We start from the raw sequence: 280,591 nt of genomic DNA on the forward strand, positions 1-280,591 counted from the left end.
GGCTAAGGGTGTGGGGAGGAAGAGGGGGGCGTGACTGTGCACACGGAGTCCGGGGGCCGTCAGGGAACAAACTGACCACCTGATGGGGGGGATGTGGGCGCGTCTGTGGCTCAGAGGTCCCCCTGCAGCCAGTGATCCAAGGGTGCTGAGCAGAGGGGGCCACCTCCCTGCCCACCACCACCCTCCCTGCCTGAGGACCAGCCCCCTCCAGTGTGAAGAGGCGCCTGCCCTCCGGGGGCCTCATCTGGGGCTGGAAATGGAAGGAAGGAGGTGGGCAGGGGTGGGTCTTCCCGAGGCCGCTGGACTGGCCAGCTTCCCCTCCCACTGCCACCCCCGTGACAGCTTGCCCAACACCGGGTGATGGAACACCATCCCCACACTTATTTTTGTCTTCTCCGTCTATTTTGGGAAGCGGAGTCTTAGATCAGCAATTAGACATGTCACTTGTACTTTGGGAAGGGGGGTGCATTTGCAAAGTCTATAATTGAGAATAGTAATCAAACTCACTGACAACTTCAATGGTATGAAAATGGTAATTAATTGTAAATTTTTGATGGAATGTATAATATTTATCTATTTTTGAACTTTTTCCTGATCAGCAACAAGCTCTAGTGTCTTACTTCCCTTTTTTATCTGATTTCTATAGTTAGCATCTTTATTATTTTTTCATTAAAAGTTTCCATGGGGAAGGAGGGAGTCGCTTGAGAATGAACGGCAGGGTCAGGGAAAGCTTCAGCATCTGATCGGGGGGACTGCAAAACGGGCACACGTTTTTCTCCAGGGTTGGGGGCTTCGCTGGAGTCGGGGGTGAGGAGGGGGAAGCTGGAGATGGGAGAGCAGCCGGGGGCTCCCCCAGACCCTGCGGCCAGGGAGCCCAAGCGAGGCAGACGTCCACACATCCGGATTCAGGCCGCCCCAGATTAGCGCCTGCCTTCCGCCCGCGCCAGCCCTTACAAGCCTGTCTGTTGCTACAGGTCGGCCACCGCGCAGGCGGCAAAACCACAGCTGACGTGCTGTCAGGCAGCTTGGTGGCTGCAAAAGCCACAGACGGAGGTTTAGACAACACAAGCTGATTCCCTCCAAGTCCTGGAGTCTGGAATCTGAGATTCCGGTAGGGAGACAGGCTGGCCCCTCCTGAGGCCTCTCCCGGGCATGTCTCCTCCCTGTATCCTCACGTAGTCATCCCTCTGTGTGATTCTGGGTCTTGATCCTAGGTGTTTGTTCAATCGTGTCCAACTCTTTGCCCCTCCACGGACTGTAGCCCACCAGGCTTCTCTGTTCATGACCTTCTCCAGGCTGGAATATCGGGAGTGGGCTGCCATTTCCTGCTCCAGGGGATCCTCCCAACCCAGGGATGGAACTCGCACATCTTTCGTCCCCTGCATTGCAGGTGGATTCTTTACCGCTGAGCCACTCGGGAAGCTTCTGGGTCTTGATCACCTCTCTTTGTAACAACCCCTGTCATGTTGAGGGCCCACCTGTGTGACCTCACTTTACTTTAAGTACCTTTTAAAGACTCTGTCTCCAAAATGCAGTCACATTCTGAGGTCATGGGGGTTAGAAGTTCAACACGGCAACCTGGGGGGACACTGCTCAACCCATAACAGAAGGCAGGGGCCAGCAAGCTCTGAGATGCTCATCCCCCTGAGAAGCCGGTGGGAGCCCAGCAGCTCTGCCTGGGCCCTGCTGCAGGACAGCCAGGGAGGGAGGCCCGAATGACCGACTCTGAGGCCGGCTCTCTGGCAGCTCAAAGCTGGATCGCTCAGCTTCCATGAGTTTCCTTCATCACAGTCACGATGCTCCAAACGGCACTGGAAGAAAGAAAAGCTGCTGGCTGGCTCTCACCAGGCTGGGGAAAGAGGAGCCGGGGCCAGCCTGTGCACTCCCTACTGCAGCTCACAACTGGCTGTTCTGGGGACCTCCTGTCACCTCCCCCCCAGATGATAAACCAGGGGTGCCTGCTGGCCGGGGTGGAGGCGACAGTGGAGTCTGCCCCCCAGGGCCCCCCACCCACCAGGGGGTTCGGGGAGACAGCGCATCATCTGTGCACTGGGAGGGCCTGTCTCTGGGTCAGAACGTGCACATCTCACTTCAGGCCCTCACAGGTCCCTGCACCCCGACCTGGCCAGCCTCAGCCATCCAGGGCCCTTGCTCCCGCCACCACCCAGGCCCCTGACCTCGTCAGGGATGGGGGCTGCACGATCTGCCATCTTGGCCCCCTGCAGAGGTTGTGGGGGCTGGGGGCTGGCGGAGATGCTCCAGGCCAGGGTGCCTGGAGGAGCTGGACCCCAGACTTCTGTGTGCAGTGCCTGCAGGGGCACCCAGGTCTCTGTGTTGGTGACATCAGCCCCAGGGCACACGTTCCCCAGGCATCTAGCCCCCCCTCCACTCACCCAGTCCCCCTGAAACTGCCAAACTCTATCTTCACGGAGCTCTGTTCAGGGCCGCCAGATGGTCCTGGAAGAGCAAGGAGCAAGCAACGCAAAGCAGTCATCCAAAAGCAGAAAAACACGCAGGTCCGCGCGTGCGTGCTTGAAGCACAGTGAGCTTCCTGGCCGCCATCTATTCTAAACCTACTTTGCAGTATAAATTAGGCACGTTTTCCAATCTAATTTCTCATTGTGCCATCGAGTCTCTTTTGCTCCCTAACGAGTCGGCCGCACACATTTGAAATTTCCTACAGCCTAGCACTCAATCTGCCGGTTCATCAGCCCTCAGCCGTCAAACGCCTTCCACAAAGGCCTTTGACAGAAGAATTGATACAGAACAGTGGATGAGGTTGAAGAAATTTGGAATCGCAGATTTGCAGCTGAAAACAAAAATCTATTTGTACTCACCCAGATAGGCTGTTTCTGCAAGTAATGAGGACCCATGCTCAGGGCTCGAGAGGCGCCTCACGGACCTTGGAGGAGGCTGTCTATTCCGGGGAAGGTTCCACCGATTAGCGAGCCCCGGGCGCTCCCGGTGCATGCAGACGGACCTGGAGAAGGAGCAGGGGCAGCTGCTCTGCAGATGTGCGAGCTGGGTGTCCGTCTGTCCTCTCGCCCGATGTCTCCTGGTCCCCTGTGGTCCAGCCCGTCCCCTCTGGTCCAGCCCGTCCCCTCTGGTCCAGCCCGTCCCCTCTGGTCCAGCCCTGTTCCCTGTGGTCCAGTTGCTAGGCAGCCTCCATGAGCACAGAGCCCAGCCTCGGGGAGCCGACCCCCACCCCAGGGCACGGGCCGATGAGCAGGGATGAAGCAAGCTGGAGGAGGCCGCCTCCAGCTCCCAGCCCCCCCAGAGTCCCAGGATGCGCGGGACTTCTGAGGGTGCACGGGAGCCTGAAATTCTGGTGCCCCAGGAGCTCCGCATTGAGGTCAGAGGGCTGAGTGCCAGGAGGCGGTAGAAAGGGCCCCTCACGCATCTTTGAGGCAGACGCCCGAGTCCAGAATATTCAGCTGCAGCAGCACCAGCCAGAGACAGAAACGGAGCCCCTGACACAGCCAGCCTTGTTTCACGTGGACCCGGAAAGCTGTGCGGGGAAGCAGAGTCTGACCTTCCAGGCCTGGAAACAGCTCCGAACGGTGCCCCGGGGGCCTGGTCGAGCAGCTGGGGGAAGGGCCAGGGACTCTGGGGACTTCCCCATCAGGGCCCCAATCCTGTATCTCTGGCTGGAGGAAGTGAGGTTTGCGAGCAGGAGCGGGGGTCAGCTTTGCTTCTCCTGGGGTCTAGTGAACGTCTCGTTGGCCCTTAGAGAGGCGCTTACCTTGGTCTCCCACCCCCAGGACTGGAGACATCTATGATGCCAAGTGACGCAGAGAGATTAGGCGCTATGGACCCAGTGAGGATGGCAGCTGGCAGGGAAGGACCTTGACCCGGCTAGGAGACTGGAATCTGAGCCTGTAGCTAAAGTGAGCTCCGGCTCAGCGTCCCCAGGTCTCCCTGGCAGAAGGTGGGGTCCCCTGAGACCTGAACACGGTGGGCAGCTGACAGCCATCCATCCGTCTGCCAGCCACGTGCTGATGACCCCGAACAGACCCCCGCTCCCCGCCCACAGCACAGGCACACTCTAAATCCAATTGATAAGATGTAAAACATCTCCTCCCCCACCTCCTGTGCTCAGTCGGGTCAAAAATAGGTGACGTTCATTGCATTACTCGGCATAAACATGATTTTAATAATTACCGTGGGCCAGAACCCGTGCCTGCTCTTGAATAATGAGCATTGAATCCTATTATCGCTCAGTATTAAATATCTTCCAGCACGGTTCCTCACGCCTGCTGGCAAAGAGATGTCCGTGGCACAAAGCTCCCCTCCTAAAGGCGTGCGGCCCGAGTTGCAGGCTCTCTCTCTGCTGTTAGTCCGAGGCCCTAATAACGTATCATGTTGCAGCCTGAGAAAGCCGGAGCTGACTCATATTCCCTGCTTCGTAATCAGAGTAGGGAATTTGTTATCATTTCAGGCAGCTTTCCTGTCCACTGAAGATGATGATTATTCTCTCCCTGAAGATGCGTGTTCGTCCCACATCTTCTCACTGGGCGCAGTTTATTTGTGGTTCCTCCTTGTGCCGTCAGCACCAGGAATCCACAGACCCTGGGGACCTGAACCCCACATCAGAGCACCAAAGCCAGGCGGGAGCTTACGGACCATCACACAGCCCGTCTCCCGCAGCCCCTTCGTCTTCCAGATAAAGACAGTGAGCCCAGAGAGGTTAATTGACTCATCCAAGGTTACCTGAATAATTTAAGAGCCTTTGGGAACACGAATTAAGTCTGCATTTCAAATAGCTACCTCCCAGGTGTATTTAACTGGTCAGTTCAACTGCATCTCAGGGAAGCAGGAAAAGCTGCCGGGCAGGTTTATTGTTTAGTCACTAACTTGTACCTGACTCCTTGGCAATCCCACGGACTATGGCCAGCCAGGCTCCTCTGCTCATGGGATTTCCCAGGCAAGACTGGAGTGGGTTGCCATTTCCATATCCAGGGGATCTTCCCAATTCAGGGATCAAACCCATGTCTCCTGCACTGGCAGGTGGGTTCTTTACCACTGAGCCGCCAGGGAAACAATGGGCAGATTCAGTTCAGTTCAGTCACTCAGTCGTGTCCGACTCTTTGCGACTCCGTGGACTGCAGCACACCAGGCTTCCCTGTTCATCACCAACTTTCGGAGCTTACTCAAACTCATGTCCATCGAGTCGGTGATGCCATCCAACCCTCTCATTCGTTTTCATCCCCTCCTCCTTCTGCCTTCAATCTTTCCCAGCATTGGGGTCTTTTCTAATGAGTCAGCTCTTCCCGGCAGGTGGCCAAAGGACTGGAGTTTCAGCTTCAGCATCAGTCCTTCCAATGAACACCCAGGACTGATCTCCTTTAGGATGGACTGGTTGGATCTCCTTGCAGTCCAAGGGACTCTCAAGAGTCTTCTCCAACACCACAGTTCAAAAGCATCAATTCTTCAGTGCTCAGCTTTCTTTATAGTCCATCTCTCACATCCATACATGACTGCTGGAAAAACCATAGCCTTGACTAGATGGACCTTTGTGGACAAAGTAATGTCTCTGCTTTTTAATATGCCATCTAGGTTGGTCATAGCTTTTCTTCCAAAGAGCAAGCGCCTTTTAATTTCATGGCTGCAGTCACCCATCTGCAGTGATTTTGGAGCCCAAGAAAATAAAGTCTGTCACTGTTTCCATTGTTTCCCCATCTATTTGCCATGAAGTGATGAGACTGCATGCCATGATCTTAGTTTTCTGAATGCTGAGTTTTAAGGCAACTTTCCCCCTCTCCTTTTTCACTTTCATCAAGAGGCTCTTTAGTTCTTCACTTTCTGCCATAAAGGTGGTGTCAACTGTATATCTGAGGTTATTGATATTTCTTATGGCAATCTTGATTCCAGCTTGTGCTTCCTCCAGCCTGGCATTTAACATGATGTACTCTGCATATAAGTTAAATAAGCAGGGTGACAATATATAGCCTTGAGGTACTCCTTTACCAATTTGGAACCAATCTGTCGTTCCATGTCTGGTTCTAACTGTTGCTTCTTAACCTGCACACAGATTTCTCAGGAGGCAGCTCAGGTGCTCTGGTATTCCCATCTCTTGAAGAATTTCCCAGTTTGCTGTGATCCACACAGTCAAAGGTTTTAGCACTGTCAGTGAAGCAGAAGTAGATGTTTTTCTCAAATTCTCTTGATATTTCTATGATCCAATGGATGTTGGCAATTTGACCTCAGGTTCCTCTGCCTTTTCTAATCCAGCTTGAACATCTGGAAGTGCTCAGTTCACATACTGTTGAAGTGTAGCTTGGAGAATTTTGTGTGTTACTTTGCTAGTGTGTGAGACGAGTGCAACTGTGTGGTACTTTGAGCATTTTGGGCATTACTTTTCTTTGGGATTCAGATGAAATCCTTTTCCAGTCCTGTGGCCACTGCTGAGTTTCCCAAATTTGCTGGCAGATTGAGTGCAGAACTTTCACAGCATCATCTTTCAGGATTTGAAATAGCTCAGCTGGAATTCCGTCACCTCCACCACCTTTGCTGGAGTGCTGCTTCCTAAGGCCCACTTGACTTTGCATTCCAGGATGTCTGACTCTAAGTGAGTGATCACACCATCGTGGTTATCTGGGTCATTATGATCTTTCTTTTGTGGAGTTCTCCTGTGAATTTTTGTCACTTCTTCTAATATCTTCTGCTTCTGTTGGGTCCATACTGTTTCTGTCCTTTATTGTGCCCATCTTTGTATGAAATGTTCCCTTGGTAGAGCAGGTGGGGAGCTCTGAAAAGATGCTCACTGGTAAAAAAAAAAAAAAAAAAAAAAAAGTCCAGAGAATTGTCTCCACAGCATGGTTTTAGAAAGCACCAAGTTTCCTCCTGAGAAATCATAAGAAGGGATTATTAACTGAGAAATTTTTTAGGTGAAGAATGCTCACCCGTGGGCGCATGCGCACAGGCAGACACCGAATGGCAGGACCCCTGTCTGATGCTGCACCATGACGTTGACTCTCCAGCCATGGAAACTTCCTTTGCAGATTACACAGTGGTTTCCTTTGAATATCCCACTCGATCCCTGAAAAGTCGTATAGGTAAAGAAGCAAGTGTTATAGGACCAGTTTTCAAGGAAGAACACTGAGATCCATGGAGTTTAAAGACCTAGGTCCAAAACACACAGGCTGGAGGGACCCTCGTGGGCCCACAGGCACATTGTCCTGATTCGTCTTCAGTATCCCTGCCAGTGTAGCCATCCCACCTCGAGTGAGTTTCCAGAGTTATCCCTGGCCCGAGTGTCTGCCTGCCTGGGTACCCAAGAGCCACCATCCAGAAAAGACACGTCTCCCGCCATTTAGTCAGATGTTATAGGACCCTCTGGAGAAGGAAATGGCAAGCCACTGATATTCTCACCTGGGAAATGCCATGGACAGAGGAGCCTGGTGGGCTGCGGTCTACAGGGTCACAAGAGTGAGCAACACCACGGCACGCTGCCCCACATGCCCCTGCTGCCCCTTCTGGCTGAAGGTACTCTTAGAGATTGTGCAGTCGCTTCGTTATTATGGATGGAATCTTCTGTCTGCCTCCGTTCGCAATTGGAAGTTTCGGGTAAGCAGCGTTTTCTGTTCACTTACGTTGTCCTCCAGCTGTTTTGCCACGTCCTGTACAATTTTAATGGTGTTTCCAGTGTGGTCTCTGGTTTTCTAGCAACGGAATTGTGTGGTTGGCAAAACAGTATGAGTCCTTTCTATGTGAGTTGTACATCAACTAGTATTGCGATCAGATCCTTAATGGGTATTTTGGGGAACAGGACCAAGTGATTTAAAGTTGCACATAGAAGATAGACTATCCTAGAATAGCTATTTTTAACATGAAGTATAAATAACTCCTTCAATCACAACAGTCTGACATCTTCACAGAGAGACAAACAGATCAATGGAACACAAAGCATGTTCAAAATTAGTCCCTGTGAAGGGGGGTCCTCTGTGTCAGCTTAGCTGGGTTCCAGGCCCCAGTTTTCTTACCAAACATGCGTTTGGGCTCCTCTGTACAAATATTGTGTGGATGTGATTGACATCTACAGTTGGTTGACTCTGAGGAGGATGACCTTTGTGTGGGTGGCCCTCATCCAATCCGTTGAAGGATTTTAGCGCCTAACTGAAATTTCCGGCAGAAGGACAAATTCTGCCCCAAGAGTTCAGCATGAAGCGCTGCCTGGGCCCCTCACCTACCAGCGTCCCTGCGGATTTCAGACCTTCCTATATTTCCTGTCCTTTTTGTCGTGTTTTTCGGGAGAATGCTGACCGACACAAGCTTTGATAAGGAAGAGTGCTTCCAGAGGAATGAAATCTTAAGGATACGTTTTCTGAACAGGTTCCAGGCCTTCTGGAACTGCTTCTTGAATCTGATCTGATTTACAGGCGTCACTGGCTCTGGCTCTGTGGTGCATTGTGGCAGCAGAGACACCAAAAGCATCAGGATTGGATGCTCCTGATCAAGCATGGACAAGGGGCCAGGCTCCGGGTGACTTGTGACTTAGGACTTCAGGATGTTTTGTCGAACTAATGGTGTAACGAGATTGGTTGGTTGTTCCTAACTGTGTTCAGCAAAGTGGGGAGAGAGACCTCCTGGTTCACACACCACATACAACCAGAAGACCCCACGTATGCCCTAGAAGGGGGCCCCCGCTCCCGAAGTTGCAGAGCTGAGATTCCTAAAACCAAATCCAGAGGCTCACACTGCCAGTGGCCACATCATAACAAAAGCTGAATTCTCCATGCCACAGGGGGTCTGCTGTTGAAGTGAGAACCTTGATTGGGAAGGAGGCAATCACTTTGCAAGAAGCTACGGATTCTCGGGAGCCCCCCTGACAGCTTCGCATGGCTTCCAGACCCAGGACTGGACTCAAGGCCCAGCAGACCCCGAAAAGTAAGGTTCAGAGAATAAACCAAAGGAGGGGGGCTTACTGCACACCAAACGTACTGCATCTTCCCAACTTCTACAGCCAGCAGCTGGGGGGCATGTGTGGAAATGGGAGTTGAGGGTGTGGAGAGTCGGGGAGGGACAGAAAGCTGTGCCAGGCTGACTCTCTGAGATGGGCCCACCAGCAGAGGGTCTGGATGCCAGACACAGCTCCCTGGTGTGCTTGGCTGGGGAGCCAGCACTCAGTGTCGAGAAAGTGCCAGGACCGCCTTGGGACACAGCCGAGGAAGGGCTCCGAGGCGTGGTGAGACATACGAGTCCATCCGCCTGGCGATGCTGCTGGCTCACCCGGGAGGGTCCAGAGGACACACGGCTCCCCTGCTCCGAGAAGTGAGTGCGCGCCAGAGCCCCAGGCTTGCGAAGCCCTCTGCTCTGTGGGTGAGAACTGCAGGGGGGGTCACTGGACCCCAGGGTGGGGTTAGGGCTGGGGCCCAAGCGCCAGGAGACGTGCTGGAGAGACGCAGCCGTGGGCCTGGCCCCTGGCCCCTCCGGCTGGAGCACAGAGCCCAGGTGCTGCTCGGGCCTGAGAAAGTCTAATGGGGAGGAGTGGGCTTTGAGGGCTGGGGGCAGCAGAGGACACCGTGCTGCTGGCTGACCCTGAGGCTTGGGGTCTGCGCCACCTGCCAGCACTGGTCTGAGGACCATGCACACCTCTGTTCTCCCAAGAAACCCCAAGGGGAGGCTATCGGCCATCTCCACTGACCGATGAGGAAGACGAGCCACTGAGGGCTTAGGGGCTGGCCCCTCGCCTTGTAGGTGAGAAGAGGAAACGCCAGAATTGAAGGCCAGATGGTCTGACTTTGACCATGACTCAGTACTGCTGTCTGGTCAGGCAAAGAGAAAGGGGGGCCCCGAGGAAGCAGAGGGCCTGCCACCACCTGGGGACACAGGGCCATGATTCCCCGGCTCGTGGCTGAGAGCCAGGCCTGAGCCCTGTGGGGAAGCCCTGCCCGGGGGAATGTGACGCAGAGCTGGGTGGAGAAGGGCTGTGGACGGCCGCCGGGGTGGGGGGCTGTCACCTGCTCCAGAGGCTGGACTCAAGGTCTCACAGGAAGATGCCCAAGACATCCAAAGGCAAGTCATCAACACCCCATCAGAGATCCTGCAGCCGCGAGCCTCTGCCCTTGCTCTCTGGCCCACAGTAGCTCTGGGCAGACCCAGCAGGACCTAGAAAAGCAGTTACGAGAAGGGGACGGAAAATCAAGAGAAGCCAAGGGTACCGGTCCCACCATAAACTTCCTGACAGCCCCACCAGAGACGCCACCAGGGAGAAGGGCTACTCTGGATGAGGGCTTGAGCCAGACCTCATGGCTGCTGAGGGTCTGAATGTAACCAGAGCAGAGACCGGATCTCAGAACAGAGACCACGTCTCATCCAGGAAGAAAGAATAGGGTTCAGAGGAAGACGGTGTTGAGCTGTTCAGAGCAGCAGCCGTGAGGATGAGTGGCGTCCCCCAGCCAGCTTCTCGGCTCCTGGAACAAACTGCTTATCCATGAGTGGTTACCCTTTTAGACACACTAATGGGCCTGATTTCATCTCTACATTTTATTGAAGACGTTCGCATCTAGATGTAGAAATGAAATTAACATATAATTATATAATTTGTTTCTTCCTTTTCTATTATTATCCTGTTTGGACATTAAGTTTTCCATCTTTTCGTGTGATCTGCAGTTGTTTAGAAATCATGGGAAGTAAAGAAGAGTGAGAATACAGTTTGGAAATCATGGACCAGTATTAATTTTTATTAAGCAATACTTAAAATGTCTATGTTAATAAGACCAAAATTTCCAGAGAAAAAGACAGAATTCTGGACACAAAATTAATGTCTGAAGTTTCCTTTCAGAGAGATTTGGAGAGAGAGTTAGGCAGATAAGAAGATAGGAAATTTTCACTGCTCGTTTTCTCTGTGTATTTATCGAAGTTATCTCAAATGTAAGACAAAAATAAGGAGGAAAATGATAAACATCCTCGGACTCTCAACCAAGTTTTGGCAAATCAAACTATGACGTTAAAAAAACCTCTTCTAACAATGTTTTGCTACACAAAAGAAAAGGTATCAAACGGTCTGGTTTGCTGAATTTTCACAGATAGTATCCACCCTTGGAACCAAGCCTCAGGTCAAGAAGCAGGACACAGTCACCCCGCTGCTCCGCTAGGGGACCCTGGTTCCCTGGTCGCTCACCACCCACCCACGCTTAAAGGTACCCGGCTGCCTTTTGCAGCACGGACTGCTCTCTCGTGGCTTACACTTTAGGTGAACGGGCTCCAACACACGAGTCGTTTATGTCCAGCTTCTTGTCCTCCGAGGAGCGTCGGTGTGACTCCTGCACGCTGTTAGGCAAGGGCGTGCCTCGTCCACTCTAATGCTGTCACGGGTCCATCACGGGGACAGATCACGTCTGTGCCCATTCTACTGATGAGCAGGCAGGTGGCCACCACCTGGGGGACACCAGAAGCCCGGCTCTGAACACTTCGTATGTGGTTCTCGGTGAACACACGCCCGTGTGTGTGCTGGGCCCATGCCTGGGAATCGAGTGGCTCCCCCAGAGTGTTCTTAGCTGGGGCTTCAGCAGGCACTGCCAAGTGGTTCCCCAAAGCGACTGGGGGCACACCTCCACAGCAGCAAGTAAGAGATGGCGTCGCCCCATTTCCTCACCACCGCTCGGATTTTTCCCCGTTCTGGTGCACAGACTGTGAGAACTCACCAAAGTCGTAGAGGCCTCTTGGAAGCCCATTTCTGTTAACCAATTTGCCATTTTCTGTTGGGCTGTCTCTTCCCCTGTATCCATTTGAAGGTCTTCCAGAGTGCAGATATGAGTCCTACGTTGGACGTGTGTGTTGTGAATATCTCCTCCCAGTCCGCCAGCTGCCTTCTCACTCCCCTCGAAGGTTCTTCTGATAAACAGAGGTCCTTATTTTCACTATAATCCACTTCCTCCACTTTCCCAGTTTAGGTCTTGGTTAAGAAATCTGCCTACACTAAGACTGTAAAGATATGCTCCTATGCTTTCTTCTAAAAGCTTCCTTGTTCTCACATTTAGACCTGTAATCCATCTGAAATTGATTTTTATGTAAGGTAAAGAGTAGGAATCCATACAGATATCCAATTGATCTCACTCCGTTTATTGGCGAGTCTGTCCTTTCCTCTCTGTGCTGCATTTGGGCTGTGTTTCAAACCATTTTTTAAAATGAAACTCCAGCTTATTCACCAATGTTTCCGTTAATGTCCTCTTTCTCCTCTAGGCTATAACCCAGGATCCCACGTGATGCTTGGTGGCCAGGTCTCCCCAGCCCTCTGTCAGCTACAGCTTCTCTGTCTTTGCTTGTTGGTTATGGCCTGGAAAGTCTTGAAGAGCACAGGTTATGTACCCTGTAGCGCGTCCTTGAACCTGGGTGTTTCTGTGGTTTCTCTCGTAATCAGACAGGGCCATGGGTTTCTGGAGATCATAGTGCAGAGAAGTGCCCCGCCCGTCACATCACACTGAGGGCACGTGATGTCACACCGCTGATCCTTGGTGATGTTGGCCTTCATCGCTTGGCCACGGCGGAATCTGCCAAGTCTCTCATGGTACAGTCCCTGCTCTTCCTTTCCTGGACTAGCCTTTGGGAACCAGTGCCTGAGGCTAACCCACCCTTGAGGATGAATCTTTACCTTCCAGAGGGCAGATCACTTACATACAGGGCTTGAAATTCTTCTCCAGTGAAGCCTTGTCTCTTCTCTCCTATTTGTTTATTCATTCATTCACATCCGTAAAGACTCATGCATGCTTATTTTCTACATCATCACATCTTAAAAATAAACTCAGCGTGAGAGCCAGAGTCGGTGTTCAATGAAGACAGAGATGGAGTATAAGGGATCAGATTTAACCTCTTGCTTGAATTCACAATAAAACCAGATAATACATGAAAAATTAAAACAAACATGGTGGATCGACTTACCTACATCACTAGGTGTCAAATAGATGACGAATGAGAACCTACTGCATAGCTCAGGGAACGCTACGCAGTGCCCTGCGGTGACTAAATGGGAAGGAACCCTAGAAAAGAAGGGGTGTCTGTATATGTATGTATAGCTGCTTCCGTTTGCTGTATAGCAGACGCTAATGCACGCTGTAAACAATATGTGTGTGTGCTCAGCTGCTTCCGTTTCATCCGACTCTTTGCAACTCTACGGACTGACTGTAGCCTGCCAGGCTCCCCTGTCCTTGGGATTCTCCAGGCAAGAATACTAGAGTGGGTCGCCGTGCCCTCCTCCAGGGATCTTCTCCACCCAGGGATCGAACCCGCATCTCATGTCTCCTGCACTGGCAGGCAGGTTCTTTGCCGCTAGCGCCACCTGGGAAGCCCAAACCAACTCTATTGCAATAGAAATTGAAAACAAAAAAAGTCAAGCATGGCTTTCAAGACACTGGACATCAGGCAACGAAGGGCAGGCATCCCTGAGAGACAGGAAACCAGGGAGCTGTCCCCTAAGCTGCTCCAGCTTGGAGAGTTCCCTGCCAAGAGGAGTACAGAGACGGAGGAGCCACGGGGAGTCCGGCACATGCCCCAGGGTGAGCAGACAGAGCCTAGAATCCAAGCTGACTGTAGCGGCTGGAGTTTGTAGGACAGGGTTTAACACAGTGACGCAGAAGGAAAGGGCAGAATCCTGGTCAGTGCGTGAGAGCGAGGAAACCACCCAGCTTCAGGGAAGAAGGATCCAAGAGGCAGCGAGGAAAACACCCGACACTCACACAGGGCCGGGAACATCAGGTGATGCTCCTGACTACTCTTCCCAGCAGTCAGCTGAAAGCCTCCTGATTTACGGGGCATTAGATGATTGCTCTGAAAGGTCACGCCCCAGTAACAGGGGAAATTTTCCCTAACTCGGTGATGCTCTGGTCCTGCCTAATAAATGTGAAATAATTCCTGAAAGAATAAAATTGCGTCCAAGTATCATAACTATATGTCAGAACCAAGCTCAAGACCATGTTAAGAATATAAAACTATTCGACTCTCAGCAAGGGAAGAGTAATAATGTCTGGCACCTACTCAAAAATGACCAGGCAGACAAAGAAGCAGAAATTTCAGCCCCAGATGAAGAGAGAAACCAGTCAGCGGAAACCAGCTCATAAGTAACACTGAGATTAGGATGAGTGGAAAAGGACTTGGAAGTAGCCGTTGTAGCCGCACATCATAGTTCAAAGTACTGAAGACTGATCGGGGTGAGCAGGCGCCGGGAAGATGCTAAAAAGACCCAAGTTGGCTGTGTAGAGATGGAATCTGCAGTGCAGGAGATAAAAAATGTACTAAATGGGGTTGACGGTAGGTTAGAGCTTGTTCAAGAAAATATTAGAGATTGTGAGAATATGGCAACAGGAACTAACCCGAAATGTACAGAGGAAAGAATGAAATATTGACCGCGTCAGTGGACTGTAAGAAAGCTTCCAGCAGCCTGGGACAGATGCTCCTGGGATCCCCACAGAGGGGAGACAGGGAAGCACATTTGGAAAATCAATGGCTGAACTTTTTGCAAATTTCGTGGAAACCAAAAACCCACAGATCCAAGAAGTTCAGTGAACCCCAAGTTAAAGAAATAAGAAGACAACTCTAAGATGCATACTTGTGAAATTGTTCACAACTATCAATAAAGACGAAATCTGAAGAGCAGCCAGATAAAAGTCATATACATACAGAGGAACAAAGACGAAGATGACGGCAGGTTCATTGCGAGAGCAAACAGCCAAGCGAGAAGTCAGGAGGACAGCATTTTTAAAATAATGAAAGGAAAAGTATAAGCCTTGATTTTTACATCAAGTGAAGACAGCTTTTGCAAATGAAGACAACAGAAAAATTTTTTTCTGACGTTTGAAAGCTGAAAGAATTCACCACCATGAAATGAATTTATAGGAAACTCGTTCACTAATAAGTAAGGTTAGCAAGATTGCAAAATATAAGACGCAGGCACAAAATGAATGTCGTTACTATATACTAGCAATGACCTCTGGAGTTGAAATTTAAAAACGCCGTTTACAAAAGCAGCAAAAATATAAGGTACGTAGAAATAACAATACAGGTGAGATACTCTGAAAACTATAAAATTCTGATTAAAGAAATTTTAAAAAGGCCTAACGAAATGGGAAGATATACACTGGATTGAAAGACTAAATACTAAAGCTTTTAATCTCCCCAAAATGATCAGTAGGTTTATATACGATTGCTATGAAAATGCCAGCAGAAACTGTGTGGCCTGTTCTAACATTTATATAAGAAAGCAAAGGGACGAGAATAGCTAAAAACATTTTCAAAACAGAACATAATCAGAGGAATTGCTCTACCTGATTTTAAGACTTAAAGACTGACTCTAGAGCTATAGTAAGGAGGATGGCAGCCGATTGACACGGCTGGCTTAGCCACTGAGTCGTGTCCAGCTCTTGCGACCCCACAGACTGTAGCCCGCCAGGCTCTTCTGTCCATGAGATTCTCCAGGCAAGAATGCTGGAGTGGGGTGCCATTTCCTTCTCCTATTGATATCAAGATATTCAAATAGACCCATGGAACGGAACAGAGTCTAGGATCAAACCCTTACATGGATGAGCCACTGCTTTCTGTTTTGACAAAAGTGCAAGGAAGATGGACCTTTACTCTGTAGAAACACAGTATTTTAAGATTAAAATGCCAGAAGCAAATAGAGAATTCAAATAACAAAGAAGGAAATGATTTTCAATATACATGACCAACAGCTCGTGGTGCTACAATTTACAATGTGTGTACAAGCCCAAAGTAAAAGGTGAACAACCCCAGAGAAACTCAGGCCAAGAACCAAGACAGGCAATTCTCAGATAAAAGAAATACAAAGGTTTATTGAATGCATGAAAGGATACTCAGCCTTATTCAAAATTAGTGGCGTTTCCCTGGTGGCTCAGACGGTGAAGCATCTGCTTGCAATTCAGGAGACCCAGGTTCAATCCCTGGGTTGGGGAAGATCTCCTGGAGAAGGGAATGGCTGGAGAATTCCACGGACAGAGGGGACTGGCAGGCTGCAGTCCAGGGGGTCGCAAAGAGTCGGACAGGACTGAAGCGACTTTTCTTTTTTTCACTGAATACATGAAAGGATGCTCACAAGGATGCAAAAGTAATAGAATTCAAGCAAAAATAAGAAAAATCTGCCACTTTTCAGCCATCTGATCGCAAGGCATAGGAAGTGGAGTATTCTCAGGCGGCTTAGGAAGACAGTCGGTGCCGCCCTGGGGAGCGTGTCGGTCAGGGCAGACAGTCCGTGCGCCCAAGGAACACCAGTCCTGAGAAAATCTGGGTATAACCGGAAACATCAGAGCAGAGTGTTTCAAAGTTGAATTCGGGTTTAAGAATATATACATAAATTATAAATGCAAATTGATCATATTTTACAGAATAAAGTTTATAAGGAAACTATGTCCCCATTTTCCAGAGAGGGTTTTCAAGCAGGAGTCTTCTAAGCAAATATTATAAGGGTACAGAGAGAAGCCTTTCCCTTCTTCCAGAGCAGGAGCGTAGCTGGAAGCTGACATGCCTTGAAAGGCTCTCTCACTTCCCCAAGGCCTGTCCACCTGCTCTCACCATGTCCCCACGTGTGTGGGTGGGTCTGGACTCCCCCACAGTCCGGACACCAGTCCTCATCTGTCCGTGGGATCCACCTTCCTGATGTCTCTTCCCACTTGACTTGCTCTTTCCTCTCTTTCCGAATCCGTCTCCTTCTCAAGCTCTCTGATATTTCATCCCTGCACTCGGCCTTTCGTGTTAGTTGCAGGGGTTTTTGTCTCTAGGAGTTTTAGTTTGCTTGATTACCAAGCTCCTATCTTTAGCATTGTTCACTTCCCTGCCCATGTTCCCAGGGGGCTCAGCGGTAAAGAATCCACCCACCAAGCAGGTGACGCAAGATATGCGGGTTCAATCCCTGAGTGAGGAAGATCCCCTGGAGAAGGAAATGGCAACCCGCTGCAGTATTCTCACCTGGAAAATCCCACGGACAGAGGAGCCTCGCGGGCTACAGTCCATGGCGTCGCAAAGAGCTGGACAGGACTGAGCACACACACATTTCAAATCAATTTTGTGTTTTAAATTAAATTGCCTCTTACGCTGAGCACACAACACGTATGTATTTGCAATCCCTGCCTGCCAGTGCCCCACATCTGGAGTCTGTAGGAAGGTGCTGCTGCTGCTGCGTGTGTGTGTGTGTGTGTGCACAGGCGTGTGTGTGTGTGTGTGTGTGTACATCTCTACCCAGTGGTATTCTGTGTCTTTGTGTGCTTATGGGTCACTCACTGGGCAAATCCTGAGGTTGGCTTTGTGGATGTACAATACGGAGAATATTGCATCTTTTTCAGCCAGGACCTTCCAGCCCCGTGAACCTGGGACTGTGTCTAAAAATGAAGAGTCAGCTACAGGGCTGTGTGTTGTGTTAGTCCCTCAGTCGTGTCCGACTCTTGCGACCCCATGGCCTGTAGCTTCTCTGTTCATGGGATTCTCCAGGCAAGGATACGGGAGTAGGTTGCCATTTCCTCCTCCAACAGAGCTGTAGGACTCTACAAAAAATGAACGTTCACGCCATAAACCTTCTACAAGAGGTTTTAAATATGGGTTTTCAGAGGGACTTATATTTTCCCCCTCCCCAGAACCACAGTTGATATGACAGCATCTGTTAAGTGGGCTCTTCGCATCAGGTGGCCAAAGTATTGGTGTTTCAGCTTCAGCATCAGTCCTTCCAAAGAATATTCAGGACTGATTTCCTTTACGTTTTCTTGGCTATATCTATCAGAATCACACTGCTGTCGGCCGTTCTCAGCTTTGGCCTCAGATCCAAGTGGAGGAGTTTGGGGCCATTTCCCCTCTGTTGCTGCGTCTCTCTCCTCCGTCCCCTTGGGGCTATTTCCCCTCTGTTGCTGCGTCTCTCTCCTCCGTCCCCTCCTGCCTTTCTCCTGGGCTCACCTCTGCCATCTGAGGACGGGCCTCCACTCCACCTGCAGCGCATCCAGGGCCTGGTCTTACGCAGGATCACGTGCTGGGCTGGCGAGGATGCTGGAGAAAGGGCAGGCTCGTCCGAGATGCTGGCGGGTGCCAGGCTCAGACCCCAGCCCACGCGGTCCTGACTGTCGTCGTGTCCCCAGGCCTGCCGCTCCACTCCCGACTAGGCTGCGGGATCCTAGAGCAAGTCGCCTCCAGTCTTGCTCCATCAGGGCCCCCCACCCTCCGTGACAGCTCGGCTCTCTCTCCGGTCTGGTGCTCCCCACCCTTGGCGACGGCCCGGCTCTCTCTCTGGTCTGATATTCTGGTGGGTGTCAAGCCTCATCCGCCTGTGTGGACCTGGAGACCAGCGACCCTCGATCACCCCTGCACAGCCACACGTCCCCCGCCCGCTCCGGAAATGAAGCCGCACAGGTGCGTCTCCGGGTTTCAGAGATGATGTCTTTGCATTTTCTCTGTTCACACCTCGTCCGCTCCTTCTGTGAGTGCAGAGCAAAGGGGGTTGTTGAAACTCAAACGCCTTGTCCTGTCCTGGCAGAAGATCCCTGTGATTGCTTTTAAACGATAGGATTTTAATTGATCTATGTTTTTGGCTTTTATTCAGAACTTTTCAAGCAGAAACAGATTGTGAAGACTATAAGGCAAAAATAATGAATGGTTATTTCTGTAGAATTAAGTCTGTGTTTATCATTGTTTAGTTGCTGAGTCATGTTTGACTCTTTGCAACCCCGTGGACTGTAGCTCGCCAAGGTCCTCTGTCCACAGAACTCTCCAGGCAAGAACACCGGAGTGGGTTGCCATTTCCTTCTCCAGGGGATCTTCCTGACCCAGGGACTGAACTCGCATCTCCTTCATTGGCAGGAGGATTCTTTACCACTGAGCCACCAGGGAAGCCCTGAAAAGGAATATAAAATTAGTGCAAAATGAATGTATAAGAATAAGAATTATACTTGTGTATGGATGGAACCTGAGAGCAAACTTAGAAAAATGAAGAAAACTTTGTGGGCGTTGTAGGATTCTGGGTAAATTTCTCTTTGAATTTTAGTGTGTCTAAAATGGCAGTAATTCCAGAATGTGGGATAGTTGGGTAGGCTGAAGAGTGAAGTAAGAATTGTATTTAATGTCCAGGTGACTTTTTTTTTCTTTAACTGCAAGACATAGGTCAAAGTCTACAGGCTAAATGGGATACCAATTAGAAAAATCCTTCTATTTATAATGAAAAAAGGGGTAAATAAAAGCATTAGCCTTTGAAAGAGCAGAAGCTTTCTGAACCTAGTGGGAGGTGAGGTCACGGAATCCTGGTTAAGCCTCAGCACTGGGCATACTCTGCGCTGGTGTGTTGTGGCTACAAGCCAAGGAGCCCCAGCCACCTCAGGAAACTGGAGGAAGTGAAAGACCCTCCCTAAAGCCTCCAAGGGAGCACGGCTGACACCTTGCTTTAGGACTTCTGGCTCCAGAGCCAGGAGAAAACACAGTTCTGGGAGTAGGTGGGGCGCCTTGCACGTACAGTAGCCACAGGGAGGTTCCGTCCGGCTCATCGTCCCTGCTCGCCAGGCCTCCGTTGGTTAGAGAGAACCACCCAGCAGCCCTGCTAGGGACCGTGAGCTGCCTCCCCGTGGTGGGCTTTGGGTTGGAAGCAGCCAGGAAAAGGACTCGAGAAGGATTGTGACTGCTTTGACTCTAAGGGAATGTGGCAGCCTCTTCAGGATGGAGGGGCTGAGCAGGAGCCTGGCACTGTGCCCAGGCCTGCCAGGGGCTCTCGGTCACCTTCTCAGGCCACCTGGCCTCAGATCCGCCCCCAGAAGGAGCGGGATGCGGGCCCCGGTCCCCGCGGGCGAGCAGGGGCCTGCCTCTGGGGGGTCAGCCAGTCCCGGGAGGACTGGGCCGCGGGTGAGCTTTGCTTCCAACCCTGGAGCCTCGGCCACAGGCTGACCTCGCTCCAACCCCGCCGACTCACGACATGTTTTTCTGAAGGCGGTCGGCAAAGCATCTTCTTTTAAGACTTTGATTAAGAAGCTGTTCTCTTCGGGCACCTTCCAAGGGCCCAGCAAGGAGGGCAGGAAGGTGTTTATTCTCACTCACGAAGGAAATGGGCTGTGAGCAGAAGTATTCCCTGCAATTTACTCACACCACAAAAAATTAATGAGCATTAGTAAATTCCTTTTAGTGTAAGGAGGAAAAAAGATGCAAACCGTGATTTAATGAAGGATTTTGCTCTCAATGCTACTCTCCACCATAACAAAGAGGACCGTCCTTATTATTCAGAAAGCAGTTGGACTCAGAAGGAGAAGGTTCTATAAACAGCCATTAGCATCTTAATTACACGATCATTCAAAAGACAGTTCCCCTGGAAAAGAAAAAAAAAACACAAAACTTCAGCCCATAAATCTCTTGGTCTCAAAGTCCAAGAAGTGAAACAGCCTCCCCAGAACATGTTCCAGGCTGGGTGGGAGCAAAGGGGGTCTTCACGGCATGGAGCGGGGGTGGTGCCCAGGGTGCATCCTCTCCGAGCGAGGTGGGTGGGGGGAGAGGCAGCCTGGATTCCCCAAGCTTGGGTCTCTGGGCCCAGCCTCTCAGGGCAGGAAGCTTTCATTGGAAGTGGGCAATCTCATTCAAACCCACTCCTTCCTAAAGGGAAATGTATTTGCACAACTGAAAAACAAGAGAGAGAGAGAGAGAAAGGCTGTCTCTCTTTCCAGGCTGAATCTGGCTACAACGTGGGCTTTGGTGACACGGTCCCGAGGGAAGTCCTCTCCACAGCCCTGGGTGTGTGTCTCACACGAATGGACCACTCCTTTCCCAATAATTTCTGCAAAAACCCTAGAACTGACTGGTATAGGAACCAATCACTGGTTTGTGGGGAGTTCTACCAGCTTTGGGTTAAAGTCACAGACCAGCCCCTCCCAAATCCACGGGCAAAGACAAGGGGGTCATCCCCTAGGGAGAATGCAGCGTGTCTGGCACTGTCAGAAGTAGGGGGCAGACCCTGAGGAAACCATTATTGAAAAAGACACACTCACCCCAGTGTTCATCACAGCGCTATTTACAATAGCTAGGACATGGAAGCATCCTAGATGCCCCTCAACAGACGAATGGATAAGGAAGCTGTGATCCATGTACACAGTGGAATACTACTCAGCCACAAAAAGGAATGCATTTGACTCAGTTTGAATAAAGCAAAAAACTTAGAGACTGTTACACAGAGTGAATCACGTCAGAAAGAGGAAGACAAAGATCGTGTTCCTGACATTGTGCAGGAGGTGGTGATCAAGACCACCCCCGAGAGAAAGAAAGGCAAAAAGGCAAGAGGGCTGTCTGAGGAGCACTTACAAATAGCTGAGGAAAGAAGAGAAGCTAAAGGCAAAGGAGAAAGGGAAAGAACACCCATCTGAACGCAGAGCTCCAAAGAACAGCAACAAGAGATAAGAAAGCCTTCCTAAGTGAACTATGAGGAGAAATAGAGGAAAACAACAGAATGGGAAAGACTAGAGAACTCTTCAAGAAAATTAGAGATACCAAGGGAATATTTCAGGCAAAGATGGGCACAATAAAGGACAAAAATGGTATGGACCTAACAGAAACAGAAAATGTTGAGAGGAAATGGTTAGAATACACAGAAGAACTATACAAAAAAAATCTTCATGACCCAGATAACCATGATGGTGTGATCACTCATCTTAGAGCCAGACATTTTACAACGTAAAGTCAAGTGGGCCTTAGGAAGCATCACTACGAACAAAGCTAGTGGAGGTGATGGAATTCAACTGAGCTATTTCAAGTTCTAAAAGATGATGCTGTGAAAGTGCTGCACTCAATATGCCAGCATATTTGGAAAACTCAGCAGTGGCCACAGGACAGGGAAAGGTCAGTTTTCATTTCAATCCCAAATAAGGGCAATGCCAAAGAATGTCCAAACTACTGCACAATTGCACTCATCTCACACGCTAGCAAAGTAATGTTCAAAATTCTCCAAGACAGGCTTCAACGGTATGTGAACCATACGCTTCCAGATGTTCAAGCTGGATTTAGAAAAGGCAGAGGAACCAGAGGTCAAATTGCCAAAATCTGTTGGATCATAGAAAAAGCAAGAGAAAAACATCTACTTCTGCTTTACCGACTATGCTAAAGCCTTTGACTGTGTGGATCACAGCAAACTGTGGAAAATTCTTTAAGAGATGGGAATACCAGACCACCTGACCTGCCTCCTGAGAAATCTGTATGCGGGTCAAGAAGCAACAATTAGAACCAGACATGGAACAATGAACTGGTTCCAAACTGGGAAAGGAGTACATCAAGGCTGTATATTATCACCCTGCTTATTTAACGTATATGCAGAGTACATCATGTGAAATGCCAGGCTGGATAAAGCACAAGCTGGAATCAAGATTGCTGGGAGAAATATCAATAACCTCAGCTATGCAGATGACACCACCCTTATGGCAGAAAGTAAAGAAGAACTAAAGAGCCTCTTGATGAAGGTGAAAGAGGAGAATGAAAAAGCTTGCTTAAAACTCAACATTCAAAAAATTACGATCATGGCATCCAGTCCCATCACTTCATGGCGAATAGATGGGGAGTCAATGGAAACAGTGTCAGACTTTATTTTCTTGGGCTCCAAAATCACTGCAGATGGTGACTGCAGCCATGAAATTAAAAGACGCTTGCTCCTTGGAAGAAAAGCTATGACCAATCTAAATAGCATATTAAAAAGCAGAGACTTTACTTTGCCAACAAAGGTGTGTCCAGTCCCATGGGTACAGGAGACTGGCGGGCTATAGTCCATGGGCTGGCACAGAGCTGAGCACAACTGGGTGACTGAGCACAGCCGAGCCAAAGGTTTGGTTTTCCCAACAGTCACGTACCGATGTGAGAGCTGGACCATAAAGAAGGCTGAGCACCGAAGAATTGATGATTCTGAACTGGGTGTTGGAGACTCTTGAGAGTCCCTTGGACTGCAAGGAGATCAAATCAGTCCATCCTAAAGGAAGTCAATCCTGAATATTCACTGGAAGGACTGATGCTGAAGCTGAAGCTCCAATACTTTGGCCCCCTGATGCGAAGAGCTGACTCACTGGAAAAGACCCTGACACTGGGAAAGACTGAAGGCAGGAGGAGAAGGGGGCGACAGAGGATGAGACGGTTGGATGGCACCACCAACGCGATGGATGTGAGTTTGAGTAAGCTCCGGGAGACGGTGAAGGACAGGGAAGCCTGGTGTGCTGCAGTCCATGGGGTTGCAAAGAGTCAGACACAGCTGAGTGACTAAACAACAACAAAACAAAAATCTGGGCTCTAGGACGATGGTAGTGATGAAGCATTTGCAGGGCAGCGTGGAGGTGCAGACAGAGCAGGCTTGTGGGGGGGCAGGCAAGGGAGGGAGAGGGTGCGACAGCAGAGAGAGCAGCGTTGACGCGCCCACGTTATCACGCGTGAGACCAGCTAGCCTGCGGAAACCGACTCTACGCTGCAGCCAGCTCAGATCCGGTGCTCTGCGGAATCCCAGGGTGGTGGGATGGGCGGGAGGTGGGAGAGAGCTTCAGGAGGGAGGGGACACGCATATACCAACGGCTGATTCATGTGGACGTATGGCAGAAACCAACACCATATTGTAAAGCAATTATCCTCCAATTAAAATTTTTAAAAAAACTTAAAAAAATAAGTAGGAGGCAGGATTGGACAGCAAGGGGACACCGTCTACCGCAGGGTGGAAAGGCCTCCGGGAGGCACTCAGAGCGGCGGCTCTGGGCCTTTCCACATTCAGCATCTCAGGGCCGCTCCAGGCTCAGAGAAAGTAGAAGCTGCCTTGTCCATGGGAGGTTGACCCTTGGCCCTTGGCCAGCTGAGTCCCTCCCACCCCACCCCCCCCCACAGCTGTAGGGGCCGAGGCCCTTCCCTGAAGCCCCTGGGCTCTGAGAAGCAGGATGAAGCTGGTAGCAAACACATCCTTGCCTCTGTCGTAGCACAAATAGTGACAGAGCGGGGAGGGGACCCCAGTCTGGGTGAGAGAAAAGGGCCTGGCACTCAGCTCCTGGACACCCCTACTGGGAGGCGACCCCAGAGCAGCCAGCTGGGACCGTCCCCCAGCCCTGCCCTAAGGCCCGAAGCTGGGGGTCTGGAAGCTGGTGACGGAGCTGGGGTCTCTTCCTATCATGTCAAAGAGAAAAAACTACCGAGTCTCCCTACGAGTTTGCTTTTTACAGATTCCACACGCGAGTGGGGCCGTACAGCGCTCGTCTGCCTCTGTCTGACTTATTGCACTGAGCATGATGTCCTCTATCCACGCGGTTGCAAATGGCAAGCTGTCCTCTCTCATGGCTGAGTAACATTCCATCGCGTGTCTGTACGAGGATTCCCAGATGGCACAGTGGTAAAGAATCTGCCCGAAATACGGGAGATGCAGGTTTGATCCCTGGGTCAGAAGATCCCTGGAGCAGGGCATGGCAACCCACTCCAGTGTTCTAGCCTAGAGAATCCCAGGGACAGAGGAGCCTGGCGGGCTGCAGTCCGTGGGTTTGCAAAGAGTCGCACAGAACTGGGAAGACTGAGACAACAAAACATATTTGATTTGCAACGCTGTGTTCGTTTCAGGCACACAGCAAAGTGATTCAGTTGTCCAGGCAAACACATCCAGGCTTCCCTAGTGACTCAGAGAGTAAGGAATCTACCTGCAATGTAGGAGACCTGGGTTCGATCCCTAGGTCAGGAAGATCCCCTGGAGAAGGGAAAGACCACTCACTCCAGTGTTCTTGCCTGGAGAATCCCGTGGACAGAGGAGCCTGGTGGCCGCAGTCCGTGGGGTCGCAGAGCGGCAGACACGGCTGAGCCCCAGCACTGAGTGTGTTCCACATCCTCTCTGTCCATCCATCCACCCATCAGGGGACCCTGGGGTTGTTGCCTTGACTACGAATAATTCTGCAGTGAGAGCGAAGATGCAGGTATCTGTCCTAGATGCTGATTTCAGCTCCTTGCATACACACTCTGACGTGAGATTGCTGGATCGTAGGGGAGTTCTGTTTCTGACTGTTTGAGGAAGCTCTTTATTAACCAGCCTCATTGTGCCCGTCATTTTGCAGTACGTATATGTATAAAATCCCCGCGCTCTATCCCTGCACTTTCACAGTTTCATACGCCAGGTCTGTCTCACGAGCTGGAAAAAGCCCAGCAGGAAACGTAACTCCATCTACACTAAAGCTGCGGTGATTTTCCTGGGGCCGCCCTGATGCAGGGGCCCCACCCAGGTTGCCTGCCGCTTGTCACAGATGCTTTGTTGTACAGACAGGTAGACAGACAAAAACATAGCTTGAGAACACTGAATAAGCCGCTAGAGACAAAACCCCCGCTGTGAGGAGGGTTTGTCGGAAGGACTCAGGAGCCGCTGAGAGGGTGCCTGTTGGCCAGAGGAATGAGATACATCATGGACCATGAAATCACACCCTGTGTAAATTAGCAGCCCCGAGTCTGTGCTAACATGAGTACGCACTGAGGAAATAAAGAGAAGGGACACGGCTCTCAGGCAGAAACATACTAAGCAGCTTGTAGACGCCTCACGGTCCAGGAGCCGGGACAGAACCTCCCGCCCGTAAGTGCGGGCCTTTCCCAGGGACAGCCTCCAAGGAGGGGCACATGAGGAGCAGCCTGACAAGCTCCCCTGAGCCCGGGGACCAGGGCGACGCCGCTGCCGCCAGCCAGGTGGGCGGCTCATGCCCTGATGCGACGTGGCGAGGACCCCAGCCTGACCCCGAGAAACACACCGGACAAACCCCACTGCACGGGGCACCTACAGAACCGCTGCCCAGCACGCCTCAAAGCTCCCGAGCTCACACACGCAAAGGAGCTTTGAGAAACAGTCACGACCCTGTGACCTACGGAGACGCAGTGATCAAATGTGATGCGGAACCTCGGTGGGGGTCCTAGGACCGAACAATAAGAAAGAAACAAGGCCTTGGGTGAAAATGAAGCAGATTGGAAGAAAACGTGGATTTTAGTTTAAGGTATCCACATGGAAACGAACGCACAGCACCAATGTAAGATGCCGGGTGTACGGGGGTCTGTATTTATTTCTATTATTTACCTGTTTTCATTTATTTGGGGCTGTGCTGGGTCCTCATCGCTGCATGGGCTATCTCTAGCTGCAGTGAGTGGGGGCTACGCCAGAGATGCGCACCGGCTTCTCATTGCAGAGGCTTCTCCTGTTGCAGAGCTTGAGCTCTAGGGCACGCGGTTTCAGTAGTAGCAGCCCGTGGGCTCAGCAGTTGCGGCTCCCGGGCTTAGCTGCCCTGCAGCAGGTGGGGTCCCCTCAGCCTAGGGATCGAGCCTGTGTCTCCTGCACTGGCAGGCAGATTCTTAACCACTGGCCCACTAGGGAAGCCCCGGAATTCTGTAATATCACCACCGTTTTCTGTGAATCTGAAAGTGCTTTAAAATTTAAAAGTTGATTTTTAAAATCCCAATAAAAGCCATTTGTGGGAGAACACCCTTGCAGGGCTGTCCACTCTTCAGCACGGGGCCCATGGGCCAGGCAGCTTTCCAGCTCTGTCCTCACACCTCACCCTGGATGGGGCCCAGGGCCCCCAGCAGATGCGTCCTCAGCTTTGTGGAGCTTCTGAACCCAAGCTGGCCCACCGCTTCAGTGCTGTGGCCATATCCGGAAACTGCAGGAAGGGCCTTAGGACAAAGTGGATGGGCCAAAGTGGGCAGGAGCCCTTTGAGGAGGGGCTTATATTCTTGGAAATGTTCAAAATGGAACTCCAAGTAAACCAGAAGAACAGTGGAGAAGCGCTGACTGCCCACTCGAGGCAAGATGACCTACCAACGAGGCTGTGTAGGCCACACCAAGGAGCCCCACGCAGGGCCTGTGAGGGTTATTTAGTGGGTCTGGGTGGAGGCCTCCCAGGTGCAAAGGTGATGCTGTAGGGTCTTGGCCACAGAGAGGAGGACCGGGAGCAGTGGGGAGACTCTGAGGGTCCCTGGTCCTCGGGTCCAGGACTGGACAGGCATCCCCTGAGATGCCCGGCTCTGGGGCTTATGCAGCACAGCGTGACCGGCCCACGATCCCAGGGGTGGACGGTGGTGAGCAGGCAGGGCGCAGGGCTGGCTCGTTTGGCCAGGACAGGCTGGATCCAGCTTCGACACTCACCGACCAGCCTACTCTTCCTCCCTCATTTATTTATGTTGGCATTCTTTCTTTTTTTCCCCCCGTAACATTTTCCATTAAATCTCTGGTATCCTGTTAATTTATCTCTGATCAGTTCAGTAGATGTCTCTAAAATAATGACATATTTATTACAAAGTCAGTAACCATATCACAACTAATAAAATAATAGCCAAATACTATCGAATACCTAGCCATGATGACGTGGCTGAGGACTGGCTTCTGACACCCTGGGGCACCTCCAGGGTGAAGGCTGCCCCCAGCGCCCCTCATCCTGCCTGCTGGGACTTCCTTCAGGCCTCGAGCCACGAAGCACGCCTGTGGGCACCCCGTCTGACCGCGGGCGGGACGCCTGACAAAGGCCACAGGCCATGCTTTCAAACCCCGCTGGTCCCTCCCACACACACTGAGCCCCACTCTTGCCAAATGCTTTGCCTTTGCCTGGAGTCCATCCCTCTGTCCCTGGGCCTTTGCATAGCGGCTGCTTCTGTCTGTAACGCTCTCTGCTCAGCAGAGCTTTCTCATCCATTGTGGAAACAGCTGGTGTCTCCCGCTTGGAAGCCCGCTCTGAGCTGCTGTGGCAACACCCCCACGTGCTTACCTGTGGGCTGCTGAAGCAGCTGTCGCGCTCGCTGTGACGGCTCCCCTGGGGCAGGGGCTGGGCTGGTGACGGTCCCTCTCTGGGGCTCAAAACAGCACTGAGCACCGAGTAACTGGAAAGATGACTATTTCATCGTATATTTTACAGGGTAGCACATTTTCATTATTCAAATTACAAAAAGGAAGACTTTTGCGTTCAAAAATGATGGGCTAACAGTGATAGAATAGACCCTTCCAGCTGAATCCCCTGGGAAATGGCCAAAGTACATAAAACAAGGGTCTGCAAGATACTGGTCATCAGGCAACAAAGGACAGTGACCCCTGAAAGGTGGAAAACAAATGAGGGGAGCCCTAGGGTCGCCCCAACTTACTGCCTGGAAAGAGGCCCCAGGCTGGGCTGCGGGCAGCAGGACCTGGTGGAGCCCACGGATCTCTGAATGGAGGAGACGGGTCCGGAGTACAGAGGATGAAGGATGGCCAGAGGCCACCCACAGGATGCCTGGGAGGAGAGATCCGCCCAGAGAGAAGCCTGAGAGCGCCAGGCTCTCCCCTCTATGCCCACCTGAGAACTAGCCCATGCAGGCAGCTGGAGACTGCCCCAAGCCAGGGAAGGAACCGCAGGAGGGCTCAAGGTGACCGTCTCCACTGTCCACACAGGGCCCGTTATTAATGCTTGCTCCCACTGTTTTGTCTCAGAAGACAGAACCTCAAGGCTCAGGGAGCCATGGGCAGCGTGCTCAGAATCTGTGATTTGCCTTGACTGTGGGAAGTGGTCTGGCTTCCCTGGTAGCTCAGCTGGTGAAGAATGTGCCTGCCAAAGCAGAAGATGCAGGTTCAATCCCTGGGTCAGGAAGATCCCCCGGAGAAGGGGTGGCTACCCACTCCAGTATTCCTGGGCTTCCCTGGTGGCTCAGCTGGTAAAGAATCCGCCTGCAATGCCAGAGACCTGGCTTTGACCCCGAGGTTGGGAAGATCCCCGGAGGAGGGCATGGCAAGCCACTCCAGCATTCTCGCCCGGAGAATCCCCATGGACGGAGGAGCCTGGCGGGGCGCAGTCCCCGGGGCTGCAAAGAGTCGGACACGGCTGAGCGACTAAGCACAGCAAAGCACGGCAAAGCCCAGCTCACGGGAGATAATTAATCCTAGACCGTCCACTGCTCCTGCCCCACCTAGAATAATCTCCAAGAGCAAGACTCGAAAGGCTTGAACTGCAACCTACAGCAAAGCTCAAGGACACTCACAGAAATTCAGAAGCGGTCACTGCGGCTCGGAGAGCGAGAGCCTGCCTGCAGCGCGGGGACCAGCTTCAGCCCCTGGGTCGGGAAGGCCCCTGGGAAGGGAATGGTACCCACTCCAGCGTTCTTGCCTGGGAAACCCCATGGACAGAGGAGCCTGCCGGGCTGCAGCCTATGGGGTTACAAAGAGTCAGACACGACTGAGTGACTGATGCTTGCGCCTTCATCTTCTTTTCCACAAGGAAAACCCCTGATGTCTGCTGTCCAAGTAAGAACCACAGGACCACTACATAGAGGTCGTTTCAGCATATAAGGGGGAGACATACCAATCAATCGAAACCACCTCAGGACTGACACAGATGTTAGAATTAGCACACAAAGCATTTTAAAAGATGTTAAAACAGTAATCCATATGGTCACGAAGCTAAGTGGAGACATGGAAGATATTTTTAAAAGACCCAAAATGAAACTCCAGACATAAAACTATAATGTCTCAAATGAAAACTACACTGTTGGGATTAATGATAGATTGGAAATTAAGGGGGAAAAGATTAACGAATTTGAAGGAATAGCAGTAGAAACCATTCAAAAGGAAACAAAGAGAAAATACTTTTAAATTAGAGAATTCTCAGGCAGTGGGCTAGCTTTACGCAGTGTGTGATGGTAATCCTCCAGGAATATAAATAGAACCAATATTTAAAGACATAGTGGCTAAGTGATTTCCAAATTGGAGGAAAACTTTGAATGCACAGAGCCAGGAAACTCAGAGAACTCCAAGCACAAGGAAATAACACCAAGACATCTTACAATAGGCAGTTTGCTAACCACAGAGAAAGAGAAAGCCCGCGGAGCAGCCAGAAGCAAATGATATGCTCCACACAGAAGGCACACAAGAGAGACGGCAGACTTCCTGTGAAAAGCAGTGCGGGAGGGAAGACACTGACAAACCCCTGGAAGAAGACAAAGCCCGAGACGCGGACACCAGTGGACCCAGGACGCTTCACCAACACACCTGCTCTGTGAGAAATGGCAACCGTGGCCCTCCAAGCAGAAAGGAATAATGCCAAAGGGAACGACCGGCCTGTGCAAGCAAGGACATCAGCAAGTCTGCGTGCTACTCACGCCGTGAATGAAGCTGCGCAATGGTACACGCTCCGCGCGGTGCGATGTAGCTACCCTGCGAGAAGCAGACACTGATAAAATAAAGCAAAAACAACAGAATAGAAAGTACAGAATTGAATCATAAAAATACTCAGTTCATCCATAGGAAGGCAGAAAAGGAGGTAATGGGGAGAAAGGGACAGCTGAGAAAAACACAAAACATTTCATTTAAATCTAACTAATAAATATTCCCGCACTGTAGGCAGACGCTTTACCGTCTGAACCACCAGGGAAGGTAAATGTAAATTGTCTAAATACCTCACCAAAGAGCAGATATTGCCAGACTGGATAGCAAGAGTGAGACCCTGCAGCATACCGACACGCTACATTAATATAAAGATATGCTACGTTAACAGAGTGGAAATGTGAGGCTGGAAGAGTAGATTTCATAGCAAACTATTATTAGGAATCAATGTGGCCATTTTGTAATGAGAGAAGGCTCAATCTATTAAGAGGACACAACAATCCTAACTGGTTATGTGCTTAATTACAGAATTTCACAATATGATACTTGAGGCAAAATCTGATAGAAATGCAAGCTTAAATAGACAAATCCACAATTATCGGCAAAGATTGCAATGACTCTCAGTAAACGATGCTGAAGCTGAAGCTCCAAGACTGTGGCCACCTGATGCGAAGAGTCAATTCATTGGAAAAGACCCTGATGCTGGGGAAGACTGAGGCAGGAGGAGAAAGGGACAACAGAGGATGAGACGGTTGGATGGCATCACTGACTCGACGCACGTGCATTTGGGCACACTCTGGGAGATGGTGATGGACAGGGAGGCCTGGCGCGCTGCAGCCCGCGGGGTCACAAACACTCAGACGCGACCGAGCGGCTGCACAACAGCAGCTGATAAATCAAGCAGACGGATCGTTAAAGACACAGACGATGTGAGTGATGCTGAGAACGAACCGTGTGACAGCATTTTGCTCAGCATCCCACCCAGCAAGAGTGGTACTCCGTTCTTGTCAAGGACGCAGGAAACCGTTTACAATCATAGACCCTATTCTAGGCATAAAACATATCTCAGATTATTTTAAAGGACTCCAGTCAGTCAAATAAGCTCTTTGTCAACAGAACTAAACTAGAAATCAATAAAAGAAAATCTCTAGAAAATCTTCTGAATGTTTAGACTAAATGATCTACTTCTAAATAAGTCATGGTTCAAAAAAGAAATTAAAAAGGAAATAGAGTGTTGTGGATTGAATGGAAATGAAAACACAACTAAAAATAGTAATTGAGGGAAGTAAGGCTGTGATTGTCTCAGGAAGCACAGAAACAATATTTAGAAAATGTAACATCCATTTCGGATAAAACACTCCAAAAGCTGGGCGTGGAAGGAAACTTCTTCAACCTGAAAGAGCACCTGTTCAAAACCTTCAGGGAACATAATGCATGACGGAAAAGATATAAAGGCTTACTTCTAAGATCAGAAATAAGACAATGATGCCTGCTCCCACTGCTCATATTCCACACTGTGCTGGCATTTCCTCCCAATGTAATAAGGCAAGAAAAAGAAATAAAATCCATCAGATTAGAAAGGAAAGGCTAAAACTGTCTTTGTTCACAGAAATCAGGATTCTGTAGGAAGTTGATGCAATCAACAAAAAGATACTAGACCTAATATCTGAGTTTATCAAGTTTTCAGTATCAAAGATCAATGTAAAAAAACCAAAAGAATTTCTATAAAGTAGGAACAGTCAAAAATTGAAATAAAAATAACTTAAAAATTAACAATGTGTGATTTTGTACCAAACATATGACAAATACGGCACAGGGTTAAAAGACCTGTACACTGGAGACTACAAAATATTGCTGAGAGAAATGAAATAAAATCTGAATGGAAAGATACACAGTGTCTGTGGGTCAAAACTCAAAATTATTAAGCTGACAATCACATCCTAAACTATTGCCAAAACTCACACGGAAATGCAAATAATCTAAAAAAGTTGAAAGAAAAAAGTAGAGAATTAACACTCTCTCATTTCAAGACTCTGTAAAGCTACAGTAATCAAGTTTGTGCATAAACATAGATAAACAGATCAGTGGTGCAGAGAAGAGAGTTTAGAAATAGACCCATGCAAATGTTGCCAGCCAAGTTTTCACAGTTACAGAGAAAATTCAGTGGAGAAAAGATAGTCTTTCAAACAAATGGTGCCAGAACAATTGAAATATTCATTTTCAGAAATAGATTTGTACGTGTAATTCACACCAAGTACAAAACTATCTCAAAATAAATTATAGACCTAAATGTAAAACCAAAACTATAAAACTTCTAGAAAAAAACATACCTGAAACATTTTTGGCTTGAAGTTAGGCAAAAACTTCTTAAATAGGATACCAAAATATGTACTTTATAGAGCAAACTGATGAACAAGACTTCATCAAAATTAAAAACTTCTGTTCTTCATTTTACACAGTTTGGAGAATGAAAAGGCAAATTGTAGATTGGGAGAAAATATTTGCAAACTACATGTATGATACAAGACTTGTATCTTAATATATAGAAAAAGTTGCTCAGTCGTGTCTGACTCGTTGCAACCCCATTCCATGGAATTCTCCAGGCCAGAATACTGGAGTGGGTAGCCTTTCCCTTCTCCACGGGATCTTCCCAACCCAGGGAGAGAACCCAGGTCTCCCGCATAGAAGGCGGATTCTTTACCAGCTGAGCCACAAGGGAAGCCCAAGGACACTGGAGTGGGTAGCCTATCCCTTCTCCAGGGGATCTTCTCGACCCCAGGAATCGAACCGGGGTCTCCTGCATTGTAGTTGGATTCTTTACCAACTGAGCTTTAAGTAGTAATAAAGAAAGAACTATCAAAAATCAGGAAAACCAACAACTCCGTAAAAATGGTGGGTACCTCTCCACAGAAGTATTTATTTGCACATGTGCAAACAAGCCTATGAAAAGATTCTTAACATTATTAGTCATTAGCAAATGCAGAATAACACCATATGAGATACTGATTTACACGCAAGAGGATAAAACCAAAAAAGACACCAAGATAGGAGAAACAGAGCACCCAGGACCCCTGCTGCTGGTGCGGATGTCGAGGGGCACGGTCACGCTGGGACAGAGTTCACCATTTCACGCAGCGTTCAGCATGCAGCTGAGATGCAGCCCAGCCATTCTACTCCATAATGTTTACCCACAAGAAGTGAAAACATATGCTTATGCAAAAACTACACACGAATGCTTGCAGCAGCTTGATTTGTGATAGCCCAAACTGTAGGCAACCCAAACGCCCGTCAGCAGGTGAATTCATGAAAACTGTTGTATCCATGTAAGGGAACATTACTTGGCAGTGAAAAGGAGTTAACTGTTTACTGGGAGCTTTAGTAACATAGCTGAATCTCAAAATAATTTTACTGAGTGAAACAAGCCAGAAAAAAGGAGGATACAGTGTGTAGGTCCATTTTTAATATGTATCAAGGATATGAAAACTAGTGTATCATGAGCCCAGCACAGGCTGAAGTGGATGGGGAGGTGCTGGATGGCGGGACTGCCAGGGGCCAGTGGGGAGATGGATGTCGATGCGTTTATTCTCTTGATTGTGGCGACTTTTCACGGGCACGTTCAGGTGTTCAGCTGTGCCAGACTCTGTGACTCCGTGGACTGTAGCCCACCAGGCTCCTCTGTCCATGAAACTTTCCAGCCAGAACTCTGGAGTGGGTTGCCATTTCCTCTTCCAGGGGATCTTCCTGACCCAGGGAGAATGTGTTTCTTGCATTGCAGGCAAATTCTTTACTACTGGGCCACCAGGGAAGCCTTTTTATAGGCATACAAATGCCAAAACTTAGAAAGATGTCTACTGCAAACACGTGTTGTTTACTGTATGCCAACTGCATCTCCTGTGATGATTGATTTCATGACCACTTGGCGAGACTATGATGACCAATTCTCTGATCAAACACCAATCTAATTATTTCTGTGAAGGTGTGTTTTTAAGATATGATTGACATTTAAATCAGCAGACTTTGAGAAAATAAATGATGCTCCATTATGTGGCTGGGTCTCGTCCAGTCAACTGAAGGTCTTCAGAGAAAGCAGTGTGAGGGCCCCCAAGAAGAGGGAATCCTGTTTCTGGATGGCCTTTGGGTCCTAGCTGTGATGCCAATGTTTCCCCGAGTGCCCAGCCTGCCTTGTTCTGCAAATCCTGGACTTACCAGCCTCCATACCTGCACGATGCATTCCTTACATTTCAATCTCTCTCTGTCTGCCTCTCTCTTATAGTTCTGTTTCTCTGGAGAATGCCGACGAATCCACATCTGTAAAGCTGTTAAAAATATCAAAAGATACAAAAGATAAAAACCCATACTTCCATTGACAGCATATTTAAATCTACAAATCAGAAAATGAACGGCTCGTGATTCATTCAACAGTTGAAAAGATAATTTATAATATACGTATAGGATCGGTAGTACCCATTGTTGTCTTGTTTATACCTTTCTGTATGTTCTACATTTCAAAACCTTGAAAGAAATGAATTCCAAAGTTAAAAGAGTTATTAATTAATAATAAGATAAGAACACTAGGAGGAAACTTAGCAAACAATATAAACAGTTGATTCACAAAAGATGTTAAAAAGACACATACAGTTTGTCAACCCTTGTTAGAGCAAACAAAAGCAGATTTAAAATATAAGAACTTTTTTATCAATTAAGTAATTGTCCAACGAACTTGAGTCAATAATAATAACCAGGCTGACATGAGTTGACTGAAATGGCTCTTGTCAGGTACTGTCCAGAGGAATGTAAATTAATAGAACATTATTTGGAAATTCGTGGGGTCATATACATTGCAAGTCTTTAAACTGATGTCCTTACTTTGACCTAACAATTCTGGCTCTATAATATTTTTCTACAAATAACCATAACCATAAGAAATGATGTAAGTACAAGTGTGCTCATTGCTGAAATGCTTAAAACAGGAAAACACTAGAAGTAGTCTCAATGCCCCAAAGTAGAATTGCTAATTAAATAAATGGAGATATTTATGCATTACTGTAGTCCAACTGCATGGAAAGAATGTTCTGGAAGAGTACATGGTGCCATGAAATAACACCCGCTATATATAAGAAGGCTGTTTACTAAAGAGCTGCAGACCCAGCAATTTCCCTGCCAGCTATGTCGTGTGTATCTAAGGGTAATGGAAACAAGGCTGCGTGGAAGCTTGTTCATAAAGTTACCAACACCATTATTTATAACAGCCCAATGGAAGAAAGAACCCAATATTTATGAATTAGGGAATGAATAAACAAAAGGCGTCAAGCTGTACAGTGGACTAGTACTCAGACATGGAAAGGAGAGGCTGCAGCGTGGATGAGCCCTGAAGACATTCTGCCAGAGGAGGGAAGCCAGCCACAAAAGGCCACACAGCACGTGGTTCCGCTTATATAAAATGTCCGGATCAGGCAGATCTATACAGAAATCTACAAACCAGAAAGCAGATTAGCGGTTGTCTAGGGCTTGCTGGAGTGGCAGGAAGGGCTCTGGGGTAACAGGGGGTCTGGGACTTCTTTGGGGGTGATAAAAAGGTTCTAAAATTGATTGTGCCTGATTGCACAAATGCTTAAAATTACTGAATTACACACTGGTTAAGTGGGTGAATCGTATGGTTTGTGAATTATCTTAATATAAAGCTGTGACAAAAATAAGAAAAAGGAAAGATCAATGGACTGGATGCGCAAAGAGAGACACACACGTCACCAACAAAATGCCAAGTGTGGCTGACTCTGAGTGCGGAAGGAAGGGACATCTGGCTTTCTTTTCGCTTATCCCTCCGTCTTACAAAACTTTCTATAAACGAACTTAACTGAGCAGCGAGAAGCAGGGTAAGGCGCCCCTTCCGAAGCCAGACGGCCTGGGTGCGGCCTCTGCCAGCCCTCACAGTATACAGCCCGGAGGGACGGCCCAGCTCCTTCCTGCCCATCTGTCCCACCTGTACATCCCGGGGTGAGTGCTTCAGGGGGTGGTCCCGCCGGCCGAGGTAACCACACGTGCCTGCCCAGAACAGAGCAGTGCCCAGCACACGGCACGGAAGAAGCACCACTTACCGTGACTGAGGCTGAACTGATAAGATGGGTGATGGTTTAAACCAACGTGGAGATTCCCTCGACCAAGTGCCAGGAAGCCGAGAGGTCTGCCGGGTGGCCTCTGGTCCCACGGGGCGGACGGTCTGCGCCGGCAGAAGCACACACTTCTGCTTCTCTGTCTTCTGCCCTCAATGCTTCCTCTGGGCTGCAGCCTCCCAGCATCCTAGAGCGCGCAGGAAGCGGCTGGCCTTGCTGACATCTGTCCCCAGCGCCTGGCCGGTGCCTGTCCCAGGAGACGTGGAGACACGGCTGCCCTCTTGCTGGGTTTCTGGACAGACACTCGGAGTCCCCTGGGGCACGTCCATCAAGGCGCCCCCGCCCCACCTCCCGGCTCCCGTGGCGGGTCCAGCCCATCCCCTAAAGAGCTGCTGAATGCACCCTTGCCTCCATCCCCTGTCTCCTGGACAGTCGGGCTCTCACGTGGACTTGCACACCTTTGGCAGCTGCCGTCTGCACCCCGCCCCTCGCCCCGCCCCCGCCCCCGCCCCCGCACTCACTTTGGAAGGATGTCTTTCCAAAGGCACCCGGGAGACCGCGTGGCCCATTCCAGCCCCTCAGAGGGAAACCTGCTGTGTTCCCAGAGGAGGAAGAGCCAGGTCCACCCCAGTCCAGCCCTTTAGCTGCCTGCTACCCAGACCCACGTGGCTTCTCCGTGAAAGAGGGCTGCCTTTCCATAACAGAGTCCCTCCCCGATGTCTCTTGGAGACATGCCCGCAGCTCACCTGAATCCCACTCGGTTCAGGCGCTCTGGGACCTCTTGGCCAGCCTGGCAGCCCGTGACTAGGATGGCAACTGTGACGCCCTAAATGAAGGAGGAGAAAGCGAGTGCGAGGGACGGCCCTGGTGGCCAGTGGTCGGGAACCCACCTGCTAATGCAGAGAGCACGGCTCCAGTCCCTGGTCCAGGATGATTCCACCTGCCGCGGGGCAGCCGACCCGTGCACCTCAACAAGAGAACTCACCCAGCGAGAAGCCCACTCAGCGCAACTGCAGCGCAGCTCCCGCCCCCTGCGTCCAGAGGAAGTCCACACGCAGCAGTGAAGATCCAGCACGGCGCCCCCAAAGAGCAAAATCACAGCCGGTATCCCTGGATTCAAAAGCAGAGCGGGGGACGTGAGGCACACTCACCCCGAGAGGAGAAGCCAGGGTTCTGGCCCAGACCTGCAAGGAGTGCCTCAGCGAGCTTCCTCGGGGGCTCTGTCCACTCCCGCAGCCTCCGCGGACACCTAGGCTGTCCACTAGCAGGACACCCCCCGCCCCGGGCCACGTCTCCACAGCCCTGTGACTCTCAGCTTGATGTAGGGTAAAACCCAGAGATACCCTCAGGGGTGCACTCCTGCATCCCTTGCTTCCTCGGCTTGACGTGAAGGAGATGGTGTGATTCTCTAATAGACTTAGCCGTGTTTCCAAATTTCACGTTCCATCAGTTCTGGCCAGTAATCAAAAGCAGCCAATCAAGAGCCACAAACTGTCGCTGGGTAGCACGCTTGGCTCCAGGACTGAGCTTTCTGTTTCCTAGCAACAGAATTCAGCGCCCTGCTCATCCCCGTCCTCAAGTTCCATCCTGGTCTCTCACCAGGCCTCCGGGAGCCTCCAGCTTCTGCCGCTGGACTGGGGCTGCATCCCAGCTGTGCTGCTGCGACCCCCTCCAGGCTGTCGGCCCAGGTCAGGAGGCCCCGACCTTGTCTCCCTCCCCACCTCCTTTCCCCTTCCAGGCTCACTGGGTTCCAGCCTCTCCGTCACCTTGGATTCGAGTCATAAGCACCGAGAACTCCATTCCCCTGACTCTTCCCAGTAAGAGTTTTCAGTGCACGGGCATGAACTCATCCATCCACTCTGACTTCCTAAAGTTTTCCACCTGATAGAGATTCTTGGCTCCATCAATCTTTAGTCAGCCTCCAGAACCTTCTCTAGGCCCCACTTCCTTGTAGGAGCCAATTTCAGCAAGAATCCTTGTTTTGCCATTTAGTTGCTAAGTCCTGTCTGAGTCTTTGCAATCTCGTGGACTGTAGGCCGCCAGGCCCCTCCGCCCTTGGAATGCTCTAGGCAAGAAAAATGGAGTGGGTAACCATTCCCTTCTGCATGGGATCTTCCCAACCCAGGGATCAAACCCACGTCTGCTGCACAGCAGGCGGATTCTTCACCACCTTTACCACCGAGCCACGAGGGAAGCCCGACCAAGTCTGTTTATTCAGAACCAGCCCCTCCGTTGCTGATCAGGCTCCTTTCTGGCGCCCCCCCCCTGCCATTACCTGCTTATTCTGACCACCTGGCCTGCCTGGGGCAAGAAACCTGTCAGGTCAGTTTAGCTAGAAACCCCCGAAGCCCTGCTGTTTCCTCTCAGTAGTTTCCCATCTCCTGACTCCCCTCCCTGCTCAGGGCTATAAAAGCCCACTCGCCATGCTGCGTGTAGCAAGGAGGCCAGTCTGCTTCCTCAATAGCAAAATCCTGTCCCCACGGTCCCCACGCATGCTGTGATGGTCCGGAATAAAGTCTGCCTTACCATCTTTAACAAGAGTCCTCGAATTTTTTTTTTTCTTTAACATGTCAGACTCCTAACATTGCAGCCACAAAAATCTCGAGGCCTGAGTTTCAGAATGGAGGAGGCTGTTTATCTCCGTGTGCCCCCTCCCTCTGCTTGGGGGCCCCTCCCCAACCATCCTGCGTCCCCTACATCCTTTGGCAGGACAGCCCCGATTTATCCGCCCAGGTTCAACACAGACCACATCTCTCTTTGGAACCGTGTTTGTCAAGCAAAGAAAATAACAGTCAGCAAAATTATTGGGTGGGCAACCAGCATTTTAAGAAATGAATTAGGATAGAATTGAACATGTCAGAGAGTGCTGAGGGTATAAGTATTGTTCTGTGAAACTTTCATTTCAAGTGTTTGTGTGTCTGTGTGAGTGTGTGTGTCTTAAGGACAGCACCTCTGAAGACTGCTCTTCTGGAAGCTTTCCTGGGACGCCCTTACTGTAGCCCACAGCCCGCGTTGGGGCAACCCTCCTGTGGGCCAGGCAGCTCTCTCAGCGCTCCATCACTGCACACGGGACTGTGATGGCTGCTTTCCCAAGCCAGCACACATCTGCAGGGGCCAAGGGCACGGCTGCCCCACTTTCTTCCCAGACTCCTCCGGCACCTGGCATCTCGCAGGTGCTCAGCAAACAGACTTTGAAGAAAGGAGCGCCCAGGATGTTCAGAGAGAACACGATGAAATGCAAGGTGCAAGGTTTTTATCCTGTACCCCGTTTCAACAGGATGAAAGGCTGAAATCAAAGGAACGCATTGTGAAGGTGGAGATGCAGGCATCCATGGTGGGCCCCTGCATTCCACTTGAGGGACCCCCTCCCTGGGCTGGGGGCAGAGGAGACACGAGGCACTGCCCTCCTGCCCCCCAATTCTCAGGGGCCCGGGTTCTGCAGCACCTCCCTGCCAGCCAAGGGAGATGGGCAGCTGCAGCTGGGAAGACACTGAAATGGGAAGTCAGAGGATGTGATTAACCAGGACCAGAAACTCATGAAGAAACTCAGCCTGGACACAACCATATTACAGCACCAGCCTTGTCCAAGCCCCTGGCGCAGGCACCCACGGAGCCGACCCCTGGGACCAGACAGACCACCTGGCCTGAGCCTTCTCCTCTCTGCCTGTTTGGTTCCCCCACAGGGGGTGTGCGGCATGCATGTGTGTATATGCTGTGTGTATACATGTGTGTGTGTGCATGTGTGTACATGTGTGCAGTGTGCGTGCGTGTATATGCTGTGTGTATGTGTGTGGTGTGCATATGTTGTGCACATGTGTGCGTGTGTGCTGTATGTACACGTGTGTGGTGTGCATGTGTGTACATGTGTGCAGTGTGCGTGCGTGTATATGCTGTGTGGTGTGCATGTGTGTACATGTGTGCAGTGTGCGTGCGTGTATATGCTGTGTGTATACACGTGTGTGGTGTGCATGTGTGTACATGTTGTGTGCAGTGTGCGTGTGTGCTGTATGTACACGTGTGTGGTGTGCATGCGTGTACATGTTGTGTGCAGTGTGCGTGCGTGTATATGCTGTGTGTATGTGAGTGTGTGGTGTGCATATGTTGTGCACATGTGTGTGCGTGGTATGCATGTGTGTATATGCTATATGTACACGTGTGTGCCTGGTGTGAATGTGTGTGTATGCTGTGTGCACGTGGGCATGGTCCTGGGAGAGCCATATCCTCACACCCTCACGGCAGGCTCTGAGGTTCCTTCAGGGCCTCCCCAGCCAGGACTCAAGCGGAAGGAGGGACCAGTGACCTTCCACCTTGGCTCCTCCCAGCTGTCAGTCAGTGTCCCGGCCCTCCAGTGGCTCCTGAGAAAGGGTTGCCGGCTTCATCAGGACCGCGTGGGTGCCCAGCTCCCCTTCCTCATGCAGAATCCAGAAGAGCCTCGGGATCAGGAAGGACGAGCCCTGCAGCAGGCCCACAAAGGGGCGGGCAGTCAGCGCTGGGGTGGACAGTGAGCCTGGATGCTGCAGGGCCAGAGCCTCGCAGGCCGGAAGGACGACCCTGAGGGCACCTAGACTTGCCAGCATGTCCCGCTGAGGGGACAGGAGAGGGAGGGGTGGGGATGGCCACACTGAACTCAGAGGACGCGCTTGGTCCATCCTCTGGGTTAATACAGGCGGTCAGTCTCCGGAGGAGGAGCTGGAGACCCAGGACTGGGCTCTTGTGAACAGCGGGCACCAAGACAACTCACCAGAGCCAGGACGGTGGTCAGAAGGGGGGTGCTTCAGAGGGGCCAAGACAGGGCTCCTGGGACGTGTGCCCGGCCTTACGGGTGCCGGAACTCAGCTGACTCTGCGCGGGGCCAAGGCTGTGCTGTCTGGGGGTAGAAGGAGGCCAACATTCAACTCTGAGCAGAAAAGACAAGGCCCATCCGGGGCAACGGTCCAAAGACTCTTGTGCTTGGAACAAAGTCCGGTGCCCCCACCCCCGGCAAGGTCGGGGACCGAGCACCGCAGGCAGGGGAGGATATGGGCCCCGAGGGCTGGCGGGCCAGTCGGCCCGGTCCGCAAACTTTACACTGGCCGCCCGTCTTCCCCGCGAGGGGCCCCGGACGCGGGCGCGGCGGGCCGTCTTTGTCGCCATCCAGAGGCGCGGCTCGGGCGCTTCGTCCCCTCCGCCGCCTGACTCCCCCGCCTGTACCAGGGCCCGCGTTGGGCCCCCGCGGCGCCGGGCACGCGCCTCGGGAGCGCCCCTCGCCTCGGTGGCCCGCGCGCCTGCATCCGGCGCGCAGCGACGCCCAGAGCGGCAGGGCCGGCGTCCCCGGGCTCGGCGGGCGCGGGCGCGGGCTCGGCGCGGGGCGCAGTGGGCCGGAGCCCGGGCGCGGCGGCGGCGGCGGCGGCGGCGGCGGCGGCGGCGGAGGATGGCGCGCGCGGGGCCCGCACGTGGAGGCCGGCGCGGGGGCGCGGGCAGGGCCGGCTGCTGAGACGCGCTGCTGCCCCCCGCGCGGGCGCCGCGGCTTCAATGGCGCCATCGCCCAGGACCGGCAGCCGGCAAGATGCGACCGCCCTGCCCAGCATGTCCTCAACTTTTTGGGCGTTCATGATCCTGGCCAGCCTGCTCATCGCCTACTGCAGTGAGTACCGCGCGGCCCGGGCCCCCGCCCGGCCCTCGGGTCCCGGCCCCGGCCCCCGATCCCGGGCCGCGGCTGCGGCGGGGCGCCCCTCGGGCCGCCCGGAGTCCGTGCGGAGTTGCGAGCTCGGGGCGCGCGGTCCCCCGGGTCCCCACCGGCCCTCCGCTGGGCCAGGAGGACGGGGGTCCGGCACTTCCGAGGCCGGCGCCACCGCTGAGCCTCCCTCCCCCGACTCCGGGGCAGGGCCCGGGCGCCAGGCCCCGGGTGGCGCGGCGCGTCCCTACGCGGCGATGCCCGCGGCTGCCCGGCGTACCGCCGCCGCTCCCGGCCCAGGCCCACGATCCGAGCTGAGCCGGCGGCTTCTTGGCCGAGCCGCGCGCTCCGGAGGCGGCGGAGGGTCTGGGGCGGGCGGGTAGCGCTGCCCGGGGTGGCGGCGGAGCGCCCTGCCCGGGGCTTTCCGCGGGCGACACTCGCTCGGGGAACGTGGCGGGGGGGGGACGCGGCGGCCGATTCCGAAGCGGGGCGCCCGGGGCGGGAGCGGGGCTCGGGCTAGGACGCGCGGCTGGAGCTGCTGGCTTGCAGGGAAGCAGACTCGCCGGCGCTCTCCTAAAAACAGAGGAGAAGTGAGGGGTGGGGTGCCCACTGCCGCTGGCATTTCGCGGGTAGCGTCCGGGGACCCGAACCGGGTGACCCCCCGTGGCTCTGGCGCGGGGCCGCGGGCTCGGGGCTGGGGTGGCACGGGTTGGTGGGCGCCCGGGGCACAGGCTGGGGTCTGCCTGGCTGCGTCGGGGTGCGCTGTGTCAGGGGCACAGGCTGAGCACTGCGTGAATGGGAGGTGGTCGGACATTGAGCCTAAGGACTGGGGTGGGGGTGAGTAGTCAGTGCTCCAGACACGGGCTCGCGGCTGGTTGGGGTGGGTGGGGAGTGGTCAGCGTCCGGGCCTGGGTTCCCAGCCGGAATGGCGAGGGCTGGGGGTGGGGTAGGTTTCCCCCGCCGGCAGCCTGGCACAGGGTCCGGGTCCCTTCCCACCCCAGCAGGAGGAAGGGACGGGCGCTGAGGAACACCTGTCATGGAGAATTGCCATGGGCGCGGGAGGCGATGGAAAAATATGGATTCTTTACAAAAAAAGAGAGAGAGAGAGAGAGAGAGAGAGGCCGGCGGTGTACCACGCTCCCCGCCACCACCTCGCAGCCCCCGCTCGGCCTCCTAGCTTCCAGCCCGAGCCTTCGCGCTCTCCAAAATGGGACCGCAGCGGGCCATGGAGACCCTGTGCGCGCGGGTGCCCAGTCCTCCGACAGTACCCCCCAACCCGGAACCCTGGGGAATCCGTGCTCAGAGCGGGAATGGTGTGGCTGGTCTGAGCCGGGCTGTGCATTTCCCTACAGTTGCCAGCCGCGCTGCGGTGGGGAGGGGTCTCGGAGCCGGAAGGTTCCCTGCGAGGTCACAAGCCCAGCTGCCCGGGCTGGCACCGCCTCCCTGGGGATGCACCCAGGGGCCTCTCCTAGTGCGTTCCGGGGCTGTCTGCCTGGAGGGGGAGGGGGTCTGGGGCTTGAGGGAGGAGGCCTGCGTCCTCTCCCCAGCTCCCTGCGTCCATCTCGGGACCCTGGGGCAGGGTGCCCGGGGCAGGTAAACTCGGGGCTCGAGAGGAGGTGCCATGTGGATGCACTTCCTGGTGGCGGCAAGGGACAGGTGACAACCACAACCGCCCGTGTTGGGAGGCGATTTGTGTCCCTGTCCGCGTCCGCTGCCGCTGCCGCTGTCCCTTGCTGGCTCTGGGGAGAATATCTCGGTGAGAACCTGGCCACCACAGGCCGGCTGGGGAGGCAGCCCTCGGGTGGGGAAAAGAACACCCGCTAATTGTTGTTAAGTGTGTGACACCTCCGCCCGTGGCGCCAACACTTCCCGCCCCAGGTACACCAGCCAGGGCCTTTCCTTTCTCGCCTTCCGCCCTGTGTGGAGCCGCTGCTCGCTCCACCCCCGCGCCAGCGCTGCCTGAACCTGAAAAGGAACCCCCTCTCTCTGCCGTCTTGACACTCACACCTCTGCCAGACGGCGGCCTGCTCCCGGCGGGGGTCAGAGTGCACTGTGCCCGCTGCTCAGACACTTGGCGGAACCCGAGGTCCTGTGGGACACTCAGGCTGCCTTTCGGAAGCCTCCAGGGCATTCTAGAAACAGCTCTTCCACCAGGAGGAGGACATGTGGTAAAAAGCATCTTATTATCCAGGATGGCAGAAATCATTAATAGTGGAAGCTTGGGTTCACCACATTCTTATGGCTGTCTCCATGGAATCCGATAATTGACAATAAGGTAACGTTTGTGGACACACCCCATTACACCAGAAAGGCACTTGGGGAAATTAAAACCTTTCCGTAAAATAGGAAGTAGACATATGCACTTGGAGAAATTAACGCATGGCACTGAAATTCGAAATAGACATAATAATGATTGATAGCTTGGAACAGCAGTCTTGGAGAAAAAAGAACCCCCCCCCTCCTTTTTTAAAATTGGTAAAGCAAATAAAATGCAAATGGAACAGTCCCTGGGATTTCATTCTCTTTTCCAGTATATCTGGGATGAAGAAGAATAGTTAGCATCCGTGTTTGTAAACTGTTTTTGTTATCTGTCAGGATTTTTATTACCCGAAATGTTTTTGTGTTTTGGAGAAGATCTGTCTGTGTCATTAATTAGGGAGACTGATCACTCCCCATACAGGGTTCAGCTATCCTGCCTGTTCAATCTGTGCATTTTGCTGTGCACAAAAGGTGTTCACTTCCTGGCACTGCTGAAAGAGAACTGGAATATTTCCTGGCCTGGTTTTCAGTTAGGGGTGCTCTGCTGTTCTTGGCCCCTGAAAGCCTGGCTTTTTTGCAGCCTGCCGAGCTTCATGTTTAAGGACATGGGCTCCACCCTCTGGCTGGAGAAAGACCTGCAGGCCACCAATTAGGTTAGTTGCTATAGTGACACAGCCTTGTCATTTTCTCCTGTTGGGGAAGAATTGCCAGGAGAAGCAGGAAGGGGAATGGGGCCCTCGATGGCTTTCTTTCAAGATGCGTACTCCATGTCTGTGTACACTCCCATTACAGCAGGGCTGGGCGCTCAGCAAAGAGGCGCCCTGGGGAGGTGAAGAGCTCGGATGAGACCCTGAAACTCTCCTTCTCCCTGGTGGGGGGAGATCTCTGTCCTTTCGGCTTGGAAAGTGCTGGCCTAGGTCCTCTTCCCCTTAGCATATCCGGAGCCAAGAGGTCTGTCTGGACTCGGTTCTTGGCTAGAGTGGGACAGCTCTGGCCAAACCGGAGCGGTTTGCTTGTATGCTCTGCTCGTCCTAAGACCTCGAAGATGCCGTCTCTCGTGCTAGCTTGCAGCGTTTGTTAAGTCACTAAGTCGTGTCTGACTCTGCGACCCCACCGACTATAACACACCAGGCTCCTCTGTCCTCCACTGTCTCCCGGAGTTTGCTCAAATTTGTGTCCATTGAGTCGGTAATGCCATCTAACCATCTCACCCTGTGCTACCTCTTTCTCCTATTGCCTTCAATCTTTCCCATCAGAGTCTTTTCCAATGAGTCAGCTCGTCGAGTCAGGCTGTAACAACGATGAGGGAGGTGGAGAGAATGGCGAGCTAGAAGCTGCCTTAGTGCCCTAAGCCTTGACTTGGTACTCCTGCACAGGGTTGAATCCGAAAGGTGGAGAAGGCTGCGCTTTCCTGTAGACCGCGAGTCCCCCATTTGGACAGGCTTGATGGACAGCCATTCCTAGCGTGTAAACGTTGGGAGGAAAGCCCGTATTTTAAAGTACAAGGGAGCAGGGTGGGAGAGGCAGTGTGCCTCTGTTTTTGACTTTGGGTTTTTTCTGAATAAATCTCATCAGGATTGAATGGCAGCTTCAAGGTAAGTCTCTCGTCATTGTTCGCACACAGCTACAAGACGAAACCACGGACAAGTTCTGAGTTGTTGTTGATCCATTAGAATACTAACCAAGCGTGGGCTCTCCGCTGCTGCGTTTTCTTTACAAATACAATTTATTGCATATTTAGGAGAGATTAGGCCACTTTCCTGCTGTTCACATTTTATTTCTGGGATTTTCCAAGAGGTAAAATTGAAAGTACTGGAAACTTAATGAAGTGATGCCATTCAGAAGTTTATTTCTTGTCTTTTTTTTTCCTCCTACTGAGTTTTTTATTTGATCACTTTCTGGCAGGAGAAGATGTGCCCCGTGTGTTTCTTTCGACCATGGAGAGACAGGGTACCTGTCGGTGGGTGTGTGTTAGCGGAACTCCATGCCCAGGGTGGGCGTGAGGTGGGGAGGGGTTGCCCCCGGAAGCCAGCCAGGCAGATCGGTGCTCCCCCACCCTTCCCCTCGCTCGCGTGGCCAGGAGGGGCCGCACCCTGCAGGGTTCCCCCGGGGGGGCCTCGCACCCCTCCCTCTCATCGAGGCCGGGGAACAGCACAGCCAGGAAGGAGGCCACGTGCCGCTGCTCAGCCTCGGGCACCAGGCGTGCGGGCTGACCCGTGCCCTGGAATTCCTTGCTCAGGACCTGCCCCTCGACGTTGCTGGAGTGATGTATGGAGATCAGTCTCTGTGGCATGAAGTATTTTCAGGTGACTTTTATGGGCGTAATTATGGGAAAATGTTATGATAATGTGGCACCAGAAAAGGGAAGGAAAGCAAACATTAAAATCCCCATTTCTTTATATAGCTCCGCAGCTGCGCTGAGTTAGAAGGGCTCGTTTCTGCATCAGAGCCGTGGTGCTCTGGAGTTAATGACCTCCACCGCACGCCACCTGTCACCCAGAGCCCCGGGTGCCGGCCCAGTGGTGGGGAGGAGAGCAGCTGATGAGGGGGCCGTGGGGCAAGTTCCTGTGCGCCCGGGGGCGGCCACGGGGCCTGCGGGCTGTGTGTGTTTGGAGGACTGTGGCCTGGGCTGGCTCCCGGGGCCGAGAGTGCCTGGGGCAGGGGCGTCCCTCTGTCCCTGCAGCCTGGCACGCCATCCGTAGGCCCCAGAGCTGGGCCAGCACCGCGCAGCCTGCTCCAGGGTGCCCGCAGCGCGTGGGAGGCCTCCAGCAGCCGCCTGCTCCTCCCTCCAGGGGCCCCTCGGCGCGGGTTCCACCCTGGAGGGACGCTGACGGAAGCTCCCAGCAGGCCGCACACACTGTCTCCGAGGCCCAGCTTCCCGCAAACGTCCTGGCCACTGGCAGTGGCTCTGGGCAGCCAGCCCCATCCCTCCTTCACCCCGCAGACGTGGTGGAGGGCGCCCACAGGCTTTGGAGCATTTCCTTATCTGTGCCAGTGGCTGGCAAGAGTCGGCGTGGAATTGCTTTTGTCTCCACCGAGGCCGGTGGGATTCCTCCGGCTCCCCTGGGGCCTCGCCGCATCCTCGGGCATGGGGTTCTGGGTCTGATAGGATGGCGGCTCCGTGGTGAGATGCCCCTGGGGACAGCACTCTCCTCTCACCCTGTTCTCGCCTCCTGGTCAGTCCCGGGTCCTGATGTGCCACCTGCTGTGGGGTCAGCCTCCCCCCTGGAGGGCTGGCCTTGGAAGGACTCCACCCAGGGACCCGGCTGTCTTTCCAAGCGTGTTGAAGGAGGCAGGAGCAGGGAAGACCCAGCCCCCGCATCTCCGCCTCCGCGCGTCCGTGGGACAGGGAGTTGGGGAGCGTGTGGACACAGAGACAGGTGAGACAGTGGCCTCCTGGGCTCGCATCCTGGGGGCGCCGGACAGTCCACACCAGAGGCAGCAGAGGAGGGGGCTCTCAGTGGACCGGGCGCCCCGTTCTTCTGGGTCCTTGCCCGGCCTCTCTCCGGCCTCAGCCCGTCCCAGCTGCTCCGCCCCAGGCTCTGGCCCTGAACCCCCTTCCATCCCTGGAGCTTTCTCTTGCCCTGCCCGCCTCCACCAGCGCCTCTGTGTTGAGGACAGCCTCTGGCTCTGACCCTGTGCCCCGCCTCCTGGAAGTCCTTCTCCCAAACACCCCTCGCCGTCCTCCAGGTCTGTCTGCAGCACCATCAGCGGAGTTCCTCGTGCACACATCAGCATCCTTCTCAGAGGGCCACTGCCTCCAGGCTGGCTGCCAGGAGCTCCCCGCCCCGGCTCCCCTTAGAATGGCATTGGCACCCGCCGCTCCTCCCTGCGAACATCACTCAGGGCCTGACCGTCACGGCTGACCTTTCCTGCCCAGGGAGGTCCCCTCCGCCCCTCTGTCCTAGCCTGGCGGAGTCCTGGGGCCTGCACCCCGGGCTCCCTCCGTGGGAACGTGTGTGTGTGTGCTGGTTCTCTCCTGAACACCTGGTCTCGCTGGAATGTCCTGCTGCCCACGGGGCCCCTCCCGCAGTAACTGCCCACCGTGCTGTCTCAAATGCAAAGCGGGAACCTGGAGTTGGACTGGTCCCCGGAACACCCCCAACCCCCAGGTTTGGAGACCTCCTCCTCCAGGAAGCCTCCCCGAGTATGCTGGCTCCTCTGCCTCTCCACGTGCTCCCTGTTTATCCGGCTGTTGAGGCTCCACCCCAACCCCAACCTCATGGTCACGGCCGGCCTCTCCAGGGCAGGGTACTCAGCGCAGCGCCTCTGGTTTACCGACGGCTGCAGAATGGCTTTCCAAGAGGACAGCCAGAACTGAGTGCCTGCAGAGACAAAGTAGGGAGCCCGGGCCCCAAGCTTTTCAGGACACCCTGTCGCCTGGGTGGGTCACATCTGCCCGTCTTGGTGTCTCGGGTGTCCAGCACGAGAGGCTGGTTCACGCGGTGGGGCAGGTGCCCCCGGGGTCCTGGCTGACGGCCTGTGACGGGTGACTTTCTCCTGAGCTCGCTTGGGAGAGTTCATCTACTGTTGAGGAAAGTCAGCGCCAGCATTACGAGCATCTCCAAGCTCACTCACTGAAGTCCGCGGTGACGCGGTGACGGAGGGTCGTCCTGGCCTGGCTGACCTGCCCAGGAGCAGGTCGGCAGGAGCTGGGCCAGGTCCGGTGTCTCCTGCTGCGAGGTACCTGGGTGAGGGGAAGGGCATTGCTGGTTCTCCAGGACCTGACTCACATCTGACTTTACTGAGCGTTGAGGAAGGGGGTTCCAGAGCACACCCACGGCCTGAAGCCCTGGGTCTGGGGGACCCGGGCCGTTCTCCGGAGGCCTTTCCTGTGAGGATGCTGCGGAGCTGAAGCGCTGGTGCCTCCACGCCGCCCTGGCTACCGCTGGACACAGGTGAGTGGCCCCTCCTGGCTCTGTTTCTAAATTATGTCTCTCTGCAGGAGCTCCATTACCTGGTAGCACTTCCCCGGATATACTAAATGCCATTAATGGGTTGATAGGGCTCGTGTTAATTAATTGATGCTAATTTATGGTCTTCACGGCTGCGCTGGTGGCTGGAGCAGGCCGGCTGTGGAGCCACGCCGGGTCTGCCCCGAGTTTCCCTGCAGTCCAGCGCTTCTCTTCCTTCTCCTGCACACGTGGGGGCTCTGCGGCCCTCACAGGGCGCCATGCAGGGAGGCGGAGGCTGGCCTGGGCACCCAGCTCCTCTGAAACCCTCTCGCAGGCTTAGGCCTCCCGACACCAAGGTCCCAGAGACGTGGCAACCCCCGTGCCTCTTTACAAAGACTCCGACTGAATCGAGACGCGTGTTCCGTGGTCAACAGCAATGCGTCTGCTGGCGGCAGTCGGTGCTCGGTCTGTCTTAGCTCGGTGTTCATCGTGAGGTCCCGGGATGGAAAGGGGGCAGCTTCTGGAGGGGGGGGAAGCAGGAGCCCACGCGGGGCGGCGGGGCGGCGGCGGGGCGGCGGGGCGGCGGGGTGGCGGCGGCCGCCTCCAGCTCTGAGGCCTGGAGTGTGTGGGGGGGATGCACGCAGCTCCATCAGATGCAGTCGTCATGGAGATCTGCAAGCTGCTCCAGTCGCCGTCACCATCTCAGGGGGCAGAAGGCTTCTCTCTGTCGCACTGGGAAGTGGGCAGGACACCCAGAAACCTCTGTCCCCTCCGTGTGTCAGCCCCGCCCCTGGCCATGGGCCTGCCCGTGGGGCCGGGGCCCTCGGAGAACAGTCTGCACACCACAGGCACCTCCCTCGTGCTCACCGCCCTGGTTTGACCCCTCAGACCTGATACGCTCTTTGCTCCCGCTGTTTTCTTGGGGCCAGTGAAGCGGCAGGCACTTCTGAGAGACAGAGGAGCCTGATTCAGCACCGCCAAGCAGAGGCGACAGGCCGGAGTGTCCTGGGTGGGACTCTCGGGGGCCTCGAAAGTTCCCCGGGGCGGGCCAGGCCGCCTGTGACGGTGGGCGCTCCGTGCAGCCTCGTCCTCTGCCAGCACTGGGCAGCATGCAGCTCTGGCTTTGGGTGACCTGGGCCTTCACCAGTCAGACTCTCATCGGAGTGGCTGAAGCTTCAGCACGTCCTCTCGCGGGATCAGGCAGACGCCATGTGGGAGGGTCAGGAGCTGGCGCTGCCCTGCACGGCCTCGTGGGGTTGGACTCAGGGTCCCCGGGGCCCGTGTTTGCCAAGCGTGGCCACGTGTGAGCAGGCCCAGGTCTTGTTCCTGTGACCTGGGCTCGTCTGGAAGGTGGGGGCGTCTCCACTCACAGCAGCAGACAGGAGCTCCCCCAGAGGCAGGGGCTCTGGGCCTGCCGGCCTCTAGCCATGTGGGCTCTGCGATCACCCTGGCTGGGACCCACTCTGGGCAGGACCTTGGCTTCCCGGTGTTCATATTGTCCTTGTTGCTGGGTCAGGGCCTGCAAAGAGCAGGTGCTGCCGGTGACTTATCTGGGCTGACTACCGCTGTCAACCACTCACACGTGTGTATGAAAAAGGCTCTGGTGCAAATGTGGCTGATGGGGGTGGGGTGGACCTGGAGTGACCCACCTGCTTTGACCCTGACTTCCTTACCTGCGTGGGGAAAGAGCCTTTACCAACTTTTTAATACAACAAAGTTCCGAGAGGAGACAGGTCATCCAGGCCCCGGGGTCCTCGTGGCTGGCGCCTCGTCTTTTTGCCCGCCTGTAACCCCAGTGGAGGCCCCGTTGGCCCCTGGACTCTCCCCTCTGCGGCGCCTCTCACCCCTGCCCCATCCAGACTCCCACGTGGAAGCCTGCCTCCAGGGTCCACCCAGGGTCCTGCAGAAAGCCCCCAGCCTTCCCCAAGCCTGGCCGACTCCACCTCCCAGGGCTTTGGTGACCGAAGCTGGACCTGCTGCCCAGAGGGATGGATGCTGTCACCCCAGGGCTGTCCATGCAGTGAGGCTGCCCGCTCAGCTTCAGTCCCGGTGGACGGATGGACCTCCAGGCACCCAGCAGACAGTGTCCACTTGCTCCTGGCAACCTTCCCAGCTCGATACTTCTCTTCATCTTAGAGGACAGTGGGACTGAAGGAAGTCAGGAGTGCACCCAGGGTCCCAGTGTGGGCAGGGGTCTACAGAGCAGGACCTTCTTCTGGGACCCCCAGCTGGTCCCAAGGGGCCTGGGAGGCTCGGAGAGGAGATTCGTGATGTGGGGGGCGGGGTGGAGGGATCGGGGGAGGAGAGCATAGTCACAGCGGGGGCTCCCAAATGGGATCTCGGAGGCCACTGCAGGTCTCCCTCCAGCTGGCGGGCTGGGGCCAAGGGTGTGCACTGGGGAAACTTTGGGTGCTTGGGTGCCTTGCAGACTTCCTGCCCCAAGCCTCCTGTGAGCTTGCTGAGCAGGGCAACTATGGGTGCCATCCCCCACTGTGGGCATGCCTGCTTGCAGCTGGGACACACATTTGCCTTTGGAGTTGAATCAGCTGCATCTAGAAGCTCCCGTGCCCAGGAACCCACACACAAGGCTGCAGCCCTTCCAGGAAGGACATTTCTTGAGCTGCTGCTGGAGGTGCCAGATTTCTTGTGCTTGTGATATTCAAAGTGGGAGATGGGCAATATGTTTTCTTTTTATAGAAGGAGAAACCGAGGCTCTCAGAGGCCCACCGTGACTCCCAGTCTTCCCCACGTGTGCAGAGGCTGGGAGGTGAGCCAGGCTCGGGACTCCTCGGGCTTCCCAGGTTGCGCTGGTGGTGAAGAACCCGCCTGCCAGTGCAGGAGACACACGAGACGTGGGTTTGATCCCTGGGTTGGGAAGATCTCCTTGAGAAGGAAACTGCAGCCCACTCCAGTCCTCTTGCCTGGAGAATCCCATGGACAGAGGAGCCTGAGGGGCTGTAGTCCATGGGGTCAGAGTCGAACAGGACTGAGTGACTCAGCACACGCGCGCGCTGGACTCCTCAGCTCTGGGTCTTGCCGGTAACCTCTGAGACACCTGCTCCCCATGAGGTGTGGGGTCGGGTGGTCACCGGCTGACTGACCAAGGCCACCCAGCACTGCCACCAGCCTGCGGTGCTGCCTGGGGACTGAAGGCCAGCCTTTACCCAGAGGCATCCCAGCAGCCTTGGCGTCTGGCACTGCATCTGCCGAACTGTCGGCCTGAGCGCACCTGGCGTGGACCGTTGCCTCTCCCGGTGCGTCAGGGTCCCTGAGACCATTGTCAGGCTCAGAAAAGCTGTGAAGGTCGTGGGGACGGCTTCTTAGCGTGAAGGGCCCAGATTAAATTGGCAGGAGGGACAGGTCCACAGGGACATGGTCTCCAGGAGAGACCAGGCCCCAGGGTGGCACAGATGGCACTCTGTTCCCCAGTGAGGATGTGTGGCAGCCTGGGGTGTCACCAAGCAGGGGACTCACCTGGGCCCTGGGGCCCGAGTGGTTACTGGGGACCACTTGGTGGGCAGGCTCCAGTGCCCTAGATCCCAACCAGGAAGAGAGAAAATACGACCTGAGAGGGTGTGGAGAAAAAGGATCCCTCTTACACTGTTGGTGGGAATGCAAGCTGATGCAACCGCTGTGGAGAGCACTATGGAGATTCCTTGAAAAACCAGCAATCCCACTCCTGGGCATGTACCCTGAGGGAGCCAGAACTGAAAAAGACACCTGCACCCCAGCGTTCACCGCAGCACCGACTGCAACAGCTAGGACGTGGGAGCAACCTAGACATCTATCAGCAGGTGAATGTGTAAGGAAACTTCGGTACGTATACTCAGGGGCGTATTACTCGGCCATGAAAAGGAACACATTCGGCTCAGTCCCAAGGGGTGGAGGAACCTAGAGCCTACTATACGCGATGAAGTGAGTCAGAAAGAGAAAGACAGATACCATATATTAATGCACACCTGTGGACTCTAGAAAGACGGTACCAGTGATGCTCTGTGCAGGGAATGAAAGGAGACACAGACATAAGAACAGCCTTTGGACTCAGTGGGAGAAGGAGAGAGTACCGTGATCTGAGGAAACAGCCTTGAAGCACATACGTCACCGTATGTGACAGATGGGCAGTGGCAGTTGGTGAATGCCACAGAGGACGTAAAGCCCGTGCCCCGCGACAGCCTGGAGGGTGGGGGGAAGGGCATTCGGGGGGTAGGGGGGACATGCATGCCTGTGGCCGGTTCATGCTGATGTGTGGCAGGCACCATCACAATATTGTAATTATCCTCCAATTAAAATTAATTAATTAAAAATATGAACTGACCAATTGCCAGTAACAAAATTGAATCAGTAATTTTAAAAATCCCAACAAAGAAAAAGTCCAGACCAGATGGCTTCAGAGGTTCAGTTCAGTTCAGTCGCTCAGTCGTGTCCGACTCTTTGTGACCCCATGAATCACAACATGCCAGGCGCCCTTGTCTATCACCAGCTCCCGGAGTTCACTCAGACTTGCGTCCATCAACTCAGTGATGCCATCCAGCCATCTCATCCTCTGTCGTCCCCTTCTCCTCCTGCCCCCAATCCCTCCCAGCATCATAGTCTTTTCCAATGAGTCAACTCTTCGCATGAGGTGGCCAAAGTACTGGAGTTTCAGCTTTAGCATGAAGTAAATTCTACCAAATGTTTGGAGAAGAGTTAATGCCTATCCCTCTAAAGTTATTCCAAAAATTTGCACAGGAAGGAATATTTAACAAACTCATTCTATGAAGCTAGCATCACCCTGATATCAAAACCAGACAAAGATATCACACAAAAAAGTTTACAAATCAATATAACTGATGAACATAGACATGAAAACCCTCAACAAAATGCTCGCAAACCGACTTCAGTGGAACATTAAAAGGATCATGCATCACAGTCAAGTGGGGTTTCCTTGTTTTTTAATGTCTGCAAATCAGTGCAGATACACCACATTAACAAACTGAAGAATAAAAGCCATATGGGCACCTCAATAGATGCAGATAAAACTTTTTGTGAAACGTAACATCTCTTTATCATAAAGAAAAAACTCCCCAGAAAGAGAGCATAAAGGGAGCCTACTTCAACATAATAAGGCCATATATGACAGACCTATAGCTCACATCGTACTCAGCAGTGGCAAGCTGAAAGCACTTCCTCTAAGGTCAGGAACAGGACAAGGGTGACCACTCTCGGCACTTTTAGTCAACATAGTTTTAGACATTCTAACCACGGCAAATCAGAGGAGAAAAAGAAATACGAGGAATCCACGTTGGGAAAGAGGTTAAACTATCATGGCTTGCAGACAACAGAATACTGTACGTAGAACATTCTAAAGACGCTGCCAGAAAACTGCCAGGACTTACCAATGAACTTATTAAAGCTGCAGGGTACAGCATTAATAGGCAGAAATCTCTCGCACTTCTATACACTAACAGTGAAATGCTAGAAAACGTTAAGGAAGCAATCCTATTTGTCATTGTATCAAAAAGAATGAAATATCTAGGACTACACCTACCTGAGGAGGAAAAGACTTGTGCGCAGAAAACTGGAAGGTGCTGATGAACGAAACTGAAGATGACCCAAAGACCCAGGGAGATGCACAGAGGGGCCGGCAGGCCATGCTCTGGGCTTGGAAGAACCCGTACTGTTAAGATGACGGTACTACTCAAGGCAATCTGCAGATTCGGCACAATCCCTATCAGAATACAATGGGGGTTTTCACAGAACTAGAGCAAACGATTTCAAAGTTTGTGTGAAAATACAAAAGACCCTGAATAGCCAAAAGAATCTTGAGAACGAAGAACCGAGCTGAGAAAGAAGAACATCACTGGTCCTGACTTCAGACTATACTGTAAAGCTTCAGTTATCAAAGCAGCATGGCTTTAGCACAAAAACAGATGCCCAGATCAATGGAACAAGACAGAGAGCACAGAAATAAGCCGACACGCTTATGGTCAATTAATACATGATAACAGAGGCAAGAAGATATAATGGAGAAAAGACAAGCTGTTCAATAAGTGCTGCTGGGAAAAATGGACAGTTCATGTAAAAAAGTGAAACTGTCATTTACAAAAATAAACGAAAAAGGCCTTAAAGATCTAAATGCAAGACTGGATACCATCAAACTCCTAGGGGAAAACAGAGGGGGAGCCCTCCTTGACATAAATCACTAGCCATGTCTTTTTGGAGCTACTTCCAAAAGTGAAGGAAATAAAAGCAAAGATAACCAATGGGACCTCATTATACTTGAAAGCAAAGGAAATCATTGACGAACTGAAAAGACAGCATAGTGAATGGGAGGAAACATTTGCAAATAGTATGATCAATAAGGGATTGATATCCAACATATAAACAGCTCATACAGCTCAACATTAAAAAAAAAAACATTGCAATTAAAAAATGGGCAAAAGAACCTAATGAATATTTTTCCAAAGAGGTAATGCAGATGACCAACCGGGCACATGAAAAGATGCTCAACATCACTAATCATCAGTTCAGTCCAGTCCAGTCGCTCAGTCGTGTCCGACTCTTTGTGACCCCATCACAAAGAGGGCCAGGCTTCCCTGTCCATCACCAACTCCCGGAGTTCACCCAAACTCATGTCCATCTAGTCGGTGATGCCATCCAGCCATCTCATCCTCTGTCGTCCCCTTCTCCTCCCGCCTTCAATCCTTGGCCAGCATCAGGGACTTTTCCAGTGAGTTAGTTCTTCACATCAGATGGCCAAAGTATTGGAGCTTCAGCTTCAGCATCAGTTTTTCCAATGAATATTCAGGACTGATCTCTTTTAGGATGGACTGGTTGGATCTCCTTGCAGTCCAAGGGACTCCCAAGAGTCTTCTCCAACACCACCGTTCAAAAGCATCAGTTCTTTGGTGCTCAGCTTTCTTTATAGTCCAACTCTCACATCGATACACGACTACTGGAAAAACCATAGCTTTGACTAGACAGACCTTTGTTGACAAAGTGATGTCTTTGCTTTTTAATATGCTGTCTAGTTTCATCATAGCTTTTCTTCCAAGGAGCAAGCGTCTTTTAATTCCATGGCTGCAGTCACCATCTGCAGTGATTTTGGAGCCCCCAAAATAAAGTCTGTCACTGTTTCCACTGTTTCCCCATTTATTTGTCATGAAGTGATGGGACCGGATGCCATGATCATAGTTTTCTGAATGTTGACTTTTAACCCAACTTTTTAACTCTCCTCTTTCACTTTCATCAAGAGGCTTTTAGCTCCTCTTCACTTTCTGCCATAAGGGTGGTGTCATTTTCATAGCTGAGGTCATTGATATTTCTCCAGGCAATCTTGATTCCAGCTTGTGCTTCCTCCAGCCCAGCATTTCTGATGATGTACTCTGCATATAAGTTAAATAAGCAGGGTGACAATATAGCCTTGATGTACTCCTTTCCTGATTTGGAACCAGTCTGTTCTTCCATGTCCAATTCTAACTGTTACTTCTTGACCTGCATACGGATTTCTCAGGAGGCAGGTAAGGTGGTCTGGTATTCCCATCTCTTGAATAATTTTCCAGTTAGTTGTAGTCTACATAGCCAAAGGCTTTGGCATAGTCAATAAAGCAGAAGTAGATGTTTTTCTGGAACTCTCTTGATTTTTCAATGATCCAATGGATGTTGGCAATTTGATCTCTGGTTCCTCTGCCTTTTCTAAATCCAGCTTGAACATCTGGAAGCTCATGGTTCACATACCACTGAAGCCTGTCTTGGAGAATTTTGAGCATGAGAATTTTGAGCATGTGAGATGAGTGGAATTGTGTGGTAGTCTGAGCATTCTTTGGCATTGCCCTTCTTTGGGATTGAAATGAAAACTGACCTTTTCCAGTCCTGTGACCACTGCTGAGTTTTCCAAATATGCTGGCATATCGAGTGCAGCACTTTCACAGCATCATCTTTTAGGATTTGAAATAGCTCAGCTGGAACTCCATCACCTCCACTAGCTTTGTTCGTAGTGATGCTTCCTAAGGCCCGCTTGACTTTGCATTCCAGGATGTCTGGCTCTAGGTGAGTGATCACACCATCGTGGTTATCTGGGTCATGAAGAGCTTTTTTGTATAGTTCTTCTGTGTATTCTTGCCACCTCTTCTTAATATTTTCTGCTCCTGTTAGGTCCATCCCATTTCTGTACTTTATGGTGCCCATCTTTTCATGAAAACTTCCCTAATTTTCTTGAAGAGGTCTCTAGTCTATCCCATTCTATTGTTTTCCTTTATTTCTTTGCACTGATCACTGAGAAAGACTTTCTTATCTCTCCTTGTTATTCTTTGGAACTCTGCATTCAAATGGGTGTATCTTTCCTTTTCTCCCTTGCCTTTAGCTTCTCTTCTTTTCTTAGCTATTTGTAAGGCCTCCTCAGTGAGCTATTTTGCCTTTTTGCATTTCTGTTTTTGGGGATGGTCTTGATCACTGCCTCCTGTACGATGTCATGAACCTCCGTCCATAGTTCATTAGGCACTCTGTCTATCAGATATCATCCCTTGAATCTGTTTCTCACTTCCACTGTATAATCGTAAGGGATTTGATTTAGGTCATACCTGAATGGTCTAGTGGTTTTCCTTACTTTCTTCAACTCAAGTCTGAATTTTGCAATAAGGAGTTTCTGAGCCACAGTCAGCTCCTGGTCTTGTTTTTGCTGACTGTATAGAGCTTCGCCATCTTTGGCTGCAAAGAATATAATCAGCCTGATTTTGGTGTTGACCATCTGGTGATGTCCATGTGTAGAGTCTTCTCTTGTGTTGTTGGAAGAGGGTGTTTGCTATGACCAGTGTGTTCTCTTGGCAAAACTCTATTAGCGTTTGCCCTGCTTCATTCTGTACTCCAAGGCCAAATTTGCCTGTTACTCCAGGTGTCTCTTGACTTCCTACTTTTGCATTCCAGTCCCCTCTGATGAAAAGGACATCTATTTTGGATGTTAGTTCTAGAAGGTCTTGTAGGTCTTCACAGAACAGTTTTACTCCAGTTTCTTCAGCGTTACTGGTCAGGGCATAGTCTTGGATTACCAGGATATTGAATGGTTTGCCTTGGAAACAAACAGAGATCGCTAATCATCAGGGAAATGCAAATCAAAATCAGAGTGAGATACCCTCTCTCGTTTGTCAGAGTGGCTATCGTCAAACAGAGCACAAATAACAAATGTTAGTGAGGACGTGGGGAAAAGGGAGCCCTTCTGCACTGTTGCTGAGGATGTAATTTGGTGCAGCCACTGTGGAAGAGCATGGAGCTTCCTCAGAAGACGCAAAGTGGAACTATCATACAACACAAGAATCCCACTCCTGGGTATATATGCAGAAAGAGAACAGGCCAAACAACACTAATTAAAAAGGACACGCTCACCCCAGTGTTCGTAGCAGCATCACTTACAATTGTCGAGATATGGAAGCAGTTAACAGTCGAATGAATAAAGATGTGGTATTTACACACACACACACACACACACGCACACACACACACACACACAATGGAAGAGTATTCAGCCGTAAAGAAGAGTGAAGTAATGCCGTTGGCACCAACATGGGTAGGTTTGGAGGGTGCTGTGCTGAGTGAAATGTCAGACTAAGAAAGACAAATATTGTGTGATGTCACTTTTATTTGAAATCCAGTAAATGTAGCGAAAAAGAAGCAGCCTCACAGATACAGAGAAGGAGCCAGTGGTTGCCAGTGAGGAGAGGGAAGGAGCCGGGGGCAGGAGTGGGGGAGGGAAGAGGGAGTCCAAACCGCCGGGTGTGCGAGAGGCTGGAGGGTGTGCCGCACCACCTGGACCAGAGAAATAAAGCCTCAGTCCTTAGGGGCCATCCTCCCCTGGCCTGAGCGGAAGGGTGTGCTGGCCAGCACGGGCACGGCTGTTGTCTGTTGTGCGGTGACACCCAGCACGTCCTGGGGTGGCCAGGACCGTACATTCACTGGTTGCCGGAGGTTGCCGAGTCTTGGGAACTGGGAGCAGCCGGAGGGAGCAAGCTGGTCAGTGGGCAGCCTTGGGGAGTGTGCTGTGCTTGGTGCTCCCCAGGGCCCCATCACCCCAGAAGCATTTGCTAACCATCCGGGGGGCTCGGGCTTCCAGGAGGTGGTGCCATCCAGCGTCCAGCCCTTCTGGATGCCTTTAGTCCAAGGGCCCTGTCGTTCCTGGGGAGACAGTTGACAAAGCCCCGAGGGCCGTCCTGCTGGAAAACGGCTCAGTCTTGCCGCACCCAGGTCTGCAGAGAAACTGCTCATCAGTGTGAATTTCACAGCATGCGCTTCCTGAGGCCGAGTCACGCTCAGTGCTACCCCCCGGGATGGCAAGGACTCTGCCCTTCCAGCTCGCTTGCTAGGCCCGCCGGACCCCTGGAGCTCTGAGGGCCGACCGTGAGGCAGGCTCGTGCAGGCCCTGGGTGGGTGTCGTGCGGTCTCGGGACGGCCCCTGCCTGTGCAGGTGCCAGGAGCCAGTTTGCTGGGGTGCGGGAGGGGAAGCTGCCTCCGAGTGCCTCCTTCCCCACTCCCCGTGGTGGCCGCCGTTGGGTCTCCCCCAGCTGGGGGCTCCCCTAAGTCCAGATGCATGGCTCTGGGAAGGAAGAGGTGTGTCTGCTGGACGTCCCCCAGCTGCAGCTGGTGGTGGGAGGGGTGGGTCCCCAGGGCCCAGCGTGGCTGGCAGGCTGCAAGGAGCTGACCCGGGGTGGTGGCCGCGGTGCAGGCGTGGACGTGGGGAAGGTGGCTGGGGCCCGCACGCGCACGTGCCCGCATCTGTGTGGTCCAGGCTGCAAGGTGACCCGCGCCTCCTTCCCCCTGCTCCGTCTCCCTGTCACAGCCGCTCCAGTGGGAAATAGCCCCCTGCTCTGCTCCCAGAGACAGGTGGTCATTTCGGAGGAGGAGACCTTAACAGAAACCCGCAGGGAAATAGCAAAGTCTGAGATGAGGACGGTGTCAAAACGTAGATGGCTTGTCGAGTGTCTCTGTGTGTGTCTATGTTTATATCTGTGTGTGAGTTGATGTGTCTGTGTGTCTGTGTGTGTCAGTGTGTCTGTATCTCTGTATGTGTGTATATGTCTGTGTGTTCTTTTTGTGTGTGTCACTGTGTGTATCTGTGTGTGTGTGTCTCTATGTCTGTGTGCATGTGTATGTGTGTGTCTGTGTGTCAGTGTGTCTGTGTGTGTCAGTGTGGGTCTGTATGTGTGTCTCTTTGTGTGTCTTTGTGTGTGTGTGTGTCAGTGGGTGTCTGTCTCTGTGTGTATGAGTGTGTGTGTTTGTGTATCTGTATGTCTGTCTGTGTATATGTATCTGTCTGTGTCTCTGTGTGTGTGTGTCTGTGTCAGTGTGTCTGTGTATATGTATCTGTGTGTGTCTCTGTGTGTGTGTGTCAGTGGGTGTCTGTCTCTGTGTGTATAAGTGTGTGTGTTTGTGTATCTGTATCTGTGTGTCTGTGTATATGTATCTGTTTGTGTGTCTCTGTGTGTGTGTGTCTGTTTCTCTCTCAGTGTGTCTGTGTGTGTGTCTCTGTGTGTGTCTCTGTGTGTGTGTGTCCGTGGGTGTCTGTCTCTGTGTGTATGTGTGTGTGTTTGTGTATCTGTATCTGTGTGTCTGTGTATATGTATCTGTGTGTGTCTCTGTGTGTGTGTGTCTCTGTGTGTGTCTCTGTGTGTGTGTGTCCGTGGGTGTCTGTCTCTGTGTGTATAAGTGTGTGTGTTTGTGTATCTGTCTCAGTGTGTCTGTGTATATGTATCTGTGTGTGTCTCTGTGTGTGTGTGTCTGTCTGTCTCTGTCTCAGTGTGTCTGTGTGCACAAGCGTTGGTCCTAACACAACTCCTCCCCACATGCTCTTCTTCCCTCTGGAGAGTCCCTGGGGCCTAGCACCTGCTCACCTTCCTTTCCTGACCCGGGACTGGAGGCTTCCCCAGCCCAGAGGTCAGCCTGGGGACTCAGCAGAGGGAGGCTGAGACCCTGACTCGGAGCCGGGTCCGTGCTGCAGCTGACCCTGGGCCCTGGCCGTGTCGGCCTCTGGTCTCCGGGGCTGCCTCTCCCCGGGGGCCCACACGTGTCCTGGCGTGGGGCTCTTCAGTCTTGTCGGGGCTCGCTGTGTGGACAGCCTCGTCTGTCTGCTGACCTCTGGCCTGGGGAGGCTGGGGGCCGTTGGGAGGGATGTTTGGTCCGAGTGGGCTTGGTGTGGACAAGGGCTCTCAGCTGCCTGCCATGGGTGGGGCAGGACGGAGGGAAGACCCAGCCCTCCTTCCCTTTCATGAGGCGCGCAGCTCCAGAGGGATTGCGCCCCTTCTTGCGTGCACCTTGTTGACCCGAGTCTTTCCTGCGCCCTGGGCAAGGAACCCCACTCAGACCACCAAGTCATGGGCGTCTGTGTGCACAGGCTCCAGACGGAGTGAACACATGCTCCTCTGGAATTCCAGATTACAAAGTTTTCATCTCAATTAATGCAACAATAAGCTTGGAAAGGTGGCAGTCGGCATTAGAAAATTAAATGACACCTTCTTGGCGTCTCACGTTGGTGAGAAGGCCAACTGATTATTTTTATATTACAATCCCCAGGCATTGTCAAATTGATTAATAAATTCGCTGAAAACCCGTTACCTCTTAATAAATTTAATTCGGGTTGTTGGGTATAACTTTCCTGTGACCTCTGAGTGTGGGCTTTCTGGGCGTCGACGGTGGGAGTGTGAGCCTGCCTGGCAGCTGTCTGTCATCCTGGAGGAGCACGCAGGAGCCGAGGGGACCATTCCGTCAGCCCTGTCTCCACAGAAATGGCCCAGGTCTCGAGGGCTTTTTGGATCTTCCTGAGTGACTTCCAGGCTGGGCAGAGCTGGAGCCTGCAGGGCCAGGTGACTCCTCCCAGCTGAGACTTACCGGCCCAGGCAAGAGGAGCCCCTGAGATTGAGCCCAGAACTCAGACCTGAGCTTTCTGGCAGACAAGACAAAAGGGAGAGATTCACTGGGTTTAAGGCTCTGAGTGTCCATTAGGGACTCAGCTCAGAAGGTTGAAATGATGCCAACAGGGCTGCCAACTGCCAGCCATCACACTGGCTGTTCCAGCATCCCGATGACTCACCCTTCAGCCTCCAGAGCCAGGCGAGGGGGGCACTGTCGCTCCCAGTCTTAGGCTGAAACCAGAGAGGCCCAAAGAGGGGGCCTCTCACGGGGCGGGGTGGATGTGACCCTGAGAGAGGGGTCAGGCCCTCCCAGCCCGGGGGCCGCAGTGCAGAGCTGCTCCAGGTTGGTGAGACTCCAGCACGGGAGAGGCATGGGGATCGGCCCCCGACACTGCAGCTTCCGGTCCTACTGGGGCCCTGCCTGAGGACCCTTCCCCGGCCACTCCACCCCACGCTCTGGCACCTTGGCGTCAGACCGGATGCCCTCGGCTTCCCCCACAGCCACGGGCCCATCACCCGTTCTCTGGGACTTTGGGCTCCTTCTTCCCAGGGGCCGAACTTGTCAAGGTTGCCATTGCCGTTGCCAGTCTCGAGGTCTTCCGAGGCCTCACAGCACCAGGGCTTAGCTCATCCGGCCCCTCCCCGACCCCTTCCCCCCTCCCCACGGGCCACTCCTGGCCTGTGTGCAGCCAGCCTCGTTCTTCTGGGCTGGCCCCTCTGTCGTCCATCTCGGGAGCACTGCCCACCCCTGCCAAGCCCCAGCCTCCAGCCTGGTTGGGGAAGTGGGTCCGGGGCCACCCGAGGGCTCCAGCAGCCTGTGGACAGGCATGCGTCCTCCAGGGGCCGAGCGCAGAGACTCCTCCCTGCCCAGGGCAGCCGGGTGGCTGACCTCCCAGGTCCAGCCTCACGCCCCAGGCCCACCTCCAGGCCGACCCCCTGTGTCCCCCGCCGCGTCCCCAGTGACCTCGGCCCCGACGCCCCAGGCGAGGTGGGCGAGGTGCCCCGCCCGAGGGGATGAGACCAGGTGGCGATGGGCCCCGGGTGGAGGTGTGGATATGGCCCTGCATTTAAGTTGATCAGAACCGGGTGGCACGCCACGTGCTGGTGGAGGTTGGGAACGCTTTACGCAAGTCTGAGCGGCTCTTCCGAGCCCCTTCCTGGTGACTCGCTCACATCTCTTGCGCCACCTCGTGCCCCTGTCCTGAGGCCTCGGGCCACCCGGCTTGCATGTTCTCTAAGCCGGCAGAGCACCCAGCACGGGTGTCACCACCGTGGGAGGCCTTCAGGATGGAGGGACCCGCGCCGACCCCCAGGTCCCTTGTGGAGCCGGCGGGCCTTTCGCGCCGGGCCCGGGGACCCCGGGGATGGCTGTGTCCACGGCAACGCGCTAGCAGTCTGTCTGGCCTCTCTGTGCGCGGGTGTCGTCCTGTTCTGGGGTGTGTCCCTGGCCGGGAGGCTTTGAGCTCGGGCAGTGCTGACGCTCAGTCAAAGAAGGAGTGGAGGCCCCCCACCAGAGGCCAGTGCTTTATCTGGCAGGGGGTAGGTGCAGCCGGCCACGCCCCCCCGGCCCCCCACACCCTGCGTCCTAGCAGCGTGCACGGCCCCAGGGATGGTGCGCTGATGCTCGGGCGTGTGTCAGCCCCTGGTAGGGGGCCCGTGGGGGCCCCGGCAAGTGTGTGCTCCTCGTCCAGGCCTGCTCCGCAGCACGCGGGCCTCACTCCTGCTCTCAGGGAGAGTCTGGCTGCTCTGACGGGCTTTTAAAATGTTTCTTGTTTTGCTTTTTATTGAGGTGAAACTCACACAACAGAACTAACCGCTTTACGTGCACGCCTCGGCATCAGCGTGTCCTGCCACTGCCGTTGCCATGACGCTCTTTTCATCGCCCCGGGAGGAAACCCCGGGCACACTAAGCAGGCGCTCCTGTCTCCCCTCTACCCACCCGGGAGCCCCCAGACTCACACTGTGGTGACGCAAAGCCCAGCAGATCCTCGGTTGCTCATAGTTGGAGGCTCACAAGCAGGGAAACCAAGACTTGGCGTTGACCCGACTGCCCAGACACGCGGACCGTGGGAGGAATACAGGGCATGGTTGTGCTGGGGGCGTCCGACAGGCCGTATCACATTCCATGGGCCGCTGCCCAGAGGGGGACCCAGGCCCGCCTGCAGGCGGCGGACACAGTGCACCCCGTGACCCACCCCCACCCCAGGGGTTCACGCTCGGCCCTGCCTCCCCCACCTCCCTGCCCAGATGTCAGCCGTGGGCCGGGCTCCCCACGCCGGCACAGCAGCGAACTCTGACCTGGCCTGGGGGGCAGGCCGGCGCCGTGACTGCCCTCGGGGAGCCCAGCATGCAGACGTCCAGGGCTTCTGCCCAACGGCTTGGCTCAGGGACGCCTGGGGCCCTGAACCGTGTCCCGGTAGAAAGCAGCCCATCGCAGGGGAGCGGTGGACCCCAGGGCCCTGCCGCCTGGGCACCCGGATGCCCCGCCCAAGTGGCAGCAGTGAGGCCTGCCGTGTGACCCCTGGGGCCAGGGCCCTCTGCCCTGTCCCGCCCGGGGCGGGCCTGGGGACCCAGGCGGCCCCCTCCTCAGCCCTGCCTCTCCCGGTCCGTCTTCTCCAGGCAGGCTCAGTGGGGGTGAAGTCCTGGCAAAGCTCACTCTGTCTTCCAGCCCAGTGGTGCCCACATGTGACCGTGCAGCGGACAGTGTCCATGAAAAGCCCCTTTGTCTGGCCTTGCTAATTAAGAAGTAGCAGCAGGCCTCAGAGGGGGCCCAGCCCCAGGTCCTCTCTGGATGTCGGCCAGGGTCCCGGAGGGCTGGACAGCCACAGCCAGGGCTTGAGTGGGATTCCCGGAGGAACTTCCAGGCCTGCCCGAGCATCCTGCTGCCTCTGGGGGCCTCCTAGCCCCGGTCAGTGTGGAGCCGCCTCCTCTCCTCCAAGCCTGGATGCTGACACTGTCCTGGGAGCGGACCCAGCGTCTGAGGCTGCTGCTGTGTGCGCGCTAGAGGCCCAGGCCGGGCACTGTGCCCGAGGCCCCACGTTCTTCTCTGGGAGATGGGGCGGGCTCGCCTCGGAGGCTGCAGGGCGGAGGCTGCAGCGGCCGAGGCTGCTCCCAGGCCCTCGCCATGACCCCCGAGGCGAAAACCCCCAGCAGGGCTGCCGTCTCCACACTGACTCCGCCTGACGTGGCGCCTGGAGTGCCGGCCCCCTGCCCTCGGGCATCCCTCCCACTCCCGTCTGCTCAGCGTGTGCACGCAGGGGCAGGGACCAGGGGCTCGCGTGGCATCCTTGGTGGTTGGTGGGGGTCCCGCCTCCCGCCGTGGCCTGGAGTGGCAGGGCCGTGCCCTGCTTGGAGGGCCTGCCCAGGGAGCCCAGCCGTCCTCCCTCGGCCTCAGTAGTGGCCAAAGCTGAGGATGAACTGACAGGTTCTGATCTGCTTGGAGACGAAAGGCCTCTGACCTTGCAGAATCCAGCGGACACGCGCGGGCTGTGGTGTCTGGGCCCCATGACCCACAGGCTCGTGGACGCTGCTCCAGCCCTCAGCTTGGAGACGCAGTGGTGGGACTGGGTGAGCTGCTCGGCCTCTGAGACCTCGGCGTACTGGTCGGCGTAAGGTGAGCGGGAGGCCAGGAGCACTTTTCCCCGAGGCTCTCCTCCTTTCCTTAGCAGGTTAACAGAGGTGAGTGCTGGGCTCACCCGCCCCGTCTCACCAGAATGGCAGCCCAGCTGTATCCCCACCAGCTCCATCACTGCCGTGACCTTACCAGACGTGGGGTCCTGGCAAGGATGCCTGGCTGTGGACGGGATGACCCCGGGACCCCTCCTGCTGGACTGGCCTCCTGCCTGACCCTGCACGGTCCTGTCCAGGGATTCCTAAAGCCTCCAAGTTCTTCCGGAGGCCGGGTGGGCTGGCTAGGTAGCGATGGCCTGTGTGTAGACGAGGGAACTGAGGTCCCCGGGAGAAACGGTTCCCTGGGCGCTGTGACGGGGGCGTCCCACCCAGTGTCCCCCCAGCGCTTTGCCGACAGTCGCGTGAAGCACACCGGGGCTCTCACCTCCTTCCCCAGGGCGGTCTGCACCCCGGTCTGCAGGGCAGGCCAGGGGTCGCCTGCGATGGCCCAGACCTCGTGCAAGCCATAGGCTCTTCGGGGCTGACCCCGAGCTGAGAGCCGTGGGGTAGTTTAAATTTGAAAATTAACATGAAATCAAAGGAGACAGAGTAATTTTTCATTCTGCTTGAAAGGTTATTTGCTTCTCAGCCGATGCTTAGTGTGCTGATACATGATGTCAAAAGGTAAATGATTTTAAACCAGATTCAATTTAAATTTCATTACATATTTGTAGGAGACAGAGGCTCCAAGCATCCCTCGCCTTCTCATGGAGGATCTTTCACTTTTAATAACTCGGGCGCCTAATGCCCTAATCTATTGATTATGTGGTCATGTGGCAGGGGCGAAACATTCATGCTCTCAGAAGCCCCTCGAGCATCCGTGGAACCGTCCCGCGTCTCAAACTGAGAGTGGCTGAACTCCTGAGGACAAGGGCCGGGGTCTGGTCTTGCCTTGACCACGTGGCAGCTGTGCCACCTTGGATGAGGGCCCAGCCTCTCTGGGCGTGGGCTCCCCTCCGCCACAGGGTGGCCTCTTGGTAGGCTGGTGGTGTCCTCCCGGGTGTTCATACCCCCCCGGGACCTCCGGGTGTGCCTGTCTTTGGAAATAGGGTCCTCACGGGTGTCGGTTGTTAGGAGGAGGTCATACTGGAGAAGGCGGCCCTGAACTCAGTGACTAGGGTCCTTGAAGAGGGAGGAGAGGACAGAGACCCCGGGGGAAGCCGCGTGACGGCCGAGGCAGAGATGAGAGCGATGTACGTCCAAGCCCCGGACATCGGGGCCACCGGCGAGCGCCGGAGCCGGGGAGAGGCCCAGGATGGAGTAGCCCTGACCTCCTGTGGGCGGGGGGAGCACCCACCATGCTGTCTGGGGCTGTCACGGCGGCCGCCCCAGAGAGCAGACGCCCAGGGCTGGCGAGAGGGTGCCCTGTTGTTGCTTACTCGCTCAGACGTGTCCGGTTCTTTGCGACCCCATGGACTGTAGCCCACCAGGCTCCTGTGTCCATTGGATTTCCCAGGCAAGGATACTGAAGTGGGTTGCCTTGCCTTTTTCCAGGAGATCTTCCCGACCCAGGGATTGAAGGCTTGTCTCCTGCTTTGGCAGGCAGATTCTTTACCACTGAGCCCCCAGGGAAGCCCGAGGGTGCCCTGATTGCGTGCTAGTGTGGGAACCACTGGCAGAGGCCCTGGCTCCAGGCAGCACCATGGAAATTGCTCTCTGCATCCCTGCCTCCTTTCCTTGACTCATCATTTCCATCCCTCCTGGGGGCCACAGCTCTGCTCTGAGCCCCTGGTCCACCCCCGAACACCATGGAGCACGGGAAGGGGCAGGGTCGTGCCAGCAGCCACAGCTCATGTTCTAGGGGGCGTAGTGACCACCACTGCTTGTTGAGACGACGTAGCTTGAGGACATGTCCTGGGTGGGACCCCAGGTGGGCAGCATCCCTGGGAGTTGGAGCTGGAGGGACCACCTCTGGGCGTGTGGCTTATCCCTGGAGGTGGAAGTGTGGTTCGAGGCTGATCCCGTGAGTGGTCCTGAATTGAGATAGGGGCTTCACTGCAGGATGGATGGCGGGAGAGGCTGCGGGGCTGAGCACTGAGATGGGACAGCCTGGAGGCTGCGGTGTGGCCAGTCTCCCTGGCATTCCTGGAACGTGCCCCGCTGCCCATGCTGGCCTCACCCCATGGGGCCCCACCCTGAGCTCTGGGGAAGGAGCAGCAGCAACAGTCACTTCGAATTGCCCGGGGCTGCTGAGTGCCGGGGGAGGTCCAGCCGCAGGGCTGCACGGAGCTCACTGGATGGCCAGGGACAGGTGGGCAGGAGCTCCAAGGAGCATACAGACACCCCAGTCTGGAAGTTTCCATCAGGACCAGCCTGCCTCAGCTCCACTGGATCTCAAGGGCTGGGCCGGGCCGGGCCAGGCCAGGCTGGGCTGGATGCAGAGGAGTGCGAGGAGGGTGGGTGTCCAGAGGTCACGACCCCATCTATGCTCTGTGTCCAACTCCCACCCCAGCTCCTGGAAGAGCCCAGTGAGGGGGATGGGGGCTGTGAATCCTGTACTCAGGAGAAGTCTATTTGTGGGGGGAACGTGAGCGTGGATGGAATTTTCCCTGGAAGTTAATTGTCCGGTGAATTCTTCCCATCTGGGCTGTAGCAAAGCAGAATCCAGGGCAAGAAAACAGGGTTGTGAGTGAGTTTCCTCCGGCCTGTTTCAGCAATTACTGCCTCTCGCTGGCGTGCAGTCCGCTGCTTTATTTACCCAGCAGGACGCTGCTCTTAAATGCACATCTGGGCACTTTTACAAAATAATGTGAGTGCATCTCGGGAACTCTTTTCCCCGATTTGGGTTTGTTTTATTTGCACCATCAAACATTGAGGGATGGAAGGTTCCAGATCACGGCTTGCAGGCCCTCAGGGTTCAGCGTGCAGACGCCCCCGAGCTGGTCCCTGCCGAGTCCATCGCCCACTCCGTCCTGTCCGAGGTGCTGGTGGCACCGTTTGTTCCCAGTGCCACGAGGAGAAAGCAGGAGGAAGTCAGCCGGGTGTTAGTCGTCATTAAGCTGAGGATAAAAGCAAAGATTCTCCACAGCTGTGTTTCCAGGGCGTCTTTGATGAGCGGTGTTTTTACAGATGTGGGGTTCTGGGGATCCGGAGCGGTCCTGTGGCAGCGCAGCTGTGGACACCTCCTGACCGTGAGGCCTGGGCAGTGGGCTGCGAGGAAGTACTGATAAAACTCCCGCCTGAAGCTGTCTGGTTGGCACTGGGTTTGTCATGAAGCATCACGCTCATCACTGGTGGCCTTGGCCTGTGTCTGTGAGCTCAGGATGGTGTCCGAGACCCTCCTCGCCCACCACTGGGAGATGGTCTGTGGCTGTGGCTGCTCATCACGCCATCTCTGCTTCTCCTTGGAGTAGAGTGGGGCCATGGGCTTGGTCGATGAGGGCACTAGAACCATCCAGAGGGAAAAGAAAGTTAAGTCGCTCAGTCATGCCCGACTCTGCAACCCTGTGGACTGTGGCCCTCCAGGCTCTTCTTGTCCATGGGATTTTCCAGACAAGAACACTGGAGTGGGTTGCCATTTCCTTCTCCAGGGGATCTTCCCAACCCAGGGATCAAACTCAGGTCTCCCGCATTGTGGGCAGACTCTTTGCCTTCTGAATCCCGGGCAATCTGGAAGGAAGCTCTGTCCCAGAAACGGAGCCCAGGCTTCAGGGCAGCGCCTGGCGGCTGCGGGCTGTGGGGAGCGGGTAGGAGCAGGGGGAAGCAGGGGCCCCTCCAAGTGCTCCCAGGCTCCGGTCACTTCCTGCCGCCTCCCCTGGGGGATGATGGCATCTGACCAACAGTGGTGTCAGCAGCCAGACCTTGTTCTCCGTGAAAGAGCAGGGTGAGCAGCCCAGAGCCGACGCGGGACTGATGGGGGCTCTGAAGGCAAGGCCTGTCCATCCCTCCTGCCCTCTCAGGGTGGGGCAGGCCCCCGCCCCCAACCCCATCCAGCCCCAGCCCGGGCCGCTCCAGCTGGCACCGTCTGGGTCTCTGTTTCCCTCTCTAGCACGGGCTCTGGCTGATGAAACTCCACACTTCCTTCCATTTGCTGAGATGATGCTACAGCGTGAGTGGGCACCCTGGAGGAGAGGAGGGCCCAGCTCTGCCTGGCAGGTGGGCTCATATCTTCCTGGGAGCATCACCCCTTCAAGTCCCAGTGAAGGTGAGACGCTCAGAGACTCAGAGACGGACAGAGGGCAGGAAGGCCTGGGAAACCAAGTGTGTCCCGCTGGGCGTCCACTCGCTGTGGGTGACCTGGCAGAGTCCAGGGGCATCTGCCTGCCACCCCAACTGAGTTCAAGGCAGTGAGAGCAGAGCAAACAGGTGGCCCTGTGTAGCTGGAAGTGGCCTTCAGCGACCCCTGGGGCCAGCTCACGTCCCGCCTGTCCTGCGGGTGGAAAACCGGCCTGCCTCCCGAAACCAGGAGCAGTCCGAGGTGCTCAGACGGCAGGGGGCCGGAAGGGGCTGGGGACACAGGTCGCTTCCTTGCCAGCAGGGGACCTAGGGCCGGCAGGTCTTCCCAGAGGGTGACTGAGGCTGCCCTGGACAGCCTGGGGGGCGGCTTCAGCCCCGGGCCGCAGGCCACCCCAGAGCTGAGACCCCCGGCTCGAGGGTCGGTCCTCTGACACTCCTGCTCGGGAACTCCCTGTCCTGGCGCCCAGCTGTCCTGGCGCAGCAGCCGTGGCCGTGTGCCTTCAAAGCCGCGGAGTCAGCACGGCCGGAGCGTGGCTGTGGCCAAGAGCGCGGCTGTGGCCAAGAGCGCCGCGTGGGCTCCTTCCCGGCGGGGCTCAGCCTGTGGTTCGGGGGACGGGGTCTCTGCGCCCATGGCTCGGAGGGCGGGGTCTCTGCGCCCGTGGTTCGGGGGGCGGGGTCTCTGCGCCAGTGGTTCGGGGGACCGGGTTTCTGCGCCCGCGGTTCGGGGGGCGGGGTCTCTGCGCCTCCACTGGGGGCACCGGCGGCTTCCAGGCCCATCTCCTTCCCTGTGCCCCAGGCAGCCGTGTCTGGAAGGTGGTCGCATGACGGGTCCAGCCCGTATCAGACCCGACAGCCCGTCAGCGCTGTGGTGGGACTGATGGGAGGTGTAACCAGTGAGTTAAGCAGCTCCTGCTGAAGGCTGGACTGGCAGCACGTCCGATCGACAGGGTGATAGGGCCCATGGGCCCAGGCCGGGCGGTATGGTGGATGCTGGTGGGGACTCACTCACCCTGGCGGGGCCATGATGCCCACGTGTGGCCTCATAGCGCAGCCCTCAGCCACCCCAGGGGGCTCAGGAGTGCAGCCCCTGGCCCACCCCAGGGAGACGTAGGGCATGGTGTTTGCACTGAATCTTTGCCTGCAAAAGCACCCGTCTCCCTAGCCCCCTCCTTGTCTGTGCCTGCCTCCCTGTCCGCGCCTCTGTCTCTCTGTCCCCGCCTCTGTCTCTCTGTCCCCGCCTCTGTCTCTCTGTCCCTGTCTCCCCCGTCTCTCTTTGTCTCTGTCTTTCTCTCTCTGTGTCATCACCACCGTCAGCATCACCCACAGCACCCAGAGTCTTCCCACCCCAGGATCTTGGCGCATAGACTTTAGGAGAACCCCCCCAAATTCAGGCCCTCCTCCCCCCTCCCAGGAGTCCCTCGTCCCCAGGATCTGCTAAGCCCAGCACTTCTCAAACTGTGGCTCGTGGCCCTGCCTTGATGTACAGTCCATCTGGTGGGTCAGGACCATCTTTAGCGGTGCAGGCATATTCACTCAGACAGCCCCCACTTTGTGGCCGGCAGCTCTGTGAGGTCTGGCTCACGTGTGATACTGCTTCTCCTCCCCAGAATCTCACATCCGGAATCAGGCTCTGCGCTCGCTTTCTCTAAAGATCAGAGACTCGAACAAGCTCTGCGGGCCCCACAGTGTCAAGCGCAGCATCTCCGCCTGGCTGTGTAACTGAGAACTCACTTGGCAGATGGCTGACTGTCCTTAGGCGCTGGAGTCGTATCCCCAGAACTCAGGACGGGGCTGTACTTGGCAAGAGGGCTGATGCAGGGTGACCGGTGTCCTCACGAGAGCCTGCGTGGCGGGGCTGTCACTCCCGCGGGCCTGCGCCCGGGCGTGTGAAGGTGCAGGCTGGTGGGGACACGCAGATGGACAGCGATCCCCGGCGCCGGGGGAATGCCTGGAAAAGATGCTCCCTCAGGACCTCGGAAGGAGCCGGCTGGCCAACACGCTGATCTTGGGCTTCCAGCCTGAGCCAGGGCGGGTCTGCTGTTCAAGCGGCCTGGCCTGTGGGCTGGGCTAGGACAGCGCAGGACACGCAGGTCCCTCCTGCGTCTCAGGTCAGCTGTCACAGGCTGTCCTGCGACCAAGAGCAGAGCGCCCGTCCTCTCGAGTGTGGCCCTGGACAGGCTGCCTTCTGTTGGCCTCCATCCACTTGTCCGTCTGTCTGTCCAGCCCGCTCTCCAGAGCCCTGACACCTCCGCCTCTCCCCACCCCGCCCCGTCTCCCCCACCGTGGGGAGGGCTGACCCTGACCCCGTGAGGAGCCCCCTGGGCAGCTGGCTTCCTCAGGTGCCACCCTGCAGGGGCGAGTGGGGTGGGGCTTGGGGCACAGGCTGGGACCGGCAGAGCACCCCAAGAGCCACAGGGCAGGGCCTGGGGACAGCAGCAGGGCTCAGAAGAGAGGGTGGGCCGGGGGGACGCAGAGCGGAAGGCAGGAGGCGGCAAGACCCCTTTCCTGACTGGCCGGGATTCAGCCGCAGTGACAGCCGCCCCTCAGAGACAGGAGGGATGTTCATGCTGGCAACACGGATGCATGCTGTCCACTCCCGTGTGGGCACCAACACGACCCACGTACACTCGCCAAGCAGGTGCCCAGCCTGACGTTCGCACTCGACACACATGCCCACACGGGGGACCCCGCGGCTGAGGCCTGGCATCCAGCCTCCTCGGTCAGAGGCGTGGCCACCCGCTGCCGCCTGCAGGCTTGTCCCGTGACTTGCAAGCACCCCGGGGTGTCCCAACAAAAGGAAAATGGCCTTTCAGTGGCGGGAGCCCCATACCACTCCCTGGGGTACAGGGGGCTGTCTGCTGAGGGTTCCTTCCCCCGGGGCCTCAGCGGCGACCCAGCCTCGGAAGCAGGGCTTCCCTCCGGGGGGTGGATGCCAACTCTGAGAACCACAGCCCTTTCTCCTTCACGGTGCTTGTGGGGTCCCCCATCCTTGGGTTGAGGATGCAGGGTCCCTTGAGCCTTTCCTGGCCCCTGGGCCCACGCCATCACCTGGGGGCCCCCGAGGGGCCTCCGTCTGGCTGAGCTCGGCTCCCTGTCAGATGAGAGCACCCAGCGGCCTCAAGGGAGCCCTGGGGAGCGCTGGCCTGGCTGCTGGCCTCGGAGGTCTTCAGGGACCCCTGCACCTGCCTTCCAGGGGCTTCTGGGTGGGAGGGCTCTGTGCCAGCAGCTTCCTGGTACAGGTGGGCAGCAGGGCACGCCTGTGAGGGCCTCACTCAGGTGATCCCAGGTGATAGAGCCTCCGGCTGTGCGTGCACCCGTGGGGGCGTCCCTGCAGCCTCCCAGGACCCTGGGGCAGCTCCCACTGCGGGGCCGTCGGGTGGAGCGACGCCTGACGCAGAGCTCTCCGTGGGAAGAGCAGGAGCAGGTGCGACGGCCCAGCCTTCCGGGAGCTGGCGCCCATGGCCCCGTCTGAGGGTGGTGTGCCGAGCCCTGAGCCCTGAGCCCCCGGCCCTGGGCCCCGAGGACCGGGTCGGGCATCGGCGTGCCTCTCGCTCCCCTTAGTCCTGTGTGGCTCCCCTTAGCCCTGTGTGAGCCGGCCCTGCGCAGCGGCCTGCAGGCGCCCCCGGGGGCACCGTGCATTGTTCCTCCTTCCTGGTCCCGGCAGGAAGAGGCAGTGTCCTGCGAACGCGTTTGCATGGTGATCACGCTGTCATTATGAAGCTGGGAGGCTTTATCGTGGGAAGAATGAGATAATCATGTTGGTAGATGCTGAATAGACTCACAAAGATTGCAAGATGGCACTTTCATTGGAAGAGGGGAATTCGTTTAAAAATACGCTGTCAAAATATGTTGTTCTAAATGCTGAGTTGATGGTTCTTTTGTTTTGCTTTGTTTCTTGAATGTGTCATTAGAAAAAATTAACAGTGACATCAACAGCGAGACGGGCTACGCGCCTCTGAAAGGGAGACGTTGTCCTTGTGACTTTGTGGAACAATTTCTTTGCCTTTCCATATTGCCTCCCTCGTGAGGAAGGCCTCTCGTAACTTTGGTATTTATTCATTTTGTAGAAGTCGGATGTGTGCGTTTGGAGAACTCAGGCCTCAGAGGGCCCCTCCCAGGGTCTGCACTCCACACTGTGGGACCAGGTCCAGCCTTGGGGATCTTAGGCCCCAGGCTGGGCTGTGCGGGCCACCTGCCCTCTTAGCTCTCGTCCCAGAGGGCCATGTTTCAGAGCCTGCAGCCGAGTTCCTCCTCTGACACAAGAGCAGATGAGCGAATGCATTTGTGTTACGCGGACACAGATGTCTGTCTACATCAGTGGGTGACGACTGAATGGATGGATGGATGAATGCGGGGTGGCCAGGGAGCTGTGGCCTCCTGCCCAGGAATCCCTGTGAGCCTTCTTTCCCAGAAAGCTCCATGAAGGATGTGCTCTTGCAGTGTTGGGCTCCAGAGCAGAGACCAAGGCTCCCCGCCCCATCCCTTCAGAGCCACTCTCGCCCAGAAGCTTCTCCTGGGAAAACCCCGGGATCCCAGAAGCCACGCAGGACCCAGAACAGGGGTCAGTGCCCCAGGCTTGGAGCAGAGGCGGGTGCCACTCCAGCTGCCCCCAGGCCGTCCCTCCTGTCCTTCCTCCTGCCTGGAGGATCGGTCATCCTGGCCTTGGAACCCAGAACCTTCCAGAAGGCAGACCGGGGCGTGGCTCAGGGAAGAGGGGCAGCAGAGTGTGCGAATCAGGGGAGGGTGCGGGCCGGGCCAGGGCCCCTCTGCCCTGCTCACATCCCCAGCGTGCCCTGATCCGGATGCTGCGGTGGGCAGCAGGCAGCCCCCACCCTGGCATCACCCTAGCCACATCCCCCCCGGGCCTGAGGGGAACCCGGCCCATGGCTCAGAGGCCGCAGTGACTCAGAGGAGGGGACAGGGAGATGGGGCTTTGGGCATGATTAGACCTCAGTCCTTCTTTATCTGGAGTGAGAGAGAGGCGTAGGTCATTGCACACAGTCAGGAAACTCAGATCCCTGCAGAAGCACGCTTGGGGCCCCACCCCACCACGTCGGGTCTGGCAGTGGTCCTGGCGTCCACCCCAGTGGGGCTGACTGTGTGCCAGGCCCTGGGCCCTCGCCAAATCCCTGCAGGGAGGGTGGACATCAGCACCACCGCCAGAGCCGACGTGTGCATGGTGGGTTCCGCCCTCCTGCCGTTCGTCTGCCGGGGGTGAGCCGCCCAGCCTTGGCTGCCTTTGCTATGGGGTCTTGGACAGAGGCGGGCCTCCCTGAGGGCCTAGGGATGGCCGTGCGTATGGTGGCCGGTGCTGGGGGGGTGGAAGCCACTTGGGGGGGGGGGTTCCTCCAGACTGAAAGCAGCTCGTGGGCAGCCCTCCTGGGCTCCTGGGAGAAGTCGTGTGCCTGGTTTCCTGGGGGATCTGGGGCTTAGGGGGCTGTCAGGGGCCCCAGTGGGCAGAGCGTCTCTCTCCCTCGTGGGCACCTGGCTCCTATTCCCCTGGAGGCCCCGGAGTCTCCGTGGTGGGAGGAAGCTGAGGTCCCAGTGTGTGTGCACGCGTGTAGGTGCGTGCCTGTGTGCACGCGTGAGTGTGCATTGAGAGCATGTGTGTGCGTGAATGTGCGTGTTTGTGCGTGGAGTACGTGCAGATGTAGGGCTCGTGTGTGCAGTGCATGTGTTCACGGGAGTGTGCATGGGCCCGGCCCGCGGTTCAGGGGCGCCGTCCCACCCCACGGCTCCAAAGAGCCGCTGCCCCTCCGCCCACTGCTTCCCAGCCGTGCCTTTCAGCCCAGAGGCTTCAGCTATTGGCCTGGCTGCTGCGCCTGATGTAAGGGGCCTCCAGGAGGAGGCTGTAGGGGAGAAGGTTTAAACACTGACTCTGGGGCTGAGTCACCAATTACGCATCAGGTCACCCACAGTTCAGGGAGGGCCGGGGACTACCCTCTGCCCACAGGGAGCCTGGGCTGCAGAGCATGAAGTCCACACGGGTGTCCACAGGCTGGGGTCACGGGGACCCCCTCTCGGGGGCTCAGCCCGGCCTGTGACCTAGAGAGGGTCACAGGGCCCCCTCCTGTCGGGAGGCAGAGTGGGGCGGGCGGGCAGAGGTGCGTGGTGTCCTACTCACACTTCTGTCTAGAGAATGACTCCAGGGGCACAGCTCCACACGGGCCGCTGGGAAGGAAGCATGGTCGCCCCGTGTGTCTCAAGCGGGCCCCAACCCCTGGGCCGTGGACCATTATTAGCAACCGGGCTGCCGAGTGGCGGGCCAGCAAAGCTTCATCTACTGCTCCCCACGCTCCATTCCTGCCCGAGCTGTCCCTGTCCGTCCCTGGAGAAGCCGTCTTCCGTGAGACAGTCCCTGTGGCTGAAAACGTTGAGGGCCGCCGACCTAGAGGAAGCTCTTGGACCGTGGAAAGGCTGGTGCTGTTTGTCCACCTGCCGGGGAGGTGGGGGCAGGCGGAGGCGCTGCTCAGGCCCTGCCATGCACGTGTTCCCCTCCATCGGGGGGCCCTCCCTGGCTTTGTCTGCTGGGTGCTAGGCTCCCGCCCCTGGGCCTGTGTTCCTGGCGGGGCGCTCTCGAAGACACCCTGGCCAGGCTCCCAGCCTGGCGGAGCGGACGCAGGGGCAGGAATCGAGCCTTTGTCGTGGGAAGTTCTGGTCCTGGCTGTGTGTGTGAATATGCGCAGGTGTGGCTCCTGAGAAGAAGGGACGTTTCTACAGGGTCGCGCGATGGTGACCGTCCCAGTGGACGTGCCGTGACTCAGAAGAGCGTGTCTTCACACACAGGAGTTCATGTCATCAAGCCCATGCACGCACTTGTGTGTGGACGCACATTCATGAGCCCTGTGCACGCAGAGAGGGAGCAAAGAGCCTGGGCCACCTTTGCGTGAAAGTGGAATTGGCTTAGTCGTGTCCGACTCTTTGCGGCCCCGTGTTCTATACAGCCCATGGGATTCTCCAGGCCAGAATACTGGAGTGGGGAGCCTTTCCCTTCTCCAAGGGGTCTTCCCAAGCCAGGGATCGAACCCAGGTCTCCTGAACTGCAGGCGGATTCTTTACCAGCTGAGCCACCAGGGCAGCCCAAGAGTCCTGGAGGGGGTAGCCTACCCCTTCTCCAGAGGATCTTCCCCACCCAGGAATCGAACCAGGGTCTCCTGCATTGCAGGTGGAATCTTCTGCAACTAAGCTATCAGGGAAGCCCCACCTTTGTGTGGGGTGAACCATCTGAACTGAGAGCTGCGTGGGTGTTGGTACATCACACTCGCGTAGCAGAGATACATGTGTGCGGAGGCTGCTCGGACGGAACCGCGTGTGAGTGTGCGCTGACCCCTGTGCACATGCGCCGCAGCGGCCACACACACACACACACACACGTGTGCAGCCCCTGTGGGCAGGGAGGCCCCCTGCTCTGCGATCCACCCGCGAGGCTGACGACGAGCCAGCAGCATTTTGCAGCATCTGGTGGTTTTCTTCGGGGGAACTTGGGAGAGACAGCGTCTGTGTGTGGGTGAGGGACTGGGTCTGCGCATCGCCTGCAGCCCCTCCATGCCCGCACGTGCACACACGCACACACACACCCACACATACACCCAGGGCCTGGACTCCCCCCTACCCCACCTGGCTCAGGGCCAGCAGGCAGCCCAGGCTTTGCAGGGACGCACAAAGGAGGCATGTCCTTCCTGGGGCTTCCACTCCCTCGAGCCAGGAAGCGAGGCGTCTCCTTTGCTTGCCTGCAAGCCCAGGTAGGTACGGGGAGCCCCCAGCAGCTGCCCTCGTGGTGCTGACGGTGTGTGAGCTGAGATAGCCCCCGGTGACGAGCAGACACGGAGCCCCCCGGCGCCTACCTGACGCATCCTCAGGGGTCCGTGGCCCGGCGTGCCGCGCCCGGCACTTCACAGGGGAAACACGGACTCCAGCCTGGTTCTCAACATGTAACATTTCAAACACCGCCCAGGGAGTTAACTTGGGGTTTCCTTGTCAGTAGCATCCTGTCCTCAGCGGCTGCTGCCTGCCTGGGTGAATGGGGCCGGGGGGATCAAGGGAGCAGACCCCGGGGCTTGCTGGTTCCGAGGAGTTCCTCAGGCCGGGTGTGGCGGGGGTCTCTGTGGACGCCTTGTGGTTTCAAGGTGGTGCACAGATGTCACTGTCTCCCACTGCTTGGCACTTCTGCTCATGGCCTGCTTTTGTATTTCCAGGGAGCTAGGCTTCCCAGGTGGCTCAGCAGTAAATAATCTGTCTGCAGTGCAGGACACCCGAGTTCCGTCCCTGGGTCGGAAAGATCCCCTGGAGGAGGAAATGGCAAGCCATGCCAGTATCCTTGCCTGAAGAACCCCATGGACAGAGGAGCCTGGCGGGCTCCAGCCCGTGGGGTCACAGAGAGTCAGACACGACTGAGGAGCTGAGCACACAGCGGGAATGGGTTTTATGTTATTGAAGGGTTATCACCGCGACAGAGGGAGCCGACCGTGTGGAGCACTGGGGAGGTGTGCGGCCTGCACAGGCCTCACTCGGGGTTCTAGGGTGGTCTCCAGGGCCGCGGGGAGGAGCCGCTGGGGCCCGCAGGGAAAGCCCCTCGTGTTTGTCTCCCTCTTTCTCTCTCTGTTGTGGGTTCTGTAACTTGCAGTAGGAGTCTGTCTCAGGCGTTAATAGATACACATCTGTGGGGGCACATTCACTTTGGGTAGCGAGTCGGACACAGTGCCTGGGGCGTGGGGCCTCCTGGGTGCAGGCTCTGATCAGGCCAGGCTGGATTCCACTGAGCGGAGTCCCCGGGGCCCTCCGTGACCTGCCGGGTAATTGCTGCGTTCAGGCCCTGCTTTCTTGCCGCATAATGACATTTCTGTGTCTCACGGCAGATGCTGGCTCTGTGGTAATGAAGGCAGGGCCCTGGAGAGGCGGCCAGAAAGACCCCGGTGGGCCCCCAAATTGGTTTATTTGCCAGGTAATCAGAGGCACAGAAGGCGCCGTAATAGGACGCGGGCTCTGGGATAGCCTGTGCGCGGTCGGGCCCCGTGGGACAGGCCTGGCGGGCGGCCTCCTCCGAATGGTGTCACCGTGCCCCCGAAAAGAAAAGCCGTGTGAGCTCCCTTTGGGCGCCTGGCCTGAAACAGATTCATCGTGTGGACTTTTCCTGGAGACGGGCGGCATCTGAGGCTGCAGCTCTTCTTCCCCGCCGCCCGCCTCTCTGTTCCGAGCCAGGACGGCCTTTAGGAAGGGTGTGAGCATGTTAGGAAGTGATAAGGAACGGAGGTCAACGGCCATTCGGGGCACAGCGCGTGGGTCCCTGCCAACTGCCGGGCCGGCGGGGCCTGGTCTCACTGTCTCTGCCTCCCAGACTTGGGCAGGGCTGTCTGAGACCCCGGGTGGTGGCTGCACTTCTGCAAAGCCCAGGCTCCTTCCCCTGTAGCCTGGCCAACCGGGGCCCTGGCCCCTGGAGGAGAAGCCAGAAGCGGTAGGTCCATCCCACCCTGGACAGCCCCTTCGGAGGCTGCAGGGGGCGGATGCTTGGGGAGGGCTCCGCCCTGGGAGGTGGCACTTTGCTGAAGGCTGGATGACAGGAAACAGGTCTTCCACGGGGACACTCAGCCCGTCCAGGAGTGAGGTCGCTGGGAGAGGCGGCCTCCAAGGTCGCGGGCCCTGCATCTTCATGGCAGAAAAACGCAAAGGCCTCAAGCCAAGCCCCGGGTCCCTGCACACATGCCCACACAGCACGGGGCAGGGGCCCTCGGTCCCTGTGCAGGCATCCCGGGCGGGTGGGCAAGGAGGCCCCTGTCTTGTGCAACCGGGGAGCAGGCAGTCAGTCCTGGGGGTGGACACAGCCTTGGTTTGCCTCCACGTGCAGTGGAGCCTCCGGAGGAAGGCCGTCAGATTCAGCCTCTGAAGGCTCCCGGGGCTGCTGGAGATCAGGGCGTGGGGGTGGAACAGGAGCGGGGCCCGTGGGGAGGGAGAAAGGACAGTCAGGGCAGCTGGCGGTGCTTGGCGAGGGGAGAGGGGGCCCTTGAGGAAGGAGTCCGTGCCATCTCATCCCAGCCCTGCTCAGGGCTGCCCAGGGGGTCGTAGTAGCTGAGACACTCCCGGTCAGAGGGGACAAGAGCTTGACACACCCCGGCTTAAACAGCAGAGGGCCGTTGGCACCCGGGCTGCTGGTGTCCCACCCGCTTGGGTGGCTCCAGTGGGGCCCCAGCGAGCCCCCTAGCAGAACCCAGGCCAGAGCCTCCCCACCCAGCCCGGGCCTGGGAGACTGCAGCTGTCCTGGCTGGACCAGCGCGGGGCGCAAGCCCGTTCTGGAACCGAGGACTGCAGGCAGGACGTGGAGGGGGCGGATGCGCCGAAGCTGGTGGGGCCCCCCCCCCGGGCACGGACCAGGTGCCCCGGAACATGGCTGCTCACAGCGGAAACCCAGGGACCCCAGGAGAGGCCGGGGAGGCGAACGCTGCCTGACCTCCAGCAGAGCGCTCTGCCTACGGCCCCTACTATGGCCTCAAACACACGCTTTGCTCTTCCCATGGATCTAAGGCTCCGTGTGCTTGCTTCCAGTTCTTCCCCAAGTTGCTGGGCCGCAAGGCTCTTGTCATTCGCCAGGCATCTCTTCTCTCAAGATGGTGCTCTTCAGAATTTAGTCAACTAACTTGTGCGAACTCGCGGCCCCGGCCCCTCTCTGACGTCTGGATGGAGATCGGTGGCTCCCGGTATCCGGGTTGGTTCTGTGTTTGCCTGGCGGCCCGTCTTTCGCCGCCATTGATAGAAGCAGCCGTTTGTTAGAAGCCGGCGGGCAGTGCCGGGCCTGATGGTAGTTGATGTGTGGGTGTGACGCTCTGTGCTGAGCGTGTCTCCCACCGGGAGGTGGGACCTGGCGCTGAGGGGCGGGTCCCCAGACCCTCATGCAGAGAGATGCGGGGGCTGCGAACTGGCCCCTGTGTGTGGGGCCCCCCTCAGGCGCTCCCTGCTGCAGCCTCCTGGAGCGAGTGCACGGGCTGGGGATCCCCTGCCCCCGCTCCTGCAGGGACCCACGGATCCGTCACCCTGAGATCTGTGGGCGTGTGCGCGGGTCACCCTGAGATCTGTGGGCGTGTGCGCGGGAGCCCAGAATGGTGAGGAGCTCTTCGTGCTTTTCTGGCCAGAAGGTGCAGACTCGGGAGCCTCGGGGCTGCTGCTGTTAATGATGACACCCCCTGTTTGACCCGGGCCCGGCCTCTGGCCCAGGTGCAAAGTCTCAGGCAGACCTCCTGGTGCACGTGGTTACACTTACCTGTCGGCCGGCGTGAGGATGGAGGTGCTGCGGGTTCCTGCAGGTGGCCTGTGTTGGGGCTCAGCTCCCCCCGCCTCGTCTTGGCCCCAGACCCACAGCCCTTCAAGGTGGGGCCCTGCTCCCTTTGTGGTTGGGGGCACTCCCTGCAACTCGAGTGACCCGGTGGGGCCCACGGCCCCAGGAGGCCCGTGTCCGCTGGCCCTTGAGCGCCTCCAGCTCAGCCCACTTGTTCACGCTGTGCTGGTGTCCTGCCTGGCTCCAGCCCCGTGTGAGCTTCCCGGGGCCCCTGTGACAACGCGCTGCTCACTGGTAGCTTCAGACAGCAGGCCCTAGCCTCGCGCTCAGAGAAGAGGCTGGCAGCCTGAGAGGCGGGGCGTCTGTCCTCTGCCCGCTTACGAGGCACCTTGGCCTGTATTGCGTCACTCCAGTCTCTGCCTCCAGACTCACAGGGAGATCTCTGTCTCTTGCCTCTCTTCGTATGAGGACCGGTCCCGCTGGCTCGGGCCCCTCACCACTCTAGGAAGGCTTCGTCTTCACCAGGCAGTTCTGCAGCCACCCTGTTTGCAAATGAAGACATTTGGACGCCGGGGGCTTCCGAGGGTCAGGACTCGAAGACACTTCTCAGGGGATGTAACTCAGCCCGTCGAGGTGGCCGACGTCTCTGCTGCTCCCTCGCACAGCACCTCCCTCTCTGGCTGTTGCGAGGTGATGGGGAGCGTTTCCACTGGAAGGAGACATCTGTTAACTTTCAAACAAAGCTGACCCACCTGTTGCCCTCAGCCCTGTGTGACAGGGGTCGGTGGTGGGGCCCTGCTCCCCATTCCCCAGGGTGTGGGGGTCCTCATGAGCCAACCGTGGGGGCTGCAGCTTTCCCCACAACCACTGCCAGGGCCTCAGCGGGACCCCAGCCTCAGGGTGTGGAGGTGAATGAGGGTGGTCCCAGGAGGGGAAGGGCCTCGAAGGACACGGGGGTGATGCTCAGTCTTGCTCTAGGGAAGGTGGTCGTGCCCTTCCTCCAGTCTCTCCCCGCCCCACCACCACATGAAGCCGTGTGCAAGGGCCGGATGCAGGCCGGAGCCCCAGGTGGGCCCTGGGCCAGGGGTGGCCACCCAGCCCCCAGGAGGCCCAGGCGCCTGCAGCCCACCCCCAGGAGGGGGACAGGGCCAGCTGCAGCCCAGCCTCCTAGGTTCTGGGAGCCCTGTGTGGCCGGCACGTCTCTGTCCCGCTTTGAGGGGCGCCTGGGAGTCGCCCCGTCTCCTCCATTGCACCTTCCTGCCTGGAGGGAGAGCAGAAGGCAGCGTCCCGGCCCATCACAGCCCCACCCCCCCGACCCCGGCGAGCCTCGGGGGGACGGCTCTGCCCCCAGGACTAGGCCGGGCACCTGCACCTCTTTTCGGGGGAGCATCAGGTTGCGGCTCCCTGTCTTTAGTGCCTCCTTCGGCTCTGCAGCTGCGAGGACTGAGCGGCGTGAACTCTCATTACCCAACACCCATCAGTCAAGACACTCAGCCTCCCCAGGGCGGGAGGTCAGGCCCCAGTCATTCTGTGCAATAACATTTGTGGAACGTAAAGACAAAATGTTCATAAACGGATCATAAAATGTAATCCTGCCCAGGAAGCCGGCCTGAGTGGACAGGAGGTGACCTTTCTAGTTCCTCTGGAGGAAACGTCACCCAGGAGAGCGAGTGGAGGGGTCTTACTTCCAAGGAGAGCCTGCCTGCCTGCCTGGCACTCCCTGACCCAAGGCCACCCTGCCCAACCCTGCCCTGTGGCCAGGAGCTGTCTGGACGGGGGGCAGAACCTTCGCTGTGAATCAGGAGTGGCACTGGAACACAGCCTGACAGGCTTCCGGCCCCTCTCCTCACTGGCGGGCCCCATCCTTCCCTTCCTGCAGTGACCCTGCCCTGTCCTGCCAGGGTCCTTACTGCGGGGTCTGGGGCGGGCTGGGTTTACTCAGATGTGGCCCTCGGGTGTCTGTTAGGTGGGCTCTGGCCAGGAGGGCGGCTCCCTTCCAGCTGGCATCTGCAGGCCCACAAGACATGCCCCTCAGGAGAGATTGGAATTGCCCCCAGGACTCCAGCAGACCCCGAACTGCAGGGAAGTTGGGCCAGGTATCACACTGGGGGCTGGACCCTTAGCAGCCAGGCCAGGCTCGTCTCAGCCCCTGGCACTTAAAGGGGGTTGGACTGGCCCTGCCCAGGTGGCCCACGTGCCGGGGAATCTGACAGTGATGGTCTGGACTGCACCAAGCTGCCTGGCGGCCTGATGTTGGCACAGAGGGTTCTGAGGCCACTCAGCCCTGAACTGTGCACCAGACCGGCCCACCTGGTGTGCAGTGGTCTCACCCGTCAGGCCAGGATCCAGGGGCAGGGATCGGCGGCCCCCACAGGAAGAGCCTCCAGTGGGTTCCAAGTTTCCCTAGTGCCTCCAAGCCCCCAGGTTTACCCGGAACTCCTGGTCTGGGCCTCACAGCCTTCTCCATGCCTCACCCTGGGGGGCCAGTGGGAGCCACTACCCTGCAGACGGAGGTCTTGTCAGGGCTGTGGACCCCCTGCCTGCTGTCCTGGAGGACTTCCCAGGGACGCCATAGACCTCCGTCAAGGTGACATCTAGGAGGCAGTGTTCATGGAAGCTCTGCGCTGGACGCTAGTGTGGGCCTTGTTAAAACGAGCAGCGGGTGGGGAGGCTGTGTTAATCGTGTAAACATGCGCCAGCCCCTCCCATGTTCCTGCAGCTGCACCCCGCCCCCCTTCTCTGAAGCCCCGCTTGGAGGCTGCACCACGGCCCTGAGCGTCCCAGGGCTGCTCTGTGGGTATTCTTTCCTCATTCTGGGCTCGCCTGTCCCAGGCCGCGGGGACTCGAGCCCCGTGTGCCAGCAGAGTCCAAGGTTCAACCACAAACCCTTGTCTTGTGTGCGGACGGTCCCTAGAGACCCTTGAGAGCCCCCCACCTGCCCTCGAGCTTTCAGAGGATGGGGCGCCTGGGGTGGGGTCCTCCGTCTCCATGATGCCGCCCATCGAGGTGCCTTGCAAGCCCGGGTCTGGGAGGGGAGCCTCGCACTCTGGTTCTGGCTCCTCAAGGAGCCAGGGGGTCAGAGGGCCACCTGGGCCGTGTGCATCCCCTGGTGCCCAGCAAACAACACGCCCGTCCTCCAAGCAGAGGCATCTCTGTGGTTCTGGAGAGACCGCCCCGCAGTGCTGGTATCAGGCTGGTTGGTTCCCGCGGCCCAAAGGAGGGCGACTGAAGCAGCTGTTCCCGCTGCAGCTCCAGGAAAGGCCTGGGATGGGGGGGCCCCACACCCAAGAGCTCCCCGGATGGGTCCAAACCACGGCGCCAGCATCTCCGAGGGGACAGCTCTGGGATCCCTCCGTCCGAATGCCGAGGGGTCTCCAGCGGGGCACCCCCCATGCCCCCCATGGCAGAGGAAGGGCGCCCACCCCCGTGCGCACAAAGCACATGAAGCTCCCGGAGGGCTGCAAGCAGCCAGTTGGCCAAACTCAGTCCTCGTCTTGTCTCCGAAGAGTTTGTTTTTCCAGACTCTGTCCAAGTCTGTTTTAATCCACCAAAAGAGGAGCTAAGTTTGATAAATAAAAGAAGATTAAAAATGGTAGAGAAAAATGTGTTTCTCCCCCCCTCCACACCCCAGCTCCCGGGAGACAACTGCCAAAATTGAGGCGTAGAAGCAAAAATAGAAATGATCGAAACGCCTGATGGTGTCTCTGTTTCAAATGGAAAGGCAGCATGTCCTCCAGCTGAGCCCCTCGCAGCCTGGGAGCCACCTCTCAGCCGAGCCCCTCGCAGCCTGGGAGCCACCTCTCAGCCGAGCCCCTCGCAGCCTGGGAGCCACCTCTCAGCCGAGCCCCTCGCAGCCTGGGAGCCACCTCTCAGCCGAGCCCCTCGCAGCCTGGGAGCCACCTCGCCCCTTGTGCTTTGTGTGCTTCAGGCTGGGCCTCCCTTCCTCTGCCACGTGGGGCACGGGGGGTGCCCCACTGGAGACCCCTCAGCATCCTGGAAGAAGGGATCCCCAAGCTGTCCCCTCGGAGATGCTGGCCCCACGGTTTGGACCTGTCCAGGGAGCTCTTGGGCGTGGGGACACCCCCCGTCCCAGGCCTTTCCTTTCAAGACACACCTGTGACGTTCCAGACACTGAGATGTCAGCCCTGGATGGGAGCTGTGTGATGAGAGGGCAGAGGGGACCTCGAACTTGACACCGGTCACTCAGCTGCACCTGGGTGGCCTGGAGACTTTGTCTAAGTGGTCACAGTGGAGGTGGCAGTGACTGTCCTTTGGAAGCTCTGTGTCACCCGCCAGCTCCGTCTGCCACTTCACGGGTATCAGCTCCTTGAGCCTTCAGGACCCACTCTAGGCGGTGGTCCTCAGAGTGGGGTCTGCGCCTCGCCCAGGAGCCAGTCAGAAATGCAGGCCCTGGGCCATCCAGACCCCCTGAATGGAGACTCCCAGTAGGACCTGGTTCCCTCATCTTTCCCCAGGGGGCCTGATGCATGTGCAAGGTTGAAAGTCTCTGCCCTGAAGTGGATGTGTCCCCCATCCCCCGCCTTCCGGGCAGGGACAGTTGAGAAAGTTGATGAGCGAACTTGCCTGACATCTGACGTCTCGTCCACGACACAAAGGGGAGCAGGACAAGGCTCTCTGCTCGTTTGGGGCTGGAGCAGGCACCCCATGTCCTGCATCCATGCCGTGTGCGTGCTCCCTTCTGGATCCTCCGACGCCCTCCGACGGGGGGACCCTGAAGTCTCTGTGCCAGGGGACGATGTGGCCCCTGGGGCTGCCGCCCAGTGGGGCCACTTCCAAGCTGAAGAGGTGCCAAGAGCAGCCCCTGGTGGGTTCCCCAGACGCGCCAGGTCAATGCTCCTGGGGTGGAGATCCCTGGTGTGGATGCTCACTTCCTTGCTCACAAGTGAAAGTAACGAGGAAGACACTGGGGATTTCAGCCGTGTCTCCAGAGACCATCTGAGATGCCACTTGTCTCCCCACTCTCCCTGGCCCCTCGCCCCCTGCCTCCCATCACGGAGAGTAACTTGACGGTGACCCGCCCCTTCTTTGGGCCGGCTTGGCTTGGCGTCTCAGCCAGCCTGCTTCGAAACTAAGGGTCTGCTTCAGCCAGCTGCTGCCCTGCAGCGCTGGGTGCCAGGCCAGCAGCTCAGTGGCTCAACATGGCAGGCAGGCGTCTGTGGGTCGGCTGGGTGGTCCCAGCTGTGAGTTTGGGATCAGCTGCTGCAGGGCTAACCTGGACCCAGACCAGGACTTCAGGAGAGAGCTGTGGACCCCCTGGGGTCCTGCTGGGCTCAGCAGGCCGGGCCCCAGCCTCTGTGCCGCTCTGTGCGTGAAGCACCAGGGGCCCATTCCAGGCCCCTGGGCACCACAGCCCCTGGCTAACGCAAGCCACCCAGGGGCACAGCGCCAGGGAGGGCGGGGCCTTTGCCTCAGTGTCCACCACTGCTCCCAGCTCTTGCCCCTCCATCCACTCCCCTGGGGGGCCTGTCAGACGGCAGGTGCTTAATGCAGGCCTGAGGTCCACCCGGGAGCTGGTCGTTTTCTCTGAATTCATTGTCTTTCTGGGAATGAGATGACACAGCGTCGTCACCGCCGCGTGGAGGCTTCTAGCCAAAGCGACCTCCTTTATAGAAATCAAATTGACCCCAAGAATAGTTTTCAAATGTAAATTCATTGGCATGAAACGGCAGTGCCCATCCCATCTTAAATTGTCTCCGAAATGGAAACACGCAGAGTCTGTTCCCGGCCGGAGTGGGTCTCACTCTTTCTGCCAAATGCAGGGCTCACTGCCCACCCCCACCCAGAGCAGAGTGCGTCTGTTGTCTCCAGAGGTTCAGAGAGACTCTTGGCCAAGGGGTCTGGGATGTGAAGGTCCTGCCTGTGCAGCCGGCCCGATCCCGAAGGCCACGCCTGCGTGTCCGCAGCCCGTGGCGTGTCCGCAGCCCGTGGCGTGTCCCTCTCGCCCCAGAGCCAGAGGTGCACTCGCGGCTCCAGACTGTGCTCGTCCTGAACTCTGGTGCCTCAGCGCTTCCGCGCGCCTTTCAGAAAGGGGCCCTCTTCTGAATTTAAATCGTGTTCATCGTATTCACACAGTGGCATCTGGAGACAGGGACTCACCACCGCCATGCCGAGCAGGCTACAGGAACCCAGTGCCCTGGCGCTCCCAAGGGCTTGGGCTGGCTCTCGTCCATCTAACTGTCCGCTCTCCTGGAGGCGACACCCCGACCCGGCGTTCTGGGGGAGGGATGTGGCCAGAGCAGAGCCAGGATGCAGGCAACTTGGGGACCACCGCGCGGTGCTGGGACGCGTCTGTGGCCCTCACTGAACGGTGGACGAGCCGCAGGCCCCCACCCAGGTGTGAGGACCGGACATCACCAGGGACCGCAGGCCCGCGACCGCCGCTGGCCGTGCGCCCTCCGCTCTCGGGCAGTCCTGGCAGCTCACTGCACACCAGGCGCGAGTCCAGGCAGTTTTCTCGAGTGACTCATTCGTGGCTGCTGCCCCCACCATGAGGCGCTCTCACAGCCCCTTTCTCCCGGGGAGGGATAGAGCCACAGGGTATACATACCCTGAGCACGTGTGGCCCGCTGGTCTCAGAAGCTGACATGGGTGCCAGCGCCATGAGGATGCCCGCGGGGCCCGCTGCCGCTGGGCAGGGCCTCCCCCGGACCTCCCGCTGCCCGGTCATCACACGCGGTGGCAGAAACCCTCCCGGAACTGCTGGGAGGAAGGCCCCCAAGTGTCTGTTCCCCCTCCGGGTGGGCCATAGGGACGAGCCCCTCAGGAGACTCATGCCGTCTCCGACTGGCCCGGGAGGCCTGGAATCAGGGCTCCAGGCTTTCCAGTCCAGGGCGTCAGAAACGCTGTGGCCTGCCTGTGCGCGAGTGGACAGAAGCAGACGCCTCTGTGGGCTGTTCCAGCCACAGGCAGTGACCGTGGGGTCATCGCAGCCCCACCTGTCGTTGCTGGGTTGACCGATGGCCAGCCTGCCCGTGTTGGCTGGCGGGACGCTGGGCCATGCCAAGGGAGGGCGCAGCTGACTTTGGCTTCTTTTGTGGCACGACTCACACACACACGCCGCAGGACACAAAGCGAGAGAAAGGAGGGGGTGGACGGGAGGCTGCCGTGGGCATTGAGTGCCCGGCGTGGCGTGCGTTTGTCCCCTGCGGTCACTGGTCTGACTTCAGATGCCCCGCGGGAGGGGTTCTGGCTTCTTCTGGGACTGAGGTGGATGGATTAGCGATGTCTGCTGAGGGTCAGATGGGGGAACCACCCTGGAGCCTTTGCTGCTTCAGGGCAGCAGGCAGGTGGGTCTGGGACCCTGGACAGCGCCCTGGCGCCGGGCTGAGGCAGCCAAGGTGGAGTTTGGCCACCGGCTTTGATCTCCGAGAGCTGGGGGCTGCCCAGCGGCCCTGGCCAGTGGAGGGGCTGAGCCTGCTTACCCGGCCGCCTCCAGAGTCCAGGGTGAGAGTCACTGGGAGGTCGGGCGTCTCCCTGCAGCTTCCCTTCCCATCCGCAGAGCTGAGGCCCGCAGGCACTGGGCATCGGGCAGTTTCCCCCTGCTCACTCTCACTGGGCTGTGGGGACGACTCTGAGCAGCGCCAGCCCGTCTGCCCTGCTGTGAGACGGGAGTCTCTGCGCGGCTGCCTTGGAGACGGCACAGGGCCCCTCCCGAACCCCTTCCCACCTTCCACCAAGCTGCGGGTGGGACGGCTGAGGTCCGGGCTCCCCGTTCTCCTCTCTACCGGGAAGAGACATGCATCGGATGGAGGGACTCAGCATGGAGACTCCCGGTTCTGACTCACACACTCTGCTCGAGAGGAGGGTCTCCTCTCAAGGAGGCCCACCCAGCCGTCCCCCCAAGTCCCAGGCTGGAGGCCTTGCTGGGCCTGGAGCCTGGCTGAATGCATTTTGGTCCAAGGCCCTCAGCTTTAGGGGGCACCTCCTCTGACCGTCTCCTTCTTGGGCCTAAACCAGGAACTTCCAGACCAAAGTGTGTCGGGAACCAGGGGACTCACTTGTTTGTGCAGAAAACGGCTGCTGTTGAAAGTGCTCCCTCAAGTCTCAGCCGGTGCTGGGGCCTGGGGCCATCGTGAGGAGGGTCCACGCACACCGCTGACCCCCCGTCCCTGTGGCCACTGCTGCTGCTCCAAGTCCCTGTCCAGTGTCATTCTAAGCCCTCCGTGCTCTGGGGGACAGGGGTCCCCATGACCAGGACGTGCCCCTCTGGCCTGAGGGCCTTCCAGGGAAAGGGCAGCCTGTGCCCTCTCCAGCAGTCCGGGGCAGGGCTCCCCGCCCCCCTCCAAGGTGAGGCAGGGGACAGCAGCCTGGCTGGTGCTCTGAGCCCATCGAGAATTCCGCTCCAGAACTCCTTGATATTTGACTTAAAGTTCAGGTCTAAATATAGCCTGTGGGCTACGTCACACCGTGTCGTCTGGGAGGTGTGTGTGTGTGGTCATGGGTGGGTGTAGTAGCAGGTGGGCAGGGCTTGCCTATCCTCACATCCGCCCTGCAGCATCCCCTCAGGAGACAGACACCCGCAGACCCTGGGGGCAGGACCTTGCTGAGGGTGCCGCTCCAGCAGAGCCAGGCCGCAGCTTGGCCACCCTCAGGCCGGGGCGACCCCCGCCCCAGCCCGCCCTCCGCTTCTGCCCATGTGGAGGCTGTGGGGGGCAGAGCTGCAGGATGGGGGCCTCGGGGCCAGCTGAGGACGCTGGAGGGGGCTGCAGACAGCCTGATGAAGAGCATGAGCCCCGGTGGGAAGGTGGCACCGCCTGGGGGCCTCGGAGGAAACTGGGCCCTCTGAGTCTCTAGCTGGCGCTGAAAGGGGTCAGCGATGCCGTGGGGTCCCCGTGGCCGACGCGCTCACAGGCCCTGTGCCCGGGGGCCGTGTGCCTGGTGTCTCTATCCCATTCTTGGGGGCGGGGTCCCCGAGAGCTCCAACCGCCTCCCCCTCCATCAGAGGAGCTCCCGGGTCACAGGCCTGCCCCCCAGGGTCCCAGCCAGGAACCCGCAGTGCCCAGGGCACTCCATCTGGGTCTCTGCCCATCTGAGAGCCTTCTCGGCCAGGTGGTGGGGCGGACCCCTGGCGACTGCTCTCCCAGTCCCTATGGCCGGCGGGCTGGTGCCCTGGGGACTTGCTGGCTCTTCCAGACTCTTCTCGCCACCTCCAGGGCCCAACAGAGCCGCGAGGGCGTCCACCCCTCGGGGACCCAGAGCAAGTCCACCTGCCCAGGCCAGTGCCGCCTCCAGCAGGAGGGAGGGGTGTCCTGGCGGGGCTGAGCCAACCTTGGGGAGGCCGGCTGCTCTGACCGCTGAAGCACGGCCAGGCCGGCCCCTGTACCCCGAGCCATCATTGTGCCCGGGCGGTCCACCTGGGAACACTGAGAGACTGCCCGCTCAGTAGGGGCTGGGGTGTGAATTAGGTCCTGCTGGAGGGGGGCAGGAGTGGGGAGCTGGGGGCCTGGTCTTGGGAAGGGGCCCTCGCTGTGCCCTGCTTGGGAACCAGATGCCTTAACGTGTGAGGTCTCCGTGGCTGTAAGGCCAGGCTTGGGAAGAGGGGCGGCTGGCTGAGCGAGTCTCCTGGGTCAGCCTCCGATGGGGCTGGGAGCCGGGAGACACCGCCTGGGGGCTCTGAGCTAACACGTGGTCCCCTTCGTCTCCAGGGGGCTCTCCCCACAGGCTGGGAGGCCCCAGGGCCCTCCTCCTGGGACGGAGCTGTCTGGAAAGTGGCCACATACAGGCCGACCCGGCTCAGGGTCCTGTGACCTCAGAGGCCTGAGCCCTCCGTGCCCAGTGGCCCCCACAAAGGCTGGACTTCCTGGGCCCTCAGCCACGTACCTGGCGCTGGGGGGCCTCCCTGTTCTGGGGGACCTCTGTTCTGGGTCTCGGCGGCCCCTCTTGTCCCAGGGCAGGGCAGGGCCTTGGCAACCCCCTAGCTCCTGGGACAGGTCTGGACTCACATGGCAGCCCTGCCAAGCTCCCGGGCCCTGCCAGGCTGCAGGCCAGAGGCTCTGCAGGAGGGCACAGGCCTGGCCTCTGCCCCAGGAAGACCATGCGGGGCTCATGCGTCCCTGTCTGGGGGAGTGGCTGGTTACAGCCCCCACCCCAGAGGTGGCCCCTCAGGCCAGGCTCCCATAGAGCTCGGGGTCCCGGTCTCTGGGCAAAGCTGGGCTGGAGGGTGGGCACAGTGACCTGCTGGCCAGGGAGCTGGTGACCCAGGCGAGGGCCCTTCCCTCTGGGGCTGAAGGGCCCAGGCTGTAGCCGTGAGTCAGCCGACCGCCAGATGGGAGCGGTCCTGGCCTGAGCCCCATCGCCCCTGTCCACCTGCTCCCCTCTGCCAGAGGGAATAGGCGCACGCTGGTGCCTGTTAAACTTTACTTACAAGGACAGACCGTGGCCCTGTGCGGGCGGCAGGAGGCGGAGTCATCCCATTCCAGGACAGATGCACCCAGGGGACCTCTTTGTCCACGGAGGTGGGGGTGCAGTCGGCTCATTTCAGGGGCCACGGGGGCCCCACGGACGGGCCAGTGGTGCTGAGTCTGGAGGACGGAATGTGCTGGAGAGGTTTTTGGCTTTTTTTAAAATCTGTAAGTCAGATCACATGGTTTCCACTGAATTGTGTTGCTCTAATTGAATTGGTCTGAAATTAACTGGACTCGGCTTGGTCTCCTACAGAGGCAAGCGGGCATGGGTGAGGTTTGGGCCCAGACTTGGCCCCTGCCCAGGGAGGGGTCCTTATGGACCAGGCTCCCCAGGGTCTCCTTGATTCTGCATCCCGATGCCCGGGGCTCTGGCCCGGCCCAGCCATCCTGGGACTGGGACCCCCCCCCCCTGCCAGCAGCTGGTCCTCTGCTAGACCTCGCCTGTGATCAGGATCTCTGCATTCCCAAGACACATGTTCACACCACCCCCATCCCAGCTCCATCCCTCTGCCCCATCCTGGCCCCAGAGGAAGGGGAACCACCTCTCAGCTCAGCCCCCAGAGCCCAGGGGAGCTCACCTTCACCTCCCACAGCGCTCTGAGTGACAGGCAGAGGGGGACACGCCCTCAGGAGGCTCTCCTGTAGATCACCTTCACCTCCAGAAGCACTCTGAGTGACAGGCAGAGGGGGACATGCCCTCAGGAGGGTCTCCTGTAGATTAACTTGGCTTACTTGATCCATTGATTTTGTCAAGGGTCCGTTTATCACACTGACAACTAGAAAAACCTTAGGTAAATGTTTATCGTGCACACTGGGGTCTGCCCAGCCACATGGCACCCACTCCCGCCCCTGGGCTCGGCCGCGAGGGAAGAGGCTGAGAACTGGGGTCCTCGGAGGTCGGCTCACACCCCCAGCCTGGAGGGGGTCGCTGCCCAGTTCTGCTCTCCCGCTGGGGGCCACTCATCACAGCTCCTGGGCTCATTCGTTCATTCTCCCGGCATCTCAAGAACCTCCCCGCAGGCCCTGTGGGGACGGGAAAAACAGAGGTGCCACCTTGGGTGGAGGCCGACCAGCACAGGGGTGTCAGGGGGAGACCGCAATCAGGCAGACAGGGAGAAGAGACCCTGGGGGACAGGCCTGGACTGCAGTGCGTCTTCCTCTGACAGGCGTCCCACTCACAGGGCTTCTTGGGGTCCCAGAACCCGGCCGAGAAGTTGGCACTCAGCTGGTGTTAGGGCTTGTAGGGGACACACTGAGCCTGCTTGGGTCTGGGGGGGACGCACTGAGCCGCCGGGGTCTGGGGGGAGGACGCACTGAGCCGCTGGGGTCTGGGGGGGATACACTGAGCCGCCGGGTCTGGGGTGGACGCACTGAGCCGCCAGGGTCTGGGGGGACGCACTGAGCCATGGGGGGGGACACACTGAGCCCGCCGGGGTCTGGGGGGACGCAGTGAGCTTGCCGGGGTCTGGGGGGACGCAGTGAGCTTGCCAGGGTCTGGGGGGGGATGCACTGAACCTCCGGGATCTGGGGGGACAGCCATGTTGTCCAGGCTTCCGTCCTCTGGTTGTGAGCGTCCGGGCAGCAAGGACGTGCTCCTGGTGGCAGGCGGTGGGCACCCTCTGTCTGGAGCCCCTCCCCTCGAGCTGTCCGCGTCCTTGAGGGCTGCTTAGAGGTTCCCGGGGGCCTGCAGGGGCCTTTGAAAAACTGGGGAGACAAGTGGCTTCTGGACCTTCTGAAAGACCCCAGGGCCAGGCAGGTTCTGGGGAAAGCGCCTGGGAGCCTGGGCTGTGGCTTTGAAAGTGCAGAAGTTTGACGGGTTAGTTTAGTTCATCATTTTTTCCCATTAATAAAAATTAGGATAAGAAAGAAATTATCATAATCCAACATTGACGATGAAGCTTTCCCATTTACTTTTCTTTCTGGGAGGGTTTTTTTTTTTTTAATCAAAATGATTTATGATGAATACAGTGCGTATTAAAACTTTTAACCTGGTACCTTCCTGAAGTAAAAAATGTTCCCAACATATTACATTTTTAATCACATGAGTTAATTACTCTTTAGGGAGGCTTTGCAAATTCTGGGAAGGAGAGTATTACGGATTTCAAAGAATGAGAGGGAAACTGCCATTTTAATGAGAATGCAAATGAGAACTGCTGAGGTTCAGTGAAGGTCATAGCAGCTTAATCATCAAATTATTATGGCCATTTATTGCCAGTAACAAATGAATATTAAAACCTATTGTTTTAACAGATCAGACCACCAAATGATTGTTATTTCAAACTCCCCAGGTGTTTGGGGTGTAATTTGAGAATTATCAAATGCTGGGGACCCCTTCAGGCCTAGAACGCCCTCCCCCATCTGTTTGTGCTCACAACCATGTGGGCACACTGTCCCTAGATGTCCGAGTTTCTGGGCTGTGCTCTGCGGAGATGCCATGGGCAGGTGTCCCATCCGGTCAGTGGAGATGGAGGCAGGGGGATGCTCAAGTAGCCGCCAGCATCAGAGGAGGGGCCGGGAGCTCCCCATCGCCAGACCCAAGCCCTTGGGCAGCCTGCCACCGTCCACTCACTGCTGACTCCCAGGCACTGCCCAGGGCCTGGTGCAGGCGGGTGGACGGGCTCTGTGAGTGTGTGAGGGCGGCGCGCAGGCTGCTGGCTCGGGTGACTGCGGGCTCAGGGCTCTTTGTGGCCCTGCAGCACTGCTGGTTCTCCCTGCTCCCCCCCGCACATGGAGGTCGCCCTCCTGCAAGGTCAGAGCAGCCCCCTCCTCTCCAGCAGTGCCAGGGGCCCAGAGCCTGGCCTCTGGGGCCTCGGGGTGTTGCTCCGGGGGTGGGCATCAGCTCTAGCTCATCCCGCTGGGCTTGTCTGACATCCTTCCCTGCGGGCAGCGCGAGTTCCAGGGCGTCTGTATCTTCAGCAAGACCCATCTTTACTGGAGGGGGAGACAGAGACAAGCGGAAGGAGACACTTCACCCCAGAAGTGCTCCTGGGCCGCAGGGCACCCCAGGTCCTCATCTCCCAATGGTCTGAGCTCTTTTGCAGCCAGATGACCCCTCACTTGTCTGCGCCCCGCCCCTGAGCCCAGGAAGCTGGGGAGGGGGCCGCGGGAGACCTGCCTGGGGCCGGTGGCCTGGGGTCATGTCCGTCTCTCCAGGAGCAGGAGCGTGTCCTCCCAGACCGAGGCCCATGGATGTCCAGGGGGGCGGGTCTGAGGTCAGATGCCCAGGGGGGCTGGTCAGAGGTCAGATGTCTAGGGGAGCTGGTTTGAGGTCCCCTGCTTGTGAGACCCACCCCAGACCAGACCTGCACTCTCCTTGCCCAAGAGATCACCCACTGCGGGTCCAGGTGCTCGGACCTCATGTCCTGGCTGAGACCTGACTCGGAGGCTCCTCAGGGTGGTCAGGTATGTTGGGAGCTTTGAAAGCGTGACCTTGGCGGCCACCTGTGGAAGGTCTGTCACTGTGAGTCTGGGAGGGGCACAGAAGGGGGTCTGGGGTAGAGGAGATGAGTCTGTCTTGGCCACTGGGGGGCTTCCGGGGGCCCGGGGGAAGAGGCAGGGGCCCTTGGGGCATGCTCCCAGCCCCTGCCCTCAGCCCCAGGCCCAGGGCCGCGTGGAGGTGGGGTGAGGGGGCCAGCGCCTCCCGCAGAGTGGCCCCCGGGATCTGCAGGCTCCCCAGGGGCGGCACGCTGTCTGTGCGTCTCGATCCTGCGCGCCGCAGGGAGAGGCAATTAAATGTAATAGATGCCGGGGCTTCCGAAATTACATTATTTAGAAGCCGTAGCTTGCACACATGCACACACATGCTAAGCTGTGGATAATTAATAGATTTATTTAAATCAGCCTATGCCATCTGTATTCATCCTGGGAGGGATGCGTCCCCGGCAGGCCTGTGTCGAGACGCCTCTGGTTTGTGAAGGGAAAGCTGGGAATCCCTGAGGGGGGGCTGGGCTGGCAGGAGTCTGGGGGCCACAGGGCTGAGCTCCCAGGGGCGGATGGGGCCGTGAGCCTGCACAGTGGACGCTGCTCCCGTGGACAGCCAGGTGGGGTGCAGTCGGGGGTGCAGTCGGGGGTGGACGGGGATGCGGTCCCTCAGCGGTGCTCGAGGGGACAGATACATGGTGGGATCAGCCACAGGGACGCGAGGGCCCCCGCCCGCTACGTCTCCCTGCCCACTGGTCCCGGCTCCGTGTGCAGCCCAAGGGGGCCTCCCGTTAGCATCTGACAGGAGGCATCTCAGTCGGGCAGGTGGTTGTCACCTTCCTCCCAGCTCTGGGTGCTGGCCACTGCTGGGAAGTAGCCACAGGTTCTAAAAGGACTCTCTCAGCTTCCTGCAACCTGGACACCAGTTGGGTCCCAGGACGCACAGGCACCTTGCGTGGGTACCCTCTGAGTGGTCAGCCCAGGCCTGTGGTGCACACGGGGTGCAAGCCCAGGGGCCCCACTGGACCTCATGGCCGGCACAGAACTGTATCCGGGCGCCCAGGCTGACGGCATCTGAGTCTGAGGGTCCTGCCCAGATTTGAAGCGGGGGGGTCTTTCCTGCGAAGGCTGTGATCAGCTCTTTCTATTGATGGGGCTGGGGGAGAGGGCCATGTGTGGGGGCCTCTGGTGGCCCATTTGGCACCACGCCCGGTGGTTCACGGGCAGCTTCCATGCTCCTGTTGTGCCTGCCTGCTCCCCAGAATTGCTGAAAAGATGCAGGGCCAGCCACACCCCCCTGGAGCATCCCCACCTCCCGCCCCAGCCTCCGCTCACCTCTGCCAGCTGTACGGCCCATGCCCTCTCCCCCGACGGCCTTGCTCTGGATGGTGCCCTGGGCCCTGCTGTGCCCTCTGTGAGATCACACGCTCTCTCCTTGGGGGCCGGATCAGCTGTGTCCCCCACCCAGCCTTGCAGATGCTCTGTAGATATGGGGGAGGGGTGAGCAGTTCAGAGAATCGGGCGCCCCCAGGCCAGCCTGCAGGCTGGGAGGCCACGGTGGGGAGCCCTGCGTGTCTGGGGCAGGGGTTTCTCTGAGAGCCAGGCCCTGTGGCAGAAAGGCTGGTATGTGTTTGCTAGAGTGTCGCCTTTCTGAGGAGACGGGTGTGAGAGAGACCCCTGATGCCTTGAGGGGAACCTGGGATCCCAGGCTCAAGTTTGGCCTTAAAATTTCAGAAAACAACCAGCACACCTCCCTGGAGGTGGTGTGGGGAGTTGCTTGTGTGTGTGGCGGGCGGCAGGAGGGGAGGGGCCCTCGTGGCTGGCCTCCTGGGCTGCCCTCAGCCTCTGAGTCCTCGCGGCAACCCCACAGGGTGACCTTGCCTCCTCGCGGCACTGGGGGAGCTCTGAGCATGGCCAGCGTGCAGCGAACATCCTCGCAGAGTGAGCAAGGCGGTCAGGACCGGGAACCAGATGGAGCCCGGGAGCCCCAGCGCGCCCGAGGGAGCTGGCCGCCCGCCGGTCCTGGGGGAGCGGGTGTGGGAGACGCTGCGGACCCCCCGGCGCCCCGATCGGCTCTGGGGGTCATGTACCCCACCTAGCTCGGCCCTGTGGGGAGAAGAGAGGCCCGCACAGTGAGTGGGTCCCTGAGGAAGCAAGCACATGGGGAGCCAGCCAGGCACCTGTGTCCACGGTCAGGGGACCAGAGGCGAGTGCTGGGGGGTCATGGCCGAGTGGCAACGCTAGAGCCGGCACGGTGAGGGGCGGTGGGGCCGGAGTCACGGGCGGACCGCGTCCCCAGACTCAGCCCGAGACGGTTCTTTACAGATGATTAGCGAGGCCAGAGGGGTGGGGCCCCAATCCCGCAGGACCAGTGTCCTTATTAGAAGAGAATCAGGACACACGCAGGGGGCCAACCACCTGGGGGCGGGTGGAGGACACGGCGTCTCCAGCCCAGGAGAGGCCGTGGGAGGGGCCGGCCTGGAGCACCTGGACCTCAGATCCCAGCCTCCTCCACTGCGGGACAGTGAGTGTGTGAGGTTCAAGTCGCCCCGCCTGGCCTGTGGCTCCTAGAGGGAAGCGTACCCCCCCTTCCTCCAGCAGAAGCGTCCACCTCTAACCCGCCCCAGGCGGAGGGCGCCTGCCCACCCGAAGGGTCAGCACAGGGTCCTGGGGAAGCTCGGCGGGGGGACAGGAACTCCTGGACGCATGGATGGACGGACGGACGGACGGACAGACGGACGGAGGCTGGCCGGTTCCCGCTCCCTCCCACCCCCGCACCATCCCGGCGGTCATTACTGCGTTCCCGCTCTCTGCGGCTGCATTGTAATGTGAGCTTATGTTCAATTTGCCGGGAGCTGGCAAATCGGCGCCGGCTCCTCGGTGACACACACTCATTTGCTCCTGGCCCTGGGTGTTTCTGAAAGTCGCGCGTTTTCCACCAGGCAAATTAAATTTCGATGTGAAGGCGGCCCTCTCCGGAGCTGACATCACGGGTGCTAATCACCCTCGCACCTCTCGGGGTGCCGGAGCCAGAATCGTCTCATTTCCAAGCAGCCCATTACTTTCAGGGACGTGGCCTCCAAGCCCATAATGAAGTTATTAGTCGGAGTCGGGGCCCAAATGGGTCCTCTCCACGTTCCCTCTGGGGCCAGCTTGAGGGCATGAGGGTGGCTGGAGAGGAGTCTTTGTCCTGTGTGTTTATCCATCTGGCCAAGCAGTGCTTGCTTCCTGACCACTATGTGGAGGTGGGTTCCTGGAGTGGGGGGCAGGCGAGACCCGGAGGGCATGTGGGCAGGTAAGGACCGCAGGGCGAGCAGGTGCCAGACCAGGCTGGTCCCTCTTGAGGTCCAGAGAGACCCTGCCTGCCAGCCACATGGGCCAGACAGACCGGAGAGGCTCAGTCCACCTGTGGGCATCTACTCGGCCACTGGGCTCCGAGGGAGGGCGTGTGAGTGGCTGCTCGGGGCCGAGAATACAGTTGGCACGTGTTGTGTATGGACCAGGTCATGTCCCCAGAGTTACAGGGTGCAGTCCCGACCCCAGTGTGATGGACTTGGGGGGTGACGAGGCCCTGCAGTGGGGACCCCGCTGGGGGTCGAGGGAGACAGCTGTGTGCAGCCAGCCGGGGCCCAGCAGGAGAGCCGTCTCCTGGAACCAGACTAGCAGCACCCGGACCTCGGGCCTCTAGACAGGTGAGAAGGGCAGGCCGGCCATCCGAGCCCCCATCTGTGCCGTCTGTCATGCAGCCGGCTGCCCAGGGTGGTGGGCGCTCTGCGACACGACGTGGGCCCCCAGCAACAGATCCGGTCCAAAGCCAGTGATGATGGATGCTCTCAGGAGGGCGGGCCCAATTCCCCAGGGAGAAGAGGACCCCCCCCCCCCAACCTCCAGGCAAGCAGGTGACTGGCCTGTATGACTCCCAGGTTCTCAGGGCCTCGTGCTGCGGCCCCTGCAGACGGCAGATCGGTCTTCTGGGACTGAGGGCTGCACTGTCCCGGGAACCAGGGCCGGTCTGAGCTGAGCCTTTGGGAGGAGTAGGGGACACGGAGTGGGGGCCAGGCGAGGCCACGGCGTGCCCAGGGAGGCGGGTGGGGCGGGACCGCCCTGGGGGTGACGGGGGCACTGGGGTGATCGGAGCGAGGCCCCAAGGAGGGGCCGTGGCTCTAACTGCCAGCCCACCGCTTCCTGGGGCCGGGTCCCCTCGGCGCTGCAGGCTGGTCCCAGGACGACCCCCAAGCGCCCTCCTCAGCACCTGATCTGTCAGGACCCTGACAAAGCGCCTGTGTTCTCATCCTGGTGCCCCGTCGCAGAGGCCACGGCTGGGTGCCCGGGAGCCAGAGGGGCGGGCGCGTGAGCAGAGCTGGGGCAGCCCCGGGGGAGCGCCGCCCAGCGTGGACTCGGGGCCCCAGCATTTAGCAGAGGGTGCGCCCGAGACCCGATGGGGGCTGTGACAGCCGTCCTAGCACCTGCGTTCTCGGTGGTTCCTGGACACACGGGTTCCGTCCCAAGCCCACCTCGGCGTCCCGGGGACGGGCCGTGGGTGGGAGACACCGGGCTCCTGTGGGCGTGGCGGTCCCAGGACTCACAGCGGCATCAGACATGGATCCTGGGAGGGAGGCATGGCTGGGGAGGTATGTGTGACGCACACGGAGGACGCCTGCCCACCCTTCATCGGGGCGCTGTCCCGCCCACGTGGCCTGCCCTGTCCCGGGGTCCGTGTGTTCCTCGGCGGTTCTGCGGGATGTTGATGCCACTCCAGGCCTGTCTGGGTGGAGCACTTGGAGTATCCTCCGTCTCAGAGGTTGAAACACAGAGCCTGCGGTGGACGCGACACACGGAGAGCAGGGCCCTTCTTTCTGCAGGGCTGCGGGAGCTTCCTCACCGGGGGTCCTACAGCACAGCCCCCTGCTGGGTCCCCATGGTCCCAAGACAGAATGCTGGAACCTTCCGTCTGCCCTGTGGACAGTGAGGCCGACCCAGAAGTGAGTGGGGGCTGCCGGTGTCGGCCCCCAGCAGGCAGGCAGCCCTGGGCGTGTTTCTCCCACACCGAGCTGAAAAGCGCACCAGAGCCTTGAGGCCTCGTGGGCCAGGCCCTCGCGGGCACACGTGGCCTTGCTCTGGTTCACGGCCGCGGCTTTCAGGCTCCACCTCAGGTCTCAGGTGTGCTTTGGACTGAGTGACAAGGGCCTGGTGTCCACACTGTCCCTGCCCTGCTCTGCAGAGGCGCCCGCCCCTCTGGGCTGCTGGGCACCCGGCTGGGGCCTCTGGGGATGGGGGCGGACCGTGGATGAGAAACAGGAGCCTCGTCAGTTTGTAAGCCTGAGTTTATAGAGCTTTGACACCCACTCCCTCTCGCGCTCCTCTGAGAGTCAGCAGGCTGACCCGAGCTGGGATGATGGACTTTTGTTATTACCGAGGTGGAGATGGTCCCACTGGAAAGTTCCAGACGCAGCAGGTGTAATAAAGCACTTTCGCCAACAAGGCGCCCCCACGTTTTTAAAATCAATAAGCCATTTCTGATGCTCTGACGCGGGCTGTGACCTTATTTAGCTGCTGATGTGCTGGCTCTTGGCGTCGCTGCTCAGGGTCAGGTCCCGGGCCTCGCGCTCGCTGCACGCTGTCCAGGTAATGTCTGTCCCTTTGCCGGGGTACCTGGGAGGGGGCGAGGGGTGGGCTTCAGCAGATGGCCTCGGGGGTCCAGCCCGGCACAGCCCCCGTTTCTTTTCATCAGGAATTAGCAATAGTAACTACCTCTTGGAGAAGGAAATGGCAGCCCACTCTAGTATTCTTGCCTGGAAAATTCCATGGATGGAGGAGCCTGGTAGGCTATAGTCCATGGGGTCGCAAAGAGTCAGACACGACTGAGCGACTTCACTTCACCTGGGACCGAGGCAGGAACTGGACCAGGCTCGGGGTACAGGGGACACACCAAGTGAAGGTCGGCATATTGCTCCCGCTGCCGCTGCTGCTAACACCCCCAAATCCTCACCCTGGAGTCCCTTTCTGACAAGTGAAGTGCATGGGATGCAGGAATGTTCCTCAGCAGCACTGGGGACCCCACAGGGTGGCCTGTGACTCTGGAGGGTGGGCCGTGGCTGCAGCTCAGCAGGAACCCTAGCCTTCCCCGCAGAGTGGGAGTCACAGCCGAGGAGATGGAGCCTGGATGTGGGACGGGGACCCCCGGGGCCAGGTCACAGCCTCGAGGGCCCCAGAACCCCATTTCTGGGCCCTTCCTCACAGGCGTGAGTCTGGTCAGCAGGGGTCAGCACGGGGCCAACTGCTTCTCCACGAGAAGAGGGGGTCCCTCCCAAACTCTGCGGAACTCCCCAGGGCCCCAGGGCCCTGCCCTCAGGCGGGTGCAGCCTTCTGCTCCTCTCCTGACCTGGCCTCTCTGCAGGGCGTGGTGCTGGGGGCCCTGGGAGGACCGCAGGCCGGCACCTGGGCCAGCTGTGTGTCCCAGGGGCAGGACCCTCTGCAGACTGGATGCCAGGCTGGATCTGACCTCCCCTCCCCCAGCCAGGCTGTGGCTGCTGACCCTCAGCCGATTCTCTGACATTTAGCAAACAGCGTCGGCTGCCACCTCCTCCTCGGAGTCTCAGCCAGGCTTTTGTGCAGGCTCCGTGAGGATGCCCGCAGACAAGGGGCCGATCCTCACCCCGGGGGTCATTTGCACATTTCTCCAGAGGGAATGGCGGTGGGTGTTTAGGCTGGAAGGACAAAGGCGAACTGTCCTGAGCCTCGAATGGTCTGTCTGGCCCCACCAGCGGCTCGAAGGATGAGCACTGAACTCTTCAGGGGATGGGGGAAGCTGGCCCAGACTCCTGAGTCCCTGGATGCAGGACGCTGGGCAGTGATGTTCCCAGTGTCTTCTTGTGGTGGGGCCTGCTCGTCCTGGAGGCAGCCTCAGGTGAGCAGCTCTTCACAGGCCCGGAGGGCGCTGTATGCTCAGAAGCAGCTTCTTCCAGGAGTAGAAGAGGCCTGGCTCTCGCCACCTCTTGCCCCCACACCTGGAGCAATCCCCACCCGCCGCAGGGATGGCTGCCCTCCGGGCAGCAGCGGTCCCGGGACATCTGGTCTTGCTTCCGACTCGCCAGGCAGGGTCACAGGAGGGTCAGCTCCTGGATGGACAGCTTTTGCGGGCCCCAGAGGTCAAAGGCAAGTAGCCCCCCGGGGTAGGGCAGCAGCTGGGTGGTGTCCTGCTGAGTGTGGCGGCGGCTCTCCCGCCCAGCGGTCATGGGCATCCCTTGCCAGGACCACGTCGGGCTCCTTCCTGTAGGCTCCTGAGCCTGGTAGTGCTGGGAGGGCCGTGCAGACGGCTGCCCAGCTGTGCTCCTTAGAAAGGGTGCCCTGCTGGGCGATGGGGTCTTGGCCTGGGCTCCCCAAAGCCGCCCGAGACAAGGATGGGCCTGCACATGGGGCGGGGTGACTGGAGAGAGCAGCTGTGGGGTGGGAGATGGGTGTCAAGAGGGAGGGCCGTGAGTTGGAGGGAGGCCCCCAATCTCCGCCTGGAGCGGCTGAGCTCCGCCTGGTGGGGCAGAGGAAGGCTGCCCCCGGAGGGAAGGAGCAGAGACTGTGGTCCAGGGCCTGGGCACGTTGCGGGCAGGGGCAGCTGTCCTGGAGAATGAAGGCCGGCCTCCAGGGGCTGGTCAGAGGCCGGGTCCAGGGTGGCTGGGCTGTGGATCAGAGAGAGGCATCCGTGTGAGTGGTTAGGGACGTGTTTGGCTCCTCGGGTTGGTCCTGACTTGGAATCAGGAAAAGAAACAAGGGAAGCTGAGGGTCACTGATGGCCGTAGGGTGGGCTGGGAGTTGGAGCTCCATTGTTGCGTATGGTCTGGCCAATGTCTGTATGATGCCACCTGCCTCCTAGTGGCTGGGCTGGGGTGCACGTCAGGGGCTGGAGCCTGGGGTGGTGGGATGGGGGTGGAGCAGGAACCAGCCCCTGCCAGGCTAGAACGTCTCTGGGGGATGCTGGGCATGGTCAGGGGCAGGTGGGAGACTGGCTGGAGCCCCTGGTTGTCCCGTGGACCTGGACTTAGGGCAGACTCGGGAACATGCGAGGACCCACTCTGGAGGCCAGGTGCAGGGGCCTGCCTTGGTGCCAGCTGCAGGGACAGGCTCCCAGATGTGCACGGAAGAGATGGTCCCAGACCCGGCTTCTGTCACCACAGCGGTGGTTGGGAAGCCTCTGGTTCTGGCCTGAGCAGCAGAAGGTGCTCAGTCCCAGCAGCAGCTACTGGAGCGCTCGGAAGGCCAGGCCAGCCCCGCACTGCTGCCGGCTTTGCCTGCTTTGAGCCAAATCTGGCATTTTTCCTCCCTCAGATAGAGGCCTTTCGGTCTGCATAGAAGCCTCGTTATTCTGGGGTCTCAGCTCCTGGAAGTCTTCGGCCCTGTTAGAGGACTTGCCACCCACCTAGCCCTGTGCTCAGCCTCCAGGAAGCCCCTCTTGGCCCTAATCACAGCATGTCCCTCCCGGGACTGGGACTGCCCAGGACCAATGTTCATTTCCTCCAGGAGAAGTTTCAGGAGAAAGAGTCTGGGTCTCATTGCTGCCTGCATGCTCCTTGCTTGGACCAGAGTCAGACACAGGTAGGGGATGGGTGGATGTACGGATGGGTGGATAGAAGGATGGAAGGAGACATAGATGGATGGATGGGTGGACAGGTAGACGGATGGGTGGATGAATAGATGTGTGATAGACAGATACATTATAACGAATGTTCAGATAGATGAATAGATGAGCGGGTGGATGGATAGTTGGGTGCATAGAAGCAAATATGGATAGGTGGATGGATGGATAGGTGGATGGATGGATGGAGGGCAGGATGATGGATGGTGGTTGAGTGAATAGATGGGTGATGGATGGTGGGTTGATGGATGTACAGATGGGAGGACAGGGGATGGATGGATGAATAGGTGAGTGATGGGTGCCCGGATGGATGGAAGGATTGGTGGGTGGATGGACAGACGGATGAACACATATGTGGACAGATGTATAGGATGTGCAGTTGGGTAGAGAGAACAATAGATGGCTTAGATGGATAGATGTGTGGGTGGATGGATGGACGGATGATGGAATGAAGGATGGCTGGATGGGTGGGTGGATGATGGAATGAAGGATGGCTGGATGGGTGGGTGGACAGATGGAGGGATGATGGATGGTGGATGAAGAGCTGGATGATGAGGGGTGGACTGATGGGTGTACAGGTGGATGTGATGGATGGGTGAAGAGCTGAAGCAGCTCTGAGGATGTTACAGCCTCTTTGGGTGGTGAGGGCTGCCAGGTGGCCCAGCCCTAGCCCAGCCCCTGCTTGCCTGGCTCGAGGCAGGTCCTGAGCTCCTGAGCCTGTTTCCTCAGCAGTCAGTGGGGAACGTCTGCTTCAGGAGGTCACTGTGAGGACCACTTGTGATAAGGGGCCCGGGGCAGGGCTCTAGCTGAGGCCGTGATCCCGCTGCCGCGCTGGGGGCTGTCCTGTCTGCTCTTTGCCCACCCCTGTGACTGGGAGACTCGCGCTGGTTGGCGCGGCAGAGCCCGTTGCCTCCTCCCGCCTGCCGTGTGGTGTCCCGCCCCACGGTTCTCCTGCGACCGCCACCCCTGCCTGGAAGAAGGCACTGCTGTTGCTGTCTGGTCTTAGAGGCTTTGTTATTAATAAAGAGAGGCTCCCCTGAGTCCTGTGCACCTCGTTGGACACCCGCAGTGTGCTCCAGGTGTTCTGAGGATGTGACTTTCAGATTTGGAGTTGGGACATCTTGAATTTGACTGTATTGCATCAAGGACTCTTCAGCAGGAGCTGACTGTTTTTAAACGAAACCAGAACCTCCCTGTTTGCTTCCTAGAGTGGCCGCTCACTTGGATGCTTTGAGCCCGCCGCACTCTGGCCTGCTCCAGCCCCCGAGGCCCCGGGAGGGGAGCACATGCATAGCTGTTCCAGGGACCCGGAGCACCAGGCTTCCCCCATGGGCAGCAGTTCCCTTCTGGCTCATCAGGAGACACGTTGAGCAAAGGGGAGGTAACAGGTTCACCTAGGGTGTAGCAGTGAGGGCTACCGCGTGCAGAGACCAGGCAGGGCTTCACAGGAGAGGACGGGGCTGCAGCGGTCAGGGCAGGGACTGGAGCCGCACAGGCGTTGCTGCAAGGCCGAAGAAGGGGAGCCGCTGGGCCCCCGGAAGCTGTCGTTGCAGGGGGCACGTCTGCTCCTCCATGAAGCCCAGGACCCCCACCCGCCTTCCCGCCCCTCCCCAGCCCTCACCCAGGTGTCACACCCTCTGAGTTCCTCCTCGGCGCCTGGCACCACTGGGGAGGTCCGTGGGGTGCAAAGCTCCAGGACTCAGTCCTGCTCCCCAAGGGGCCTGGCCACAGCTCAAGGGACTGGGGTAGGACGCAGCAGGAAGCCTCAGCCTGCGGTTCCTGCCTGAGCCTGGCCGATGGTGAGCTCAGACACCAGGGCCTTAGCAAGGCGGTCCCCGAGCAGGGAGACGAGGGCTTGGGGGCTTAACCGTGAGCAGCCGTGGGTGCAGGGGCTTAGCGCCGGCCTGTGGGTGACGGGAAGGGGGGTTTCACCAAGATCACACGCTTCTGGGGGTGCTGGGTGCCCACAGAAGAAACGAGAGCGAGAAAGGAAGCACTCCTGACCACACAGGTCCGAGTGTGGTGGAGACTGAGCCTGGCCCCTGGCCCCGGCCGTCCTGAAGCCCCAAGGAGAACAGACACCCACTCTGGCCCCCAGCGTCCCTGCCGCCCTCGCTCCACTAGCAGCCTTCACGTCCGCCACGTCCCCCCCTCCAGCCTGCGTTGGCTCTGCTCACTCCTGCTCCAGAGACACGGTCTGGACGCCCCCGCCCACCCCCCACACCGGGTATAAAGGACCGAGGAGGCAGCCCTGCCGGGGGATCTGCCCTCCACACGGGATCACGGCTTGAGCTCACAGCTTGCGTTCTGGGGTGACTCCAGGCCAGCGTGGCCTAGCCCATCTCGCTGGGGCTCCCGCAGCGATGCCCGTGCCCCCAGCCTCCCTGAGGGTCTGATGTCGCCCCTTCCATGCCTGCGGAAGGGAGCCAAGTCCAGGAGGTGCCATCTGCCCAATTAGCTCTAGTCCGAGTCCCGAGCACTCGTGAGGGATCGAGGGGCAGAGGGCCTGACAGCTGGCCGGTGGTTCCGCAGCTGCTGACCTGAGCTTGGGGCCCCCGCTCAGGCCCCTAGCCCTTCTCTTAAGCTAAGGCCACCCCTGGCTGCTGGCCTGGCCCCTCCCCAGCACCATGGCCCTCCGCAGAGCAGGAGTGTGTCCCCAGCAGGCTCACACGGTTGAACGCGATCTGAGAGGAGCAGCTGGACGTGGGGTCCATCCCTGCCTGGCCCCAGGGTGCACAAGTCGGCTTGGAAATGGGCAGCCACACCCCTAGTGATCAGTCTTCCCGTCTGCAGGACGGGGAGCCTCGCACAGCACTTAGCGCCGCCCTTGGGCGCAGTCAGGGCACAGGTGCTCAGGAGACCAGTGGTCGCATGTCCTTGCTTGGTGGACACACAGACCTCTGCTCAGAGGATCGTGGGGGCCCTAGGAGTGCCTGGTGACCGCGGGGTCTGGCCTGGCCTGATGACTGAGGGGTGCCTGCGGGTGGCGGGGGGCTGCAGTCACCAAGGTGCAGACAAGGCTGCTGCGGCGAGCAGGACCCCACTTTGGGTACACACAGGCCTGGTTCCCAGATGGCCGTCTTCTCCTGAGGACAGCCACTGTGGTCCTGTTCCAGCCTTGCTGTGGCTCAGCCGTGAGGACAGAGTCCTAGGCTTCGGCGGCATGAGGACTGAGCTGGGATTCCCGACCGTGGCCCCGCCCTTGCTGAGCTGCCCCGTGGCTCCCCTCCCTGCTTCTCCGTGCCCTCAGCCACTCAGGGGCGTGCTCTGGGCGTCAGTTGGGTCCAGGCACCCCCTGTTCTGGGACGGCTGGGATGCATGTCTGGTGGTAAAGCTGGGGTCTGCCGAGGACACCGGGGCCCTGGGGTGGGGGGTGGGGGGGATGGTCAAGCTCAGGGTCCCCTTGTGAGTAGGACGGCCCCTCCCCGGGAGACAAGCCCGCCCTCAGGCCGCAGGTGTGTCTAGGGAAACCCTGCTCTTTGTTTCCACGCCCACTTGTTGCGTTAACTAACTAGTCTTGCTGACTGGAGCTGGGTCCCTTAAAGCAACCTGCAGGCTTACCCATCCTCACAGTGGTGGTCCCTTTCCAGCCGTCCCTCCAGCCCTGGCTTCAGTCCCAGGTGGGGATGAGGCCCTGACTCTGGGCCCAGTCTGCCCTCCAGGCCTGTTCTCCCCACCTGGGCCCAGAAGAGGCGGAGCTTCAGCCCAGAATCCTCCTCCTTCCCACAGCATCGGTGGCGGCGGGCCAAGGCTGCGCTGGGTTCACCCGAGTCCTGGCCTCCAGCGCTTCCCCGACGTGGCTTCCGCTGCCTGTGGCCTCCCGTTTCCTTATCTGGCATGCTCACTGGCAACTTGGTCCCCTCTGAGAACTCTGGACTCCGGTCTCCCGGCCCTGAGCCTGCCAGCTGGGCCCCCACCTGCTGCGTCTCCCTGGTCCTCCCTCTCCTAGAAAGATGTGTGACTCCCTTCCACGCGGGGGCTTCTCTCCGCCAGCCGAGGCCAGCCCTCCAGCCCCTCCTGCTCTTGTGGTCTTTAGTTGTTGGAGTGTGTTCACACTCATTCAGAAACAGAGCTGTGACCATCTCTGTTTTCTTTATATCTGTCATCTCCCTCTATAAATGCCGCTCCGTTCTCTTCAACAAGTGCAGACTGTTACGTTATATGGACAGAATGCGATTCATTTACAGTATTTTTATAATACTAGGTTTTCTCAAATCACAGAGGTTAAATGTCTCACATGTTAGGAAAAAAAAAAATCAAATAACAAATGGAAAGCAAGATTCTGCCTCAGTCTTTCCCACACCCTGACCTTTTCCCCAGGGAAAAAACTGTTCATCATCTGGGCCTTCCCGCTGTGATTTTTATTTATTTATTTTTACCCAATGTTGTGGCTGTTGACTCACTGCTTCTGATCAGCCTTGTTAGGAAATGGTTAGACAGGCATGATGGTTTGGAGCGAGTTCCAGGGCAGGGCCTGAGCACCTCCCACTCTGAGCCAGGCGAAATCGGAAGGCCCACTTCAGTACCCCCGCACCTTCCCTTGTTTCATATAATTTTATTTTAAATCAAGGTTTAAGATGTGTGTTTACCCTTCTACAATAAACATTTTTCTGAGTTTTGTCTACTTGTGGATTTTAAAACAAACCAAGAGATCAGTGTCATTTACAATACTACTTTATAAATGTTGTTCAGCAAAGATAGCAAATGTGTGACCAGCACTATGAAGAAAGACATGTGACGTTTTATAGAGAAGGTGTTACCAGTTAAAGGTGATTCTTCCAAGGGTGAGGGCCTAATGTGTTTTTAAGCACATCCTTTATAGCTTAGTTCACATCTAAAGAATCAAGTATGCTAGGTATTCTTCAGTCCCATATTCCCACACCCAGCTTCTTGATTCCTTTTTCTGCTGGGACATCACCTTAGGTCATTTTCCTGCTGTGGACACATGGCCAGTCAACCGAATTCTTGTGCACCCTCAAATGGGGGACCGTGTTGATAGTCTAGCTGGGTATAAAAATTCTAGGTGCCAAAACTTTTCTCTTTAGCACCCAATGACCTGCTCCGGGGTTTTCTAGAAGCTGTGTGGCTAACGGAAACCCCAGCGTCCATCTGTGTCTGACTTCCCAGAACATACATTTTTTTCTTCTCTTCATTCTGCCAGCTTCTCTGAGTCCCTTGCATTTCTTGGGTCCTGGTCTGAATCAGACTTATCCTGAGTCTGGGGGCTGCCATCCAAGGATGTGTGTTCGGTTGTCCGAATTTCCTAGTCTCTGTTGCCTTTTACCTTCTCCTTTAAACTTTCTGTAGATAGATGTTTGACACCTTGCACGTCTCAGCCTGTACCGACCCTCCCATCTATTTCTATCTACGCTCCATTCCTCAAGGCACCCCTTAATTTCCACACCTGCTTTCCACTCATGCCCGTTTTACTTCTCAGGGTGTCCCCTGGAGCCCCGAGTTGGTTAGTCTTGTTGATTGTCAAGGCTTCCTTCGTGTTTTCTTTCCCTTTTTGTTTTTTCCCGCGGTAACTTTTTCTCTTTCACTAGTGCACAATCTCTCAAATTTCTTCTAGAATGATGCTACTTGAATTATTATTTGTATTACTTTACTTTTCTCTGAGTCATTAGTGATTTCCACCCCCCACCCCCGCCCAAGGGCATGTGTTAAGAGTATTCATGTCCTGGGTTTTCTGTCTCTTTCTGCAAACACCTGGTCGCCCTCCTGGCCAGGTCCTCTCTCTGCAGGAATGAGTGTGGAAGTGGTCACTGATGTCGCTCTCCTGTTGCCCCAGCAGGGTTCTTGCTTGACCAGGAGAGCTGCCTGTAGGTTCCCTGGGAAGACACAGGGCATGTGGACGGCTTGGCGCCCTTGGAAGGAGCAGTGGAGCTGGTGGGCAGGCAAAGGCCCATGCTGGCCTGATGATGGCCGGCTGCAGCCTGGGGATGTTTGTGTACCTCCCTCCCAGGGGATGGTCCTGCCTCTGTCCTCTGCCCCTACCTGCTGTGCATGACCAGAGATGTCCACTCTGCCCTTTCTGTCTCTCTCTCACACTCTCCCTTTCTCAGGAGATCACGAGACCCCAGGTTTGTTTGTCCCGTGGGCCTTTTTGGCTATCTGGTGACGCTCACGAAACCCTTCTCAGAACAACATAAAAACATACAAGATTACTAAGAAAACCAATTATATCGGAATGCAGTTTTATCAAATGTTGGGAAACCTATTTTGATACAGTAATATGCTTGCTTCCTTATTAAAACATTACATAAAAATGTCTGGCAGTGGGACAACCATAATTGGAAGTCAGGGTGATATTTCAAGCTATCTGCATGAGCTGTAATGTGATATGAAGATTCCTGCAATTTCTGGTAGTGACAGAAATCACAGTTACACCTAAACTCCTTGTGTTTACTGCCTGCATGGCCAACTGAAGCGAATGTCGCATTTCAGTTAGAGACACAGCAAACAAAAGGTGTGTCTTCCACACCCAGTCCTTACCTCCAGCCCTCTGGGCCCCTCCCCAGGCAGGAGGCTCCTCTCTTCGGACAGCCCACTTACAGCTCTGGCCTGAGCTACCCTTGCCTGACAGCAGCTCGCTCCACAACTCCCACCTGCGAAGGCCTGGCCTCTGCTCCTCAGAGCCATGCTTCCTCCTCTGGGGTCACGTATGCTGGCTCTGGAGCCCTGGACTTCCTTCCAACACCTCTGGCTACAGCATCTTCCCTTCTTTAGAGCGAGTGGCTCCAGGACTCCCCCCTCTTCCTGGCCTGAAGACTGTCCTCAATTTGAGTCCCAGTTTTGGGGGGAGGGGCGATTCCCAGGCGGTGCCGGTGGCAGAGAACCCACCTGCCAATACAAGAGGCAATGGACGCGGGCTCAGTCCCTGGGCCAGGGAGACCCCCTGGGGGAGGGCGTGGCAGCCCACTCCAGTATTCTGGCCTGGAGCATCCCATGGACAGAGGAGCCCAGCAGGCTACAGTCCATTCAGCCGCAAAGAATTGGAGGCGGCTGAAGTGACTGAGCGTGCGTACTCGCTTTATCGCTTGTTTTGACGCGTCTCTTTGATCAGACCCTGGGTGTCCCCTCCTGCGGTGTGTGTGGTATTCATTCAGACACCTTGAACTCACTCCCCAGTGGCATGGCCAATCCCCTCTGTGGACCTGTCACGGGGCCCCCAGTCGTCACTGTCACTCCTCCGAGGGCACAAGCAATGCCACACGCGTTGCTCTGTGGAAGGCCCTGGAGCCGGAGGATAATTTGGTCCCCACGGCACAGCCCCTCCTGTTGCACTTGTTGAAAATAAATTCACACCACAGCTCTCTTTATAAACTCTCTTCTCTTAGTTCTCTTTATAGAAGGAGCTTCGAAATGGTTAGTTTGTAAAACTTCTCCTGGGGAATGGAGAATACTTGCAATTTTCAAAATTTCCAGTAGTAGCCACCTGACTGGGCACAGAGGATGTCAGAGGCTGGCCTTGCTTTCTGCTTGAGGCCCCTTTGGGGTCCTGGGGGGCTGTGTGTAGTGAGCACCCGGCGATCCTCAAACCTTCTGAGGGGGACAGCGCAGCACGAGGTGAGGACTGACGGCCAGTGACCTTGGTGGAGGTCAGGCTCTATTCTGTTAGCAAGGGCGGCTCCCCAGAGGCTGCTGCGGGGGGAGGGGGGGTTCCTGCAAAGTACCTGGGGGTGAAAGCCAAGGAAGAGGCTGTTAAAGGAAATGGGACTCTGAGGGTCCATGCAAGGCGAGAGAGGACCACGCCCACCCACCCCACCACCCACAAGCCAGGGTCTGAGTTGCTTGGCCTGTCTGAGGCTGCAGCCACTTCTCCAGGTAGGGGCTCAGAGCTGGTGTTCGTGTCTCGTGGACCATCCGCAGGGAGGGGTCCTGGCTAGCGACACAGCCCACGTGCGGGGTTGCTTCAGGGGCGGCCTCCCCTCCTACCGGGGCTGGCACAGCAGCTCAGGCCAGGTAGGCGGCGGCGGCAACCTTGGTGCTGGTCTAGAGTGACTTGCTGTCTGTGTCCCCAAGTGTGGGTGGAGGGCCTTGACTCACCCAACTTCCAGGAGCACTCCCAGGAGTGGCCCCTTTCCCTTCCTGCACATCAATGTCCCTGCAGGCAGAAAGCAGCTTTCTGGGGCCTGCTCTCCAGGCCTAAGGCTCCCCAGGACACTCTGGGGGTGGGACCCTTTCCTGTGCCCCACCCACCCCACACGGTGGGGGTTAGGATCAGGCAGAGGCTCCCTCTCTGATCCCCAGCCAAAGCTCTTTGCTGGGAATTTGGAATTGCATTTGAAATTCAATTCAGGCAAACAACTGCCTTGAGGCCTAGATACTGGCCTCCGGGACGCTGAACTGGGCACAGATACCCCGGCTCCGGGACTCAGAGTTGGTGAGGGAAACGGGCTGGTAGCTAATGCCAGCGCTTCCCAGAGGCGGGAGGAAGCCGGGCCAGGAACGGCCCGCTCCTGCATCGAGCGCAGCCCCGGGCATTGACTGAGCGCCTACGCTACGCGCCTAGCCCGCTGGCCGGAAGGATGGCACCTACTGGGGCCGGAATGTGCAGCGAGTGTGTTTCCAGGACGAGGTGCAGATTTTCAGAAGCCGCCGCGGGTCAGTCCTGGGCAGTGGCGACGCCTGGGCCGAGGTCCCCCCCGGGAGCCGCGGAGCGCTGGGGGGTTGGGTGCACCAGGGTCTCGATCCCCGCTCGGTCGGCCCCCGCCTCGGCCGCCTCTGCAGTGAAGCCCCTGCGCGCCTAGGTGGAGCCCGACCCGCGGTTTTCGGCCGGACCGGCCTCGCCTGACCCGCCGGCGCGCCAGGCGGGGGCGCTGCAGGGCGGCAGGGGTCCCCTGGGTCCCCTCCGCGGCCCAGTGCGCATCGGCAGCTCGGCGGGCCGGCAGGAGCGCAGACGGCGGCGGGCGCGGGCCGGAGTCCGATCGCCGCGCAGCCCCTCCCGCCGCCCTCCCAGAAGGACCGAGCCGATCGGGCGGCGGGCGCGCGCCACGGGCCGGAGCGGCGGCGTCCCGCGGGCGAGGCGCGCATTGTCGCCGGCCCCACCTGTCGGCGCGGCCGCCACCGCCGCCGCCACCGGCCCAGCCGGGCAGGCGGCCCGCGGGAGCCCGGGCCGGGCCTCGACCGGCCGCCGCGGCGGAGGCGCGGGCTCCGGGAGCGCGGAGGCCGGCACCGTTCGAGGGCCACCGGGCCGCGCAAGTTCTCTGCCTGCGGGCTGGGCCCGGCCGCGCGGGCCCCGGCGGCGGCGATGGTGCGGCTGCCCCGCGCGCGGCGCGCAGTCCCGGCCCCGCGCTCGGTTCTCCGCGGCGGCGGCGGCGGCGGCGGCAGCGCGGCCCCCTGAGCCCCGGGGCCGGAGCGAGCGCGGCGGCGGCGGCGAGAGGAAGGCAGCGGCGGGAGGCGACAGGCGACCGGCGGTCGGGCCGTTGCGCAATCCACGGCCCGCCGTCCGAGCCCTGCCGGCGGCGCGGCTCCGGGGGCGGCGGCGGGGCTGATTCATGGGGCCGCGGCGGCCACCCCCCCGCGCCCGGGCTCCCGGCGCCCCGCAGCCCGCGCTGGTGGCCGAGCGGCCGGAGCGGCGGCCGCCGCGGCCCGAGCCTCGGTGCTAACCTCCCCGCCCCGCCCGCCCCCTCCCCGCGCCCCCGCCCGCTCCCCTCCCCCTGCCCAAAAAGACACAGCCCGGCTCCCGGAGCGGCACCTCCAGTCGCGGCGGAGCGCGGCGTTGGCGCGGATGGAGGGCGCGAGCGGGCGGCCGCGGCGGCTGCACCCGGCGGGGCGCTGATGCGGCGCCTGGACCTTTGCTGCTCGACTTGGGGGGCGCCGGCCGAGCGGGCACTCCGCGATGCAGCTCCTGAAGGCGCTCTGGGCACTCGCGGGGGCCGCGCTCTGCTGCTTCCTCGTCCTGCTGATCCACGCGCAGTTCCTGAAAGAAGGTAATTGTCCCCCCGCGCGCCAGGCTTCCAGCACGTTCGGCCGCCGCCGCTGCGCTCGGCCCGGCCAGCCCGGCACCACTGCGGGGCCCCGGCGCCCGGCGCGCACCCTGCCCGGCCCCGCGCGGATCCCGCAGCCGCGCTCAGCCCCGGGTCCGAGGTGGCGGGCGGCGCGGACGCGGCGGCCTCGGTGCCTCTGGCGCCTCCGGGCCCCGGCCCGCTCCGGGGCTGCCGTGCCGTCCCCTTCCCCGCACGGCTCGTGGGCAGCGGCGCCCGGCCTCTGTCCGCCGGCTCTCGGTAGATGGCACCCGCGCTCCACGCTGGCGGGCCAGGCGCGGGCCCGGGCGGAGGGAGCCCGGACGAGGCCTGCGCGCCCGCACCCCGCTCTCCGCGCCGCCTTCCGGGCGAGCCCGGGGCCCGCCGGCTCTGGGAGCAGGGGCTCGCCCGCCACAGAGCCTGGCCCCGCACCAAGTCCGGCCCCCGTCCTCCCTGCCTGCTTGAGAGCAGAGCTCGGCGCTGCAGTGGATCTCTTTCTTGGGACTTGGTTGAGTCGGGCAAGTTGATGGAAGCATTTGTGGGAGGGGCGGCCCTGCACCTGCTCTCCAGGGAAGGAGCCCCGGGGCTCTCGCAGGGCGGGTGCCGCCCCGAGTACCCGGGGCATTCCTGGGAACTTGCTGGCTCGGAGGCCCGGGCTCTGGAGGGCAGCCCGGGTGCACTCGGCTCAGCCCGGCTGCCCTTGTGGAACAGCCGGCCCGGGGACTCACCACTGCCGTGGTGGCCGTGCCCTCGCCCCCAGGCCCCTTGCCCCCAGGACTGCGCGGTGCCCCCCACCCCCACCCCGGCCGGCAGGGCACGCCAGCCCACCTCCAAGCCGCCGTGGCGGGGAGCTCAGGAGGATCCTCGTTAGCTCCTGGCCCTCACAAAGGACGGGTGTGCAGCGTTCAGCTGCTTTCCAGCCTAATTAACGAGCTGCCTCTGGCTCTCCGGAAGCAGGTAGGTGTGGGAGGCCAGGCTGCCCGTCACCTCCTTTGGCCTGGTGTCCATTTCCTGCCCTTGGTTTTGGGTCCAGACCCTGAAGGGAGAGGAGACCGCTCCCCCACCATGGGGATGCTGCTGCAGGCCCAGGCCGCCCGGAGAGGGCCCGGTGAGTTTCCGATGATCTGGAGGCCCGCCCTCCACCACCGGCCTGCTTCAGGAGTGGCTGGCTCTGCTGGTGTTGGGTGGTCCCTGGGGGCTAGCAAGCCACCCAGGGGCTGATCCCAGCTGCGCCCTCTGCCAGGGGACTCCGGGGCCCACCAAGTGAACCACAGTTCCTCACCCTTCCTTTCCACCGGGCTGTGCTTTCAGAGGGATCTCTTGAAAGGGGGACTCCTGTGAAGTTCACTGCTTCTAAGATGGAAAGGGCCAGGCTGTGTGTGTGTTCCCCCGGGGAGGGGGTTGTTCTGTGTAGAGACAGATTTCTTGGTGATCGTAGAGCCGTCGTGGTGAGAGGGGGAGCTCTGAGCGCCTCTGGCCGAGCCCCAGCCTTCCGTTCAGCCGGTGGGAGCCGACCGGTCCTGCTGTCTTCAGAGGCCCTGCCGTCCTCCTGAGGCCCCACGTCTTAAGGTCAAGACGCATGTTTTGATCAACAGAGGTTTCTATCTCTTAGATTCAAAGAGTCTGGGTGCAGGGCAGGGCAGGGTTTCGGGGCCTCATCTTGCTCGGAGAGGGTGCTGTTTTCTGAGGATGGGTTATTGGAGAGCCTGGCACAGAAACCTCCGCGTTCACCCTGCTCTGGGCAGCAACCTCCGCGAGGCGCTCAACGCTCTGGAAGCCGGTGTAGGAACAGGGAGGTGGGGCGTGGGCCCGGAGCAGGTCCGTGCTCTGCAGGCGCTCTAGGGAAGTTTGTGTGCACAGCTGTCTACAATCCTTAGCAGCGCCGTCTGTCCATCCTGAAAGAATGTCACATTCCTGCTTCCCAGGTTGGAGCGCCCTGCGCACTATCTCTCTGAAAGGTCAGACTGGGAGCAAGCACCCTGCCCTCCCTGACTGTCCCCTGTGGGGTCGGGAGCCCTGGGCAGGTGCTGGGGGCCAACGGTGGGCCCACCCTGGATGCACGGGACCCCCGGGCCCTCTGGCTGCAGGCCCCAGGCCACTTCCTTCCAGGCGCACTGGCCCCAGGAGTGGGGGGAGCGTGGCGGGCGGACAGACAATTGTGACTTGTTGTCTGCGGACGGGTGGGAGAGAGCTGTTTAAATGGCCATTTCCCTGAATCTGGCTTTTTCAGCGGTGAAGAATGGAGGCCCGGGGAGCCGCTTTTCCACACTCTGCCTTTTGTGTGCAGATGCGGGTCATCCCGTGGCTAATCCGTGCCCCTCTGGCCAGTCTGTCTCCCAGTGTTGGCGAAGATGAATAGGGCTGTGCACTAGAGAGAGGCGTATTGTGCTCCCTGATTGCAGTCTTGGCCAGGCCGGTCTTTGTGAGAGCCTCCTGCCCGCTGTGGCCAGCCGGGCCGGGCACCCAGAGGATGGGGGAGAGAGGGCCGCTGCCTGGGGTGGGGGCTGCAGGGACCTGGGCACCCCTGCCTCCTCCCGCTCGCCCCTCGGGATGCCCTGCCCGTCCTCTGGGGAGCTCAGGATAGCCTTGGCCTCTGGACACAGCCCGTACCTGCCCGGTGTTTGTGAACTAGTCCGGGACGGGGTGGGGAGGGTGGTCTGGGGAGCTGATTTCAAATGCAGCCTCTTAATCAAGGGACAGAGGGCCCGCATGGTGCTGTGCCCCAAGAGGGCAGAAGGGAGACTTCCTTTTATCTCCCTAATGACGCTAGGTCTCAGAACACTGCCTAAGAAAGCGGCAGGAATTAGGGGAAAAAAAAAAGATTTTCCGTCTCCCTCTACCAAAGACTTGAAGGTGTTTTTCTCCCAGCTTTTCAGTCACCACGCAGATTCAGGCCCTCAGGCCACTGCTGATGTAACCGGAGTAGTACCGTCCGCTCTTGCCTGCAGCTGTGGGTCTGAGGTCCGCCTGCACCTCCCTCTCCTTGGGGGCTGCAGAGCTGGGCGGCGAGTGCGCGTGTGACTTACAGCCTCTGTGGGAGAGCGAGTTTCGGGAGATGAGTGTGTACCTCCGGACACACTTGCCGTGGACCCGGCCTTGATTCCGGAGGTCCTTTCTGAATCGGGCAGCTGCTCTGAGGGCCGACTGTTGAGTAAACAGGATTCCACTTTGGTTCATTTAGTTAGCGCCTCATTCTGGAAGAGGAGCGGGACTCCGGGAGCCCAGGGCTGGCGGGGAGCACGCTTACCCCCGGCAGCCCCTCTGCGGCGTCCTGTGAATGGCGTGACTCTGTGCGCCGGGTGGTTATCACTGTCGGCGTCTCGAGCTCAGGAGTGAGCCCAGGGGTAACTCTGGCTCATACGTCTGAGTTTATTTTAAAAAGTGGACAGAGGCCTGAAAGCACAGCTCCTGGTGCCCAGGGGCCCATCAGAAATGTACCCTGTGGGAGCAGAGAATCACCCCGGTTACAACGCACACGGGGGTCTCCCGGGCACTGACGCGTGCAGGCAGCCCCCCGTAGGCTGGGAAGGATTGTGGATCCCGTGTCGAGCTTCCGAGCACAGATGAGTTCTGGGGCCCAGGCTGTGCCCAAATGGTTCTCAGAGGCTGTGATAATGAGGAGGGTCAGGACAGAGGCCTAGGGCTGGTGTTCAAGTCGGCGGAAGACTGAGACGCTCTGTGTTCCAGACGCCTCCGACCACCCGCCCAGACCTCCCGGGAGGCCAGGGGCGCCCAGCCCGCTGTGCGTGCCTGTTTCTCCTGGAGCCTCCAGCTGCGCGCCGAGGGGCCTGGCCGTGCTGCCTTTTCTCCCCTCAGCAGAGCCCCTTTTCGAGGCCAGGGCAGTGGGGCCGGCTGGGGAGCACTTGGGGGCCGCATCGAAGTAGCCCGGCTCCTCATTGCCGTGTATCATCATTTCCACGTGGCAGAGCGTCTGAAACCCGCACTCACTGTAACGGGAGCCTCGTTGCGGAGCGCCTGACAGCTGGACAAAGTGAAAGCGGAGAGGGGCTGGTCATGGGGTGCCTGCCCATGTGCGGGGGCGCCGGGGCCTGGCCGGCTGCTGTCACACCCCCGGGGCCGGGCACAGGCGTGCAGGCTTGGGAGGGCTGCCTGTGGCCAGACTCTCGCCCTCGTCTCTGGAAGCTCTTCAGGCCCTGTCTTGGCCTCCACCCTGAGCAGGCATCACCGTGTGAGCTCCAGCTCCAGGGTCCGGTTTACAGACCTGTACGCACCAGGCTGTTACACCAGGCCCTCTGCCCGTCCTGGGGACGCAGCCCCGCGCAGGGGCGCCAGCGGCAAGGGGGCAGGGTGGGGTGGCCAGGTCCCCTCCCTGCGGAGGGCCGCTGAGGCCTGCAGGAGGCAGGGGTGCTGGGTCCCCAGCAGTGGAGCTCCGCTGACTCTGTGTGTGTGTGTGTGTGTGTGTGTGTGTGTGTCCGCTGACTCTGTGTGTGTGTGTGTGTGTGTGTGTGTGTGTGTGTGTGTATGGTGGCTTGCTGTTCAATCGTGAAGTCACGTCCGACTCTGCGACCCCATGGACTGCAGTACTCTTCTGTCCTCCGCTGGCTCCTGGAGCTTGCTCAAACTCACGTCCATCGAGTCGGTGGCGCCATCCAGCCATCTCATCCTGTCGTCCCCTTCTCCTCCTGCCCCTAGTCTTTCCTAGCTTCGGGTCTTTTCCAGTGAGTCGGCTCTGAGCGTCAGGTGGCCAAGTATTGGAGCTTCAGCACCAGTCCTTCCGTTGAATATTCAGGGCTGGTCTCCTTTAGGCTGAGGCCCGCAGTGACCCTGGAGCCCTTCCCCTGCTGTGCTGGTGGCCAGCCGGCCGCCGTGACCGCTCCCCTCATCTTTCCTTCTGAGTCTGTTCCCTGTGCGCACCAAGGCGCTCACGCAGGTGACACAAACATGGGAACACAGGCATGCGTGGACACACGCACGTGCAGGCACGCGGGGGGCAGCACCCAGCCTGGAGCCAGGAAGCAGGGGAGAGGCCCCTGGGGTCCCGCCTCTGCCCCCAGCACCCTGGGGCTGCCTTGCCCAGAGCGGCCACGTCCAGCGAGGCCCAGCGATGTCCATGGACAGGCCCGGGTCGCAGAGGTCGCAGAGGCCACAGAGGCCGAGGGGACGTGGGCCAGCGTGTGCACTCACTGTCTCTTCCTCTCTGCTTGGACCCGGAGCCCGGCGGCCCCTGGGGTCTCATACCTACCCCCTCTCACACCTCCTGTACCTCGCTGACCCAGCGCCTGGCTCGTGGTTTACACGTGCTTGTGCAAAGGGCCTTTGGAACTGGGAAGCTGGGTGGACATGTGATATCAGGCAAGTCCCTGGACCACTGGGACCCTCAGTCTCCTCCTTGGCAGAATGGGCGGGATCACAGACCTGAGACTTAGGCTGGTCCAGCCCGTGTTTCCTGAGCTGAAGGGGATGCTGACCTTGGATGGAGCCCCTCCAGGGACTCAAGCTGCAGCCTAGGTCCACGCCCACTCCCTGCCCCCCTGAGATTCCTTCCCCGGGTCACCCCATCTGGGAGACCTCAGCTGCAGCCGCCAGCATGTTTCGGACGCTGGGTCTTGCTTCAGGGAGTTCCCAGGGAGGGACAGGGCCCTCCATCTCTCCCTCACAAGGACTCTGACCACCGACCCAACCTATGCCCTCCAGAACCGTCTCTGAGGCAAGAGGCTTCCCAAGGGAGGTGAGAGCCCAGGACAGCTGAAAGGGCAGGGGACAGGCCCAGCCCTGCAGGCCACCCCAGGACCCATCAGACCAAGGGTCTCAGCCTTGTTCCTGGCAGAGGCAGTCCAGGAAGGAGCCAGAAGCAGGCCTGGGCCCTGAGAGCCTGGTGGGCTGGGGTGGCCCTGAGCCTCCAGGGATTTGGAGGCCGCTGACCAGGCTTGAATGAAGCCCCGCCCCGAGCCCCACCCTGGCGGGGAGGGCCCATCCCCACGTGGCCCCGGAGAGTCCAGCGCAGGAAGGCCGGGACCCGCTTGCTTCCTAGCCATTCCGTAGTCCTGAGGGCAGCAAGCCTTTGCCGCCTGCCTGGGGCTGAGAGGCTGTCCACGAGCTGGCCCAGGCTGCCGGCCGGGAGGGTCACCCACTGCTGGCTGCCCGGGGCTGGCGGTGGGCGGAGGCTGTTCTTGGCCCACCCGGTCCCCTGGCAGTGACCTGAGCAGCAAGAAGGGCCAGCCCCGTCCTTCCAGGCACCGGTGTGCGTTTGTGGAGCTGCAGGGGGTGGTGGGGGGAGAAGCAGGGTCGCCTTTTAGCAGAGGAAGGGCAGACGCTCGCAGGTGGGGAACCGGGTGTGCGTCCCCCCATCACCTGCTGCGCAGGGCCATCTGCTTCCTTCCATCCACGCGGCCTCTGCGGCCAACCGTCAGTGCCCCGGCGGCCCAGGGCAAGAGCTGGGCTGTGTGCTCGGCTGCCCTGTCCCGTGCTGTCCCTGGGGACGCCGGCATGCACCCTGCCGCCCTTGGCTGGGTGACCTTGATGGTGTCCGTGGGGATTTACAGGTGGTCCCCTGTGGATCACGTGGCCCTTTGTCCAAACACGACCTTGCAGGAGTGGGAGAGAGGCCTGCCCTGTGCCCCAGCCCCTCTGGCCACCGGGGAGCTCGAGGGGTACCACCCAGACCACTCCCACTTACAGTAGGAAGATCCCACACGTGATTAGAGAAAGTAGGTCACAGACTCAGACTGTGCTCCGGGGACCCACGTGAGGCATCGTGGCTGACCCCCAGCCCCGTGGACGGTGTCGCGTGTCTGACCAGACCGAGCCAAGGGCTGTGGGTGTGTCAGTGGTCTTCACAGCCCACCCGTGGGGCAGGTGACCCCGGGTCCAGCCTTTCCTGCCCATGGGCCCATGTTGGTCTGTTGCCCTCCCAGGGTGCACGGGGGCCCTTTTTATTCTTTGCGTCTAATCCTCCTTAGGAGATGGAGCCTGCCCCGTCTGATGAAAACCCTGCAGGTGTGAGGCCGGGATGCTCTTGGTGGTTGAGGTCAGGGCCAGGAGACCCTGGACCATCTCAGGCCTTCCTAGGGTGGGATGGGACGGTCAGGGTGGTGCCAGGGAGAGCTGCGTGGTGGCCCTGCGTGTGACCCAGGGACAGTCGGGGGCACCTCGGGCAGGCTTTGGGGAGCCTGGCCAGCCTTGAGAGGGCCACCTTCAGTACACTGAGCTCCCTGGTGCCCTGGTCAATAATGGCTTGGTCCTTACTGGGCCTCGGGTGGTCACCCTGGAGGCCTCAGGCCGCCAGCTGTGGCCCTGGTGGGTCCCATGGGCACTGGCTCCCTGGCTTGGGGGAGTGACCCGAGGTCTCAGGCTGGGTGGACGGCATGGTGGTGCCCACCTTCCCCACCCTGCAGGACTTGGGGTGAGACCTCCACAGTGGAGCTGTGACCCCGGGGTGCCAGCGGCTGGTCTGAGCCCTGGTCTCCTGGTGTGACAGTGGGTCCAGCAAGGGGCTGAGGCTGGACCTCGTGGGCGGCCCCTCTGCCGCTGCCCCCTGTCCCCAGGGCCCCCAGTTCGGGCAGGAGGCTGGTTCTGGAAGGTCACTGAGGACCCTGCAGGGAGTCCCAACTGGCACCACACATGCCCACTCAGCCCTTTGTTCTTCCCAAGAGTCTGCAGGAGGGTGTGTAGCCTTTCAAACACACGGTCTTTTCAAAGTCAGCCTCTGCCTGAAGAAGGTGGGTTGTATCAGCCAGTGCCCTCTCTTCTCCAGCTGCAGGAGCAGCTGAGCAGGCTCCACACGCTTCACTGAGACAGGAACCCCAGTCTCGCTGATGCTTAGCTATGCTTTGCAGGAGCCCCCGCCCCGCCATCATCGTGAGCCCCGCTTCCCCGGGAGCCCCTGCACGGCCACAGCCCCCAGGGCCGATCGCCTGGGCAGCAGCCTTGCTAGCCATAGGGGCCCAGGGTGGTGTGCACACTGAGCACCTGCAGTATGCCGGGCACGGGCTGTGTGCTGGTGCCCGTGGGACCCTGTACGTGACGAGCCGGGCTCCTGATGAAGCACACAGCTGAGAACTGAGCAGTGGCTCCCCAGGGACAGTGCACCCAGAACCTGTGGGTGGGCCTGGTTGGGGAGGAGGTGTGATTTGCAGTCCTGGATGGGGTCCACCCTGCATCCAGAGAGAAGTGTCCTTAGAAGAGACCCAAGAGAGGCCACGTGAAGGTGGAGCAGAGACGGACGATGTGGCCACCAGCCAAGGGATGCCCACGGCCTGCAGAGGCTGGAAGAGGCAGAGGGCCCTCCCCAGAGAGTGTGTGGCCCTGCCCACACCTCAGCCTTGGACCTGTGGCTTCCAGGACCGGCGGGATGAGTTTCCAGGGTTTGCTCTCATTGTTGCTGCGGCCGCAGGAAACCAGCAGGCCGCATGCGGGTGATGGAGGGGCGTGTGCCTGGAGGAGCCCAGCCACATGTGCCGTGAGTGCAGGCGTCTCACCACCTCTGTCCCAGGGAGGCCCGGACAGACAGACGCTCCGTCAGTGTTCAGGCCAAGACGTGGTCTCCTGTCTGGTGTCTGGGCCCACAAAAGCAACGGCCACCGAGTCCCAGCTTGAGGCAGAAGCAGCGTCTCCCGGCGGTGGGGGTTGGGGGCGGCCCGGAAGTCCTCAACATGCCTCCATCCGTAAATCAGTGTTTCCCAAAGCCAGGGCACGTAGGCTGTGCATACGAGATGACTTTATGTGGGCTTGGGTAGGCATTTTTCATTTTAACGGTCGTGTGTTTATTTTTATGGTTACCTTCTATTTACGGCCACAGGGCTGGCTTCCTGCTCACAGAAGATGGAGAGTTCCTTCCCGACCAGACAGGGACACTCGTGGGGGGGTCGCGGTGGAGGCAGTGAGCCCTGGGGGCACGTGTTTATGGAGCATCTGCTGCGCGCCGGGCCCGGCAAACAGGCTGAGCCAGGCAGCAGGAGGCTGGTGGGCACGGGGCTGAGGCTCTGGGCAGCAGGGGCCCCGGAGGGTCATGCACGCAGGCGAGAACCGTCTCAGGCTGTGCTGCAGTAGCCGTGGCCACTTCCTTGGTGTCCAGGCCGACTGAGAACGAAGGGGCCTCCCTCTAATGTGGGACGTGCACTCCACGGAGGACGCAGAAGAGAGAGGTGGGAGGTCAGCTTCCGGGGACTGCAAGACACAGGACCACATCGGAGGCTTGAAGAATGGACACTTACTGTCCCCTCCTTTTGGAGGCCGAAAGTCCAGGCCGAGACGTTGCGGGGGTGGGAGGTTCCTTCCAGGCCGCTTCATGCTTTTGGTGGCTCCCAGCAGCCCTGGCTCTCCCGGGCTCGGGGCCCATCTCTCCAGTCTCTGCCTGTGTCACGTGGCCTCCTCCTGCTCCGCTCTTATCAGGATGTGTCCTTGCATTTCAGGCCCACCCGCATCCAGATGACCTCGTCCTGAGAGCTTCACTGTATCTGCAAGGACATTTACCCCAGAGCAGACCACCTTCCAGGGCTCTGGGTAGACTTACCTTTGGGGTGAGGTAGACCTTCCGGGGTTCTGGGTAGATCTAACAGGGTTCTCACTGCCACTGTATAATCATAAGGGATGTGATTTAGGTCATACCTGAATGGTCTAGCGGTTTTCCTACTTTCTTCAATTAAAGTCTGAATCTGGTAATAAGGAGTTCATGATCTGAGCCACAGTCAGCTCCTGGTCTTGTTTTTGTTAACTGTATACAGCTTCTCCATCTGTGTAGAGTCTTCTCTTGTGTTGTTGGAAGAGGGTGTTTGCTATGACCAGTGCATTTTCTTGGCAAAACTCTATTAGTCTTTGCCCTGCTTCATTCTGCATTCCAAGGTCAAATTTGCCTGTTATTCCAGGTGTTTCTTGACTTCCTACTTTTGCATTCCAGTCCCCTGTAATGAAAAGGACATCTTTTCTGAGTGTTAGTTCTAAAAGGTCTTGTAGGTCTTCATAGAACCATTCAACTTTAGCTTCTTCAGCATTACTGGTTGGGACATAGACTTTGATTACCGTGATATTGAATGGTTTGCCTTGGAGACGGACAGAGATCATTCTGTCTTTTTTGAGACTGCATCCAAGCACTGCATTTTGGACTCTTTTGTTGACCATGATAGCTACTCCATTTCTTCTGAGGGATTCCTGCCCGCAGTAGTAGATATAATGGTCATCTGAGTTAAATTCACCCATTCCAGTCCATTTTAGTTCGCTGATTCCTAGAATGTTGACATTCACTCTTGCCATCTCCTGTTTGACCACTTCCAATTTGCCTTGATTCATGGACCTGACATTCCAGGTTCCTATGCAATATTGCTCTTTACAGCATCGGACCTTGCTTCTATCACCAGTCCCATCCACAGCTGGGTATTGTTTTTGCTTTGGCTCCATCCCTTCATTCTTTCTGGAGTAATTTCTCCACTGATCTCCAGTAGCATATTGGGCACCTACCGACCTGGGGAGTTCCTCTTTCGGTATCCTATCATTTTGCCTTTTCACACTGTTCATGGGGTCCTCAAGGCAAGAATACTGAAGTGGTTTGCCATTCCCTTCTCCAGTGGACCACATTCTGTCAGACCTCTCCACCATGACCCGCCCGTCTTGGGTGGCCCTGCGGAAATGGCTTAGTTTCATTGAGTTAGACAAGGCTGTGGTCCTAGTGTGATTACATTGACTAGTTTTCTGTGAGTATGGTTTCAGTGTGTCTACCCTCTTGCAACACCTACCATCTTACTTGGGTTTCTCACACCCTGGATGTGGGGTGTCTCTTCACGGCTGTTCCAGCAAAGCACAGCCGCTGCTCCCTACCTTGGACGAGGGGCATCTCTTCACTGCTGCGCCCTCTGACCTTGAATGTGGAATAGACATTACTTTGCCAACAAAGGTCCGTCTAGTCAAGGCTATGGTTTTTCCAGTGGTCGTGTATGGATGTGAGAGTTGGACTGTGAAGAAAGCTGAGCACTGAAGAATTGATGCTTTTGAACTGTGGTGTTGGAGAAGACTCTTGAGAGTTCCTTGGACTGCAAGGAGATCCAACCAGTCCATTCTGAAGATCAGTCCTGAGATTTCTTTGGAAGGAATGATGCTGAAGCTGAAACTCCAGTACTTTGGCCACCTCATGTGAAGAGTTGACTCATTGGAAAAGACTGTGATGCTGGGAGGGATTGGGGGCAGGAGGAGAAGGGGACAACCGAGGATGAGATGGCTGGATGGCATCATGGATTCGATGGACGTGAGTCTGAGTGAACTCCAGGAGTTGGTGATGGACAGGGAGGCCTGGCGTGCTGCAATTCATGGGGTCACAAAGAGTCGGACACGACTGAGCGACTGAACTGAACTGAACTGAACAGGGCTCTGGGTAGGCCTTCCGGGGTTCTGGGCAGACTTTCCAGGGTTCTTGTTAGACCTTCCAGGGTTCTGGGTAGACCTTATGGGGTTCTGGGTAGACCTTCCAGGGTTCTGGGCAGACCTACCTTTGGGGTAGGATAGACCTGGGCAGAGAAGGAAATGGCAACCCACTGCAGTACTCTTGCCTTAGAATCCCAGGGACGGGGGAGCCTGGTGGGCTGCCGTCTGTGGGGTCGCACAGAATCGGACACAACTGAAGCGACTCAGCAGCAGCAGCAGCAGCAGGCCTTCCAGGGTTTTGGGTAGACTATCTGGGGTTCTGGGTAGATTTTCTGGGGTTCTGGGTAGACCTTCCGGGGTTCTGAGTAGACCTTCTGGGGTTCTGGGTAGACCTTCCAGGGTTCTGGGTAGACCTACCTTCAGGGTCCACTGTTCCACTCACCCCATGGAGGCTGGAAGATGACTCCCCTGTGACCGGGCACTGAGGCCATCACCCAGGATCAGAGGTCTTGCAGACCTTAATGTAGCGAGCACCAGCCCCCTCCAGCCTGGGCCTTCCCTGTGTTTGGGATTCTCCTGGGGGCTGGGGGCTTCCTCCTGCTGAGCCCCGTCATTCCTTGATGGAAGGGGCAGCGCCCAGAGATCCCTGCATCCTGCCCTCAGAGGCCCTGGTGTCCTGCCCTTCTGGGGCCGGCTGTCTGCAGGCTGAGCTGACCGCATGGGGCCAGGACTCTGCTTCTATTCATGGACCGCACATGTCTGTGTGAAAGTTGGTTGTTTTTTCTTTTCTTTCATTTTTTAAAGAAAATTGTGAAAGCCACTTTGGCATTGGTGCCTGGCCTCCCCCAAGGCACGTTTGATTCCACTTGGAATAGTCGGTTGCCAGCTTAGCAGTTTCCCGGCACGTTATTCAAAATGTGTCTGTAACGTTCATTCTCTTCACTTGCGAGTCATCCTAACAAGCTGACTCACGGTCGAACCTCGAGTATTTCTTTTTTCTTTTTTTTCATTAAATGTGTGTCTTGGCATTGAGAACGAACTTCTGGGCATAGTTGTCTTCCCACTGAGGCTGGGAAAGTGTGCATGAGAAGGGGGGGGGGGTACTCTGCCTGAAGAATCTTCTAGAAGGGAAAGTGGTTCCTCTTGGGTGGGAAGCACCATTAAAGGCAGAGACTGGTGGGCAGGAGAGGGATGCCTATGCCCCATCACAGGCTGCCCCCGGGGTCCTGCTCTCCCAGAACCTCATCAGGCGGCCTCTGACGCACCTGGAGGGCGGCCGGAGATGCCCCAAGCTCTGACCCTGCAGGGGGAGGACACAGAGGTGTGGGAGGTCCTGAGGGCACCCTCACTGTGGACAGAGGTCTCCTGCCGGCTTGGGGTGGGGACAGGGACCCAGGAGGTGGCCACGGGGAAGGTCAGGTGAGACTAGTAGTCGGGAGCGCCTTTTAGCTGCTGGAGGAGTGACCGGGGGTGTGGCGCTGCCTGTGGTCCAGGAATAGCCAGTGTCCGCCCACCTGCACGTGTGGTGGGCTCCCTGGGGGGTGGGAGTGCTCCCACGGAGGTCCTGGGGTGAGCTCTCTGGGTCCTGAGCTGACCTCCTTCCAGGGACCAGCTTGTCCAGTCCCGTCCGTCTCTGACTTCCGCACCCCTGAGTCCTGAGTGGGAACCCATGGCTTCTCGGTCCAGTCGGGGCCCTCCTCCTCCCGGTCTGTGCCCGTGGGCACTGGCACTCTCTGTGCCTGGACCCAGGGTGGGGGTGGGGTCAGGACAGCAGGTGCCCCCAAGCATCCCGAGGCTCCGGGATGGTGTGTGTGTGGAGGGGCTACCCTTGCTCCGGCCCCACCCCGCCCGGGGTCCCTGCCGCCTGCGCCCCCTCCCCCGCCTTGGGCTGAAGCTTCTCAACATGGCCCCTGGCCGGCGGGCAGGGAGTTGCCGGGAGCCTCCTCACGTCATCCTGCCCCAGCCCTCGCGTGGCTGCATTCTGAGGGCTGAGAGGCTGGACCTGGCCCCTGGGCTGTGGGGCGCAGGAGCCACAGGGTCAGCAGAATTCCCTGGAGAACTTAGCAGGACATGCAGCGGAGGGAGAGTTCTCCATGCTCTTTCCCCCACCCTGAGGCCGCCTGTGTTTCCAGGCGCTGATCTTGGGGGGTTGCCCTCTTGGGGCTCGCCGGGCAGAGCCCTTGGGGTGATTGCGTATGAAATCTGGTCCGTGTGTGGAGAGCCAGCCCTCAGCTTCCTGGACACGGGGGCGTCCTGGGAGCTTGCTGGGCGAGGGAGGGGAGACAGGACATCCGCGTTGCCTGCAGCCACGGTTGGGTGTGTCCACACGGACCCAGGTAGGATCCGGAGTGGACCAGGCAGCCGGCCCGCAGAGTTGCCCGCGTGCATGGTGTCTCCTGTGGGATTCCAGTGGGAACTCCGCGTTCACAGGCTGGCCTGGGCCCACACCCGTGTCCCCGGCAGGCTCGGGGCTTGTTTGCAAAAGGAGCCTCAGGACCGGTTACCCCAGATGCTGGAGGTGGAGGTGCTGGAGGGCGCCTGCTGGGACCAAGTGCCCCATTGTACAGATGGGAAGACCGAGGGCCTGGCCGGGGAGGGCTCGCCCAGGGTGTGTGGCGCTCGGCGAATGACGTTGGCAGGTGCCTGGAGTGGATTTCTCGTGGGGAGACAGCTGCGGCTGAAGGCTTACGGGGGGCCGTCCCCCCACGTGACCAGTGGGGGCTCCAGACTGGCTCAGCAGCCTGGGGGCCTGTGCAGGTGGGCTGAGGGATGGGGCGAGATGGCGGCCTGGGTCGGCAGGGCTGAGTCTGGCTAGTTACTAGGCCGAGACGCTCCATCGGACCCTCTGGTCAGCGTCCCCAGGGACCGAAGGGGCCCCGCTGCTGGAAGGACCTCGCGCTGTTTGCTCCCAGCCCGCTGCCCCCATGCCACCCCAGGGCAGGTGCCCGGGGAGCTGGGAGCCCGACCACAGGGCCCCATGGGGTCCTCTCCACCAGCCAACCTGGGCGCCATCCAGCTGCGGCCGTGGCCTCACTCCCTGGGCCCCCCGCCCAGTCTGTAAGGGGGGATGCTCCTGGCTGCCTCTCAGCTGTGGTGAGAGTTTGGGAGCGGGAGGGGCAGCACTCACCACCATGCCCACTTCGCATACGCCCTCGATCCACGCTGCTCTTCTTTTTAGCTATTTTTGTTATTTTTCTTGTCTACCCAAGTCCTGTTTCAAAGAGCCTTGGTTTCCTAGGAGGCTGATGGTGGTAAATGCCAGGAAGCAGGAGCATCTTGCCAGCTGCTGTGAGGGCCGCAGACCCTCCTCAGGCCCTGGAGGCGGTCCTCCTCCCCCCACGGAGGGGTGCCCGTGTCCCTGGGGCCCTAGGACTCCCCGGGACGACCTCCAGGGGCCCCTGCAGCCTCGGGGGTGGCTGGGACCCGGCCAGGCTTGGCCCTGAGGGTTGCCCAAGAGATGGCAGACCTCTGTGTGTCTGACCCCTCGAGAGGGCCCATGAGATGCGCTGGGGGCACACAGGGTCGGGGGTGCCTTGCAGGCCTCACATGTACAGGGAACCTCTTGGTTTTCTCCGTGATGAGTGCGTGTCTATCTGAATACAGGCTGGCACCTGGGGACCCAGGTCTCCTCCCAATAATCGGGAGGCTGCTGTGGGGGGTCCCCCATCCCGTCAGCAGCTCTCTCAGACATCCCGCCGCCTCTGTGGGTGTCCAGAGAGCCCTCGTGGTCCTTGCCGCCCACCTGGGCCCAGCGTGCAGGCACTGCTGTAGGTGACGGGTGGACCCCCGGACGTGGGGCTCCAGCCACTGAGACCACGGGAACACGCTTCAGCCGCTCCTCCAGCCTCGAGGTGGGGCTGGAGGTGGGCTGAGTGCCCCCAGGCGTGTCTGTGTGCCCCCCGAACCCTGGAGGAGCCCTTTGGATCCCAGCATGTGAGCGCTCCCTCGGCCACAGGCGGCTCGGCCGGAGGCCTGTCCAGAGCAGCTGTCCCCGTCAGCCCTGGGCGTACAAGCCCCAGGTCATCGAGTCTGGAATTCAGGGTTTCCCGGGCCCCCTGCCGGGCACGTGGGGAGCCAGGCTGCACTCTGCCCCGGGGCCCTGAGTGTGTTTCCACCCGTGCACCTGCCTCGCCAGCCGTCACTGCCCCAACCGCAGGGGATCCTCTTCCCACCTCTCTGGGGTGGCAGGGGTCTCGGGAGGAGACCAGCTCCAGCTCCAGGGGGCTCCCTGCCCCCCAGTCATTGTCGCCTCCCCGGGCGCCTCTGTCCCCGTGGCCCTGGGGTGGCAGTGGCCACAGACATGCCGTCAGCCCCAGCTGGTGTGTCCCAGGAGTGAAGGCGGCTGGTGGCGTGAGGGTGGTCCGGCCGCATGGAAAAGCTGGGGACATAGATGCATTTTGTCCTGAGGATCAGCACATCGCCACCAGCAGGAATGAGGTCCTCCAGGGAGCGGAGCCCAGAGCCACTCTGGGTCACATCCAAGTCCGCGGGGCCGCAGAGACCACCATGGCGGGGTTCTTTGGGCAGGGGCTGCGGTCTCAACATCAGTGAGCACCCCTGGGAGCCTGGCAGGACCCACCCTGCTCCTCGCACTGGTCAATTAGTGTCTGCAAGGCCCCAACATCGCCGGGCACTAATCCTTTAAGAACAGAGACAGTCTTCAACGGCAGCTGAGTTCCAAGCGGCGTCCATTAAGACTCTTCCTGCACGGTATCATGTAGCCTTATTAAGTGTCGAGATTATGCGGAAAAAGAAATCGCTACATGTGATAATGCAGCTTTCCGTGTGATTCCTGCAGGACATTCATTATCTCCCATTCGGCTCTATTTAAGCTCGATTGCGGGGGAATTAGTGGCATTACTGTTTAAATCTTGACTTTCGTGTTAGGAAAGCATGTTGCAAAGCTTCTGAAATGTATCTTGAAAGCAGGGCCTGGTTTCTCTGGTTTGACAAGGGAGCGAGCACAAGAGATTTCAAAGCCCACTAATCTGTAGATATTTTGGTCGCGTGCCAGCAGATTTTTTTTTTCATCTAATTAAAAAAGGTGTTGTTTTCCTGAAAGTTATTGAGATAGAGTTGTTCCAGGGAGGGCCAGGGGATGTGGGGCGACACGGCCTCTGAGAACCGGGGCTGGCCTTCCTGTCTGGTCACGGGGGGGCCCGGCGCTGGGCTGGGGTGGGGAACTGGCCTCACCAGCTCCATCCAAAGGCACGTCTGGACGTGCCTCCGCAGATAAATGGATAAACGAGGTCTCGGCGTACGAGGGAATATTATACAGCCTTCAAGAAGACGGAATCCCAATGCCTGGCACAACACAGTTGAACCCTGAGAGCTCCGTGTGACTCCGTGGCCCAAGCCAGACCCAGAAGAGCTAATCACGTCTGATTGCACGGATGTGGGGCCCCTGAGCAGTCACGCGAAGGTAGACGGCGGGGGCCCCGGGCTGGGGGCAGGGAGGGGGAGGGCGGTTTAACGGGGACAGAGTCTCAGTTGGGGAAGGTGAGAAAGTTCTGGAGATGATGGTGGAGATGGTCGTACCTTGGTGTGAAGCTGCTTAATGCTGGTGAGCTGTGTGCTTAAAATGGTTAAAATGGTAATTTTCTGTGAGTGCATTTTACCACAGTAAGAAAAAATTAAGGCACGTTCTCACTTGGGTCAAAGGGCAAGAACCATGTAGTTATACTATCACTTAAAAACTGTGATGTCCCCTTTTTACAAGGGCAGTTTTAGGGCTGGAGGCGACTTGAGCAGATAGAAAGGGACCCCCACACGCCTTCCCGCCGCAGGGTGCCTGCTCCTCGCTTCACCTGGAGGGAGGTGTCTGTCACCGGTGGTGAGCTGAGATCCCCGAGTTACTCTTCACCCCGGTCCGCGGTTCTGCCTGGGGCTCTGTCGTCTTGCTGACGTGCGCTCCGTGGCCTGGCAGGTGGACAGCGACCCGTGTCCACTGCTGCGTGTCGTCCGGCGCGGCTCCCCTGCTCTGTCGTCACCAGCCATCGGGCTGCAGCTCTTGGGCCCAGCGCCTGCCTCTCCCAGCCCCGGCCGTGGCCATGAGCACTCCCTGGGGTGCCCTGGGGCGGGCATGCGAGGGTCCTCGGGACCGCCCCTCCTCGGTAACCAGGCTGCGTCTCTATTGCCCTGCTTTGCAGTGTGGCATTTATGGCACAGGACAAGACACCGCTGAGATGCCCGCATGCTAGTTTACAACCCCTTTTTTTCTTTAACACCAGAAAGCGGTGCTCGCAGAACTCTGTTCCCTGCGAAGCGCCAATAACAGACGCACCTCTCTCAGGAGAGGACGCCCCTGCCCTCTGCTTCTCCACCCGGCCCTCCCGCCTCCCTCTGCCTGCTCCCCACCACGTCCCCCCGTTGTGCCCCCACTCCCTGGCCTGGTGGAGGCTTCGCCCCCTCCTCCGTGATTCACGTGGGAAGAAACCCACCAGGCGGCTGGTTCGGCCCCTGGGCTTCCAGTGTCTCTGCTCACAAACCCCTCCCCCCACCACCCGTGTGTGTGTGTGTGTGTGTGTGTGTGTGTGTGTGCGTGTGCCTGTGTGTGCACGTGTGCCTGTGTGTGTGCGTGATCTCCAGGAGTGGAGCCAGCCAGGGGTGTGCAGAGAGAGCGGTCACACAATGGCGACTGACTGACTGACTGACTGAAGTCGCTCAGTCATGCCCGACTCTGTGTGGCCCCACAGACTGCAGCCCACCAGGCTCCTCCGTCCATGGAATTCTCCAGGCAAGAACACTGGAGTGGGTTGCCATTTCCTTCTCCAGGGGATCTTCCCGACCCAGGGCTCGAACCCAGGTCTCCCGCATTGTAGACAGACGCTTTACCGCCTGAGCCACCAGGGAAGTCCTAGTAAACCCAGGCCTGATGGGAGCGAGCCCGCAGCCTGGGGCGGGGCCACCCAGCCGCTGGTGCGTCCTCTGCGTCGCTGGTCCACTGATGGCAGTGTTGATCTCGCCCCCAAACACTCACGGAACCACCGAAACTCGTGTTTGGTCACATGTCTTGGCGCGGCGGCCCAGCCAGGTGGACCATGAAGTCAGCCACTGTGGGGAGGTGTGTTCCGGGTGGCCGTGGGGGCCTGGAGGGGGAGGCACCAATTATGGAAATGGTTCGGGGCTGACGGCAGGCGCCCCTGAAGGAGCATCTCCTCCTGGTGATGGAGGGTTCGGTCAGCACCTGGGACAGGGGTCATCCGGGGGCCTGGTGATGGGCTCATCCCCAGGCAGGTGTCCCCATGGCAAGCCAGCAGGGGTCAGAGGTCAGCAGGCATCAAGGGGCCAGCAGGGGTCAGCAGGTGTTGGGACCAGCAGGGGGCCAAGGTCAGCAGGGGTGGGGTTAGAGGGGTCAGAGGTCAGCAGGGCTCAGGGGCGGGAAAGCTCGGCTCTGCCGATGACACAGCCTGTGGGCTGGGAGCTTGACGGCTGGGTGCCCGTCGAAAGTCCAGGGCAGTGGAGTGTCCGGCGGGCGGCTCTTAGCCCCTCACCTGCCAGGACAGCGAGCAGCTCCCAAGGCGTCCGCAGTCCAGGGTAGGGAGCCTCAGTGGCCTCCCGGTGCGAAAGCGCTATGCCGTCTCCTCCTCCAGGCAGGTCCGCTTCAGCTGGGCACCCTGCCCGTCGGGACTGCCATTCTTCCGGGGGGCCGTCCTGTCATCGAGGCTCGCAGCCCTGGCACCCACCCTCGCGGCCAGTGGCAGTCTGCCCCGAGTCCTCGGGTGTTGCCCAAGGTGCCCTGCTCGCCTCGCTGGGTTCAGAAGCCCTGCCTGGGGGCGGAGGCACCCACAGCTCAGCGCACAGGTGGGGCACTCTGCACTGGTCACCCACGCCTCGCTTGAGGCTCTCCCCCATCACGCACTTCTCCTCGTTTGGGGCGGCCTTGTAGTGCCCTGTCTCTGCCAGACTCCAGTGCAAATGAAACAGCAGTGAGCGGGCGGGCGGGCAGGGTGCCTGTAGGGGGTGGGGACAGCCCAGAGCTGGGGAGGAGGGGTGTGTGTGCAGGGACACGGGGGGCGGCAGCCCAGGGACGGTCCCGGCAGGTGGGCCCCAGGTACCCGCCACGTGCTTCAGCGCAGAGGCTGCTCGAAGGCCTTTGCAGATGAAGAGGCTGTCGGTGGCCTCTGCGGCCACATCTGTCCTGTCCAGTGAGGCACGTTCGCCCTTGGGTTTCATCCTTTAAAAGTGTGTGTGTGTGTGTGTGTGTGTGTGTGCATATGCACGTGTGCGTGCAGTCACGTCTTTACTGTGGCGTGTGTGTGCGTGTGTGTGTGTGTGTGCGTGTGTGTGTGTGTGTGTGTGTGTGTGTGTGTGTTTGAGCAGGTGATGAGTTGGCGTAGGTAACACTTTTAACTTCATGCAGAGTTTGGAAGAAAGACTGCAGGATTGTGCCCTCGCGGGCACCTGCCCTGGGCACAGGGCGTACCTGGGCAGAAGGCCCTGAGCTGACCCAAAGCAGCTCGCAGACCCGCCAGCCTCTCTGTTCCTGGGTGGGAGGCTTCTTTTCCTGGAACATAGCTTTTATCGTCCGCGGTTCCCACTCTTGGCTCCGGGTCCTGTCTTGCAGGTCCTCCTGTGGCCGGGCTGCCGTCTGAGCAGCAGCAAGGAGAGCCCCAAGGGGCCCAGCCACAGCCTAGCGCTCAGGCGGGGCGCTCTGCGCAGGTGGGGCGCTCAGGGCGCAGAGGCCCCCGGCTGTAGGTCCTGTGTCTGAGGACACGCGAGAGCAGATGGCTGCAGTCTGTCAGGTCGGTCCCTCTTCCAACAAGCGATTTTCACCGTAACGCCTCCGCTCCCCAGATGGTGCAACGCACACCCCGCGGGGAATCAGGCCCTCGGCCTTCGTGATGGACAGCCCCCAGATGTCACTTCAGGAGCATGCATTTTGGGGCAGGGTGTCCTGAGGCCGGGCCCCTCTGCCTCTCGGCTGCCGAGGTCATTGAAGCCCAGAGGTCACCCAGCTTCGGGGTCCTTGGCTGAGCAGGAGGTCCACGGCCAGGCAGGGTCGTGAAGCACTGTGGACATGCCTGGGGCAGCCCTGGGTCACAGGACGGTCCCGACTCCTCTATCTGACCTCCACTGACAGTGCCGGGATGTGGGCTCACTGGGGCACCTGGCCCCGTGGGTTGACGTTGGTCCCTATTGGGCACCACAGCCTGTCCACGCCCGCGTGGTGCCCACTGGGTGCTCCTCAGCGGCGAGCTGCTCGAGGTTGTCATGGAGACACATGCAGGGCTGAAGGCGGATTTGGCTGTGGACTCTTCAGGCCTGGGATGGGTGGCTTCCTGGTAGAGGCGTCCCTCTCTTCCCATACTGTTCCCCTCTCTGCTGACAGTGTGCCAGCACTGTGAGCTGGGGCCTCTCCAGTGGACTCCTGAGCCCCGGCCCTAGGCTGGCACCGGAGTGAGGGGTGGAGGGAAGGCCGGGGCAGGGGACCTGTGAGGAAGCAGTCGGGGCTTCAGGAGTGGTGGAGGCCATCCGGGAAGAGAGAGGCAAGGGGCAGAGCCGGCAGCGGGAGCGGCTCAGTGGCACCTGGCCAGCCCAGCAAGCGCGTGTCTGTGATACTGATGGCGGGGCTGATGGGGGTGCGGGTGATGGGGGTGTGATGATGGTCACTGGGCACGAGTTTGAGCAAACTCTGGGAGATGATGGAGGACGGGGAGCCTGGTGTGCTGCAGTCCCTGGGATCTTAAAGAGACATGACTCCGGGACAAAGCAACAATGGTGATCATGGTGACGGTGATGGTTGTGGGAACCAACCTGTGTCTGGGTGCCTTTCATCCACCACCTCCTCTAATCCTAAGAGCTCTGGTCAACTGAAGGCCGGTATCACCCCCGTTTTACAGGTGAGGTATTTGAGGGTTCAGAGGTGAAGTACCTTTCCCAAGGTTCAACATGAATAATTGAGCAGGCCTCAAATGTCAGCTTGAGACTGACTGATTCCAAAATTAGACCCTTTCTCACTCCAAGGCACACAGTGGAAATAATTATAATCTGTTTAGTTGGCCTGAGTGGCAGGACAGGCTGCTGGTGTCTGGAGCCCTGAGGAGTCAGTATCTGGATGTGACTGTCCTGGGCCCCGCCCACCGCTGGGGTGAGCATTGCTGCCCCTGGGCTAAAGTGCCCACAAGGCCAGGCCCAGGGAGCCGCTAGGCCCACAAGGCTCAGGTTCTGGGTTCACAGTCCTGGGCAGTGGACTCGGCAGCCTCCCTCCCGAGCAGGGCGCTGGGTCTGTATATGGGAGACAGAGCAGGGCGGTGGTTAGGGGAGGCTCAGCCCTGTGGCCTGCGAGCCAACACAGGTCAGACCTCAGGAGGCCTCAGCGCTCTTGGGCTGCTGGGGGACGGCTGGGGAGGCCCCGATCGCCCTCTGCAGACTCCGCCGCGGAGCCCCGGGCTCAGCCTCTGGGACAGGAGTGCCCTGTGTGCAGGGAACCTACCCCAGAAATCCTGCCTCAGGGAGCCCGTCTTGGGACACGTGGACAGCTCCCCTGGGACCCGGCGGGGTCGAGTGGAAGTGGGAACCCGTCTGGGGGCAGAGGGGGAGGGTTCCTCGGCATCTCTAACACAGAGACTCCCCTTCCCTCCCCACCACGGGGGCAGGAGCACAGGTGATACTCTCAAAGCTGAAGGAAAGTGGGTTTATGCTGTAGGTGCGACACCCCCAGGGTTGCCCCGGAGACCCGTGTTTATAAACACGGATGTGTGTGTGAGACGCACAGAGCGGGAACACGGCTGAAGAGCCCACCCTGGCGGCTTCCTCGGGTGGCGTGCTTATCTGCGAAACTTCTCTTCTCTTCTCTGACTTTCTCCTTTTTAAGTAAGTGCCGTGTTTACTTGTAATCGCAAAAACGCAGCATTAAAAAGTGCCTTAGCTGCTGCCTCTGCTCTCGCGGTTGGCCATCGTGCTCCCAAGGGGTGCGCCACCCCTCACCTGCATCTTACCTGTGTGCCCGAGCAGACGCAGACACGTGGGGCAGGACGATTCTTCCCTGTGCCGTCGAAGCTGCAGATGCAGAGAGTAGAGGGCGGGAGAGGGGGGCGCGTCTGGTGTGGGCAGAACTTCCTTTCGGGAAGATGAGACAGTTCTGGAGAGGATGGTGGCGGTCGCACAGCAGAGAATGCGCTGAATGCCGCTGAGCTGCGCACCTAGGAACAGTTCCGAAAGTGAGTTTCCTCATGTGCGTTTCACGAGGATAGCAGCTAACTGACTGAGGAGAGGGCAGCCCCCTCCCGGAGAGTCACAGCCGGAGCCCGCAGGCCGGTGTGTGCACTGCCCCACCCCCAGCCTTCCTCCTGCCAGCGGGGTGCGGGCCCCTCTCAGCTCTGCAGGGCGTGGGTGGCTGTGGGGTGAGGTGGCTGCTCCCAGCCTTTCACCCCGGAGGCCCCACGTGGGGTCGTGTCGCCCTTTCAGGCAGATGCCCCCCGACTCCTCTGTCCTATCCCCTCGCGGGCACCACTGTGAGGCCCACCGGCCTGAGTCTGGGGTAGCCCTGGACGATGCTCTGTGTGTCCTGGGCTGGGGGTGGGGGCGGAAAGCCCCAGTTGGCTCCAGCCCCGGGGAGGGCGCTGAGTCTCGGGGCCCAGGGATATCAGTTGTCGTGTTTTGCAGCCCTTCCTGATCCTGACCCACCCACGTGGTGCAGAGGATACGGTGGATGCATTTAGAGCAGGGTTCTCGGGGAGGGGGTCAGCCATGTGTGTGTGTGTTTTGAGGGGCGATGGCACCGCTGTGAGCTGACAAAGCTCAGGGCAGGGCTCTGTTCCCAAAGGCCCTCCAGCTCTTCCCCGCTCCTGTGACTCCAGACGGGCCCCCCTTCCAGCAGAGGGAAGGCTCCCCCCAACCCCGGGGCCCCGGACAGGATGGCAAACCATCCGTGGTCCAGGCACAGGGGCCCTGACCCACAGCTGCGTGGGCATCACAGCCTCTGAGCCTGGACCTGATTTCCGAGGCTCCTTGGCGCGGTGCTGGCAAGCACTGGTCTTCGGGGGAGAGTGGACTCGGATCCCTGAGGATGCCGGAGAGCGCTGGTCGGCCCCTGCTCTCTGGGGTCGGGCCCTCCGGAAGCAGCAGTGGCGGAGCGAGGAGCAGCGGAGGGTGCAGGGCTGCAGGAGGCTCGTGCACCCTGGGCGGGGGTGCCTTCCGGAGCGGAGGCTGTGGCCTGGGAGTGGCCGCTCCACCCCTCCCACACACTCTTGTGTGCCCAGAGGCTCCAGGAAGGGTGGCCCAGGCCAGGGTATTTCCGGGCTGGACACGGAGGTCCCGCTGGGTCCAGGGAACCTGGATCTGCGTCCTCTCTCGGCTCTCAGTGAGCACAAGAGCCGGCCCCCCACCTCACCCAACTCCACCCCATACCCCCACCTTTGGGCGGCCACCGTGCCCGCAGGGGCAGGACTGGGTGCCCACGCCCTGGCAGCCGTGCTGCCGTGGCCCGACAGCCCAGGTGCCCCCGGGGGCGGCCCAAGCAGCCCGCCGCTGCAGTGGTCGTCTCTGTCCCGTCAGAGCACAGTCTCTCCCACAGAAGCCCGAGGCCTCTCCTCAGGCTCTGGGTGTGAGCTGTTGTAGGTCCAGCGGCGGGCTCCTCCTCCCCCGAGACCCTCTCTGGCAGGAGGCAGGGGTTGGCAGGTCTGGTTTCACAGGTCGTTGATGCAGGAACTCAGGCGCTAGCAGCGCAGAGCTGACCCGGGTTTGGGGCTGGGGTGCGGGGGTTCCTGGTGGAGGTGACATCCGGGCTGACTCAGGAGGAGGGGCAGAGATCCTGGTAGGCGGCGCAGTGAGGCGCTGAGGCAGAGGGTCTGGTTGACATCAGGACAGCGTCACTTCCAAACAGGTGGTCCCTGCAGATCTGCTGGGGGTGGGTAGCCCCACTGAACCTGAAGGGCCCCCACCCTGCCGTCCTGCAGAAAAGGCCACGAAGGGGTCCTCAGGGGCCCAGGAGGGAGGGGCACTTGTCAGTGACGTGTATGACCCCCGCACGGAGAAGACTTCAGGTGCAGCCGCTGGAAAAATAAGCCTACCACCAGGGGTGCAGAAGCGCCTTCATAAAGCCTGCTCCACCGAGGGGTGTCGGTTTGACAGGCGTTGGGGGCAGCAGCATCACGGAAGGGGAGCTGAGGCTGCAGGCCCCGACCTGCCCCCCAAGGGATGGGGCGAGGCCACGAGGGCAGACCCTGCCTGCAAGGCTCCTGAGATAAGAATTGTTGTTTACACCCTGAAATGTTTGAACAACTTAACAAGAACATCTAAGGAAGGAGGCTCAGACGGTAAAGAATCTATCTGCCTGCAGTGCAGGAGACCCAGGTTGAATCCCTGGATCAGGAAGATCCCCTGGACAAGCAAAAGGCAACCCACTCCAGTGTTCTTGCCTGCAGAATCCCTTGGGTAGAAGAGCCTGGTGAGCTCACGGGCTCAGAGTCGGACACGACTGAGCAACTAACACTTTGATGAGACTCAAGTTGCAGCGGCCATAAATAAAGCTCTGGGGATGGGTGGGGCGGGCACCCCAGGCCCGTCCGTGATTTTTCTGGGGCCATGTCGGCCCTTCAGTCTGCACTGAGCAGCCCCCGGGCGCCTGCGGCTGCAGAGTCAGGCCACGTGCCATCTCCTTGTTACAGAAAAGCCCTTCGGACCCTGGAGCAAAGGCTTCGACGACCCGAGTGTGGGAAGGGCCGTTTGCTGCCGGAAGGATGGTCCTGGTGCCCTCACCTGCCTTGGAGGCTGGGTTCGGGGGATCCAGGCAGGCAGAGCAGCATCACTCTGTAAGGCAGGCATGCGTGTCCTCTGTCTGACACCCAAGGTCATGGCCGACTGTAAGCCGTGGGGGCTGGGTGGGGGTACCGGCACCAGGACCAGCTCAGGCCTGCCTGCCCCGTGCCCGCCCCAGGCCATTGGCCGACTGCTCCACCCCGGGTCCTCCCTGCAGTTCCTTACAATGGGGAGGCAGGAGGGTCGCGGAGCAGGACACGTGACTGGGACGATGGGGGCAGGTGTCTGAGCTCCGTGGGGAGAGGCCCGGGAGCCTCCGGAAGCTGGGGGCTGTCCTCTGTGTTGCTGGAGGCCTTCCTGGCTGTGGCGCCGTCTGTTGCAGGAGCCACAGGAGGTTCATACACAGCTGATCTGGGCCCCCGCACGCCCCCACCCTCAGCCCCAGCCCTGGCCATTGCCCCTTAGGCCGAGTGACCGTGAGAGCCGCTGGGGGCAGCAGCTTGGAACACGATGGCCCCTGCAGGTCGTCACCTCCTCAGAGGGGAGGCTAGCACTCAGGGCCACCCCCTGCCCCGCCAAGGTGGGACGGATCATCAGCCTGGGCCCCGTTCCCTGCTGAGCATGCGTGCTGCGTGTCTGGCTGGCTGCTGAGCCGTGAGTGCCGAGACTCGATCCACCCCGCACCTGGGGACACGTGCGCCCAGTCGGCAGGACACGAGGGCCATGTCCCAGCCCCGCCTCTGGGGGGAGCCCTTGGTGAGTGAGCACCTCCTCCTGGGGGTGCTGTTTCTGCCCATTTCTCAGGTAGGGAAACTGAGGCAGCACCAGGTTTCAAACCCAAGGAGTCTGGTCTCACACTTAGCGTCCAGGCTGTGCGAAAGCGTCCGTGGCAGAGGGAGCCCCGGTGTTTCTGACGAGGGGCTCAGAGGGGAGCAGGCTTGTCTGCTGGCCTTGGGGCTGCCCCCTCCATGTGGGCACGGCGGCCTTCCCAGGTGCCCACTGCCCAGGCCAGGCCCCTGTCCACCCGGGGCGCTCCGTGTTGGCGTTCCTGAACTCACGTCTTCATATTTACTCTTGCTGCATCAATTGAATTAGAAAAGGCCGCCGTGCACTTCTGAAGCAAGAGGCCTCGTAAATACTTTATTGGAACAAGCTCAGGATTTACTTGCTCATAAAGATACCCTGGACGGCTCTGCCCTGTGATGAGTGATTGATCGGCCAGCTTAATGTTCGTCGTTGGCAATCCGGCCACTCGGGTGCGTGGCAGCGTGCCTAGCTGGGCTGCGTGGTCTCTGCGGCCATCGCAGGATCCTTGTTGGCAAGGTGGATGCTCCAGCCCCTTTGCTTGCGAGGCTCCTTCACGTCCATCCTTCATGTCCATCCTGCCCCCTGTCCCGCCCCTGCCTGCGAGGGTGGTGGGCTTAGAGTTGTCCAGTTGAGCTGCTCTGCTGATCTTTGCAGAACGAAGCAGAGATGGATGAAGGATGAGCAAGTGAGCCGGGACTTCCCGAGGCAGCGACCTGCCTCCAGCCTCAGCGTCCTCATTCTTGGGCAGAGGAGTCCACAGCCCCTCCTCTAGCTGGCCCTGGTCAGAGCCGGGACTCGGGTCCACGGCCCCTCCTCGAGCCGGCCCTGGCCCACGCCCTGGGAAACCTAGGTTCCATGTTGGAGGTGCCGTCTCTCCCACGCTCACTGGTCAGGTGCACCCGGGGATGCAGGACACAGCTGGAGCCCCGAGTCCCAGGCCTGGTTGGGGGACACTGGTGACCTAGGCAGGCGCTCACACAGGGATGGGCAGCCCCAGTGTCCACTTGAGGGGCAGCATCAGGATGGAGACACAGCCTTAGCGCCGGCCCGGCCACACACTGTCCAGCAGAGCCCTCTTCCTTGAAGTCAGATCCCACATCCCGTGTCTCTGAGCCGTACATGTCCGAGCCTCAGGCCCTGGGCGCTGCAGCCTGGGTGTTTGTGGGGCTCAGCGCTGCAGGCTCTTATTGAAACCCCCGTGTCAAATCCAACAGGAAAGGAAGAAAAGGAAGCAAAGTGAGCCTGGGTTCGGGGCGGCTAGGCTGGAGGACGAGCGGAGGCAGGCCTGCTCCCCGTCTCTGACCCCAACAGCTGCCCCGGGACGCTTTGTCCTCTTGCTCTCTGCCTGCGCCAGCACCAGAGGCTGGATTCTGTCCAGTGACTGGTGGCTCAGGGCCCCCCAAGAACAGACGCCACGGCTGAGTCCGAAGCCCAGGTTGCAGACGGATCTGTCTGATGGGTCTGGACCAGCCTTCCAGGCCCTGCCGCAGACTCCCACCCTTGCCTTTCTGAAGTGCCGCCCTGCTGCAGGGCCCCTCGCCCCCCGCTGCTGCCGAGGAGCGCCGCCCTCGCCGCTGTGCACGGTCAGTGCGCGTAGCTTGGTGGCGCCTCTGATGTCTCTCCACAGTCGACCCGCTGTGGCTGCCTCCTCGGCTCCTGACTTGGCTCTGTTGTTCTTGTAGAGGACAGTTGAATCCAATCCCCAAGTGCAAGTCACAAAGGCTGTGGCTGCCCATGTTGGTCGACTGGCATTCTCAGCCCTTCATGTGGGTGTCCTTACAGGGAAGCCGGGGACTCCAGACAGTCAGCCCATGGGGTTTGGATCTTGGTTCTGCCAGGTTATTTATCCAGAGCCTATTCTTGGGAGCCCCACACTGTTCCAGCCTTGAGGCCCTGGTCAGAGAGAATGGACCCTCAGAGAACCTCATGGTCAGCTGCTTCCCCTTCCTCCCTCCCTCTGTCCATCCATCCACTCATCAACCCATCTGTCTACCCATCAGCCAGCCATCCATCTGTCCATCCATCCATCATCCATCCACTCAACCATCCGTCTACCCTTTCATCAATCCATCCATCCACCCATCCACCCACCACCCATCTGTCCATGCCCGGGGACAGTTCCTGCTCTGTGCCTGGCAGGCGGGCACAACAGCACACCCGTGGCGAGGGCTGCGTGGCAGGTGGGGACCTGGGAGCAGGCACAGGTCGAAGGCCACTGGATCCCAGGGCTCAGGCGGGGAAGATGGGCTCCCGGGGCCTGTCCCTGGGCTGCTGGAGGCCCTGCTGTGACAGATGCTGAGCTCCCCAGGCCGCAGCAAGAGTCCGAGTCCTCAGATTCTCCCGTCTTTGTGGAGCCGGCCAGGCAGGTGCTCCAGAGGCTCCGACCTCTGACCTGAAACATGGATGTGGCTGGAGCCACCCTGGAGACCCTGATTCTGGGGGCAGCTGGGGTTGGCTGAGCATCCGGATCCATCAGAACCCTGTGGACTCTCCTCCAGTAGCCGAGACTTTGAAGGGGCCTCACCACACAGCAGGAGCACGTCTACAGGCCGCCAAGGCCAGGCTCCAGGGGTGGCTGGGCCCCTGTTTCCCTGTTTCCTCTTCTTGGAAAAGGAGTTTGGCTCTGCCTGGCCCACGGGCTGAGCCGGTCCGCTTGGAGGCCAGGACCTAGGGGAGAGGCTCTGAGTCAGGATGGGAGGGGCAGACCGCCCTACGGGGACCTCGTGGCCCAAGTAGCCGCTCCTCCCATCATCTGCCGGAAGCACCCCTGGTCTCGGCGGAGGTGGTCACTGTGAACAGCAACGCTGCGTCCCAGGAGCACGGGCAGGGGCGGCAGGGTCTTCGGCTTGCGGGACAGAGGGACCTCTCGCAGGGCCCCTTCTCACCCGCGACGGTCTGGATGGCCCTGCTGGATGCCCAGCCCCATCCAGGGAATCGCCCAGCATGACCCCGTGACTCCACTGGGCTCCAGGCGCCTTCGAGCCCAGGGTGTCCTGTCTGGTGCAGGGCGTGGGGCCAAGAGAGGCCAGACCCTGCCCGAGGAGAGGGCCCCGGGGGACCCGGGTGGGGATGGGGCTGGAGCCCAGAGGCCCAGCCAAGGGCTTCCCTGTGCTGCTGACACAGCAGGTGCTGGGCTCCTGGCTGCACGGGAGGCCGCGGCTCGTGGCGTCTCCAGGCTTGGCTCTGACCGGTGCAGGGCACCGTGGGGGGCGGGGTGGGGCCCCGAGGCAGGGGTCTGCCTGGTTCTCTGGCATCTCTGCTTGGGCTGCTCCGGTGCAGAGCGATGCTGTGTGCCTTTTATCGACCTTTGCGAAGTCATAAACCGCGCCGTAATTACTCCATGTTTACGATGCTGTGCCAACAGCGTTCCGGTCCAGCTCGGGCCGGGCCCCCGGGGCCGCGGGGACCCGCCAGCCACGCTCGCCTCATTAACAGACACGTTCGCGGGGATAATTGACGGGGAGCCAGCTGGGCCGGCCGGGCACTTTGTCACGGGCGTTTTGGGGCGGTGCGCGCTGCCTCAAGGAGAATGGTGGCCGTGCTGGGTCGCCTTTACCGTCCGTGAAGGCAGGCGGTGCTCAGGGGGCAGGGGGGCGGTCGGCAGAAAGTGCAGTCTACTGGGGAGCAGGCTCTCGCTCCCCGCTTCTCCGCCTGAAACCAGGCAGCCAGGCCGAGGTCCCGACCGGGAGCTGTGGATCGGACCCTGGACCGGCCCGCCCTGCCGGGGGGGGGGAAGGTTACACCCAGAGAAGTGAGGTAGACCCCGCAAGATGCGGGAGCGCGGGGCAGACAGGAGCCCTGCAGAGTCTCCAGCCAGGGCCAAACTCGGAATACGGAGGGGCCTCGTGCCCGCCTTAGGGGACATCCGGGAGGGTCAGCCCCTGGCCACCCCGCTCTGCTGCCTCACCAGCCCCTCGGAGCTTCAGCCACTTCTGAAGGTCCGCTGAGCCCCGTTGCTGTGGCCGAGACCTGCCAGGGAGACTTCTGGGGTGCTGGCCTCTCTGCCAGGCCACCTGGGCTCCCGGCAGGGACCTCGCCCAGCGCATGTGTGTGGCCCCAGGAGACCAGCTCCGTGTCAACACCCATCCTTGTGGGCGAGGCTGGCCACACCCCCTCCCCTCTTTTCCAGGAAGGAGCTGGCCCAGAACCATCTCCAGGCTGGGGAGGGAGCTCTCCAGGACCCAGACGTGGGGCTCCTCTGCCTCTGACACCCCCAGAAAATCCCGGAGTGGGGGCCATGTGGGCTACACTGACTGGCCCACTCACTGCAGGCTCTGCCTTCCAGAAACAGCATCTGGGGGCCCTTTCCCCCGGGCGGCCAGCCTTGCCCACCAGGCCCAGCCTCAGTGGTCCCCCCGGTCATCAGTCCCGGGGCCTGTTTGCCGGGGCTGCAGCTTGAACACACCACACTCTTTTGCGCTCCTGCAGGTCGCAAATGGACACGGGTCTCACTGAGCCAAGATCAAGGTGCAGGCAGGGCTGGGTCCGCCCAGAGGCCCCAGGAGGACGTCTGTCCCTTGTGTTTCCCTAATTCTGCGGCTCATGGCAGCTTCCTTCTTCCAGCCCCCGAGCCCAGCATCACCTGACCTCCCCTCTCTGCAGTCAGGCTCCCTCTGCCCCCTTAGAGGGACCCTGTGATGCCACGGGCACCAGCGTTACAGCCACACTCAGGACCTTCGCTCACATCTCCACCAGTTAAGGCAGTGCTCGCCTGTGTGAGGCTCCAGGGTTGAGGGTGCGGGCCTCTCTGGGGCCATGTTTCTCCCAGCTACATGGGGTCGTTTGTAACCCCTTTTCTGAGTTCTGGGTCTTGCTATCCGTGGGCCTGGAGCCCGTCAGGTGGCTGTGACCTTAGCGAGGAGGCCCACAGCAGCAGACAGCCTATGCCCACCCTCATCACCCTAACCGCTAGGGGTCCATTGCTTTTCCCCAAGGAGTCTGCTCCGACCGACAAGGCTGTGACCCTACATGGGCCCTGCGGGCTCACCAGGAGTGTGGGGTGGAGAGGTGGGGTCTGCCCCACTCAGCGTGCAGACCAGGAGACAGACGACAGCACCCGCCGGACGTGCCTGGAGCCCCCCCAGGCGAGGCCAGGCCGCTGGACTGCAGGCTCAGATGGCCCCTCCCATGGAGAGGTCACAGGGCGCCTGGGGGGCCGTGTCCAGCTCTGACCTGCAGGCCTCGCCCGGCCCCCGGGGAGTCTGTCCCGATACGGGGAGTGGGCTGTGTGGCCACCAGTGTTCTCCCTGAACGCCTCGTCCCCCCTGCCCAGCTAGAGGGGGAGGGCTGGAAGGCAGGGTGACCAGGTGCACACCCAGAACCACAGGGACCCATCCAGGTTCTGGGCGGCGGGGAGGATGTGGCGGTGGACAGGAGGGGCGGCGACCGGAGCAGCCAGCTGGGACGGGTCAGCGGGCCGCTGGGGGCTTGCGTACGATCGGAGGCTTTGCTGGGAAAGCCAAGATGATTCTTCCCTGGTATGCTGACGGCAGTGGCCAGGGGCTGACCCACAGGGCAGGGTGAGCTCGTTCGAAGGCTCGTCTTTAAGCTGGGAGAAGGCGGGTGTCGTGCTCCGAGCCCTGAGGCTCGTCTCTCCGTCAGCGTGGCCTGTCCCCCGATTACCCTACCCTTCCTGACGAGTCCCTGATGGAGCAGCGCCAGGCAGGGTCACTGGGGCAGGACAGGGCGGGGGCACTGACCGCCCAACGTAGCCAGGACCATCGGACTCTGCCTCTGCGGCCGGCGGTGGGACGGGGGGTCAGAGGTGAAAGGTCAAGTTGGCGCGGAGTGGCAGGTGTCATGCCTGCGCGGCTGGCACGTGCTCTGCCATGTCTCTGGGCCATTACGGGTGGCTGGCAGCCTCTCCTCTGCAGGCTGGGGTCTGACCGCTGGCCCCTGGCGTGGCCCCCTCTCCTCTGGGACCCCACACCACCAGGGTCGGGGTCTGGAGTTCCCCGGGCCCATTCCTGTAACTGGAGACGTAAGGCCGGCCCCACAGCCAGCGCCCCGGCTCGCCCAGACCCTCTCCAAGGGCAGAACTGCCTCGTTACCCGGGTCTTCCCTCCCGTCGGGGATCTGCCTGGGCCCTGGTCTTCCTCGCCACCGCGTGCCAAGTGGTGACCCAGCCGGTGGTCAGCTCTGGCCCCGCTGGCCACCTCATCTGCCCTGGTTTCGTCCTCATGCAGGCACGGGCTGATGTCCGTGATCGCTCGAGGCTCCGAGTGCCCGTCAAGGCAGCCTGAACCTTTGTCCTGTAATCCACCCTGCCAGACACGGTCCTAGACGGATGTCGGCGGAGCCTGGTACAGCAGCTGGCGTGGGCTCCGGAGGCGGACGGGCAGGCGCTGCAGGGAGGACCCGGGCCAGCCGAGTCACCGCAGAGCCCTCGCCCCTCAGACTGGCCTTGACTGCCCTCTCCATGTGGACAGCCCCCTCAAAACCTCCAGCAGGGTGCACAGCGCTCCCGGCCCTGAGAAGTGACCCCTGACCTGCAGCTTCGCATCGCGTGCCTTTGGACCTCTCCGCCCATCCGGTGGCTGGGCTTGGGGTCTGGGTGGCGGCCGCCCTGCTCTGGGGGCCATCCTGGGGACATCGAGGGGCGGGTGTCCACCATCCTGCCTGCTCTGGCTCAGGGACTAAATGACACGACACCTGGCCAAGCTGACTCACTCGGCCAGAACATCGCAGCAGAGGCTACGCCCCTGAATGCCCAGAAGACAGTGACTGTCCACAGCCTGCACGATCCCGGGAACCAGGAGGCCTCTGGGGGGGCCCTGGTCCACAGAAATGTTCCCCAACGTCCCTTCCCCGAGCCCCAGGCACCCAGTCAGGGTCCCGTGGACGTGAGCATGATGTCTGTGAGCTCTTGGCGCAGACAGGGAAGAGAACGGCATGCACCGCCCAGCGGGGTCATCGAGGGCTGGGCACAGCTCTCACCCATCCAGCCCAGCACCGTGGCCAGCAGGGGCAAGGCTGGGCTCCTAGCCCCTGGGGCCCTGAGGGTGGAGGGTGTTCCCAGCCCCCGATCTTGGGGGCACGTTCAGCTACCTGGATCACTTGGCCACAGGGCCGTGAGCCCCGCAGGGTGGGCCTCTCCCAAGCAGGGCTCCCTCCTTGGGCTCAGCCTCCATGCCTGGCAGCTGTGGCTCATCCGCTGTCTCTGTCCCTGCAGTGGGGACCGGGTCCCTGCACAGACCCTCACCCTGCAGCTCACGGAGCGTCTGCACCCCGGGCTGGGCAAAGCTGCCTCCCGTGCCAGTGGCCACGATGGAGCTGAGAAGTGACCTGGCCTCTCCTGAGGTGCCTCTCACTCCCCCATCCCAAGCAGATTGTCCCAGGGGACCCCCCAGCTGCAGGCAGAGGTGACAGTGTCCAGGGTAGGGTGGCCAGCTCTTTTCCTGGAGTAAGGTCCCGAGTGTCAGGGGAAAAATCCAGCCTGCAGAACTGCGGGTTAGCACAACCCCCCCACGCACACCCTGACTGCGGCCGCCGTCCAGGGGCCCAGGGAGGCCCTGCGGGAGGGCAGCCCGTCCCTAGGGGATGAGCGCCCTTTCCTTGCGTTTCCCTCTGGCGTCTGGTCTTTGTTAAAGACTGTGTTGCTGCCTGGCTCCCAGCAAAGCCTCTTGTTTCTTTCCGTCTCCACAGAAGCAGCCTGTCACCCCTTGTACCCTTGGGCACACGCGTGTGTACACACAGGCACTCTCATCCCTGAGCCCCAGAGGGCCTCAGGTCCATGCTGGGTTGGGGGGGGTGGTGCAGGAACAGTGGCCGGGGGTCTCGGAGCCGCCTCTTGCAAGCCCCCCGGAGCGCCTCCGGTCTCTCGGAGCCTCTGTGCTGGGCCCGTGTGCTGGTCCTCGCCCACCGTGTCCCTGTCCCTTGCCCTTCACGTGGGCCGCTTGCTTCCAGGGGTCCTGGCCTCTCAGTGCATGCTGCCTGCCAGCGTCATCAGGGGGCAGTGGAGCCAGGGGCGAGGCAGCAGGGTTTGAGCGTTTTTTCCATGAGGTTCTCTGGGGGTCTGTCAGGGACGAGATCTGAGACCCAGCCCAGCAGGGCAGATGGTCTCAGTGTAGGGTGAGGCCCACACGAAAGCTGGAGTGAAGGCTAGCGGACGGAATCCAAGTCTGCAGATAGCCAACCCCCAACGTGAAATCCAGTGGTGGAAAATAAGGGCTGGAGACCCCAGGGCAGCTGGCAGGGCAGCAGAGAGAGCTGGTACAGACGGCCGGAGGGTGTGTGCCCTTTGGGTGCACTGAGAATAAGTCAATAAACCAGCCCTGTGGTCTCCCGCAGGCGCACGGAGTGTGTGCTCACGGATCCCAGGCCAGCCCGTTCCCCTCGGGCTTTTCTACACTCCCTTGGTTTTATAGGTTGATGGCGTCTCTGAAAATACATTCAGATGGCCCCGACCCCTGTGAAGATGGCTGCATTTGGGAATAGGGTCTTTGCATCTGTGGTCAAGCTAAGATGAGGTTGTTAGTGAAGTGAAGTCGCTCAGTCGTGTCTGATTCTTTGCAACCCCATGGATTGTAGCCTACCAGGCTCCTCCATCCATGGGATTTCCCAGGCAACAGTACTGGAGTAAGTTGCCATTTCCTTCTCCAGGGGATCTTCCCGACCCAGAGATTGAACCCAGGTCTCCTGCATCGCAGGCAGACGCTTTACTGTCAGAGCCACGAGGGAAGTCCTGACCTTGTTAAGTGAACCCTCACCAAGTGCTCAGTGACCTCATGAGTAGAGCAGGATGCAGGGAGGCCTTATGACATTGGGGCAGACGTGGGGCCTACGTGGCTGCAAGGCAAGGACGGCCCCGGGCCCCGGGGAGCAGCACGGTCCCCACCTCGCCAGGGCCGTCCTGCCGATGCCGCGGTTTCAGACGTGCAGCCCCAGGATGCCAGTGAAGACTCCGGGGGGTTGGCCTCCAGCCTGTGACGGCTTTTATGGCCCCGGACATGGACCGCTGCCCACGGCCCTGCTCTCAGCCTCCTCTCTGCGTGCGGAGGAGTTGGGGTGGGGCCGCTGGTGGCCTTGGCCTCCCCTCCCCCAGCCCCATGGGCCGTGGTCCAAGGTCATGGCACCAGGTGGGGGTGATGGTCAGTCTGACGGCCGCCCGGGGCTGGGTGCATGGATGTGGAAACCCTCTCCAGCCCCTGCCGGTGGTCTTGCCCGGCCACCCCCGTGCGGTGAGGGTCCAAGACCTGGAGGCGTGAGGTGCCCAGGGCAGGGGTTTCCTGCGCTGGGCTACCGAGGCCAGACCCTGGTCAGGTCACAGCTTGGGTGGCAGGTGTGTGGCTGGTCGGGTGGTTGCTCCGTTAGTTAGCGACCAGGGCTCGGGACCCCAGGAGATTCGGGGCTCTGCCAGCCGCTGGCGTCGGCCAGAGATGGCTGGGGCCCGGGTGGGCCGCAGTGAGGACCGGGGACAGCAGAGCAGCCCCGAGGAGCTTAAGTAACAGCTGGACAGAGCCCACGCCGCAGCCGACCGCGCAGGGTGGTGCGGGGCCAGCCCTCGAACCTGCGTCCTCGCGTGAGCCCCCAAGACCACACCCTGCAGGCTGTGCCCCGCCTGTCACCAGACTCGGCCTCCTCATCCTCCCAGGAGCATCCCTGCTGCCTCCGTGGGTCTGCCGACTGCCGTCCACATCTGTCTGTCTGGTTTCACCCCAGTCCTGGTGTTGTCTGTAATTTTGTAGGTAACTAGCTCAAGCAGGTTAGACTTGCCGCTGCAGCCTCAGCCTCAGCCTCAGGAGGCTGTGCAGTGTCGGCCTGAGAAGGGGCTCTGCTCAGGAAGCGGGGGGGTCCCAACAGCCTGGGAGGAGGTGCCCAGGGCCCCGCGTCCCTCCTCCTGTGCCTGTGTGTCCCCGTGAGCTGCCGGGCGATGCAGACGGCCCTGGGCCTCCTGAGTGTGAGGTCACACCCAGGTGCAGCTTCCCCCGGCCAGGGCAGCTCTGGGCTGACGGAGCTGGTGGCTGCTCTGGGCACTCTGTCCTGCCAGCTCGTGTGATGCTGCCCGGGACCCGGCCCCAGGCTTGGCTGGGGACCTGGAGGTGACCTCAGGGACAAAAAGGCAGGATGGGTCAGTGCAGTGGTCTGCTTGGAGGAAGGGACCAGAGGTGACGCAGTGCATCAGAAGGGCCTCTGGGGCTGGAGGCCACCAGCTGGTCCCCTGCAGAGTGGACTCTGCCACCCCCGCCCCTGCACAGAAGGGCCCCTGGGGCTGGAGGCCACCAGCTGGTCCCTGCAGAGTGGACTCTGCCACCCCCGCCCCTGCAGGTGGGGCCCCTCTCCTGGGTATCACCTCCCTGTGGTTCCCTCGTGAGCTGCGGCGTGCACCCCGACCCATCTCCCTACCGAGCTCGCAGGGCAGACTGGGATCTGTAGGGCGCCGTGTCCCCCGGCTGGGAGGGCCCCTCGCCGCGTCCTGCCCGCTTTCTCCCACGGTGGTCCCAGGGCCACGCGGGAGGCGGCATACCGTAGGTGCTTATTGTTTGCTGGGGGAATGAGAGTGAGGCAGAGAGTGAGTGGACGCCCTGGTGGAGGCTATGGCCACGTGTCGGGGCGGAATTGGCCCACGGTGAGGAGGGGTCACCAGGAGTTCTGTGGTGCCTGGGGTGCAGCCTCCGTGGGGTGGTGGGGCGAGCGGCTGGGCCACCCCATCCGGTGTGGCCGCTCAGAGCATCGTGGTTTATGGGGGCAGGCCCTGCGGCCGGGATACTAGCCACGCCGGCTTCTCAGGGCGATGCCTGCTCCCTGGAGGCGGTGTGTGTGGGCACGCGCACGTCTGTGTGGCTCGGGGTCTGTGAGCCTCTCGCCCCGGCGTGTTCACAGCCCAGTCCTATACACATGTGAGCTGTCCTCCGTGTGCACGCACCAGGCGTGTGGAGGGCGTGTGTTTGCACCTGCTGTGTAACTATGTGTGTCTGTGCAGTTCACGAGCACACGCGTGAATAGGTGTGTGCCCACCAAGGGCGGAGAGGGGACCCTGGGCGGCCTGGCCTGGAGGTTAGCACGTGCGGCCCGCTCTCCCCGATGGAGTGGCAGCCGGCACAGCCCCCAGAGGTCCTGGGAGAGGGTCTGGGCTGGATCCCCCACTCCAGGTCAGCCTGGGCCCCCATCACCGAGCTCCTCGCAGCCCTGCTCCTGACTCAGGAGCGGGGGTCAGTCCCTTCCCTCCTTCCTTTCTGGCTGGGGCCGAGACTGGCCACAGTTAACGTCTTGTCGCTAGGGCAGGGCCTCCAGCACCCCGCCGCGTGAACGGTTAAGGCACTGGGGTCCCCTGTGCACGCGTCAGCATTCACAGGGCCGGGCTCACGGCATCGCTGGCAGCAGTTCGGACGTCCCTCAGGGAGCGGCCTCCGTCCCCACGCTGCGCTGGCTCCTCTTCATGGGGTGGTCTCGGTGTGGCGGGCACCGTGTGGGCACCGCGTGGGCACCGCGTGGGCACCGTGTGGGCTGGTACCCGGGGCGCATCCGCTCAGCTCGCCTGTGCGTCTCTTGCAGGTCAGCTGGCCGCCGGCACCTGTGAGATTGTGACGCTGGACCGCGACAGCAGCCAGCCGCGGAGGACGATCGCCCGGCAGACGGCCCGCTGCGCCTGCAGAAAGGGGCAGATCGCGGGCACCACTCGAGCCCGGCCCGCCTGCGTGGACGGTAAGAGCCCAGGCCCCCCAGCGCCTGCCCCAAGGCCGTCCAGGACGTTCCGCCTGGGCCCCCTGCTCGCTGGACAGGGCCCCCAGCGGCACCTTGGGCTGCCTATGGGCGTGGAGGCTGGGGCACCTCGATCCCCACGTGGCCTGAGGGCGTTCCTTGGCTGGTCAGGCTGGCTGTGGGTGGAGCGGTCCAAGGTGCTGCCACGGGGTGAGGGGCCCAGATGCCTGTGAGGCTGCTGCCGCCCTCGGGCCTGGCAGGCGGCGGGTTCCCAGGATCCCGGGATAGCCGACGCGCTCTGGAGGTGGGCTGGCGGTTCCCCAGAGGCTGAGCCGTCAGGGGGACGAGACGTGTCCTATTAACATCCTTGCCTTGGGGACCATCCTCGGACTTCACAGAGAGAGGAGCCCCTCAGCTTCCATCAGGCACCAACATGGGTGCAGGGGATGCCGTGGGCGCTGTGTGGGGCGCGGGGCGCTGACCCAGGGGGCCCAGCAGGAGGCCTGGGCATTCCGAGGCCGATGCAGTGGCCCAGCAGCGGTCTGGTGACGATACCAGCCGGAGGCGGGGCGGCGGGCGAGCTGGGAGGGCAGAGGCCGCAGTGGCCGTGGGAGCCAGGTGCCCCTCCTGCCCCGTGCCTCTGGCAGGGCAGACCTCCTCTTCTAGTGGGCTGGGGGCTCCTGGGGCCTGCTGCGTTGGTCTAGTTCTTTGGGATGGGTGGCTCCGCGCAGGGTGTGGGGGCCTTGGTTCTGCAGGGAACTGGGGGAGACGCGGTCATGGCAGTCCGTGAGGCCGGCTCCGACGTATCAGCGGGTCCATCCCGCGGGGCGGTGGGGTCACCCGGAGCTGGACTTGGACCTGGGCTGTTCCGACTGAGCCCTGGCTCCCCTGGGCCTCTGCGTGGGCTCTGGGGTCCCGGCCCCATGGTTTAGTCTGTTGCCTCCACCCAGAGTGGTGCCCCCCACCCCCTGCTCTGACCCGGGGTGCAGGGAGGGCCCCTGGTTCAGTCTCTTGCCTCTGCCCGGAGGCCTCCTCTGCTCTGACCCAGGGCATGAGGAGGCCCACCGTGCCTGCAGGGGATGGTGGTGAAGGTGACAGAGAGGTGACGGGCATGCAGACACAGGCGAGCTCTGGGCACCGAGACCAGGAATTCACCAGCAGTGAGGGCAGGCCTGCATTGGGAAGGGGGATGTGTCATCCCAGTGAGGGGGTGCTCTCTGAGGAGCTGGCGGGTCCCAGGGCAACCCCCACAGTGAGAAAAGCCCCCAAGGAAGAGATCAGCAGGGCCATGAGCCCCATGCCAGGGATGGGCCGACTCAGGAGCCCGCCAGGTCAGCAGCAGCCTCTCCAAGGACTTTCGGGGACCTGGCCGGGCGGCGACTCTGCTCGGGGCCTGGAGCCTGGAGCTGTGGCCCCACCGGGCCTCCAGCAGGACAGGGAAGCCCTGGGTGAGGGCTCACCGGTCCAGGCCCCGGTGCCTTTGGCTGCAGGGGCCTCACCCGCAGAGCCTGGGGTGTCCAGAAGCTCCCTGGGGGCACGCAGGGCTCTGGGGCCGCCCCCCAGCCCCGGCACCGACCCTGCTTCCCTCAGGCCCGTGGCCACGGCCGCTGGTCCAGAAGGGCCCCCTGGGCGTGTCTGGGGCGCCTGGACGGTCAGGACCTGCCGTCCGGGGCTGGAGCAAGCGGCAGGGTGCTACCGGGGCTGCCGGCGCCCTCCGAGGGTCTGGAGGTGGTTTGGTCTCTAAAAAGCCGGGTCTGTCTTTGTTGAGCGTCTACCCATCAGCGTCCCGTGGACAGGCTGTGACTGAGCAGCTGGGTGTTCGTGCGTGGTGCTTGCATCCTTGCCTTTGGGACCCTTCTCCGAAACAATCACCAGGGCTCCTCCAGGAGGACAGGCCTGGCTTCCGCAAGGCTGCTGCGCCGACCCTGGACCTGGTCAGGCCCTCGGGTCCCGGCTGGATCGTCGTGACCCCAGCGAGCTGGGCTGAGTCCCCGCATCCTGTGTGTCTGCAGCTCCTGTAACTCCAGGCGGCCAGAGCGCCTTCTAGTGCCTTCTGGCTGGCATTGATGGATTCTTCCCGGCCGGGAGGCAGGGACGGGCAGGCGCAGGCCTGGCAGGAGCTCACGGCCCCGCTTCCTTCCCCTCTGCTCGTTAGCTCTGCGCGCCTACCGGGGAGTCGGGTCAGAACTGATTACTAATTGAATCCGGGTCTGCTCATCCGAAACCACGTCCTCACCCGTCTCCGGAGAGCTCCCCTCGCCTCAGGAGCCGGATCCCAGAGCCCCAAATTAAACCCGGCCGTTTGCAGGGGAGGCGACGCAAACCAGTTAGCTGGCATTTTTTCGCGCAGTGGGCATCTCCAGGCTGCCGTCTAATTTAATTTTTGCTTTTCTGTTTGCTTGCTCTGTGTGCATAATAAGTTTCCTCACCTGTGGATTGCGTCAGTGAAGAGGAAACGCTCTGCGTGTGTGTGTGTGTGTTGTGGGGGGTGGGACTGGAGTTTGGTGTGAGCGGGCTTGAACTGCGAGGGGCGGCTTGTGCTGACCCCACCCCCCGCGTTCAGTAAACACGGGGCCTTAAAGTACCAGAGCCCAGCTGCCTGCGTTCACTTACTTATTAGCATCATTCATTCACACACTCATTCAATCAGAGAAGGTGTTTGCTCCTGGAGGGAGGCGAGCTGGAAGGGAAGTTGTCTCTTAGGGTGTCCAGGGCCTAGTACATGTGGTGCTGAGGGCTGGGGTCCAGGCTGTGGAACCCCAGAGTACAGCCATCTCTTTCTGTGTATGACCTTGGCAAAGCTGCGTCTCCGAGGGACCATTTGAGAGGGTACTGAAGGGTGGATAGGAGCTCACCAGGAGAGCATCTCTGTGAAAGGGGCTGGGGCGGGGGGTGGGGGCTGGTGGTCAGACGGGAGCTCCTGGCTGTGTCTCAGAGCCTGAAGTGTGTCCCGACAAACTGAAGCCACCGCCCCCTCCCCGCCACCCTGAATGCAGGTGACCCAGGGCACCTGGCTGGGCTCTCTCCCACTCATGGGACCGTCAGGGAAAGAGGTTCTCACGCAAACAAACCCACCGTCCCTGCCCGAATACAGAGCGGCAACCCCTCTCTGGTGGGCTCCGCGTCCTGCTGCACTGCTGGCCCCGGAGGCTCCGGGGCCCCGCCCCGGCAGGTTCCCCGGTGGTCCCGATGCCCTGCAGCACCCCTGAGAACACCAAGGCCGGGCCCCCAAGCCGCACCCCGCCCAGCACACAGCAGGCTGTCCGCCCACGAGCAGCCCGCCTCCCTGAACTGGCCTCTTTCCTCATAAAGAGAGGTCCTCCCCCACTGGCTGAATTCTCCTGAAACTCTTCTGAAGGGAATAAAGCAGAGGAAGCACCGTGGTGCCTGGGCCGGGCACGCAGTGGGGAGAGCGGAGGTGCTTTCAGAAGGAGCGCTGCCTCAGCCGTCAGGGATGTGAGGCTGAGAGTCTCAGGCCAGGCCCAGTGGGGACCCCAGAGCCTTGTGGGCGGCAGTGGGCAGGCCTCTTGTGAGGGCCGCTGTGGCCTTCGGCAGGAGGTTGTAGCCGGGGCTGGCGCGGCCTGGGCAGGGTCCCCGGCCAGGCTCTCAAAGGCCCTGCAGGGCCCCTTGGCCAATGCCGCTGCCCACCGCCCCTGCCGGGAGCCCGCCTGTCCGCCAGGCACCACGCCCTGTGCTCCCGAGCAGGGGATGGACGCCTCCGGGTCACGTGCCTCAACGTTAGGGCCAGGCCACGTCCTGCGCCTTTCCTTCCCAGGGGGCCTGGGAGGCGGGGTCCAGGGCGTGGGCTGGAGAGCCGTGGCCCCGGGCCTCTTAGGCGCTCACCTGCTGTGCCTGCCTGTGCCGCCACGAGTCGGGGTAGAGCATCGCAGCTCCTCAGAGTGGGAGGGCGGGTGGGGCTCCGAGGCCCGTGCTCAGTGGCTGTACCAGCCTCGGCAACCACCTGTGCCCATTGGCACCCTTCCCAGCAGCTTAAAGGCACGAGGGTCCCGGACGTGGCCTTGAGGGGCTCTGCACAGGAAGCGTGGAGTGGGGAGGAGAGCTTGGGAGGGGCCTGGGCACAGACAGCTGCTGTGGTTTGGGATCAAGTGAAGACCCAGAAGAGGCTCCAGGATGGAGCCCCAGGAGGCTCCTCATGGGCACCTGCAAGGAGTCAAGGGCCCAGAAATGAGCCCTCCCGGCACTCCAGCTGATTTTCGACACGGGTGCCAAGACCGCTCAATGGGGAAAGAAGTCTTTTCAGCGAGCGGCACCGGGACATCTGGATTTCCACGTGCGGAAGAGTGAAGTCAGCTGCCCGCCCCACGCCACGTGTGCCAGCGACCTCAAGGGGGATCACAGTCCTCGGCGCCCAAGGGCTAAGACGGCAGAACTTGTAGCAGGACGCTGAGCGGACTCCTTGTGACTTTGGGTTTTGCCAAAGATCCTCATGTACGGCAGCAGGACAAGCAGCAAGAGAAAGAGCGATTAGATGAGGCCTCGTCCAGAGGGGAAGTGCTCCGGCTTCAGAGGACACCGCTGAGAAGGTGAAAAGACAGCCACAGAACGGGAGGAAACGTTTGCAAATTGTGGATCTCATAAGGGACTTTTATCCAGAACATGTAAAGAACTCCTACCACTCAAAAATGAGAAGACAGTTAACACAATTTTTTGAAAATTGTCAAAGGATCTGAGTAGACACTTCTTCAAAGAAGATGGACGTGAATAGCTAATAAGCCCCTGAAAAGACGCCAGCCACCGTGAGTCAGCAGGAACCTGTACGTCAAATGCACAGTGAGACACCCCGCACACCCCACAGCGTGGCTGCAGTCGGGCCTCAGGTGATCGCAAGCGTTGCCAAGGATGTGGGTAATCAGAGCCTCATACGCCGGTGCCGGGAGGTGACGGGAAGCAGCTGCTTTGGAAGAATGGGCTTGATTAAACAAGAGCTGTCCTGTGAGCTGACAGCCCAACTCTCAGGGGAACCCCAGTTCTTTCTCCGGGAGGAATGGAAACACATCCGCTGTGTCAGCTGCAGCAGGCACACACCTTGACGGCTGTGAGTTGACTTTTATTGGGGGCAAAATGAGGACCGCAGCCTGGGAGACAGCCCCTCAGCTAGCTTCCAGAAGCCGTTCGCTCCAAAGAGGTAGAGGGGAAGGCCAGGATTTGTGCGATTTTGGTGAAAGCAGAGCACATGCGACCAAGCACGCGTTTTACAGGTTTCTGCTGGTCATGAAGAGCAAACATCACCAGGAAGGATTATAGTGCTTTTCTGAAAGAAAGTGGAAGTGAAGTCGCCCAGTCGTGTCCGACTCTTTGCAACCCCATGGACTAGTAGCCTACCAGGCTCCTGCCTCCATGGGATTCTCCAGGCAAGAGTACTGGAGTGGGTTGCCCTTTCCTTCTCCAGGGGATCTTCCCAACCCAGGGATCGAACCCGGGTCTCCCGCATTGTAGGCAGACGCTTCACTGTCTGCACCACCAGGGAAGCCCAAGGATATGCAAGACTTGGGCTCATAAAACCTCCTGAAAACGCCTGACTATCTGAAGACCAGTTCTGCCAGTTTTTTCCCAGGACACGGAGCACCCCCTTCCTGATATCCACCCTGAGCTCATTCTGGGGGTTGTTGAAAGTCAGCAGCTGCAGCAGCTCATGATTTAATCCTTGTAGAGGCCGATGACAGATGCCAGTTTGTAGCTGGCGACTCAAAAACTCGTCCACACTCTTTCACAGCAGCCTTCACCATAACGGACAAAAGGCGGAAACAGCCTGTTAGTGGAGAAGCGGGTCAGCTGAGCACAGTGTGTCCATAGACGGATGTTACTGAGTCATAGGAAAGAGTCAGGTGTGACACAGGCTCGGCGTGGACCAACCTGGAAAGCCCTGCTCAGCGAGGAGGCCAGACCCCAAGGGCACGTGGGGTGTGATTCCGCGCACCCGGAGTTTCCAGAACAGGCAGATTCAGAGTCAAGGGGCTGGTCCGTGGCTGCGGGGGGCTGGGGAGTGACGGGTGAGGGGATGGGGCTTCTTTTGGGGGTGGGGGGTGAAAGTGAAAGTGTTAGTCGCTCAGTCGTGTCCGACTCTTTGCTACCCTGTGGAGTCCATGACGTCCTCTGTCCCGTGGGATTCTCCAGGCAAGAATACTGCAGTGGGTTGCCATTCCCTTCTGCAGGGGATCTTCGACCCAGGGATCGAACTCGGATTGCAGCCAGACTCTTTCCTGTCTGAACCACTAAGGTTAAGACTAGCATGAGGGACACACGGCTCTGTGTGCTTTTGAGTCGTGAACTGTGAGCTGTGTGACTCCACCCGCCACACGTGTACAGAGCAGATGAACAGGGTGAGCTGGGAGGGGGTGCCTGGCAGACTTGTACCACAGGGCGGCACTGGCACCACCAACCCCCGAGAGGTGAGGGTCAGGGGTGCGGACGAGGGCTGCGCTGCAGCCCAGCTCGTTGGAGCTCAGGTCAGAGAAAGTCTGGCGGGGAGGCGAGTGTAGACCACCGTTCCTCAGACTGAAGGCAGGGCCCAGCGTCTGTCTTGCAGGATGTGGTACAAAGCACGGAGCTGGGAAACAGACTTGCAGAGAGCGTGCAAGCGCAGAAGTGCTCTGTGTTAGGTCCAGCGGAGCCTGGGCGGCGCACCTCCCCCCCCACCGGTCACTCCGGCCCGCTGTGCGAAGAGCAGTGTGGTCAGCAGCCCCGATCGCGGCCCGAGAAGGGGCAGGAGGCCTGGATGGGGCTGAGACGCTGAGAGGCTAAAGGGAAGCACATGTGAGGTCACTCAGGTGCTGGTGAAGAAGAGGCGGAGCTGAGAAGGACAGAGAAGCTGGGAGTGGCTGGAAATCCCCAGGAGAGGGCTGGGAGCGGAGCCAGGGCCGCCTCAGGGAGGACCCAGAGGCCCAGCGGGAGGCCCCTACTCGCGAGGCCGGACGGACCCTGGGCTCTCCATCAGGCCGGAGCCTTGGCGTTTCAGCACCCAGCCCTCTGGATCACCTCGCTTCTCCCCGGCATCAGTGCAGGGGCACTCGGGTGGGGCCCAGAGGCAGAGGCGTGAGATGAAAGGAGGGGGCAGTATGGGGCAGCACAAACCTGAGGGAGGCTGAACCGGGCAGATGTGGCAGGGAAAATCCAGGAAGGCTTCCTGGAGGATCTGGGCCTGTGATCCAGGGAGGCGGCCACACTCCATGGCCCTGGAGGCCCTGTAACAGGAGGCGTCCATGAGTGGCCACCCCACATCCATGTCCATCCCTGTGCAGACCCCGGACCCGCTCTCTCTGAAGGGGACATGCAGAGTGGACAGCAGCCCCCAGTTTTGGGGGGAAAGCTGTCATGTCTTGTAATACTGAGATAAGTGAGTTCTGGTGTGTGTTTCAAGCCCTGCATGTGCATCCTGGGCCGCTGTGTGGCCTCCAGCTGGCTCAGCTGTCTGAGCTGTGGGCAGATGGACAGCACAGGTGATCGAAGGCCCAGCACCGCCCTTCCTCACCTGGGTCACTTGCCGTCTGGCGCCTGCGAGCCCTACCCCGCACTGTGCCCAGCAGGCTGCAGCGACCCTCGAGAGCCGTGTGCTACATATTCAGAAGTGTTGTGAGCTGACTGCCCTGCACAGCCATTATCACAAAGTTAGTTACTTAAATTTACCTGTACATAAGTGATACTAAAAAGAGAGATACCAAAGAAAGATATTAACCTTAAGACTCTAAAAAAGAGCAATCTAAACCCAAATCAAGTAGAAGGAAGAAAATAATAAAAATTAGAACAGAAACAAATGTAACAGGATAGAAACAAACCAGTGCACACTCAATTCAGTTCACTTCAGTTCAGTTCAGTTGCTCAGTCGTGTCCGACTCTTTGCGACACCATGAATCACAGCACGCCAGGCCTCCCTGTCCATCACCAACTCCCAGAGTTCACTCAGACTCACGCCCATCGAGTCAGTGATGCCATCCAGCCATCTCATCCTCTGTCGTCCCCTTCTCCTCCTGCCCCCAATCCCTCCCAGCATCAGAGTCTTTTCCAATGAGTCAACTCTTCGCATGAGGTGGCCAAAGTACTGGAGTTTCAGCTTTAGCATCATTCCTTCCAAAGAAATCCCAGGGCTGATCTCCTTCAGAATGGGCTGGTTGGATCTCCTTGCAGTCCAAGGGACTCTCAAGAGTCTTCTCCAACACCACAGTTCAAAAGCATCAGTTCTTTGGCTCTCAACCTTCTTCACAGTCCAACTCTCACATCCATACATGACCACAGGAAAACCATAGCCTTGACTAGACGGACCTTAGCCGGCAAAGTAAAGTCTCTGCTTTTGAATATACTATCTAGGTTGGTCATAACTTTTCTTCCAAGGAGTAAGCGTCTTTTAATTTCATGGCTGCAATCACCATCTGCAGTGATTTTGGAGCCCCCCAAAAAATAAAGTCTGACACTGTTTCTACTGTTTCCTCATCTATTTCCCATGAAGTGATGGGACCAGATGCCATGATCTTCGTTTTCTGAATGCTGAGCTTTAAGCCAACTTTTTCACTCTCCTCTTCCACTTTCATCAAGAGGCTTTTTAGCTCCTCTTCACTTTCTGCCATAAGGGTGGTGTCATCTGCATATCTGAGGTTATTGATATTTCTCCCGGCAATCTTGATTCCAGCCTGTGTTTCTTCCAGTCCAGCGCTTCTCATGATGTACTCTGCATAAAAGTTAAATAAGCAGGGTGACAATATACAGCCTTGACATACTCCTTTCCTATTTGGAACCAGTCTGTTGTTCCATGTCCAGTTCTAACTGTTGCTTCCTGACCTGCATACAGATTTCTCAAGAGGCAGGTCAAGTGGTCTGGTATTCCCATCTCTTTCAGAATTTTCCACAGTTTATTGTGATCCATACAGTCAAAGACTTTGGCATAGTCAATAAAGCAGAAATAGATGTTTTTCTGGAACTCTCTTGCTTTTTCCATGATCCAGTGGATGTTGGCAATTTGATCTCTGGTTCCTCTGCCTTTTCTGAAACCAGCTTGAACATCAGGAAGTTCACGGTTCAAGTATTGCTGAAGCCTGGCTTGGAGAATTTCGAGCATTACTTTACTAGCATGTGAGATGAGTGGAATTGTGCGGTAGTCTGAGCATTCTTTTGCATTGCCTTTCTTTGGGATGGGCATGAAAACTGACCTTTTCCAGTCCTGTGGCCACTGCTGAGTTTTCCAAATTTGCTGGCATATTGAGTGCAGCACTTTCACAGCATCATCTTTCAGGATTTGAAACAGCTCAACTGGAATTCCATCACCTCCACTAGCTTTGTTCATAGTGATGCTTTCTAAGGCCCACTTGACTTCACGTTCCAGGGTGTCTGGCTCTAGGTGAGTGATCACACCATTGTGATTATCCGGGTCGTGAAGATCTTTTTTGTACAGTTCTTCTGTGCATTCTTGCCACCTCTTCTTAATATCTTCCGCTTCTCTTAGGTCCATACCATTTCTGTCCTTTATTGAGCCCATCTTGGCATGAATTGTTCCCTTGGTATCTCTAATTTTCTTGAAGAGATCTCTAGTCTTTCCCATTCTGTTGTTTTCCTCTATTTCTTTGCATTGATCACTGAGTAAGGCTTTCTTATCTCTTCTTGCTATTCTTTGGAACTCTGCATTCAGATGCTTATATCTTTCCTTTCCTCCTTTGCTTTTCGCTTCTCTTCTTTTCACAGCTATTTGAAAGGCCTCCTCAGACAGCCATTTTGCTTTTTTGCATTTCTTTTCCATGGGGATGGTCTTGATCCCTGTCTCCTGTACAATGTCATGAACCTCAGTCCATAGTTCATCAGGCACTCTATCTATCAGATCTAGTCCCTTAAATCTATTTCTCACTTCCCCTGTATAATCATAAGGGATTTGATTTAGGTCATACCTGAATGGTCTGGTGGTTTTCCCTACTTTCTTCAATTTAAGTCTGAGTTTGGCAATAAGGAGTTCATGATCTGAGCCACAGTCAGCTCCCGGTCTTGTTTTTGCTGACTGTATAGAGCTTCTCCATCTTTGGCTGCAAAGAATATAATCAATCTGATTTTGGTGTTGACCATCTGGTGATGTCCATGTGTAGATTCTCTTGTGTTGTTGGAAGAGGGTGTTTGCTATGACCAGTGCGTTCTCTTGGCAAAACTCTATTAGCCTTTTCCCTGCTTCATTCTGCATTCCGAGGCTAAATTTGCCTGTTACCCCAGGTGTTTCTTGACTTCCTACTTTTGTATTCCAGTCCTCTATAATGAAAAGGACATCTTTTTGGGGTGTTAGTTCTCAAAGCTCTTGTAGGTCTTCATAGAGCCGTTCAACTTCAGCTTCTTCAGCGTTACTGGTTGGGGCATAGACTTGGATTACTGTGATATTGAATGGTTTGCTTGGAAGCGAACAGAGATCATTCTGTCGTTTTTGAGACTGCATCCACGTACTGCATTTCGGGGTCTTTTGTTGACCATGATGGCTGATCCATTTCTTCTGAGGGATTCCTGCCGGCAGTAGTAGATATAATGGTCATCTGAGTTAAATTCACCCATTCCAGTCCATCTTAGTTCGCTGATTCCTGGAATGTCGACATTCACCCTTGCCATCTCCTGTTTGACCACTTCCAATTTGCCTTGATTCATGGACCTGACATCCCAGGTTCCTTTACAGCATTGGACCTTGCTTCTATCACCAGTCACATCCACAGCTGGGTATTGTTTTTGCTTTGGCTCCATCCCTTCATTCTTTCTGGAGTTATTTCTCCACTGATCTCCAGTAGCATATTGGGCACCTACTGACCTGGGGAGTTCCTCTTTCAGTGTCCTATCATTTTGCCTTTTGATACTGTTCATGGGGTTCTCAAGGCAAGAACACTGAAGTGGCTTGCCATCCCCTTCTCCAGTGGACCACATTCTGTCAGCTGGACATCAAGTAAACCAAAGTTAATTATTTGAAAGATAAACAAAAACATCAAAATTTTATTTTTAACTAGTCTGATCAGAGAGAGAAAAAGGCTTAAATTACAAAATGAGAAACAAATTAACAGCCGGCTGCCGACAGATTAGGAAGCTCCGATGCAATGGACACCTTCCTGGAAAGACAGAGACTGACTCCAGAGGAAATGGAAAGTCTGTGTAGACCCAGGAGAAGTCAGGATAATGAGGTGACCGTCTAGTAACGTCTCAGCAAGGAAAGCCCAGGATCAGATGATTCCACTGCTGAATTCTACCTGATTCAGAGAAGAGTTAATGTCAATTCTTCTCAAACTCTTCCAACAAAAATATAAGAGTCAGCATTTCTTGACTTGCTGCGTGAAGCTGGGTTTACTCTGAAAGCAGAAGTATGAGGGAAGACATGAAAAGAAAACTGCAGAGGGCTTCTCAGATGGCTCAGCGGTGAAGAACCTGCTTGTCCATACCGGAGACTTGGATTCAGTCCCTGGGTCGGGAAGATCCCCTGGAGCAGGAAATGACGACCCGCTCCAATATTCTTGCCTGGGAAATTCCAGACAGAGAAGCCTGGCTGGCTACAGTCCGTGGGGTCACAAAGAGCTGGACACAACCGAGTAACTAAATAACAGACCTTATCAACATAAACGCAGAAATCCTCCCCAAAAGACTGAGTCCAAGAGCGTGGGAAAAGGATTACACGTCATGAGCAAGTGAGATTTATCTCAAGGGTGCAAGCATGGCTCCACGTGAGAAAACCAGCAGCTGTGATATTTGTGGGGTTTTTTGGTGTGACTTTATTTCATGTTCGAAACATGAAAATTTCTGATCTTTGTATTCATAGAATAAAGATCAAAAGTCCCATCTCGTGCCAATAGTCGCAGAAAAAGCGCTTCACAAAATCCAACATCCTTTCCGTATTTTTATCCTGAAGCAAACTGGAAACAAAAGGGAACTTCTCACGTGACAAAGGGCACCTGTGAAAAGCCGTCAGGTGGCTTCACGTTCAGCGGGAAGACTGGGTGCGTTTGCCCTCGAATCAGGAGCAAGACTAGGATGTCTGCTCTGTCCGTTGTGTCCAGCTTTGTCCTGCAGGCCTCACAGGGGTGGTTGGACAAGAAACGTAAGTAAAAGTCACTCTGATTGGAAAGGAAGAAGCAAAGCTGCCTATTCACAGGCCACGTGATGTTTTACAGAGAAAATCTGAAGGAATCCACACACACACACACGCACATTTAAAAGTAATAAAAGAGTTTGGCGTGGTCTCAGGATACAAGGGAATATGTCTGCAATGGTAGTGAACCCTCTGAAAATGATCTCAGGGAAACAGCTCCATTTACGGGAGCTTCAGAAAGAATGAAATACTCAAAAATAAATTCAACGGAAGTGCCAGACTCTTGCACCGAAAGCTATAAAACAGAAAGCTGATAACGCCACCTCCCTCATCTTATACATTTTCACCAGCGTTTGAGGATAATCAGCACGTAGAGAAGAAAGATCTTTGCAACATCTTGGAGGAAATTCTCTCCAGGAGCAGGCGACACTGTGTCCGGGGAATGGTGGGAGCCCTCGTGCTCTGATTGCTGGCACACTTGCCATGTTATTCAGGAAACAGCACCAGGGTGGGGTCTGCACCAGGCAACAGACAGATCTGCAGGCTGCCTCCGTCCTGCCCTGCTCCTGCGGCTCAGGGTCATCACAGACCCTCGTCCTCACGGAGGGAGATGGGGATAGGAGAGCCTGCTACCCTGTGCTCACCCAGGTCCCCAGGGAGCCCCTCAGCCCTGCCCAGGATGCCGGGGGCAGGCCCACCGCCCTGAGATGGCTGAGTGTCTGTCTCCCCCGGGGAAGGAGGGTGACGTGGGTCCTCAGCTCTGGAGCCCCCGACTCTGGGTGGACTTTAGATCTAGATGGTTTTCAGCACCCCCAAAGCAAAGCTACAGTTGACGTGGAGGTCACAGAGCTTTGTAAGCAGCTTCTCAGGCCAGCATGCCCGGGCCTCCCAAGGGTATCAGGTCCTTGCTGATAGCTTTAAATGAATCACTGGTTTTATTTCCACAAACACCCGTGGAAAGAAGCAATGTCCTCCGCCCGCCTCTAAAGACTGAAGACTGGGCCATCTGGGGGATGGAGTTTGCCCTGCTTGGTAAGCCGTGTCACAGGGGCACCAGGGTTTCAGAGCCACTGAGGAAGTCGCAGTTTCCTCTGGGAAACACTCCAGCAGGGCTGAGCTGGTCCAGACCTGGCTGCAGAATAAGAATGGCCCAGGCTGGCGGCCTCATCGAGGACCCGGGGAGATGGAACCAAGGGTCCTGACCTACCCTGAGACGTCTGGAGGAGGCACAAGACCCCAGGGGAGGGAACCAGGGACTCGGGCTGCAGCGACCAGGGACAGCTCCCTGGAAGAGGTGGCACCTGCGCTCATCACGGGGCCGCAGGTGTCGGGAGCAGGTGGGTGTCCGTGGGAAGTACATCCAGGGTGCTCGCTGGCCGCCAGGCCGTGACTGCTGTCGGGAACAGTCTCAGGGAGCCATGCCCTGCAGAGCCTGTGGCTGAGGGTCCCCCTTCCTGGTGTGGTGGCTGCAGAGGAACAAGGCGGTGGCCCCTGCCTTCTGTCCATGCCTTGCCCATGTGCCCGGGTGCCCAGCAGAGGGCCACACCAGTGCTCAGCCTGGTGACCAGGGCTGTCCTCAGCCTCAGTCCATCGCCCAGTCCTGGGCCCCTGCGTGGGGGTACCCCAGCCACCGTGAGGCCCTGCCTGGGGTTGACCTTAAGGGGATGCAGAGTGGACGCAGCCCAGTCTGCCATCCTAGTCGTATCCAGGCTGAGTCCGAGGGTGGGTTGTGGGAGCTGGACTCCGAGAGTCCCACCCCTCCCAGGGAGGCCAGCCCTTTCTCTGGGAGCCCAGCTTCCGTAGAGCAGTGGACCCAGGCGCCATTCCAGGTACAGGGCAGGGCCTGGCCAAGACGTGCAGTTATAGGGGGCCCCTTCTGGGAGGGAAGCGGGCCTGCCCCCCAGCGGCCTGGGCAGAGCCTGGGGACTCCCTGGGGACCTGGGCTGGTGTCACAGGGATCTGTGTGGAGAGGTGTCCGTGCTGACCGAGGAGGGCTTGGGCTTGGCCTGAGCTCTGTCCTCCTCCCCTTGGCAGGTGTGGCCCACCTGTGGGCAGGGGAGCGGGTGGTCTACAGGGCCTGGAGGCAGGCTCAGGGGCTCCCCTGGCTGGCGGGAAGGAGCTCGAGGTCAGCAGGGAGGCGGCTCAAGACGGGGATCCGGCCGCGGGCCCAGGGGCCTGACTCCAGGTGGTGACTGCCACTCAGAGCCCCGGCGGCAGAGGGCTCGGGGGTCAGCATCCCCTTCCTGCCCTCTGCGGCTGGGGGTGCAGGAAGGAGGCCCCTCGTACGGGAGCCACAGAGGTGAGCAACGTTCTCCCTTTAACTGTCCAGTCGCCAGGCAGGACCAGGCACAGTCGGCCTGCCTGATGGGCGAGAAGGGGCCCGGGGGTCGGAGGGGCCTCGGGAGGGACGTGGGCCTCAGGGCCAGGCGCCAGGGCGGCGGCTCTCTGCATCAGCCAGGGGGCCCTTCCCTGTGCTTCAGCTGCACTTTGGCGTTACAGTAACCTTGTTGAGTGTCCTCAGCCGACACTCGAGCAGCTGAGCTGACTCAGATTTCATCCGGAACTGGGGAGGACACGACACTCACTTGCTGGGTCCGCAGCCTGGGGGACGGGCTGCCGCCCCTGAGCGTCAGAGCCACCGGCCCCCCAGGGCTTAAGGGCCCGACTCCTCACAGGTCCTGAGCCCAGCTGCCCATTTGACCGTGACCCTCACCTCCACCCTGAGCACCAGGTCCCTCCCGTGTGGTCCTGTGGCAACAGCTCGCCTGGCAGTCAGAGTTCCCCAGGGGCAGCAAACCAGATATGCAGGTGTGTGTGTGCAGAGATGCTTCTCCTTTACCTGTGAGTGCCCCTGGGGAGCCTGAATAGTGGACGGTGTGTCCCAGGGCCAGGGAGAAGTGAACGGGGCCCCGTCCCCTGCGAGGCCTCCTCTCCAGCACCAGGCGACCTAGGGAATCTGTGTCTGTACAGTTACAGACCCATAAATATGCCCGGGTAACACGTTCAGAAAAGATTCCGTGACCTTGCTTAGGATTTGGAAGTCCCAAACCAGTGTTTATTCTTTTAAATAAAAGCACTCTGAGACGAACACACACACAGGCTTGCACACAACTGGCCGGCCGGGACTGGGTGCTTCTCCCCAAGCCGAGATCTTTCCCTCCACCTCTCATCCCTCGCGTCCCGTCCTCGGGAGCCTCCCATAAAAAGAACCAGACGGAAAGTAGACCCTTGTGTGTGGCTTCGTTCACGCACCGTGTCTGTGAGATCGACCGTGTTGTGTGGAGGGATATTTTGTTATTTTACAGCTGTGTGGAATTCCATTGCATCATTGTCCCATAATTTGTCTGTTTCAAAGAAGACAGGTGCTTGGGTTATTTTGAGTTTTTCGTCACTGTTAGTACAGCAGCTGTGAACACATGCGTGTGTCTTGGTAAATGTGCACACTCATATACCGTGGGCATATGTATCCAGTGTATGTACCCAGACGTGGCAGGGGCGCCGGTCAGTTACAGGAGGGACAGCCGGAGTGTTTCTCCAAGGGCGTGCACCATTGGGCCCGCCTCCAGCCACGTAGTCAAGCCGCCTTTGCCCTGTGTCCTCGTCAGCACTTGTTACTGTGGGTCTTTTTACTTTAGCCATCCTCCAGGGTGTAGGCGGTATCTCGCTTTGGAGTTGACGTGCGTCTCTCTGCTGAGCGGTGACAGTGAGTGTGATTCCTCAGTCTCGCTGAGCAGCTGGAGAGCATCTTATTTGTTTGGTGATTCTCAGCAGCTCTTTCTTCAGTCTGCACCCGACTCCTGCCTTGGGGGCTTGTCCTGCTAACATCTTCTCCCAGCCTGGTGTGTCTCCAGCCCGCTTCCCGTGTGTCCACCCACCATGAGGATGGGGGTCTGTGGTGTCCCTGAGCTTCAGGAGGCGGGCAGGATGGAGGCGGCCTGCAGATCTGGTGATTGGCACAGACCGCCACCCAGGACTGCTCCCTGCATAATGTCACAGGTGTCCAGCAATCAGAGCACGAGGGCTCCCAGGCAGTTTCTGGATGAACAGAAATTCCTATTTTCAGCGGGCCTGTTTTACCAGGCTCTCCTCTTAGGCCACGTGCTCTGCAGGTCGGGGACTGGTGCCTCACGCCTTTCCACGAGCTCTGCCGTCCTCTCACCTGTGCATCTGTGGACACTTCTCACTGGTGTTTTATGTGGTCTCAGATGGAGCTCGGACTGCAGTTCCAGTGTCACCACTGAAAAGCTCTAGTCTTTGGAGCTCATGACAATTTTGTGTGAAGTCCTGAAACACGGTTCTGAAGCAGCGTGGAAGAGCTGGGCTCTTCCTCTGATCGTACTGCACCTCATTAGCTAATCGTCTCTTGCTGTCTGATCAGCTGAGAGCGGGGGCTCAGGTCACGCGTGTGTGACTGCATATCCTCACCCCTCCCTCCCGCCCTGAGCGCTGACGGGCCCAAGGCACGTCTGTGTCTTTCCGCACCTTGATGAGCATCTCAGGGTGAAATCCACGGGAGGAAGTGACGGGCCCGCCCCTCGCCCCCCAGACAGTCCTGGCCTGTGTGTGCTCCCACGGGGGTGCAGCGCCAGGCTCTACGGGTGAGGGTGCTGGCCACGTAGGGGGGCCCGGGCCTGGCAGTCCTGCACTCTTGGCGTGAAGGCAGGACAGACAGACAGGCGGAGAGAGGGGTCTGGCCTGTCCCTCCGTCCTGGGCCATCAGCCTGGGCCGCCCTGCACCCGCAGACGGGGAGGATCTCTTCGCCCATGTGGTCAGGCAGCCGGCAGAGGGCCCGGGGCTGGGCTGTCCCGGCTGTGAGCTCTGGGGGGGCAGGTCTCTCCTGCCTCCAAGCTCTGGGCCACGTGTCTTGTTCCACGTTGTCTTGGCTGGCACCTGTGTTTTCCTTCGTCGGTCTGTTTTTAATTAATAAGCTTAATTTTTAGAGAAGTTTCCGGTTTACAAACAAATAGAGCAAGAAGTACGGAGTGCTCCCAGCCCCCAGCCACCCCCTTATTGCATTAAGAGTGGCATCGCTGGCGCCTTTGCTCCGGCGGAGGAGCTGGTAGAGGGAGACTGTCACTAACCCGAGTCCACGTTCACATCAGGTGGGCTTTGCCAGATGCTTCGTGTCAGGGACCCACGGGGGCGGCATCAGCCTCAGTGGTCGCTCTGCCCTGGAGTCTGCTGTCGGAGCAAGCTGGGGCCCCTGCACACTCTGGGGTCTGTTCCCCAAGACGGGGATCCCTGGGGCAGGTGGAAGGGAGCTGGTACCCGGGTACGCCTGTGCCTACGAGATGGGCGTCGTCCCCCTGGCGGTCCTCAAGAAGGCAGGTTAGAGGCCACTTCTTCCCTTTCACACCAGGGAGCTGGGGCGACAGTGATGGTGGAGGCAAACAGCTGCCCGAGTCTGTGTTCCCGAGGGCAGCCCACCCTCCCAGCTCCTGGGGCCCACGGAGGAGCCAGCCTCGCAGGAGCTGCTGATTCCGAGGCGGCTGTCACCAGGCCAGGGCTGGAGCTGGACACCATGACAGGGGAACCCCGTGCGTCCAGAGACCCTACCGAGCGTCCACCAGCCCCCCCGGGGTGGCGGTGGGGCCTGGGCCTCTTGCCCCTCGCACAGAGCACCCACTGTGGCCCGTGCCCAGGTGCCGCCTGGCCAGTTGGGAAGAGTCTCCAGGCTGCAGAGAACCCTGGGCCGGCTGCTTCCGGAGAGGCTTCTGTCCACACTGGCAGCCTGTCTATCTGCGAACGCCCAGCGGGGCTCCGAGCACAGGGGGCTAGAGGGCAGCAGGGCAGGGCCACTATTCCTGCCCAGAAGGGCGGGGGCATCCGGAAGGCAGGTGCGTGGGGCAGAAGCTGGTTGCCCCGCCGGGAGCCCGGGGGAGGAGCCCCGGGCCAGCGTCCTGTGTGCGCAGTGGGAACTAGCGCTCCAGGGCCCGAGAGGGCCGACTCAGGAGCCAGAGCCGCCCCTTCCTGGCCCGGTTACCGCCGCCCGCCGGAGACGCGCCCGCACTGCAGGAGGAGGGCCCGCGGCCCCCGAGTCAGGAGGCAGGAGGAGAGATTGGAAAACTTCTAATAGAATTGCATTTCCTGAAATAGCGGGCCCGAGCTGGTGATGCGCCTGCCGCGTATTGGTTCTGACACGGGCCGCGCGTGAGCAGCGTCGTCCCGCTGACCCCCGCCCCGCCCGCCGCTCTCCCGTGTTGACGCTGACTCACCTCTCGGGCTCTGCTGGGAGGGGCGCCGCGCGTCGGCCGCCAGCGCTGCATTATGACTTAATTCAATTTCCCTGCTGTTCTGACTCCGCTGACAAAAGTCATCGGCTTCTGGCTGCCCGGCCACAGTCTCCCCTGAGGGCGGGGACTCCAGGTGCCCTGAGGTCCTGGCCCTGGGGTGCTGCCCCTGTCCTCTTTGACCTTGTCCCTGGGATTGGCCGATCCCACAGCACCCTGACTCCCAGCCGCAGGAGATGGAGGCAGGCCCGACTTCAACCTTAACGGATGAACGGAGATGAAGTTCTAATCGGGCATAGGTTCATCTCCAAAACCCTTGCGAAAGGAGAGTGGGACCCACTGCTCAGTGCCCGGGACCTCACCTGCCCGGAGCCCAGAGACCCGTCCAGGCCGCAGGCACTTGGGGTCCCTGACTGAGGCCCAGTCACTGTTCCTCCAGGAGAACTAGTCGCTCTGGGAAGGGCAGCGTGCCTCTCTCTCCCTCCTGGTGACCTTCGCCCGGCGCCACCCTGAGCAGAGGAGCAGGCTGACCTGGGTCACAGCCACCGCCCACGAGCCTCGGGTCACCTCTGGAGGGAGCGTCCGTGACCTGCCCCAGGCCAGCAGGGTCCCCAAGGCTCCACCTGGCAGGTTCCTTGGAAACAAACCCACGAGGCATCCTTATGGAGCCCCTCCCAGGGGTAAGCTGGCACTGTGGCCTCTCTTTCTGAACAGCCATGGTTTAAATGGTGCAGAACTGTGGCACCATCTCGAAGCACCTGCTGAGTGGCAATGAATTACTTGCCTCGGCCACCCCCACCGTCCTGTCCCCCCCTTCAGCCCCCTCCCCCGGTCCCGCCGCCCCACTCAGCCCCCTCCCCCAGTCCTGACCCCTCCCCCAGCCCCTCCCCCAGTCCTGACCCCTCCCCCCCGGCCCCTTCCCCCGTCCTGTCCTCCCCACCAGCCCCCTACCGCGGTCCCATCCCCTCAACTCAGCCCCTTCCTCCGGTCCCATCCACCCCTCAGCCCCCTCCCCCGGTCCTGTCCGCTCCCCCTGGCCCCTTCCCTGGTCCCATCTCCCACCCCCCACTCAGCCCCCTACCCCGGTCCTGTCCCCTCCTCAGCCCCCTACCCTGGTCCTGTCCCCTCCTCAGCCCCCTCCTCCGATCCTGTCCCCTACCTCAGCACCCCCCCCAGCCCTGTTTTTCCTGGACTTTGCACAAGGGGGGCCCTGCCCATTGGTGATGAAATAGCAGGACCTCACAGAGCTCAGGTTTTCAGCCAGATCTCGCAGACCCCCAGGCAAGCTGCCTCCTGCCCTAGATGGCCTCTCCATTCCGTCTGTTGGGAATGGAGAATCCTGACCTCTGGCCCCTGCTCCATCTGGCAGGCTGCCCTGCTCAGCGGTGCGAGCCTGTGGGGGTCACAGGAAGGTGAAGGATGGCCTTTAGGGGTGGACGCCCCGCCTGTGGCCTTGGGCGGTTCACTCACTCCCCTTGGAGGGGCGGCTCGGGGCTCTGCAAGTGCCCTCGGGCCAGCGCGTGCCACCCCCAATCCCATAGCTGGTTGCTGGTCACTGCACTTCTTGGGGTGGCCCTCCTTGACTGTGGCATTTTCGACAGATAAATGCAGTATTGGTTACAGTCCGTCACGAAGGGCAGTGTTGCCTTGCACGGAGCATCATGATTCGGCACGTAGACTCGTCTGAAGCTATCTTTAGTGGAGGGTCTTGCTGGAGGAGGGCTCCGTCGACAGGCCACTTAGAGCCCCTGGGAGACCCATCCAGGGAGCCCGTGGAAATGCACCCGAGTGAGCTCTGTCCACCTTCTGTGGCCAAACCTGTGGCCACTGTCAGCTCGGATCCAGGAGAGTGCTGGCTGAGGGCAGCCCCCTGTCCCAGTCTAACCCCGCAGAGGAAGCGTGAGGGGCGAGAAGGGAGGGGAGTCTGCTGGGGCGGCCGGGGCAGAGCTCCCGGCAGGACAGAGCTGCTTTGGAGCCACTGGGTGGCGACCATGCAGACTTGCCAGCTCATCAGGAGTAGGGACTGTGGGGTCGGGGCATTTTGTCACAGTCCTGACGGCAAGGAGGCACCTCCCGTGTTGAGTGAGGGAGGTTTTTTGTGATGCAGACGGTGATTAACAGCAGCTTCTCTGCAGCGGGCTTTACGGGCCTCTGGTGACTGTCCTGGGTCATAAATACAATGGGAAAACACCATTCCCAGAGGCTGGGACAGCCGGTCCTGACTTATCTGTGCCGATGAAAACCCTAGACCCCGGGGAGTCAGACTGTCATCATACATTACCCGTAAATTAGGGGCCCCGGGGAACATCGCCTGCAGGTGTCCAGTAGGAAACGCCGGAGAGCTTTCGTGTTCTAGGGACTCGGTGAGCCTAGGAGGACCAGAGCCTGCTATTCAGTCACACTGCTTAAACCCGGAGGTTGATATGCCTGTGATGCAGAAGCTGGGGGAGCCGCAGCCTTGGTGACGGTGGGAGGACCAAGCCCCCCAGCTGAGCTCCCCGAGGAATGAGCCGAGTGGGAGGAGGCTCAGCAGGGAGGCAGGCCCTGACCTCGAGCTCCTCCTCACCACCACCACTGCAAGACCACCGACCGTCTCGTCCCGAAATGGAGACCAGAGCACCCAGGGCACCTCTGGCAAGGCCAGCTTTCTCTTCTCCTGGACCTGAGGTGCTCTGCTGATCAGCACACAAATCTGCAGCTGGACGGGCAGGGGGCTGCCAGGCTCAGGACCACAGCAGGCGGGAGCTCCGCTCCTGCAGGGGGGTCAGAATGTCCAGCCCACCCGAACTGGGTGCACGAGGCCTCCGGGGTCTCTGCTGACTCTGCTGTCGGGGCGGAGTGGCGTCCAGGAGGACCTGCCGTCCGTGGGATGGCCATGCAGCACAGCCCACATGAGCAGGCGTGTTGGTCAGGGAATCACCCAGGCCCCTGTGAGACCCACGAGTGCCCTGGACATAAGTCACAGGACTTATGACGGGGGCCCCTCCCCGAGAATCGCTGTGTCCTGGAGCCAGCCGCACCTGCGACTCAGCCTTGGCTCCTGCAGTCCTGGCCAGGCTCACAGGAAGGATGAAAGAAGCTGCCTGTTCCCAAGACTCACACGATCTCCAGTGACCAGGGGGCAAGCCCAGAGTGTGAACGTGGTCCCTTGGGTTCAGTCGTGATTCTTGCACTGAGTAACCGTGTTTCTCTGAAGAGACTCTAGGCCTCCTGAGTCTGCTTTCTCTGTCACGTGGGTAGAGGGCTCGCTTCAAGGACCAGAAATAGCTCAAGTGAGGGGTGGTGATTGTCACACTCTGTTCGTCGGTCTGGGCTCACCTGAAAACTTTCGCCCGTGAATTTCCCTCCCCAGACCTTGACTGCAAATGCTCCTGTTCTTCGCTTGTGTTCCAGCACTCGTTTATGAAGCCGTGGTTGGTCTGTGTTGCCTGCACTGGCCTGTGATACGCCCATCGCTTTGAACACTTATCTTTAAAACTAGTGCTGAGTGTTAATTATTTGTGGTAGATCATTTGGGCAGAAGAAGAAGATGGAGATGTTTCTTTCATACCCCCCCCCACAAAAAATATCACTGTTAGCTCTTTTGAAAACGCCTATTTTCCTCATGTGTATCAGGGAACAAAAGCCCACGTGTGGAAGACATGGCTGAAGCTCAGGCACGTGTTTCCTGAGAATGTGGTTTGTGCTGGGTGCTATCTTGGCTGGGTATAGAATCGCAGCTCAGGTTCGCTTCCCTGCGGGGCCCTCAAGGCTTCACTTGCGTCCACGGGGCCTCTCGCACCTGCCGTGGCTGTCCCCCTTTGTCAGTGCCCACTCACATCCGGGGCATCTTCCTCCCCTCCCCCCAGAGCCTTCCGAAACTTTCATTGGAATCTCTGTGTTCAGAGGCGTCCCTGGGTTACAGCCAGTTGTGCCGACGCTCAGTGGACCCTTGGAGACTCCCGATTTGCTGGGGGAATGTTTGTGTGATCTCTGATCACCCCCAGCCCCGTCTCTGCCTGGCTCTTGCCTCTTAGCTGCCCTTGGTGTTGAGAAGCTCAGCTCCCAGGCACAGGGGTGTTTGTGGTGGTCATAGTGACCCGGGCGCTTGCAGCGCTTGGTGCCAGGTGCCCTCTGTCCTTCCTGCTTTCTGCTCTCACGATGCCGCTTCTAACTGCTGAGGGCACCGCTGTTGTGACCTTGCTTCCTCGTCGCCAAAATCCACTCTCCTTTCACATGAGCCATGTCCATCCATGTGACTCTCTGAGGGGTCCTTCGAGACGGGCTGACCGTGGTCGTCTCTGCCCTGTGTGGTCTCCCGGGTGGGTTTCCCACCTGCTCCTCTCTGCCCTGCCCCCAGCCTGTGGCCACCCCTGGACGTCCACCTCTTTCTGAACCGGGAGCGCCGGGTCACTGTGCAGGGGGACAGCTCGGGGTCCCCTGCGTCTGCAGCAGTCCGTTCCCTAAGTTGGGGAATGGGACAGCTCTCAGGTACCAGGCACTGGGTGGAGGGTGGATGATGCCCTGTCCCTGCCCCACCAGGACAGCTTTGCATGTCCTAGAGGGGGCTGTCTTCTCCTCGCCAGAGCCCCTGAGCCTCCGAAGATCTGCGCTCGTGTGTGAGGCAGTGGGGGGAGGGACTCATAAAGATGGGGTGACTGAGGGCCAGAGCTGTTTCAGGCTCTGACGGCCACTGTTTGCAGCTCTCCGTGGATGTGCGCACCTCCCCAGGCACATCTGGCCAGCCCACGGGTCATTTAGGGGCTTGATGTGGTAGCTGCTTCGTGGGCACCGGGCGGGCGGTGGGGGGACTGGCCCCTCCCCGGCGAGCTGGCCTCCCGTCACGATGCGCCGGGACATCCTGGGGACCCAGGCCCCGGCCTCTCACTCTAGACTTGGTCACGGCTCCCTCTGTTCCCACCTGCTGGGACGCGGGCCCAGCTGCTGTGGGTGCCGGGGGGTGTGTGCAGCTGTACCGCCCGTCGTGTTTACATGTGTGTCTGCTGCCCCTCCTGCCCACCTCCCACCCGGGCCCAAGGTGCAGGCGGGCACCCAGACTCCAGGGCTCCTTCCCGGCCTTTGTGGGAGTGACCTTCCTGTGCATCCTTCCGGCTCTCACAGAGGCCGCTGTGGCCTCACGGACTGAAGGGCGTGGCTTGCACACTGCACCGTCAGCATCAGCACGAGGGCTGATCCAGGTCAATGCAGTTAGGCGCCGAGTCCAGGCCTTAATCACGTCTGCCTGAGATGTGGCCCAGCAGAGAGGTGGGGGGGAACCAGGCTCACGAGTGGAGCAGGGGTCTCAGTGCTCTGACCCTGGGGCCCTGGACTGTCTCAGACCTGCCCAGCTTCTGTGGAAGCCCAGGTGGGCCCCTGACCAGCCGCGCGACACTGAAAACCTCCCCCCGTGACAGGGCTTTTGTGGGGTGCAGGTGATTACTAATCTAGAGCCAGACATCCTGGAATGTGAAGTCAAGTGGGACTTAGAAAGCATGACTATGAACAAAGCTAGTGGAGGTGATGGAATTCCAGTTGAGCTGTTTCAAATCCTGAAAGATGATGCTGTGAAAGTGCTGCACTCAACATGCCAGCAAATTTGGAAAACTCAGCAGTGGCCGCAGGACTGGAAAAGGTCAGTTTTCATTCCAGTTTCAAAGAAAGGCAATGCAAAAGAATGCTCAAACTACCACACAATTGCACTCATCTCACATGCTAGTAAACTAATGCTCAAAATTCTTCAAGCCAGGCTTCAGCAATATGTGAACCGTGAACTCCTGATGTTCAAGCTGGTTTTAGAAAAGGCAGAGGAACCAGAGATCAAATTGCCAACATCCGCTGGATCATCAAAAAAAGCAAGAGAGTTCCAGAAAAACATCTCTTTCTGCTTTATTGACTATGCCAAAGCCTTTGACTGTATGGATCACAAGAAACTGTGGAGAATTCTGAAAGAGATGGGAATCCCAGACCACTTGACCTGCCTCTTGAGAAATCTGTATGCAGGTCAGGAAGCAACAGTTAGAACTGGACATGGAACAACAGACTGATTCCAAATAGGAAAAGGAGTACGTCAAGGCTGTATATTGTCAGCCTGCTTATTTAACTTCTATGCAGAGTACATCATGAGAAACACATGGACTGGAAGAAACACAAGCTGGAATCAAGATTGCCAGGAGAAATATCAATAACCTCAGATATGCAGATGACACCACCCTTATGGCAGAAAGTGAAGAGGAGCTAAAAGCCTCGTGATGAAAGTGAAAGAGAAGAGTGAAAAAGTTGGCTTAAAGCTCAGCATTCAGAAAACTAAGATCATGGCATCTGGTCCCATCACTTCATGGGAAATAGATGGGAAACAGTGGAAACAGTGTCAGACGTTATTTTGGGGGGCTCCAAAATCACTGCAGATGGTGATTGCAGCCATGAAATTAAAAGACGCTTACTCCTTGGAAGAAACGTTATGACCAACCTAGATAGAGTATTCAAAAGAAGAGACATTACTTTGCCGACTAAGGTCCGTCTAGTCAAGGCTGTGGTTTTTCCAGTAGTCATGTATGGATGTGAGAGTTGGACTGTGAAGAAGGCTGAGCACCGAAGAATTGATGCTTTTGAACTGTGGTGTTGGAGAAGACTCTTGAGAGTCCCTTGGACAGCAAGGAGATCCAGCCAGTCCATTCTGAAGGGGATCAACCCTGGGAATTCTTTGGAAGGAATGATGCTAAAGCTGAAACTCCAGTACTTTGGCCACCTCATGCGAAGAGTTGACTCATTGGAAAAGACTCTGATGTTGGGAGGGATTGGGGGCAGGAGGAGAAGGGGACGACCGAGGATGAGATGGCTGGATGGCATCACGGACTCGATGGACGTGAGTCTGAGTGAACTCCGGGAGTTGGTGATGGACAGGGAGGCCTGGCGTGCTGCGAGTCATGGGGTCACAGAGAGTCAGACACAACTGAGCGACTGAACTGAACTGAGGCTTCTGACAAGACTGGGGCACAGCCTCGGGGGCAGAGCCAGGACCTGAGGTTCCCGTGTCGACCCCAGAGCTGGACCCTGCATCTTGGCCTCCTGGGTGTCTCAGCCTGTGGCCCACCCTGACTCCTAGATCAGGGACAGCGTGGGGGTCCCCGGCCAGCCGGCTCCCCCACAGAGACCCCATCTAGAGAAAGGCTGTGGGAGGGAGGCCTCCACACCCTCTTCCTCGTGCCTGCTGGCAGTGGCCTTGAGCCCGGGGGAGCTAGGCTCAGCTGAGGCGTCCTCTCAGGGCCCACCGGCTGGCAGAGTTTCACGGGGTCCCCTCCACACTCAGCCTCCGGGGGCATCAGGACCGCATTTGGGCTGCAGCTGTGAGATGTCCTGTGCATCTGTGCTCAGATACTCAGTCGTGTCCGACTATTGGGACCCCGTGGACTGTAGCCCACCAGGCTCCTCTGTCCATGGGATTTTCCAGGCAAGAAAACTGCAGTGGGTTGCTGTTTCCTACTCCAAGGAATCTGCCCAACCCAGAGTTCAAACCCTGGTCTCCTGCATTGCAGGCAGATTCTTTACCACCGAGCCTCCAGGGACACTTTCTGGCTTAAGAAAAGTTTGCTGATGACCAAGACTGTAATACAAGTTTATTTTATTCCATCAGCCTTGAATATTCATTGGAAGGACTGATGCTGAAGCTGAAGCTCTGATACTTTGGCCACGTTGATGCAAAGAGCTGACTCATTGGAAGAGACCCTGATGTGCCGGGGTCCAGCCCCGGTGGATCCAGGGTGATTCGAAGGTGGGGGGACGGAGTCGGCGTCTTTGGAAAAATATATATTTAATCACAGACATAGAGAGATTAGAAACGGATAGTGTAGTAGGAAGATTAGTGGAGAAAAGAGGCTGAATAACTTGGATTACGTGGAATAGCATCCATGCTCCAGACGGGAATTCAGCCAGAAAAACGAGTAGCAAGAAAGAACAACATGGGGGAATCAGTCTTTCCGGAAACTGATCCGATTTCTTTATTTGGGGGTTTGCTTATATACCTTTTGTTACATATAGGGATGAATACAGAGTCACGTGGGGGTCAGCAGTCCTGACCTTTATCAAAATCAGGTGCTTTACATAAAAAGGTCTTAGGGATTTTAGGATCCTTTCTTTCTGATAACCAAAAACTTATTTTTTCCAAGCGTGTTTTTTCTTAAACCAGGCACCACCCTCCGAGTAAAGTTACATTCCTATAGGGTGAGGGTGTAGTGAGTTACAATCAAGAAAGGAATTTATTTAACCCAAGGTTAACATGATTAATCTTAAAGGTTAATACTTATTTCTCCTATATGCTTAAAGGTTAATACTTATGTCTCCTATATGTTAGTTATTTTCATTATAAGGGCAGGGAATATGGAGATTTAGCAGCAAACATCAGCCCAACAAATGAAAATCCTTCCACCAATGCTCCCCTTAAGATCTGTTTAGTCTTAAGATATGATAAAGTTACATTTTTACACAGCAAGGACACAGTGATTTATAACAAAGCACAGTGATCTATTACAAAAGAGAAAATTCATTAACTCAAAAAGTCTAGTATTGCTAACCTTAAAAACTACTGTATTTCCTTTTCTATATTCCAAATACATTGATTAATATATTCCCAGGTACCTAAGGATATGGAGGCCTGGCGGCAATCATTGACTCAACAAGAAGAAAAAGCCCTGTGCTAATTAAGACTCTCAAAATACTCCAAAACTCTCTGTGCTGTTTATGGTTGAGAGGTAGTAAACAATCATGTGGCAGGAGTATGGATAATCCTGCCACACAAGCTAGTCTGTCAGCAGAGAGGTTTGGCCTGAGACACCCTTGTCCCACTCAGAGCAGGGAATTAGCAGCAATTATTGATGCAACAAATGAAAAACCCTTCAGCAATATAATTCCTAACCAACCCACTATACTAATAATTTCCAACTCCCCAAAAGAATTTGCCTTTAGTAAGTCTAAAACATCTCGTGCCTCTCAGATTGGGAGGCTGTAAACAATCACATGTGGCCGGACGAACCTATACAGGCGGGCCAGATAACCTTCAGAGGAGTCCGTAAGCTGAAACACTCTTGTCACGCCCAGGAATTTTTATTGCCTTGGAGCTGCACGTTTACTCCTTCTCCAAGAGAAACGGTTATGGGGGAGAGCCCCCGTAAAGTCAGAGGTGTAGGTGAGAGCATAAAACAGACTCTGGTTTGGGGTTAGATGCTCGGGAACAGGGGGTTTCCTGAGGCTTGATCACGCCTTTGCGTGTGCCAAGCCTCCTTCTTCATGACCTTTGCCATGGGCGGAGTTCCTCACGCTGGCCCCCGGCACTGATGCTGTGGAAGCCTGAAGGCAGGAGGAGAAGGGGATGACAGAGGATGAGATGGTTGGATGGCATCACCGACACAATGGATATGAGTTTGAGCAAATTCAAGAAGATGCCAGGCATGGAAGCCTGCTGTGCTGCAGTCCATGGGGTCACAAAGAGCCGGACACGACTGACTGGCCAGACAGCAACCGCAGGATCATAGTGGTGCTGCCCCTGTTTCGGCCCTTGATCCCCCATGCCCTGGGGCCCCCGTCTTGTAGGAGCCACGTGTGGCCAGGGAGGGCAGGCAGGTTCTGGGCCGAGCTCGGAAAGAGCCTCTCGGCTTCCTGAGGTCCTCTGGCCGGGCCACTGCCTCCGAGCAGGAGCCTGGGAAGTGCATTCTTGCTACATATGCAGGGAAAGGAGGAAATGGGTTTGGGGACCTTCGTCTGAAGCAAGTTGACCTTACAGCCAGGCATCTCAGAGTGATGCCCTCAGAGTGGTCAGGTGGATGAACTCTGAGCCTTGGGAAGCCCAAGAAGAGAGTGGGGGCGATAGAGCCCCTTTGCTCCGGCGCTGCTGGGGCCATGGGGCTGGGCCATCCCTCGGGCCCTGAGCCCCTGTCCTGGGGGGCCTGGCCCAAGGCCTGGTGCCCGCCCGCCCTGCACCCACCAGCACCAGCTGCCCAGCACCAGCTCAGCGATGTACATGCGCTCTGTCTGTGGTGTCCTCGGATGGGCTGCCTGGTGCCCAGTGCCCTGGGGCCAGGAAAGGCGCCGTCCACCTGCTGAGGAGGGGAGATTGCCCTTGCCTGGAGTCCTGTCTGAACCCGGAAACTTCCGGTGCCTCCTGCTGACTCACCTGGCAGTGGGGACCCCAGGCGTAGAAGGCTGACCCCGTACCCACCCTGTGGCCACAACCAGCAGCTGGTCCTGCCTCTGAACACCAAGGGCGGCTGCTGGACAGGGCAGCGATGGAGGAGCCCAGCAGAAGCCAGGCACGTTCCTGGAAGCTTGGAAATGAGATGCAGGTCAGCCCAGGAGACGCCACCCCCAGAGCTGCAGTGGCCAGGCCCAGCCACACCCAGTGATGGAAGGATGTGGAATGTTCTGGAGATAGCAGTGCTCCCAGAGCAGCTCCCCTCCCCCACCTTCTAGGGGTTCTTTCCAGGAACTTCTCTGCACCAGGAGCTGTGCAGGGCCTGCAGCAGGGGCCAGAGCAGGCCAGCCCCATCCTCATGGAACCTGTCGTGGGACACAGACGCACCAAATCCACACTCGGATTTGTGTGTCACTGACCTTGTGCAGGGTCCGGGTTCCCGAGGAAGGCCCTGGGGCCTGTGGTCAGGGGAGGGGGCAGGAGAGGCCTCCGTCGGGGGAAGGTCAGGCCTGAGAGGTGTGGCGGGGGGCACCCACGTGCGGTGGGGGTGGGGGACAAGCTGCAGGCAGGCAGCCAGGGCACGTGGCCCGGGGGTCTTGCTCCCACAGAGGGGGTCTCCAGCATGGCCCATGGGATGGAAGCCTGACTCGCTGAAAAGATGCTGGAGACAAGCGTCACGATGCAGAAATGACAAAGGAAAGAAGAAACAGGACAAACAATCAGGTGTAGGCTCATGCCGTCGGACGTCCCCCGGCAGAGGGTGTCCCCCAAGGGGCAGAGGTCGGCTCTGAACCGCTGGGTCCCGCCCCAGCTCTGTGCAGCCCCCGTGGGGCCTGGGGCTGACTGCCTGGGGTCTCAGTGCCCCCTGTCAGCAGGGAGGGGGGTCTCTGTCCCCAGGAGCCACGGGGGCTGCAGGGAGGCAGGACAGAGCCCGCTGGCCTGGGCCGGCCTCGAGCCAGCCTCGCCTCTGCAGCAGGATCTGACGGTATTTGCCCCAGATGGAGCGGCGGTCCGGCCCCAGGCGGGGAATGGGAGTCCGTTTCGGAGGCTTCGGGCCCACCCGCTCCATTCCCCAGACCCCGACCCTGGAGGAGGCGACTATAAATAACGCCCCATTTGCAGCTCCGTGGCACGGCTGGGAGCCATTCATGCTGCTGCCCAGGTGGCCATCGCTGGTCGCTGGATTCTTGGCTCAGATAAAGGAAGAAAGGCAGGGACAGGGCTTCGCTTCCAGCCTCCCCCGGCTACCGCCGCTGCCAAAGCCACCTTCCTGCGGCCCTGGGCGCCTCACCCCTTCCAGCCGTGGGCTCCCCGAGGCGGCCAGACGGCCCTGTGCTAAGTGAGGCGGGGCGGCCCTGGACAGTGCAGGAGAGCCCGGAACAGGGACCCTGGGCCAGAGGGGGACACAGCGGCCGTGGGCCAGGGGCTTTCCCAAACTGCCGTGAGACTGCCGGCCTCACCCTGCCGCAGCCCCAGGAGCATGATGCATGGGGACCCCCAGACCCTGGGCCTGCACCAGCCCCACTTCCCAGGGCAGGTAGTGCTGGGGAGCCCAGGGCGGAGCACCAGGCTCATTTCAGTGAGCCCCCCTGGGCTTCTAGAAGGCTCCAGCCCAGTGAACCCAGAGCCTTTGATTCCAGCATCTCCTGTGGGCATTTCACTCCCTGGGCCTTTTCTAATTCAGCAGCTTCACGCCACGCCCCCCTCGGCCCCGGGTGGCTGGCAGGGCCTCACTGTTACCACGGTGCAGCCTCCTGGCTTGGGGGGTTTCAGGAAGATTAGGAATGCCAGGCAGGGCCCTATGCTTGGACTGAAATTGAGCTCAAAGTTATGGGGAGACTTGGGGACACAGATCAAAGTGGTAACCAAGGAAACCGCATCCAAATGTCCAGGCTGAGTCTGCCCTGTTTCGGAGCCTCTCCGACCATGAAGGGCTCAAACTATAGAGCAGATAAAAAGACATCAGGAGAGGCTTCCTTCCCGTTCCTGAAATCGAAGTTTGTAAATGTTAACACAGGTGAGATGCTTCCGGTAGAGACACCTTTCCCAGATTCTAACATAAAACGCTTGTGTGGAACTATTGGGTTTAGTTGGAAGCAGTCTATCCTTTTTACCAACTCGATCGATCCTGGCGTGGTTTCTGAACACAGCGTCTCCCCAGTGCCTGATCCAACACCCACACCCTCCGGTTCGGGGGCTCCGTGCTGAGTTCACGTGACCCTGGATTCCAGCAGCCTGCCCACGGCTCAGTCCATTTCCTGGGGCCGGGGGGCCTTGTGCGGGTCACTCCTTGGGATGTGGAACATGAACGTGGGACATGGCCTGCCCTAGGTGCCTTCCTCTGCACCCCAGGAAGGGTGTCTGTAGTAGGTTGGGCTCAACGCAGAGATGCACTGAAGTTCTAATCCATGGGTCTATGGCTGTGGCCTTGGGTGGCCATGTAATCAGAGCCGACCGGTGAAGACAGGGTCATCAAGGAGGCTCTGCTCCAGTGCCTGGGTCCTCATGGGAGGAGGCAAGGCCGCGCGTGAAGACAGAGGCCCCAGGGGCGGGCCGCTTGCGGAAGGAGGCAGGGACTGCAGGGCAGCAAGCTGCCTCCGGGCCTCTGTCTCCCCACTCCCTGCTTTCCCCAGGCCTCACAGCCTCCCTTCCTGCGGGGACAGGGAGAGGGGCTCTGAGCCCATCAGGAAGGAGAGGCCTGAGCTGCTGGAGGACAGGGAGCGCCGTCTGGAGGAAACCCTTCAAGAGCCGCTGGAACCTCCAGTTCACCGGTGGAAACTCGCTGGTTCCCTGTTTACAATTGTTGTTCAATGGCTCAGTCGTGTCCGACTCTGCGACGCAGTGGATGGCAGCACGCCAGGCCTCCCTGTCCTTCACCATCTCCTGGGGTTTTCTCAGACTCGAGCGCATCGAGTTGGTGATGCCATCCAACCGCCTCACCCTCTGTTTCCCTTTATCCTCCTGGCCTCAGTCCTTCCCAGCATCAGGTCTCTTCCAGTGGTCTTTACAGCGGGGGCAAAGAGCCTAGGCAGAGTCTCAGGTGCCCACGGGCTGTCCCTGGCTCCTTCTGTCACCGCCAAGTGGACCACAGGAGAGGAGGGGGAGGCAGGAAGCCTGGGACGCCGTGTGCTGGCTACACGTCCGCTGTGCAGGAGTCAGGGAGGCAGGGTGGGGTCGATTCAGCTAGCGACGTCACTCCCTCCCCCCTCTTCCCTCTGAAGGTTGCTCCAGGGGGCAGGAGGACAGGGGGTCCCTGAGCACTGGGTTATTCGGTCTTTCTCAGTAGGGATGACCAGACATCTCACCACAGGGCAAAGGAAGGCAAGTTCAAGAGTTTCAGGGTGCTGCACACACTAAAGATTGGATGGACGGATGGGAGAGTGGATGGGTCAATAAATGAATGGATAGGTGGATGGGTGGATGGGCGGACAGACGGATGGACGGATGGGAGAGTGGGTGGGTTGATGAATGGATGGATGGGTGGATGGGCGGACAGACAGATGGACAGATGGGAGGGTGGATGGGTTGATAAATGGTTGGATAGATGGATAGGCAGGTGGGTGGAGGGTGGATGGATGAAAGGAGAGATGAATGGGCAGAGTGGTTTTCTAGATATTTCATGGGCCTTGTCGTCCATGAAAGGTGATAGGTCTGAGTCCTAGTGGGGGCCTGGATTCCCTGAAAGCAGACGGCATTCTCAGCCTCGGCGTCACCCACCATGTCCAGCGTCTCTCCTGCAGAGGCCGGACCTCTCCCCTGGACCCCGGCCTCATCACTTTCTGGGAACGGGCCCCGAGCACAGCCCCCAGCCCTGTGGGCACCCGGCTGCCCAGGTGGCCACCCTAAATGAGGGTGTGTCCAGCTCTTTGCACACGGACATGTGATGTCCCCATGCAGCCAGGGCCTGACACCCTCCTGCTGCCCCAGGAGCCCCATGGCCTCCCGGAACCGGGGGGGACGCTCTCCCGGTCACGAGTTACACTGGAAACCTGGCTGTCTCTCCTGTCTGCTCTCCCAAGGAGCTTCTGTCAGTTCATGGGAATTGGCCCAAGAAAGATTTTTTTTCTTCCCCCTCCACATACATTTCTTGATCCTAACGAGATAATGAAGCAGGTAGCTTGCGACAACTGTGGTTTTTCTCTCAATCTAATCTGATTACCCAAATCTGGAGAGTTTGCCACAGGCGCGGGCCGGTGTCCAGTCTTCCAGGGGACTTCTCTGACCTTGCACTCTGGTGCGGACAGTGCCCAGGCAGCTAATGAATCACGCTAATCAGAGACTCGTCTTGAAAATTAATCCATTCTACTGTAACTATTTAAAGAAAAAATAATTATCGAGAATGTGCTCGCTAAATTACGCTGTCTAGAAGTTGTCGAAAGAAAATTTTTGTCTAATTTTAAAACATAATCTGGGTTTTGCCGATTCTTCTCTGTCGGGTGACTGAAAGATTCAGCCTGAGTGACCGGGAGGAGCACTCGCCTCTTCTCGAATCCCCGGGTCTTGGGTGTGGCGTGTGCCAGCCTGGTGCAGCCCACAACCTCGGCCTCTGGCGCAGACGCCACTGGGAAAGCGGAGCGTGGCCTTGGGGCCTCTGGACCCCAGGCGTCTCCGGGGACGGTGGGTCTCCCTGCCTGTCTCTGTTCCGAGCACAGGCCTGCGTGCTTGAGCTGGGTGTGCCTTGCAGGTGGGCTGAGCAAAGCCTGAGCCAGCGACCCTGGCCCCCTGGGCCTAGGGGGCAGAGGCTGACAGGCCGGCTGAGCTCAGGGGTCCCAGCAGCTGAGCTGCGCCCACTCCCAGCCCACTTGCTTCTCTGGAGGTCTAGTCTCGGTTCCGGGGGAGGACAGGGCCCTCCCATCTGGTCCGGCAGTTCTCAGGTCACCTGAGAAGGCTCCAGGAAGGTGCCGCCAGCCTTTGCCGTGAAGGAAGAGGACGGTTCGCGCTCTGGGCTGGCTCACTGACGTCTGTCTGTCCCGAGTGACCGAGGGGACCAGAGCAGGTCAGGGAGCCCGGAGCCAGACCTGGGGACAGCCCTTCAAGGAGGAGGTAGGCTGCTTCTGAGAAGTCCCTGAGTCCTGGCCACCCTGGACCGCAGAGAGGCCCCGGCTGGCTTGCGGAAGTCGGGCAGCGTCAGAGAAGGTTCCAGAAGGCTGGGACAGGGAGGGCTGTTCCTCCCGGCGACCTGCTCCTGTGGACTCAGGCCGGCCGCCTCCATCCCCTGGAGCCCTCAGGGACCGCTCTGTGCCCCTCAGCACGGGGCCCGTGCTGTCCAGTAAAGGCGTGGGCTTTACTGTCCAGTAAAGATGTGGCCACGTGTGGCTACATCAGCTCTTTCCACATCCCCGCCAGGGTGCTGTGTTCCTCCCCATCTCCTCGCGACGTTTCCAGCAGAACGCACAACACTTCCCCTGCGGGGTCCACAGGCGGTCCCCGCCGTGTCCCTCCATCCTGGGGTCAAGGTCCAGCGCGCACCAGGTGGGCCCCAGAGCTGGAGGCTGGAGCAGGAGTCTGAGGGGCTGGCCCTGTGGCGGGAAGGGTTCTCTGCCCGGAGCTCCGTCCCTTGGGTCCACCCAGGGAGCCCTGGGCCAGGAGTGCAGGGTCTCGGGTCCCTTCAGATTCTGTGTCCCTTCTCTCGCCCCCTCGCACAGCCCGGTCCCTCAGACCTGGCCCTCCCCAGCCTGCATCAGGGTGCCCGCCATGCTCCCAGCGGGGACATCTGGGCCCACCGAACACGCTGGAGCCAGGCGGGCAGCAGGGGCTTGTGATTCAAGGCAGCGGTGCCTTCACAGACCCCCCTTCCCGGCTGTCAGCCGTAATCAGCGTGGCAAAGGCCCGGAGCCGATTTTGGGACCACTGGCGGCAATCTCACATACCCATTTCTCACAAGAGGCACAGCCCGAAGCTGGGGGCGGTGGAGGGGGTGAAATCAGCCCTCTAAACCGCGGGGGCTGTGAGCTCAGCCCGCCCGCGATCGCAGACCCGGCGGACGCCTGCTGTGTGCTCTGATTATCAGGGACCCAGCGGAGCCTTGGAGTGCTCAGAAGCTCCTGATATGCGAGTGTGAGCTTGCGTCTGCGTGGACACCAGAAACCCTCGTGAGACTGTCAGGTGGCCTCAGACCCCAGCGGTCAGCCTGGGAAGCGGCTTCCTGTCCTCGGGCCGCTGACCCAGGCCCAGCCGGCCCCAGGCTGGAGCAGCCCCGAGTCGGCACCCGGGTCTCTGGAGAGCCCGCCTGGAGGCCCCCGAGGGTGGGATGACGCTGGGTTTTCTTGTGCGTCCAGTGCGGTGGGAGCCCCTGGACCCCGTCTGTCCCCTGACCTCTGGACGCTTCTGGGGACAGAGAGTGGCGGACAAGCCGCCACCCCAGGCCCGAGGTCGTAAAGCTGCCCCCGACCCCCTCCGGCGATGGCCACAGACACGACTTGGTGCCGACTCCCCCCGGGGACAGGGGATGGAGGACACGGAGAGGCCTGCAGCCTGACCGGCCATACTCAGGACATCCGAGAAGGTCATCTGAGGCACGGTCAGGGTCTCATCCACCTGCCGGGCAGCCTGGCCGCACGCGTCCAGCGCCATGGAGACGCCTAGACCCTCGATCCCGTCATTCCCCTCTCAGGAGTGCGTCCTGCCAAACAAGGGGGACGTTGTGCTGAGGGCCGAGCTGAGCTGCTCTCTCGGGAATGGCATGGCGGACGGCGGGGGCCTGAGCTGGTCTCGGCTGGTGCCTCTGCGGAGCAGGACCGTGGGCCGGCAGAACAGGGGGAGGGGGGTCGGGCGGCTGCATGGGGGCCCTTAACCGTGCCTGGGGGCGGGAGCGCCCCGGAGCAGGGCTGGGGGTCCTCGCCGTGGCTGGGCCGCCCCTGAGCGTATAGGACTCTGACACAGACAGCCAGGGCCCTGTGCCCCCGCCCTCCGGCCAGCCACAGGGCCGGCCGCCCGCCCACGGCACTCTGCTGGCCGCTGTCTTCGCTGTCCCAGCCTGTGATAACCCTGAGAGCGTGGACCGCAGTGGGGCGGGGGCAGGGGCTACCTTGGCCAGCTCATTCCAGTTGGCTCTCATGTCAGCCCCATCCTTGCAGCAGCCCCCCAACCCCCACCCTGTGGGCGCTTTCATCCCATGGACAGTGAAGAAACGCAGGCCCCAGACAGGGCAGGCGGCTCTCCCGGGGGCGCAGCCGTGAGTAGCAGAGCTGGGACTCAGCCCCGCGGGGTGGGTCAGGCTCTGAACGCATCCCAGCCTCCCCTCTGGGTGGGTCACATTCCTCCTGCCAACCAGCCCGGGGAGCCGAGTCCTGGCCTCGGCCACGTGGAATCAGAGTCGGGGCCGTAGTCGGGCTGAGTAGACTCCAGTCCCCGCCTCGCCCCTCCGGCAGCTCTGTGACCTTGGCACAGTTCTGGACCTCTCTGAGCCTCTGCACCCCCGTGCATGATGAAAAGGTCGGTCACATCGCCTCCTCATGAGTGACGGCCAGCTGTCCGTCCATCCTCAAGGAAGCCTGTGCGTCCCCGGGAGGAGCGGCAAGCTGGCCCCACGGTCAGCGGAGCCCGTGAGCCCCGCAGCTCCGTCCGGAGCCCTCAGGAGCCCCCTGCCTGCTCGGCCCCGCCAGGTGGGCTCCCCGGGTGTGCCTGGGCTTTGGCGTTTCAAATGGGAGTTTCTGGAATGCAGAAGCTGCTTCTGAGTGTGTGAGGGCACAGTGGATCTCTCCCAGAAGCGTGCAGGTCCCAGCAGGTGTTACGGTTGCTGGAGTTTTCCTGAGCCCAGGGCCGCCCGGAAAAGACGCCCACTCCAGTGCTCTTGCCTGGAAAATCCCATGGACGGAGGAGCCTGGTGGGCTGCAGTGCATGAGGTCGCTAAGAGTCGGACATGACTGAGCGACTTCACTTTCACTTTTCACTTTCATGCATTGGAGAAGGAAATGGCAACCCACTCCAGGTTCTTGCCTGGAGAATCCCAGGGACGGGGGAGCCTGGTGGGCTGCCATCTATGGGGTCGCACAGAGTCGGACACGACCGAAGCAACTTAGCAGCAGCAGCAACAGGGCCGCCCATCTCTGGGGGGCATGCAGGGAGACCAGAGCCCGCCAGGGGGCCCAGCTGGGCAGGCTCGTTTCCCCAGGCCGGGCGGGGCCTCCCTGGGCGGGCCCCCAGCCCCCTCCTCGGAGCCCTCCTGCCCAGGAGGGCCGGCCTGAGAGTGGCCTGGCAGGGAACACCCTCGAACAGCACCCCCCAACCCAAGGTGCCCTCTGACCTCCAGCCCCCCCCCCCGGCCTTCCTGCCTCAGCTGGTGACTGCTCCCAGGAGGGGCCCCCACGTGCTGCCCTGAGGAGCAGAAAGACGGGGCCTTCTGGGGACCTCCAGACATGCCTGCAGCAGGAGCACCTCGATTCCATCCTGAGGGCCTGTGCCAGCCCCTCGTGTGGGGGACTCTTCTGGAAACCCATGCACATCTCAGTTGCATCCGGCCCCCGTGGGTTGTGTGTGTGTGTGTGGGGGGGGGGGTTGTGTGTGTGGGGGGGGGTTGTGTGTGTGTAGTTACTGTCTCTGCTGACATTAAACACCAGCCGCCCCTCCCCCACATGTGGATGTGGGCTGACCGCTCCACACCAGCGAGAACTGGGGGACTCTGGGGCCAGGGACGTCGCTGCTAGATGCAGCCTCCCCATCTTGGACGGACGCAGTCCCTTTATGGCTGCGTCTGGGAGTGTGGCCGGAGATTTCTGGAATCCCACCAGTTTTGCTCTGGATGAGTCATTTTTCCGAGCTGTTGAGTAAAGTAAGCAGACTCGTGTGTTAATGGAAGTGAAGAAACAGTTTATTCCGAAGGGAACCATGCAATTTACGACCAGCAAAGGGCACGGGCGTTGAGCGGAGCAGCACGGTCTCTGTGATCCCGGGCCAATTAGCGCCGCGCGTCCCCGTCCATCTGTCCAGACTCCGGAGGGCGGCACGCTCATCGCCACAGTCCAAGCACGCATGCCGGCCACCAGCCCTGGTGTCTTCAAGGTCGCTTTGCCTGTCCATCCATGTCCTCAGTTGTGCAGGAGCGGGCGGGGGGACCGGCAAAGGCATCTGGAAGGGGTGCGTTTCTGAGCTTCCCCGTCTTTGGAGCTTGTGTGTGCTGGGAGCAGAAAGGGGTCCCAGAATCTCATATGCCCTTGTGGGGAGGGGCAGGGGCCCCACATCCAAGCAGCTCGTCCCTGCAAGAGAGCTTCAGGTGTCACACAGGGCCACACCTGTGCACATCACGCACGTGCCCACACATGTACACAAACACACCCGTGGGGTCAACAGCTGGACACACAGCCTCCCTAGGAGGCTCTCAGGGCTGGTGAGCCGATTGGTCTGAGGTCCACTCAGACCCTCCACACACCCTCGAGACCCTGGCCTGGAGGGTTGAGAGCAATCAAAGGTGTGCTTGGGCCAATCGAGGAGCGTGCTGGGGGAAGCTCAGGGTCCTCTTCGAGCAGAGTGAGTCCGGGCTCAGGCCCTGCAGCTTCTGCCTCAGTCCCGGCCCCTCCTGCCCTTTTCCTGCCTCATGCAGGCTGTCATTTTCGCTGAGATGGAAAATTCCACAGTAGTGGCCCTAGAGGGTGGACCCTGCCACTCCGGGGCCAGCCAGCTGGGGGCCCTCCTGGGCCCAGTGAGGGCAAGCACTCTGGAACTGTCTGTAGATAAGACAAAGGCTCCGTCTCCCGGGCCTTCCCAGGAGAGACGCTGCTGGTCTCTGCCAGTTGAGCCCAACTCTGGGTCTTCTGCAGGCTCCTGAGAAATGGCACGTGTGAAGCCCCACTAGCTTTTTAGGGTGTAGTGCACTCAGGCAATGCCCCATCTCTCACTGGTTGGCCATAGATCTGAGTGAATTTGGCCCCAAATTCCTCTGACCCCAGGTGGCTGACCTTCAGAGTGGGGGCTCCAGGGGTGGGAGGGTGCGTCTGACTCTTAAGGAGGAAGGAGCTGGCGCCCCCCGCGGGCCCCGAGACCGGTGCACCGTGTCCCTGTGGCACCTGTCCTGAGGGTCCCCGCTGGGGTTCTGCATGGCCCTGTGCTTCCCTGTCCCTTGATCTGCGGCACTCCGTCTGCTCTAGGAGATGTCCCCAGGCCCCTCTGTGCGGCCCCCATCATTCTGCGGCTCCTGCGGTCTGTCTGTGACTGCAGGGACAGTTTGCCCCCACAGTTTTGGCAACTGGCCCTTCAGCCGATTGACCGGGACCAGCCTAAGCTGGTCCCTGACATGTTCACGACCTGCACCCAGCTAGGCCCCCCGCTTCTCAGCCCCTTGGACACCCCGGGCCCTGCCCTGCTCCCCTCCCAGGCTCCAGGTCCCTCCCCACCCAAGACGCTGGTCCTCTGTGTCCCACCAGGTCCTTCATGAGCACCTGGACTGCAGGGGTGGCTTCCTTCTGGGGAGACGGTGGCCGGGACTGAGGCTCTGGGCCTGGAATTACCCAGGTGTTCTCACAGAGGGGCACTCGGAGAGGAGAAACCAGCCTCTGCCTGGCCCGCGTGGCTGCAGGAGGGAAGAGTGACTCTGCAGGCCTACATTCTCACACGCACCCTGCGGACATGAGTGCCTGTGCGGAAGTGCTTGTGTATACAGATGTGTGTGTGTGCAGACATGTACTCACGTGCAAGTGTGTGGTGTGTGCAAGCGTGTGCAAGTGTGCGCACTAGTGCCTGTGGATGTGCAAGTGTGTGTGTGCAGACGTGTGCTGTGCGAGCCTGTGCAGGCTGCATGGGCAGCTGTCGCACGTGCAGACGTGTTTGCGGATGTGTGTGCTCACGTGCAAGCATTTGTGTGTGGTGTGTGCAAACGTGTGCAAACGTGTGCGCAGGTGCATGTGGGCGTGTGTATGCAGCTGTGTGTGAGTGAAGTATTTGTGCAGCTGCGTGTGCTGTGTGCGAATGTGTGTGAGGCAGGAGAGGAGTGTGAGCAGGCAGGGTGCCCGGGCGCAGCGCCCGTCGTGGGCTCCGGTTGGCGGAGCTGGTCCATCTTGGGCCCCGAGGCCGGGCGTGGACGGACCCGCCTTCCCCTGTGCCTCGGAAGGCGCTGGATATGCGGCCGCAGGAGACCCATGTGCTGGGCCTGCCGAGGCCGAGCGCCCCCGGCCGTGACACCAGCACAGGCTGGACTGTGGGCCCCACCTGTCGCCCACGTCACCCTGCTCGCTGGACCTCCTCCGCCCCAGGGAACGCCCTCCCCAGCTGAGAGCTGCCATGACGTCAGGACCAGAGATGAGGTGGTGACGTGTGGGCATGAAAGGCCCCTTTGTCCCTGGAACATGGTGGCCCGGCCCTGCGCCGCCAACTGCCCCCACAGGAAGTGGGCTGGGGCTGGCTGAGCCCAGCGCCCAAGGCCGACAGAAGGCCTTGTGTGGTTGGTACTGGCCGGCCAGCGCCCTCAGCAGGGCTGGCGCCCACACACCAGGCCACCTCGCCGGGTGGGAACAGGGCGATGGTCAGGGAATCGGTGTGTCTGTCTGTCCTGCACACACGTCCGCGTGCCTGCTGCCTGCCAGGCAGGCCCGCACAGTGGTCCCACGCGTGTGGCAACGATGTGTGTGCTAGGCATTCGTGTGTGTGCGTGCAGGCTAGGTCACTTCAGTCGTGTCCGACTCTCTGCAGTCCTGTGGACTGTAGCACACCAGGCTCCTCTGTCCACGGGGCTCTCCAGACAAGAAGACTAGTGGGTTGCCATGCCCTCCCCCAGGGGATCTTCTGCACACAGGGACTGCGCCTGCGTCTCTTGCGTCTCCTGCCTTGGCAGGCGGGTTCTTCACCAGCAGCGCCACCTGGCGTGCGTGTGCGTGCGTGTCTGTGTGTGGAGCTGTGCACACATAAGCCGCCTCCCACATAGAGGCGTGTGCGTGTGCTCCGTCCAGGGCCTCTGCATTCTTGTGCGTGTATCCACATGTGTGTGCGTGTGTGAACATGTGTGTCCAGGCTCTGTGTCCCTCCCGCTGCCTTATCCCGCCCCCCTCAAGCTTTCCTCCCTCTCCCTGACCTTCAAATGTCCCGTCACATTTGTGGGGCTGCCCCGTGACGGCTGTGTGCCCCCATCTCCCGGAGGGGATGGAGGCTTGGAGTAAGCAGCCCTCACGTGAAGCTTCAGGGAAGATGAACGGGGCCTGTGGCCTTGACCAAGGGCCTGGAGCTGTGCCCAGAGCAGCCTGGGGGCGGCCTCCAGGGGACCAGCAGGCATCCCAGCCCTTGGCTGTGGGGAGGCTGGCTCCGTCTCCCCCAGCATCTGTCCACCGTCTCTGGCGCCATGGTCAGCGGCCGAGAGTGGCTTCTGTCCTCACTCAACTGTGAAGGACGTGTGTTTGGGGTGTGGAGTGGCCCAGCCCTGGGCCAGGTACTCCACCTACAGCTTCTCCTCTGTCCCACGGTCGCTGAGCTTCCCAGGGAGGAGGGAGCCCATGGTGGGTTGAGGGGGCACCCCGGGCTCAAGGTCCTGGTTGGCACAGCAGGGCAGACTGAATCCATCCCCACTCCATCATCTGGTCCTGCAGACCAGCCAGGGCAGCGTCGACGTCAGAGGCAGGCCTCTGCCATTGCCCGTTGGTCTGGGATGAGTGCTTTCTGGATGGCTGTGGCCTCTCCAAGCAGGGCCTCACCCCAGCCTCCTTGCCTCCAGGCCTGCATGTCCCTCACGCAGCCGAGGAGCATGCCTGTTGCCTGAGAAGGCCAAGTTCCTGCTCTGGTCCCTGGGCACGCCAGGGGCTGGGTCCTCACCCCCCGATGGAGGTCTCTGAGCCGGGCACAGTGGGCTGACAGCATCTCCCTGGGCGTATCCCCGGGACACAGAGGGGAGCACAGATCCAGACTCTTCTAACCACGCGTGCGCCTCTTCTCGCCCCGTGTGTCCTGGTTGATCCCAGAGAAACCCTCCCTTCTTTCCTTAGTTCGTCTGCATCTTCTCTGTGCTGTGCACGCAGGGTTTCTAGGGATTGGCAGGGCATGTGTTTCAATCTTGCTGCTTCTTCGTGGGTTTAAGGTTTGCGCTTGTTGCAACAACAAGGTTTTTGTGTATCTTTTACTGCCACCAAAATGGTGCACTGGGGACTTCCGCTGGAATGAAGTGCAAACAAGGAGAGGAGGCTTGAGGGGGGCGTGCCGGGGGGCGCAGCCATCTGTCCCCACCGGCCCTGGGGGCTCCGAGGGATAAGAGGTGGTAGGTGGCTTTTGTTGTTCATCTTGGAGCCGTTTCTGGGGCATCCCCCACACCCGTTGGGGGAGCAAAGCCCTTCTCCTCCTCCACGGGAGCTGCCGCTCAGCTAGACTGTTTTTCTGCTCTGACTTCAGCTGGTTGAGGGGCTTTTCCGAGCCGTGGGGTCTCCTGGGCTGTCTGCTCAAGCTCAGGCTGCAGCGACAACTGGAGGCCATGGGGCTTGATCAGCAGAAACTCCTTTACTTGCAGCTCCGGAGGCGGGAGGCTGTGGTGCTGGTGCCACTGACGGGCTCCTGGTGGGACCCCCTCCTCACTGTGTCCACACGGCGGGGCTGGTCTCACTGAGGTCGCTTCTCTTAAGGGCACCGATTCCGTGGGGGGAGGCCCCACCCTTGTGACCTCGTTTAACCTCAGTTAAACGGGATCTCTAAAGATCCCATCTCCAAGCCCAGCCATCCTGGGGTCGTGCTGTGACTTTGGTGGGTCACGGTTCCGTCCATAGCTCGGCCTGGAATGGAGCTGGTCTCAGGATGGCTGACCGGTGGCCACAGATAGTGAGATTCCTGGGGTGGCGCCGTGGGGCAGCACACACCACAGGGCCCTCCGCTGTGCCCAAGGCAGGCATCACTAATCGGTCCCGGGACACTCTCCCCTGTGTTCAGGCAGCTCCTGCTCATCTGTCAGAATTGGCACCAAGGGGTCACCTGGGATGCCGTCCTTGTCTGTCTTCCAGGCCGCCTTCTAGGGCAGCCGTTGTTAAGACTCACCGAGGCCTGCTCGCCTGCAGGGGCCCCGAGGCCCAGGCCCCCCACAGAGTGAGGCCCCCCAGGTCCCCTGTCGCTTTGCAGGGACAGTTGCAGCCTACAGGGCTGGTGGTGATGTCCTCTGTGCAAAGAGAAGCGCCAGGATGCTTTAAAGGTTACTAAGAATTTCGAGGCATAGGAAGAGCAGCGTGGGGCCCTGTGGGCTGCACCCTGCCCATGTCTGCAGCCACCGAAGCAATCACCTCTGGAAGGACAAGGGTCACTTGGTCCTAATTCAGAAACCATCCGTGGTTCCCAGGTTCCTTTAATGACATGTCCATGAATATGATCCGTGTTCTTTCCATCACGTAGCCCCTCCTTCCAGGGTTTCCATCAGTAAGGGGTCCCCAGCCCCCCACTACAGCCACAGAGTGGTGGTGGGTTTCCCAGGAAGAGAGAACACGACCCCTTTCCTCCCGGAAGTGTCCCAGGGGTCTACCTGTCCCCTCCCCAACTAACAATGGCAAGGACTCAAAGCTTGATGTCACCACCCCCGGGACGTCCTCTGATGGGTCACCACCCCGGGACGCCCTCTGGGGGCTCCCCACCCCCGAGACACCCACTGGGGGCTCCCCACCCCCGGGACGCCCTCTGGGGGCTCCCCACCCCGGGACACCCTCTGGGGGCTCCCCACCCCCGGGACTGGGGGCTCCCCACCCTGGGACGCCCTCTGGGGGCTCCCCACCCCGGGAAGCCCTCTGGGGGCTCCCCACCCCCGGGACGCCCTCTGGGGGGTCCCCACCCAGGGACTGGGGGCTCCCCACCCCCAGGGCGCCCTCTGGGGGCTCCCCACCCCCGGGACTGGGGGCTCCCCACCCCCAGGGCGCCCTCTGGGGGCTCCCCACCCCGGGACTGGGGGCTCCCCACCCCGGGACGCCCTCTGGGGGCTCCCCACCCAGGAACGCCCTCTGGGGGGGTCTCCTTTGTGGCTGAGGCTCTGGGAGCACTGTGGCCACTGTGAGATCTGCCAGGCGTCCCCGCCGCCCCCGCCCGCCTCCTTCCGGCCTGCCCCAGCCCCTGGGTTCTGCCCTGTGGATGGGTGGCTCCCAAGACATCTGAGGGGGTCCTGACCAGGCAGGCTTTTGTGCTCTCCTGTGGGTTCCGGGCGCAGGAGAGAACAATGTTGTCCCCTCCAGGAAGGTGCCTTGGCTGCTCCTTGACACTGTCCCCGAGGCCCTCGGTCCCTGCTGACCGAGCGACCAACGTCAGAGCTTCCCACGGACAGCGAGCAGGCAGCTGGGAGCCCAGGGCAGGGGCGGCCCCCGGCCCGGCCCCCCGACTGGCCCCGGAGGCTGCCCACCCGGCCTTCCCGTCCTCGAGGCCGGGGCTGGGCGCTGGGCAGCGTGGGAACCTCCCCGCCCCTAGCTGGCGCTGACCTCTGACCTCTGCCCTCTGCCCTCTGTCCCCAGCGCGGATCATCAGGACGAAGCAGTGGTGTGACATGCTCCCGTGTCTGGAGGGGGAGGGCTGCGACTTGCTGATCAACCGGTCAGGCTGGACGTGCACACAGCCCGGCGGGCGGATAAAGACCACCACGGTGAGTGCACAGCCCCCCGGCTGTCCTGGGGTGCAGGGGCCCGAGCAGGCGGGGCCGGGGGCGGACCCCACACCGGCGACGGTGAGAAGCTGGTCGCTGGCTTCCTGACGGAGGGAGGATGCCAGCTCTGCGGCTGGGTGGGTCTGTCCCCTGGGTGCTCAGAGCATCACGGGGCTACTGAGTTCCTGTCAGCCCAAGAGGCCACACAGAGCACCTCCAGGCTGCCCAGCCCACATGAGCTCCTTGTGGGGGGATGTCTCATTTCTGGGCGATGTCCTTCCAGCCCCAGGCTGCAGGAAAGGTTCGAACCCACAGAGGGGCTTCAGACCCCACCTCTGGGCAGAGGGCCTTTAAGAGGAAAGAAGGGGGCGGTGTGGTCTAATGCAGGCGCCCCAGGCAGGCATCTAGAGCAGAGGCTCTGAGAACCCTGGGGGGCCCCGGGTCCCTCCTGGATCCGCCAAGAGGAGCACTGGGTCCCCTGCTCACCTCCGTGGGCTGGAGGCAAGAAAGGCAGAGCAGTCCCAGGGATGTTTTCTCTGAGATTCCTTTTCCAAAGGAACGTTCCCCCAGCATGGGGACAGTGAGGGCCAGGACAGCTGGGGACGCCCGGCCGTGACCCCTGGGGACTGCCCTGGGGCTCCGCAGGCCTGGCACGCTCAGTGCTGGCTCCACAGGCCAATTATCGCCCCTCACCCAGGCTCATCCTCCTAAGGTTTCCATAGCAGGCTGAGGGCTGGCATGGGCTCCAGGCTACGATGCCCACCTCGATGGCGGGGAGCATTAGGGCGGGGAGCATTAGGTCGGGGAGCAGGGGCCTTATGGAAGCACCTGGGAGTTCTCTGCTGGCACCCCCAGGCAGAGAGGCGGGGGCCATAGCCCCTCGGGAGTTAGGCCAGAGGAAAGCCTACTCCACCCGCTCTCGCAGCCTCCACATGAGAGCGCAGGTGGGCTTTCTCAGCAGCACCATCAAGAGGCCAGTCTGGCCAAGCTGCTCTGCGGGGAGCCGTGGGTCCCTGCCCCGTGGCCGGCCAGAGGTCAGCTCTGAGCTTGAGTGGGGCACCTACCAAGGTCGGGGCTGTAAAGCTGATGCAGGACCCCCACTGCCCCATGGATGCCTTGGCAGCCTCTTGTGACTGTGGGGGTTCGGGCCTGGGGGCCCTGCCGGCAGCCTCCCCCTTGCAGGTCTGGGCAGCGGGGGTCTTGAGCAGGGCGGCCCCTCGAGGGGGTCAGAGCCGGGCTGCAGGGAGCATCCCCAGGTCTCCACTTGGAGCCGCAGCCGTGCACTTGTCTGATTGTCAGCCGCGCTTGTTTCTCTGCGTCCAGCATGGAGGCGGAGACCTGTCTCCACCAGCCCCTTCCTTGAACCTGCCTTGCCGCTCCGGCAGCGGAAGGGGCTCTGAGCTGGGGCTGCCACCTCCCCCAGAGTCCAGGAGGCGGGTGGCCTTTCCAAGGTCCCCATCTGCGTGCTGTGCCCTTTTGGGGACGGAGCCTTGGGGACATGCAGACTGGCAGCCCCGGGGTCACCATCCCCAGATCCATGAGGCCTGGGGGTCCCTGTGGGCTCCCCGGGGCTGGGGCCAGCCCTGGTGCAGGCAACGCTGTGTTGGGGGTTTTCAATGAACCCCCAGAGGAGGGGAGGCTCGGGCAGGGCTCCAGAGGCCCTGGGCGCCTCGGCGGGCGTGGGGGTGGGGCCTGCCCTCCAGGCCGCATGGCACGGCAGCACCTGTCTGTGTCATCATGGTGAATCGGGGTGCCCCTCTCATCAAGCCCCAGCCCCTCCTGGCGCCCTGCCACACGGGGGTTTTGAGGCTGACCTCTCCCCGTGGGCACAGCCCGAGTCCTTGATTTACTCCAAGACCTCTGCTGAGAAGGTACAGACATGCGTTCCTTTCCATCCCCCAGGCCTCCGGGCTCAGAACCACATCTCAGTTTTACAGCCGTGAAAACTACGACTGGGAGAGACAGAGATGCCGACGGCCAGGGGTCGGCAGGCCGTGGAGCGGAGGCTTGAATCTGCCGGGTCTGTGCAATGCAGCCGTGGCCCTGGCTCGTCAGGAGCCCCGCATGTCTCCTGGGGCTCCTGTAACCCCCCCCTCCCTGGGGGGTGTCTGGCGCTAGAGCCCGTGGAGCCCGCGGCCCAGGCGGAAGGACCCAGCACACACGGGGCAGGTCCGGGGGGAGGGGGCGTGCACGCGCAGGGACCCTCGACTTCCTGGGGGTGGCCCTCCACTCAGAGGCACGGCCGAGGGGCAGGCGTGTGTAGCAACACTGACCTCCCGCCCATGTGCTGGCCCTGAGCGTCACAGCCCCACCCAGGAAGGGGGCTCCGTGTCCTCACACTGGCAGGCCACACAGAGCGACCAGGCAGTAACCCTGGGGGCCGACGGGCTCCGTCGTCTTCCCAGGAGTCTGCAGAGGTGACCCTGGCCTGTGCAGACCTGTTTTCCAAGCGTGCTTAAATGCTTACCTGAGCTCCTGACCCAAAGTGAAAAGTGAAAGCCACTCAGTCACGTCCGACTCTTTGCGACCCCAGGGACTGTTCACTCCCTGGACTTCTCCAGGTCAGAATACTGGAGTGGGTAGCCGTTCCCTTCTCCAGGGGACCTTCCCGACCCAGAGATCGAGCCCAGGTCTCCCTGCATTGCGGGCAGATTCTTTCCCAGCGCAGCCACAGCGGAAGCCCAAGAATACGGGAGGGGTGGCCTGTCCCTTCTCGAGCGGATCTTCCCGACCCAGGCATTGAACTGGGGTCTCCCACATTGCGGGTGGATTCTTTACCAGCTGAGCTATAAGAGAAGCTGCGAGCTCTTGAACCAAACACCTTATAATTGGAGCACGTAATCTTCTTATAGGATTGAATTGTGGGCCTCTTACAGCTGGCAAATTAGCATCGTGGAGTTTCACATTTTACTATAAATTGGTTTTCTGTGGCGGGGGCTGGGGGACAGGAATCTAGGAGACCTCGGGATTGCTTGGCCACAAGATGGCTAATTCCACCCCAGCAGCCAGGCCTCAGCCCAGCGCCCTGCAGCCCGGCTGTGTCCGCAGGTGGCCACCCCCCACCCCCACCTGGACACGCCCCAGCTCCTTCTCCACGTGGCCGTGGCTGCTCCCTTCTCCATGTCCCCAGCAAACTGTGAGCGAGCCAAGGGCAGGCACGAGCCTTGGGGGGTCTCACCATCCCCATCCCCCATTCAGGTCTTAGGTAGTTGCTTGTGATCAACTGATTAATTGATTAGCAGAACCCAGGCCCTGGGTGCACGCTGATGCCTGCATTTCCTGGATCACCGCCTTGCAAAGTGCAGGTCGTCACCCCATTAGTGGGTCGCGAAATTAATTTAGTGGCTCACGATCGGCATTAAAAGAAGGAGGAAGAAATAGAATAGAAATGTTTGGGTGCATCCCCATCTTGAGGGTGAGAGCTGCTTGGTGACATGCACACAGGGCCCCTGGGTGAGGCTACACGGGTACCAGGGCCAGTTGCCATGGCGACTTGGGGACCCGGCATCCTGGGGGTACACCGGGTGGGGGGAGCCTGGCTTCTGGGGCCCCCGTGATCCCTGTCTCAGGGGCTCCCTTAGCGATCTGTCTCTGCTCTGTGATGTTGGTCCACACCGGGCAAGGTGAACATCACGGGCCCTCCCCAAGGTCACAAGCAGCATCCTCTCCTTGGCGACCAAACAGCCGCTGACAGCAGCTGACTGGGCTGGCGGAAGGGGTGGGCAGAGGCTGGGGCCGGTGGGCGTGAGCGCCCCGCCCACTCGTGGCTTCCGTGCGAACACGAGTGGCTGAGGCAGCGCCTGGGTGTTGGTGGCGCCCAGGGCGATGTGACCCACGCACATCGGGTGGTGGTGTCTCCGTATTGAACATGAACCTTGTAACAAGCGCCTCCTAGACCAGGACAGGCCGGCTGGTTGAACTCGTCTGTCAAATCGGCGATTAAGCTCTGCGTTTTAATCCTGTTCTGCATGGACGCCATGCTCTGGAGGGTGAGGGGCATTCTTGGCCGGGGGTGGGGGGTCTGTGCAGTCTGCTCAGGACCTTGGATTTCGTGGAAACTTGTGACACCAAGAACACTTTCCCAGGAGCCAGCCTGGACGCCCGAATTCTGCCTGAGCCCAGGTGTCCCAGGCCCGGAGTGCATGGTGCTGAGGCATGGACAGGTGCCCAGGGTGCTCCCCTAGACACCAGGAGAGGTGCCCAGTGGCCTATGGGTCATCACCTCGCATCCCTCATCTTGTCGTGAGCTGGCCGTCACTGGGCCGGGCAGCCAGGCTCTCCGGCCAGCGCACCCCGCACGCTGACCCCCAGGCATCCCGGCCGGGATCGCCCGCTGTCACTCACCCACGCTGAGCATCCAGCCTCCACGGCGGTGGCCCAGGACTGAGGGGCTGGCCTCGTGTGGGGGCAGGGAGCCCTTCCGGTTTCTATCCTCACCATCCCAGTGATGGCCAGCCTTGTTCAGGCCACCCCCTTGGGCTCAGCACCCCCTCAACCTAGTACCACACATCTCTCTTTTTCTGACACACCGGGGGTAGTCCTCGGAAAGTCCAGCGTCAGCCTGGAAGCGTCTGCATCCTTGGGTGCAAAGTGTACCCAAGGGACTCGTGTGTGTCTAGCATGGCCCCCACTGAGGTTCCTGAGATGGACTGGCCGTGGCCTGCTGTCCAGGACAGCGGCGGCCCAGGCCTCTCGTCAGCCAGGGTCTGTGTGCCGCCCCCCATCAGGGTTGGACTCACAGGGGCTCAGGCTCTCAAAGGGCATTCAGGGGGCACTGTGCAGCTGCCCGTGCCAGGCTCGCCTCACCATGATAGAGAGCAGAAGGCACGCTTCCCACTTGGGTGCCCTGGAGATGTCTGGGTGGACAGGGACGCAGGGCAGGGAAACAGTCCATCAGGTGGGGGCACGGCTCCCCGGCCCGGGGCAGGGGCGCAGTCCACCGGGCGGGGGCGCAGTTTGCCAGCTCGGGGCAGGGGGTGCTGCTCCCCAGCTCGGAGCGGGGCCATGGATCCCCGGCTTGGTGTGGCTGCAAAGCCAAGCGGGGCAGGCCTGTGACCTCAGGGTCCCGGGGGTGCTGAACCCCCAAGGAGCCACTGGCCGGGCCTGCCCTCGGACCCCCGGCCTCAGGGGCCAGGACGCAAGGCCCCCCACCTGTGAAATGGAGGCACCCGACCCAGGAGCTGTGCGCCCTGCGGGAGCCTGGACCTCCAGAGGCTCACGCCCGTCGGACTGAGAGCTGCGCCCCTCTGGGCCCCGGGAGGCCAGTGCCGAGTGTGGAGGAACGTCCCGAGGTGTGAGACCCGCCCACTCCCAGGGGTGTGGGCGGGGCGTGGGGCCTCTTTCCTGCAAACCCGGGGTCCCGGCTTCCCACGACTGCTGTGACCGGTGACTGCGCTGGGTGACCCACAGCCACAGAGAACTTCCCTCACAGCAGGGAGGCCACAGGTTCAAGGTCAAGGGTCCTGCCAACCTTGAGGTTTGCCTGCGGCCCTGGGGGCTCCCGGGCTGAGGCCACATCCCCCACAAAGGCGCCAGCTCCTCTCTGGGCATCTGAGCGCCCCTCTTTCCTCCTGTAGAAACGCCAGGATCACATGTGGGGCCCGCCCTCCCTGACAGGTGATTTCATCCCAAAGACCTTAACTCGCTCCATCTTAAAGACCCAGTTCTGAAGGTCGTATTCTGACATTCCAGATGGACAAGAGCTTTGTGGGGGGTGCCCTATGCCACCCACCAGCCTGCCAAGCCCAGTGCAGAAGCTTGAGTGCTGTGAGCTGGGGCCCAAGGCCCCCTGTGACGGCCCCATCCACCTGTCTGAGTTCAAATGGAAGGATCCTCACTGGTGGGAGGAGAGAGAGAACAGACACACAGAAGCTGAGGGCGGGGCCGAGGGGCTCAGAGGAGACGAGCGCCCAGGCCACGGAGAGGAGGCAGCTCAGACACGCGGTGCCCAGTGAGCCCGCCAGGCTCGCGGCCAAGGGCACTCGCCCCCCACCACGCCCGCGGCAGCTGCTGTCTGTATGAGGCTGGAGCTTCCTGGAAACAAGACATATTTCAAGAGCTGTGAGATGTGGGGGTCACATACCTGCACAAGCCACGTGATGTGTGTATCTGTCTTTGCAGACAGCACCTACCTGTATGAGTGTGTGTCTGTGTAACAGAATTTGTTAAAACTCTGGCAAATGTGTGGGACATAAAATTGAAGAGGTCTCATAAAGCCAGGAGGAGAACTTAAAAAAAAAAAAAAAAAAAGAAGGTGGAAGTACGAAAGAAAAAAAAAAACATTAGAAGATCGATTCAGGGGGTCTAGAGACTATAAGATCCAAAACTAGAGACAAACGAAGACGGAGTATCAAAGAAGTGTTTTCTAAAGAAATTCCCAGGACTCAAGGCCTGGGTTTCCTGTGTGCAGGGACTCACCGCCGGCCGGAAATGAGTGAAGAAAGCCCCGTCCCGAGGCGTGTCAGCGTGACATCTCAGGCCCGTGGAGATGAAAACAGCATCCTGAAAACTCAGAGGGAAAAAATAGGTCACTTACAAAGATGGAGACATCAGAGTGGATCTGCCTTCTCAGCTGACACGCTCGGAGCTGGAAAACAGCGGCCCAGACCTTCCCGAGCGGGGACCCAGTGGATCTCCACGCCAGCCCCGAGTTCACGGGTGGGGCGGGGGCCGCCAGCCTGGAGTCCGTAACCGGGACGTCCTCCCGGGTTCAGGAGCCGTGGGCCCGCTCCCTGCTCCGGGAGCCCCGTCCTCCGGAGGCTGTGGACGAAGTGGTCCACGGGGATGAGGTGAAGGATGAAGGGACCCCGGGACACCATGCATCCTCAGCACAATCCACAGTGGCCAGACAGGCCCCAAGAGGGCTCCTCCGTGGAGGACAGTGTGGGCCACGCCGAAGATGCTTCCAGAAAGCTGCGGGGCGACGCCGCACGCACAGGAGTCAGGCAGTGGAGCGCCGTGAGGATTCCCCAGGAAAGCCTGAAGGGAAGCCATCCCAGGATGCAGCAGGGAGACTTCTGTGGTGCCCAGGAGGAGGCCCAGAGGCACACGCCGGGTGCAAGGGGAGGGAGGAGAGGTGAGTGTCTGCAGGACGAGTGACCCCATCCTGACCCCTCCCGGCCGCACCCAGCAGGCCTGGCCGCACCCAGATGAGAAGGACCAAGACTCACTGAGCACAAGGTGGGCAGCATCCCCGTGGGGGCACCGTGGAGGCCCCCGGGCAGGGAAGGTGGCGGCCGTGGTCCTGGAGGGGAGCCCAGAGGTCCTGGCAGGTGACATCCGGCTCTGGGTGGCTGACCCCGCGTTGGGTGAAGGATGCGGTTCAGGGTCTGGGGGCCTGCACTGCGCCCTTCGCCCCATCCCCAGCCTCCCTGGGGTGGGGGGGAGCGGCGTGCCTTCTCTTTCGCCCCACAGTGCAGCCCAGCAGGGCTCTGGGTTTCCGTCTTGTCCCCAGGGCCCCCTGACCCTCCCAGGCTCCCCGGGCCCCTGGGCACCCAGGGACTCCTGCCGCCTTTCTGACGAGCCGCAGTGCCTGCGGGCGTTGCCCCGCTTTGCTGTCTCCCGTGTGAGTCCATCCCTCCTTCCCTGGGGAGGGGGCTCCTTCCCCGGTCGAGGTGGCAGGGCCTTGCCTCCCCGGGGCCAGGGCTTTGGGGGGCGTTGCTTGCGGTGCCTCAGTCCCCCAACCGGCATCCCGCAGGCCACGCTCCCTTCACAGCTGAAGGCCTTCTCCCCCACTGTCTGGCCATCCGTCCACCGTCGGCCCAGGTCAGCCCACCCGGGGCCCTGGGAACAGTGCACTCCGTCCCCTTCACGGAGGAACACACGCTTGGCCTGTCTCACGACCCAGGGCGTCCGGGTGCCAGCCGCCTGCTGGGTGTGGGCTTCCACAGACGGGCCTGTCCCGGCCAGGGCTCCTGCAGACGGCTGGTGACGCCATGTTCCTCTCTGCTCCCAAGCGGGCCTGCCCAGCAGTTGGAAGCACTTGTCGCTGAGCCTTGTTGCCGTTCGGTCGCTCAGTCGTGTGTGTCTCTCTGCGACCCCATGGACTGCAGCACGCCAGGCTTCCCTGTCTATCACCAACTCCCGAAGCTTGCTCAAACTCACGTCCATGGAGTCAGTGATGCCATCCAACCATCCCATCCTCTATCACCACCTTCCCACTGCTCTTCCAAGAATGAAGAAGCGAAACTGATATCTGAGCTGGGAGCAAGGTGACAAGTGGCCTTGCCGAGCAGAGGCCGCAGTGAGCCGCCTTTGGGCCGTCTTTCCAGGTGGGCCATCCTGAATTCCTATTGGTCCTCCAGGCGCGTGTCCTGGGACCCCGAGAGGCCCCACCTGCCCTGTGCGCCAAGGGCTCTTCCTGGACCTCCCAGCCCCCCACCCCGCCCAGTGCAGCCCCAGCAGGCAAGTTGCTCGGTGGGAGGGCTCACCGGCCCCAGGGCACTGTCTGGCAGGCAGGGTTCCTCCTGAGGACTCAGCAGCACCTGGGCCTGCTCCCTGTGTCTTCTGTTTCCGAGAAGCACCCGCTGGGCATCCTCTGACCTGGTCCTGGGTCCAGATGCTTCGCTGCGTCTTGGGAGGTGCTGGAGCAGAGAGACAGGGGTGGAGGGGGAGATTGGGGTCCGTGCAGACCCAGCTGCCCAGCAGGAGGTCAGGCTGCAGCCCTCCTCACCGTGCACAAGACACCCTCCCAAGGGGGAGAGGCCTTCATGCAGGAGGTCTGGGGTTAACCTGTCAAAAGACAAGCAGATGGTGCCTGCGCCTCACCTATTCTTCCTTCTGCCAAACAATGAGAAATACCCCGTCGTGACTCCGATCCCTGTCTGCAATCCATTCTGCGTTCATTCGAATCACTGCTATTCATCACAGCGATAATAGCGGGACATTTTAATAGATTCCGTGTGTAAACACGAACGTAGATGGCAGCCCAGCACGATCGCATCGCGAGCACTGATAGGCTTCATGTCCTCAGCGGAAACGCGCCCAAGCCAGAGAGCAGGTCTGACCAGCCCAGCGTGTTTCCTGGGCACTCCTGGCGCGCTCTGAGATGGGGGTGTTTCCTGTGGGGGGCTCTTTACCGTAACTGTGCTGCGAGCCTCCGTGTTCTTCAGAACAGCTGTTCTTCGATTTTGAATGCTTCAGTGGTAAGGGTCGAAACGGGAGTAAGTGTGTCCAGTGGAAAGAGCCAGCGGGCGCTGGACGGGCCGCCTCGTGGGGCTGGGTGCTCCTGACCCCACAGAGCTGACAGGTGGCCTGCTAGAGAGCAGTGGGCCAGGGTCGGGGCCAGCTGAGCTCCACCCACTCAGCCGGCCCTGGGGTGGCCCTCCCCTCGCACCGCACAGGCCGCTGGGTCACATGATCAGTTCGCAGTATCGCCAGTGCCTCCTCCCCTCTGCCCTACGTCCCTGTGGGCTCTGTGTTGGACACTGGGGCACAGCACTCATGGCCCCCAGATCTCAGGGCGTCAGCAGGCACCCCTTAGGAACCCCTGGAGGGGCAGCTTCAGGGGCTGCAGGGATGGCCGGTGCTTGGAATGTGAGGTCAAGTAGCTGCTGGCCAAACGGATGAGAATACTGTCTGTAGAACCTGGGGCGGGGATGGGGGCAGCAGGCACTGACCAGGTACCCGAGTCCCACCACTCAGATGGATGTGGGGGCGGGAATCTGAGAATTCCAAAGACTCGCAGATCTCTGCGATCCTTAGGGAAGCCTGAGAGTGTGCATCCCCACAGAGGAACCTGCAGAGAGCCCTCTTGATGATCGGGACAGCTGTTCTAGAGTGAGCAGGCATCTCTCCCAGCACACTGCCCGTTTCAGCCGGCCTGCACGCTGGCCACAGCTGCCCAGGGCCTTCCACCTCCCCCTGGCCCTCTACCCTGAGGTCCTGCAAGCGCGCAAGTTCTCATCTTGTCCACGTGAGCTTTCGATAAGGATGGATGAAGTTCAGAGTCATCCCCAGTTCCCAGAAGAGCTGCTTGAATTAATATTGTTTGTCATTTCCACGTTTCATGAACTAATTGGGCAGAAATACTGGCAAAGTCATCAAAAACACGGTTTCTTCCTGCTGGTTTACGATGTCCTTGTAATCTTACACACGGCATCTCATTGCCTGGTGGTTTATTTTTTTCATAAAAGACAAAGGTAAGCCTGATCCTTCTTTACTGTTCTGTGAAAAGTCAGATCATATATCCAAGACGGAACTTAAGTCAGCGTGAGCACAGCAGAAGTCATCAGGGTGCTGACCTTCTTCCTAACCCAGCGCGGCTCTGGTTCCGATGCAGAATGGCAGGCCCCTGGCATCCACTCTGCCCGCCCCGGCCTGACCCTCGTGCCCGGGGTCTAGTCGCCCCAAACCTTGCCCTGTGGTCATGTCTTCCGGCTCTGCCCTCTCGCTGCGGCCAGGTGTGACCCCCGTCCCCCGCCCGGCCCCGCCACCCACGTGGCAGCTCTGATGGCTTCTGGGCGCCGCAGTGGGCGTGAAATACGACATTTGGCACAGATGTTTGTTGAAGATCAGCCTTGAAAAATGAACTAGAAGGATTTGTGTCTCAATCTAGATCACTGTAAATGCCAGCTCCGCATTGGACAGGTCCACAGGGTGGCGCAGCTGCTGGGCTGGCACCATTGTCTTCCCTGCGGTCCTGCCCCTGAGTCTTCTCGCCCCTCGTCACCCCCTGAGCCAGAGTGTGAGCTCAGGCTCACCTGGATCCGTGTGGGAACACACTTCCCAAGCCCCCCTGTTCTGTCCAGCCCTGTTCTGGGGCCATGCCCAGACAGGTCCGTACCCCCTCCCTCCGCCTGCAGGCGTGACAGGTGTGATGCCCAGGCGGCCTTGCAGAAGCCACTTGCCCCTCCGTGAGCCTCAGCTTCCTCAGCTGTGGGAGGGGAGCACGCCCCCGGCCCACCTCGCAGGTCCTGGGGTGTGGGGAAAGGGAGATAACGGAGAAGGCCACTCCCAGGTATGGAGCCTGGGGTCTCTTCCTCACGCTTGGACCTCACCTTGGACCTAGAGACCCTGCTGCGGTCACAAAACAAGCGGGCGAGGTGGAGCCTGCCCACCAGGGGCGGGGAAGCGGGGGCGGGGGGAAGCTTCCCTCTGTGAGTACATGGCTCCAGCAGCAGGACCAGAAGATGCCAGCGGGCAGGTGAGGCCCCTGGCGGGGGCACAGTTAACCAGAAGAGCCTGTCGTCTGGGGCAGGAGAAGCCTGCCCAACACAAGGCTGTGATGTCCCCTCCATCCTTCCTTCTCAAAAGTCTGCCGTTTAGACAGAAAACCTGGCCTCCCAGGTGGGAACAGGCCCCCCCCCCCGCCCGGAGCTGCCTTTGGGGTCCAACAAAGATTCAGGGTCTCTGCATATCACCCCAACCTTCTGGGGCAGGCGGGGCCTCCCACAACCCCAAGAATTGAGAGAATCAAACTTGCTCATCCCAAGCCCGCTGAGACATTCCCAGGTGGGATCAGCCTCTGCCTGTTTAAAAAGGAATCTTAAAAGCATCACATCTAAAATATAAACAGAAGGCTGTAAAAGAACGCCAGCTCTCTGTGGAAGGGAATGCTTTCTGGAGACTTAAAGGCAGATTAGCTCTGGAAATAGGCTCTGCAGTAAATGTGAGGCTTCTGGGAACCATCTGCTTGTTGGCATCAAACAGATACAAGAGGCTGTGACCTCTGTGACCCAGGAGCAAAGAGCTTGGAGGAAATGGCAGCCTGGGATGAAACGCAGGCAAGCACCCAAAAGTTTGCAGGACTAAGTAGCGGCTGAGCACAAAGGGACCCAAGGCATCAGAGTGGACTTAGATGTGCACAGAAGCTGCGGAGGACAGAGTGTCGCCGCAGAGGGCCAGCTCAGGGGCGTGGCCCCATCTCAAACCAAGAGACGCTTCAGAGGAGATGCAGGAAATTAAGCCAAAGAGAGGGAATTTATGAGGACAGAGGACGGAAACCCAGCCTGTGGCAGTGGATGCCCTTGGGGGAAGCCACATGGCGCGAAGAAGGCCAGGTGCAGGTGAGAAGAGAGGGTTGTCAAGAAGCTTTGCGGAGCCCCGAATTAAGGCAGAGCAAAAGCATCTGGACCTCGGCCATCCATGGCAGTATCTGGACTTGGTAGAGTGAAGGGGAAGTCTCTAATCTGCCAGGTCGTATCGGAGAGAAAAACACTGTAGGAAAAGCCCACGGACCCCCCTCCACAGGCACAGAGAGGCCGCCTCTGAGCCTACGAGACCCAGAACCAGAGGGACAAGGAGCGCCAGCTCCAAGGCTTCGGCGAAAAATAGCTTGCTCTATGCGTCGCTGTTGTTTAGTCGCCCAGTCACGTCCGACTCTCTGCGACCCCGTGGACTGCAGCGCCCCAGGCTTCCCTGTCCTTCACATCTCCCAGAGTTTGCTCAAACTCATGTCCATTGAGTCAGTGGTGCATCCAGCCATCTCATCCTCTGTGGCCCCCTTTACGTGTGACTTCAGCTCTATCTCTGATTGTGGTTTGGGACAAAGGAAGTAAAAAGGACAGTTTTAAATTTGCAAGAATTTAGAGGTGTACCACTCCTGAAAGAGTCAATAAAAGATGCCCTGGAACCCGTCAAAGAAATATGAATGAGTGGCTGATGACTGTAAAGGCCATAGGTCGTAGGTAGGAAGGTCAGTGGTGACTGGATGCCAATTAACTACATTTTAGATATAAATTATTCCTATGATGGTGGTTACACAATTGAACACAAAATTGACAACACTGTTATTTAATGTACTCCATATATGATGAAGAATATTTTTGTGTAATAATAAACTGATTTGTAACTTCTGATTAATTTGACAGCAGCTGCAGGAAGGCAGCTGCAGAGGAAAAGTCACTGAGTGTCTCTTTGTGGGAAGAAGGGACATCCATCATGAGGAAATGGCTTAATCATTAAAAGTGCACTTGATTACCATCAAGGCCGCCACTAGGAGAAATAAGAACATGATTTCTTCTAAACCAACGTGGAAGGAAAAGCAAGTGAGGCTGTGTGTAAGGAAAAGAACCTGGAAAGGAGCAGAAAGAGAGACTGTGCGGAGCATGCTGCCCGAGACAGATCTGCAGCCTGGGGGGCGACAATAGGTGTGAACGGGTTAGTCCTGTAAAGGCAGAGGCTCACCAGGGTGTTTCTAAGAGTCCAATATGTGCTCATTCTAAGGGCACGCCTACAAGCAAACGTTTAAAAGCAAATAATAAAGACACGAGGCAAATGAAGCGGAAGAGAAGTCAGTAGGTGGAATGAGCTAGTCACTCAGTCACGTCTGACTCTTGTGACTCCATGGAATGTAGCCCGCCAGGCTCCTCTGTCCATGGGATTCTCCAAGCAAGAATACTGGGCTGGGCAGCCATCCTCTTCTCCAGGAATCTTCCCCATCCAGGGGTGAACCTTGGTCGCCTCCATTGCCGGCAGATTCCTTACTGTCTGAGCCATCTGGTAAGTCCACGTAAAATGGTTAAAGTGGAACAATATGGCGCCATATATTGACACGTATGTGCATAGCATTACTGACACAAAATGACTCACTACAGTTCAGACTAGTGGGAGTGTCACAGGAACCTGTATGTGCTGATTAACATAAGCTTATAGAAAGCAACATCATGAGAAACACTGGGCTGGAAGAAGCATAAGCTGGAATCAAGGTTACCGGGAGAATTATCGATAACCTCAGATATGCAGATGACACCACTCTTATGGCAGAAAGTGAAGAAGAACTAAAGAGCCTTTTGATGAAAGTGAAAGAGGAGTGAAAAAGCTGGCTTAAATCTCAACATTCAGAAAACAAAGATCACGGCATCCGGTCCCATCACTTCATGGCGAACAGATGGAGAAACAGTGGAAACAGTGGCGGACTTTATTTTGGGGGGCTCCAAGATCACTGCAGATGGTGACTGCAGTCATGAAATTAAAAGACGCTTACTTCTTGGAAGGAAAGTTATGACCAACCTAGAGAGCATATTAAAAAGCAGAGACATTACTTTGCCAACAAAGGTCCATCTAGTCAAGGCTATGGTTTTCCAGTAGTCATGTGAGAGTTGGACTATGAAGAAGGCTGAGTGCCGAAGAATTGATGCTTTTGAACCGTGGTGTTGGAGAAGACTCTTGAGAGTCCCTTGGACTGCAAGAAGATCCAACCAGTCCATCCCAAAAGAAATCAGTCCTGAATATTCATTGGAAGGACTGATGTTGAAGCTGAAACTCCAATACTTTGGCCACCTGATGGGAAGAACTGACTCATTTGAAGTGTGAGGTCAGTCTTCCCGCTAAGTTCCCTGGCAGAGCAGCCTGATCTGCTTAACTCAGAGTGCGTGGCCTTGCTCTCTGCGTTTCCATTTCTGCATATATAAAAATGGGCAAAATGCTATTCTCTGATTCCTAGGGCTGCTCGGAAAGTGTCAAAGTGTTAGTCGCTCAGTTTTGTCCAGTCCTTCCGGGACTCCTGATGCGACTGTGCCCACCAGGCTCCTCTGTCCATGGGATTCTCCAGGCAGGGACACTGGAATGGGTGGCCATTCCCTCCTGCAAGGAATCTTCCTGACCCAGGGATTGCACCAGGGTCTCCTGCATTGGCGGGCAGATTCTTTACCATCTGAGCCACAGGGAAGCCCCGCCAGGGCTGCTGTAAGGGTTGAGACAGTGAGAACGTGAACAGCATTATGTGGGGCCGGCACTTGCTGGACGATACAGTGTGCACGTCTGAGTTATTGCTAAATCTCATTTAGGATGAGGCCAGCACAGGGCACCTGTGGGCACAGGGAAGATGGACTCGTCAACACACTGTGGCTTAAATACCTTTATTTTTTAGCTCAGAACAAAAATGAAGAACCCAAGCTATAGAAAAAGCCACCTTCAAAACGAGAGGAGAACACCTGTAAAGATGAAAAAGAAATATTAATGATTTTTTTAAGGCAGGGGATTGATCGTTGCATCTCTGGCAAAACTATAAAAATGCATTTTACTTCTGTCATGTAGGTTTTTTAAAAGTTAGAACATGAACCTGAAAGGGGGAAAGAAAAATCAGCCTGTAATGGGGCCTCAGATTATTCAGGAGCATGTGCATAGCTGGGCCGCTGATCACGACCCATGGAAATCTGATTAAATACATCGTATTCTGGGGGCAGGGGGATTAACAAGAGTAACCAAAGGTTACTGTTTTCCAGTAAAGGTTCCAGATGTTTTAACTGGCATGTTCTTGAAAGCGTTCTGCACATATGTGTCTCTTCCCCAGATTGGAAGATGCAGTAAATGACCCTGTTCATTTTAGGGGCTGGTGAAACCCTGATGCCAGAAAGGTCCCCACAGTTAAAGTTCGCAGAGAGTCCTTTTGTTCGGTAGAGAGTTTTGAGTCTGTGATGTGGGCTGGGTGCCCTGCCAAGCACTGAGCTCCTTTAGCCAATGCCTGAGGCCCTCTGGGAGCCAGCATTGTTTCCGGTGCGCACAGGCTTCTCGGGGGATCCCTGCCCCTGGGGTGAGTGCTGATTAGGTGATTTTACGCTGGCACTGACATTAGATGACAGCCGGCTGATTTCTCCAGGCCTTCAAAAGAACCGAGAACAGTCCACCACACAGTAGATCTATATGAGATGCAAATACACTTTAATATTTCAGAATCAGGTAGGACAACAAGCTCTGTCAGGAGATCAAATATAACACGTGTTCTAATTCAGAAGATGTGGAAAAAGACAGCAGTCAAACCCTGTATTTATTCCTCAGGAAAGATGTCACAGGAGCGATGTTTGCAGCCCTCCAGGGTAACCTGGAGGAGAAGGCGGGCCCTCCCAGAACCCAGGGTCCCCCTGGAGCCAGGGCTGACGCTGCACTGCACGTGGGCCCCACCCGGGCCCTACTGGGCCGAGGGCCGGCGGCTGTCATGAGGCTGGCCTACAGCCCCCCAGGACTGATTACTTTTTGGAAGTTCTGGCAAAGGCACTCACAAAACCATTTGATATGAGAAAATGCAATCACTATTACTTACAGAAAGTGAACAGGTACTTCCTAAACTCTGGAGGATCACCTTAGTGCCTTGAAAACGAATTAAAGAATTTGTTAAATTAGACCAATTAGGAGCATAGAAGTTCCTCTACTTGCAACTTAAACTGTCACAGACTGGAGCAAGCTCTGGTCTAGATCAGAGGTCAGCTGACTACCACCTGCTGGTCAAATCCGGCCCCCTACCTATTTTTGTAAATAAAGTTTTATTGGCACACAGCCTGGCTTATTCACCTATATATCGTCTAGGGAGGAGATCCAGCCAGTCCATTCTGAAGGAGATCAGCCCTGGGATTTCTTTGGAAGGAATGATGCTAAAGCTGAAACTCCAGTACTGTGGCCACCTCATGGGAAGAGTTGACTCACTGGAAAAGACTCTGATGCCGGGAGGGATTGGGGGCAGGAGGAGAAGGGGACGACAGAGGATGAGATGGCTGGATGGCATCACGGACTCGATGGACGTGAGTCTGAGTGAACTCCGGGAGATGGTGATGGACAGGGAGGCCTGGCGTGCTGCGATTCATGGGGTCGCAAAGAGTCGGACACGACTGAGTGACTGAACTGAACTGATCATCTTGGGATTTGTTCGCACTGCAATGGCAAAGCTGAGTCTTTGCAGAGAGACCTTACAACCTGCAAAGTTGAAAATGTACACTAACTGGCCCATGGTAGCGTGAGTTTGCCGACCCCAGACGAGGCTAATAAAGGCTCATCAGTCCTGAGGCCTGGGGCACAGAGTCAGCAGTCCCTTAAACATGGGTCATTTAGGAGGTGAAAACAGTAGGTGACGTGTGTAGGCAGCTTTAAGGAAGAAACATGCCCACTGGCTCGTGGAGGAGAGACTGGAAAAGAGCCTTTGTATTCTTACCTCCAAGCAGCTATGTGTAGAAAGCGTAATGGTTTCATGACAGTTAATAAATGAAAGTGAGAGAGAGGAGAGCTCCATCAATGGCAGGAGCAAACACGAAACAACGGGGAATGAGTCTCGTGAAAAGAAACACCTACAAAGATCATGACGAAGCCTCACCATGGGAAACTTACAGAGACTCGCAGAGATGAAAAGAAAGATGTCACGCACTTTGATAAGGCAGGGATTGTCTAAATATTATGGCGTTGTCCTTTCCAACTTGGTGTTTAGATTTAATACAGTTTCAATCAAATCTCCGATGAGACTTTTCTGGAACATCACAGAATGATTTCACGTCTCATGTCGGCTGGGACTCAGCCACAGTGTGGAACAGGGCTCTGGGACGTGCCCCAGTGTCCCCCTCCCGTGGGGGAGGGACACAGGGGTAAAGAAGCTTTGCGAGTGGACCAGCGCTGGGCAGTGTGGCTGCAGCCTGGTTCTGCCACTCACCCAGCTCGTGAGTCCATAGAGGACGCTGCTCCATGAAGTTCCCAGGATCCAGTTACCACCCACGAGGATGTTCACTCTTCCGACGCTCTTTCTGATCCAAGGACCAGACCACGTGGCCAGCACGAAGCCAGATGTCGGTGCCACGGACAGGGGAGCCGGGGGAAGGGGCAGCCCACGACAGCGGGTGCTGAGAACACCCGCTTTATATTTGGGGGAGATTCAAGAGGGGTCCTTACCTCACCCTCATCCCAAATTAAATTTCCTATGGATTACAGAATAAAACAAGACACCGGAAACCATGAGCTGGCGGAAGGCCGGTCCAGGTGGGCATTTGAGTTCAGGAGGAAGAAGGACACTGAAGGTCCAGCAGCCTGAACATGATCAGTGACCAGCAGCGATGATGGCGGACACCCCTGATGCTGTTCTGAGCACACCCGGGGTCCCCAGGGTCCCCGTGGGCTGCCGTCACCCGTTTCACAGCTGAGGTCACCCGGTGACCGGGAGGCTGACACTGGGCCATCCTCAGGGGCAGCCCCGATACCCCAAGCTTCTGAAAGTCAGGCTCCCCTCCACAAGAACTGAGGCCAGTGGAAGGTGGGCCTGGGGGCCTGCCCGGCGGGAACTGGTTCCCAGCCCGGGAGTGGGTAGCAGGCAGACGGGGAGAATCGCAGCTTGGGGCAGAACCTTCCTAAAGCATGAAATGTGGACGGAACGAGTGAGGAGAGGTTCTCCATCCCAGGGGTCACGGCACAGACGGGCACGGCTCCCAGGGCTCCCAGGCTGGGTCCCATCTTCTTCAGCTTCACTCTGAAGCCTCACAAAGGATGCTGGGAGGCGTGTGAATTCGCCAGCCTTTCTGGAAAGTGCTGGGCAATGCGTCATCAAGAGAGTCAGAGATGCACGTGTCAGCGCCTTTGGACAACGGGCTGGCGGTTGCTCAGAAAGTTAGATACACCTGCCCCGTGACGCAGAACCCCTCTCCTGGGGGCTCCCTGGGATGGGATGGGGGTGGGGGTCACTGCTGACGGGTGTACTCTGGGGAATGTTGGCAAGTGTTGCAAGCTGACCGTGGTGATGGCTACCCGGCTCTGAACGGACCAAACCACAGACTTGACCCCGTCAAAGGGCACCTCGGCTGTGAGCTGTCCCTCAGTGAAGCTCCTTTTAACAGATGGATGTGGTTAGATATTTGAGCCAGAAGGGGTGTGGCCGGATCCTCGGCCTGCTCCCCACGCTCCCCTGACTGACAGCCACCTGGCGGGGCCGCCACACCCTCTGCTGACACGTGTCCCCCTGAGGACTCGGCCTGGGTCCAGCCGCCCTTCGGAAAAGCCGATCCGGTCCTGCTGGGGGCAGCTGAGCAGGTGGGGAGGTCAAGGACCGCCCAGTGCGGAGCTGGAGGGGGCTGGGGCGGGGGTCCACCCACCGTCTCAGCCTGGGGGCCCCATCCAGGGGGGGGCACCCCTGCAGGAGCTGGGCAGCAGCTGAACAGGATGTTGCCGGGGCCCCGGCCTCCCCAGGCGGAGTGGAGGCCTCTGTCTGCCGCCTCCCTCTGCCTGAGGCCAGGCACTCACCGCCTCCTGGGGAGACGGCCTGCAGGACTGGTGCGGGGAGCGAGGTAGGCAGTGGCCCCAGGAGCCCCTGGTGTGTTATAAGCGCTGCCTCTCACGTCTTCTCCGTCTCGTTGTTCCACTGGGACGCCCACGCCAGCAATCAGCCCCGCGCGGTGTTTCACACACACACACGCACACACACTCACACACACACACACACACACACACTCACACACACACACACACACGCACACACACACACGCGCACACACTCACACACGCGCGCGAGCACACACACACGCACACACTCACACACACGCTCACACACACGCTCACAACACACGCGCACACACGCTCACACGCGCACACACACTCACACACGCGTGCGCACACACGCACACGCACACACACACTCACACACACACACACGCTCACATCGCTTGTCCTCCGAGGGCCTGTTCCACTGACCGGTACAGCATCCCCGCCCCGGTGAGTGGGTGCTGAATCGGCTCCTCTCCTCCAACGCGCAGGGTCTGCTATGCGGGGGAAGGCTGCTGAGACCCAGACGAGCTGACTGTCCAGTTCACTCACATTCCTGCCTCGGGCTGGGTGCTGGCCGCCCTCCCATCCTTTGTCAGTTCTTGACCAGCCCGGCCAGAGGTGGGGCCTGCCTCCCCCCGCCGTGGAAGGCCAGCGGCTTGGGGTGATTGAGGCCACACAGCAGCTTTGTTAGCCAGAGACCCCAGGAGGGGAGACCCGCGGCCAGTGCTGAGCCCAGGAGGGCAGGCGTGGCCAGGGGCCAAGGTGTGAGGGTAGCTGGAGAGGGGGCCCTGAGGTCAGACCCAGCTTCTCCCCGTCGGCTGGGGCCCCAGACCCGGGCCCGGGGGTGCCCTGGGGACGTGATGTGCAGAGCGGCGGTCTGCATCCCCTGACGCGGAAGCGGGGGTGTCTACCCCACACTGCTTCGTAGGCATGAGGGGCAATGTGCTGAGGCTGCAGGGCAGGGACAGAGCTGCCCACCCAGGCGTTCCCTGCCCCTGCCTGCTGCCTCCCCTCCCTGGCTTCTCTCATCAGGGGCACCGTGGAGGCCTGGCCCTTCAGAACTGGCTCGGCAAGGTCCCACAAGACCACCGCAGCCCACAGTCTCCAGGACAGATTCCGAGGCATGGGCCATGCCTGCTGTGTGTCATCGTGGGTGTCCCTGCTGGTCTGGGGCATTCTGTGTGACCTTTGGGGGCTGTGGGCTCCAGGGGACGAAGCCCTTCGCTCCCTGACCACTCGGGACCCTAAATATCAGGAGGCGGCATGGCTGTCCCCTTCCTGGTGTCCAGCAGCCCCAGAGGGAAGTGCCAGTGGGGTGGGGACAGACAGCTGTGGGGGCAGCCGCGGTGACCAGTGGCTGCGATCGGGGCAGCCAGGCTGGTCCCCAAGGGGCGGGCGAGGAGGGGGCCCCGCCGTCTCATGCCAGGCGTCCCCGGGCCGCGCGCTGCCCTGGCCTCTGTCTGCAGCCCCGCCATTTGCGGTGTCCCGTCTCTGCCCTGTCTGCCCCAGGCATCAGCCGCAGCTGTGAGTTTTCAGCAGGACTTGGGTCTCCAGGTGGCCGCCTCCCTCACGCCTGGGCAGAGGGGGCCACATCTGAGCATCTGCGCCCCTCTGGGAATGAGCATGTCCCTCCCTCCTCGGGTGTCTGGGACCTCCCAGGTTCAGGGCTCAGTTAACAACACTCCTCATGTGTGAGGTCAAGAAACAGTCCCAGAGCCGCGGTCACGTGGCTGGCTGGGTGTGGAGGGACGGTGCTCAGCCTTTCCGGAAGCCTCTCCCCAGGCTGTACTTTCTCCGCGGTAACAGCCGTCGTGGTCAAGGCCTCACGCGCGCGCCGCCGTCATCTTGTGGCCCCGTCATTGTTTCCGTGTCTCTGCTCTTCATCAAGACCTCTTGCTCAGGGCGTTCAAACCAGAACCCCGAGCTTCCTGAACAGAAGATTCATCCAGACCTGGAAGGCAGTGGGAACTTTCAGAGGAACCAAGAACACAGCTCTGTGGACTCCTGGAGCTGGAGAGTGTCCCTGTGTTTTGTGAACAAAGCTTTATAGTCTCCAAACACTGAGAAAAACCAACTCATCACCTCGGAACACGTGCTTCCCCGGCTGATGGGAGAGACTCACCTAGACGGGAATGCGAGCAGGTCCACAATGCCAGCTCAGACCAACCCCCAGGTGCATGGACATGGAGGGGACCCCAGGCCGGATGCCCCCCTCCAGAGACAGACAGACAGCTGCCCGAGCTCCTGGAGGAATGGAGCCCACAGTCCCACCAAGCCTGGGGTCCCGGTCGCTGACTCTGCTTGTCCCTGAGCAGGTGGAGGCAGGGGCCCTGGGGCTGAGGCCCCCAGCTCAGGTCTGCCTCCCTTCTCGTTTGTCATCCCCAGAGCTCAGGCATGTGGTCCCCAGGTGTGGGGGCAGCCCGCCAGGAGATCCCAGGGGTCCCTGGGGGTCTGGCCTACTGTCTCGAGGGGTCTGTCCCCAGGGAAGGATGCTGGAAACCAGAGGACCCTCTTTCCAGCAGAGCAGCCTCCCGCCGCCCACGGGGGCCAGCCGAGTGCCATGAGGACCAGCGCAGGGCCCTGAGCGGGGACCCCGAGACGGGTCTCGGCCATGAAATCCCTCGCCTGGAAACGCATCTCTGCGGCCAGACGGGCCCTGTCAGCCCCGCCGCAGCTGGTCCCCGGGCTCCTGACCGCCTTCCCGGGCTGCAGACCCGACTCCCCGGCCTCTCTCCCCGTCACTGAGCCTCGGGACCAGCTGGCAGTCCCCACTCATGGGTGCTGCTGGGTGGGCCAGGCCTTTTGTCCCAGACAGACACAGCCTCTGAGGACGTCGGGCTGCCCATCCATTCCTGATGGTCAGGCCGAGGCCTGGGCCGCTGAGCCCCGGCCTGGCCTGTCCAACTGCAGCCCCCCTCTGGTGGTTCTGGGTCTGCCTCCCTCCGCCACGCAGCCTGGGCCCTGCGGCAGAAGGAAGGGGACTCTCTGGGCTTGGGAGGAAGCTGGGCGGGTCCCCGTGTTCCCCCGTCCTGGCTGGGCCCGTGTCGGGGGGACTGGTCGGAACGGACAGGGGCCTGGTGTCCTTCCTGCCCCACCCACCTGCCCGCCCAAGGTCAGGAAAAGCCAGAGGCCAGGGGGTGTGGGGGGAAGCGGGGGCCTCCTGAGGATGGGGGACCCCCTGAGACAAGCCCTAGGATGGTATATAGACTGAGTCGCTTTAAGCCATGAAGGTGTCCCCAATGGACTCCCAGCCCTGCTCCCCTCCCAGAAAAGAAAACCTGGGCGTCCACAACACGGCCCAGACCGAGCTCGGTCCGCGGGTGGACCGAGCTGGGCGGCAGGCCCATGGGGCACGTGCCGGGGCCTCTCGCAGGCCTGCGGGTGACGAAACACACGTCCTTGTTCAGATCGGGAAGAAACGCAGAGCCCGGCCAGACGAACTGGCACAGACAGGCGCGTGACCAGGACCCCGCTGGTGAGCGTGTTCCACTCCTGGCCGGTACGAGGAGTGAAGACGAGTCCTCAACCAAACCCTGCCTCTTTTTGGTGGAATTACGGGGCGTGGGAGCCTCTGCTGTCTGAGTTCGCAGACGTGAGAAGCAGCCCCCCAGGTGGGGCTCAGGGGGGACGCTGAGACGGTCTGGCCCCTGCCCACCTGTCCTGGGGTTGGCGCACGAGCATGGACGTGGCCAGGGGTCGCTGACCACCCGGACAGGCTGCAGGCTTGTGTTGGACGACGCAAGCGTTCACGCCAAGCCCCGGCCTCATTGTAGCTGTAACACAGAGTATGTGAGCTGTCACAGAGTGCAGAGGAAATGCACTAATGTTATCAAAATATTTACCTTCAGGTGCGGAAACGTGGGTAGATTTTTATTTTCTTTTTATGCTCCAGTGTTTTCCCATTTATCCATGAATAAGAATTTATACGGAAGAAAAAGTGGGTTCAGAGCATCCTTTCTTGGTTAGCCCCTCGAGCTAGCCCATGAGTGACCAGGCTGGATGGTCTCAGTCGTGGACATGACTGGACAGGTCAGGGAGGGGCAGCTGCCCTGGGCTGTGGGCAGCAGAGCAGAGGGTGGAGGGTCACCACCCCTCCTGGACTCCTGTGTCAAGCACAACACGCACGGGGGCCTCTGTCAAACTCGGGAGAGCTGGGGGAGGGGTGCTCGCTGTGGATTAGGGTCAGGGTCCCAGGGCTGATGGGCAGCTGGTCAGATAGGGAGAAGCATGCAATCAGGACCCTGCATCGGTCTGGACAGTGAGCCCAGGACCCTGCACCGGTCTGGACAGTGACCCCCCCAGGACCCTGCATCGGTCTGGACGGTGACCCCCCCAGGACCCTGCACCAGTCTGGACAGTGAGCCCAGGACCCTGCACCAGTCTGGACAGTGACCCCCCAGGACCCTGTGCCAGTCTGGACAGTGACCCCCCCCCAGGACCCTGTGCCAGTCTGGACAGTGAGCCCAGGATGCCTCCCACCCCAGCCCTGCTCCCCGCCCCCTCCTGGGCTGGGCCTCAGTCGGCGGAGACAGAGGGGCTCCAAGCCTCTCCCCCGCTGCCTGCCCTCGTGCTCACCACCCTCTCCAGCAGCGCGTGGAGCCCCCTCGGGGGCATCTATCACTCAGACACGTGCCCACAGCCCTGGGGTCCCACACCAGTCCTGCTCCTGCAGCCCCTGGGAGGCCCCGTCCTGCCGAGTGGGTGGGCCCGGCGCGGGCGTGGACACTGGGTGGGAGGCTGGGGGGGTGCCCCTATCCTCTGTCCACTGTCTTACCCGTGACGCTCCCGCTGCAGAGCAGAGGCTGGGGACCCCTGTCCCCTCACGGCGCTGACCTGGCATGTTGTGTCATGTCCCCGAGACGCCCCAGTGCTGCCTGGGGGGCTGTGCACCCATCAACCAGCATGCACACCTCAGTTCTGCGTCCTGCCAGGGGCTCTGTGGGGGTGAGGCACCCTTGTTTCCAGCGCTCTCCTCTGTGCAATTATGTAGCACCTGCTGTGTACACGGTTAAAGAAACAGGTCAATGCTGCCCAGACCCAAGGACCTGGCCAGCACAGGGCGGAGGACAGGCAGTTCACACCAGCAGCTGAGAGTTCCAGCATGTTCCCTTGTCACGGCCAAGGGTGGGAGGCAGGGCCCCACCTGGAGGGAGAGGGTGTTCCCAGGGACTTCTTGTGACAAGCATAGCTTTCTCCTCCAGTTTGGCTCTGAAAACTAGTTTTTGTCCTTAAGAAGGTCTGCTGGCGTCTTTCGAGCACATTGTCTGGGAGAAGCCAGCCTCGCGGTGTCCCTGGGCTCCTGCTGTTCCCGACGGGGACCCTTGGTATGTGTGGAGGCTGATGGCTCTCCTCTCTCTGCTTCTTAGGTCTCCTGACAAACACAGCCCCAGAGGGGCCCCAGGAGTGGCTCCGGCTCCCTGGAGAGTCCACAGCTCTGCCACGGTCCTCGGCCCGTCGTGGACGCCACCTACCCGCTGCCATCCGCCCGCGCTCCATTTCTCTAGCCTGTAAGGACAGCCTGCTCCCTCGGCAGCCCGCGCTGAGTCTGTCCGGCCTCCCCCAGGACTCAGGCCGGGGACACACCGCGGGGCCACGTCGCTGGGCACCCCTGGAGCCTGGCCTGGCCGCCCTCCCGGCGTGGACTCGGAGAAGGAGGAGGACGAGGCTGCAGCCCTGCCAGCCCGAGAGTGGAGGACAGCGCCGGGTGCCGGGAGGACTGAGTCTCGGACGCAGACGTGGCCTCTCCTCGAGCCCCAGACTGTCCGAATCGCTTTTATTTTCTTATCCTTTCAGTATATCCAATAGACCAAAGAGCAAAATCTATTTCCACGTGGACTCGCCCTCACCATCCGAGTCCCTGGGTTCGACGGGGGGTACACGGGGGCAGAGACGTGCCGGGGCGGCCCCGCCCCACGAACACTGCGGGCCCCGCCCCCGCCCCGCGCGGCCGGAGGACGCGGCCAGAGGACACGTGGCCCGTGATGCCCCCACGCGGACCCCGCGGGCGCGCCTGCCGGGGACCACAGCCCGCCGCGCACACCTGCTCCTCTGTACTTAGGTGGACCTTCTCCTACTAAAATCACTTTCTGTTTTAACCAGTGCGACGCGCCTCTCGCCGCCCCATTCAGATAGCGGGACAATCCAGGATCCGCAAGAGCATGTTGGGTCTCCCATGACTGCTGTCTCATCTGACCGCCCTTTAGCTCCAGAAAGCAAATTAAAGAAAGCGAAAGTAACACTTGTTTGAAAGAGATCATTAAATGTATTTTGCAAAGCCGAAAGTTATATATTTAACAGTTTTTATATGTTGTATATTTGTAGAAAATCCTATTTAACAATTCATGTGGCAGCCCCAGCCGTCCCTGAGAGGCAGGCCGAGACAGGGGCCTCCCAAAGGGTCTGGGGTGGGTGTTGGGGACCTGCACCCCCAGACATAGGGGCACGCAGTGTGCGGAGGGGGCAGGACTCGGGGGCAGCGGGCTGAGGGCCAGGGGGCACAGGCACGCTGGTCGGTGACACAGAAGGGCCGGTGGCCTTTCCCTTGCTCTGGGCTGCATGGTCTGCCCCCTCGGCCTCCGTCCTGGGAGTGTCCAGTCCTTGGATCACGCCTGTTCCGACCAGTTTTGTTTCCTGTTTTCTTACCCCTCTCACGTTCGCAGACCTGGAGGGCAGTTGGCAGCCGACCTCATCTCCCCAGTCGGACGCCCCCTGTGATCTCACCCTTCATGCCAGAAGGCGGAGACGGTGGGGGACGGGCCGAGCCCGCGTCTCCCGCATCCTTCCTGCGAGGTGGGGTCGCCAGGCCCCACGGATAAGGGACAGTTACGTTTACCTTCCCCCGGCCACCAGGCGCCAGGCCCCGTTATCTTCCTGAGTTTCAGCTGAAGTATACTACCTAAGAGTCCAATTAACAGGCGTGCTATGCTAGGTCTATGATACTAAAAAAAAAAAGTTATAAAAAACTATATAGAAGTTGTTCCAGCCACCCATAGACTAAAGATAGGAGAGAAGCTCCATTTATTTAAGACCCATTCCAACGTCCATGAGTATTTAGTTACCTTCGGTCACCACAGATTCACAGGCACGTGTATCCTGGGGTGAAAGAGATGGCTGGGGGTGGCGTTTCTCACCACAGAGGCGGCGGCCGCGGGGTGCTGCCTCGCCCCAGGCTGGCCCCAGGCTCCTCGGCCCGCGGTCACTCCAGGAGTGGGGAGGGAGGCCTCGGGAGGGTCCCCGGCCCGGCGCACCTCTGCCCTGCCTGCCAGCGTCCCCACCACCTCCCCCTCGCCTGTTTCTTTCGACAGCGGGTGTAGACACCTTCTGTGGGCAGAGACTGGGAGTTTGATGTGTTGCTGCGTTTTCCCCCTTGTTTTACAGGATTCGACTTTGTGTTGATTCAGCTAAATTATGAAAATAAAGAGAAACTCCTTTGATAAGCACGGCTTTTGTTCACTGGCCGCGGTGTCCTGGGAGGGGCTTTCGCCGGCGTGGCTGGCAGAGACAGAGCTCAGGGCACAAGTGGTGACAGGGCCTCCTTCCCGGGAGGCGGGCCCCGTGACCACGTGCAGGCGAGAGCCCTCCAGGCGTTTCTGGACCCCATGGAGGCTCCCTGACGCCCAGCCCCAGGCAGGCGAGCAGCGCCTGACCGGTAGCTACTGCTTCATCCCCGGCCAAGCCCGTGGGAAGGCTGCCAGCCACCTGCCTTCACCCCCACCGGGGTCTGTGAGCCAGGCTCTGCTCCTGCCCCCAGGCCCAGCTGCAGAACCCTGCTCGGGGCTCCAGAAGACCCTTGTCTGAAGGCCCCCCTTTCCAGGGAAATCCGCTCGGATCTCCAAACAGCAGACTCCGGCGTGTTCCGAATTGGGGCGGGCTGTGACCATCAGCTTGCAACTGCTCTTGATAAAATTCCAGCTCTGGGACCTGCAGCCTGGCGGGCGGGCTGTGGGCATCTCGAGGTCTGTGCTGGATTTGAGGAGACTTCATTGGCCTTGGAGCCACTCCAGGGAGTGAAGGAGACCCCGCCCTCCGGCACAGAGCCAGGCTCATCCCGGGAGGGAGGAAGAGGGACAGAACGCAGGCCTAGTTGCCACCACAGGGCCTCCCAGGTGTGCCCTACACTGTTGGCAGCCTGGGCATCCATGACAAAAAGGACCTGCGGGGGACTACACCACAGAAAGCAGCTGGGGGACTTGGCCATCAGAGGCCAAGAGGGCAAGGCAGTGTGACCGGGAGAGGGACCAGCCCTCGCCTCCTCCCTCTGTGCACAGGGAGAAATGTGCTGGAAGGGGGCAGGGGGTGTGCCTGCCAGAGGAAAGTAACCTCCCCTACCCAGAGCCATGTACACGGCCGCTATTCCAGAGCCTTCTGGGCATAGCAGGGAAAACAGAATCGAGAGGCCAGAGAGGAAAGAGCTTCATAACCGCCAGGGTTCATAAAAGCAGACCCTGATCTCCAAGTGGAGCCCGGTGTACCTGTCTAGTGGGCCGGGTGGCGCTGCAGTGACAGCCGACCTCTCTGAGGCCGACCTTCCCATCAGCAGGGCTCTGCCCTCCCTCCACAAGCCAGGGTGCCCGGCGAGGGCGTCTCCGTGATTTGGGGACACGCAGGCATCAGAACCCACCGCGAATCCCTCCGCGTGGGAACAACGTCTGCCTATCTTCCTGGCCCCCGCCTCGCCTCCCAGAGAGGGCCACCCCACCTCTGGCCCGGCCACGCCTCCCCTGACGTGGTCACGCTCCTCCTACCGGCCACGCCCCCTCTGGCCCGGCCACGCCTCCCCTGGTCTGGCCACGCCCCCTCTGGCCCGGTCACGCCTCCCCTGGTCTGGCCACACCCCCTCCACCCTCTCCACTCCAGGCTGGGGCAAGTCTGTCTCTTCCAAACAGTTCTGCATCTGTCGTCTGCTGACTTGAGCTCCTGGCCTCAGTTTCCTGACCCACCAAATTCGATAGGCCTCCCTGCTGCCCACCTGCAGGGTGCAGAAAGGAAGTGAGGTCCTCCTCCCCATGTGGCGGACGGTCACACACTCCCCCTAAGGGGCCCGGTCCCAGCCAGGCTGTGACCTGAGGCTGGGCAGGCGTGGACGCTGTCCCCAGGAGGGGAAGGGCTGCTCTCCAGCCCCTGCAGGACAGCCTTGCTGGAGGGCCGTGCTCCGCAGGGACACGACCCTGGGCTGCGGAGGCCACCCCGCTGTGTGTCAGGAGGGGCAGGAGTCTGGGAGTGGACCCGGCTCCCCGCACAGCCCGGATGCGCTTGCGCTCTGGACCTCGGCTTTCCCATTGGTGGAGTAAAGGGAGTCTGGCCGAGCTCACCGGGTTCCTGGAGAGCAAGGAGGAGGAGCACGTGAATCGCCTGGCGCCTGGCAGCCTGAGAGAACGGGAGTGCGGGTGCTGATTTAGGGGTGGCCCCGTGAGTCAGGGCCACCAACACTGAGCCATCTCTCGGAGCCCGGTGCTACACCCTGTAGCTCCGCCTCCTGGAAGGAGTGAAGCAGGCTGCGGGGGGAGATGGGGGTCCTGGGGGCATCTGCCTGCAGGGGCAGGTGAGGTTTCCTGGTCAGGGGCAGGGCAGGGCTTCTTAAGCCGATCCCACTGTGACTGTCTCTACAGCGATCAGGCACGCCCTCCACGGTCGGTTCCTGGACCAGCCAACCAGGACCACTGTACGTGCCTGTGTAGGGAGTGTGTGCACATGCATGTGTGCGTGTGTGTGTGTGTGTGTGCCTGTTTTCATGGTCACCCTCGTGTGCTGAGCACTTCCTAGGTCAGGGGTCCAAGTCAGGCACCATCACCCAGGGAGGCTGTCGCCCCCCCGAGTGTGCGTCTGTTGAAACCCTCTGTGGAGGTGAGGCTCAGGAGGTTCCCAAAGGTTCCCAGGGTGCTGGGCTCAGCAAGAAGCGTGGGAGCCACCTCTTGTCCTACTGGTCTGAGTGGGCCCGGTGTCCCCAGCAGAACCCGTGACAGCACCCGAGTGCTACCGAGAGGACCCACTTCAGGGCTCAGGAGGCTCCCTGAGTGGCTGGGTCAGCCCAGCCCAGGGAGGCAACACCAGGGTGCTGAAGGGGCTCCTGGCGGAGATGGGGGTGGTGGGCGCTCGGGGAGGAGATAGAGAAGGCAGACAGGAGTGGGAGGAAGTGGGCTCAGGGGCCCTGGGGAGGGGGGACAAGGAGAGGGGCTGGAACGGGTGTCCGGGCCTCTCAGCGCAGCTCCAGGCCCTCAGGACGGCAGCCTGCCCTCCCAGGACACATCCTCGTGTTTGCCCACTGGCACACTTCACCCTGCACCGGTACTTGCTGGCTGCCCCCCACTAAGATGCCCCCATCCCACGGGGGTGGCTCATACCCTGTGTCCCGCGCCGGGGGTCCTGTCACGTGGACAGGGGACCTGGCAGCTCCTGGGCCAGGAACCTCATGCGGACCTTCACAGACGCTGCCCTGCGTTCCCAGCTCCACTGGTCGGGTCAGAGCTCACAGCCCTGGTCTGATTCAGGTCTGTCCTTCTGTCTCTCAGCCACCCTCGAGACCTCCAAGGCAGGGCCTGATCACCCAACGCACAGCCTGTCACCCCTCCACTCTTCCTGGCCTGGGCATCGGGCGTCCCTCCTGAAGGTGGGGGTGGGCTCCCTGCTCTCATCGCGCTGGAGGACCCGCGTGCGGCCTCCTGGCTGCCCAGCTGGTCTCCTGGTCGTGTGTCTTCTCCATTCAGTCACTGGCTTCCTTAGGGGACACACTGAATCTTAAATTATCTTGTATTTCTCCTCCTGCGCCCAGCGTCATGGAATTGCTTTAAAATAATAACCACATTTATTTTCTGCTTCTATAGATGTCACCTCATTTACTCCTCCCGCCAGCACCGTGGGGAGGAAACCCACCTCCTGCCTGCTGGGGGTACAGGGGCCCCTGCCACTGGGGCGGCTCCCAGTGGGCCCGCCTGTGATGTCGCGGGCCCATCATCCCTGGGGGCTCCTCGCCAGGAGAGGGCTTTATTCCAGGGCAGGAGGAGCCCAGAAGTTGGCCACCCAGGCCCGCTGCACCGTCCAGTCCCGTGGAAAAGACTGGGAGTGAGCCTGGGAGGTGAGAAAGGAACCCAAACGGGGAGGTGTCCAGGCCTCAGCACCTCAGCTCCGCAGAGGGCGAGTGCTAAGGAAAGGTCCCTTTCCCCTCATGGCTCAGATGGTGAAGTATCCGCCTGCAACGCAGGAGACCCAGGTTCGATCCCTGGGTCGGGAAGATCCCCCGGAGAAGGGAATGGCAGCCCACCCAGTATTCTTGTCTGGGAAATCTCATGGACAGAGGAGCCTGGTGGGCTACAGTCCATGGGGTCGCAAAGAGTCGGACACGAGTAAGCAATGAACACTTTCACTCTGAGGCATGTGGAAATGGTCAGGAAGGTTCCACTGAGGACCTCTGCAACAGGGGAGGTCAGGTTCCACGCCCAGCAGAGTGGACAGACGGCTGGAGATTCACAGCCACGGAGCAGAGTGGACGGAGGCTAGGACTGGACACAGTGGGGCTGGGGTTCCCGTCAGCGAAGGTGGGTGCCCTGAGTCTGACACGGCAGGGCTCTGGCTAAGACGGGCCTTCTGAGGTTGCACACGGGATCCCGACGCCAGGCTGGTGATGCCAGAGCCGGTCAAGGGGAGTTTTGGTCATGAGCCTCTCTGAGCATGGAGATGGTGCCTCCACACAAGCTGCCGCCGCGCGGCCCTCCCATTTGAGCCTGGCCTCACTTGCAGGAAGACAGAGGAAGGAAACGCCCCTGTTGCCAAGGAGACGCCGAGACGCCTGCTGAGCCCGTGGTCTCCACTGGGCCCCCAGCGCTCCTAGGAGAGGGGGGAGGAGGGTCGCCCCAAGGCACCGGTGACGCTCAGTCTGACACTGGCCGGGCCCTGGCAGGGCCAGCCCACAGGCAGAGGTTGGCTGCAAACCCCGGGGCAAAGCCCGCCCCCGAGTGACAGGTGACCCGGTGGGAACGTCCAGGCCCAGCCCCCAATGCTAGGGATGGGGCCCGGCTGCCCCTCCCACCCCAGGCCCCATCGGTGAGGGCCCCCGGGGCCTTTCTGAGGGACGAGGCCTCACCGAGCTGGACAGACAGACAGCCTGGGCTCCCTTCTGAGCGACGTGGACCACCCAGCCCACGTGGGGGCCATGGCCCCATGCGCCAGCCCCATCTCGTCCCAGAAACGCCACGTCATATGTGGGTCAGCTAATGCGCTGGGACCCACAGTGGGACCATCTGACTGGCTCAGACGGGTGAGGCCGCACCGGGCGGGGCCAAAAGCCCATGCCCCGGACTCCCGGGACACGGACACAGAAGGGGGCCCTGCCCCTGTGCAGCCTGGCAAGTGGAGGGAGGAGGCCGGAGGGCCTTGGGCTGAGTGCTCAAGAGTGTGAACACAGCACCGAGTCCCGGAACCGCACCATCCAGGAGCGGCTCCGATCCGCTGTGCGCCTGCGGAGGCCGCTGTCCCTACAGGAGCATCCGTGTTGCTCAGGGACCAGGTCCTCACCCCACCCCAAGCAGGGGCCTGGGACCCACCGGATGCCCCCACCGCCTCGGGCCCGTGAACCCAGAAGAGTCTCCTGGGGCAGAGGACAGATCCGGCGATGAGCGCGGGTCCCGGCAGGAGTGCCTCCACACAGGCCGCCGGCTCTATGGAGCCGCCACCTCCCACTTTCGAAGGGCTGTGGTCAGCTCCCGGGGCCGAGCGCCCATCAGTAACTGCGGGTATGACAGAGCCGCTAATGAAATCGATTTGGTCAAGTTATCAATTTAATGCCTAAAACGGAACCGATCTCATCCCCAAGGCTGGAGGCTGGCTGTCATAAGTCACCCAGAGAGAATGAGCTTCTGACTTGCAAATAATTAAACTTACTTTTCTGCTTGGGGTTCATAAACTTCCCCTTAATTATGACTGCGAGAGCCCCTCAATCATCTGGGGGGTGAGCTGCAGCCTGAGGAGGCCCATCCCTTGGGGGAAATAGTCTGTGTCACGGGCTTTGGGGGGTGCATCCTGGCGGGGGTCAGCCAGGTAGACACTCAGGCTCCTCCGTGTGGGGATCCCCCAGACCCTCTCAGCCCTGCTTCATCCCCTTCCATGCAGACACTCTTTTCACAAGAAGATAAGAAACATTAGCTACAGGAATGGCAGCAAGCACACTGACTGCTCTCCAGAGACCACGTGGCCACTGGGATCCATGCTCCTGGACTTTGTTCCTAACCAAGGAATTTCTGAACAGTCTCCTTCATCCAGAAACGATTGCCTTTGCTGTGATCGGGTGACTTGGCTTCTGTGTTCCATAGTCAAGGTGAAGCCAAGGTCAAGGCTTGGGGGGGACGTTCAGGCCCCGGGGTGGTCGCCCTCTCTCCAGCCCCCGGGGTGCAGCCCTCAGCCCCAGCGACCCTGGAGCACAGGCTCAGGGGCCGCGGGCATGCACTCTACATCCAGGAGGGGCCTCAGTCTCCCGCAGGGCAGAGCTGAGTGGGGGTGGGGGGCGAGGGGCTGAGCGGAGCTCCCTAGGGGCAGCGGGACAGCTCCTCCCCGTGCTGGGCAGTGCTGTCCTGGAGGCCCTTCCAGTGAGGCTCCAGGGACACACCTGCCTGGGGGAGGGCAATACAAATGCGAATATTCCACAGCAGTGGGTGAGGGTTGTGCTCAGATGCTGAAATGGGCTGTCTGTTAGTGAGACCGTGCTTTGCCAGATGGTCAAAGAAATTTCTGTTTTCCCAGTTAGCTTTCCAGACAGTTTGATCCCAGGATGTGTCTGTGTGTGTGTCTGTGTGTGTGTCTATGTGTGTCTGTGTGTGTGTGTGTGTGTCTGTGTGTGAATGTCTCTGTGTGCCTGTGCCCATGTGTGTGCATGTGTGTGTGTGAATGTCTGTGTGTGTGTGTCTGTGTGTGAATGTCTGTGTGTGTGTGTGTCTGTGTGTGAATGTCTCTGTGTGCCTGTGCCCATGTGTGTGCATGTGTGTGTGTGAATGTCTGTGTGTGTGTGTGTCTGTGTGTGAATGTCTCTGTGTGCCTGTGCCCATGTGTGTGCCTGTGTGTGTGTGAATGTCTGTGTGTGTGTGTCTGTGTGTGAATGTCTGTGTGTGTGTGTCTGTGTGTGAATGTCTCTGTGTGCCTGTGCCCATGTGTGTGCCTGTGTGTGTGTGAATGTCTGTGTGTGTGTGCCTGTGCCCATGTGTGTGCATGTGTGTGTGTGAATGTCTGTGTGTGTGCACACAGACATATGTTCGTGGGAGTGTCCAAAGTGGGTGTCAGAGCCCGGATGTCTGTGTCTGGCCCCAGCTGATATCTGAGGAGGGTCCTGGCTCGGGGGAGCAGTTTCCTCAGTGACAGGAGGGTACTCTCCGCCTGGCACAGTGTGGGGCAGGGCCAAGCCCAGTGTCCTTCCGCGGGGACAGCCCTCTACTTGGCCACGTAACCCACCAGAGAGGTCCCCCAGACACGAGCCCCACAGTCCAGCAGGCATGGGGGAGGGGTGCCTGGGGGCCCGGAAACGTCTGGCAGCAGTGTCCACCCTGGAGCACGGAGGCAGCATCAGGTGTGGGCTCCAGGTGAACTGTGGTTTTCCAAAAAACGGAGAAAAAAAATGTGTTAAAGGGGAAGATGCTGTAGGGAACAGGAGTGCGGGAACCAGCGCTGTGGCCACGGCCCCCAGCCCCCAGCTCACCCAGGCGCCGCCTGGGCAAGTCCAGCCCTCCCCGGCTCCGGCTCAGCTCCTGGCTCCCAGAGGAGATCGCCTCACGCACTCACTCACCTGTGGCTCCTTGCCCCCGGGCGAGATCCACCCCCCCGCCACGCCCGGCATTTACTCACCTGAGCTTTCACCGCAGCCCACCCAGCGTGGTATGAGCCTGGCGGCGGGGGGGGGGGGGGGGGGGGGGCAGCGGGGAACAGAGCAGATGCTCTACTGCAGGGTGAGGGGAGGGGAGGCAAGACGAACCCCGCAAGCAGATGGGTAAATGTCGTCTCCATTGGGCCACGGGGATGTGGGGAGCGCCCTGCTGGACGCGGGGTCAAGGCCCATCACAGCCTAAGTTGTCCTGACCTGGTTGGGATGAAGGCTTGAACCAGAATAGCCTTCTGTTAGGATGGGGGGAACTGGAGGTTTGGAGCTCAGCTCTGCCCTCCTTTCCGAAACTCAGGTGCTTTGAGAATCGGGTCCAGACCTGCCCTCTGCTCCACGGGGCTCATAAAGGCACACGCCCGGCATCATCTGTACCCACTGCGCACGCCTGCAGACCCGGCCCTGGGTGACGCCCTGCCCTACGGCGGCATCCCAGCTGTGACATGACGTGGCCTCCCCTGGCACCAGCCCTGGTCGGCGCCCCGCCCCTGCAGGGCATAGGCAGGACGTGTGCTGGACAGTCCACGGCCACACCCGCAGGGTCACCACCACGCGCTGCCGACGCCCAGCAGAGACAAGACGCCTTTTCAAAGCATCATCTCCTGGGGCCCTGTTCAAACATTTCCTCTTCCACAAAGGGAATGCCAACCTGCCTGCACGAGGAAGGCAGGAAGAGGAGAGGAGAGGAGATCACCCTCCCAGGCCTCGAGAGAAGGGCCCCAGCAGATCACTGGCCGGAATCTTGGAGGTTCAGGAAGGAACAAGGATCAGGGAGGTGGGAGGCTGGTTACTGGAGAGTGCTAAGGTTGGCAACTCTTTCCAAGAAACAACCACAGAACCTGAACCCAGTTCTCCAGCACAACACTCTGACGGCACGGAATAGAGGCAGGAAGAAACGGGAAGATTTACTTTCAGAAGATTGCTGCTCATCAGGTAAAAACTGCAACTTCACGGCTCTCTTCCTGGGGCTACTCCCAGCCCCAGCTGCGGCGGTGAGAACGCACAGCCTCGGAGGGTTCGGCAGCAGGTGACGGAGCGGAGTGGCAGGCAGCAGGAAGCGTGAAGGAAGAGCGCATTTGTGAGCAGGGGACACAGATGGGGCCAGATCCAGGACTGAGGGTCCAGTTTGCCTGAGTTCCTAGCTGATCACTACGCAACAGGGGACCATGGGGCAGAAACTGGAGACAGAGGCTTGTGATGACGGATGGGAAGGTCGTGCCTTTGATAAAGGACACTCTGCAACCTGCACGGTCCAGGCCGCTGTGAGAGGAGGTGCTCCAGCTTGAGGCATCAGAAGGAGGAGCGCAGGATGACAAAGGAAGACAGAAGCCAAAGCCCCAGAAAGTGGGCGAGCCCCCAGACCTTGGGGGACTCCGCCCAGATCCTCCGCTGAGCACGAGACACACACATGGAGTCAGGATTTAAAGTGAGCAGAGCTGAAACCAAAGAACACGAAACAAACCCAGAAACCAAGAGCTCGAAGCAGAAGCATCAGCTGCTCTCACTTTAGGGGAGACAGATTTCACAGTCTGAGTGCAGGCAAAATGATTGGCAAGTGTAACGCAAAGCAACAACCCTCAAAAAATAGCAGACATTTCAGAGTGCCCACAACATACTACTTTGAGCTTTCCCCCAAAATTTATCAGATGTGCAAAGAAGCAGGATTGTGCGATTTATACTCAACAAAGAAGTTTACACATAGACATCATCTCAGAACCAGCCTCCTGCTGGATTTATCAGAGACTTCCAAGAGCTCTTATGAAGATGTTCGAATAATTAAAGGACAACGTGGTGTCAGGGCGCTCTCCCTGTGGCTCAGCTGGTAAAGAAGCCGCCTGCCAGTGCAGCAGAGGCAAGAGACAAGGGTTCGATCCCTGGTTGGGAAGATCCCCTGGAGGAGGCAATGACAACCCACTCCAGTATTCTTGCCTGGAAACATCTCATGATCAAGGGAGCCTGGGGTCTACGCCACGCCATGTTTCAGCGAGCAGAGAGGCAGAGAAGGCCAACAGAGAAAGCTACAACGACGTTTACGAACGGCAGCTCTGGGGCTGAAAAGCACAACATTAGGAAATACATTGAGAAAATTGACCCTATGGGCTCAATAGCAGCTGGCAGCCAACAGAGGAGCAAGCTGGAGATGGGCCAGTAGAAGTGAGTCAGTCTGAAACATGGACAGAAATATGGACGGAAAGTGGGCAGGCCTCAGAGACCTTTGGGGAGGATATGCAACTGTCCGGCACAGGCAGACTTAGGCCCCTGGAAGGAGAGGAGGGGACGTGGTGTGGAAGCAGCATTTGTGGGAAGGCTGGCCAAGGCCTCCCGAATCTGGGGAAAACGTGAAACACAGAGCCTTCGGGCCAACAACCCGAAGTGGAACAAACACAAGAAACCACAGCGAAGGACGTGTCAGTCAAACCTCCGAAAGACAGACACTAGGAGACGCCCTTGAAAACAGCAAGAGAAGGCAGCCCGTTCCACAGAGGCGACGGTGCTTGGGCGCATGGCTGACGCCCTGCCAGAGTCCAGGGGGCCACGGGCAGAGGAGTGGGCAAGAAGGCGCGCGGCACGTGTGTGAATACACGGGAAAATTACTCGGCCGTGAACGAGAAGGAAACGCTTCCATTTGCAGCAACATGCATGGGCTCAGAGATCATCATGATGAGCGAAGTAAGTCAGAGAAAGACAGGCGTCATACGATGTCACTTATACGGGATCTAAAATATGGCAGAAATGAACTCATTTGAGAAGCAGAAACAGACCCGCAGAGACAGAAACCAGACCCAGGGCTACTAGAGGAGAAGGGGGGGAAGAGGCGGGGCAAGCCAGGGGGCGGGGCGAGCCAGGGGCGGGGCGAACCAGGGGGCGGGGAAATACAGGGGCGGGGCAAGCCAGGGGCGGGGCAGGCCAGGGGCGGGGCGAGCCAGGGGCGGGGCGAGCCAGGGGCGGGGCGAGCCAGGGGCGGGGCGAGCCAGGGGCGGGACGAGCCAGGGGCGGGGCTATCACACACATATTCCTAAGTGCGAGACCGATGACCAGCAAGGGCCCGCTGAGTAGCACAGGCAGCTATCCTCAGTACTTTGTAACAACCTGTAAGGGAAAAGAGTCTGAAATAGAATAAATTTGTAAGCATCTGTGTGTTTATGCATAACAGAATGACTTTGGTGTACACCTGAAATTAACAACTCTGAAAATCAACTATAATTCTAGTTTTTTTTAAAAAAGCAAACAGAAAACCAACGTGGAGGTCAGACACTGCAGAGTCACATCGGAAGCATCTAGGAGAAAAAAAAAATCTACCACAAACAGTCTACTTCCAGAAAAACTATCCCTCAAAATAGAATGTGAAATAAAGACATTTCCAGGAAAATAAAGCCAAGAAAATTCCCTGCCAGCAGCCTTGCAGTACAAGAAATGGTCAGGTATATAAATACAAACGACAGTAGTGTGTACACAATTTCATAACTGCTTCAAAATACATTTTTTTGGGTTTCAAACGTACAGAGGTTTTACTTGTCTTGTATAAAGGCATATAGCCCAAAAGATGATGTTTGCAGATAGAAAATATTCTGTTACAGAGTTCCTCTTTTTTCAGAAGTCACTTAATATTAATCTTAACTTAGGTGTGATAACATACTATAATCCATTTTTCAACTGCTAAAAGCAGAGTGTTACCTAGAAAGTTGAAAGTGGAGGGGAAGCAATGTGCTAATGACATGAGGTCAGCCCAGGAAGGCAGGAAGGGGAGGCTGTGGAAAGAAACAGGAGCTGAGAACGTGGGAAAGACGGTGAGCCGGCCCCAAACCCAAGCACAGCAGCAGCTGCGCGCACACCGATACGCTCCAATGACAAGCCACGGGGAGCCAGACGGGATAGAGCAGAACAAAACATGTGCCCTGGGCAGACAAACCCTGACACGAAAACACGCGCAGTGCAAGAACGGACGCCTTGGACCACCCAGACGACAGGCGTGAGAAATCGGGAGGGGCTTATGAGTAGTAATAGACGAGATGGAGCCTCTGAGAAGGAACAACACTATGAAAAGGACACTCAGTAATGACAAAGTGTCAGTATATCAGAAAATAAAATAATTCCGGATGTATATGTGCCTGAAAATGAATACACAGTACATGAAACAAAATGGTCAGAACTGAAAGGAAATTCAGAGACGGTAACCATTAGAAGGAGATCCAACCAGTCCATCCTAAAGGAGATCAGCCCTGGGTGTTCTTTGGAAGGAATGAAGCTAAAGAGGAAACTCCAGTACTCGGGCCACCTCATGCAAAGAGTTGACTCGTTGGAAAAGACTCTGATGCTGGGAAGGATTGGGGGCAGGAGAAGGATGAGCTGGCTGGATGGCATCACCAACTCGATGGACATGAGTCTGGGTGAACTCCGGGAGTTGGTGATGGACAGGGAGGCCTGGTGTGCTGCAATTCATGGGGTTGCAAAGAGTTAGACATGACTGAGTGACTGAACTGAACCATTAGAAATGGAGATATCATTATTTTGCCATCAGTAACTGATTAAAGAAACACAAAATCAGTAAGGCCGTGGATGACTCAGATAAGATCAGCTATTACCTAGTTACACTTCTAGACCATTCCACCAACAGGATGGCCCCTACAAGTGCCAGGACCCATGGTAGGGCTGTGTGCCTATATTTTCTCAAATTACTGAACTCTGTTCAAAAGTAGTTGTACGTGTCTGATCAGTCTTTGTCAACTTTAGACATTCTAATGAACTAACTTTACTCACACTCTCTTCAAGACACATGGAAGATGATCCAAGACAGACCAAATGTTGGAGAAAAAGCAAATCTCAAAAAATTTCAAGACACAAAAATCATATAATACGTGCTCTCTGACCACAACTGAATTAAGTTAGAAATCAATCAGAAAACAATGTCTGGAAAATTTCCCAACACTTGGAAATACCTTCTAAACAATCCAGGAGATAAGAAAAACTGAACTTAACATGTTTAATTAAATTCATTTAAATATTTTGACTTGAATGAAAATTAAAACACACTACACTGGAAATCTCTTCAATGTAGCCAGCGCAGTGCTTCAAAAGAGTATATTAGGAAGGCGGAAAGGTCTGAAGTGATTGACATCAGCTTCCTCTTTAAGAAACTAGAGAAAGTCCACGAGAGGCTCCCCAGTGGGCAGCCTTTCCCTTCTCCAGGGGATCTTCCCAACCCAGGGATTAAACCTGGGTCTCCTGCATTGCAGGCAGATTCTTTACCAACCGAGCTATCAGGGAAGCCCACACAGAGTTATGATGGATGTGCAATTAACTGCACGTATTTCAAGCATACAACTGTGGAACAGGTCAGGGTTTTGACCTGTATGCACGCCATCGAAGCCCTCACCCCATCTCAGTCTGCTCTGGCTGTGGTAACGACAAACCATGGGCAGAGTGGCTTAAATAATGGGGGAGGAGGCTAATCTCTCACCATCCTGGAGGCTGGAAAGTCCAAGATAGAGGTGCTGTTTGCTTGGGCTCCTTGGGAGGGCGTTCCCCCTGGGTTACAGGTGGCTGCCTCTGTGAACTCACAGGGTGGCGGGGAAGAGGGGAGGGAGGCAAAGAGGGAGAGATGGAGAGAGACAGGGAGACAGGGTGTCTCTTCCTAGAAGGTCACCAATCCCATAGGACCAGGGCCCCACCCTCCTGACTTCATTCAACCCTAAATACCTCCCAAAGGCTCCACCTCCAAGGACCACCATGGTGGGTGTAGGGGATTCAACATAGCAGATCTGAGGGGCACAATTCAGCTCCCAACATCCACAATCAAGGTAAAGGACGTGCCCGCCAGACCCAAAGCTGCCTCCGGTCCCTCCTCACCCCCGCCCTCACAAGCCCCTCTGTTTTCTGCTTCAGTGATCTGGGCTCCTGTCTCTCATTTTCTTCCTCCTGCTCTGGGTTCACTCCACTCCTGTCTTCTGCCTTATTGACGTGAAAGTCTGCACGTCTCCTTTTGGGGTTCCTTCTTTTCTAATGTAAACATTTAAAGTTGTAAACCTCCCTCCCAGAGTTGGTTCTGCTGCATTGCACCTGTGTGGGTCTGTTGTGTTTTCATTATCGTCCTGTTCAGAGTATTTCTCTAATTTGCTTGGTTATTTATTTTTGACCTATGGATTGTTCAGAAATGGGTTCTTTAACTTCTAAATATTTGGGGATTTTCTAGATATTTTAGGGTTACTGAGCTCTAAATTGGTTGCATTGTGGCCAAAGAAAGCATTCTGCATGATTTCAGCCCTTTGAAACTGAGCCTGTTTGAGGGCCTACTGCATGATCTATCGTGGTGACTGTACTGTACTGACTTGAAATTAATGTGCGTTTTGTGAGTGTCGCATTTGTGCCCTGTGAATATCAACTGTCATAAGTACCGCATATCCAAATATAAAGTTTTAAATGCTCTTTGTCTAGTTCTACCAAAAATATTAGACTGTTAATGAGACGTGCTTTGAACTTAATGAATGTGGCATTGTATAGTACTGAGACTTTACATAAACGAGCACAACGTTTGCTTAAATATTTATTTAGATCTTCTGATTGTCTTTCTCGTCGTGTTATTTTCTCCTCAACAGGTTTTCCTGTACTGAGAGTTCATTCCTTTAGGTTTTACAAAAAGCAACTTGGAGAAGCTTATTCTGAATAATACGTCTGTTGATGCCACAAAATTGTCTGGCAATAGTGTCGCATTTTCCCTTTTAAATCTTTTACTATTTATCTTGTTTTACTCCGCCAAATTGAAATACTCTTAACTTGTCCCAGATTTTAAAGAGAGTGTGTCTAGGAGTTTTACACTGAAGTATGATGTCTGTGGCCCATTTTTATAGGTGACCTGCATCAACTTTAGGAAGCACTCTCCTGTTCATAGCTTTTGCAGAGCTTTCGTCAAAAATAAGGTTAAATTTTTTAAATGCACTTTCTTGCCTCTATTCTCATAACTGTATGTTTTTAAGTGGTGAATTATACATGTGGTATTAATGCATCTTCTTATTCCTAAGAAAACTCAGTTTGATCATGAGTAATTTTTAATGGATTACCGCATTTGAATTGTTAACACTTTGATTGATTTTTAAATCTATGCTCATAAATTATATTGACCTACGCTCCTCTTATACTGTCCTTCACTGACTTGGGATCAAGATGATACCTCATAAAAAGAGTTCTTTCATTTTTTATTGTCTGGACGATTCTTTATGAAATTGGAATGATTTCTGTTCATTGACTCTTTGGTAGAATTCACCCATAAAACTATCTGTGCCTGTTTTTAAATTGAAAATATGAGCTAGATGGCCTTTAAAATGCCAGTGTAATTTCTTTAACTCTTAAAGGTCTTTTTAGGCTTGCTGTTTCTTTGGGGGTCATTTTTGGGAAGTTATACTTTATCAGACACTTTTCAAGTCGACTCAAGTTTGCACATTTATCAGGACAGATGTGTTTATAGAGTTCTCTCATCGTTAATGTCTCTACTGTGAGATGTATCGTATCAGTCATTCAACGACGTAGGTGAACAGCGGTAACACGGGAAACACGCATCCTTCCAGCATTTCCGTGAAGAGTCGGAGCCTCCCCAGCCTGACGAAGTCGCCATGACCTCACCCCAATCTTTCCTTCTCCTGCCCTCTCCCCAGAGCCATCATCTCCCTGACTTTGTGGAAATCACATTCTAAGATTTTTAAGAGTTTGTAAGCTAAGAACATATCCGTACCTTCTGTCGCTGGGTCTACAGTGAGAGTCAGGGAGCTAAGTTTAAAGGTCAGAGCACCGTGGCCACCGCAGAGGAAAGGCACCCAGGGAAAACGAGCTCAGCAGAGTGTGTGGGGAAGCTGGCACCCTGGAGAGTTAGTGCGGCCCTCTGCAGAGTGCCCTGAGCAGGTGGCGATTGAGGCGGGGACCCCTGGGCTCGCAGAGGCGGGGACCCTGCAGGGCTGTAGTGCGGACCGGGAGCTGGTGTCTGGGAGGAGCATGGCCACAGTCAAAGCCACAGCTGTGCTGACTGCGCAGTCCTCCTCCAGCTCCCGGGATGCGCCCCGAGCAGCCCCGTCTGTGCAGTGGGGTGCACGCCCTCAGATGGCCCAGAATCCCAGGAGATGAGCCATGCACACAGCCGAGGAATGGCACAGAGGAGGACCCCAGCCAGCAGTTCAGGCGCACAGAGCTTGGGTCAGATGCTGACACGGTCGGGGTGAGGCCCCCGGGTGAACCTCCACGTGCCCGTCGACAGGGATGCCCTCCAATCCGGGCATGGTGACCTCTGCGTCTGGTGGACCTCTGCGTCTGGTGGACGGCTGTCCACACAGAGGCCCTCGCCTGCCTCCGAGGGTGGCGGGCACAGTCTGCACTGCACGTCCGGTGCCTGAGCCCTCGGGGGGCTCCTGCTCTCGGCCAGGTGGTCACGACCTCCCGAGCCTCCCAGGAAAGCACTCCAGGGAAGCCGTGGTTTTAGAGTCCACCTGTCCAAAGTGGTTTTTATCTTTTTCTACATATTTTACTTTATTGTTGACTATCAAAACATACTGAAGGGTTTGGCTGGGTAAAGAATTCTGGTTGGAAACTGTTTTCCTTCTGACTCAAAAGAGGCACATCACTGTCTTCTGTATTCCTGTGGTGCTGTTGAGAAACCCAAAGCCTTGTTGATTCCACCCTTTGAGCCAACTTTTCTACAAGTAAGATTACAGCATGGTCTCTGCTCTGTAGCCCAGCTTCATGTGAGGACCCTTGGCGTGCGCTTCTTCCATTCCTTCACGAGATATCTACAGGGCCTTTTTAATCCATCAACCCACGCCCTTTATTTCTGAGAGATTTTCTTCATTTTTACTGTTGTTGTTGATTTCATCTCTCCTGTTTGCTTAATGTATTTTGACTCTTCTCATCTGTGACGTCCGTTATTGGGGTGTTGGACCTTCTGAACGGATCTTCTAATTTCATCGCTTTATTTTTCGCTGCTTCCCCTTTATCTCTGCGTGCTTTTGTGAGTTCGCCTCACTGTGAGATTGTTTCGATTTTCTCTTGCAGACTTTCTCTGGGATTTTTCATTTTGACTGCCATGTTTTTAATTTCCAATCGCTATTTTGCTACTGGTCTCTGAATTTCCTCGTGTGTTACAGATAGCATGCTGTTCTGGTTTTATTATCGCAATATTTTTCTTATTTCTCTGGGGTATACGATGACTTTGGGGAGACTTTCTGCTCGCTGGAAAGTCCTGTTCCCTCCACGGGGCGCGGCTCTGTTTGTAGCTCTGGCCGCTGTCTCCCACGTTGGGAACTTTTCCTCCACTTGACACTCCTGGGCTGATGGCTCACGGTGCAGCGTGTGTGGAAGCTTTACATGGTCAACGCATGGAATCTGGGTTTTGCTACAAGGACACGTGGATGGCCCATTCTGTGGGAACGCATCACCTTGGAGACTCGGGTGCATTTAGACATTTTCTCTGTGGTTGGCTGATTCCCCAGAAGACTGTCTCCTCTCTCGCCTAAAAGGGGGAGTTTTCCTGCCAGGTTGTGTCTTAGTCTTTTGTGTGCGGTACCCGCATCTCAGTTTTGCCGAATGTGGAAGCTACGTCTCCAAACTCCGGCAGAGGCAGAGGGGGGGCCGTGGGTGGGGAGGAAGGCTAGGAGCCCACTCGCTGTCCAGACGGCGGCCGCGCGGAGCCGCAGACCCCAGCCCCTCCTCCTCCCCCTCCCCCCCCCCCCCCCCCCTCCCTCCTCCCCCCTCCCTCCTCCCTGTGAGTTCTCTGGGGTCTGTCCTTCCGGTTCCCCGCACCCCCGCGCACCGCTTGGAACGCAGATTCCTCAGATTCACTCAGTTAGCTGCTTTCCACTGACTTATTTCTTGGATTCAAAAGTTGTATTCCTCGCACCCCCATCTTTTTAGAACTTCAGAAAAGATTTTCAGGTTAAAAAGTCACTTTATTAACGTTTTGGGGAAGTTGCAAAAACACATGGACTACGCACTCTACCATCCGAATCTCTAAGTGACGTTATCTTTGAAGAGATAACATGGTCACGCTGGAGTCACAGCTATTGTCTTTTACACCCTTAGTATTGGTTTATTTGTCCTCAAAATGCAATGGACTTAGTTTTTGGAAGTTTTTCCTGGATAAATTTCTTGCAAGTTGTCAATGTTGATAAATTTTTCTTTAAAAGTCTAACTTTTAACGTTGAAGCTATTGAATGCCTTTAGTTTGGTTTCAGCTTTATCAATTTCTACTCTTTTTTAATTGCCTTCATTCTGTATTTTTTTATATTTACATTGTTGGGGTGTTTTTTTGTTATTTTTCCTAACTTCCTAAGTTATTTTTGGTCACTCTTCCTTCCAAAAGTAAGAGTCTAAGGTCGCAAACCTTTCTCCAGTTTTGCCTCAGCTGTGGCTAACATTTTTGATCATAGACTCTTTTATTATTTAGAAATGTCTGTTGTATACTTTACATTGTTATTTATCCTTTAAACTACAAGTATTTAACTTTTTTTTAAACACAGGGTCTTTAATTAAAAATTTCATTGAGCTAGAGATTTGCATGCAGATAGAAGAATAATACGGAGAGAATCTCATGCAATTTTGCCCTGTTTTCACCAATCCAGGTATCACGTAAAATTTTAGTGTGGTGTTTCACTGGAGACGCACGATTCACTGATCTTGCTCAGATTTCCCCACTTTCACTAGGGTGGGTGGGTGTGTGTGTGTGTGAGTGTGTGTGTGTGTGTGTGGCAGGTACATGCGTGCCAGGTGTGGATTCAGTCCTGTCCAGTGTTACCTTCATGAGTCCAGCAGCAGTCGGGACACTCAGCAGTTCTCATACTCAGCACCCTTCTAACCACACCCTCTCCCCCTAACCTCCCCACACCCCACCTTCCGACAAACACGAATCCATCTTCCAGTCTTAAAATTTCATCATTTAAAACTGTCATATAATGAGAACCATATGCCATACAGCCTTGGGCATTTTCTCTTTGCTCCACATAATTCCCTGCAGCTCCGTGCTAGGGTACATGTAGTTAGTTAATTTCATTGCTGACTACTGTTCCATGGTGGGGGGAGGCAGTCTGCTTAACCGTTCTAAACATATGGATATATTATTTTTTGTCAGTGACTTGCAATATAATTATGTTCATAAAGCATGTTCTTTCTCCTGGTAAAATCGGTTTGGTTTTGAAATGCACTGATTCATAGTCTAATCCAGGTCAGTTTACGTAAGCATTCTGCGTATACTTGAAAGAAAGTCAGCCCTGCACGTCTGAGGTGCATTGCCCCACAGTCTGCATTTTCACGAGATCTCTTTGCCAATTATTGGTAATTGTGTTGCTTTGATCTTTCATGTACTCATAGTTTTGCTTTCTTGATTTATTGTGAAAGCTCTATTACAGTCTTGCAGGATGGTGGTGGATGCGTCTGTGTACTATTAGCTGGGGCGTGCTGAAATCTGGAGTTCTGTTTTGTGCGCGCGTATTTGGACTTCGGCACGTGCCCCTGATGGATTAGGTGTTCCGTTGTCAGGTGGCCCTCCTCGCCTGCAGGAACTCCTGTTCCACGTTTACCTTCAGCTGCTCCCAGACACTGTCGTTTCATCTGCTTCCAAGGCTCTGTCCCTCTCGTGCTTCTACGACGTCTCCTTATGTTGGGGGCGTGTCTGTTGTGTTTGCCATATGACTGCTTTTCTTAAATTCGCTATAATTAATTATATTGGGATATCTCTACGTGTGTGGGTGTCCGCTGTGGCTCAGCTGGTGGAGAACCCGCCTGCAGTGCAGGAGACCTGGGCTCCATCCCAGGGTTGGAAAGATCCCCTGGAGGAGGGAAGGGCTGCCCACTCCAGTGCGACCCCTGCTGCGCTGCTCTTTCTGCCTTCTCTGAATTTCTCCACGTTTTCCCCTCTCCCTTCTTTCTTTCTCCTGAAAGCAGGCTGGTATACACATTTCATGTAGGAAGAGCCAGCTCTATAGAACAAGGGACCAGGAGAAGGAGAGCCGCTGAAGCGTGGAAGAAGCCAGCAGCGGGCGAAGCAGTCCAGTGGACAGGAGCAGCGACACACTGCCAGGGGACGCGGCGGCTCCAGGGGCACTGAGGGGACCTCTGGGAAGAAGGCTGTGCGCCTGTTCCCCTTGGTCTCTCGTGTTACCTCCTTGTTGACCAAATTCAACTGCAAGCCAGTGTGCTTGGGAGCCAGAGGGTCAAGATAAGGTGGCAACACTTCTGGCTTCACAATTACTCTTATTAATTCTAGTTGTCCAGTTCATACCTACAAGGCTTCCCAGGTGGTGCAAGGGTAAATAATCCTCCTGCCAATTCAGGAAACACAGGGAACACAGGTTGGGAACATCTGCTGGAAGAGGAAAAGGCAACCTGCTCCGATATTCTTGCCTGGAAAGTTCCACGTCAGAGGAGCCTGGTGGGCTACAGTCCGTGCGTCACAAAGAGTGGGACACAACTGAGCAGGCACGCACAACTCCATTCACTTAAATGTGATAATGACACTTGGATTGTTTGATTAACGAGCTTTAAACCAGTGACCTGTGTTGAGAAGGATGGTAAGGTCGCTGCTGACCCAACCCCCAGCACGCTTTCCCCACCACCTGCTCTTTAGTTCATATCATTATTTTCGCAGTGTTATAGCCTACTATATTTAATCTTCACTCGATAGCCATCATTTCTACCCTTGCTTTAGACTGCATATTAAATTTGTAAGGTTTTATAACAGGCTCCACACCAGTTCACTTGTTACAGCTTTTGAACAGGATGGCTTAGAGCGGACAGCTTTCGCCCTCTAGGGAATTCTTCAAGAAGGCGACAGGCGTTCTCTGCACAACAGAAGGCCTCTCTTTATTTTGCACTCAGATAATAGTTGAGCTGGGCATAAAACTATCAAGTGGCATTTTCTTTTCATAAACCTGTGAGCTTCAATATGTGCTCTCTTGATACCGAAGTTCCTGTGGAAAAGTCCTGAGATAGACCAGCGTCTCCCCCAATGTTGGATTACATTTTAGAGGAAGAGATGGGGTTTCACATATTGTTTCTATCAAGCCCAGGAATTTTACTTCCTCTTCTTTAAGGCAGACAATTGTATGCAGGCAGCAACCTGTTCTTCTTTTATGGCCCTCTCATTCTCCCTTGTATTTGAAAACATAACCAAATTATTTCGTTGGGCTCATAGTTTCCACACTCACTTCCGCCTACCCCCGGCTGTGGCAGTCCATCCTCATGAACAGATAAACGCCACGTGCATGTGTGTGCGTGTGCACAGGTATGTGTGCGTGTGTGCCTATGTGTACATGTATGTGCCTGGATACGCTTGCATGTGTGTGCGTGGGTGCACACACGCATGTTCTCATAAGTGCTTGTGTGTGCGTGCATATGTAGCTATGTGTGCTTGTGTGTGCTGCATGTGTGTGTGCGTACGCTCAGGCACACTTGTAGCATATTTTCTGATGTTGGTCTCCGCTGAGCTTCCATCCAGGACATCAGTGCTTTCAGAGCCCCTTTTCACGGGCAGGATTCCTTTCTTCCAGTGTGTGTTGGACTAACTGCCTCCTGCAAAGATGGCAGTGCTTTTCCTTGTTGACCGCAGTTATATGACCCCTCACAGTGTCAGGAGTTTTAAGGAAGCCTGTGTAGTGCCCAGGCACTTCTTTGCCCATGTCCCAGGGCAGGTGCTCCGCAGAGTGCCGGCTGCTTCAGAGTAGTTTTGCGCTGTGTGGACCCCCTGGTCTGCAGGGGCAGGATGGCCTGGCCTGCCTTGCTACGGCTCCTGGCAACTGGCTCATTCGCATGCCCCAAAACCCAGGGACCAGCGTGGTAGGCCGTCTCCCACTGTCCCCTCCTCCCTGTGTCCATCTGCCTCGTGAGGGGAGTCAGCCCGTCAGTGTGTTGACCGCCAGCCAGGCTGCTCAGGGCCCAGCCACGGGCCCTGAGCAGAACCTCCCAGAACTCGGCCCCGAGGAGAGAGGGTGCAGGGCTGCTCCATCCACCATGTCCTGGGGCTGCGGAGGCGGCTGGACTGCAGCGACCAGGGCCCCCTCCCCCGCCCGCTGAAGCCGCCAAGGCTGTGGGGAGCACCACAGAGGGGGGTGGGGGAGGTCTCCTGGGGGAACTAGGGAGTCCCTGCAAAGGCCCCAGGGCCTCGGGAAGGAGGCTGGGGTCACAGCAAGGAGCACAGACAGGAGGCATCCACGGGGGGCCCTGTGCCAGGGGACAGTGGGGGCAGAGTGCAGGGACGTGGGGTCCTGGGACGGGGTCAGAGCTGAGGCCAGGTTTCCACAGAGCTGCATCCAGGGGCCAGGGACCAGGGTGGGGGTCCGGGCTGGGCCACGCTGCAGGATGCACACGTCCGGGGGGGTCTCCCTGAGGACTGCTCCCAGAGCCCGGCCCTGCTCCCACTGACCAGCGCCCTGCCCCCAGCCAGCACCAGCAATGCAAGGAAGGTGAGGCTCGGGGAGCTGCTCCCCGGCTGGGACAGTGTGGACAAGGGGCTCACCCACCGTCTCCGTGCGATGGACGCTGAAGTAGCATCATAAACTGGGCCATGGGCCTTTATTGTTCTATAAATGCACTTTGCAAAACTTCCCTGAGCAAACTTCCTTGCGATGTAACTGAGCATCAGCCGAACATCCGTCTCGGCTTTGCTCCCGGCCCCTCAGGCGTCCCTCCTCCCACCTCTGGAGGCTCTGCTGTCGGTGGGGTGGGGTGCACGCCCCAACCTGGGCTGGCACAGGGCACCCCGGCACCCCTTTTTACTCAGAAGACTCAGAAGTGGCTGGCCTCACCAGGGAGAGGGAACACTGGCTTCCGTGCCCGGAATGGCCAATGGGACGGGCCTCTTGTGTGACCTGTGTAACTGCCTCCCAGGCAGCTGCTTGATTTCAGAGGAGACACAAGAGGGCTGAAGCTTCATGAGGTCCACACGGCTGGTTGGGCGCCGTGGTGTCACCCAGTCTGGGGACTCGGGGGAGTTTCCAGCAGAGGCTGGAGCCCACAGCTTCCCCACCCTGTACTCCGGCAAAACCCCCCGGGCCTTCTCGCTGAGAAGTCAGGGGTCACCAGAGAAGCAGAACCAGGGGAGGTGCCCACGCTCAGTCGTGTCTGACCCTCTGCGACCCCGTGGACCGCAGCCTGCCAGGCTCCTCTGTCCAGGGCATTCTCCAGGCAAGAACACTGGAGCGGGTGGCCGTTTCCTCCTCCAGGGGGGTGTTCCCTACCCAGGGATCAAACTCGGATCTCCGATCCTTTAACTACTGAGGCACCTGGGAAGCCTCTAAACAGAAGAGATTTATTGTAGGAATCCGTGTCCATGGTGATGGAGACCGAGAAGCCCCACAAGCCACCTGCAGGCTGGGGCCCCAGGACAGCCAGTGAGCAGCTCCCAGCCGAGTCTGAGGCCTGAGATAAGGAAGGGTCAGCCGGTCCTTTGAGTCCCAGTGTGAATCTCAAAGCACTAGCGCCCAGAGCGACAATGTCCCCGACGTCCCTGGGCAGGAACAGGTGGACATCGGGTTTGCAGAGAGAGTTTGCTCCTCCTCAACCTTCTGTGCCATCCTGGGGTCGTGGGATTGGATGACTCCCCACCCAACACACACACCCCTGGGGGGCCCTGACTTACTCTGTCCACAGAACCCTCTAAGACATCCCCCGCATCCAGCCAGCTGTCGGGCCCCCACGGCCAGTCGAGCTGACACGTAAAGCTAACCCTCACTGTGGCAACCTGTCCAGGGACACACTTGAGGAGGAGGAGAGAGACCGGAAGGTGGAAAGCATGGACCACTTTTGGAGCCAACATGGAGACAAGAACCAGGCTGAGCTGGAAAGGGGGTGAGGATGAGTTTAGTTTCCTAGAGCCTGGGCGGGCCCAACAGCAGACGCTTACTTCCTCACGCGCTGGAGGGCAGAAGTCCAAGGTCCAGGTGCTCACAGGGCTGGCTCCTGCCAACGCCGCTCCCCTCGGTAGATGTGGATCTCTGCCCATGTACTCGAGCAGTCATCCTCCTGAGTGTCTGGGGCCTGGTCTCTTCTTACAAGGACCAGGTCATGCTGGACCGGGGCCCACAGCCGTGACCTCCTGGTACCATCATCACCTCTTTAAAGACCCATCTCCACATACACTTACATGCTGAGGTCCTCGCAGTGGGGGGTTCAGCCCTTGAATTTGGGGGTGGGGCACAGACAGTCAGTATGAAGAGCTGACCTGTGTGTGGACGCTGCTGCCTTGGGGTGCCTGGGGGGCCCAGGAGTCAAGTCCACTCACTAGACCCTGAGCTAAATTCTGGCTCCAAATCTTCAGACACAGTCCTGTGACCCTGACTGGTGGCTTCACATTTTAACTCACTGGGCAGGGCTCTCCCTGGAGACCCTGAAGCCCCGTAAGAGCAGAGTCACCCCTCAGAGGGGCTGGAACAGAGTGGGAGGAAGACCCCCTGGGGCTCAGGGAGAAGGCTTTTGGGGACTGCAGTGCTGGGGGTGGGCCTTTCGAGGAACATCAGCTCCATGCGCCGGGCCACCTGTCCATCTGCTTTTTGAGCAGCTTTATTATTTTCCAAAAGAAGAATGCTTCTGTCTCTCTGAGAATAGCAGTCCTAGCAAACCCATCTGGATGTGACTTCTTTAATCCCCTCTGCCCACGAGGCAGCGCGGTGAGGACCCCAGGCCCAGAGAGGAGACGCTGTTGGTCTGGGGTCACATGGGCCGCAGGGTGAGTCGCTGTCCCTCTGACTGCAGAGTTCAAGCTTTCCGCACAAGACTGTACAGCCTCCTCTCTCTTAACATGATTCCAAAATAATGTAACTATTCAAGCAATGTTTAGAAACCTCTAAGCAATCTCTAAAACCCAAAGGAAGAAATAAAGACCGACCTCAACCAGCCCCACTGGGAGACGGGCTGGCCTTTCCAAGGGCAGTAGGGGCTACATCGAGCATGCGAGCCTGGAGACCCCCGGCCGTCATGCCCACGCGGGGACCTTCGCCAAGGGGGCAGCACTGGGTCTCGTTGCTCCTTACAGCCTCGAGGGACGAGCCAGAGGCTTAACAGCAAAGTGAAACATCACTCACGGTGAAAAGGAATTAGCCACAAATCTGGGAAAAGCAGGGATTAATCTCAAAACCGTCACGCTGAGCGGAAGACGCAGGGTACTGAACAAATACGTGCATGAGCTTCTGTTTTTACAAAGTCCCCCCCAAAGGCAAAATCACGCTTACGTTTCAGGGCTGTAGTCAGGGGAGGTGAAATCATAAAGGAGAACAAGGAAGCTACGTGTCCGCGACATTGAGGAGTCTGCTGGGCCTGAGGGCAGGAGGAGGCCGGCCTGGGGATGGGATGGTGGGCGTGTGATGGGGGGCCCCCCGAGGAGGTCCAGCCCTGCCCTGGGCCCCCAGGGACGGAGGCGGAGGGGGGAGCGAGGAGTCTGACTCGCCCTCCGAGAGTCGGCTCTGTGGCCCTGGAGGAGCTCCTGATCCCCCACGGAGAGTCCTCATCCGTCAGCCCTGTTCAGCGTTGTCTCGGCAACCAGAGGAGACGCTGGACTTGGAGATGGGCGGTTGCGGTCTGGTGTCGACTGAACCGTGTGCCCCGGAAAGCACACTGAAGTCCTGATGCCCGCCCACCCTGGGCACTCAGCCTTGTTTGGTCTTCACGGCTGGGGTCAAGTTAAGAGCTGGCCGTGCTGAGAAGGGTGGTTGCTGCCCACAGTGACCAGGGTCCCTGTGAGAGACACAGAGAAGCAGACACAGGGCAAGGCCGTGTGCAGACAGGGGCAGGGATGGTGAGGCGCCGGACCCTCCCCGAGCCTCCAGAGGAAGCTGCCCTGCCTGCACCTTGAGACCCCTGCCCTCCAGACCCTGAAGGAACACGTCCCCGAAGTTGCTTGGCACCCTGCAGACTAACTCCGCCTCGCCTTTCGCTCCTGGTGGATGCGGCTTTGTCTTGCTTTCACTGTGAGTTCAGCCCCAGCTTCGTCCAGGTTGGCACTCACCAGCTACCTCAGCAAGGATCAAGCTGTGAGCTGCTGCAGCGGCTGACCTTCAACAGCCCCAGAAAGGAGCTCAGACTGGAGATCAGGAATGAGGCCCTCAGAACAGGTCTTTGGATTAGACATTTTCAGGAGGTTTTATGAGCCTGACCCTTGCATCTCCTCATACCCAGAAAAACACTAAAATCCTTCATGGAGACGTCTGCTCCTCATGACCAGCAGAGGGATTTCCCAGGCAGGAATACTGGAGTGGGTTGCCATTTCCTTCTCCAGGGGATCTTCCCGACCCAGGCATCAAACTGGGGTCTTCTGCTTTGCAGGCAGATGCTTTACCGTCTGAGCCCCAGGGAAGCCCTGGGGACTAGCAGAAACATTTTGCAAAAAAAAGCATGTGCTGAATTGCACGTATGCCCTTTTCACCAAAATTGCGCCTGTGCTGACCTCCCCCTGCCTCTTTGGAGCAGTTTCTCAGAGCTATGAGGCGCTGTCTCCAGGGCTATAGTCATCACTCGGAAAGTGAAAGTCGCTCAGTTGTGCCCAACTCTTTGAGATCCCATGGCCTATACAATCCATGGAATTAAATACCGGAGTGGGTAGCCTTTCCCTTCTCCAGAGGATCTTCCCGCCCCAGGGATCGAACTGGAGTCTCCTGCACTGCAGGCAGATTCTCTACCATCTGAGGCCCCAGGGAAGCTATCAGGAAGAGAGTTTTAGATAGCATGCATGCCTGCTCTTTAAAACGTGGGCTTGGGAATCCCTTCAGAGACAGCAGCCCCTCCTCTGTCTCGCTGACCTGGCCCCTTCCCATTGTGACGACTGACGCAGCCTTGAACATATCCGTGTACGATCCTCAAACTCATTTAGAAATTCCATTACCGAAACCCTGGGCAGGACTCTGTAGGGTGACCGTGTAAACGCCCTGTGTGCTTTCACACCTGCTGCCCATGGCCGGATCCGTCTTGGGAAACTGGGCCCCTTCAGAAGCCCACCAACCCGGAAAAGACCCCTTTCCCACAGGCCGCCCACTCCAGGGGTGACCTTCTCTCTAATCTCTGCCAATTTGCTAAACAGAAACGGTATCAAGGCTCTGTTGCTTGTATTTGCATGCCTTTGATGACTATTGAGTTTGAACATCTTTTCATATGTTTATTGGCCATTTATGTAAATAAGTCCTTAACATTTATGGAGCCTTTAAAAAATGCCAGACGGCCTCCTCCATCAGGGGCTCAAAGACCTGAGCCCTGGGCAAGGGGAGGGCGGGGGAGGCACCACCCCAGGCAGGGCCCGTCCTCCAGCTTCAGAGGGGTCCAGTGCTCCAGCTTCAGAGGGGTCCAGTGCTCCAGCTTCAGAGGGGTCCGGCTGCCCGACAGATGCCCCTACCAGCTCTGCCCCCTCCGTGCACCCCCAGCCCTCCCCCTCAAGCCTCCCCTGCTCGCCCCCAACGCCCTGGGCCCCCGCAGTCCGAGGGTGGATGACAGCAGCTTGGCAGGGCCTCAGCTCAGAGAGATTTGCATGTTAACAGGGAACTCTGCTTCAGGCTAATGGTTTGAAAACCTAACCTGAGCTCTAGGGGCTCAGCTCTGGAGCCTTTAAAAGCTAAATTAACTGTAAACAACACACACAGTGGCCAGCGCTTCGCAACTGCCCAGCCTCCTCCCCTGGGAGCCGGTCAGCGAGGGAATGATTCCCAGGCAAAAAGTCACCGAGGTGCCCTGCCCCTGGGGCCCTGCCTTGCCCCCCAGGTCAAGGGGACCCCCCCCCAAGTCCTAGAGGTGAGCCATGTGGAGACTGGGCCCAGGCCAGCTTCTGACCATCAGGACCCCTGCCCCGCCTCTGGCCTCTCCAAACCCCCCTCGGGATGACCCCCGCCCTCCTCAGCCATCCCAAGGTCAACCCTGCTCCGAGTAGCCCTCCTCAGCTTAACTGGCCACCCTTCCTTCTCCATCGCTCCAGCTAAATTATTCTATATTTTACATTTTATTTTCTGATTAGTCACATAGAGCTCATTAAATGGGAGATAGAACGTTTCATAAAATATGTAGCGGGACCTTGGATGATTAATGCCAAAATTAAAAAAATAATCATCAGGTGATGAGAGGCATTGTCTGTCCATAAAACTCATGCAGCGTCTAAGGACAGCGGGTTCCCGGCCGCAGGGGTCGAGGGCAGGGCCTGGCTCTGGCACTGGCCCGGCCCGTCCCCTGCTCACTCAGCCGTCCTGCAGGGCCCGCTCCTGGAGAAGCCTGCCCGGCGGCCGCTGCGGGTGCCGCCGAGTCAGGGCTTGGGGCCCCATCATCAGACTCACAGCCTGGGGTGTCGAGGCCTCCGTTGAGCCCTGGGCACCCCTCCATGGGCGCTTACGCACCAGGGCTCGTTCCTGTGGTCAGCCAGTCACGCCATCCAACACTTGGTTCTGGGCTGGCAGCTGAGCGGAAAGGCCATCAGATTGGCGACCCCTGCCCCTGGGGCCGAAGACCCTGGCCTTGTCAGCGCCCAGCCAGAGTCCCTTCCTGCCAGAGGCTCTCAGGCCGGGCCTTGCCTTCGTTCCCCAGCCTTCCTGCCCAGCTGTGCCCTGGGGAAGCCCCCACTCCCAGGGGGCAGGGCCTGGCGGCTGGACTCGTGAGGAGCCTGCCCGCTGGTGCCCAGGGGGCTCTGCTGGGCCTGGGGCTTCTGTCCGACCTCAGGGCTGGCAGGGAGCGGGTGACCCTGGAGCCAGCGCCCGGCCGTCCAGCTTGGTTTATTGTGGTGGGAGCAGCTCTACGGATTATTCACGAGCACAAGGTGCGTCCTCAGGGGAGAAGGGCTGCATGGGGATTTTCCGTGACTGCACGCTGGGCCTGGCCTCCCTTGCGAGCTGAAGGTCAGCCAAGTGTGGAAAGCTCTCCGGGCAGGTGCGGGAGAGTGGATGGTCCCCACGCGCCCTCCAGGAGGGGGACCCCTCTCTGGCACCCGCCTCCAAGGCCCAGTAACAACTTACGTGGCCAGTGTACAGTTCAGCTCAGTTCAGTTCAGTCGCTCAGTCGTGTCCGACTCTCTGCAACCCCGTGGACTGCAGCACGCCAGGCCTCCCTGTCCATCACCAGCTCCCGGAGTTTACCCAAACCCATGTCCATTGAGTCAGTGATACCATCCAACCATTTCATCCTCTGTCATCCCCTTCTCCTCCTGCCTTCAATCTTTCCCAGCATCAGGGTCTTTTCAAATGAGTCAGCTCTCCGCATCAGGTGGCCAGTGTTGGAATTTCAGCTTCAACATCAGTCCTTCCAGTGAACACTCAGGACTGATCTCCTTTAGGATGGACTGGTTGGATCTCCTTGCAGTCCGAGGGACTCTCAAGAGTGTAAACTTAGCGGTGCTTAATAGCATCCCAGCTCCAGCAGGGGCCTGACTCACAGGATGGAAGGGGCAGGGTTGGGGAATGGAGGTGGGAGGGGAGGCTGCCAGCAGGCCTGGGGGCTGGTGAGCCCACGGCTCAGGAAGCCACAGGCAGTCTCCCCTGGGCACAGCGAGGCTTAGGGGTAAGATGCTCTAGCTTCCTCCCCCGTCTTGGGGTGGGGACCTCCTGACGATGTTCCCTCCTGTGAGGACCCTCCAGGCCCGAGGCCGGCCCCTGGAACTGGGAGCTGGGGTGGCCAGGGGCCTCCTGAATCTGACACAGGTTGGAGGGCACTGATGGGGCTACTGAGGTGGACCGACCCCTCGCATCCCATCCTCAGAGGGCAGAGCCCATCCCCAGGGTGGGGGTGCCGGTCCCCTCCCTGGCCTTGGCTGTCTAGGGAGGGATGAGGTGCTTCCTGCAGGGGCCGCTGCTTCTGAGCATCCTTCTTAGGATGGCAGGGGAGCATCCTACCAGCACCCATGATCACTGCCTGTCCTGGACTCTCGGGCCCCTGAGCCAAGGGGTCAGGCAAGGCAGCAGCCGTCCAAAGGGCCTGAGGTCGGGACTGGTCACCTGGGAACAGAGGGAGAGAGGGTCAGGTGTCCCTGGGCAGGAAGTACTGGGAGGTGCCCGAAGGACCCTCCCCCACAATGTCAGGGAGCAGGTAGAGGCTCCCGCCCTCAACCTGGGAGGGGGCTGTGATGGGTGCGGGAGGAGGCCTGGAGCGGGAGCAGGGAGCTTTGAAGAGAAGTGGCAGTGTCCTGCCAGGCTGGGGTGGAGGGTCTTGAGGGGCCCTGGTGTGTCTGGGGCCGGGCCAGGCTTCCAGCGGGAGGCCAGGGCTGCAGACAAGGCTCTGGAGCCCGGGGTGGGGGTGGGGGTCGGGGTCATGGCCAGGCGAGGGGTGGGGAGCGGCCTCTCCTATGGCCTCGCAGACAGGATGGAACTTACACCATCTCCGTGAATGGGACCTACGTGGTGGCAGCCTCATTCCAGACAGAGACAGGGTGGGGAGGGTCTGTCTGGAGCTGGGCACCACCCGTAGGGTCTCTGAAGGTGGGCTACTCTGAAGACTTTCCCTGACTCCTTGTGGGTGGGCGTCCTGGCCCCCACTTCCAGCAGGGATGCCCGGGAGGCCTCCAGCTCCCACTGGGACTGTCAGTCCCCAGCTCCGCCCTTGCTGGGCAGCAGCCTCGCCCCGGGGTCCTGTTTCCAGCCCCTCCCTGAGTTCTCTCTGAGCGGGACGCCTGCGGGCAGAAAGAGGAAGGCTGTGACCCCCAAGGCTCCCCACCCACCTCTGGCCTGGGAGCTCAGGCAGGTTTTCCAACGGGGTGGGTGGAGGCGCCTGGAGTGTGAGGAGGGGTTCTCCCACGGCAGTGAGGGGATGGGGGTTCCAGGTACATGGGACCACCTGAGCAAAGTCACTGAAGCCAGGAGACCATGGGATGGGCCCCCAGGGGAGAGTGGGGGCCAAGGATGGGGTACCTGAGAAGCTGGACCCGGTGGTCAGTAGCTCAGAACTGACTGGGAGAGGCTAGGACCACAGCTAAGTCTGTAACAGACGCGGTGGGAGGGGCTCACGTTCCTGAGAAGAGGTCTGGCTTCCTGACAAGGGCGCAAGGAGCAGAACGGGGCAGGGAAGCTGGAGGGGGAGTGGCAGGGGGCGTGGGGGCGGGGCTGCCCAGACAGAGTGGGCGGGGCTCGACAGACCGCGGTGCTGTCCCGGTGGGACTCTGCTTTGCGGTTTTGTGCATTTCGTTTTTCAGGCGAGTTTTAGATTTGTGGAGTTCCCACACCCCCACCCCGAGGGTCTCCAGTCAACATCTTTAGTGTGCCTATGTATCTGCTTCAACAAATAAGGTGGTGTCCATACATTAGTGTCAGCTGAAGTCCAAGCACGCCTCTAAATTCCTTAGTTGGTATCTGAATTCCTCGGTTTTTATCTAACGCCCTTTTGCTCCAGGACCCCAGGCCCAAAGCCCTCCTGTCCCCTTGGGCCCTCCCACGGCTGGGACAGTCCCTCCATTCCCTTGCCCCTGTGACCTTGACTGCCTGGGCGCCGGGGCAGGTGCCCCACAGAAGGTCCGTCTGCTGGAGCTTGTCTGCTTGGCGCTACTGTCGTCTTGGAAGGAGCTGACCCAGGTGTGTGATCCCCATGGTGCCGGCCTCTGCACCGCCCCCCAGGGCCCCTGCCCCTCTTGGATGGAAGCCGCCGGGCGTAGCCCACACTCCCGGGGTGGAGGTCATGCCCCAGCTCCTCGAGGGCCAGGGGTTTGCAAACGCTGTGACGGTTGCGCCCAGATCGGCCTCTTCTCCCTTCTTTACTCAATCATTCGTATCAGTCTGAACTCAGGTTTATTTCAGGCATTTGGGGGTCTCCTAGACCACGCATCTTGATGTGAAAACGGTTCCAGCTTTGATGACAGGGCTCTTTCAGATGCCCCGTGTCCCTTGACCTGCCCTTGACCTTCAGACACCATGTGGTCCCTCCCGGTCTCCCTCCTTCCTCTCTTCTCCCTTCCTTTCTCTCCCTCTTTAGGGACTGCCCCGCTTTTTCCTTCTTCACGCTCACTCCTAGGGGACAGCCTTCTGGCATGTCATGACGGCCAGCCAGATGCTCTCCTGGGGCCCCTCTTCCGATGCTCCCCAGTAGCCCTTGGTGGTTCCCTCCCTGGTAGTGGAGCTGCTGAAGTGGCACCTCCTCCCAGCTGTCTCAGCTACTGGATTCTGTGTGTTCTCGGCCTCCCACCTGGGCGCGCGTAGCTGGGGAATCCGTCGGTGCCTTGAGGGGACTTTGCTGTAGAGTTTTGGGCTCACTTCCCTCGGCTCTCGCATCTGGAATGTTTTGAGCCTTCATCTCTGGTGGAGAGAAGGCGCCCCCTTCCCTGTCTCCGACGCGCAGGAGCTGGAGCCTGACTTCACGAGGCAAGAGGAGGAGGGCCGCAGTCTCCCGTCCGTGTCCTTGGCCAGTCGGCGTCCACAGCACAGGGCTGGGAGGAGCGCTCAGTCTGGTCCCCGAGCCCACGAGTGTATTACTGGGCAAGACCCCTGCAGTCTGAGCCTGTGGGGAGCAACTGACTGTCGCCTTAGAGGAGCTCCAGGAAGTCGGCGAGCGGTTCTTCTCGTCAGGAAACACGCTGACGTTCAGGGGCTGCCGAGGACAGCTAAGTTGGCGTGATGGAGCCGCCCCCATCCCTGTGCCAGCCTCGCCCGCGTCTGCCGGCTCTGGTCTGCAGCTGGGCCCCCGTCTGCCGTCCACATTTCCACAGGCAGAGTTGCGTGCCCAAGGGTAAGGAATGCACACGGTCCCTGGAGGGGCCGCCCAGCGTGAGGGGAGGTCCCTGGGGCCCCTATTTGGGCCTCTAAGTCCCCCGCTCGCTGCTCCCAGGGACCCATCCCCTTACGCTTTGAAGACGAAATTGAAGGCCATCCATCCATCGCTCCCAGGGGGCTGCCATGCCATTTCCTTAAGCTCCTGGTGAGCTGACCCTCAGTGGAGTCCCAGGACCAGCGCCTTCCTCCTCAGTGGGCGTGCAGGGCAGGGCCCCAGGACCACCCAGCCGGCTGATCTCAGCCTGGACCATGGGCCAGTGCCGCCCAGCGCAGTGTCCCGGTGAAACCCAGACCCTCAGTGAGGGCAGCTTGGTTGTTGCTCAGGGATGACCAGGGACAAAGGATGCTTTCCCAGGGCCGGTGTGAGGGGCTTCATGCAGGCCACTCCCACCACCTGCCCAGGGGCCTGGGGGGAGTCACATGACCTGCAGCTGAATCCCCGCCACCCCGCACAGCTGTGGAGCTGGGTGGGGTGGGTGCGAGCGCAGAGGCTCTGAGATTCTGGCTGCCAGGTGGCGGGGCGGGGGGACCGGTCACGCCCCCACCTCCATCAACCCGGGGTCCACGTCCCCCTGTTCCACCCAGAGCTGCCCAGACGACCGTCCTGTCAGGAAAGACCCCTGACCCACCAGATTCCTGGCCCCGACGTCTGAATCTGGCCACAGGGAAGGGGCCAGGGGCTGTGGGAGCCGAGCTGAACGTCACGTGGGCCTCGTGGGAGCTGGGTTCTGCAGGACGCTCCTGTCTGCTGCCTTGATTGCTGTGTTAATTCCGCAGTGGGTGTGGTCTTCGCCCTTCTCAGGAAGAAGCCATATCTGTGACTCAGGGCTTTGAACCCTGCCCTGAGACTCCCACCCGAGAACTTTCCGAGGGGTCTTCACCACTGCAGCTCGTGTCCCCCGTCCGCCGTCCGCGACCCCCAGCGTCTGGCTGCACATTGTCGCTGGACCGTAAACGTGTGCTCGTCGCTCCCTGTGGGCAGGACTGCTCACTCGCACCGAGTTCGGGAACACGGAGGCTCACCTTGCGTGTCTGTCACCTGAGCGGGGTGGGCCAGGGAGAAGGGCGGTGCTCACAGGGACCTGCTTGCCCGCAAAGCTCGGGGTGGACACTGGCGTCTGGACACTGGTGTCTGGACTGCTTTTCTCTGAGGAAGTGCTGCCCGAGGCCCACGTGAAATCACGTGGAGAAATACCGGCACTTAGAAGTGAGATGTTTCGTCCTCTCGCCCCAGAGGGCTGTCCTGCAGGACCTGTGCGCCCCAGGTGAGGCCACCAGGGTGCCGGTCCTCCCGTCCCCACAGCCGTCCCCGTCAGGTGAGCCCCTTCCCAGCTCGGGGGAGGGGCTGTCCACGGAGCTGAGAACCCAGTGAGCACGGAGGCCATTGCGTCCGCGAGGAGGGCCGGACGGGCAGTGAGTGGGGGACCCGGGGACTGACTGCCTGGCTTCATGGACGAGGAACCAGCAGTGGCAGGGTGACAGGGTCAGGGAGCCTCCCCCACAGCAACACGGGTGCTGAAATCCGCGGGGATGCAATCCAGGAGCCACCGAAGGGTGAGTCTCCCTGGCAGTGGGTCTGGGTGGGCACGCGCCGATGGCCCCAGGGTGCCATGGGTAGGGTGGGGCTTGAGGCACTCTGGGGCAAGCGGATCAACTCCCAGTGAGGCTGGAAGGCAGAATGTGGACTGGCTTAGCTGGGGGTTGCATCTATTGGATGACACTGAGGAGTTTGAAAGGTGTTGTTCTTGGCAAGAGGCAGGACTGCAAGAGGCCCAGAGAGGCAGCCAGGGGTGAGCAGGGGGCCAGGGCGGCCCCCAAGGGACAGCAAGTAGGCGCTTGAGGAGGGAGGTGGAGGCGGGGATGAAGGGAGGAGAGGGGCCCTGACTGGTTTTGGAGGAAGCGTGCCCAGGGCTTCCGGGAGGACTGGATGGGGTCAGGGGGCTGGGGGACCGAGAACGACCCCAGGCAGGCCGAGCTGGGAGGATGCCTCTGGGGGCCGGGAGGACCGGGAGTCTGTGCGCCCTGGTCTGCAGGTCTCTGGACCTGCACCTGGAGATGAGATTCAGGGGACAGTGCATCGTCAGGGATGAGGCTGGTGCTGACAGCCTGGCCCTGCAGGTCCCAGGGGCCCCGAGCAGGGCAGAGGCAGTGAGTGTGACCACTGAGCTTGCACCGCCCATGGGGCAGGAAACACCTCTTCCCAGCGTCCCTAATACCATTAGGGAGCGCGCCGCGCTCTTTCCTCTCCTGCCGGTCCCTGGTAATCGGTTCTCCACAGCTGCCAGCCGTGCGCAGATGGCTGTGTTACGTCTGGTGCAGCTCTACTTGGGATGCAGGGGAGAGAGCTAGGCGGATTCGGGCCCTGGGTTCAGGCTGCTGGCAGAGAAAGCAGCAGCCTCAGTCTGCCTCCGGAGGTCAGGGAACCGTGGGAAGGGACCACGGGCAGGTGGGCTGGGCATGGATCAGCGCCTGCAGCCAAGCAAAGGAGGAGCCCAGGAGGTCTTTGGGGGCCAGAGGCTCCCCGTCAGCGCTGGGTGTCATGTGTGGGTGCCCCGGACAGGATTCTGGGCTTCAGAGGTGCAGGGACACTGAGACAGGCCCACGGGGCCAGCCTGTGAGGAGCAGGCTCTGGGGACAGAGGGGGCGAGCTGATGCCCTGGGCACCTGGTGGGGAGAGCGGGTGGGGTAGAGGTGCCGACCTCCAGCCCCGGCGGGAGCAGGCTGCCCCCGCCAGAACACAGGCGCAGCCGGAGAACTGCGGGTCTGCGCACCCCACTCCCCAGAAACTGCTGGACTGAGAGGCTGTGCGAGCTCCACTGTGGGCAGCGCGCCTGCTGCTGGGTTGCTGATCTTCACTCGCTCAGTCCTGTCCGACTTTTTGCACCCCGTGGACTGCAGCAGCCCAGGCCTCCCTGTCCATCACCAGCTCCCGGAGCTCGCTCAAACCCACGTCCATTGAGTCGGTGACGCCATCCAACCATCTCATCCTCTGTCCCCTTCTCCTCCTGCCTTCAGTCTTATCCCAGCATCAGAGTCTTTTCCAACGTGTCAGCTCTTCACATCAGGTGGCCAAAATATTGAAGCTTTGGCTTCAGCATCAGTCCTCCCAATGAATATTTAGGGTTGATTTCCTTTAGGATGGACTGGCTTGCTTTCTTTTCTGTCCAAGGGACTCTCAGCCAGGTTTGGGCCGCTCCTGGTGATCAGTGCCTCCACGTAGGACTCTGCACACACCTGTGTCTTTGAGTCCTGAATCCCCTCTTTTTATTAAGAGCTCTGCCTGTGTGTGCCTCCATGCCGGTCCCCGCCCGGGGATGGCCAGGCTGTCCCCAGGAGGGGACGCAGGGGAGGGCTCCTGCGTGGGGCGTGGGAGCTGGTGATACAGGGCGGGGTCTTCCTTGTCTGCCCACCCCTGCTGCCCCCCCAGGAGGGCTCCTTCAGCTGCGGCCACACAGCTCAGCCCTTTCCAGGTCATGCCTTCCTTCTCCCTCCGAGTCTACCAGCCCAGGGCCAGGTGAAGGCTCCCTGCAGAACTGCCTGGCAGGTACCTGGGGGCCCTGCAGGAGCACCCCGGGGACAGAAGCCCACCAACACGCGTCCCTGGGCCTCCATCTACAGCCCCTGGCCTGGAGCCACTCGCTGCTCAGCGAATGACACGGCCCTTCACGTGGGTCGACAGTCCAGCATCTCAGCACCCTGGGAGCGGGCACTCGGGGTAACCTTCCAGCCCTTTGGAAGGTTCTGCAGGAACCAGGAGGCTGGATGGTATCTCCAAGGCACTGGGGCAGCCCTGTGGGACCAAGGAGCCTCACTTGCTCTGTCCCCTTCTGAGAGTAGGACCAGACCCCATCCACGGCTGGTAACCTGGCAACCATCCCCATCTGCCCCAGACAGGTGAGCTGAGGTCCAGGCCAGCGCCGCGGGGAGACGGCGGCTCCCTCCCGGGTGTCCGGAGAGCGTGACCACCCATCAGGCCCCCTTGTCTCTGGACAAACGACCCAGCAGACCTTCCCTGGGCTCCTCCAGAAGCCCTGTGGTCTGCTGCAAGCTGAGGGGCCCAGACAGACCGCGCTCCCCCTGGTAACAGCTGTGACCGAGCCCCCATCCACAAGCCTGCAAAGGGCCCTGGACCCCGGGGCCTGGCTGGGGCTCATCCAGCAGGAACAGACCGCTCGCCAAAAGGGTGGACAACACCAGCCCCCGTGTGACAAATGGGCTCATTAAGGAGATGGATGACCATGGTTCTCCACCGTGCGCTGCGTCCGCCCGGGCAGGGGCCAAGTGCATTCAGACCAGCTGCAGACCGGCCTCCAGGCGGCTGGGGCAGGGGCTCTTGAGAAGAGGAGCAGGCTGGGTCCCTGGGTTGGGGTGCCCAGAGACTCAGGGATGCAGTGAGGGTGCTCAGGACGGCCAGTTGACAGGGGACGCTGGAGGCCTAGGGACAAAGAGAAGCCCTGCAAGCGTCCCACAAGCCAGCGTCTCTGGTTAAAATCCAGCTCGGCCAGAGCCCTCAGCTCCCGCCAGCTCCGCGTTTGCTCCGGCCCCAGCGCGGCCCTGGCCGCCTCCCTCTGCTGGCTCCCTAGCCAGTTGTCCCTAAAGTCCTCCCCGAGACCAATCCGGGAGCCCCTGGTGGACACCGGGTCATCCCATCTGGACCCCCACGCCCTGGGACCGCCACACCCAGAGAACAGGTGCAGGTGGGAAGGAGACAGGATGCCCCCCAGTCCCACAGCCTCCCCTGCGCCCCTCCTCCTGGAAGCTGCCCTTGCCCGATTCCCATGTGGCTGGTTCACTCACAGGGCGCTGCCCCCACCTCGGGTCAGAAAAACAACTTCTCAGGAGGAAGAGGCACGGGGTGGGTGTCGTTGGGATGCCCAGAGCATGCCTGAGCCTCCGAGGGTCCCAGCACCCGGCGAGGGCCGTCTGCGCCCTGAGCCCGTGTCTTAGAGCTCGCCAGCATCCGAGCGCAGGGCCAGGTTTGGGACGCCGCCTGGCCTGGTCGGGTGGGGGTGACCGGCAGGGCCCGGGTGGAATGGGCCTGAGTGGGAGCCATTCAGAGGCGGAGGAGGGCCCGCCTCGGTGCGTCCACTGCAGGGCATTCCAGACACCTGTGCTTCCTTCCCCAAGGAGCCCTTGCTGGGACCCCAGCCCCCTCCCCCCACTCCTGGAAGGCCCAGCCCCCAAGCCAACAGCCTCATCCTCCTCCACAAAAGGCTGGATCAGGCCCGCTGGGCCTCCCTCCAGAACCCGTCAGAAAACCTTCTAATCAAACGTTGTCAACCGAGGATAAGCAGGGCTTTAACTCCTCAGGTGTGTGTATTAAGTACGGTTTTCAGGGCAGCCTCTTGGAGACCATTAAAAGATTATCTTCTCCTTGAGAGCTCCATTAGCATCCCTCCAGGCTCTTGACCGCAGCCTGAAGACGGGGAGATGGGGAGACGTGCCTTGTTGAATCAGAGCAGGAAAACGAGCCCTCGGATGGGGCCGTGAGCTCCCTGGCAGGCTGGCCGGCGTCAGGAGCAGGGTTCTGCAAACCCTGGAAGCGGCGGGCAGACTAGCCCGCCCGGCCCGGGGCTCCGCTGTTGCGTTTGCACCTGTGTTGCTCTGGTTTCTGTCTTCGGTGTCTCAGTGACCTTGAGAAAGCTGGGTGAGACTGACCTTCACCATACCCCAAGGTGGCCCGCTGGCCAGCCCACCTGTTCCATCCCAGGTGAGTGCAGAGGCCCCTTCCAGGTCAGGGAGGCCCCCGACCAGGGCCTGGACCCGGGCAGCCGAACAGGCCGAGGAGCGAGGTGTCGGCAGAAGGGGGCCACGTTTCTCTTAGCAAAGTCAGGAAACAGGCCTGGACTCGGAAGACAGGGTTCACTGCTGAGCCCCTCTGTGTCCAGGGTGTTCTGAGTTGGGGGAAGGACCCTCCAGGTGCTGGGCTCACATGGAAGGGCCTGGTGCCCACCTGCCGGGAGGGTTCCGGAAAGGTGCCCCGGGCGGGCCCTGTGGACGTCCCTGGCCTGGCCTCAGCAGGGGCCCAGACCGCACGTGAGCCGCCGGGGAGCACAGGGGTGGCTTCGGTAACACAGGCCCCCCTGGCATCTGGGGCCGCTGTGGAGGCCAGGGGTCCTCGTTCCATTCCCTCCCCTCCGGGGCAGGGGGCCCGGGCCAGGCGGCTGCGGGTGTCCCCGGATGGTGAGGAGTCGCCCCGGCTCAGGGCTCACAGAGGTGTCGACTTGGCCAGGCGCAGGCCCGGCCCGGCTCCCTGCACTTTCTCTCCCGCTCCACCCTGGGAACGAGAGGGGCGGGAAGCGGCTTCCTGTGCTGGCTGGAGCACAGGAGGATGCGGGTTCTCCTCTGCCACGGGCCTCTCCCCTGGGCTTTGGGGCCCCGAGGGGCCGGAGGACCCAGACACCCAGCAGGAAAGCCCAGGGCCGGAACCCACAGCCCCGTGACCTTAGCACCCACATGCGGCACTGGTGACCTTCCACCGGCCGGGCGTGGATGGGCCGGCTCTTCGCCTGGCCCAGCGCGGGCCCACTTCCTCTGGCCGCCTCCGTCTCTTTCCGCTGTTGTCTCGCCTCTGCCTTTCGAGAAAGCTTCTCGAGTGCAGCTTTCATGGATTCCGCTCTCACTCTTTACGGCTGCAAGGCCAACTTGTAAACGCCTGTGTCCTGTGCACACGTGTGAGAGAGACGGCACACATCCACACGTGTAAGCATCAGGGTCAGGCTGATGTGTGTGCCCGCCTCCAGGTGAGGGCTGGGCATTCTGCCCCCCGCAACGACCTGTCCAGGTTCCAGCCCCCTCAGCCAGAGGTCTCCTGACATCAGCCATGCCCACTTTGTGCCTGCACAGCTGTGCCACCTGCAGAGACGGTCCTGAAGGGGGAACCCGGGCCTCGCCCTGGTTTGCGCTTTGTGGTGTGGAGCGCACTGTTGGTCTCTAAGGGGCTGGCTGCCCTCCCTCAGGGCGCGTTTGGAGGGCGCGGCAGCTGTAATTCACTCCAGGGTGCGCAGTTCCCGCTGTCCCATTTCAAACGTGCTCTGCAGTCCGAGGCTTAGCTCCACCCGACTTCTGTCCCTCAGGGGGAGTGAGCCGCGGTGGCCTCCTCAAGGAGCCTTCCCCCTTTCGGTCTGTGTTCCTGCGAGGCCCTCACGTTCACCTAAACCTCTGTCTCCCCTGGTTGACCAGTCTGCCCTTCCTGTTTTTGCCAAGTTCTGCCTGGCCTATCCTGGGGCAGTGTAAGGGCACAGGCGTAGAAACGTGGTAACATTTTCTGGGGATTCTTGCTTCCACCCGCTGTCCTGGCTTTGACCCTGGGAGCCAGGAGTCTGAAGTGGACACGTGCCACCCTGGGGGGCATCCGGGCGGGGCGGGCGCACGGTGTGCGAGGAGGGACACAAACAGTGGCCGAGAGCAGAGCCTGGAGGGCCGGCCGCCAGCCCCACAGGGGACCAACATGACTGCAGGCAGGAGGGGACCTGCCCAACGTTCGGGGCGGCCGGGCGCCCTCCACGCCGGCGTCCACTGCCGCTCCTCGTCCTCAGGCAACGCCACCCGCTCTCTCGGAGCCTCGGGTCGCACGTGTGCTCAGGCGTAGGTCTTCTTTCCACGTATGTCGACCATGTGGATTTTCCCCCACGACCCCTGACCAGCTCAGCATCACAAGCCCACCACGCTTTTCACGGCTTTCTCGGCACGGCTGAGCCATTAGCTTGATTCACATTCGGGTTCTCCTTTTTCTGGGCTTCCCAGGTGGCTCAGTGCTGAAGAGCCCGCCTGCCAGTGCAGAAGGCGTGGGTTCGATCCCTGGGTCGGGAAGACGCCCTGGAGAAGGGAAAGGCAACCCGCCCCAGTATTCTTCTTGCCTGGAGGATCCCATGGACAGAGGAGCCTGGGGGCTACACTCTGTAGGGTCTCGGAGAGTCGGACACAGCTGAGCGACTGAGCCACAGCTTCTCCTCTCCCCGTTTGTTTCCAGATTACTGGGGACTTCGGCCCTTTGAAATAACTTTGTTACCGTGTGGACCACTGCCGGGAGGGGCTTGCCGTTCGCTGCTGGCTCTGCGGTTACACGCTCAGCCCGGCTCTTGAGCTGGTGCTTCCTCAAGGTCCTAGGTGTATGCAGGCCCCTCCCAGGCGGGTTCCTGGGAAGGGGCGGGGGAGACGGGCTGCCCCTTGGGTGGTCTTGATACCTGAAGGCCAGTTAGCACCTACATACGACCCCACCTGCATTTTCTTTCTTTGAGTGCCTCACATCTGCTTTCTGGTTTCCTTCCGGCGCAAAGTTCCAGGATCCTGGCGACAAGCCCGCCTGATCTCAGCTGTGCGCTGACCGCGTGTCCCGGCTGTGTGCACTGCCCACCCAGCACAGTCTACACAACTCCCCTGCTTCCATCCGGAAGCTGCCCTGATTGGGTGCTAATGACATTGCCATCCCACTCACAAACAGCTTTCCCTTTCCCCCACAAAGTCCCAGCAGATGTTCAAATCCTTCAAGACCAGAATCGGCCAGAACATGCTCAGGGCGGGCCATTCCGACAGACTGGCCCTTTGCACAGACTCCTTTATTTCAGGAAAGGTTCCCCTCGGGGGAGGGTGGACGCTGCTCCGTCACCACCCCACCCGACTTGGGGCTCCTTCCACACGCATCTTGGGCCTTCTTTGCGTCTATTCTGTGACTGTAACTTTCTGTAGAACCCTTGCTGTTTAGCTCATTTTCCCGTTTTCTCTCCTTCTCTCTCGCTGGCCTGACTGCAGCCTCTGCGCTATCTGCTCACCCGTATGTACACACCGGCTGGATTCTCATTTCTGAAATGCTGCTGCTTTTTCTTTAAAAAGTTGTTTTCAAGCCTTTCCGCCCTTTCTCCCGGCTTCCTGCTTAGCAAGCTCATTCCTGAGCTTTTGTATGTTTCGCTGCTCTGTGCCTTCACAGATACGTCGTCTTAATTTTGGTTGGCTCATCTGGTGTATTACGCTTCAGCCTGCCTGCATCTAGAGGCCAGTCTCCAGCGGGGGGTCCTTGCCGGTCCCTCCCTCTGCTCACCTTTACCCTTTACCCTTTTACCCTCACAAAGGTGTCTGGATTTTTCACAGTCCTCTCTTGCTCATTTGAGATGAGCTCAAGGCCCTGTGTTTTAGAAGGTGTCCCAGTATGGGGGGTTTGTGTGTGTGTGCAAAGCAGTGAGCCCAGCTCCACACCCGTGTTCTTCCCTGGTTTCATGGGGAAGAGTGTCTCACCGAGGAAGCGGCCGAGAGCGGCGCTGAAGGGTGGGTTCTCGGCCCCCCAGCCTAGCCCTCCCTGGCACTGCAGTCCTCTCCCCATGACCCTGGGCAGCTCCGCACACCCTCTGAGATGCAGCTTCCCTGGTGTCGAGTTGAGCTGATAGGGGTGCCATCCCTGAAAGGAGCGCAGGGACAGAGGGGCTTGATTCCCAGAGCCAGTGTGTCTCAGGTGCCAGGGGACCAGGGGTCAGCACTGGTATCCCTCCTGGGGCCCTCCTGCTTCCTGACCTTTACCCCTGGAGCCTCGGGGGATGCAGCACTCCCACATCTCAGCAGGTCCCCTCTGCTCGCATCCCTGAATTTCTACGTGAGTCCTCGGGGAACATCTCCCTCTCCCCACAAACCCGCTTGTGGGTGGGCATCTCTGCAGGTGGAGACCCTGCTCAGATCGGCTGGTGAGGGGTGGCCTCTTCGGGCCGGGTGGGGGGTGTGGGCCGCTGTGACTGTGTGGAGACAGCCCAGCTCCCGTCCGTCCGCTCAGGGGGACTCCTGAAGTCCGCGTGTGCTCTGCTCCGGGCTCTGTCCGCCCACACCTACAGGTCTAAGGGGAGCTGCCGGCTTTGCTAGGCCACCTCCCAGCCATTCCCACCAGGAGGGAGAGCCGTGCGTGGGGTTTGGAAGCAAGGAGACCCAGGCTTGAATCCTGGCCGGGCCACACGGCTGAGAGCCCGATGCTGCTGCTCCTGAATCGTCAGCGTTTCCGCCTGTGAAGTGGGCTGATGCCGTCTTTCGGGAACCTCGGGGGTGGGATGGGGGCAGGGAAGTGCTGTGCTCCGTGGACACCCCTCCTTCTGGGCCGGGACCTCTCCTGGGAGGGACCCGGGGCCCGGGAGGTGGAGCCCCCACACTAGGCTCCCCTTGCCCCGCAAGCCTTGCTGGGGCGGCGGGGGGACCCTGGGAGGCAGCGTGTTCTGGGTGTGCGAGCTACTCAGGGAACTGCAGGGCGGAAGCATCTCTGCGTGCAAGGACCGTCCAGCTGGGAGCCGGGACTCCAGGCTCCTTTCCACTCTCTGTCCCGCGGGCCTGGGGTCCCCTCCCGCTGTAGACAGCACCAGCTGGAGAGGCGGGGCATGCCCGTGGGGGCAGCTCCGAGCTCTGTGCCCGGGCCCCACTGGGAAGACACCCCCCAAACCTCCCTCACACCAATAATCTCATGTTGATGGACAAAATTAGTCTCCAAATTCTGATGAGACTGCTCCTGGAGACAGACAGCTCATCTGAAGATTAAATGAGAAAAATTGCCGCTTTTGCTGGTTCCTTTAGAAACTCATTTGCATTCTGTCAGCTTCCATTACGAAAGGGCCCTGCGGACTCCAGAGGGGATACGGGAGGGGGCGAGGCCCTTGGCCTGGGGGTGCTGCGCCCCGGGAGCCAGGGGCACCCTGAGGGGTACCCACCACCTCCGGGCTGGCTCTCCTTCCCCCTCTCAGAGCCCCTCCGCCCTCCCCAGTGCCCCACAAGGCTCTGCAGAGCGGCTGCAGCCTCCCTGCCCCTCCTTGCTCCCCTGGAAGCCAGGCCCCCCAGGGAAGAGCTCCCTGCCCGCCGCGGCCTCGTGGGGGACTGGGAGACAGGCAGAGCCCCCAGGCTGGCCCATCACTCTCAGCCTCTTCTGAGGTCAGGAGACAAACGCCCGCACACGCTGTCCCCGCACAGGGCAGCTTGCGTTTCCCCCACACTGCAGGCGGGCCGTGTCACTGCCCTGCTGGTCGGACCCTGTGGGGCTCTCTCACCCCTGGGATGCCTCCTCCCCACAGCTGGGCTGTTCGGAAAAGTCCAGAGGCCCTGCTGTGTGTGCGGCCGGGGCCCAGGGGGTGGCCGGAGGATCCCCGGGAGACAGCGTGAGATGACTCACACAACCAGACCTCCCCGAGGCTCCCCCGCCAGGCGCCCAATGTCCCCGGCTTAGGATCCGCGCCGCCCTTTCCCAGGGACCCCACCCCTCATGGTGAGTCTCCAAGCAGAGGTTCAGCACCAGCAAGTCATGAAGTCAGTCAGCCAAGCTAACCGCTGACACTGGCACTAATTGTAATTAAAAATTAGCATAGAAATGTGCTTTCAGGAGATTAAAATTACTGGTGGGTCCCGACCCATATGCCTCGCCCTGACGATGGGGGACAAGCGCAGCTCGCATCGCATAAAGCGCGTCTAAGGGGCTTCAGGGAGGGGAAACATGCCAGTGCATTTATCTCCTTTTCCCCCTGACTTACAAACACGCCTCCTGCACAGACAAGCGGCCGTCGGAACTGTCCCCCGTCTCCCCGGGACCGTCCGCTCCCTCAGTCTCCCCAGCCGGCTCCCGCAGCAATTTCCACACAGGTCCGCGACCCCGAGTCACAGCTGTGTACCGTAAGCACTTTCTACACTCTGTAAATTGCCTTACACATTAGAAATATTATCTCCGAGCAGCGAACTATCAGTTAATGAGGAGCTGAGCGGGCGGAAGGCTTGTCAGGCAACGGGGACAGAGGCGCAGAGCAAATGCAGCGAGGCGTGGTGCTCGTGTCTCCACGGCGTGTGTGATGTGCAGCTCCAGAGCTGCCATCGGCGGAGCAACGAGGAGGCAGACGTGTCTTTGGGGCTGGGGCACTTGCCTCACCTGGGTCCCCTTGGCCTCCTGGGCCAGGCGTGCAGGCGGCTGAGGCATCCGGAGCCTCAAAGGATTCCCCGCGGAGTCTAGGCCGTGCCTGACTCAGCTTTCCTGGTGTGATTTGAAGAGCGAGGGTGCCTGGTGCGGCCCAAGGCGTGTAGGGACTCGTTTCACCCACTCTGACCTGTGTGGACAGCCCCCACCCGCAGAGGCTCCAGGGAGTGTGGGCCAGGGTAGGGCAGACGCATACACCCTTGTGCTCCGGCAGCTCGTAGAGGAGAGAAGGAAGCACGGGGGACCAGCAAGGGACAGGCAAGCAAGGACTAGGAGGCCAGGCACTGGAAAGAAATAGAAATCAGAGAAGGGGTGGGGAGACAGAGGGGCTGGCTTAGAAACTGTAGTCCTGGGGGTCTTCTCTGAGGAGGTGACTTTTGAGGAAAATCCCAAAGGAAAAGCAAGAGCAAGCCTTGTATCAAGGTGGGAGGAAAGGCCCAAGGCCAAGCTTACAGGGTGCAGGGTGCTGAGGCTCTGGGGAGTGTCCCACGGGCAACGAGAAAGCCATTGTGGCTGGACAGCTGAGGGGCGGGTGGTGACAGGCACAGGCAGGGCCTGAGCCCGCAGCGAGGACATCCCAGGTCCTCATCCTTGCTTGTCTGTTGCTTGCTGGTCCCCCGTGCTTGCTCTCTCCTCTACGAGCTGCCGGAGCACAAGGGTACATCTGCCCTACCCCGGCCCCGACTCCCTGGAGCCTTTGTGGGTGGGGGCTGCCCACGCAGGTCCGACTGTGGTCTGACTGGCCCTACAAACAATAGATGGGTGAGGGGGAGGGGACTGCAGAAATCAGGTGGGAGATGCGGCAGCTTGAGGTGGGGCTGGATTCAGATGTGCCTGGGGGTCATTCAGTGGGTAGGTTCCAAGCCGGAGACAGGCTGCCAGAGAAAGAAGAAACCGAGACACGCCAGGACATGGGTCCAGCAGCGGGGTGTTGGTGGGAATTGACGCAGGGCTGGCGGGACAGGAGGGTGGGCAAGGGGCTACTGAGGGTGGGGGCCAAGAGAAACAGGCAAATGCCCCAGTCTCCAGGTGGGCTGAGCTGTGAAAGGGGTGAGGGCCAGGGTGAGAACCAGTTGTGGGACAGGGAAAGGATGAGGGTGTAGACGGGGGAGACTAGAGTGTAGCCCAGACAGACTAGGGTGTAGACAGGGAGACTAGGGTGTAGACGGGGAGTCTAGGGTGTAGACGGGGAGACTAGGGTGTAGACAGGGGGACTAGGGTGTAGACGGGGAGACTAGTGTGTAGACGGGGAGACTAGGGTGTAGACGGGGGACTATGGTGTAGACAGAGAGACTAGGGTGTAGATGGGGAGACTAGGGTGTAGACGGGGAGACTAGGGTGTAGACGGGGAGACTAGGGTGTAGACAGGGAGACTAGGGTGTAGACGGGGAGACTAGGGTGTAGACGGAGAGACTAGGGTGTAGATGGGGAGACTAGGGTGTAGACGGGGAGACTAGGGTGTAGACAGAGAGACTAGGGTGTAGACAGGGAGACTAGGGTGTAGACGGGGAGACTAGGGTGTAGACAGGGAGACTAGGGTGTAGACGGAGAGACTAGGGTGTAGACAGAGAGACTAGGGTGTAGACGGAGAGACTAGGGTGTAGACAGAGAGACTAGGGTGTAGATGGGGAGACTAGGGTGTAGACGGGGAGACTAGGGTGTAGACGGGGGTGTAGACAGAGAGACTAGGGTGTAGATGGGGAGACTAGGGTGTAGACGGAGAGACTAGGGTGTAGACGGGGAGACTAGGGTGTAGACAGGGGCACTGTGGTGTAGACAGGGAGAGACTAGGGTGTAGACAGAGAGACTAGGGTGTAGACGGGGAGACTAGGGTGTAGACAGGGGGACTGTGGTGTAGATGGGGAGACTAGAGTGTAGACAGGGAGACTAGGGTGTAGACAGGGGGACTGTGGTGTAGACAGGGAGAGACTAGGGTGTAGACGGAGAGACTAGGGTGTAGACGGGGAGACTAGGGTATAGACAGAGAGACCAGGGTGTAGATGGGGAGACTAGGGTGTAGACGGGGAGACCAGGGTGTAGACGGAGAGACTAGGGTGTAGACGGAGAGACTAGGGTGTAGACGGGGAGACTAGTGTGTAGACGGAGAGACTAGGGTGTAGACAGGGAGACTAGGGTGTAGACGGGGAGACCAGGGTGTAGACGGGGAGACTAGGGTGTAGACGGGGAGACCAGGGTGTAGACGGGGAGACTAGGGTGTAGACGGGGAGACTAGGGTATAGACAGAGAGACCAGGGTGTAGATGGGGAGACTAGGGTGTAGACGGGGAGACTAGGGTGTAGACGGGGAGACCAGGGTGTAGACGGGGAGACTAGGGTGTAGACGGAGAGACTAGGGTGTAGACGGGGAGACTAGGGTGTAGACAGGGGGACTGTGGTGTAGACAGGGAGAGACTAGGGTGTAGACAGAGAGACTAGGGTGTAGACGGGGAGACTAGGGTGTAGATGGGGAGACTAGGGTGTAGACAGGGAGACTAGGGTGTAGACGGGGAGACTAGGGTGTAGACGGGGAGACTAGGGTGTAGACGGGGAGACTAGGGTGTAGACGGGGAGACCAGGGTGTAGACGGAGAGACCAGGGTGTAGACAGGGAGACCAGGGTGTAGACGGGGAGACTAGGGTGTAGACGGGGAGACTAGGGTATAGACAGAGAGACCAGGGTGTAGATGGGGAGACTAGGGTGTAGACGGGGAGACCAGGGTGTAGACGGAGAGACTAGGGTGTAGACGGAGAGACTAGGGTGTAGACGGGGAGACTAGTGTGTAGACGGAGAGACTAGGGTGTAGACAGGGAGACTAGGGTGTAGACGGGGAGACTAGGGTGTAGACGGGGAGACTAGGGTGTAGACAGGGGGACTGTGGTGTAGACAGGGAGAGACTAGGGTGTAGACAGAGAGACTAGGGTGTAGACGGGGAGACTAGGGTGTAGATGGGGAGACTAGGGTGTAGACGGGGAGACTAGGGTGTAGACGGGGAGACTAGGGTGTAGACAGGGAGACCAGGGTGTAGACGGGGAGACTAGGGTGTAGACGGGGAGACTAGGGTGTAGACGGGGAGACTAGGGTGTAGACGGGGAGACTAGGGTGTAGACGGAGAGACTAGGGTGTAGACTTGGGGAGACTAGGGTGTAGACGGGGGACTATGGTGTAGACGGGGAGACTAGGGTGTAGACGGAGAGACTAGGGTGTAGACGGAGAGACTAGGGTGTAGATGGGGAGACTAGGGTGTAGACAGAGAGACCAGGGTGTAGACGGGGAGACTAGGGTGTAGACGGGGAGACTAGGGTGTAGACAGGGGGACTGTGGTGTAGACAGGGAGAGACTAGGGTGTAGACAGAGAGACTAGGGTGTAGATGGGGAGACTAGGGTGTAGACGGGGAGACTAGGGTGTAGACGGAGAGACTAGGGTGTAGACGTGGGGAGACTAGGGTGTAGACGGGGGACTATGGTGTAGAGGGGGAGACTAGGGTGTAGACGGAGAGACTAGGGTGTAGACGGGGAGACTAGGGTGTAGACAGGGGGACTGTGGTGTAGACAGGGAGAGACTAGGGTGTAGACGGAGAGACTAGGGTGTAGACGGGGAGACTAGTGTGTAGACGGGGAGACTAGGGTGTAGACGGGGAGTCTAGTTTATAGACGAGGGGAGACTAGGATGCAGACCGGGAGGTTAGAGTGTAGACGGGGGAGGACTAGAGTCTGTCCCTGGGGTGCAGCAGAGCGTGGGTTAAGGTGGACATCGGGCCCTGCTTGCTCACTGCCCACGGGGTGGTTCTTTCCTCATCCCCTGGAGAGAACTTTGTGCCCGCCTGGCTGGGCACTGTCTGCTCTGAAGCCTCAGCAGCTGCCAGGCCGCTCCCAGGCCCATGAGCAGGGCACTCCTCCCTGGGCACCCCTCTGTGGCCCGGCCCCTTGGTCAGTCCTTCTCGGGTCTACGTCCAGCTCCGCCCCATCCAGCATCCTGGCCACGCCGTCGGGCATCTGTCCTGAAGCTGCTTCCTCTCCCGGCCCCGCCCTCTGCCACCCTCTCCCCGCATGAGGGCACTTTCTCCAGGACCATCTGCCCTTGCCTTTGCCCGCCTGGTTCTGGGTGTCCCATCTCGTGTCCTACAGGCTGTCGGCCTTGCCCACCGGGTCCCCAGCCCCTCACAACCAGCGTTCAGGAAGATGCTGGGGGCACAGAGGCTAGGTCGGCTCGGGGCTGAGCCCTGACCTCACGGCCAGACACGCCACCCGGATGAGGTGTGCAGACTCTGGGATCCCCCAGGAGCCAGCGGGCGAGTTGCGAGAACCCGGGGCTATGTTTACTGAGCTGCAGGAGGGCGCCTGGCTCCCACACCATCTGCAGCAGTGGCTTCCCCCAGCGAGCACCAGGCCGGCTCCTGGTCCGAATTCTCCAAGACTGACGGAGAAAACAGGTGTGTTCACGGCACGAGTCCCCACGTCAAAGAACCGGGTGGGCCTGGGTCACCCAAGGAGGCTTAGCAGGAGTTTATCAACCCCGGCCCCAGAAGGGCTTGCTGGCCCGGACTGTGCTTGGCTGGAGGCCAGGATCCGGGGGAAGAACAAATTCCCCCAGCCCCCAGGGTTCAGCCCCCGGGATCTTGCGGGTTTCTTCTCGGCCATTTGAAGAACATCCACTGTTGTTTTTGGTGTCAGAGTGAATTATTTAATGGGGATGAAATCCTGCCCCCTGAGTGCCTTTAAGAGCACAGCGGGATCGGAGGGTACATTTGTTTTTCTTAATGTCTGTCTCTGCTTTTCCTGGAGGAGTCCGGGGAGAGCTCCCTCTCTGCTCCAGGGCTGCCCCTCGTCCGCTCCTTCCCAGCCGCCCCCGTTGTCTGTCACACGGCCTCTGCTGCAGCCCCAGCCCTGCCTGTCCTCAGACGGCCTAGTCCTCATCCCGGCCCGACACCCACGCCTCCTGGGCCCTCCCTGCCCTGGACTTCCCTGCAGAGCTCAGGGCAGGGAGGAGGACCCAGCAGGGGACCCGTCTGTCCCCCACTTGCCTCTCTCTGCCCCTGCCCCAGCCACGGCTGCACCCCAACATGCCTGGCACCTCGCCCAGGTGAGACGCAGGCAACCCCTCAGGCTCAAGCTGTTCTGCCAAAGGGGCACCTGGTTAGAGTTTGGGGTGAAGGGTCAGGTCCCACAGTCTCAGCACACTTCTCTGGAGCAAGTCCTGGGGTGCAGACATCCTGGCATTGCCCCCTAGCACCCAGAGGTCAAAGGATGTGAACGAGCTAGAGACACAGAACCCCAGGCCAGTGCCTGCCCGATGGTGATGGTACCGGTTCAGATGGATGTCACTGGGACATTCATCCCCCAGTGGAGCCCAGCGTGTAGCCGACACCCGCTTCCGTGTGTCAGGTACCAGTCCTTCCAAGCCTCCGGAGATGCTGGCACTGCTGCTGGAGGATGGAGAGGGGCCAGAGCACCTCCCGCAGAGACCCCATGGCCAGCCAGGCCTGGGGAGTGGCCATGGGAGGCCCACCCTTCCTGCCCTGCCTCCCTGGGAGCCCCGGCCCCCATGGCTCAGCTGAGCTCAAGCAGCGCCTGACCTGCTCCCCCTCTGGGGTCCTCAGGGCGCCTGAGCCCTGCCCAGGGAGTGGTGATGGGGAGGCTGCCTCGTCGCCCCAAGACGGAAGCTGGACGCGTGCGCATAGTGGCTGTCGGCTGGCTGGGACGCCAGGGCTGGAGGCTTGCTAGCCCTGAGACCTCCCTGATCGCACCCGCTGCCTGCCTCACTGAGCTAAGCAGCTCCTCCGCCAGGTGATTCCAGGCCCGCATCATGTGCAGCAGGCCAGGCGTGTGTGCGTGTGCGTGTGTGTGTGTGTGTGTCTCTGTGTGTGTGTGTGCATTGCTGCTCAGTCATGCCCGACTCTGTGGCCCTGTGGACTACGCCCCCCCAGGCTTCCCTGTCCATCACCATCTCCCAGAACTTGCACAAACTCATGTCCATTGAGCTGGTGATGCCATCCAACCCTCTCATCCTCTATCGCCCCCTTCCCCTCCCACCTTCAATCTTTCCCAGCATCAGGGTCTTTTCAAATGAGTCAGTTCTTCGCATCAGGTGGTCAAATATTGGAGTTTCAACTTCAGCATCAGTCCTTCCAATGAATATTCAGGACTGATTTCCTTTAGGATGGACTGGTTGGATCTCCTTGCAGTCCAAGGGACTCTCAAGAGTCTTCTCCAATACCATAGTTCAAAAGCATCAATTCTTCTGTGCTCAGTTTTCTTTATGGTCTAACTCTCACATCCACACATGGACTACTGGAAAAACCATAGCTTTGACTAGACAGACCTCTGTTGGCAAAGTAATGTCTCTGCTTTTTAATATGCTGTCTAGGTTGGTCATAGCTTTCCTTCCAAGGAGTAAGCGTCTTTTAATTTCATGGCTGCAGTCACCATCTGCAGTGATTTTGGAGCCCAAGATAAAAAAGTTTCTCACTATTTCCACTGTTTCTCCATCTATTTGCCATGAAGTGATGGGACCGGATGCCAACTTTTTCACTCCTTTCACTTTCATCAAGAGGCTTTTAGTTCCTCTTCACTTTCTGCCCTAAGGGTGGTGTTATCTGCATATCTGAGGTTATTGATATTTCTCCGGCAATCTTGATTCCAGCTTGTGCTTCCTCCAGCCCAGCGTTTCTCATGATGTACTCTGCATATAAGTTAAATAAGCAAGGAGACAATATACAGCCTTGACGTACTCCTTTTCCTATTTGGAACCAGTCTGTTGTTCCATGTCCAGTTCTAACTGTTGCTTCCTGACCTGCATACAGATTTCTTAAGAGGCAGGTCAGGTGGTCTGGTATTCCCATCTCTTTCAGAATTTTCCAGTTTGTTGTGATTCACACAGTCAAAGACTTTGACGTAGTCAGTAAAGTAGAAGTTGATGCTTTTCTGGAACTCTCTTGCTTTTTCCATGATCCAGTGGATGCTGGCAATTTGATCTCTGGTCCCTCTGCCTTTTCTAAAACCAGCTTGAACATCTGGAAGTTCATGGTTCACGTATTGCTGAAGCCTGGCTTGGAGAATTTTGAGCATTACTTTACTAGCGTGTAAGATGAGTGTGCTTCTTGAGAAACCTGTATGCATGTCAGGAAGCAACAGTTAGAACTGGACATGGAACAACAGACTGGTTCCAAATAGGAAAAGGAGTCCGTCAAGGCTGTATATTGTCACCCTGCTTATTTAACTTCTATGCAGAGTACATCATGAGAAACACTGGGGTGGAAGAAGCACAAGCTGGAATCAAGATTGCCGGGAGAAATATCAATGACCTTAGATATGCAGATGACACCACCCTTATGGCAGAAAGTGAAGAGGAGCTCAAGAGCCTCTTGATGAAAGTGAAAGAGGAGAGCGAAAAAGTTGGCTTAAAGCTCAACATTCAGAAAACTAAGAGCATGGCATCTGGTCCCATCACTTCATGGGAAATAGACGGGGAAACAGTGGAAACAGTGTTGGACCTTATTTTGGGGCTCCAAAATCATTGTAGAGAGTGATTGCAGCCGTGAAATTAAAAGACACCTATTCCTTAGAAGGAAAGTTATGACCAACCTAGACAGCATATTGAAAGGCAAAGATATTACTTTGCCAACAAAGGTCCATCTAGTCAAGGCTATGGTTTTCCAGTGGTCATGTATGAATGTGAGAGTTGGACTGTGAAGAAAGCTGAGTGATGAAGAATTGATGCTTTTGAACTGTGGTGTTGGAGAAGACTCTTGAGAGCCCCTTGGACTGCAAGGAGATCCAACCAGTCCACTCTAAAGGAGATCAGTCCTGGGTGTTCATTGGAAGGACTGATGTTGAAGCTGAAACTCCAATACTTTGGCCACCTCATGCAGAGAGTTGACTCATTGGAAAAGACTCTGATGCTGGGAGGGATTGGGGGCAAGAGGAAAAGGGGACGACAGAGTATGAGATGGTTGGATGGCATCACTGACTCGATGGACATGAGTCTGTGTGAACTCTGGGAGTTGGTGATGGACAGGGAGGCCTGGCGTGCTGCGATTCATGGGGTCGCAAAGAGTCAGACACGACTGAGTGACTGAACTGAACTGAACTGAGATGAGTGCAATTGTGCAGTAGTTTGAGCATTCTTTGGCATTGCCTTTCTTTGGGATTGGAATGAAAACTGACCTTTCCAGCCCTGTGGCCACTGCTGAGTTTTCCAAATTTTCTGGCATACTGAGTGCAGCACTTTCACAGCATCATCTTTTAGGATTTGAAATATCTCAGCTGGAATTCCATCACCTCCACTAGCTTTGTTCGTAGTGATGCTTCCTAAGGCCCACTTGAGTTTGCATTCCAGGATGTTTGGCTCTAGGTGAGTGATCACACCATCATGGTTATCTGGGTTGTGAAGATCTTTTTGTACAGTTCTTTTGTGTATTCTTGCCACCTCATCTTAATATCTTCTGCTTCTGTTAGGTCCAGACCATTTCTGGCCTTTATTGAGCCCATCTTTGCATGAAACAATCCTTTGGTACCTTTAATTTTCTTGAAGAGATCTCTAGTCTTTCCCATTCTATTGTTTTCCTCTATTTCTTTGCATTGATCTCTGAGGAAGGTTTTCTTATCTCTCCTTGCTCTTCTTTGGAAGTCTGCGTTCAAAGAGGTATATCTTTCCTTTTCTCCTTTACCTTTCGCTTCTCTTCTTTTCTCAGCTGTTTGTAAGGCCTCCTCAGACAACCATGTAGCCTTTTTGCCTTTCTTTTTGGGGGATGGCCTTGATCCCTGCCTCCTGTACAATGTGACGTACCTCCGTCCCTGGCTATGGGGCAGGGCGTAGCCTGAGGGCACAGGGGAGGCACCAGGCTCTGTCCTCAGCTGGATCTGCACTCACCCAACCTGCACAGTTTGCAAACCTGACATGGTGAGAAAAGAGGTCAGGTGCTTCTCCCAGCTGGGCAGATTCCCAGGTAAAGCTGTGCTGACCAGCTCACATCCCAAAGCACAAAACACTGAGGGTGGCAGCTCCGTGAACAGAACGGGGCAGAAGACGCAGACCCCAGCTCACGGGGCGCCCCGGGGGTGACACACCGACCCCAGAGCCCGTCTGGGCTTGTTTGAATTTTATCTGCTCGTTGGTTTTTGGCTGTGCTGGGTCGCTCCTGCCACCTGGGCTTTCCCTCATCGCGGCGAGTGGGGCCTGCTCTCTCGTTGCAGGGCCTCGGCTCTTCTCCTCCTGGCACACAGGCTTAGCTGCTCCGCGGTCTGTGGGATCTTCCCGGACCAGAGATCGAAACCCATGTTTCTAGCACTGGCTGGCGAATTCTTTATCACTGAGCCACCGTGGAAGCCCCCCTCACCATTTGGCTTTGAATGTTTAACCAATAAAAGGGAAGATCAGAAACCTCAGCATAGACCAGAAAACCATTAAAAAGACCAAGAATGTATCTTGGTTCCTTGTTTTCCAGACGAAAGGCAGGCTGCAGAGTTGGGGGACAAGGACGATACAGGGTCCTATTCCATTTCAGCCTGAAGCCTCCACGCACTCCTCGACACCCGTCATTTTCTGGATTTGGGTGGGAGAGAGTACGTATGCTCTGTGTGTCCCAGCCTCAGAGTCCCAGAGTCTCAGGACAGCAGCTTTTGCAGGGAAGGGAGCGTGGACCCCTTGTCGACATCACTCAGTGGGTGTGCGTCCTGGTGGGGGACGTGTGGGTGCCACACGCAACGCGCGCACTGGCACAGAGCTCAACGCCCAGCTTCAACCACATGACGTCCATTGAATGAAAAAGTTCCCTTCCTCCTCATCTTGTTTATATAAACATGTTTCAGTGCTTTAGATTAAATTTTAAAAATTAAAAATAGAGGGAAAAAGTGAATGCTGCTTCATTCCAGCAGTTAGTCATATAAGAAGGTGTGATTTAAATGTGGGGATGAGATGCATTTAAAACACCTTTTCATGTTTGCTAATTGTTTGTCAAAATGTATACTGCTTTCATGTGTTTTTAATCTAGTGTTGTGAAAATAATTGTACTAATCACTCAACCTAGAAGAAAATTTAGCATTTAGAGCCCAATGACATCTGGATATTTAAAATATCATTTTATAAACATATTTATTCATGCTATGATACGGACTTATGATAGGGTGACCGAAAACCCTGGATGCATAAAATATGTTAGTTTACGCTTTAATGGAAGACTAGAATTGAAATATGAGAGGAAGGTAAAAATTAAGTGCTTCCATTTCAACTTAAAACCAGCATTTCCTGAAGTCTTTAAAAAATAGATGCCTGGTGTCTATCGCTGTATGTTTAGATTCTGTTGCAAAAACCAGAAGTGGTGATGGTAGTGGTTTTGTTTCAATATCTGAAATATCAAGAAAATCACATTTTTGCAACTATTTACAGTTGTGGTGACAAGCTTGAGTGATCACCATTTGCAAACCTTCTAACACAAAGAATAATAGCGAACGCATAAGGTGCATCTTCGGCTTCCACACGCTTCAGTGGGTAAAGAATCTGCCTGCAGTACGGGAGACACAGGGGACGAGGGTTTGATCCCTGGGTCGGGAAGATTCCCTGGAGGAGGAATGGCTACCCATTCCAATATTTTCACCTGAAAAAATCCCATGGACAGAGGAGCCTGGCGGACTGTAGTCCACAGTGTCACAAAGAATCGGATGTGACTGAGCGACTAAGCATGTAAGCAAAAACGCGTCTTAACTTAGTTTCATCAGATGAGCACCAGGCAATAAAGAGCAGACTGCACAGGACCTGTTCCTGCTCTGAGACCCTCCAGGCCCATTCACCAACACCACCCTCGTCCTGAAAGTATCCACTCTCTTGAATTGCTTAACCCTGGGTCATTTACTCCCACAGCATGGGCCCTCAACGCTGGCGCATGGGACATACTAGGATGCAACGGAGAAGCCTGGCCAGCTTGCTCCTTTTCAAGACTGTATTATCTATTTTTGACTCTGAATTTTTGTGTACATTTTAGAATAATCTTTCAGCTTCTACAAAACCAAACCTGTTTTCTATCTGCTGCCTCAGCTAGTAGCTCAGATGGTAAAGCGTCTGCCTACAATGCGGGAGATCTGGGTTGGATCTTGGGCCAGGAAGATCCCCTGGAGAAGGCAATGGCACCCGACTCCAGTATTCATGCCTGGAAAATCCCATGGACTGAGGAGCCTACTAGGCTACAGCCCATGGGGTCGCAAAGAGTCGGACACGACTGAGCGACTTCACTTTCACTTTCCTGTTTTTATCTTCCACTCTTTAATCTGCCTTTTGTGGTTTTAATTGAGCTTTTTTATATAATTTCTTTTCTTAGCATGTCAGTTGTATTTCTCTTGTAACTTTTTTTTAACTGATTGCCTAGAGTTGGCAGCATACATTTACAGCAGATCCAAGAACATGCTTAGTATATACTGTACCACCAAAGGGTGGTTCAAGTGCCGAGTAATACTCAAATAATTCTAATTCCTCCCCCTTGTCACTTGTGTTACTCTGAGATTCCCTGTTTTATAAACATGGATATACGTACATATGTGCGTGTGGTAGTGGCTCTGTTGTGTCTGAGTCTTTGCAACCCCAGGCTCCTCTGTCCATGGAATTCTCCAGGCAAGAATACTGGAATAGGTAAACATCCCTTTTCCAAGGATATGTACATAAGACACGTGCGTAAGAATATATGATCAAATACGCCGTCAGCATTATTATTTGCAATCAGTTCAATAAGAATAAGAAACTACATTTTCATTTTCCCGCCAGTTAGCCCTTTGCTACTGTCCCTTTCTTTAAGTAGGCCTGAGTCTCTGAACTGCAGCATTTTCTTTCTTTCTCTCTAGAGATCTCCCTCACACTTCTCACAAGGCATGTGTGCCCGCCCAATCGCCTTCAGACTTCGCTCATCTGAGAAAGGCGCTGTGTTTCCTCACTTTTGAGGGAGGGACAATTACTTAGGTTTCAGGATTTTAGGTCGCTGCCTTTTCTCTCAACACTTAGAATGTTTCACCCCATTCCTCTCTCACGTGCATGTTTTCCAAGGAGAAAGCAGATGTGATTCTTGGTTGAACTGGGAACCAGTGGGTGGCCTGGGCAACCCCAGCCCCCAGCAGGCTCTGATGAGCTACAGGACTCTGGACAAGCCCACCCCCCACTACTCATCTTACGGATACAGGAGGTGAAAGCGTTAGTCAAAGTATTAATCCAAGGTCTCGGGCAGGGAGCCCTCCATCTGTGCCTGGGGTGGGCTGACCCCACAGCGTGGGCTCCGGGAATTCCAGCATGCCCAGGAGGCGGGCCAGCATGGCGCCCGTTGCAGACGTGGAAGCTCAGAGATGGGGAGGGGGGAGGGGGAGGGGAGGGGGAAGGCAGAGTGCTGACTTTGACCCCCCATCCCAACCCAGAGAGCACTGTGCAGGTTTTCGTGCTGGGGTCAGAGATCAACCTCCCCGCCCGACCTGGAGCACACGTGTGTAAATCACCTAGAGGATGAGCGGGGCGCCAGGCGCTCCCAGTTAGGAACCAGAAACACTCCTGACACGTCATCCACGTGCAGCTCCGGCCAGAACTGGGGGCAGGTGGACAGGCTGAACCTGGCCATCACGTCCTTCCTGTGCCCCTGGGGCAGGCAGGTGTCCCTGCCTCATGGGGACCCCAAGCCAGCTCAGCAAGGATCCAGCCCCTTCCCTCCGCCCTCTTGGGGTCCCCACACCTTTCTTGATCCCTGGGCAGCTGGCCTCAGCATCTCTGCTGTGCGCTGCTCTCAGCCTGTCCCCGGGAGCCTGTCTGTCCAGGGCAAGATCCCAGGATCTGCCTGTTCATCACTGAGTTCCTCAGCCCTAGCTGCTAATTCCTTAATAAAAGAGTGCGTTTATGAAATCTGACAACATTAGGGAAGATTTTTAAACGTTGTACATTAGGCCTTTCACGGGGAATAGTTAATGACAGGCAGGCTCATTGGAATAGAGATTTCATCTAATATCAGTTTCGGGAAAGTCAATTGCAGGGTGATTTCTGCAGATTAAATTAGCTGTATTTGGAGGTCACCTCCTGCAGCCAGATTGAGAGAGACAGATACACAATAGCAAATGCTATGAACGAGATATTAATTCCACTCCACAAACAAGGATATGACTTTAAAAGAGGAGATTTTTGTCTTTCTCGGAGCCCTCCTCCACCCCCATGCCTTTGTGGAAGGACAAGCATATTGGCTGATTATCAGAACCGGTACATCCATTCCGAGAACTTTTCCTTGGGGTTATTCAGAAAGAGGCAAGAGCCGAGTCCCCAGGCTGCAGCCCAGCTCCTGTCTCCTGGCTGTGTTTTCAGGGCAGGGGGAGCCGGGGCGTGAGGTCTGTCCGGTGCCTCCAGGGGATTGAAGCGCCCGCCCTGCTCAGCTCTGCTCTCTTGAGTTCTCCTTGCTTTTCCTTTCCTGTCTCCTGTTCCCAGTGACCTGGACCTTGCTTGGTTTGGGGGTGAGCCTCTGAAGGGCAGGGGGCGATGCCCCGCCGCCGCCCCCAGGGTAGCACTTGCGGTTCAGGGGTCTCTCCTGGTCTCTCCTTGTCCAGCCCATCATGGGCCATGCCTGTCCCACCCAGCTCTGTCCGTCTCTTTCTGCACCTCCCACTCTGCTCCTTCATCTGTCTGTCGGCCTGTCTGTCTGTCCCCTCACTCCAGGGCCACACTGATCAAAATGGAGCTTTCAGGGGTGCTTTGACGTCGCCAGAGCCAGCCACCCTCCACCCACATGTCTTTCTCAGTTGCTTCTGCTTATATTTTCCCCATATGACATTTAAATATTCCCCAGCTAATCCCAGAGAAAGCAACCCATTAGTATTTTGTGTGTGTGATTGTGCTAAATTTATAAATGAACAGAATCAGCATCTTTGTGAGGCTAACTTTACTTGCATTTGAGTAAATTTACTTTTTTTTTTCACGAATGTCTTAAAGTTGCTCTCACATCGGCCTGGCGCATTTCCTGTTACATTTAATCATTGGTGTCTCATCTCCTTTGCCTCCTTGTAAATGAATATTCATTGGCGGGACTGATGCTGAAGCTGAAGCTCCCATACTTTGGCCACCTGATGCGAAGAGTCGACTCATTGGAAAAGACCCTGATGCTGGGAGGGATTGGGGGCAGGAGGAGAAGGGGACGACAGAGGATGAGATGGCTGGATGGCATCACCAACTCGATGGACATGAGTCTGAGCAAGCTCTGGGAGTTGGTGATAGACAGGGAGGCCTGGTGTGCTGTTATTCATGGGGTCAAAGAGTCAGACATGACTGAGAGATGGAACAATAACGGAAAGAGCCCCGGCCACCCCACCCCCTCAGCTGGCAGGTGGGCGTCGTCACTCACTCAGCCCACCTCATGGCTGCGAGACCAGAGTTCACCACCTCCTCTCACATCCTCCTGGAGTCCGGGGTCCTGGTGTCGGGCTGCGGTCTGGCCGTTGCCGGGGGTGGGGTGTTTTTCCTGGACGTGGCCCAGGACTCAGGCCCAGCAGGCTTGCCCCACCCGGGTCCGGACTTCATGCTCTGTGAGCCAAGGTCCAGTCCCCGCGTGGGGCTCATGGGGCGTCAGGCTGGAGGCAGGGCCTGGGGCCCAGCGCGGGGGGGCAGCCCAGAGGCACAGTTGCCACGGTGCGGCGGGAGGCTGGCTCCGGTGGGCACGTCGGTGCCAGTATCACCCACCACTAGAAGGGGAGGCAGCGGGGGGCTAGTGCCCTGAGGGCCCGAAGGAGCGGTGGGGGTCCTCGCTCTGATGCCTCGGGGTCCCCGACCCGTGGAAACTTCTCCAGCAAACTCGCATCTCCAGAGGGGGCGTGGAGGGGGGACTACGGCCTCAGTCTTCACCCTCAGATGACAAAGGTCACAGAAATGGTTACAGAGCCGGGGCCTCTGCCCCGACTCCCCTTCCACACCCCGCCCTGGCCTGGGCCCCCAGCGGCCCCTGATTCCTGCCTGGTTTTCCCAGGGAGGTGAGCGGTCGCCAGGGTCTCACAGCCTCTGCTGCAGGGGCCCAGTGACCGGCCAGAAGGGGCGCCTGGAGCCTGGGCTCTGCCCCTGGGGGCTGAGCCCCTCGTGGGGATGGGAAGGGAGTCTGCTGCCCGCCCCTCTGGGTGGAGAGGGCTGCGCCGTGGGGGCTGGCAGCCCCGCTCTGACTCCCCGCAGATGGAGTCAGGGCTGCGGGAGACCCCCCAGGCCCCTGCCTCCTCCTGGCACCTCCCACAGTCTCAGCAGTGAGCCCTGGCGTCAGCATAAGCTGAGAGGCCAGCTCGGCCACTCCCCTCGCAGCCCCGCCTTCTGGGGAGGCCACTGGTGTGGGAGTCCCCCACCATCACCCCCATCCTAGCCCCTGCGGGCGGCAGCTGCCCCGTTTGTCCCTCTGGCCCCTTTTCCACTGGGTCCTGCTTTGAGCCAGGGCCCCTCCCCGGCCCCTCGAGCCCTGTGTCTGAAGGGA

The 280,591-nt window shown here is 58.5% G+C and overlaps 1 protein-coding gene across 2 annotated transcripts; it reads left to right on the plus strand.

The window, feature by feature from the left end:
- Nucleotides 1–41,583: 41,583 nt before the first annotated feature.
- Nucleotides 41,584–221,143, plus strand: TAFA5 (TAFA chemokine like family member 5). 2 transcript variants are annotated; one of them, XM_004007052.5, is made up of 4 exons: nt 41,584–41,767; nt 150,681–150,830; nt 194,635–194,762; nt 219,074–221,143. In XM_004007052.5, exons 1-4 carry the CDS (start codon nt 41,656–41,658, stop codon nt 219,080–219,082), a joined length of 399 nt encoding a protein of 132 aa, XP_004007101.3. In that variant the 5' UTR covers nt 41,584–41,655; the 3' UTR covers nt 219,083–221,143. The 2 variants fall into 2 exon arrangements, with proteins under 2 accessions (XP_004007101.3, XP_042103833.1); XM_042247899.2 differs by lacking the exon at nt 41,584–41,767 and adding an exon at nt 113,148–113,336.
- The last annotated feature ends 59,448 nt before the right edge of the window (nt 221,144–280,591 follow it).

This window comes from Ovis aries, chromosome 3 (assembly GCF_016772045.2).
Source record: "Ovis aries strain OAR_USU_Benz2616 breed Rambouillet chromosome 3, ARS-UI_Ramb_v3.0, whole genome shotgun sequence".
Classification (NCBI taxonomy): domain Eukaryota; kingdom Metazoa; phylum Chordata; class Mammalia; order Artiodactyla; family Bovidae; genus Ovis; species Ovis aries.

Excerpts from the sequence above, each read along its gene's own strand:
- TAFA5 (XM_004007052.5), top strand. The coding sequence starts at position 41,656 with ATGGCGCCATCGCCCAGGACCGGCAGCCGGCAAGATGCGACCGCCCTG. Across the intron at positions 41,768-150,680 it reads CCTGCTCATCGCCTACTGCA|GTCAGCTGGCCGCCGGCACC; the intron begins GTGAGTACCGCG and ends CGTCTCTTGCAG. Across the intron at positions 150,831-194,634 it reads CCGGCCCGCCTGCGTGGACG|CGCGGATCATCAGGACGAAG; the intron begins GTAAGAGCCCAG and ends CTCTGTCCCCAG.